This window comes from Mirounga angustirostris, unplaced genomic scaffold (genome assembly GCF_029215605.1).
Source record: "Mirounga angustirostris isolate CCGP_5_RB_7025 unplaced genomic scaffold, mMirAng1.0.hap1 SCAF_7, whole genome shotgun sequence".
Classification (NCBI taxonomy): domain Eukaryota; kingdom Metazoa; phylum Chordata; class Mammalia; order Carnivora; family Phocidae; genus Mirounga; species Mirounga angustirostris.
Window position 1 is genome coordinate 27414211 of NW_026991715.1, and position 288358 is coordinate 27702568.

The 288358-nt window shown below is 42.2% G+C and overlaps 8 protein-coding genes, 1 non-coding gene and 2 pseudogenes across 18 annotated transcripts; 4 read left to right on the forward strand and 7 right to left on the reverse strand.

Moving 5' to 3' along the window:
* The first annotated feature begins 20299 nt into the window (after positions 1 to 20299).
* On the forward strand, positions 20300 to 24134 carry SOWAHA (sosondowah ankyrin repeat domain family member A). The gene has a single exon (XM_045886489.3). The coding sequence runs from the start codon at positions 20684 to 20686 to the stop codon at positions 22391 to 22393; it is 1710 nt and encodes a 569-aa protein (XP_045742445.1). The 5' UTR covers positions 20300 to 20683; the 3' UTR covers positions 22394 to 24134.
* On the reverse strand, positions 24114 to 38155 carry SHROOM1 (shroom family member 1). Of its 4 annotated transcripts, none has more exons than XM_064595894.1 (10): positions 37174 to 38155; positions 36657 to 36822; positions 31770 to 32740; positions 31621 to 31676; positions 31173 to 31382; positions 30409 to 30981; positions 30179 to 30320; positions 29798 to 30070; positions 26482 to 26618; positions 24114 to 26105 (listed from the first exon to the last, which is right to left on the reverse strand). In XM_064595894.1, the coding sequence occupies exons 3-10, from the start codon at positions 32700 to 32702 to the stop codon at positions 26096 to 26098; spliced, it is 2334 nt and encodes a 777-aa protein (XP_064451964.1). In that variant the 5' UTR covers positions 32703 to 32740; positions 36657 to 36822; positions 37174 to 38155; the 3' UTR covers positions 24114 to 26095. The 4 variants fall into 4 exon arrangements, with proteins under 4 accessions (XP_064451964.1, XP_054367425.1, XP_045748470.1 ...); XM_054511450.2 differs by having other exon boundaries at positions 26457 to 26618; XM_045892514.3 differs by lacking the exons at positions 24114 to 26105; positions 26482 to 26618 and adding an exon at positions 27783 to 29668 and having other exon boundaries at positions 37174 to 38149.
* Positions 38156 to 53627: 15472 nt separating this feature from the next.
* On the reverse strand, positions 53628 to 65744 carry GDF9 (growth differentiation factor 9). Of its 4 annotated transcripts, none has more exons than XM_064595895.1 (3): positions 65615 to 65744; positions 56146 to 56341; positions 53629 to 54989 (listed from the first exon to the last, which is right to left on the reverse strand). In XM_064595895.1, exons 2-3 carry the CDS (start codon positions 56276 to 56278, stop codon positions 54025 to 54027), a joined length of 1098 nt encoding a protein of 365 aa, XP_064451965.1. In that variant the 5' UTR covers positions 56279 to 56341; positions 65615 to 65744; the 3' UTR covers positions 53629 to 54024. The 4 variants fall into 4 exon arrangements, with proteins under 4 accessions (XP_045748471.1, XP_064451965.1, XP_045748473.1 ...); XM_045892517.3 differs by lacking the exon at positions 65615 to 65744 and adding an exon at positions 58067 to 58481; XM_045892516.3 differs by lacking the exon at positions 65615 to 65744 and adding an exon at positions 57783 to 58481.
* Positions 58633 to 60156, forward strand: LOC123856313 (cytochrome b-c1 complex subunit 8). 2 transcript variants are annotated; one of them, XM_045892518.3, is made up of 3 exons: positions 58633 to 58764; positions 58934 to 59101; positions 59949 to 60156. In XM_045892518.3, exons 2-3 carry the CDS (start codon positions 58948 to 58950, stop codon positions 60041 to 60043), a joined length of 249 nt encoding a protein of 82 aa, XP_045748474.1. In that variant the 5' UTR covers positions 58633 to 58764; positions 58934 to 58947; the 3' UTR covers positions 60044 to 60156. The 2 variants fall into 2 exon arrangements, with proteins under 2 accessions (XP_045748474.1, XP_045748482.1); XM_045892526.3 differs by having other exon boundaries at positions 58665 to 58786.
* On the forward strand, positions 65706 to 70097 carry LEAP2 (liver enriched antimicrobial peptide 2). The gene is made up of 3 exons (XM_045892561.3): positions 65706 to 65762; positions 65948 to 66087; positions 66383 to 70097. Exons 1-3 carry the CDS (start codon positions 65706 to 65708, stop codon positions 66417 to 66419), a joined length of 234 nt encoding a protein of 77 aa, XP_045748517.1. The 3' UTR covers positions 66420 to 70097.
* Positions 70098 to 71319: 1222 nt separating this feature from the next.
* Positions 71320 to 158152, reverse strand: AFF4 (ALF transcription elongation factor 4). Of its 2 annotated transcripts, XM_045892550.3 has the most exons (22): positions 157776 to 158152; positions 132409 to 132500; positions 131806 to 131932; positions 128646 to 129440; positions 127051 to 127095; positions 123288 to 123374; positions 98352 to 98388; positions 96481 to 96529; positions 94282 to 94336; positions 93802 to 93839; positions 93211 to 93373; positions 91625 to 92542; positions 87222 to 87310; positions 86367 to 86607; positions 81918 to 82012; positions 81256 to 81319; positions 81003 to 81139; positions 80677 to 80748; positions 78992 to 79085; positions 77931 to 77974; positions 76494 to 76714; positions 71320 to 73060 (listed from the first exon to the last, which is right to left on the reverse strand). In XM_045892550.3, exons 3-22 carry the CDS (start codon positions 131926 to 131928, stop codon positions 72933 to 72935), a joined length of 3495 nt encoding a protein of 1164 aa, XP_045748506.2. In that variant the 5' UTR covers positions 131929 to 131932; positions 132409 to 132500; positions 157776 to 158152; the 3' UTR covers positions 71320 to 72932. The 2 variants fall into 2 exon arrangements, with proteins under 2 accessions (XP_045748506.2, XP_045748498.2); XM_045892542.3 differs by lacking the exon at positions 132409 to 132500.
* Positions 158153 to 182538: 24386 nt separating this feature from the next.
* ZCCHC10 (zinc finger CCHC-type containing 10) lies at positions 182539 to 206951 on the reverse strand. Of its 2 annotated transcripts, none has more exons than XM_045892578.3 (4): positions 206798 to 206951; positions 188374 to 188538; positions 185018 to 185059; positions 182539 to 184382 (listed from the first exon to the last, which is right to left on the reverse strand). In XM_045892578.3, exons 1-4 carry the CDS (start codon positions 206836 to 206838, stop codon positions 184115 to 184117), a joined length of 516 nt encoding a protein of 171 aa, XP_045748534.1. In that variant the 5' UTR covers positions 206839 to 206951; the 3' UTR covers positions 182539 to 184114. The 2 variants fall into 2 exon arrangements, with proteins under 2 accessions (XP_045748534.1, XP_045748526.3); XM_045892570.3 differs by lacking the exon at positions 206798 to 206951 and adding an exon at positions 193974 to 194123.
* A 5144-nt stretch (positions 206952 to 212095) lies between these two features.
* On the reverse strand, positions 212096 to 212209 carry LOC123836287 (U4 spliceosomal RNA; annotated as a pseudogene).
* Positions 212210 to 228057: 15848 nt separating this feature from the next.
* On the forward strand, positions 228058 to 275380 carry HSPA4 (heat shock protein family A (Hsp70) member 4). Its single transcript, XM_045892588.3, has 19 exons — positions 228058 to 228481; positions 241576 to 241633; positions 243587 to 243727; positions 245509 to 245631; positions 249961 to 250060; positions 250719 to 250852; positions 253322 to 253566; positions 261670 to 261746; positions 263023 to 263174; positions 263664 to 263770; positions 264215 to 264348; positions 265325 to 265506; positions 266745 to 266831; positions 268713 to 268865; positions 269993 to 270118; positions 271136 to 271243; positions 273599 to 273718; positions 274758 to 274919; positions 275136 to 275380. The coding sequence occupies exons 1-19, from the start codon at positions 228375 to 228377 to the stop codon at positions 275337 to 275339; spliced, it is 2520 nt and encodes an 839-aa protein (XP_045748544.2). The 5' UTR covers positions 228058 to 228374; the 3' UTR covers positions 275340 to 275380.
* On the reverse strand, positions 237208 to 238023 carry LOC123853720 (RNA-binding protein with serine-rich domain 1-like; annotated as a pseudogene).
* On the reverse strand, positions 272032 to 272164 carry LOC123836718 (small nucleolar RNA SNORA70). The gene has a single exon (XR_006789043.1). It is a non-coding gene; the product is annotated as a small nucleolar RNA SNORA70 (small nucleolar RNA).
* Positions 275381 to 288358: the final 12978 nt, after the last annotated feature.

Consider the following 288358-nt stretch of genomic DNA (forward strand, 5'->3'; position numbering starts at 1 on the left):
CCCCACAACCTGTGAATATGTTCCCCTACAAGGCAAAAGGGATTTTGCAAATGTGATTAAGTTAAGGACCTTGAGACAAAGAAATTATCTTGGATTATCCAGATGGGCCCAGTGTAATCATGAGTCTTGCAAGAGGGATCAGGAGCATCAGAGAAGGAGATGTAGCAATGGAAGCAGAGCTCAGAATGATGCAGCCACAAGGCAAGGAATTCGGGCAGCTTCTAGAACTGGGAAAGGCTGGGAGATATGCTCCACCCGATAGCCTGCAAAAGGACCACACACAGCCCTGCCAGCACCTTAACGTTAGCCCAGGAAGACTGTGCTGGCCTGCTGACCTCTCGAACTGTACGACAGATAATTTGCTAGTTGTGTGATGTCCCATGTGGTAATTTTACAATGGCAGTAGGAAACTTACATGGATGGCGTTGTGTCCAAGTGTGTGCACTCTGAGCTCAAGGTGTCTAGATTCCACTTCCAAGGCCACCAACTGCTGGCTGAGTGAGGTCAGGGAACTTGCCTTGAATTCTGTGACTCCGCGTCTTCATGGGCAAAACAAGGATAGTAGTCGTTTTGTGGTTATCATGTGCTTAGGACCATTCCTGACCCAGTAAACTTTCAATAAATGTAAGCTGTAGTTAATTTATTATTGTTATTATTGATATTATTATTATTATTATTAAATGATTGTCACAAGATTTATTTTCACTACCCTGCTTCCACCTTCCCAACCCTGGACTTAGGAATGAAGCTTGATCAGAAGACAAAGCATGATTTCGGAGTCACAGATATGAAGGCTGTTCATTCACTCATTCAACCAACTGTTTGTTGAGGTTTTGTTATGTGCCAGCCACTGTTTGTTTGCTGAAGACACATGGAGGGAGCAAAGAAGACAAAAGATTTCTTCCCTACATTGCTTTTGCCTTTTGTTGGGGAAGAAAATCTTTCCCAGATGCCCCCTAAACATTCCCCCTGGAGTCTCATTGACCAGAGATGAGCCACATGCCCGCTCAGAAGTTCTGGGATTGCCAAAGACTGGCTCAGACAAATATAATGTGTATTGGCTGTATTACTGAGAATATTGAAGTCTGCTATAGAAGGCAAGAAAAATAAAAGACAGGCAAAATTCATAAAATGTGTTAAGTATAGACAGTAGTTGGTAACTTGCAAGACGTGCTAGACATAGAATAAATGAAACATATGGACGTTGAACATAGATTAAAAAGATACAAGAACATAAGAATGTTACTTATATACAGAAAGGGATGGAAAAACCAAGTTCTAAGGTTAGGATCATGCTAATTCCAGATTGACAGGGGTCATCCCCAGCTGGGGATGACCCCCCACCCCCTTGATGGCCCTCATTATGATCCCATTCTGGCCCCTTGTGTGCTCTTCTCTAGCTGCCCATGGGGTCATCCTCATGCTCCTTCCACCATGCATACACCTTACCCGAAGTGGGTTCTCCTGCTCCAACTCTTTTCCCTTGCTTCTCGTTGCAAGCTTTAATTTGAATCCTTAAACTGAGTTATTCAACCACCTTAAATTGGTCTATAAGTCCTTCTGTTCATGACCTCTGAACAGCTTGCCTGATGGAGTACCTAGAAGCTGCATCACATCGAGATAATTTCCCACATGACAAACACTAATGATTTGTCCCTTAGGGCTGGAAGCATTGCTATCTGAACAAAATTGGAGTCCTGTCAGAAAGAAGGGGAGAATGGCTATCGGGAAGGTGCCTGAAGTCACAAGAGTTAGTCTGTCCTAAACTGATGGTTGCCAGAGGGGTGGGGGGGGTAGGGTGGAGGCCGAAACATGGGTGAAAGGTGGTGGGAGATACAGGCTCCTGGTTACGGAATGAAGAAGTCACAGGGATGAAAGGTGTAGCACAGGGAATATAGTCAATGGTATTGAAATAGCGTTGTATGGTGACTGATGTTAGTAACATTTGCGGGGAGCACAGCATACCACACCAGGTTGTCAGCTCTCTATGTTGTACGCCTGAAACTACTGTAACACTGTATGTCAGCTACACTTTATTGGAAAACATAAAATAAAATAAAATAAAAGTCTGTTCTGACTCCAGGCCAAAGATTCGTTTGAGATCAAAGAGTCCATTTTTCCAATAACTTGCAGATACGGGACTTTCCGAATTTGTTCTCATCTGTGAAGTCCTTCGTGGGGTGGAGGGGATGGACTGGCTGGCTTCTCAGGGTCCTGCTGGCCCACGCTAGTATGATTATAGAAGGTTTGGGACAGACTGAGGTCATTTAGTCCTTCGCAGAGCAAAGATTTACTGAGCACGCTCTGTGTGCCGGGGGCATGAGGATAAGGCATGGTTACTGGACATGAAAACATAAACATTATTAATTAGAACAATATATGGCCAAACTTGGCCACCCCTTTAAGGATCTGCCCTCAGCAAAGCAAAATGTGTTGGGAGTCCAATCAAAAGGTACAGCAGCCGCATTATCAAGCCCAAATCCTGAGCCACCTTGTGCCAGCAACCTGCTGTGGTCTGTCCCCGCCAACCTCCGCCTTGTCCCCTGATACCTGTCTCACTCTCCTCACCTGCCTGTGCTGGGTTCTCCATTGGCCTCCAGAACCTGGGGGTCCTGGGTCCCAGCTAACACCGCGGTTCCTTCTCTCTGCGGCTCTGCAATCCTGCGGAAAGCCTGCTGGCGAGTACCTGATGTCCCAACCCGGCTCTTGCCCTCCCAGTGTGTGTTCCACGCTGGCTGACCCACCCGGGCCAGGCTTCCCAGGGGGACTCACAGAACCCGGGCCGGGGAAGCCAGAGGAGGAGGCAAGGAGGGAGAGGGAAGGAGAAGGCTTCCCCGGGGATGACATTTGGGCTGAGGCTTACACACTAATTTGCTCTGGTCACAGCGGCTACGAACACAAAGGATAAGCCCACCCAAGGCAGAAACACTCTCTAGGAATGAAGCCAGGGCCTCGGGGAGTGACATTAACTCTTCCAGGCCTCCACTGAGAGAATGACAGCAGGTCAACTCACATTACAAAAAACCCATCTGCTTTCTCGGCATGCTCCTGCACCTCCCGGAGTTGCAGGAGAGAAAAAAAAAAGTATTACAGCCATGCTGCATGACGGCACCACCTCCCGATGTTTCCATGCTCAGCAGACCCCCCAGAGTTGCTTAGAAATGCTAAGCTTGCTCCTAGCCACCGCCCTGGCCCATTTCCCAGGCCACTGCTCCAAATATTTGTCACTCTCCCCACTCCCCCCCCCCCCCGTCTCCATCCCCTCCACGCTCAGCTGAGGACTTGACCTCTCCTCTACAAAGAAAATCCATGTATTCAGTCAACAAACATCAACTAAGGGCGTACTGTGTGCTGCAGCCACAGGGATAAAGCAGGAGTGGTTCTTGCCCTCACAGGAGAGTCAGAGAAATCCAGACGGAAATCCAGACAGGCAAGACGCAGAGGCCAACAGGCTGTGTTGAAACTGAAGTGGTGGGGCGCCTGGGTGGCTCAGTCATTAAGCGTCTGCCTTCAGCTCAGATCATGATCCCGGGGTCCTGGGATCGAGCCCCGCATCGGGCTCCCTGATCAGCGAGAAGTCTGCTTCTCCCTCTCCCACTCCCCCTGCTTGTGTTCCCTCTCTCGCTGTGTCTCTCTCTTTCTGTCGAATAAATACATAAAATCTTTAAAAATAAATAAATAAAATTAAAAAAAAAAAGATCTCAGCTTTTTAAAGGTCTATACACCAAGGGAGTTAAGAGTAAACTGGTTAAAAACCTTCTCAAAAATGATTTGATGTTTTCTAAAATCCTGATTGGAATTCAACAACAAATTTTTCATGACCTGTTTTCTGCATGAAGTATAGTGAAGGCAAAATGCAGAGAATAAAGCTTTAAGAATCTATGCTCCTGGGGCGCCTGGGTGGCTCAGTCGTTAAGCGTCGGCCTTCAGCTCAGATCATGATCCCGGGGTCCTGGGATCGAGCCCCGCATCGGGCTCCCTGCTCCACGGGAAGCCTGCTTCTCCCTCTCCCACTCCCCCTGCTTGTGTTCCTGCTCTCGCTCTTTCTCTCTCTGTCAAATAAATAAATAAATAAAATCTTTAAAAAAAAATTTTTTTTTAAATAAAAAAAAAAGAAAGAAACTGAAGTGGCTAGGTGTGGGCCAACTTCGAGAGCCCTGAGCCCTAGCCGCACTCGCCACCACTCACCGAGCCCAACGCTGGTGCTCAGTAGCACCACCTGGACCTCCGACCCTCTGGGCTCCAGGATGCCGTGCCCCAGCTCTTCCTCTGGGCATTCCCTGTTAGCGTGTCTGTTGTTCCTTCCTTTCCCCACAGCTTAAATCTCTCATTCCCCTCCTCCTTCCACCCTCTCATGGAGGCTCCTTGAAGATAGCAAGCCTTGTCTTCACCCGCTGCCCCCTCACAGCCCTTTCTTGTCTCTCTCCTCCCCTTTCCTGTCCAACCTCTTGGAAGAGCAGTCTACTTTTCAACTCATGTGTCTGTGTCTTTTGTCAGCCTGTCCTTTGTCTCCAGAAATCCAGGAAACTGTTCTTGTTGAGGCCACCGATGACCTCTCATTGGCCAAACCCAGTGGCTTCTTTTTTTTTTTTTTTTTAAAGATTTTATTTATTTATTTGACAGAGAGATAGACAGAAGAGCACAAGCAGAGGGAGTGGCAGAGGGAGAGGGAGAAGCAGGCTCTGCACTGAGCAGGGAACCCGATGCGGGACTCGATCCCAGGACCCTGAGATCATGACCTGAGCCGAAGGCAGACGCTTAACCATCTGAGCCACCCAGGCCCCCGTGGCTTCTTTTCCATTCTGGTCCTACTCCGCCCACACCGCTTTCTCTCTTATGGTCTACATACTCATCGAGCGGAAGAGCCAAATACATCCAAAGTTTAGAAAAAGGAAAGACTGGGAGACCTGTGTCCCAGCCTGGCACTCCACTCCCATGCATGTCTTTCCAGATATTTGTCCACACATAAACAAAAGTAGAATTTATATACTGGGTTAAGAGATTGGATTTAAAAAAAAAAAAAAAAAGAGGGACACCTGGGTGGCTCAGTCGGTTAAGCATCTGCCTTCAGCTCAGGTCATGATCTCGGGGTCCTAGGATCGAGTCCTGCATCGGGCTCCCTGCTCAGCAGGGAGCCTGCTTCTCCCTCTCCCTCTGCCTGCACCTCCCCCGGCTTCCGTGCTCTCTGTCAAATCAATAAATAAAACCGTTAAAAATAAAAATAAAATTAAAAAAAAGAAAAACATGAAAAACTATACATCCCCTTATACACGCTCCACCCCAGCACCTGATTTCCAGCAACAAGGCTTGTGGGAATGTGTTTAGCCCCTGGCACCCCACAAGAGCCACGCTCCTGGATATCTCCCCTGCATCAGGACTGTGAGTCTATCAGGACTGTGGCTGGAGTCTCTGGAGTGATGACGTTTCTGGTCCACAGAAATGTTTGTCTTGCTTGAGTGCACCTCCAACTCTTGAATTTTCTCCTTCTACACTCTATGTACTGTTGCCTCGGGGCTTCCAAGCATGAACTTCCAATCCCAGTTCTCTTGCTCAGTGAGCGATTCTGTTGAAGCACAAGTTAGATCCTGTCACTTCCACGCTCCTAAACCTGCAATGGCTCCCACCTCCCTCACAGTAAAGCCTCAGTCTTTATCGTGGCTGGCAAGGCGGTACATGATATAAGCCCCCGTTGCTCCTCTGAACCCTTCTCTTGTTCCTTCCACTCTAGCCCTTGTAGCACTCCCAACACACAGTCCTCTTCCTACCTGGTATGTTCTTCCCCAGATATCCACATGGCTCACTCCCTCAATCTCTGAGTTTTTTCTCAAAAGTCACCTTCTCCGTGAGGTGGCCATCCCTGGCCACCTTATGTGACATCACAACACTCCCTACATTTCCTATCCCTCCCCCCTGCTTTATGTTTCCCCCTTAGCCCTTGCCAATTATGCTTGCTACGCTAGCATTTGCTTCTAACATACTGGCTATTTCATTTTTCTTATTTGTCATCTGTCTTCCCCACCATTGTGAGCCCCACAAGGATAGGGATTTGGGGCTGCTTTGCTCACTCATGAATCCCCAGGCCCTGGACACTCAGTAGGCCCTCAATAAATATTGGTTGAATAAAACTGCTGGGTTCATTTAGCAAAAATCATGCATGCACTTGACTCCTCATCAGTATATATAGCTCTCCTTTCTTCATGGTCCAAGGAGATGGCCATGCCACAATTTAGTCCTCTCCCTACATCCTTAGCTCTTGAAACTCTTTCCTCCTTTGGCTTTTGTGACTCTCCTCCTAGCTCTGTGTCCATTCCTTCCTCTTCCCCTCCATGAGCTGTTCCTTCACCCACCCCTGCAGGACTGAGATTCCCCAGGGATCTACCTGCTCCCTCCCACTCTCCCACACCTTCTCCCTGGAGAGGCTCGCCCACATCCTCAAGTCATGCATCATCTAGAAGCTCATGACTCCCATAGCCCCAGTCCAGATGCCTCTCTTGAGCTCCAAGTCCTCATTTGCAGCTACTTCCCAGGTGACCCCCAAATACCCTTTAACATAAAAATTCAACTTGTACAAACTCAACTTGCACCTTCGCCTTCTTTAATCTTTCTGATCTCAGGAAACAGCAACACTGTTCTCCTCTTCTTGCAAGACAGAAATTGTGGAGTCATCTTTGAATGCTCCCATTCCCTCACCTCTGTAGGAAGTGCCACCAAATCCTGAACCCTCGGAAACTTCTCCACAGCCAGGCTCTCTTCTCCAACCCTCCTGCCTCTGCCCTAGTCCAGGGCTTTTCCAGGTCCGGATCAGTCTCCCTGACATGACTCCCACCAGCTCATCACCCACACCACCACCTGATAGCTTCCTCAAAAACACGCTGGCCACACATTGGCTCCTGGCTGCCCACAGAGAACATCTTTGAAGCAGGAGTATAATGCTACATGAGGAGGCAGATGAGACCCTGCTTTCAAGGGGCTCAGAGTCTGAAGACAGCCACTGGGCACGTAATGAGAGTAGATGGAGATGTGTGACAGTGGGGAAAGCAGGGAATGTGAGGGGAGCACAAGTTGGGGGGACCAGATCTACTGAAGGAGCAAGGGGATCACCTTGAGGAATGGGCACAGACTAGAAGATGAGCAGGAGTTACCAGGCACAAAGTCTGTGTGGGGTGCAGGTGGGGAAGGAGAAATATTCTAGGGTGAAGGAATAGAATTCAGAGAAAGCAAGACCCCTTGCAGGACAAAGAACAGCCCGAGGTCAGGAAAGAATGCTGAGGGACGAGGCCAGCACTCCCAGTTCATGTCCATCTCCATGCTTTCCAAGAGCCCGTGATAATAACTACAAGTAAAAGATGTAAAGTATATTCTTTTCTTCCTCAGTACAGAAAAGAAGAGGAGGAGATAGCTGCAAGATTTCAACAAATTTCTATAAGGCAGCAAGTGGAAGGATGCGTGCTCAGGGATGAAGCAGAGTGGGTGAAGACCAGAACCCTCACAGAGGGGGTTGCATCCACCTGTTTACACAGCCTCCCAGCCTCTGTACTCAGAGACCAATGATGTCACAGAAAGCAGGCATCAGAAGAGAAGCTAAAACCCAGAGGTTAACTGGCCACCTGCATATCGAATACTTCTCCCTATCCACCTCCCCAAGCAAGTGTGGATCAGGGTTAATTTTAAAAGACCTGCACCTAGACATATCATAGTGATATGTCAGAGCTGTAAGGATAAAGAAAATATACTAAAAGCTCCCTTAAATGAAAAAAAAAAAGTAAGGCCCTATACAAGAAAACGTCAGAATGGCATTAGACTTCTCAATAGCAACATTGGTTGCTTGGACGAAAATGGAGCATGTCTTCAAAATTCTCATGGAAAACTATTTTCAACCCAGAATTCTATGCCAAGCGAACCTGTCAATTCAGCATAAGGGAGAATAAAGAAATGTTCAGACATTTCAAAAGGTAAAAGGCTTACTTCATATTGGGTGCGGGAAGAAAGAGATATAGGAAGTTAAATAAAAATCCTTAGTCTTCAATTTGATTTAGAAGTTTGGGTATGGGGGCGCCTGGGTGGCTCAGTTGGTTGGGCGACTGCCTTCAACTCAGGTCATGATCCCGGAGTCCCGGGATCGAGTCCCGCATCGGGTTCCCTGCTCATCGGGGAGCCTCCTTCTCCCTCTGACCCTCCCTCCTCTCGTGCTCTCTCTCTCATTCTCTCTCTCTCAAATAAATAAATAAAATCTTTTAAAAAAAAAAGCTTCAGTGTGAAGTCATAATGTATTTTCTCTTTCTACAAGTGCATTTCTAGGGGCTCCTGGGTGGCTCAGTCAGTTAAGCATCTGCCTTTGGCTCAGGCCATGATCTCAGGGTCCTGGGATCGAGTCCTGCATCAGGCTCCCTGCTCAGTGGGAAGTCTGCTCATCCCTCTCCCTCTGCCGCTCCCCATCCCCTCCACTCGCGCTCTTTCTCACTCTCTCTTGCTCTCTCTCTCTTTCAAATAAATAAATAAAATCTTAAAAAAAATAAAAATTCATTTCTAGCCCTATCTACTGAAAAGGCCTAGAAATATGACGACCAACCCAGGAACAATGAGATATAGTTCATTCCATGTCGAGGACAGGGAATATATAAGATGAAACCAGAACATCTATCATCTCAGATACCAAGGAAGAAAAAACTCAAGAGTCTCAGGAGCCAACTGAACAATCTGCAGTGGCAAATAAAGGGATGATGTGAGCATCAGTAATGACAACAACTATAATGAACTGAAACACATCAAACATGCTGAAGTCATGACTAAAATTTTAAAAGTTTACAAGTTGCCTTTGGAAGATGCTAGGGACTCATTATTTTGAAAAATGGTAAATAAAGGGAATGTATCCGACCTTTCCATAGGAACCTCAGGGTAACTAAAGAGTAAATGAGGGGAAGTTTCTCTCTAATACAGAAGTCTTCCAGTTAGTAAGTGAAGGAGTGACAGAATATCACCATGTTGCAACCCGCAATAAAATAATGCATCTAGGCAAGGATCTTCAATGGCGGTTCACATCATAACGGAGAGACAAGTAGACATGATGTGCATCCTTTTGGGAATGCACGATACTACCTATGAAAGTGACCCCCACATAATCAAACTTGAATCTGACCAAGAACCTAGATTTAATTACTAACTCACAGGAAGTACAGGAGATAAAGGACCATGTCAAAAGTCACAACAGGAATGCAATCAGCAAAATCCAGATTGTGGGAAATTTTACAAGAAAAGCAAAACCAAAAAAAACCAATTCTTTTTTCAACAAATAAACTAGAAGGAAAAAAAGAGACGAGGGAACTATGGATTAAAAGACACTCCAGAGACACATCAAACAACTGCCTTTGGATCCAATTCAAACAAGCAAATATTTATATACATCAGGGAAATCTGAACACTGACTGGTTATTTGATGATACTCAGAAATTATAGCTATTTTTTCGGTGTGTTAATAGTATAGTGATTATGTTTTTTTAAAAAAACCCATGGGGCACTTGGGTGGCTCAGTCGTTAAGCGTCTGCCCTCGGCTCAGGTCGTGATCCCAGGGTCCTGGGATCGAGCCCCGCATCGGGCTCCCTGCTCGGCGGGAAGCCTGCCTCTGCCCACGACTCATGCTCTCTCTCTCTCTCTCTCAAATAAATAAATAAAATCTTAAAGAAAAAATAAGACAGAGTCAAATATGAAGCAAACTAAAACATAGCATAGACATGAGCTGCACTGAACAGTTTTTGTGGTTATTATAAACAAACAACTTTTTTTGCTTTTTATTTATTTATTTTTAAGATTTTGTTTATTTATTTGAGAGAGAGAACACAAGTGGGGAGGGGCAGAGGCAGAGGGTGAGGCAGGCTCCCCACTGAGTGGGAAGTCAGACACGGCACTCGATCCCAGGACTCCAGGATCACGACCCAAGCCAAAGGCAGACGCTCAACTGATTGAGCCACCCAGGTACCACATTTTTGGCTTTTTAGAATCAACTTGGAAAAAACATATGGAAGATTTCACTATGGTTAAATGGGGAAAAAAAAAGATCATAAAAATGTGTAATGCGTAACACACAGAATGGTTGGTGCAGGGAAGGTAGATGGTAGGCTGGGAGCTCTAATGTTCCCATCTTACAAGGGGTTAAGTTAGTGGTAAACTTGTTCAAGATGGATGAAGCAAGAAGTTAAGATTTAAGTATACTTTTTGAGGTTTCAAAACAAGCCTGAGGAGGAACCACCAATAGTCTGGTGATGGAGAAGAGAGACAAAGATAATAGAAGTCAACGAAACCTTACATATACCTTACTACACCAGGATATTCAAGATTGATAAATCAAAAAACTTCAGTACAAGCATACAATTTGGGGATATGGAGGTAACCACCAGAAGTACAAGACCCAGAACTGCTGAAAATTTCTGTAGGAAGGATGGGGAAGGCTATGGTGGAGCACGGCTGCTTTCCATGATCAGCTCCTCTGAGCACCTGTTGCTTTGATCCACAGCTGTATTATAGAGGGTCTTGTGAGCCATTTAAAGGAGTTAAGAGTTTTACACAGACAACCAGGTGCTATGACTAGATCTGTGTTCTAAATGCATCGCTCTGGCTGCAGGAAGAGAATGGAATGGAAGCAAGCCAGAATGGGAGCGAGGAGGTGGGGGTGGGAGGGGGTGGGGGTGGGGCAGGGCAGGAGGCCAGCTGCAGATGTCCAGGCTGATGGTGGCCTGGCACAGGAACGGAGAGAGCTGAATGGATTCAAGAGGTACTAAAGACATTTGGAAGAATCATGTCCGATGCCCAGGTCTCTGCCAGCTGAGTGAGGGATGGCCCCTTTTACGAGCTGGAGAACCCTGGGGGTGGGACAGGAGGGTTCGAGAAGAAGATAACCAGTTCAGTTTGGACACGTTCAGTTTGAGTCATCAAGGATGTGTGAGGCCTTTAATAGTCTGGCACCAACCACCCTCCCCAACCTGTTTCTGCACTCACCACCACCACCACCACCACCATCCCCCCGCCCCCGGCCATGCTTACCTCTGTTCTCTTGTCACACTGAGCTTCTTGCTGTTCCACAAGCATACTATATGTCTTTCCTCTGCTCATGCTTCTGCTGAGAACGCCTTCCCTCTCCCTTCTCAGCCTGCAGAGTTTCCGGTCATTACTCCGCTCAAATCTCTGGTCTTCTCAGAGCACTTCTCCCAAGAAGTGCTCCATCCTCTGGGTGCCCCAGTATGCTAACAGATCTCTGTCTAGCTCTGAGCACATTCTCCCATAGATCTCTTTTTATATGTCCACTTTCCCTACCAGGCAATTGTTTTATAGAGGATAGGAACTGTCACCTATTATCCTTCATGCTAGAAGTATGAAGGTATTTCATCTAGTCTGTCAACTCTCTCAGCTTGGTGATGACTACCCAGAATGCCACATTGTAGATGATTCTGGATAGATGCAAGGTTGGTGCAAGGTGGTGGTGGGGTTCTGAGAAAATGAAAGTCTGTCATGGGAGAAACACCTCTCCCAGGGCACCTGGGTGGCTCAGAGGGTTAAGCGTCTGACTCTTGATTTTGGCTCAGGTCATGATCTCAGCATTGTGGGATCGAGCCCCATGCTCAGCGGGAAATCTGCTTGAGATTCTCTCTCTCCCTTTCCCACTGCCCCTCCCCCCACTCTCTCTAAATAAAATAAATGAAATGTAAAAAAAAAAAAAAAAAGAAAAAGAAACGCCCTTCCCAAGTGGAGTAAAAGAGTCTTCTGGCCTGCCATCTCTTCACTTAAAATGCCTCACAGACTGAGGGGCCTGCCTTGGGGTCTGGATACCTGTATACTATCAGGGAATTTTTGCTCCCAACATTTGACCTGCACGCACTAGGACTCTCCAACATGCAGCCACACCATGGATTTTAGTTGAGACATGCCTGGGCCAGATCTCTTCACAGCCCTGGGTCATCTGAGTCCTACTGACCTGAAGAAAGCCATTTCAGGATGGAATCTTCCAGTCCAGCAAGATTTGGATAAATTCCCCATTTTATTCTAAACTTCTATATTAGTTTCCTGTAGCTGCCATAACAAATTATCACGAATAGGGTGGCTTAAAACAGAAATTTGTTTTCTCATAGTTCTGGAGACCAGAAATCTAAGACCAAGGCATTAGCAGGCTGCACTCCCCCAAAGTCACCAGGGGAGAATCCTTCCTTGCCTCTTCCAGCTTCTATTGGTTCTAGGCATTCCTTGACTTCCTTGACTGCATTGTTCCCATCTCTGCCTCTGTCTTCACATGGCCTTCTCCTTTTCTCTGTCTTCTCCTCTTCTGTCTCTTATAAGGACACCTGTCACTGGATTTAACACCCAATGGATAATCCAATTAAACCCTCAGTTTTTAATTATATCTGTGATAACCCTTTTTCCAAATATGGTCACTTTCACAGGTTCTGGGACATAGATAAATCTTTTTAGGAGGCCACCATTCAACCCCCTACACCTTCTGAATGGAAAATGACCAATAAGACACAGGATTTGTTCACTTTCAGACATGAACAATTTCTCTTAATGGGGACATACACAGTGTTCTTTAAAAATGTAGACAGAATAGTGAAAAACTATCACAAAGCAGCAGCAGCAAAAAAAGCCCAATCCTAACCAACAACATTAACGTGATTGTTTTTGTCTTCACTGTCATAGCCACACAGAAGGCTCTGTGCAGACTGTGGTCTTATTGTCTCTCCCCTGGAAAGCTTCTAAGGCCCAGTATGTTGAGCTCTGAGGACAGTAGAACATTGTGACATTCTGCCAAAAAGTTCCAGTTTAAAAAGAAAGGATTATTTTGCCCAGGAAATTCTATCATCATTGCTAAAAAAGAGAAAGATCGGGAAAGGAAGGAGAGAGGAAGGAACACAGCACCGAGCTGCAGGCTTCAGCTTCTTTCTGAGAGAAACCCTCAGTTGTCTGTGTTTTCAAGACTGGATGGCAGAGTGGAACCCCTCCTCCTGCCGAACGCCACCAAGCACTTCTGTATTCTTGTCCCTTGCTCTTGCTCCAGCCATTCCATCTGGAACTGAAGCCTGCAGGGTTAGCATGGCTTGTGTTGTTAGCCTGGCTATGCTCACCTCCGTTCAATCCATATCCGAGAAGATAACCAGAAGTTTTTATTCAGGGAAGTCCAAAAAAAGCAGACCTCTCCCGGCCTCACTCCTCACTTCAGCAATAATGGGCCTCTTGACCCAAGCTAACCCACAGTAACATGATCAAGCTGGTTACCCCCAGGTGAGAGCCAGCTATGTGGACAGTAACTCTGCCCCATTTTGGAAAGGAACAATCAAAGTGATGAGAGTCACTGTCATGTGACAAGTTACTACTGTTTCACCATTATCAATAATTATTGAACATATTGAATAACCACTGAGTAGTTATTGAGGACAGTGCCCTCTGACCCCACTCTGAAACAGAGAAATCAAGCAATGAAAGTCACTATTATGTGACAGATTGTCGCCATTCCATCATGACCAATATTTAAGGGATACTTAGAGTCATATTCCAACTGGTGAGATGCAGCACCTCGCTCCCGGGAGCCTGAACCATCTCGGGAGTAGGAATACGGGACATAATACAGGAAAAGGACCTGTATTATCCTTGTTCCCATTTAGCACTACTTATGTCTCAATGATGCTCAGTCCGATAAGTAAAACCCATACTGTTAATGACCTCTTGTCCAAACCACACAGCCTCGGAGGCAGGGTTCATCTTCCTGTTTCTTGCCCATTGTTCAAGGTCACCAATTATTACTCTGAGGGCTGTTAATAAAACTGTTCAATATTTACTTAGCTGATAGTCTTGAAGCGCCGAGCAAGCAAGCAGATCTGGCTGAGGACGTGGAACTAGCCCTTTGCCTGCCTGCCCACCCCACCCCCCAACCCCCACCACCAGCCACTCCAGAACCAGACCCGAGGATCTCAGCTTGATTCCTCCCCCAATACGTCCCCTCTAGAAGGGAGGGTCCCAGTCAACGCACAGCTTTTGGGCTTTGCATAACTTACTTCAAATTAGTTGATTTAGAGCTCTCTGTTAATGAGCTCTTGGAACCACTGACTGGGAAGTTGGATAAGTTGGTATCTAAGAATCTTTTCTATCTTTAGCCATGTTGCTACATGAAAGGCAAGTTAAGCATAATATACTACATAGGATACTTAGTGGTATACATAGTACTAGAGTTCAGAGAAGATTTGGACAGTTGCTACCTGCCCATCTTTAAAGCCAGATGCTGTCGGTGGATTTCACATGCCCATATACTTGGCGTTGTCTTCTCTAAGCCCGTGTGATGGGGAGTCCACAGTGGAATGGCCTGTGGATTGCTGCTTGGCTCACCTGGACCCAAGAAGGGACTCCACTTTACAATTCAGGAAATGGTTAAAATAGCACTTTGCAGGCCTCTCAAACTACGCTCTCCTAACTTAGACCCTGACTCCCTTGAAAATAAAAAGGAGCCCCAAAATATCCCTCTGGAGGGTAAACCTTTTTGAGTCAAAACTCATCTATGAGAATAAGACAGGCCAAGAAGGGATGACTAAAGGCAGCAAAGCACCACATCTACTCATGATTCGCCTAGCCAGGACAGTTTTCCCAGTCTCCGAGGACTAGGCCTACAGGTAACTTACCAACCAACAGAGCAAGTCTATGGAATCTTATAAGCAGCCTGAAAAATGAATTACAGATACAAAACACAGTTTACAATGAGGGATCTGACCCTCATCACTAAGATTTAGAAATAAAGTCCCTTGACCTCAAAGAAGAGGGAGCTTCACAAGTCATGGGCATGAGAAAGAGGCCCTTCTTGCTCCCCCTGGGCTGGTAAGCAAGAACAAAACATGATTTGTTCCGGAAGTTGCGACTGGAAAAGCTTGCTTTCTGGGCAAAGTCCCTTTACAGCCACTCTGGGCAGCCCATCCCCCTCATATCCTTGGAGATCCCGCTGACTGGGGCTCCAGACACTCTTCTTGACTGATGATGCATTGGTGAGACACCAGGAGGCAGAGGAACCAGACTATGATGGACGAAACCTAATGGAAGGGGCCTATTCTTGTCCCAGGACAGGGACAAGACAGTCATAAACATGAAACACCCACTCCGGGTCTCTGCAGAGCCCAGGCATAGGATTCAAAAGATACTGTGTTTTGGTATAAGCAATACAATATAACATTACAAAACAATGTAATACAACATGATATAACATAGAGCATGGAGGATTTTAAATTTTACATTTATTTTTAAAGGTGGCTTTAAAAAATACAAAGGGCCTCCTACCCTGACCTTCAAATTTGAGAAACTGAGATAGAAACAAACGTTTGAGAGATATGAGAAATGAGAGAAATGAGATAGAAAACAAATTTCTATTGCTTTCTCCCATGTTCAAGACACATTATAAAATTGCACCCTTGCTATAAATGTACATTCTATATTTGATTTTCCTAATATTTACAAGCAAACTACTGGGTTATTGGAAGAATTGATTCAGTGACCTATCTGTCAGCAGGGCACCAAAATTAAAAAGCAGCCTGGGGAACTGGATGTCATTGGCATCCTCGCCCTAATGTTTGCCCAAATTTTAAGGAATCACTTAAAACATTAAGGCTGAGTATGTTCAGATGCACAAGTATAAAGGTTTAAGCTACATTTTTATTTGAGATTTTCCCCTTTACTTAAAAACATTCAGAACATTGTTTTTAAATAATTGGTGCTCTAATTTTATTTATTTATTTAGATTTTATTTATTTATTTGACACAGCGAGAGAGGGAACACAAGCAGGGGGAGTGGGAGAGGGAGAAACAAGCTTCCCGCAGAGCAGGGAGCCCGATGTGGGGCCCGATCCCAGGACCCTGGGATCATGACCTGAGCCAAAGGCAGACACTTAACGACTGAGCCACCCAGGCACCCCGGTGCTCTAATTTTAAATGGTAAATGAGTACAAATTAGTGTTGGGCTCAGCCAATTATAAGCTCTGACCTTGAGCTCTTTGCTTTGTATAGCTCAGAGCCTGAAGCCTGTTAAGCACTGTCAATAACTTTCTTGTACCAGGAACTCCTTTTCAATCAGTATGTAATCCCTAGTCTATTCTTGGGGATCATAGTCAGAATGAGTTCAAACCACATAAATCAGTTATGATCTTTAACAGGGGGTTCTTCCCCCGCCCCTCTTGGAGAGAGGGGGCAGTAACAAAATTCCAACTTGATGGAGGCTTCACTTCCTATGAGATCATAGAATGATCTTTCCAAGGCACCCAGCAATTTGTCATATGAAAAGTAGCTATGGAAATGAAAATCACAACGGAGGGAATGTGACTAAAAATGAAAGCAGGCAGCAGAACGCAAATTCTGCTTCTGAAACAGCTTTGGCATCCATGCCTGTCTTTCTGCCCTCCTGCCCTAGCTCGGTGCCCCGCACCATCTCCGCCAGGGACCCGCCACCAGCCCCAGCAGCACCCCTCCTTCATCCCTTCCCCACACCATCGCCGGATTTAGCAGGCTGTAAGCAGCGTGGGCTACGAAACAATGTGTGGTCTAATGCCATCTGCGGAGAATGTATATGGAGCTGTGTTTATACCTAGGGATGTATACAGAAAGCTTCACAGAATAAACCAACAAATATTAAGAATGGTTCTCTAACATGTGATCTGTTCCCTTTATATTTTGGAAATTACTGAAAATTGGGGAAACATAATCATTAATTTTATAATCAGAAAACAAAGCATATAGAGAAAACTGATGGTTACCAAAGGGGAGATGGGTGAAATAGGCCACGGGGATTAAGGAGGGCACTAGTTGTGATGAGCACCAGGTGACGTATGGAAGTGTTGAATCACTATATTGTACACCTGAAACTCATACACTATGTTAACTAACAGGAATTAAAATAAAAACTTAAAAAAATAAACCCACCATTTTTGGAGAACAAAAAAAAAAAAAAAAGAAAGAAAAGAAAAGGGGCGCCTGGGTGGCTCAGCCATTAAGCATCTGCCTTCGGCTCAGGTCATGATCCCGGGGTCCTGGGATCGAGCCCCGCATCGGGCTCCCTGCTCAGCGGGAAGCCTGCTTCTCCCTCTCCCACTCCCCCTGCTGGTGTTCCTGCTCTTGCTAACTCTCTCTCTGTCAAATAAATAAATAAAATCTTAAAAAAAAAAAAAAAGAAAGAAAGAAAAGAATTGAAGCTACTTTTTAAAGAGAAGAAAGAAAGCAAGCATTCCATGGTAATCTACTGCAAACAAGATAAAGTCCAAACTAGAATTTAGGTCCTCTATCCATGACCCCAGATTACTTCTCCGACATTTTCTTCTGTACCTCTGACACATAACCTAAATGGAAAACACACTAGACTGTTTACCCTGAATTCAGTCTTCACCATCCAACTTGCAAGCCCTTGCCCATCCTGTGCATACAGCCTGCCTCCTGAAGACTTCCTCAAGTACCTTTTAGAAGCTACCCGCTGGTAAGCCCAGAGAGCATTGATTTCATCTGGATATGTAACATAATTTTAATTGTTTTTCCTCTATTCCACTAAGCAGTAAGCTCTCCAAAGGCAGGTTGTGCCTTTTCCTCTGAGTACCTGGCTCTGGCTCACTGCTTTGCACCCAAAATAGTCAATAAGTGTTTGCTGAAATAGATGATAGAAAGGAGGAGGAGGATGCCCCTGGGGCAGTTGCAGAAGACTTTACAGGGGTGGGATTTGAGCTGGGTTTAAAGAAAAGGTAATATTTAGACAGAAATGATAGCTGATTACAGTTGTCACTGTATGTCAAAAACACAAGGACTTCCTCAAGGGCATTGTTATCATTCTGATGTAGACTGCTTAATATTACAGAGTAAATTGATCCTAAAAGTTCTCCTTTATTTTTTTAAAGATTTTATTTATTTATTTGACAAAGAGAGAGAGAGAATACAAGCAGGGGGAGCAGCAGGGAGAGGGAGAAGCAGGCTCCATCCCAGGACCTGAGCTGAAGGCAGACGCTCAACCGACTGAGCCACCCAGGCGCCCCTAAAAGTTCTCCTTTAAATGGGAGATGTATCTTCTTATTTTGCACTAACATTCTTAAGCCACAAGGATACAATATTTACAATTAAAAACTAGTTGTCGTTAATAAAATTAAAAGGCAAATGGCAAATTGGGAAAATCTTGACAACATCTATAGTGAAAGGTTAATAACTACGTATCAACAAGAAAATATGAATGGGTAAAGGGGGAAAAGGCAATTCACAAAAGAACAAATCCAAGTGGACAATAAATAAGTGGGGAAAAGTTTAACATCCTCAGTGATAAAATAAATGGAAACTAGAGTGAGCTACAACTTTTCACCTTCCAAACTGACAAATTAAAAGATGCTACTCCATATCATTGAGGGAAAGACAAAGTACTTTCATGGGGCTGTAACTTTTCTGGAAAACAATCTGAAAATAAGTTTCAAGAGTTTTGAAAATAAATCCCTTTGACCTAGTAATTATACTTGTAGGATTCTATCCTAAGGAATTAATCAGCAATGTGCACAGTTTTATATAAGAGCACCACCATTCATAAGAATTAAAAACTGGAAACAATATAGACTACCAACTATAAGAAAACAAAGGGTAATACTACTACATTTATTTGATGCTATAGTAAAAATCACATATTTTTAAAGGATATTGTCATCGAGGAAAATACTCACAATATAATATAAAGTGGAAGAAAAAAGATTTAATCGTATGCATTCTGGAAATTGCCTTGGGAAATGGGATTGGGGAAAGGATGGTCTTTCACATTTTACTGTTCTCTTTTTTCTTTGGGTCAGTAATAATGGTATAGTAGTTGCTATACAACCAATAACAATGTGAATGTTTACTGTGGGCCAAGCATTGTTTTAAGTCTCTTGTGTTTATTTTCTCATTTAATCCTCCCAACAACCTGTGAGGTAAGCATTATTATTATCATCCCCACACTACAGGTAAGAAAACTGAGGCACAGAGAGGTCAATCAAGTAGTCCAAGGTAGAGCTATGATTCAAAGGTGCAATTTTGGCTCCAGGCTTGTTCTCTGTAACTGTGAAGAAATGGTACCTCTGGTTCTATACTTGTAGTTTGGCGTTTGTAAATTAAGAAACTGATCACATGTTTTTGCCCTGGTGGTTTACTCAGCCAAAAAGCTGCTTCTCCTACCTAGCTGTATAAGGACCTGATCTCTTCAAGTCCTTGTATGATTGTATTGTATCATTTGTATTGTATATAATTGTATTGTATAATTGTATAATCAAGTCCTTCAAATGAGTCGTATCCTGAACACAGGGTGCAAAATTGCAATCTGCCCCTCCTGTTTTTTCTCCATAGTATTGATCTAGCTTATTATACAATTTTCAGTTTCACCATATTATTTCTGTCCCCCTCCGATCCCCCCACAGCCATGTGGTCTCCACTAGGTTAGGGGTTTTTATCTGTCTTGCTAAGTGGTGTATTACAGCCTGAAAAGGTACTGGTACAAACTAGGCAGTCAACAAATACTTATGGATTAAACGAAGTTTTTAAAATACAGCATGATTACAATTTCGCTTTCTCATTTTAAAACAAAAACATGTATACACGTGTGTGGGGGAGAAGAAAAATATTTCAAAATGTTAATGGTGACTTCAAGTGATATTTCTCCTTTGTGTTTTTCTGTGGTTTTATTTTCAAAATTCCATGTGAAAATGTACTATTTTATCATGACACAATTGCCTTTTAAAATATTCTTCTAGGGGAGCCTGGGTGGCTCAGCTGGTTAAGTGACTGCCTTCGGCTCAAGTCATGATCCTGGAGTCCCGGAATTGAGTCCCTCATGGGGCTCCTTGCTCAGCGAGGAGTCTGCTTCTCCCTCTGACCCTCCCCGCCTCGTGCTCTCTCTCTCTCTCATTCTCTCTCTCTCAGATAAATAAAATCTTTAAAAAATTAAAAAATTAAAAAAAAAAAATCTCTTCTAAACCTTGGGTAACCTACATTGCCGTGCGCAGCGAGTTGTCTTTGCTGCAAATTGCAAGAAGCCCTTTTCCTTGTGAAGCGCAGTCGACAAAGGGAAAGGTATTGATGGTCTTCAAATAAATGAATGATTGCTTTTAAATAATCTCCCGATACTCTGTGGTAGTGAACTATTCCTTAAGGAAATAAAAATTTTTGCCTCTCCCGGTCGTCCGCGGCGTGCCTGGGGAACACACCCACCTAGCAACCGGGAGCCCGCTGAAGCATGGCACTGCGCCTTTAATTCCCGGGGGGGGGGGGGATAATTTCCGCTTCCCCATTCCCTCCGCGGCCCTGGTGGCAGCTGTCACCTGTAAGGCGAGCACTGAGCACGGGGGATGGAGCCTGGCGCCCATTGGACACAATACAAAGGCAGAAACCTACCCCGAAGGCTGGGGGCCTGGCGGGGCGGAGGCGGTGGGCACGCGAGGCGGCCCCCCGCACCTTCCTCCGGGAGACACCCGGGCTCCACGGCGCGGGCGTGACCAAGGTCCAGGTTCAGGGACACGCCCGTTCCGCCTCGGTGAAAACGTTCAGGTGAGCCTGGCCGAGGAGGAACCTCGCCCCCGGAACCCCCCGCTCCGCTCGTCCCGGCGGGCGCGGAGACGTGCACCTGCCCCGGCAGCCGGGAACCGAGGGCGGGTGGGGAGGCCTTGGCTCCCCTGCCGGGCGGGACTGACCATGGCGCTGGCCGCCGCCGCCGCCGCCGCCGCCGCCGGGGTGAGCCAGGCGGCGGTGCTGGGCTTCCTGCAGGAGCACGGCGGCAAGGTGCGCAACTCGGATCTGCTGAGCCGCTTCAAGCCCCTGCTGGATGCGGGCGACCCACACGGCCGCGCCGCCCGCAGGCACCGCTTCAAGCAGTTTGTCAACGACGTGGCGGTGGTGAAGGAGCTCGACGGCGTCAAGTTCGTGGTGCTGAAGAAGCAGCTGCGGCCCCGGGAGGCACCAGCGCCCCTGCCCTCGTGCGTCCCCGGCACGCCCGGGGCACCAGCGCTGCCGTCGAAGGTCACCTCCGTCTCACCGGGAGAACCGGCCGGCCCGGGGGCTCCATCCCTGGCCGCGGCGCAGCAGCCGGTGGAACCACGGGAGGACCCGGCCCGGCCGCTGGAGCCACAGGACACGCCCGGGGCTCCGGCCCCTGAGCCCGCTCAGCCGACCGGGGAGCTGTTGTCAGGGCCGGCCTTGCAGGCAGGGGGGCCCTCCGACCCCCAGATTCCAGCCTTTGAGCTAGCCCTGCCCCCCGAGCGACTCTCGGCAGACGTGGCCCCGCCGTCCAGGTCGCCGTCGGCGGAGGCCTTGCCCCAGGCAGAGGCGCCAGCCCCGGAACCTGGGCGTGGGGCGACCAAAGAAGCGCCTCCATCCCCTCGGCAAGCGCCGCCGCCCAAGCCCTGCATGCTGCCCGTGCGCTGCGTCCCGGGCCCCGCCGCGCTCCGGCTCCGGGCCGAGGAGCAGGGCCTGCGCCGGCAGCTGTCGGAAGAGCCCAGCCCGCGGAGCTCCCCGCCGATGCTGCGGCGGCTGTCGGTGGAAGAGTCTGGCCTGGGCCTCAGCCTGGGCCCGGGCCGCTCCCCGCACCTGAGGCGCCTGTCGCGCGCCGGCCCGCGCCTGCTGAGTCCGGACGCGGAGGAAGTGCCCGCCGCGCCGCCGCCGTCCGCCGTGCCCCTGGAGCCGACCGAGCACGAGTGGCTGGTGCGGGCGGCCGGGGGCTGCTGGACGCACCAGCTGCACGGGCTGCTGCTGCGCGACAGCGGCCTGGCGGCCAAGCGCGACTTCATATCTGGCTTCACGGCCCTGCACTGGGCCGCCAAGAGCGGCGACCGCGAGATGGCGCTGCAGCTGGTGGAGGTCGCGCGGCGCGGGGGCGCGCCGGTGGACGTGAACGCGCGCTCGCACGGCGGCTACACGCCGCTGCACCTGGCGGCTCTGCACGGCCACGAGGACGCCGCCGTGCTGCTGGTGGTGAGCCTGGGCGCGCAGGTGCACGTGCGTGACCACAGCGGGCGGCGCGCCTACCAGTACCTGCCGCCCAGCGCCTCGTACGCGCTTCGCCGCCTCCTCGGCGACCCCTGCCTCCGAGGCTCTCCCGAGGCCGACGCCACCGGGGCTGGTGGGGGCACTTTTGCGGCCCGGCGCCCAGTGCAGGTGGCCGCCACCATCCTCAGTTCCACCACCAGCGCGTTCCTGGGTGTCCTGGCCGACGACCTGATGCTCCAAGACCTGGCTCGAGGCATGAGGCAGTCGGGCTCCTTTAGCAAGTTCTTGGGTGCCTCGCCCATGGCTCCACGTAAAAAGACCAAGACCCGCAGTGGCCTGCCGGCTTTTTCAGAGATCTCTCGTCGACCTACTCCGGGGCCCTTGGCTGGCCTGGTGCCCAGCCTGCCCCCTACAACCTGACGGCCCCTTGAAGCCCAGCTTGGTTGACGTAACCCGGCCTGCCCCTCACAGTCTAAGCCTGCCCAAAACAGCGGCTCAACACGTCTGGCTCCATCCTGTTTCCAGCTTTGTCCACTGAAGCCTACTGACTTATAGTTTCAGAAAGTCATGGGCGCCTGGGTGGCTCAGTTGGTTGAGCGACTGCCTTCGGCTCAGGTCATGATCCTGGAGTCCCGGGATCGAGTCCCACGTCGGGCTCCCTGCTCAGCGGGGAGTCTGCTTCTCTCTCTGACCCTCCCCTCTCTCATGCTCTCTCTCTCTCTATCTCATTCTCTCTCTCAAATAAATAAATAAAATCTTAAAAAAAAAGAAAGTCTTGCCTGCCCTGGTGGGCCTACGCCTCTGGCTTTCTAGCTTCTGCCTGAAGCTTGACCTGTCTCTGGAGATGGGAGTCAAGATCTCAGTGAGAGCGCCTACAAAGAACTCCAGAAATCAGGCTTGAACATTGGAGACTCGAATTTTAGGATCAAAGTTAAGCCGAAGCCTCTGCGTCTACACGCTCCCAAGCCACAACTAGAGCAAGGATCTCTTTAAAAAATGTTGTGTGCTGCTGGATTGTTTGTCAGCTTCAAGATACCTGGTGGTTTTGTAATTTGATGCCTTTATCCTGTTTTTAAATTAAAATGAGGTAAAACAACTTTCATAATAACCTTTTGAAATTATATTTTTCCATTTTTAGGCAAAATGCTCATTTTCAGTCTTTTGCTAAGTATTTTGGAATTCTATTTAAAGAAAAAACAGATGATCAAGATCTAAAGGAAATTAGTCCCAACCAACAAAACCCTTAAAGGTTTATCTACCTCATTTTAGGAGCTCAAGGTTCTAGAGACTTGAACACAGAATGTGACCATTGTGAATGTAATTAATTTCAATTGTACTGTGAATGCTCAATATTAGGAAACAAGTGCATCTTGGGAGTAAGAATGATTTAACAGTGAGAGAAAAGAGACATTTTGGCAAATACTTTTAATTTCTGGTTGTCTTTATGATGAAATATAAACAGTGTCTCCGGCACTGGTGGGTGATTATTTTGATTTGGCATGAATATTTAATTTTTTAAGTGTGATTTATTTGTGAATGCACCATTGTGCCATGTTTTGGAATCTGGTTTTCCGGTCTGGCTGAGCCTCTCAATGCAGTAGGTAAATATTCAAAGAAAAACATGTCATAGCATTATACCAGAAAAATAAGTGGTTAAGTGGATACACTTAAACAGCAACTATTTTATATGTAAATTCTATTCTATAGAAACAAAAAGTATGTTATATCCACCTTTAAAAGCCATCTGAAAGCAAACAACTTACAGCAAATGCAGAATTCTTTGCTCAGTGACCTTAGAAGGATGGCTTAACTTCTCTGGACCTTTGTTCCGATCTGTAATTGAGAAGGTTTGTAGCTATTTACCAAGAGGTCCCAGGTTCAACACATTGTAACTATAATAGCTCTTTTTCTGTTTTAAAAATGGGGACTCTATTTGCTCAACCAGGCTTTTTAAAATATCCTATTGTGTTAATGCTCTGTTTTTGCAAATTATGTTTGCATGTCATTAGTTATATCAAATAGTTTTGTGGCACAAGAGGAGTATGGCTTCTCTCTCTCTCTCTCTCTCTCTCTCTCTATATATATATACCAGTGAGGCCTCTGTCATTATTTAAGGCCATCCTTAATGGAATGTTTTGATTTAAGCAATGAAATAAACAAGTCTCCCATTTTGTTCCTGCTTGTGTGATAATGTACTTCCCTTAAACATTCTCCAGCTCTTGCTACTGTATTTTTCTTGTCTTTTTATCTACTTAATTCCTTCAGTTTCTCCTCATCCTCTTCTGCCTCTTCCAGGCATTCTGTTATTGAAAGAGTTTGGATTGATCAGCTAAATGCAGGCTGCATCCACACACGAATATAGCATCCAAAAAAAAAACAACAGATGAATGCAGGCCCTGATCTGACCCTCCCCACCTTCCTTGCCTGGAACTCTAGCTAAGCTGCATAAATTATTTAAAAATGCAAATTAAATCTGCCTCTGCAGAAAAATTGTGGGAGGCAATAATTATAGCAATCTCAGTTGCTGAAGGTCTGGAAGACAGAATAAAATATTAGAGATTTTCCATGGTAAAAGAGAGGCTTGACTGAGACAGGATAACAAAGGTCACAAACACAGGTATGACCTGCCTTAAGAAAGACAAAATCTAAACCAGCAAAGTAATAATAACCAATGTCTATTACACATTTAAATCAGAGGAGGGTTAAACTGCCAGAAGAATCCTTGTGTTTCAGAAGCATGCTACAAGCCTTCTGAGTGAAATAAAACATTTGGCAAGAGTTTAGGATCAGTAAACTTAAAACTTAGGTGTTAGAAACCACCGTTTTTTCCTTGCAGGTCAAAACTTTCTGAAACTGTAAGTCAGTAGGAAATTATACTTTGATACACATATGGAAACTTTTCAAGAACTATTTATTGCCTAGCAGGAGGTACACCTATGAGAGGTATTTTCAACAAATGACCAAAAAAAAAGTTGCTTATAAATTAAGGCAATTTAGCTGGCTAGAATTGTCACAGGGAAGAGAATCACTCCTTTTAATGGGAGAGAAGTTAATTGTTATATATAGATGTTTATGAGTCATCCAGAGCAAGCTTTTAAATAAAGGTTTATACTTCCTTTAAAGGAGGTTGGAGGTTGTTCTAGAACATGTCTCACTTACCTAATGGAGACCAGGATATGGGTGATGCACATACAGCCTGGGTTTGTGAAGCACCAGGAGCAGTTTTAATCACTGTGCGGGTATTAATCTCAACCTTACAAGGTATGTCCTGTTGGTATCTTGAATTTAAAGTGAGGAAACAGAAGCCTCGAGAAACTGTAACTTGTTCAGGCCTCACAGCTATAACAGTCAGAGCTGGGATGGCCTCCTGGTGCTCTTTTCCATCACAGTATCCTGCTGCAGAAAAGCAAGGTGGTCTCATCTCAGCCCTTACTCATCTATTGACCTTAGGTGAGTCACCCAGTTCTCCAAGCTCTATCTCCCTCTTCCATCGGCCGCAAGAATGGCAGTATCTATCCTACAGACTGTGAGGAGGGTGCAGCATAGGGAAGTAGGTAGAGCTCCTTGGGAACTGCAATACCATCTTGAAATATAACCAGGGGTGCCCGTTAGTCCCACAGGGGTATCTGGCTGCATTCCAAAACCAAATAGCTCTCATTTGTGGCTTTGCTTTACAAGATCACCATTCTTTAACCATGTTCGTATTTGTATACATAAATAACAATGGACTCCGATGGGAAAAATGTATATTCCCACCAAAGGGAGATTATCTCACATTCTGTATGATATCACTTTAGTTGAAAATAGACATCAAAATGTCTTTCTTAATGCATATTCCCGTAGCATCCCTACCCCTATCTTCTAGACCTAAACAGATGTCATCCAGCCAGCTGGACTGAAAGCACTCCTCAACACAGTTCTAAAGCTGGGCCCACTCAGAACCCATATTCTCCCCCTTTTTTGGCCTTTTCCTGGAAGAAATTATTTGGCCTTTTAAAATAGTTTGACAAATAGACTTTTTATTGCTCTCCAGATTGCTTTTTGCCTTGAATCTCTTGTCCTGGCCTTACCCTTCCAGAACTGTCACACCTCTGGACTTGAATCTGTGAAGCACTGGTGACCTCACGTGTTTCTGCAGGGAAGTGGAAAAAAGGAAGAGAAAGAAACAAGGGTGAGGGAGGGTGTGTGTGTGTGTGTGTGTGTGTGTGTGTGTGTGTGTGTGTGTCCAGACGTCTCCTCCGGGGAGGCCGGGGGGGGGGGGGGATCGTCCTAGGGGGAAGGTGGCACTGATTTAAGTTTCAACGACAACAGGTAAACACCCACCCTGCCGGCCCAACCCGCAGCCAGGCTGGGATGGTAACACTGCGGGGGTCTTGGAGAGGGTTGCTTTAGGAGCAGTTGCCGGCCCCACCTCTTCCTCCTTCTGCTCCCACATTCCCCTTTCACCTCTTCCCCCTGCGGTGCTCAACCACATTTGACCTACATTTCCACCCAAGCTTCTGATTTACATGTGAATGAACAGCACCGCGATCTGTTCCTGCGAGGATCCCGGAGGTTTACACCGCCGCTCGCGGAGGGACGTGGTGTGCCGAGCAGGCTGTTCCAGACAGAACGCCGCTTCCCTATTCGGTTTGCAATTTAGAGTCTGAAGGTAGAAAGTACACTCATTAAATCCGTATTAGGCGGAGCAGCGGGGGCGGGACGAGGCGAGCGCGGAGGCGGCCGCGGGGCTGCCTGTTGCCTAGCAACAACGCCAGCCGAAGCCGGCCCTCTGCAAAAAGCCAGGGCACCGCGCCGCAGGCGGCGGGGCTGGGGGCGGAACGAACGGGGGCGGGCGCTGGCGGCTTGAGGGGGTGGGGGCAGAAACCCCAACAGAGACCCTTGAAACCCTCTTTTCCACCCCGGGAAGGCTCTTTTTGATACTGATACTCGAGATCAACACCCCCGGCTTCCCTCCTGCCCACTTCTCATTGACCAACAACTTTCCAACCAAGGCCTGGTGACAAAGGAAAGCAAGCCAGCTTCCCCGTGGCTGGCTGGCCAGAATTTCTTACCAACAGAAGCAAAAAGGCTCAGATCCAGCCTTCAGGCTTAAAGAGCACTGCTCTGCGGAGAAGGCAAAGACCCGGTGCTTAGCCCAGAGGGCCTACTGCCGGGGGAGGAGGCTACAGTGAAGGGCAGGTAGCCTTCATCACAGGGCGAACAGTGCCCTCTGCTGGCAGCATCCTGGCGGGTGGAATTCACCGGGCTTCTGGCACCTGCCCACACACCACCACAAAAAGTCTTAGTCTGGGGGCGCCTGGGTGGCTCAGTGGGTTAAGGTCTGCCTTCGGCTCAGGTCATGATCTCAGGGTCCTGGAATCCAGCCTCTTGTGGGGCTCCCCGCTCAGGGCGAGTCTGCTTCTCCCTCTCCTTCTGCCCCTCCCCGTGCTCTCTCTCAAATAAAGATCTTTAAAAAAAAAAAAAAAAGTCTGTGGTGCCAATACTAAACACCTATGGTGCTCATTCTTGCACTCTGACGGAATAACAGTGTGGAAGGGACATAAAATGGGTCAGGAAGAACACAGAGGCAAGATGAAAGATGGGTGAAGGAGGTGAGGCCCTACTCTCCCCATCTGGTAAGGACAAGCACAGGAGCCTCATAATTCCCCGTGGAAAAACCCAGGACAGAACCAAAGTGCATTTTAAGGGGGCCATGGCAGACACTGCTCCTCAAGCCCATCTGGGGCAGGAAGTGCTTTTTCTGAATACTACACAATTTCCATTGGCCTAACTGATGACTGTTAAGTGTTTTCTTAAGAATATCACATTGGGAGGATGCAGAGGGTGCTGTACAGGGCAAAAGGCAGAAATAAATTTATTCCATCCAGACTATCTCAGAGCGAGCTGCCTAGGCTGAGGACTTTGGAGCGGAGGCCCCACCCACAGGGTTCAAAGGAGAGAAGCAAAGCATAATGTTAGAACCCACAAGTGTTTCAGCAGGAGCCCCATATGTTTTTTTATAAAGAGGCACAATGTTAGCATTGTTCTGTGCTCAATAGTCCAACTGTTATAACTAATGCTTTTGGTATGAATACGACCATTTAAAATTCCCAACCAGTTGCACTTAGTGACAATACGCATCAGAAAACAAGCCCAGAAGCAGAGATTTCTCACTTTGGGGTCAGTTGGCTTTACATACACATACACATGCCTTTTAATGTGCCCAACTTCCAAAAATACACTCAACATTTGCATGAACAATGTTCTTGGCCCTGGCGTGTGCAGCTGCAAATACTAAAGCACATTTTCACATGTACATTTGAGAACTTAACATTGACTCTGTGCACACAGGGCTGATGCACAAACAGAGGGCAGTGTGTGTCCTCCGTTTCATTCCACACCAGCACCTAACTCCCCACTCCCAACCCCAGCTCACCTCCAGCTTAGCCTCTCTAGCACACAAGCAGAGCTGCCTCTCCAGGTCCTCAACCCCCCTATTCTCGGTCTCCAGGTCTCCTGTGCCTCACCTTCAGCTCCCATGCCCAACACCCTCCTCAAGCCTGGTGGATCCAGTGGGGTGTCCAAGGAGAGCTGGATAAACTCATTTTTGATAATATAGTTCTTTCTGAGTCTTGGAATAAATGTCCCTGAATTCATCAAGGTTTTTAGGCAGCAAAGCAACTGAACCTATTTTGTGTATGGGGAAATTCCTTATCCCTTGAGTCTTGAAGGGAAGCAGTTACCCCCACTTCCACTTTTGAGGTTGGAGGCTTGGGTAAAAACCAGCAAAGGAGACCTGGGGCCGGCCAGTCAGGCCTAGGCTTTTGTGGTGTTGATGGAGTCACCAGAACTGTAGGGATTACTGGGGCCAGTGGAGCTGGAAGGCCTGGCATTCCCTTGGTCCCTCCTGGCTTCAAGCCTGTATCCCAGTCTTCCTAGGGATTCCCAGAGTTGACCTGAGGTCCTCCAGCAAATCCCTCCTCTGCTCTAGTCAGGCAAGGCTGGTGTCCACTGTCTGTAAACAAAATTCGTCCCCCAAGCTAGGCTCCAGGTGACACACACACTCCTCACATCAATTATGATTAAAAAAGAAAAGAAAAAAAGACCATTTTGCATATTAAGTTGAAATGCTCCTCTGATTTGTCTCCTCTCCCTCCCACCAACCCAGACAGAGCCTCTCTCCTCACAAAAAGGGGGGAATACTGCAGTTTTTAAAATCCATAAATTAATTACCAAATAATCCACAGGACTTGGGTAAGGCTACATGAAAACACTTAGAAGTATGCTCCCGGCCAGGGAAGAGCACCGAGTCCACCAGCGTCACCCCAGTGATGTGGGGGAGGGGCAGAGGCCGTGCTCCCCACCCCCACCGCCTGTAATTAGAGGGGGGGGCGGAAGGAAGGGCGGTTTATCTGGAAGACGGGTCTCTGGGGGCCAGGCCAGCCTGGGGGGCAGGGGACGAGGGCCCAGGTCGCTCCTGACAGCGTCCAGCTGGTCCTGAAGGAGCCGGACCCGCTCGTCCAGGCTGCGCCGCTGGGCCAGGACGGCCGCCTTGCCGGCCAGCAGGGCGCGATAGGCACTCAGCTGCTCGGCGGGCAGGGCCCGCACCAGCACCTCGCGCAGGGCCCGCTCGCGCCGCGCCACGTGCTCCTTCAGCTCCTTGGCGTCCTCCTGCTGTCGCTGCAGGAGCCCGAGTCGCCGCAGCAGAGAGGCCTGCAGCGGCGGGGACAGCGCGCCGTGAGCAGGGCGAGGGGGCCGCCGATCCCGGGACCGCCCCAGCCCGAGCCCGAGCCCGCAGGCCCCTGGGCGCCCCCGCCCTCCCCAGCCCCGACCGCCGGTCACCTGCTCGTCCGGGTCGCTGTCTGCGCCCGCCCGGGCCAGGGCGCGCCGCACGCGGGCCAGGCGACTGCCCAGCAGCAGCAGCAGGCCAAGCACGCGCTCTAGATCGGCCATGAACCTGCTGAACCGCTCTCGGTCGCGGGGAGCACAGGCCTGGCCCACCGCGGCCTCCAGAGCGGCCCCGCGCCTGGCCCAAGCCTGGGCCGCCCCGTGCAGCTGCTCCTGCTCGGCCTGAAGGTTCCGCAGCATCTTTTGGAGGAGGTCGGCTAGCTCCATCTGCAGGGAAGGCGTGGGTACTTAAGGGTGAGGCCAGACCCCGGCTCCTCGGCCCATACTCTGGGCTCTTGCCACACACCCCATCTCCACCAGCCCCTCCGCACTCACTTTCTTGGCTTGGATGCTGTTATTTGCATCAGGGAGACCCTGGCCACAGGCCTGGTCAGGCACAAGGTGGGTGGTATGGTTTCCAAACCTTGTCTCCTCCTGACAAGTTGGCAGGAACTGGCTGGAGCTAAATAGATAGAACCTGGGGACAAAGCCAGAGCTCCCTGGGTTGTCCTGCCCCAGACTGCAGGGACTTAGAATCCCCTGAGTCCCTGGTGCCCCTCACTCACCCTGGCTCAGGACTACCACCAGCCTCCTTTCCGGCCTCCTCACAGGCTGGCCTCATGGCAGCCCAGACCTCTGCTAAAGGAATCAGCCCATCAAGCAGGTCCAGAGGTGGCTCTGGGCTGGGACAGGAAGTGAGAGTGTCACTCATAGAGGGATCCAGTCTGGCCAGCTCCCGAACCAGCTCCTCAAGGCGAGGACTGGGCCATGTTGGCCTGGAAGCAGGCTGGCCAGTGCCCCAAGCCAGGGCGGTATGGCCAGGAGCACCCGGGGTATTGTTGCTTGGAGGTCCCAGGGCATCAGCTGGGAGAGGTTTGAGAGAGTCACTCTCTGCAGCTGCAAGTGAGTCAATGGTCAGCCGTCCACTGGGGTCAAAGGTTGCGATGTCACCATTTGCAGTCCTGGGTGGGCTGTAGTTTATGGTCTTAGAGACACCCATAGAACCATTTATCCTCTGCCAGCAGTCATCTGCCCCTGCAGTCTCTGGGTGCTCATGGAGGGGGCGCTCCAGGGAGACTGTAGCCTGGTCAGCCCTCTGGCCCGAGCCAGTTCCATACTGCTGGTCAGAGACATGGACACTGGAAGTGGGAGAGACACTGAATCAGAAAAAGCTCTGTCCAAAGACAAGCAGTGGCCTCCAAGGGCCACTTGTCCCCGTCCCCACCAGCCAGGCTCCCAGGCTCCAGCGGGCTCCCTGTCCCTCTAGCATTTTGTTGATATGTGTGGGAAAGGGATGTCCCACTCTGCTTGGAAGCAAGAGGCAACTCACCTGGGTGGGTTTCCTGGGGGGGCATGGGTGTCTGGAGGTGATCTCCTTCTGTCCAGGGGGACTTCTTCCAGGAAAACCTCATCATCTGGAAGGGATGGGAGCCCGGCAGACCCCATGCATGTCTCTGAGACCCTCTGTTCCCAGCCAATGGGACTGCTCTGGGGATACTCTGCAGGACACACCACTGCGGCTTCCTTTTGAGTCAGGAACCTGGAGGAAGGCACCCCACACTGACCACAGTGACCAGGAAGGAAGCCCTTTTGGTGCTGCACCAGAGACACAATGGGGTGGGGTGGGTGTGGGGGGGACCACAGGGAATGTAGTTTGCAAAAGACAGAATCAGAAAGCTCAAACTGAGGGGAGGGAAGGGGCCCTCTCTTTCTTGGGTAAGAGCTATGACAACTGCTTTTCTCCAACTTGCAGTCCCCCAGTGGTCCATGTCTCTCACCTGGCAAGTTTGGTCTGAAACAATGGTCTGGGGGTTTCTGCTCCGTGAGGAACAGCCTGGAAAGGCAAACAGTTGCTTGAAAATGTAGCTCAAATTTGCAGGCTCCCAGATGTCCCCCACCCCAAGCCTGCAGCCCCTCTCTTCCACACCTGGACAAGGGGCATGACCCCTCCTGGACCTCCCCAGGGAGCCAAGACTTCCCCTGAAGCGCTCCGACTCCGACTAGAAGGTCTATAGGCGTCACCGAGCTTCAGGGACCGAGGTTCTGGGTCCTCTATGGCTCGGGGCTGGGTTTCAGGCGGCCATCTGTGCCGGCGACCTTCGAATTCTGCCAGCACCCTACGCTCCTGGGGCTCGGGCCTGGCAATGCCAGAACTGGAGCCGGCCTCACTCGAGCATTCCCCGGCGGATCCACCGCCCCGACCCACGCAGTCTAGCTTCCCTGGCTCCGAGAAGCACCACTTCCGCTGCTGGGTGGCTAGGCGCCCCCGGCCAGCGGTTCCCCTCGAGGGAGCCCCGGAGCGCGCCGGCTCCACTTCCCCGCCGCCGCCCGGGTGGCTGAGCGAGGCGGAGCGCGGGTGCGCCGCGGGGGGCCGCAGGCGGGCGGGCAGGCTCATGCGGAGCTCCTTGCGCTGGAAGGACGTCTCCCGCAGCACTCGCCGCTGGGCGCCCTGCAGCCGCTGGCGGTAGGCGGCCCGCGAGGCCGGCGGGCTGGGCGGCTCGACGGCCCGCGCCGCCGCCTCCGCCTCGGCCGCCAGCGCAAACAGCAGCGGGGTGGCCTGGCGGCTGAGCGGCCCCGGCGTCCCCCGGAGCTCCGGCGGCCGCGGCCCGCGGCGGGGCTGCGGCGACGTGCGAAGGCCGCTGGCGGGGGCCGGGCCGCCCCACACCACGCGCACGTAGTCCCAGTCCAGGTAAGGGAGGAGGTCGGTCCCAGGCGACGGCGTGGCCGGCTCGGGAGCGCCGGAGGCCGCGGACAAAGCGCTGTAGGCCGAGTCGGCGCGCGCGGACAGCCGCCGCAGGTCCAGGCTGCGAGTGGACGAGGCTGGGGAGGCGCGGTCGCCCCCAGGCGCCGGGGCCTCCATGGCTGCGCAGTTGAGTGCTGAGGCCAGCTCCGCGGGGCCTGCAAGAGCACAGACGGCGGCGGGGAGGGGGGGGGGGAGCCGCGGGTCAGGCTGGCCCCTCCAACACGGACAGCCACGGGCTGACACATCCCCTCCCTGGTCACACGATCTTTAGCGCTGCCACCTCCCGGGTCGGGGATGACAGAGGTAGGGCCAGCCCCTGGGAGCAACTCTGGAGTTGGAGGGCGTCAGCTATTCCCCTTAGCTCCGGGGAAGGAGCTGGCGACTAGCCCACTCCCTCCCGAGGCTCTCCAGGCTGGCAGCCCCCCGCCTCTACCCTGGCATCTCCTGGAGCGCTGAGATTGTACCCATACTCCTGCCCTCCCCAACCCAGTCCCACCCTGGCGGCTTCCTGGCGGCTTTGTTAGCTTCTCCATGTGATCTTTCCCTAATAAACAATGGTCCAAAACGTTCTGAGATCACAGGGGAGCCGAGAAAGGAGGGGGCAAGACCCAGGTCAGGGGGCAGGGGCAGCCTCACAGCCTTAACCCCCCCTTTCCCCTGTGTCAGTTAGGTTCCAGGTGCTTTATATAAATATTTATCTTGATCCTCACAACTGCTATCTGCATTTTACAGATGAGGACACTGGGGTTTTAAGGGGGAAATGATTCGCCCAGGGGCACACAGCTGGTAAGCAGCAGAACCCTGTCTGGAATCTGTGCCTGCCTCCAAGCTTACTGCAGGCAGAATCAATTTCCTAGAAGCAAACCCTGCTGAAAACCAGTTTACCTCCATCACCCACCCCCAAAACTGCCAGAAGTCTCCAGCAAAGCCTAAACTCCACTGTGGGAAAGTTACCCCCACCTGCTCTCAGAATACTAGCAGATACCGCAACAACATGGTCTCTGCTTTGCAGGCTCACACCCCCACCTTTGTCCTGCTACTCTTGCTCCTCCTACTGGGCCCAGCTTAGAGGTCTCCTGACCTTTTGGAAACCCCTACAGTGTCCTGAGCTTCCCCAACAAACACAGTACTCCGTCACCCTGCAGTGTAATTGTTGGCTTGCCTGTGAGTCCCTCTTCCCATTCCCACCCCGAACTTCCTGAGAACAGGCCCTGTACTTACTAATCTCTGTACCCTCAGTGCCTGGCACGTAGTCGATGTTAAAAAAATATTTGTGGAATGGCAAGGAAAGGAGCAAACTTGCAATGAGTGGATGGGGGGTTGGCTTTGGTGGAGAAGAAAGAGGGCTCCTTTGCTTCTGCCCACTCTTCTCTCCCTCTTCGTCTTTTCTGGTGAAGGGGACAGAATGAAGGAGGCAGGTGACACGGTGGACACTGTCCAGGTTACTCATGCATTATTAGGAACCAAAAGAGCAGGCAAGCACAGGTGGAGCAGAACAGGCCAGAAATCAGTACCTCCCCAGAGCCAAGAGGGGAGCAAGGTGAGTGAGGGGAGGAGCTGGGTGGGCATTCATGGATCAAGTGCAAGAGCAGCTATGAGTCTTAGGAAGCTGGGGCTCCTAATGGGCGATGGGGACTTTGGGGAGGTGGGAGGGCTTGCTTTCTCTGGGCTGGCATGGGGAGGGATGCAGAGGAGGGTGACCGGCAGCTGGGGTGGGAACTGAAAAGCAGGTTCATTTAAGCCTCCTAAATACTATTTGGAACTCAGAGTCACCCTCCACCCCCTTCCCCAAGGCTGCAGATGCTACAGATTGCAGGACAGGGGAGGGAGGGGAGGTTAGTGGTGTGAGGATATGGTGTTTCCTAAAAGGGAGAGGCAGTATCTGCAGTATTCTCAGGAGGGGCTCTCAGCTGATCTGGAACCAGAACATCTTGACAGTGCCTAGTGGAGCTATCTTTATGCCCACTAACACCAGCCCTGCACGTTGGTTCTCACACTCAGGTCTGAAGACCTCTTTCACCAAGTGTTTCTACTCTCTGGACTTGAAGACAACAAGAAGCAATTCTGAGTAGCAGCTCCTGGGAGGACAGTCACCTCCTCTAGGAAGCCCGCCCTATGCACCCAGGCACTAACCCTCTCTCTTCCTAGTCTGAGCCCACCTTGGGAGCTTTGTTTTCCCTCATGCATGCCACCCATGCCTGCCCATTTTTGCCTTCCAGCATCTACAGATACCCGCGACTGTTCACATACAAAGACGTTTCCTCGAAAATTTTATCTTGTGAGTTACTGTGTTCACAAAGGATTCTGATTCACCAAATAAAAACAGCTTAATGGATAATAAAACTGTGTGTACATATGTTTGCTGTTTGCCCCTAACTTAAGGATACTTTTGCAGTGGGGGCTCAGTAGGCAGATAACCATGCAGATGCTCACATTGTGCCTTTTGCAGAACCTGCTACTCTAGGTGGGTGCAGCTCCTTTAGCGTGTGTTGGGGCCTCAACACAAAGAGCAAGGAGTTAGCGCACTTGTCTGGCTGCAGGGAGCCTCTTTTTTTTTTTTTTTTTTTTTTTTTTAAAGATTTTATTTATTTATTTGAGACAGAGAGAATGAGAGAGACAGAGAGCACATGAGAGGGGATAGGGTCAGAGGACGAAGCAGACTCCCTGCCGAGCAGGGAGCCCGATGCGGGACTCGATCCAGGGACTCCAGGATCATGACCTGAGCCGAAGGCAGTCACTTAACCAACTGAGCCACCCAGGCGCCCTGCAGGGAGCCTCTTGCAGTCCGGCCAGCCATTGTGGCCGTGGGTGGTGACATCCCCGGAGCCCTGGCCTCAGCATTGCTGTCAGCAGCGGGCTGGGCCGCAGAGCCAGTGCCTACATAGAACTGAGGTCCAGAGGCTAGAGCTTAAGGAGCTCTTCAGGCCTTTGGCCAAGCCTCACCAGAGCAGGGGGAGCAGCATGGAATCCCTGCCGGAAAACGGCCAGATTGGGGTTGGGCAGTAGGACAGGGGGGGCTCACGTATACTTGTCACCTGAATGAAAGAGCAAGAGAGGAAAAGGAGACAAAGATGACTGCAGTGTTCAGAGCTGGAGGCCTGGGAGGTGGAAGTGCCAGCCTCAGGAAGGAGGAAGCTGAGATGGGGACTGGCCCAGGGTCCAGTACTCATTCAGTCTGGGGCCTGTAGGCTTTGCAGGGTTTGTGGCAAGTCTGGGAAGGTGGGAAGTTGGGTTATGGGTCTAGACCTCAGCAGAGCAGTCCAGGCAAGCAGGCTGACTCAGGTTTTTAGTTAGAGGTTGTTGGGGAAATGGATGAAGACAGCTTCTGGCTGGTAAAACCACACCAAGACAGGGCGCCTGGGTGGCTCAGTCAGTTAAGCGACTGCCTTCGACTCAGGTCATGATCCTGGAGTCCCGGGATCGAGTCCCACATCGGGCTCCCTGCTCCGCAGGGAGTCTGCTTCTCCCTCTGACCCTCCCCCCTCTCATGCTCTCTGTCTCTCATTCTCTCTCTCTCAAATAAATAAATAAAATCTTTAAAAACAAAAACAAAAACAAAAACAAAAACCACACCAAGACAGCAGGAGCAGATCCAGGTGAGGTGACCAGAAAGGCAGACAACCTGGAATGCTCAACAAAGATCAGGAATTAAAGCATACTCTCTCAAAGGCCACCTCACATCGGACCCCTCTGTGGAGAGGTTGTCCAGGCCACCCCTCTCCGATGGTCTTCCCTCAGTAGCGTGCTCACTGTGGGGGCGCTGCCTGCACGGCAGTGTCCCTGCCACACGGAGCTTCGGGGTCCTGGGCCGCGTCTTCAGTGCCAGCACCCCAGACTAGTCCGGCCAGGCGGCATGTGGGGAGGTTGCGCGGCCCTCCCAGTCCCCTGCGGGCCCTTTGTCCCGGTCGGTCCACACGGACGGTGCAGCCCCCGCAGCCTCCGCTCTGCGTCGCTCTAGCCCCGCGGTAGTCCCCAGAGACGGGAGCTCGGTGGCGCGCCGGGCGCGCAGAAAAGGCGGGGTGCTGGCTGCACCCGGGGACAGGAGGCCGCGGCCGTGGGCGGACCACATACCTGGGGCTCCAAGCTCTTGTAGGCCGAGGCAGGAGAGAGGCACTAGCCTGGCGACCGCAGGGGGCGGCAGAGTCACGCGGTGTGGCGCGACAGCGGGACTCCGGGGACGCCGGGGGAGCGGATGGCCGCTGGCCGGCGCATTTCGGGGCCTTTCCTGTTGGGTTCACTGTCGGGGAAGGAGGACTCAGACGCGTGCGGGGACAGCGCGTTCGGGGCCCCGCGTTCTCCCGCGGCTCGGCGGGCGCGGGGTGTCGCGGAGAGAGACCCCACCGCGTGCGCTGGCCACACGGCGCGCTCCCCCGACAGCCCCCGCCGCTCGGCGAAGAGTGCCCGCACGCAAGGGCCCGACTCGACCCGCGCCCGCCAGACTAGGCGCGGGGCCCACCACCCGGAGGAACCACGCGCCGGCCGCTCCGCGGCGCCCCAGCCCCCACCCCTCCCCCTCCCGGCCGCCCCCCGGGAAGGGCGATCCCGCCACCAGCCCCGCCACCCGCGCCGCCGCCCGGCCCCGCAGTACCTGAACTCCAGCCCGAGACGCGCTTCTGGGCGCCGGCGGCCGCGCGGTCACACCAGCCCCGGGGCTCCGGCTCCCGACCCCACCTCCGGGCTCCGGCCGCCGCGGGGAGGTGCCACGTCCGGCCACCGGGGGCGGGAGCGCGGAGTGGCGGCGCTGCCCCGGGGATCGCCCGCGCCTCGCCCCCCCCCACTCCGCCCCGTGGTGGCCGCTCTCCCGCCTTAGCCCCGGGCCCAGGAGGTGGACACTCGTTCTCCCGCCGGACGCGGGCCTTCCGCTCGGGGCGGGAGAGGAGGAGGAGGAAGGGCGACCACGGCGCTCGCCCGCCCGCCTCCAGCGCCGCCGGACCGGGCGTGTCTTCAGCCGCCGCGCTGCGCGAGCTCGGGGCCCCGGGGGTCCCGACAGCCCCCTCGCTGGGGAAGCCCTGGCCCGGCCCCAAGGGCTGCAGACGGCCACAATTCAAGTGTGGCCGAGTAAACGGAGGCGCCTGGGGCTCGTGCCTGTTCCCGTCCCTCTGAGTACAGTTCAGATTAAGTCACTCCTTGACCAACTCTCCCTCCAGATCCTCCATTTCCAAAACTCTTCCAGCTCTTTAACTCCCACTGTGGGCTCTTATCTCCCATTTTTGCCCACCCCACCCTCCTTTTCTCCATTTCTCCCACTATCCCGCATCGTCTAGGCCCTTCTGGCCAGCCACCTGAACCACAGCGGGCGCATTGTGTATCCACTCCTGCTGCCTTCAGTGGGTCCGTTAGGTGCTGCACGTCTGCACATCCCCTATGGCTTGGATAGGATTCACTCCAGCCTGGGAGTCTGGCTCTCAAGGTCTTTGCCTTCAGGGTTCTCCAGACTTCAGAGAGTGCTCTAAATCCATCTGCCACTGTGCTTTCCTCCCTGCCATGTCCTCAGCCTTCCCTGCCCCCACTTCCCAAACCTCTATCCTCTGAATACTGGCTCCACCAAGAAATGCTCCATCCCCAGAAGGGACTATGGGGCCCTCCGCAGAACCCTTTCAGTTCTCCAGGTCCTCTGCTCCTGGTGTGGGCATAAAAAAATTTTTTTAAGAGAGAGAGAAGGGTGGCGGTGGAGGGGGAGGAGAGAAAGAATCTTAACCAGGCTCCACACCTAGAATGGAGCCCAACAGGGTGCTCGATCTCACAACCCTGAGATCAGGACCTGACCTAAAATCAAGAGTCCGACGCTTAACCTACTGATACACCCCGGCACCCCTGCAACTTGATTTTTTATTTTGAAGTTATATTTTGGAGCTCTTTCACTATCTGTACATAGAGCTGTATCATTCTTTGCAATAGGTGCATAGTTATCCATTACATGGGCATAAATAAATTGGGTTGTTTTTTTTTTTTTAAAGATTTTATTTATTTATTTGACAGAGAGAGACACAGTGAGAGAGAGAACACCAGCAGGGGGAATGGGAGAGGGAGAAGCAGGCCTCCCGCCGAGCAGGGAGCCCAATGCTGGGCTCGATCCCAGGAGCCTGGGATCATGACCCGAGCTGAAGGCAGACGCCCAACGACTGAGCCACCCAGGCGCCCCAATAAATTGGGTTATTGATGGACGTTTAGGTTAACCCTGTATTTTACTGTTAGTGATTTTGTAATGAATACCCCTGGACGTGTATCTTTGCTCACATATGTTTGTAGGTTAAATTCCTAAAAGATGAATTGGAAGTGGATCCTCCCAGCCACCCCAGCTGACCCCATATGGATCAGAGAGGAACTACCCAACCTAGCCTTTCCTCAATTTCTGACCCTAAAAATCACAAGCAAAATAATTATTAATGTAGTCATTCTGTTTTGGAGTAGTTTGTTACACAGTAATAGATAAATGTAACAAGCTATGTACGTTTTCAATTTTGGTTGATATTGTTAAATTTCTTACAAAGAGGTTGTACTAATTTACATTTCTATCAATGTAGGAGAGTGACCGTTTTCCTACATCCTCACTAATACAAAGTATTATCAAAAGTTGATGCCTGCAATCTGAAAGGCAAAAATAGTATCTCACTGCTTTAATTTACATTTTTAATAAATGAAATTGCACATTGTTTTGTCTATTTAAAAGCCATTTGTATTCACTTTGGCAATCTGTCGATTCCCTTTGCCCATTTTTCTATTTGATTATTGGTCTTTTCTTATTGATTTGTAAGATCTCTTTATATATTAAGGTAATTAACTTTTTTTTTCCTTATGTGTGGCAAATATTTTCCCAAGATTGTGTCTTTTGACTTTGTGGTGGCAATAAATCTATAGTCCCTGGCTGAATCAACAGATTTATCTTTCTTTTAGACAGCAGCTACATAGCTGTCATAATAATTCAGAGATAGTCATGTATTGGTTAAAATACAGTAGAGGCTAGAAAGCTTTCAACAAAATCATGTTGTCTATTTTTAGAAATCCAACAAAGCATGAATCATTGCTTATACACAAATCTCTACTTAAGTTGTAAATGTTCCTTTACAGCAAGTTTGTTTGCTTTCTAATTCTGCACTGAATTCACCATACTTGTTTAAAGATACGACTTCACAGGAAGACAGCCACTAGAATCAAGTACGTAGAGAATGGAGCTCACTCTCTCCTGTGGGGGCTTCTGACAAGTAAGGCCTCTGGGCAAGAGTGGGTAGGGACTGGCTGTCATGGCATTAAACAAAAGTTCCCTTTCAGATCAGCAGTCCTTGGGAAGGAACGTTGGGCTGTCACATTCCTATCGAGTACACATATATCACCTTTTCCCTACAGACAGTGGATGATATCTCAACCTCTGTTTGCTATAACCATAATAATTCGGCTTTTCTCCTCTAGCCTGGCCCCAAGCCTCAGGCCTGGGCCTATTCCATCTTCCTGGTCTACCTTCGTTCAGATGTTACCTACACACCCTTGGACAAGAGAGGTTAAATGAGACAGATGGACAGAAACCTCTCTTCTTTTCCTGCCCCAGTGGACCCAAGACAGGTAAGTGGTGGTCGAGTGAGAATTTCTATTTTGCTCTTCTGGTCTCCTGGGACCCAGATGAAAAGTGTCAGCTAAGCTTCATGTTGGTTTTCGAGAATATAAACTCAGACTCTGAACAAGACCCCCAAAGGCATTGCCCAGAAAGGGCAACAGCTGGCTCAAGCCCAGGAATGACCAAACTGTCTCTTCTGGGCTCAGGCCCTAACAGAGCAATGAGATCCTCTCCAAAAGGCCCTCTCCTAAAAGTGCACTCTGCTTGCCAAGAAGTTACCTGGTTAGCATTTTTAAGGGGAAGGCAATCCAATTCTAGAGCTCTGGGCCCAGAGCTGCACACAAAACCCACGTGCTGGCCTGGGGGCAGGGCTGGGTCAGAGCATGCCATGTGCATGTGGGATGAATTGTGGTCGTGGTTGGCTCTGGAAGCAGATCGTGCAGATATTTGACATGCAGGTAGGAAATATTGATTTTAACTGATGTATCTGATCAGTTACTCACACAAAGGAGACTTTGCCCTAAAACCTGGGGGTGCCTATGTCCAGCGTCCATCACGGTCCCTGCATTTTCAGGACTCTGCCAGGGGTGAATGTGACACACCCTCTCTAGCCCACTCTTTGTACTTCAAGAGAAGGATCAAGTTAGGAAAAAAAAGAGAAAAGAAAAGAAAAACCAAGGTATGAAGTTACTTTTGACTTTCCTAGCCAATTAGCTAACAAGATCAAGGGGGAAGATACCTATTTATTGGGTGACGCCAAAGAAATTCTGGGGTTCAATAGCAACTAACAGTAATTGCCTAGAGGAAGCAGATGTGGATTCAGAGACAGGCTTATTGGCCACCCTATGACTTCACACCACAGAACAGGGATGTGTTCTCCAATTCATGTGTCCCAGGTATAGGAAAAGCAGCATAGTGGGAAGAAGAGTGTGCGTTCACAGCCTGGAAGAATACATGTGAATGCCAGTCACTGTAGGACCCCGGAGAAACCCCAACCTTCCTGGACCTCCATTTCCTCATCTGTAAAACAGGGAGAGGTCTACAGATTTGCCAGGGAAAGATTAAATGAGATTTCATCACATACATTTGGTGGCAGGCTTGTAGGAGGCCATCAGTAAATGACATCAGCTATTATTCCTCACTTCAGCCTCCCCTGTGCGGAGTACAATCTCCCCTAAATCCCAGCCTCAATTTTTTTAAAGATTTGATTTATTTATTTGCCAGAGAAAGAGCACAGGCAGGGAGAGCAACGGGCAGAGGGAGAAGCAGGCTTCCCACTGAGCAGGGAGCCCGATGCAGGGCTCGATCCCAGGACCCTGGGATCATGACCTGAGCCAAAAGCAGACGCTTAACTGACTGAGCCGCCCAGGCGCCCCTCCCAGCCTCAATTTCATCTCTGAGGGTTGATTTATACACCAGAGGTTTCCCGTGGGTGTTGGTCACGCTGTTGGTAGCTTACTACTCAACTTTGCTTACTACTCCCCCAAACAGTGCTGCAGTGGACATCCAAACACTTCCCTCTTGGGGGGAATCCCATGTTGTGTTGGAGAGATGGGGCCCCTCCCCCCACTCTGAAAGCCCGCCAGCCACAGATTAGGCCTGAGACCCAGGCTTGACCCATCTGATGCCCCTGCCAGGAGTCTCATGTGAGTGACATAAAGACACAAGGACAGGTGAGAAACTACCAAAAGTCTGGGGGTACGGTGACAGTGGAGGTCAGGAACACGTGTCTCCTGCTCTTGTTGCCCAGTATCTTCTGGTCCCTGTCTATTTTTGTAGCCTGGTCCTCCTGCTTTCTAGTCAATTCTATGAACTACCACGCTTCCTTCCAATACATTCCTTTTGTTGAGTGAGTCAGGAAACACTGGTTGCTGCTGCTTGAAACTAACAAGTTTCTGATACAGAGCCAAGACCTCTTTCAACACTGGGATTCCAGGGTCAGGCAGGAAGAAATTTAGCCAGACTTGGGTATTGCAAGCTACTTTTTCCCTGGAAGAAGTAACTACCAGGCACAAGAGAAGGGAGATCTCGCACAGATGCCCTGGAGCTAAGGGGCTGCCATCCCAGCCCTTTGATGTGGCTGGAGACCCCTGAGCAGGTCTTACACAAGCTCAAAACTACCAACTCAGGAAACAAGATAAAGCAGCGCAGGAGAAACACAAGACAGGCCAGTTCCTGGTTCAAAGTCACAAACATTTGCCATAAAAATGCAAATAAGATTTCCCTTAACAAACATAAAATCAAAGACAGGAAAATCGCAATCAGTTTCTTTTTCCTATTCCTGCACTAAGGAGGGTTGACCTGGATTCTACCTGTTTCTTCACACCAGCATGGGCCAAAGGTGAAGCTGATGTCAGGCCAAGGTATCTTACGACCCAGAAGCATAGGCTCCCATCCCATAGTTACCTCCTATGGAGGGCTGGGCATATGCTGAAGTTTCTTCTTTTTGTCCCTCCCCCACTAGCAAACGTCCCCAGTAAGGACCCATCTTGACACTGAGTTACACAACGGCTGAGCCAAGCATCCCCTCCTGGTGAAGCTTCTCTAATATCTCTAGGCAGAGTTCATTGTTCCCTGCCACATCTAATGCTACATTGTAGAATAGTCATGTATCTGTCTGCCCCATTAGACAGATTTTGAGCTCTTGAAAGAAAGGGTGCCTGGTGTACCAGATTCAGAACTATGATCAGTGCTTGTTGAACGAATGCATATGGGAGACCTGATCCTGGGTGAACAGCTGTGTCATTCCTCCATTCTGGGAGTTCACAGCTGGTAGCAACATGCCATGGATGGCCTTGGCCTCTGGGATGCAGTAATGAATATGTGTATGTGTACACGTGTGTATGTGCGAGCGCACGTGTGTGTGTGCGTGTGCATGGGCGCATGCGCTTTGGGGGAGGCATGAGGGAGTGTCCAGTGAGGGCTGGACTCCTAGCCATTCCCCTTGGGCTAGCCCAACAAGGTCCTGCGTCATCTGTCTGCTTCTTCCACCTCATCTCCTCACTGGGGGAACAAGCTTTAAAGCAACATTCAATCCTGGACTGGTCATTTCCTTCAGGTCTCTATCATTATTGCTTCACTTTCTCCTTTTGATAGTTTTAACAAAAAGATGTGACTTACCATACTAGAAGGGGCTACTGTCTTTTCAGAGTAGCTGCTTCAGTTTCTTGCTTGGCCACATCAAAAAGAAGTCTGGGGATTTGCTGTCAAGGATGGAATCAAGGATTTCCAAGAGTGTTCAATAGCGTTTCCAAAGCCTTTGCATTGATTCTTAGGATTAAATTAATAATCTTTATTAGTGATGGGAGTAGGCGCTATTTCGTAGATAGTCTCTAAACAATGGTTGTTTTGGGTGTCTAGGTGGCTCAGTTGGTTAATCATCTGACTTCAGCTCAGGTCATGATCTCAGGGTCCTGGGATCCATCCCTGCGTTGGGCTCTGAGCTCAGCAGGGAGTTTGCTTCTCCCTCCCTGTCCCCTTCCCCCTCCCCGTGTTTTCTCAAATAAACAAATAAAAATCTTGAAGAAAAAAAAACAATGGTTGTTTTCAAAAACTTAACACATGCCAGCAAAGAATTAAAAATAAAGCCAAACTGCAGCCATCTGGTTTTCCTGGAGCAGTGAATGCTTTATCTAAATTACTTTTACCTTAATGCCCTTAATGGCTTACAAGTCAACAATAAGACACATAATCCAGCTTTTTTGTTAATGGGCAAAAGATTTGCATAGATATTTCTCCCAAGAAGATATACAGATGGCCAATAAGCACATGAAAAGATGCTCAATATCAAATGCAAATCAAAACCACAATGAGATACCACTTAGCACCCACTAAAATGACAAGAATCAAAAAGAGGTTAATTAAATGTTGGCAAGAACATAAAGAAATCGGAATCTTCATGCACTGCTGGTGGAAATGTAAAATGGTGCAGCTGCTTTGGAAACAGTTTGTCAGTTTATCAAACAATTAAACAGTTACCCTATGACTCGGCAATTCTACTCTTAGGTATATAACCAATAGAACTGAAAACATGTTCATACAAAAACTTGTACATGTTTATTCTTTTTTTTTTTTTTAAGATTTTATTTATTTATTTGACAGAGAGAGACACAGTGAGAGCAGGAACACAAGCAGGGGGAGTGGGAGAGGGTGAAGCAGGCTTCCCGCTGAGCAGGGAGCCCGATGCAGGGCTTGATCCCAGGACCCTGAGATCATGACTTGAGCCAAAGGCAGACGCTTAACGACTGAGCCACCCAGGTGCCCCCTTGTACATGTTTATAACAGCATTATTCATAATAGCCAAAAAGTACAAAGAACCCAAATGGCCTTCAACAGATGTATAAACAATGTTGTATTTCCATATTATGGAGTATTATTCAGCCATAAAAAGAAATTAAGGACTGATACATGCTACAACATGAATGAACCTTGAAAAGATTATGCCAAATGGAAAAAGCCAGACAAAAAGACCACATATTGTGATTCTATTTTATAGGAAATGTCCAGAACAGTCAAATCAGCAGAGACAGAAAGCAGATCAGTAGGTTGCTAGAGGCTGGGAGGAGGGAGGATGGGAAGTGAGTATTAATTGGTACGAAGTTTTTGGGGGAAATGATGGAAATGTTACAGAATTAGATAGAGGTGATAGTTGTGTAATAGTTGTGAGTAGACTAAAAATCACTAAATATATAGCTTATAATGCTGAATTTTATAGTATAACTTTTCCCTCTGTATGTGTATGTATGGATATACGCATATATACACATAGAGTTAACAGTTGTTGCTGACACTGGCCAATTCTTGCTCAAGATCTTCATATACAGAACAAGAGATAACCTCCAAGCATTCTAACCACGCTGGTATTTTAAGTGTTAACGTCTAAAAGCAAAAAGATGGATGCCAGAGTGGCTGGGTCAGGCTCCCTGTGCAGTGGGGGGCCTGCTTCTCCCTCTCCCTCTGCCCCTCCCCCCTGCTCCTGAGCGCACTCACACATGCTCTCTGGTGTGCGCACACTCTAATAAAATCTTTTTATTTTTATTTTTTAATAAAATCTTTTTTTTTAAAGATTTTAAAGATTTTATTTATTTATTTGAGAGAGAGAGAATGAGATAGAGAGAGCATGAGAGGGAGGAGGGTCAGAGGGAGAAGCAGACTCCCTGCTGAGCAGGGAGCCCGATGCGGGACTCGATCCCAGGACTCCAGGATCATGACCTGAGCCGAAGGCAGTCGCTTAACCAACTGAGCCACCCAGGCGCCCATTAATAAAATCTTTAAAAAAAAAAAATGAAAGCAGAAAGAAAGTTCACATATTCTTAGACTCTTTTATCCACTAGTTCAGAACACAGATCTGCCCAGAGACCTAAAAGCATCTTGCAACCCAGGTGATCAGAACCCAGAGCTACATGTTCTGACATTCATATGCATGGAGGTCACATGACTTTTAAAAATTCCTATTGAGGGTCAATTAAGATCTAATTATTTTACAAAGAATCTTTAGCTGTAATACCAAAGGAGCCTGCTCACAAGTGTATAGCCTGATGCTCCCCGTTAACCAATTCTGATCTGACTTGATGAAATCATTAAAATATCTAAGTTATTCTCAGGACCTCTCAAGTCACAGCACATCCCATCCTGACAGCACCTGTGTGTCTACATGGTGGTTCTCCACTTCATGAGTGGAGCTTCATGAAAGAAAAAGAACTCTGGCAGAGTAGGCTCCTGGTAGGCAGACTTCTATGGTACAGCAATTCCTTTGACTCAGATGGGGCAGACAGTCAGGCCAAGGACTGTACTCCAAAGGTAAGTGCGGAAAATTAAAGCAGGTTTCACATGTATCTCAATCTGTGCGTCTCTCCTCAAACTGTTTTTACCAGCGAGAGCTGGGATCCCTCTCTTACAATCAGCGATTCCACCATGCTTGGGCCGTTCAAGAGTGGAAAAGAAGTACACCTGAGTATAATTAGTCAAGAGAAAGCTACTGCCTAATAGGAGGGAAATGTATCAGATGAAGTCATAAATACATAATGGGGGTACTTTAGAAGTGTCATGAGCTCTACCTTGGGAGACAATGTCAGTATGGGGTTCACAGTGAAATTCTATGAAGAAGAGAATATGAGCCACACATGTAGTTTTAAATTATCTAATAGGCTCATTTAAAAATTTTTGAAGATGAATTTTTATAATGCATATACATACTTAATATATCCAAGTAGATCCAGTATGTCAAAAAGTTACCACTTCAACATGTAAGATAGCTAAATGTTCTGTTACATTTTGTCATACCGAGTCTTTTCAGAGCTGTTGTGTGTGTTACCTTCACAGCTCGTTTGCATTTTGATTAGCCCTATCTTAGATGCTCAGTAGTCACGTGTGGCTAATGACTAGGACAGTGCAACTTCGGAGCATCTTAGTTACGGTACTAATAAAAGCAGCATGCACTGAGAATCTATTTGCTGGACACTGTTCTCAGCTCTTTACACCTATTAACTCATTGAATCCTCCCAACAACACTACCTCCATTTTACTGATGAGGAAAGTGGGTTCAGAGACGTTAGCTCAGTTGCCCCAAGGTATAGCCAGGGTGTTTCCAGGGCTCATGGTTTTCATTCCTCTCTTCCCTGGGCCTACCAACTCTCTCTCTCTCTCTCGAGTAGGATCTCGAAGAGTGGTAATAAACGGAGTGCTGCTCTGCTGGGGATCTTTTTTGCCCCCATTTGCCAGTACTGCTGTTGGAGAAAGAGCTGAAAAAGACGAAGGTGTGAACCCCTCATTTCCAGGGAAAGCTCCCTGTGTGCCATCAGTTTAGTCCAAGATTCCTTCCTCTCCACAAGCTGGCGTTAGCCCTTTGTAAGTATTTCAGAAAGTGACAATGGTCAAGGCACGGACACAATGACAGCCTGTGATCCTGATCATTTTCTTCTCTAACCATGCAATGATTTACTAAGTTTACAGCACAAATTTTCCTGGCAAATGATGCAATAGAAGTTGGGCACATTAACCTTTGACTTAAACTGTTTTCCCTCCTTTTTTTATTTTAAAGATTTTATTTGACAGAGAGAGACACAGCGAGAGAGGGAACACAAGCAGGGGGAGTGGGAGAGGGAGAAGCAGACTTCCCGTGGAGCAGGGAGCCCAATGCGGGGCTCGATCCCAGGACCCTGGGATCATGACCTGAGCCGAAGGCAGACGCTTAACGACTGAGCCACCCAAGCGCCCCTGTTTTCCCCTTTTTAAAGGTACAACTGAACTCCACTTTTCTACATTGAGGCAAAACTTCCAATTGCTTATTGGCAAGTAGGCTGGTCTTACTATTTAATACTATCTAATGAGGTTTTTTTTTTTTTTAATCTTAAATATGACATGCAGTCCAAATATTGGATGTTCTCCTGCCTTAGAAGTATGTCTACTTTCCTTACCTAAAACTAACCTGACGGTCACCTCAAGGATAAGGTGAAGTTTAAGCAAGCCATCAGAGAACACATTTGCAGATTACAAAGGGATTACAGTTTCCTCTTTTTTTTAAAAGATTTTACTTGAGGGAGAGAGAGAGAGCATGAGCAGGGGGAGGGGCAGAGGGAGAGGGAGAAGCAGACTCCCCGCTAAGTGGGGAGCCCGATGTGGAACCCAATCTCAGGACCCCAAGGTCATGACCTGAGCCAAAGGCAAATGCTTAACTGACTGAGCCACCCAAGCTCCCCTTCGACTTTTCTAATCCATTTTCTCTAAGCAGATGTTTGAACTGCACACGGGCCTTGAAGAAGTACCTCTTGAGGTGGAGCACTGCTCACATGCCTTCATCTTTTGCTACCCCCTCCACTGCCATTAGAACAAGTGATTATCAAACATAGCCCTAAAGGCAAAGATCAGGTGAGGAGAGTTAGCAGATGAGTGTGAACAAATTTTGGGGAGGTGGAAATTGGCCTCAAGCGTGAGCAGAGCTCATGGAAAAGGAAACCTAAACCTGCTATGGGTGGGATATCAACAAGAAACTACCGGAGGAGTACATAGAAGCCGGGGAAATCTCAGGAAATGAAGATGCCACGTACCATGGAAGCCAACGGTGCCGACAGAGTCTGTAGATACAACAATTAGACCCCAACGTACACTCCCCCCACCTCAAGTAGCTAGGTGACCAACTCTGCCCCAACTGAGAAGGAGGGTTAATTCTGTAGAAGTATGGAATCAAAGAGGGTCTAGAGCAGTCAACTCCAGGTGTGGTAGAGATAGGGGGGAAAAGTCCCCAGATTGGAATAACAAGATTAGGTAAAAGCTCATAGCCCCTTGCATTGCTGCTATCTAAAACCACCAGCCGCTAAGTCTGTATTTTGTCCCCTCTTCCTCCCATCAAAAGATACAGTAGTTCTTTTGTGCAGAAACCTATAGAAGCTCTTGGGAGCTGCAAACCCAAGAGCGTATTAATTAACACCTCCAGCCCTCTCACGCAGACATTCCCACAGCTTTCTAGGGCCATATACTTATAGATGCGCAATGTAAGATTTTTTAGAAAAGCCTCTAACATGAAAGGCAAAGACCAAAACAAAACTTTTAAAAAAATATTTTCTTTTTAAAGATTTTATTTAAGAGAGAGAGCGCACATGCTCACGAGTAGGGGGGGAGAGGGAGAGGGACTGTAGACTCCCCGCTGAGCAGGGCTGGAGCTCCATGCCAAGTCCCCAAGATCATGACCTGAGCCAAAGGCAGACATTTAACCAACTGAACCACCCAGGTGCCCCCACACTAATTAAACTCGTAAGAAATTTGCAAGAAGAAAGCAAACAGAACAAAGAAAAATTGTAATTCAGATGCAGTTCATGTGGATGGGAATATGAAGCCAGGGAATGGGGGAAGACTTATCCTTTCATTTCACCGCAGGGACCAGAGTTTCTTCTCTAAATGGTTGCCATCCTACAACCTCAGAGAGATTTGCCAAGTAACAAAAGCAAGAACACACGAAATACATGCCAGGTTCTTCACTCTCTGCATGTCCCTCTCCACTGTCATTATCCAAGTCATCATCTCTCCCTTGGACCCTGACAACAGCCCCCTAATGCCCAGAGGGCCTTCAGGCTTCAGACTTTTTTTTTTTTTTTTAAGATTTTATTTGAGAGAGAGAGAACAAGCAGTAGGGAGGGGTGGGGGGAGCAAGAGAGAGAGAGAGAGAAAGAGAGGAGCAGACTCCCTGCTGAGCAGGCAGTCCGATGCAGGGCTCAATCCTGGAGATCATGACTTGAGCAGAAGGCAGACGCTTAACCAACTGAGCCACCCAGGTGCCCCTCAGACTAGTTTCTACTAAACAATTCTACATGTAATAGAGTAATATTTAAGAAAGAAAAAAAAAAAGAATCCGACCATTTCCAGTCCCTGATTTAACATTCTCCACGGCCTCTTAGCCAATCCCCTTGTGCTGGCCTAACAAGGTATTTTATCATCTATATGGTCTGTCTGCTTCTTCCATCTCACGTCCCCCTCCTCCTCCTCCTCTCCTACTTGCCAGTCACACCTAGTTCTTTCTGTTCTTAGAACACAAGTTCATTCTCACCTCTGTTCTGCCTAGAAGCTCCTGGATATGGCTGCTCATGGTATTTGTATATTGTCTGTCTCGCCAAACTGATATAAAGTTCCATGAGAACAAGTACCATGTTTATCTTATTTACCACTATGACACCACTTAGAAGAGTATCTAACGTGTGGTATACACCCAATAGGTACTTATTGAATTAATAAAACTATAGTTTAAAGGGCTCAAAGTTTTAAGGGTAAGGGTGAAATGGCAGATGAAAAAATATTAAACCATTAAATAATATCAAAATATTAACTTCACAAAGTACCAGGATCTAGCAAAACTTTGACATTAGGATGAACATTTCCCTTGACCAAGTAGTTTTCAATGTAAAAAAAAAAAAAAAAAACTCTTCTATCAATGACAATATCCTAATTGCGATAGTATGCCACAGTTTTGCAAGATAGTATCCTTGCAACAAGAAGATAAACATGATCTCTCTGGTATTTCTTACTATTGCATGTTAATCTACAATTACCTTAAAATAAAGTTTATTTTTAAAAATTCTAATCTACAGATACTATTCAGCCTGCTTCTGTAGTACCACCCCAAAATGTATTCTTCCAATGAATATTCTGTGGTGACAAAAGCTCTCTTGGAATTTAGAGAAATAAAGGAAGTCTCTGTTTCCGGTACATGATACATTTTTCCTGCAGCCGAGAACATCAGACTCCGTTCTTAACCACACACAGCACCTGGCCCATAGTCGGTGTTCAATAAATATTTATTCAGTGAGCTAATTATTTCTGAGAAAGCCAAAATGACCGAGGCACCGGCTGTGACCCTCTACCACTGCGTGTCACAGCATTCCAACAGGGAGAGACACCGACTCTAAACTGTTCACACAGCCCTTCGTCTTAAACAATAAAATGCCCAATATGCAGTTGACCCTTAACCACATATATTACGCAGTTGTTCCCTAGAAATTGCCTTACACACTGAAGTAGGACAAAGAAATACTATCAGACCACTTAAAAAATCCTATTCTTTAATTACTGAAATAGCCTTGGTCTAACCTATTAGGGCCCTTTCCAAACATTAACTAGTAAATTTGTGCTTTGGGAAGGACAACTGCATCAGTAAGTAATTGTACACACGAAGAGTACCTACTTATCAATTTTGGTCAAGGATGAAGTATCTCGGGGCACCTGGGTGGCTCAGTCGTTAAGCGTCTGCCTTTGGCTCAGGTCATGATCTCAGGGTCCTGGGATCGACCCCGCACCGGGCTCCCTGCTCCTCGGGAAGCCTGCTTCTCCCTCTCCCACTCCCTCTGCTTGTGTTCCCTCTCCGTGTCTCTGTCAAATAAATAAAATCTTAAAAAAAAAAAAAAAAAGGGATGAAGTGTCAATCTCCTGGTTGTGTTGATTTTTTCCTTGTATTTCTATTTAGAGAACAGTTAATGGATAAAACAGAATGCTTTTCTATTTTATCAATCCCTTCAGCCAATGAGATATTAAGAAATGTTTTGGGGACTAACATCCTCTAACAGAATAAGTATTTTAATTTCACTTATCATTTTATAACTTACAATCCTAAAGTTACAAATTAAAATTGGTTACTTAAAATTTTGATATCAAGTTCTGAGCATTTTTCTTTTATCAATATGTAACCATGAACACTTCCTCCTTTACCCCACATTTCCCCACAGACCGTCTAAACTGAGCTCTAAACCAAGTCCAGTGGCTTCTGCCCTTGAACCTGGTTAGTTCAATACACCAAGTATTCAATTTAACACAGGAGTTGATTTAAACAGATAACGAGCAGGAAACTCACAGCTGAAGGTAAAACCAGCTCTTGACATGCCCCATTGTTCCTTAGCATACTAAAGCACCCATCCCATTAGGTGACCTCCTATCTCATCTGAACTAAATACCAAAGCTGAATGCATCTCTTTAAGGCACATGTAGCCTCATCCTTGAATTTCCAGATTTCAATCACCGTTGTCCTTTCTCATTTCTTTTCTGAAGTGGCAGCTTTTCTAAGAGTAACCAAAGAAAAACAGGTTTCATTTGGAGGAGGCAGTTGGGAGACTAGTATATCCTCCTCTGTCGTGCAGAAAAGAGTCTTTGAAGCTTCAATTTAGAAGATTTATCATCCTTAATATTAACACTGTCCTATGAATGAAGAAACTAGATTAACAAGTAAAGCTTAAAAAACCCAAAATAACAGGGAAGCCAAACTTACAGTTCTTCATGCTATCACTACACAATTGTAGGATCTAAATACTATACACAAGTCAACTTTAGAAGTTACCTGTAAAGGGCGCCTGGGTGGCTCAGTCGGTTAAGCGACTGCCTTCGGCTCAGGTCATGATCCTGGAGTCCCAGGATGGAGTCCTGGGATCGAGTCCCACTTTGGGCTCCCTGCTCAGCAGGGAGTCTGCTTCTCCCTCTGACCCTCCTCCCTCTCATGCTCTCTATCTCATTCTCTCTCTCAAATAAATAAAATCTTAAAAAAAGAATTCTATTCTCAGTCACATCAAGAATAAAATACTTAGAATTTAACAATAAAATTGCAAAACTTATACTCGAAAAGTGCAGAACATTGGGCGCCTGGGTGGCTCAGATGGTTAAGTGTCTGCCTTCGGCTCAGGTCATGATCCCAGGGTCCTGGGATCAAGTCCCGCATCGGGCTCCCTGCTCCTTGGGAGCCTGCTTCTCCCTCTGCCTCTCTCTCTCTCTGTCTCTCATGAATAAATAAATAAAATCTTAAAAAAAAAAAAAAGAAAGAAAAGTACAGAACATTATTGGGAGCAATGAAAGAAGACCTCAATCTAAGGAAAAACTTCCCATGCTCATGGATTACAAGATTTAACATTGCTAAAAGGCCAATACTCCCCAAACTGATCTACAGATTCAAAACAATCCCAATCAAAATCCCAGCTGGCTTCCTTAGACACTAAGCACTAACCACTAAGAAAAGATGATTTACAAAAATGAGGAGGGGCGCCTGGGTAGCTCAGTCGTTAAGTGTCTGCCTTCTGCTCAGGTCATGATCCCAGGGTCTTGGGATCTATCCCCGCATCTCTCTCTCCCTCTCCCTGGCACTCCCCCTGCTTGTGCTCTCTCTCTGTCAAATAAATAAGTAAAATCTTTAAAAGAAAAAAAAAAAAAAAGAATGAGGAGTACAGGGTGCCTGGCTGGCTCATTTCGAAGAGCAAGAGACTCTACATCTCACAGTTCTGAGTTCAAGCCCCATCTTGGGTGGAGTTTACTCAAGTAAATAAAACTAAGAAAAAAAAAAAATGAAAAGTACATCTCACATTTAGGAGTTACTTTGATTTGTAGATTAGGGTGTTAGAAACGTTGAAACAGGCATCCCTACATTAGTCCTAACCCTGTACCTCTAGGGCTCTCCCAAGGTAGCATTTATTGAAAACTCACATATAAGCCCTGCTACCCAAACCAGGCCTGTTCTGTAATGTAACCTAATCACTGCCAGGTTCGTTTGATGGCAACACTCCCAAATCCACCTGGAAAAAATTTGTGGGGGTGGAGTGATGGGAGCTGAGGGAAATCTGCAAAAACAAACAAAAATGAAAAGAGGAAAAAATGTTTCCTGACTTCCTTCCATAGGGTCAGAGGTTTTAAATACATAGAGGAGAAAATATTCTAAAAATCTTGAACATCGCATTTTCTTGTAAAAATCTGCAAGGCAATTTCCGTTAGATAAATGGGACAAATGTTATACTGTTTGATGTGAGTCACCCTATTTATCCATGCCACCCGAAGAGCTGAATTAGCATATGGTGCACCCATCACACTAATACCACAGGTTACGTGCTTCCAGTCCCAGTAAATGTCCTTCACCAGGCTTTAGGTAGAAAAGCTCACTTCTCTTAACTAAAAAGTTAAGCCAAGACTAGCTTATAGATTATAATACTTCTCTCTCCCCAAAGACCATTTAAGAGCAATCCTTTAAAAAAAAAAAAAAGCACACACATGGTAAATTTATGCCACTAGAGGGATTTATTCTTCCATTAAATAAAACTATAGCACTCTGAACTGTATTCAGAGCTGCAATTCCATCCAAGATTTATGTTAAGATTTTTTTCTTACATGAAAAACCAGACTCCCAATGAAAAGAAAAATAAAATCGCTCAGGGAAAAAAGTTTGAAGCCCTCCAAATGAATTTCATTTACATTTGAAGATAAAGGCAGATGTTACCACTTTACACTGATGGATGTCACAGAATCTACACAGGCACCTCCGTACACAACACATAGCCCATTATAGCCATTCGACACCGAGCTCTCCCTTGAAGGCACAGAGAGGCACACGGTATTTCCCTTGCTGAAGAGGCTCAAGGTTTTAGTTTAGAGAACCCGACATTAACGACAGGTGCACTTAGTGGCTATCATGTCTTCATATTCTTTGTAAGCAATTGAGCCATCTGGCTCGATGGTCAAAACACTGAGAGGGCTGTATTTAGCAGGCACACACGATGGTCTTGGCACCGAGGAGTCGAGCTTCTCGTGGATGATGTTCTGCACCATGGTGTGAACTGGCGAGCCATACCGATGTCCAACTGCCCTTGGACAGTCCCCTTTACAGTATCGAGGGTTGTATCTGGGCGGGGCCACGATCCAGTTGTCCCACTTCAGCTGGCTGAAGCTCAGCCTGAAGTCATGGAGTTCACACTCATGTTGGGGAAAAAGAAACTGTTTGAAGTATTCACTCAGATTCAAAGAAGCTGGAGCCCGAGGCTTGTTCAATGGCAAGCTGATGGTTTCCTGACCTCTCCGGTGACGAGGAGATCTTACACCCTCAGCCGACCCTTCTCCCTGGGGGCAGACGGACAGACCCCTGTTCTGGTCGGCACTCCGTGAAGGTCTCCGTTTATAGCGAAGGGAACACCACCCATGATAAGCCTGAGCGCTTGTGTCATTCAGATATAAAAGCAGTGAGGGGGGCACCTGGAGGGTCACGTTAAATGGCCTGTCCTGAGCTGAAGGATCCTGCCCCTGGTCTCTCGTGCAGGTAAAATTTACAGACATGTGAATACTTTTCTTGTTGGAGGCCACTAGAGGCTGAAGAAGAGTGGTCACATCAACTTCAAACCATGTGTATTTCTTTTTCAATTCAAACTCTAAGTTAAAGGTAAATGAGGACAGAGCTCTATGGGGGATCCTGCTAGAAGACTCGGGCTCTTTGATCACCAGGTTGCACACACATTTAACAGCAGAGGGAAAAGAAATGGAGTTGCTGAAAGTGTATAGCAAGACTGACTTCAATAAGTTTTCAACGGCAGTAACACGATCCAGGTTAAACAGCAGGTCCACTGATGGAACGGATCCTGAGAAGAAAAACAACCCACCAATAGTGCTTTAATACAAAAACATAATAGCAAGTCAAATCAAGGCATTTATCCTTCATAATGCATTTTCTCCCTTCTCTTTCCCCACTTCCTCCAGCCTTAAAAAGGGTGGGGGGTGGTTTTAGAGAAAATACTGGGAATAGGTACCATAATTAACTGCCAGTGAGTACAACTATTTTATCACCAGAAATTCTGAACAGCTTTGGTAGTGAATAAAAACAACGGAGAATCATTACATTTCCCAACCTCCAGTTTCCCGATCTCAGTAAAGGACTCCAAACATAGAAGAAGCTAGTAAATACTATTTTTCCTCTTGGATAGTCTCTGGAGAGATAACTGTAATAAATACGCTTACCAGCCTTGTTAAAAACACTTTCTAAGCCCTAATGAACAGTCAATAAAGATCTTAATGGTCTAATTTGGAACACTTGAGATTGATGACAAATGGAAGCTTTAAAACCAATCTCATAAAATAAGACCTCAAGGAAGAAGGAAAGGTTTTAAACAGCCACAGCTGACCCGTTGGGTTAGAATGGTTTTGGTCGTGAGCTAGTGAACCTAGGTTGTTTGTTTTTTTTTTTTAAAGCACTGCTCCTTTCTCTCACACACATAGGACTCCAAGGTGCTGGGTCAGATTGATGACTAACACTTTGTTGTTGGGAGGACCTACTGTTCCAAATGCTGTCTTCAGTCGGCCTCTCACAGAAAGCAACAAACAAGGGAAAAACATCCTATTTAACACAATACACCAGTAGCTAGGAGGCGTTTCAGACACATTTCCAGGTCAGCACGAATAGAATGGGAATAATAAGCAAACAGAGGTCAAAATACCAGGTTTCCAGTCTTGATTTTGTGACTTTGGACAAGATGCTGACCTCCAGCAATACTCTGCTCAGTCTTTAGAGCCATTAAGTCTCTTGTAGCTCTGAACTTTACCCTATGAGCCCACGTTAATCCATGAGTGCATTAGAAAGAAACAGTAAGGTCAAGTACCAGATTTGTTTCAATGTGGATACGGAGTATCATGCAAAATAAAGAGTAATTCAAAGAGCAAGGCCCAGCTCCATTCTGTAACTGAAACACAGACAGGTCTATCAGCTTCCCACCACCCATTAACCAATCTGCTCCTACACACCTGTTGCCTGGTCCCCAGGAGCCTGCTTGTGCTGGGCACAGGATGTGAAGAGCCGAACAGTGTTGTAGAGAGGACTTCTGTTGGATTTAGGGATCCCCTCCTTGGTAGCATATGCCTTATAGAGCCTCTTCATGTAGCTCAAAGCTCTGGAGTCTGGCTGCAGCCTAGGAGTGCCACCTTGCCCATCATACAGAACCTTGAAAAGAGGAGAAAGGAAGCCAGATCTGTCTCTTCCATCTAGAGGCCGCAACAAAGACCAAGGCTCAGCCTCAGATTCCAATTCAGCACCAGCTGCAATTTGAGGTTCTCCTCTAGAAGCCTGAGAACCAAGGCTAATAGGGAAACACAGCCAGGAAAAGCAGAAAAACCAAAGGAAGAAGTTGCTAAGAAGCGCCATGGCCTGAAAGAACTAGCAAGGGATACATTTCCCCCTACCAGTCTTCTTGCTAAAAGCCAGGAAGAGCCTGGGTCAATCTCTTAAATAAATTTTAGGTGTGTGGGTAGGCTAGGGTCACTTCTGTAATCAGACCTCAAGGATGCCTAGCTGAAGATAATTTTTATCAGCTGTGCATCAAACCGCTGATAACGTCCTATTTATCCAATTTGTCTTCATTAGATACAGATGCATCTGGTTATTTAGCTTTCCTCTCCCCCTTTTTCCCCTCTCCCTTTTGAAGAGGCATTTATTTAAAACCTCTTAGGTTATTGTTAGGCCAATGGACTAGTTATGCAAGCTGAAAGGCCAAGAGAATTGAGAAATGATCTTAAAACCACCCATTTTTTTGAGATTAGGATTCTTAAAACGTTCCTTAGGTGCTTGCTGAAACTTCCAAAGCAAGTGGGAAAGCTACTCATGATGATAAGATCTGTTGATATGCAGTGTATTGGATTCACTCTTCCTCTCCATCCTCATCACCGCTCCCACTTCCAGGTGCTTAGAATAATTACTTCATGTTGATTTGGGAGTGAGAAAAAGTCACAATTGGCATTGAAATTCCAGAGAGCAGAGAACTGTTCGGTTGCCCAGTTCTCAGGGAGCTTCCTATGGAATATGTACTTGGAATACTGAAGTATGCTTTAAGAAGGACATCACCTTTAACCTTGACTCATTTTTATTTATTTTTAAAGATTTTATTTATTTATTTGACAGACACAGCGAGAGAGGGAACACAAGCAGGGGGACTGGGAGAGGGAGAAGCAGGCTTCCCGCAGAGCAGGGAGCCTGATGCGGGGCTCAATCCCAGGACCCTGGGAGTCTGACCCGACCTGAAGGCAGACGCCTAACGACTGACCCACCCAGGCGCCCTTACTCATTTTTAAATATAATATCTTGATCCTTTGGTCTGCACATTCATCTATATATATTTTGGTTGAAAGGTTTGGAGATGTTTGCAGGGTTTTTTTTTTTTTAATTTTAATTTTTAATTTAATTTGCTAGGGTGTTTTTGTTCTTGGTATAAGGACTTAAGTTCTTGGAGCTGAGACAAGGCTAGAGATGATGTTTTAGGAAAACGAGACAAAGGTGCGCCATGAAAGCCTGAAATGAGGGCATCTCCAGTGCACCGGCGAACAGACCATGCTGGAAGGAAGTCAACCCCCACTCATGGTACGAGATTCAAAAGCAGTCGGTGCAGTACCTAGCTTGATGAAACCGAGGTATGCTTGCAAATTTCAAGTTCATTGCCTGCCAAGACTCCCTGGCCCCTGGCTAGGAGGCAGGGTTCCATAAAACACACGCCAACTGTTGAACGACAGCTCACTCCGACATCACACATGGCCGGCAATTCCACGAACAGAACATTTACAGGCGCTCTGCTTCGGGCAGAAAGGCCAGGCCCGCAGCAGCCTTCCGCAGAAAGTGCTTTCGGAAACGCCGAGAACGCCCGCGGGGCAGTGGGGAAGCGAGGGCGGCGGGACCTACCCGGCTGCGCAGCGCGCCCCGGCCAGGCCTGGGGGGCAGGTGGCGGCAAGCCCGCGGCTGCGGAGGTGGCCCCGTCCCTCCTACCGCCACCCCCGGCCGGCTAGCAACTCTTTGCCCATTCCCTGGGGACTCCTCCTGGGGCGCAACTTGAGGAAACGTTTTTATTCTCCCCGGGGACAGTCTAAGCCCCGGCCGTGGACTCTCGGACCGCGGCGGCCGAGAGAAGCCCCAGATGCACGTCTCTGATCCTGGTACCGGGGTCGCTGATGTTCTGAAAAGAACCGACCCCTTTAGCGCCCGGACCGGAGCGTCGAAGGCCGCATGCGGCGGCCCCTCCTCCGGCCTCTGGGCGCCCTCCACAGGCCCTCGACGCCGGCTGGCCCTTCCCTACACCTCTCTGCACCCCTCGGCGCCGGCCGCTCCCCGCGGTGACAGGAGGCTGAGGGGTGGCGTGGAGGCCTCGCGGGGCGCCCCCCGGCCGCAAAGCCCGTTACGGCGGGGAGTCCCGCGCTTGGCCCCGCCCCTCCCTCCCCCGGCCAGGCCACTTCCCCGCAGAAGGGGGAGCAACGGCGCCTCCCCCTGGAGGCGGCCGGAAATGGTATTCCCCGGAAGTGACTTCACGGCCTCCCGGACCGGCGTCCAAACCCAGCGGAAGTGACGGGCGGAGACCGTTGGTTCCCGCGACTGTGGAGGGCGAGGTGGGCCCCGCGCGGGAGTGAGGTCCGGTCGCGCGGTCGTGGGGGTCCCTGGGAGGGTGGGGGCGCCGCCTGGGCCGGGAAGGATGAGGAGCTCCGGGGAGGGCGTCTCGGGTCGGGGGCGGCGCGTCCCGGGACTGAGGCAAGCGCCCGTCCACCCTCGGTCTTGCAGGCGCCGCCGCCACCATGGGCCGCGAGTTTGGGAATCTGACCCGGATGCGGCATGTGATCACCTACAGCTTGTCGCCCTTCGAGCAGCGCGCCTTCCCGCACTACTTCAGCAAGGGCATCCCCAACGTGCTGCGCCGCGCGCGGGCGTGCGTGCTTCGCGTCGTGCCCCGTGAGTGCCTTGGCCCGGTGGGGGGCGGGACTCCGTCAGACGCCGAGTGACCGCGGGCCCCTCGGGGAGCTCCCTCTACTTGCCACTCACACGGTTTCTCATGCTTCAGTGTTCGTGAAAGCCCTTGCGCTAGTGTATCTTCCCCATCTTACAGGGGAGCAAACTGAGTCACAAACGACCGGCCCAAGGTCACTTGTGTGATTCCAGCGTCATCTTTACACACTTCGTAGCGATGAGCTGTTACGTGTGAGATATGCCCCAGATAGTGATGATAGCAGGACGGCATTGTGACTTGGCAAAAAAACAAACAAAAAACCCCCACAGAAGTGTGCACTGGCGTGTTAAATGGTGAAGTATATGGTACTGAATTATGTCTCACTTATCTCTAACATTTAAAAAAATGTGCAACTGGGTGGCTCAGTTGGTTAAGCGACTGCCTTCGGCCCAGGTCATGGTCCTGGAGTCCCTGGATCGAGTCCCGCATCGGGCTCCCTGCTCGGCGGGGAGCCTGCTTCTCCCTCTGACCCTCCCCCCTCTCATGCTCTCTATCTCATTCTCTCTCTCAAATAAATAAAATCTTAAAAAAAATAAAATAAATAAAAATAAAAAAATGTGCAACTGGGGAGAGAGAGGGAAGGTTTGGTGACAGATTTTCCTGGGATGGCCCTTTCTTTTGGTCACCTGCAAAATGGGTGTATGATGTAACCTTCCTTGATCGTCTGGTTTAAAAGTGGCTTCTTGGAAACTAGAGACAGTAGGGCAGAGCCTGCAGTGAGTCAGAAAAGAAGCCTGGGACCCTGGGGTCTTCCGTGGGCTCGATGCTTACTCTCACTTTTGATTTTTAAAGCGTTTGTAGGATTTTACCTTGTCTACACATGGGGGACCCAGGAATTTGAGAAATCCAAGAGGAAGAATCCAGCTGCCTATGAAAATGACAAATGAGCCATTCATCTGGATAGTGGTTCCCAGTGTCTGAAGGATCCTTCTCTGGGAGAGGAGTCTACACTGTAGTGTCTTGAAGACGTGAAGACGTAATAAACTTCTTATGGATTGCACTGTTGTGATTTTGCATTTTTGTGAGCAAGTCCTTGGTGTGACTGCTGATGCTCAAGTTCATGAACTCCCCTTCCTAGCATGAGTCCTGAACAGTTTGGCTAGTCTGCGAGTTTGGTGAAGGATCTGGGCTCAGTGCTTGTTCTCTAACCTACAAGAAATTAGCGGCAGTTACTCCTGCAGCTGATGAGTGGTGGGTGGCATGAACTGTGGTCTTGGTTCCTCCCATAATAATAAGATCTGGTAACTATATTATAATTACTGTGTGTCAGGTATTTAGCCCTTTACACAAATAAGTACTTGTAAACTGCAGAACTACCTTTGAATTAAGTAGTAGTATTGCATTCATTTTGCAGATGAGGACCCAGGAGCACAGTGAAAGTAATTTGACCAAAATGACAGAGCTAATGAATGGTGGAGTCTGGCACTAAAGTTTTTGCTCCTAAAGCTTTCCTAGACTGCCTTTCCCGGCTAAGACAGGCCTTCCTTAGCCTGAGGGGAAGGAAGTCAGCTATATAAGGAGGGGGTGAGGTCACCCCTTGGCCTCTAGAGCTAAACTGCCTGTGTCTACCAGGTTGCCAGTGGTGGGCTTTAATCACATATGGCCCATGATGCTTAAAATATTTACTCTCTGGCCCTTTATTGAAAAGTTTACCCCTGTTTTAGAGCCTTTGAATTATCTTTTTTAGTAGAAAGGTGCCCTTTTTCCCTCACCAGGAGATGGTTACAGGTAGGTGTTGGTAGTGTTATGCTTCTGGTTCCCTGCTCCATTTCCAGAAACTTCCTCACTTTTTTTTTTTTAAAGATTTTATTTCTTTGAGAGAGAGAGAGAGAGAAAACACATGAGAGGGGGGGAGGGTCAGAGGGAGAAGCAGACTCCCCGCCGAGCAGGGAGCCCGATGTGGGACTCGATCCCGGGACTCCAGGATCATGACCTGAGCCGAAGGCAGTCGCTTAACCAACTGAGCCACCCAGAAACTTCCTCACTTCTAAGGACACTTGGTGCTTGTCTAGAGCAGCAACTTTCACAGTGTGGTTCAGTTTCTGGTTGTATTTTTTTTTTTCTTATTCTAATGATTATTCTTGTCTGTTAGGAACTGAAGTTAAAATACTTCAAAACAAACAAAAAAAATGGTAATATAAATTGTATTGATTGGGAGGCAGGATAAAGAACCTCTGAGTCTGGTGAACTTAGGCCCCATACTCTTTAACCTGTGCTGCTTCGCTGTATGATACAAGGAAGAAACCTGCGTTCCTGAGCTTTGACCGTTTTGTCGGTAAGATGACGTGTTAATACAAAACCACAGGGTTGTGGGAATGGTGAAATGAGTGATCTGTAGGAGTCTGGCAAGCTTAAAGGACACCTGTACGATGGAAACTCCTGCCTCACCCAACGTGGTGGAGCCCAGTTTTCCTGGGCTCTTTGTCTGTATTTGTTCCGAGGGTTTGCTGCATGTTTGGGGCATAGACTGTTGAGAATTTGATGAAGCTGTGGACCTGAAGATGGGAATGCACCACCCATCCTTCACGCCACATAGTTTTTCCTTTTTTTAAGATTTTATTTGAGAGCTTGAGGGGGTGGGGAGGGTCAGAGGAAGAAGCAGACTCCCCGCTGAGCAGGGAGCCCCGATGGGCTCGATCCTGGGACTCCAGGATCGTGACCTGAGCCGAAGGCACATGCTTAATTGACTGCATAGTTTCAACAGGTTCGGGCACCAGGGCAGAACCACTGTCTTGACAGGCCATTCATCGGTCTCTCCCTCTGACTAGCCCCGAGCTTCGGGGAGATGGCTACCCTCTCCCATCTTCTTGGCTTCATTTTACCCCAAGACTTTATTTCTTCCTGGTTCCTTGACTTCCTTGGAGATAACAGCTCAAAAGCAAATGTACCCTTTCTCAGCTCTGACCAGGCACCGCGTCTGGTCTGCATCCTTTTCATCCCAGGAGTGCTCTGAGAAGACCCCGCTGTAAGCAAGCCCCTTTACCTGCTGAGCTTCTGCCTTTGAAGAAATTACGAAAGTCTGCCGTCAGGCTGTCTCGCACCAAAGGGCTGACTTCTAAGCTGGGGGCACGGAGCCCTGTGTAGCAGGGTGCTGAGGTAGGTGGGGGGCTGGAACGTGGTGAGCTGTCTAGCTCTGCAGTGCTCCTGTAAGTGATAGGGGATCTGGGATGATTTTAGGGACCATTCTATCTGCCGAAGTCCACAAAGAAAAACTGGGGTGAAGTCTCTCAAGGAAGAAAGGGACCACTGCTGCGGGCCCCACTGCCTGTGACCATCCACGTGGAGCCTCCAGCCCTGGGTGTGGCGCCTTCATCTGCTTCCAGGGCACAGCCACTTACTCACTTGGCCCTTCTCCTCAGCAGGGCCCTGCCCCGACCAGGGCTTTGATCTCTGCGCTGTACAGTGTGGCAAAGTGAACTCCGGTTTGCCAACCAAGTCCCGGAGACGCAGGCCCATCTGGTGCCAGGTACAGCCGGCAGAAAAGCAAATACACTTTGACCCTTGAAGTTCTACCTGGAAGTTTTTCCATTTCAGAGTCTTTCATTTTTTATTAGGCACATCCTGCTCAGGGACAGCAAAAAAGTCTCCAGTTACTTCCACGCCTTCATGGTCTCCTCTCCCCCTGGAATGTGTTTCCAACTGCTCGTGTGGCTACACCCTTTTTCTCCCGTTGCATCCTGTGCCCGTAGCTCAGCGGCAGAAAGTCCCTGGGACTTGTTGTAGTAGAGTTACCAAGCTAGAAGCTCTCAAACAAGCTTCTCATTTTCTTCCTTAAATTAATCATTTGAACCCCCAAATGTCAGCGGCTGAGAGGCCTCAGATCTACTCCCATCTCATTGGGAGAACAAGAGACTAAAGCTCCAAGGGAAGGGGCCGGGCTGTGGTCAGCTACCCTAGACCCCCTGCTCCTGCCTCCCGGCCAGGCGTTCTCTTTATGGCGGAAATGAGTAAAGGCTCCTCAGACCTTTCTGCTGGAGGAAGGCATTGTAGTTGTGTGTTTACTCATTCAGCAAAATACTTGGCTGTAGAGAACTCACAAATTTTTTACATTTATTAATTTCAGGAATAGGATTTCACAACTATTCGAGGGCCGTGGGATGGCTGTGGACGACTGTTGCCCCCCTCAGCTGATGCTGTCTGCATGCCACTTCGCTTTTAAAACTTGGACTTTTAGGCATCTGGGTGGCTCAGTTGGTTAAGCGACTGCCTTCGGCTCAGGTCATGATCCTGGAGTCCCGGGATCGAGTCCCACATCGGGCTCCCTGCTCAGCAGGGGGTCTGCTCCCTCTGACCCTCCTCCCTCTCATGCTGTCTCTCATTCTCTCGCAAATAAATAAAATCTTAAAAAAAAAAAACTTTGACTTTTGCTCCATGGTTGATTTAAAACAATGACGAAGGTAACATAGACGTATGTTGAAATACTTTTCCTGAGATGCCTGGGTGGGTGGCTCAGTTGGTTAAGTATCTGCCTTCGGCTCAGGTCATGATACCACGGTCCTGGGATCGAGCCCCACATCGAGCTCCCTGCTCGGCGGAGAGCCTGCTTCTCCCTCTGCCTCTAACAACAGCAACAACGACGAAAGAAATATTTTTCCTAACAGTGGTTCCTTCCATGGGCAGTAACTAACAGGTTTTTCCTTCTGGGAGGAGGGTGGCACACAAGATAGAGGCTCAAACCCCAAAGGCTTCTGCAGTGTTGTCCCATTCATGATGACGATGGTACATTTTCCCCTAGGCACACTGGAGCCTCAGGGCCTGTCCTTGGCTAGGGTACTGGCTATATATTAAATTAACACAAAAGGCTAATTTGATTTTGCTTGGGGCACAGGAAGGCAGATATGGAGGATTAGGAGAAAGTACCCATGTTTGGAACTAGAAGTTTCCAAATCCCATTTGGCATATCCCTCTCTTAAGAGCAGGCTGGCACTGAGGCCACACCAGACCCAACTGTCTCTAGGACATCACGTTGTTCAGTCTCTAGCTTATCTAATCGGGTTTGTGTTCTTACCCAATGTTCACTAGGTCATCACATAGTTTCTTCCCCACCCCACAAAGGTTCCTAGTTAAGCCCCTACGTGGGGGTGATTCAACATCCCAGCTCAGGGGTAAAGGGAAGGAGCAGCTGACTAGTCTGCTTCTCCGTGTTCCTAACATGCAAGCAGCCGTGTCTCTCTCTGGGCTCGGCTCCATGGTCCTTAATGGCCCAGAACCAAGACAGATCTGTGGAGTCACACCCCCGTCTCCCCCTGTCCCAGTTCCTAGGCCCACCTCACCACCGTCTTCTCCCCTGACGAGAGGACTGGCAACCGTCCTGTTCCACCTTCAGCTGTGCCTCATCTCCTCTGCTTTACCTTGCGGAACAGACAGGTTCAAACCAAATATCCGACCTCCGACGATGGCAAGGGCCTTGGGAAGAGGTATCAGCCACGTTTTTACGGAGACACCAGTCAGAGAAATAATCTTGTTACCTTTGTCTTGTTGGCTCACCCTTCCCAGTCATAGGAAGATCTGAAGTCCTATAAATCTTACTCAAAAGTTACACCTTTTCCCCAAATCATTTAATGAGTAGCCACAACACCTCACGACTTAGGTACATGCCCTTTCTTGTTCTGGCAATTTGCAGCAGTTCTGCTTAAGTTGATGGATGTTTTGGGCTTTAGTGATATCTCAGCCCTAGGCCTGCTCCCCTGAGGCTGCTGGAAGGCTCTGCCCCGCAGAGGGACCCAGTCAACTACCGCGAGGAAAGCCCAGAATTCAGGGATTGCAGTGTGATTTGTCACCATCGTCAAGCAATCCCACTGATTTAGGAGCCCCTGCTAACTCCTCATTCACAGTTTTTAAAAACAAAACAAAAAAACCTATACTCATTCATTCAATTCACCCACAGTTCAGGTAAGTCCCACATCAGTCTTGATTGCCTTTCCTCTGGGAGAAGGCAGGTAGGCCAGACTTTGAACTTGCCACAGCTGGGTCCATTCTTCTAGGGAGATGATCTGGAGCAGGTAACTAGGAGGGCAGGCCATCTATACAAAAGGGGGGATCTGGGGCACTGTTACATCACACCTGCTGAAGAACCTCCCACAGAAGGGAGGTGAGGGCCTTATCCAGTTGCCTGTAATACAATAGATTGGTGCCTCTTTCCCAGACAAGGCTGAGAGGGGTCAACGTGAAGACCTCATTATGAGACTTCTATTGATTATAGTGATCTCACTGAGCTATTTTGGAATCAAAATGTGGCTAGGTGCCTGGTTTCCCTCAGTGGCTTCACGTGGCTTTCAAAGGGAAGGAGAAGGTGGTGCTGACTTTTGGTAAAAGGGTCCAAGCCAGCAACATAAAGTCCAGGTGAGGGATCAGTAAATACAACGTGCCTGAAAGGCAGGCCTTGAGCACATTCCTCTGGTAGACATTAACTTATTAAATCGACCCTGACTGCAAATACAAACTTTGCCCCATCTCACCTGGCAACCATAAAAGAGGTGAATTTCAGTCTATAAAAGCAAGTGGGAACTGTTGCTGGATCCCAGGCTCCGACAACCTCCCTCCGGCAAGATGTGGCACTTCAAACTCTTTGCAGTGCTCATGATCTGCTTGCTGCTGTTGAACCAGGTAGGAAGTGGATGTGCGGGGATTGTGCTGGTGGGAAAATCATAAGCAGAACTTGAGAACGGGACTCAGCCCTGAGGAAGGGTCCCTCTGCCCTCGAGTCTACAGCGTCCTGGGGGTGATCATTCTCCCAAGGTGTGCAGAAGGGGATCAACGCTTCGATACCTGAGGTTGTCTCTGCCCTACAGGTAGATGGCTCCCCCATACTGGAACTGAGTTCAACAAAGAGAAGGCTACGGAGAATGACCCCGTTTTGGAGAGGGGTCTCCCTCAGGCCCATTGGATCCTCTTGCCGGGACGATTCCGAGTGTATCACGATGTTGTGCAGGTATTCCACAAACTTGAGAGCAGGGCCGAGGAAAGATCAGCACACACACTTACCTAAGAATAAAAGTGGACTAGGCGATTGCCTGGGCTGTAGCCCGGAGCTCCCTGGAGAATCCCTCAGGATTCAAGAACCAAGAACAGCTCCACACAGGTACCACGAAAGAGTGGTGCCTTTGCTTTCTGCAGTTTACCCTGAGGTTGGATAGAACAAGCAGAGGAAGGAAATGCGGAAGAGGTGGCTGGCTCTGGGCACTGCTAGATCTTTGTCGTAAAAACCACCTTTTCTTTTCCTTTAGAAAAAGACGCTGTTCCCTAAGTGTGGCCCAGGAATGATGTACAAATCAGGGGAAAAGAGGACAGCGCTCACCTACAACAATGCTCCGTTCTATGGAATATTGATGAACTGCATTTTGGCTGGAGACACTTAAGTGAAGCAGTCTTGTATTTTTAATATTTAAAGACAGATATATGCTTTAAACTGGTCTCCGTTTCTTCTTAGAATGTTATGTAGATAAGCATTACTAAACTTGTCAGTTTAGAGTTTATTTTTCTATGTATATTATTAAATGTCTCAAAATTTTCATAGTCTGGAATTCAAGCTTTTGAGGGTTTGAAAAGGATTCATTTTGTATGCTACAGAAAGAATCCCAGCATTGCCCAATAGCAGACTTCTCAACCTGCAAAGTGCAGTGAAAGTGAACACTTAAGAAACAAAGAACACGATGAGAGGCTGAAAGACGGAAGTTTCCTAACAGCCACATGATCAGCCTTGGCAAGTTCACGAGCTGTGGCCCTGGATCCTGGCCCTTCACTCCGTGTCAGGACTCTCCAGTGAGGTGTCAGAGATGGGCAGTGCTGGCATTTGCGACCTGATGATGTGCCCAAGTCTGTCTAGGACTGAACAGAAAGCAGAATTGGAAGAAGAATCTAGTTTAATAAAACAATAAAAGCCCAAGCCCCCAAGAACAGTAGAAAAGACTTCTTTTGAGATTTCTGCTGGAGCAGGGAGAATTGTGATTTATGCAGAAGGACGCATGGCCAGCAAGTTCAGAATTTCTGTAATCAGGAAATGAGAGCTGGACTGGGGGTCCAGACTTTTCAGGTAGAGTAGCAGTGGGCACTAAGGTACAAAGCAGAAATTACACTGAAAAGGCAAAGTAAGAGTTGAAGAAGTTTAAAGAGCACAGTGTTTATAAACTTTAATACAGAAAATCTATTTGATATTTATTAAACTTAGTTTCTCCAGCTATGGTTTGGCATTATACAAAGCATCTTAATGACACAGTAGAGTTAAAAAGATCTTTACAAATTGAAATGTGATACCCTTGTCTCCAAATATTTTAATTGCCATAAATTTGTTTAAAAATACACATTAAACGCATGTTTGACACTCTAAACTTTCTATAATCTCAATACCACAAAATACATATAATATACTATACAGATGTGGAAAAATCTAGTTAGTATATAATACTTTGCTCACCATTAACAGCTTTATTATGTGAAATGCACATACTTAGAAATCCTAGCTTTTGAGCCCCAAAGTACCTCTGAAATTTTAATGTATTGCAACAAATAAAAATCACAGTATGTAATTGAAATTTTGGTTGAAAATGTCAGATGCCTCAATATTTTGGATAAAAGAAATGTAAAACAAAGATGTGGATCATGTACAAAAACAAAGGCATCCTATCAGACACTAACAGTACCTTTCTGCAAAATCAACAAGGCTTTTAATTTATCAGCGGCATTACTTCCCCTCCAAAACCCTCCCCAAATATCAAACCGTTATTCACCAGTTTTAATTTCAAATAAGATAAAAGGATTCAATAAATATATAAGCATTTCCATCCTCCATATACAAAATTTCTTAAAACCATTCAAAACGGAGGCTAGATAGAAATTTTCATAACCGTGCTAACCAACCTCACACCTGGTCCTCCCAAGGAGTGCCTTTTCAGGCATTGCCAATGGGGCCAGCTCTGGTGGTGAGCCCTGCCTGCCCCACCCCACCCCCAGTACTGTTGAATGCTCATGTCAATGATTTGCCAGGTGTGTGCATACAGTTATAAAATGGGGACACTTCTTGAACAACAACAACAAACTCAATGGTATGGATAACCATGGCAGAAATTTGAAAGGCAGCATTTCCAAACAGATATTTTCCAGAGAGGAACAATAGCAGGTAGAAAATTCCAGTGGTTAAAAGCTGAAAAGAAACCCCACGTGGAAGCGGTAACAGGTCAAAAACTACAGATTACTAGAATTTCTGGGTGGGAGCTTTTCTTCCCCATGCTCATTTAGAGAGCTTTTTTGGTTTCTTTTTTAAGAATGGCAATTTATGCTTAGCTGAGCAATGGTGGCACGGAGAGGTCAATGCTGACATTCCTAAAGTCAACTTCATTCCATAATGACTAACTTGGGCTGCTATTTCAGGATACTTAAACATCTAGAACACTCGGTTCGGACTTAACTGTAATGCCTTATTCTGTGACCAGATTCCATCAAAAGGAAGAGATTAAGTATTTTTCCACTGCTTTTCTAGAGACAGTGACTTCTTTTTAATGAACCATGAGGTTCCAATGAAGAGAATCAGCATGTGCTTTACCTATTAGTAGTAACTTACTTCCTGTCACTTGTCAGCTTGGTTCTAAGGTCTAGAAGTCTAAACTGAATCTCTCCATTACGGAGTATGTGAAAGAGAAGCACGCAAAGAACATGACCAACTTGGCCTCTTCCTCTACATATTCGAAATCATTTGATACTTATCTCTCTTCTCTTTATTTTACACGATAGCAACCTTAGATGTGCAGTGTTATTTATTACTGGAAAAAAGTCTGCCTCTCCAACACGTTAATACCTGAAATCAAAATAAAATCTGTGCTCCACATAATTAGGGAATATGGGTGATAGGAGTCTACATGGATGTGAAATGCTTTGCTTCCCAATTTAATTAGCTTAAAAAAAAAAAAAATCATCACAATCTGCCTAAAACAGTCATTCCCATTAGATGTTCCTGGGACCCAGAGGCAAACTCCTATAATTCAAAATACATAATGAGGCCATTTTATTCAATTAGCAACTGAAAAATTAAAATCCTTCCCACCCTGTAAGAGCCCTATTATACTACAGAAGGGCTCAAATATATTTTAAAAGTTAATTTACTACAAATCATAGTAATTAAGCTTTAACAATCTAAAAGGAATACACATTGCACCCCTGAACATTAATATTCAAGGTGTCAACAAGAAAGTGTCTTAGATCAATTTAATAAATAATGTGGAAATAGTTGCACTAAGCTAAAATACTAAACACACACATTTTTGACAAACTAATTTCATGTTTTCATACATACATACATATATATAAAGTGTGTATGTGTACATAATTTTAAAATCCAAAGCTGCATACCCTCACACCTAGAAGAGTGCACAGTGTACCTCCCCTCTACACAACGAGGCATCACTGACTCACTGCCTGGAGCGACCACTGGCTGCCCTTCAACTCCAGAGCGCTGCCGGCCTCCAGAACCAGACCTTTCACTTAGAGCAGGTGCCTTCTGTAGGTACTTGCTTCACAATGCAAGCTCACTCAATGAAGAGAAGTTCCCAAAGTTTCTGTCATTAAATACAAAATGATGCTTGTCTGATTTAGCTGATTAAACCTTTCTTTAATAAAAAGAAACAAACAACAATTAAAAACAACAACAACAGTGAATCTAGTAAAGCCACAAGTGAATGCAAAGTGCGGCCCAGACGCCAGGGGCCCAGCAGCGGGGGAGCCAGCCAGAGCACAGGCATGGGTGGGCACGTGCACCATTACTCTACACTGCTTGTGCCCTGGAGAATTAAACGGTGATGGTCAGCCTTCTCCACTCCTCAGCAACTACAGCTGAAGAGCTACCTGGAGTACTCACTGCTTATAAAGTTAGTTCTTGGCTACTTGCTCAGGAAAAGGTGGCACTGAGGCAAGAAACGGGCTGAATGCTCCCCAGCCAGACCGGACCCGGGCTGGACTGCGGCAGCTGAATCACTTGGGAGGCGAGAGCTCCCCACAGCCCAGCCCAGGCCGGGCAAAACCACCACGTGACAACCTCATCCACTGTTCACCGGCTGCCCGTGAAGAGACTGGGGGTGTAGGCTGCTGCCTCCTGGCATACAATGTGGTCTTAAGAAGCAGTCGACAGAGTGATTTTTTTAAAGAGTTGCTATATCTATAATTAACTATATATTAAGTACAAGTCTCAGACGAAGTCAGTTTTTAGCCACTTGTCAAATTCAGTTTTAAATGGTTAGAGAACACTGAAGACACCTATTGAGGAAGGAGGAATGGTGGCCAAAAAGGGAGTCCAAAGTATGTGCTGGAGCAGATGAAGACACAGACAACTTTTGAGGAGATGGACACAGAGGAAAGGGAGTGTGTGTTTCCACAGACTATGACACTGAAAATTCAATTATTTAGGACAGGATTTTGATCCATTGCCCATTACCACCTGGTGGGAAAATCCCTGCCCACACTGAAAAGCTTGAAAAATTCATTTCCAAAGAATTAACACAGTTTCAGAGAGAGAATTAACTTAGTACAGCACCATAAAACATGCAGGAAACTATGTTTTAACAAAATATCAGTGTGACCCCAGAAACACTCCTGCTGCCTTTCAGGACACACAAGAGATCAGAATGCACTGGAACTCAGAGGTGCCCCACGGGCTGCCGTGAAAGCTTTATCCACTTCTAAGACTTCACCGCCAAGTAAGGAATCAGAGTAAGAGCAATCAGAGGACAGGACATACCTCTACTTGATTAACAGGGGCACGTTTCTTACCAAATAACTACCCTAATCACTGAGAAGTTGTCCCCGAAAGGAAAACTGTTCCTAAAACATAGGATAACATACTAATAAGATTAAGTTAGAAAGATTTCAGAAGCAATTTCTCCAAGAGAAAAAGATTAAATTCAGCATAATTTCTAGATTCCAATCCCCAGCGACATGCAAAAACAACCTGAGGTAGAGAACAGTTCAAAAGCTCTGTAAATATGAAGCCACAGGGCAACGAAGGTTCACTAGCTTCAGAAATAAGCGTAAAAAAAGCTCAAATACAGAGGATTCACTGCACCACTGGGCTTGGGAGATTCTCTATCCTTTCTTTCCCACTTCAAACCTTAGCAATCATCTATAAAGAGCAGGGCAATCCTTTTTTCTGATTGGATGAATTCATTTTTGGAATGGGGAGAATGACAAACAATTTTTTTGGGAGCAGCCAGTACCCAGTTAGACTAAGTCATGTACCAAAGCGTTAGCTTTTCTGAAATAAATTCATCTTTATGTGACCCTACAGGAAGATTAAAAAAGAAAGAGAATTTAACATGACTACTGCCAAAGACCAGCCATACTGGGCGATCTGGTCCTAGTGTAAAACTTCATCTGTAAACAATCCATAGAGTTTTCGTTCAAAGGTAAGATTTAAGGCACACCAGACATGATAGGGGCATGATAGAGGGTACATTTCTCACCTTTGACTCCGATGTGCACCTTACAGGGAAAGGTACTTTGATATACAACTCTTACAGAGCTGGCTTAAGCTCTACCCTTGCTCCCCTTCCCTTCCCACGGGGGCTAACATTGAACCAAATTAGGTACTTTTCTAGTGTGAATTTTCTGATCCCATCAGAAACATAAATCATTGGTGAGGGCCTTCATAATACAAAGGGAGTCAGTACAAGACAAGTTTAAAAGGAGAACTTCATCTCTACCTCAGGCATTATAACCTTAAATTGTATAGCAAAAGCACCCACAGCAAAGCTCCAGCCCATTCCCGCATTAGTCACTGCATGCTCCCAGGAGAGCATCACAATCTAGTGTGGCAAAAACATTTTACAAATAAGAATTCTGAAGTCACTGAAAGAGATATAGGCAGCAACCCTCAGGAGGTGGATCATCCTTTGTTCCACAGTAACTTACGGTTTCAATTAATCGTCAAATTATTAGCAACAAAAAAGAACACATGGTTTTAATCAAATCCATGAAGTTCAAGATTGTCCTTTTATGAAACTCTTCACATGATACCCTTCTCCTAGAAAGTTTGCCTGCCCTCTTTTGTAATGCATTAAATGCAAGCTATAGTCACCTTGTGATTGCTATAGTGTTATTAACACACATTCACAGTTCTTGAAATAATGCATACCAAATCAGACACATTTCATCTTCTATCTGTAGAATGCCATCTTCTCATATTTAAATGATTTTTCATGTGTAGAAGAATATCCTTAATACTAAGCATAAATTCTGCAATAAAATTGTAGTTAAGATTTAAAATAATATCAGGTAGCAGGTACAGAAAGAACATGTCCATAATCTAGATGAACCAACTCTTACTCTCAGAAGAGCTACCACAAAAAGACATTAGGTAACAAAGCTCCCCAAGTATATAAATAAAAATGCCTACCTTAAATTTACGCTGAATGTTCAACAGAGTAAATTTATAGGCAGAAATAACTGTTTTAAACTAGCCCCAATCTGGGAACTTAAAAAAATTAAAATAAATACAATTTCAATTGATTAGTTATGAATTGCAATTGGAATTTCAATCTTCTTACAGATCACTGAAACCGTCTTATCAATGTGCTGCAGATTTAAAAACACTTAAATAACTTTTCATATTGGGAATATTAAAGGGGTCAACTGACATCATGGCTTTGGGTTATAAATAACAACAACACATGAACCAGGGAGGAGAAAACCATTCCTCATTCTTAGTGTCGACTAGGTGGCATGTTATGGCAGTTTTCCTTCGTGATGTGACACAGTGTTGTGGAGAAAATCAGAGGCAACGAGGATGTGTTCAGTTCAAGATACCAGCTTGGCGTCCTGGCGAAGCCAGTGCAGTCCCTGCCGGGTGTATCGAACTAGGTCTGTCATGATGCTCGCGTTAAAGATGAGAGGGCCCATCACCTTATCCAGTTCAGCAAAGAATTCTAGGAAACCAAAACCAGTCATTAAATGATGTACACATTCTCCCGAAACACTGCTTTAAAAGTTTTAAGCCATATTATAAAACAGTAGTCAAATGAAGTCAAAAAAACACTCCCTCCTGCACTACAATGATGAGCATCCATGTTTTAGAACAAACCATCCCACAGTCTGTCTTTCAAGTTCTATTATTTTCCCTAAGTCATGAAACGCTTCAAACAGACTGTATGGTTAGGAATTAAGTGTTATACATAAAAGCACAATTCCACTGAAGGACATTATCAATTACTAGTATGCAGTACACGTGACTAAGATGGAGACAATGTACTACATTCTACTATTACTCAAAACAGTCTCTCTGTACTGTCTGTGTAAGAAGCAAGTGATACAAAAAAGTTCCTCGCACTGTTCCCCGTAAGAGCTCCTGTGAGGTTAGACATTTACGACAAACTTCCTGGTGTAATCATATGCCATGCAAACTGATAAACTATCCCACATTTTAGACAGTATAGCTTAAGAATGCAAAGGATGGAAACGAAAGGATTCTTCCTACGTGAACAAATAAAAGCTGATCTGCACGTGAGGTGGGTGCAGAGAGGAGGAAGGAACGACAGTGTCCTAACATTTGATCCCGATGCAATCTGGGAGAGAGAGAGGGATGTAGGTCTCAGACAGAAAGGGGAGTTTTTATACATGAAGAGAAAACGGGGTCATTCTCATGATAAACACCTCGGCCTACTCAAATAATTCAAGAAGCAATCAAAGAGAAGAGGAGAAAAGGTTCTTCTGTATAGAATTCCAGATAATAAATGCAGGTGCAATATCTGAATAGAAAATTCCTGTCCCCCTGCCCTTTTTTAAAGTAGGCTCCAATGTGGGACTTGGACTCATGACCCTGAGATCATGACCTGAGCTGAGATCGAGAGCCAGACACTTAACCTAATGAGACACCCAGGTGCCCTGAAAATTCCTATTTCCTAGTGGAATAATGGATGTAAGTAATGACCATCAGTGGGTGCTAAAACCTAAGTTAAAGTTTAACAGGGAATCTTACATCAAACTGAGTCAGACTGAAACCACCCGAATGGTATCAATGGTCAAATCCAAATATCACTAAACAAGAGATAACCATTAATTAAATGCCTCAATAATATCATATAATAGGAAACCTAGAGCACCACCTATGAAATGTTATTTAAAATAACGAACTTGAATCTAATCAAGTCTCAAAATGTAACTGTGGGTATGAAGGAAATAAGGGGGACAGGGGAGCAAGCTACATGATACCAAGAGGAAGGAATCAGTCAAATCCATAATAGGACTCATTTCCTCCTCAACATAAATGGCACAGTGCCCCACCCTCCAAAACACAAAACTGGAAGGAGACAGACTTCGAACACAGATGAAGGAATGTTTGGGTCCTGTTAAAAACTAACAGTAAAGAAAAAAAAAAAGGCACATTTGCAACAACAGTAAAATTGGATGACAGACCTGACAGAAAGGAATTACTGTTAATTTTGGTGGCTGTGTTAACGGCATGACAATCATGTTCTTGAAAAATCCTTATCACCCAAGGATGCATACACCTAAGTATGTTCAGGGGAAATGCTTTAAATACTCCAGAGGGGGAAAAAAAGTATGATTCAGAGAGAGAGCGAGGTGAAACAAGATTAGGAAAATGTTGTCTCGCTAGTTGAATGAAAGGTGCACAGGGATCATTATGCCATTATCTTTCCTTTAGTCAACACTGGAAAAGTACCACACAAAAAAGTAAAAATGAAAGGAGAAAGAAAATTTTAAAAAGGAAAAAATGAGGCTAGAAAAGTGGCATCAGGAAGAAAAATGGAAAGTAAAGCAGGAGTGATTTAATAAGAATTTCTGCTTTGTAACCTTTCCTGAGCAATAGTGACAATACTTAAAATTTTAGGAAAGATTTAGGTTTTCAGAGACACAATTCAGATGCTGGGGTTCCTCTTCTGCTTTCTCCCACCATTATCCTTCTTTAGGGATAGTAATCTTTCATCTTCACCTGATTACCTATTTATACTACAAACATTTAAAAACACTCTGAAAAAAGGATACTTGATTGACTAGTGTAGTATTTCTCTACAAAGGGTCTACCTGAATAGCTGCTGCCCACACACATTTGCTAATAACAACTACAAAAATAAGATGGTGTTTATATAGTACTTTTCCCTAGGATCCTTTATTTACTTATTTTTTAATTTAAAATCCAGTATAGTTGGGGTGCCCAGGTGGCTCAGTCAGTCAAGCGTCTGACTATTGATTTTGGCTCAGACGCCACGGCTCAGACGCCATCTCACGGTCATGAGTTCGAGCCCTGCTTTGGGCTCTGCACTGGGCGTGGAGCCTGCTTGGGATTCTCTCTCTCCCTACCCCTCTGTCCCTCTCCCTCCCCTGTGCCACGTTGTGTGCGTGCACGCTCTTTAGAAAAATAAATAAAGGGCGCCTGGGTGGCTCAGTTGGTTAAGCGACTGCCTTCGGCTCAGGTCATATCCTGGAGTCCCGGGATCAAGTCCCGCATCGGGCTCCCTGCTCAGCGGGGAGTCTGCTTCTCCCTCTCACCCTCCCCCCTCTCATGCTCTCTTTCTCTATCTCATTCTCTCTCAAATAAATAAATAAAATCTTAAAAAATAAATAAATAAATAAATAAATAAAATAAAATCCAGTATAGTTAACATATAGTGTTATATTTATTTCAGGCATACAATATAGGGATTCTTCCCTAGGATCTTTAAATACTTTGTAATTATCAATGTTCTTAGTTTGGGCAATAACAAACTTAAGGTACAAAGCTTCAAATAACCTAATACTGAAGAATGCTAGAAACTAATTTATTTTGTGGTCTCCTTTATCACACAAGTTTTCCAATTCACCTAAAAATCCAGTATGAATGTTTTTTTTTTTAAGATTTATTTATTTATTTATTTATTTATTTCAGTAATCTCTACACCCAGCATGGGGCTCGAACTCATGAACCCAAGATCAAGAGTCACACGCTCCTCTGACTGAGCCAGCCAGGTGCCCCTGCATGTGATTTCTTATATTAAATCTCATATGTACAAGATGTCTGCATGTAATCCTATGCCTAAGCCAAATTTACTGTGAACCATCCTAAAATAGAACAGGTATTTTATTACTTCCATAACTGGAGCTACTTACTGTGCCTGAACAAAAGCACCCATGACCTAGAGCAAAAGCTGTTTTTAGTTTCGTGTGTGTCACGGGTACAGTGAGAGGTATTTTTGACCAAACTCAGTACATTCAGTATGACTGGTAAGCAGTGGTGATTAGGAAACTTTACTGGCAACTCTAGACTGCATAATAAACTAAATGCAGATCAGACATTATTTAACTAGATCATAAAAGCTCTTTTAACAATCTCGTCCTTCCACGTTTCTCCACAGACCCTCCTACCTTTTTGCTCTTTGGAAAGCTGCTCAGCTTGGTCCCAAATTTCCGTGGCATAGAGGAAGTTGGACGTAACTTGAACATAGCTGGCTGCCATCTGGTGGATCCTCTGTGGAATGGTCACTGAAGAACCACTTGCTGTAGCAGTGCTGGCCCCAGAAGAGTAATTTCCGGAATTGCCTGGCGACAGCTTTGGAGAAACAGGGGAAGGCATCCCAACAGCTTTGCTACACAGAGGGAAACAGAAAGCTTATTCATGCGAATATGGTGAACGTGATGGAACCAACGTTCTACTGGCTCTTCATCCGTGAAGGCTCTTAAAATTTAAAGATTTTTTTTAAACTGGAAGAGTTCCCAGAGAAGTACAGTTTCTTCTAAGTAAGTACTTAGCTCACGAAAGCCCATGGCGAATCATATCTGGACTCTTTGTTTTAATGAAGGGTAACAGAACAAAAGACGGCAAAGAACTGAGGAAGTCACACACCTGGAAAGCAGCAGTTCAAAGGCTTAGAAGCTGGATCACCTCACTCCCAGCTCCACACACTTTCCATCTATTCTGGCAGGTAATTAGGTACTTTTCAAGTTGTTTTGTAGAAAGTTGGGAGGAATTTGCAACTTAACACAAGAAGACTGTGGTAGTAGATAGGAACGTTTTATTTTGAACGCCATTATTTCTGGTACTTTCCTAGTTTAACCAAGTTATTCAAAGCTGACAAAGAGGTACAGCTTTTTCAATCAACTGCAATTATCTCAAACTTCCTGTCAATTAAGTATTTCTTAGGAAACACATGTTGAAATCTGAGAGGTTCATTTCAGCAGTACTAAAATTTGTGGAAGTGCCCAACACCATAAAAACAAAGGAAAATGAAGTAAAAGTTGGGGGGACAAAAGCGATTTGTTATGAATATTTTTTTATCTTCACTTTAGCACTATAAATTTGGTTCAGAAAATACACAAGAGCAAAGACAGAAAGTCAGTTAACATAAAAATAATACCTGAGCAGAAAAAAATTACAAAACAGAAGCTGTCAGGGTAATTGTCCTCCTTCTGGGGGGTGATGTAGGATGGAGGAGAAACCCCAATCACGCCATTGTTATTCATTTCTGTCAGTGTCAAGACTTGAGTAAAATAAAGATAAACTCAATGATAAAAACCCAACTAACTATTAAACTCTGAGAAGGATGGGGTGTTGTCAAAAAATCAGATTTCTACAGGTGAAATGTCCTCTGTCTACTCCTTCTAAGACTGTGTTCATTATACCTTCAACTTAGTAAAAAATAAAGAGAAAAAATGAAAACTTTAAAAAATACTATATTAGAGATGGTTTTAAATTTTTTTTTTGTCATCTTTCCATTTCTGGAACTGGATCCTACCCATTCTGATTTTACACAAAAATAAATCATTCTGTCACAAAAAATATTTTATAGAGTAAAATTTACCTACCTTCCCAAGCCAGGTGATGGTGCTTGAGAATTATTATAAGAATTCTGTGGAAAAAATAAAACGTACATAATTAAAAAAACACTACTTCTGAAGTACTAAACATATTCAAAAGCATACTGGGCCAGAACTGCTCCTTAAGAAGCTTTACAAATTTAAGAACCCGAAATACAAGCATGAGAGCGAGAGAATATGTGTGTGTGTAAACGTGCAACAGAAAGACCCTATTTAGGTGAGAGCTGGGGGTTCTGGAAGACTTAAATGGAAGGACAAAGAATGAATAACACTCAGACAGACAGGAGGTGTGTCATACTACGTGCAAAGGCTGTGAAGAGATGTGACCCATACGGTTTCCCTGGAGCAGAGGTTTAGGTAAGGAACAAGAGAAAGAGACCTCGATGACTTGAGGTCAGGGTAAGAAGCTTAGACCTGACCTGGCAAGCAACAGCAAGCTACTGAAGGGTTCGAACTCAGAACCAGGGCAGGATTTTAAGATTTATGTGGTGGTGTGGTGAAAAAACACAGACATTTTAGGAAACTAACTTAACAGCCTAAGGAAGGGTGGTAGTGAAAACAGAAGGCCATTTGCGAAGTAGAAACTAGGTCTCATGACAGAAAGAGGCTACATCAACTGAAATATTCGTAAGAGCTACTGCATATGGCTACATAGATTCTACAATCAGATATATGTACATTTAAAAACTTTCCGGGGCGCCTGGGTGGCTCAGTTGGTTAAGCGACTGCCTTCGGCTCAGGTCATGATCCTGGAGTCCCGGGATCGAGTCCCGCATCGGGCTCCCTGCTCGGCGGGGAGTCTGCTTCTCCCTCTGACCCTCCTCCCTCTCCTGCTCTCTGTCTCTCATTCTCTCTCTCGCAAATAAATAAAATCTTTGGAAAAAAAAAAAACTTTCCAAGAAATTTCAAACTTTCTATTTGAAAGTTCACCAACAGTAGCTCCTCGCTTGCTGTGGCAGGCCAAACAGGAAGAGGCACTTGTGGGGCTGCGATAGGAGATGACAAATCTTGTCTCCTAGGACGGGGACCTTCCCCCCTTCCACACTTACCTTCAGGTGCTCCGTCAGTGTCTTTGAGTACTTGAGAGCATTTTCTTTCTTCAGTTTGAACAGCCTCAGGTACAGCAAAGACTGGCATCGCAGGCTAGCCAACAGAAAAGGGCAGCTTATTTAGCAGCACAGCAGACTCTGGCCGCATCTGCAGACAACTTTTGTATTGCGCAAGAGTACACGACCGGCTCACGTGAACAGACTGCAGCATAAGGTCAACGACGCTAACCCCCAGGCAAGACTGGAAGATGTGTTCTGATTATGGTACACACCCAAAGGAGGGGAAGACACTTACGACTAGTCTCCTATTTGTTGACCCTCCAAGAATCAAAACCTCACCCACAAGACACCAACATGTCATTGTAACATATGCATTCAAAGAAATCACTGAGGAGCAGAATCCCTAGATCAAATGATAAATATCTTAAATTCAACAACAAAAACTAGGAAACTCAACTATGCACAGGACAGCTCTGAGGCCACACATGGGAGCCATACCATGGCTCGCAAAAGCCTTGCCACTGCTTACCTTCCCAGTCACTTTCACTTCTCCCCAGTTTCTGGGGGAGTTGCTTTAGTCAGTTCCTTGACAGCTCCCAGTTTCTTGCCACCATCTAGCCCTTGCACATATTCCCTCTACCTGAACGCTGGGTGTCTCTACACTCTACTCTATCTTAGAGTTGTTATACTTTTCTTTCAAAGTACTGAATTCAGGGCGCCTGGGTGGCTCAGATGGTTAAGCATCTGCCTTCAGCTCGGGTCGTGATCCCAGGGTCCTGGGATCAAGCCCTACATCGGGCTCCCTGCTCGGCAGGGGGCCTGCTTCTCCCCCTGCTCATGTTCTATCTCTGTGTCTCGAATGAATAAATAAAAAAAAAAATCTTTAAAAAAAAACCAAAAAAACCCACAAAGTACTGAATTCATATACGTGTGTGGCGATTTGATTAACCTGTGTCTCCTCACACTAGATACTAGACTCCACGACAAAAAAGACCGTGTCAGTTTATCCACAGCTACATTGCTAGTTGTTAAAGCCAGTGCCAGGTAAAGTAAATACTTTTAACAATCTGATAATATCTCCCTGGGACCAAGCCAACAAGCCACATTCTTTTTTCCGAATAAGCTAAACATTTGCTCCCTAAGGGAAGGTATAGGATATGTGAATAAGGAGAGAGGATACCGAAAGAAGAGCCTGGTAAAGGGACCATGTGAGACATGGGGAGTTCTACGGTCAGTCCTACTCTACCAAGGCTTTTGCCATGAGCACCATGGATCAGAGGCTGACAACAACTAAAAATCTTTCAGTAGGAATTTTGACTTATTTTCTACTTTACCCATCAAAAATAGATTTATGCCTGGGTTATGAAAAGTCGATTCAAGGATAGCTTTCAGAAGGGCATAAACAGCATAATTTCTTTTTTCTTTTCTTTTTTTTTTTAAGATTTTATTTATTTGACAGAGAGAGACACAGCGAGAGAGGGAACACAAGCAGGGGGAGCGGGAGAGGGAGAAGCAGGCTTCCCGCTGAGCAAGGAGCCCGATGCGGGGCTCGATCCCAAGACCTCGGGATCATGACCTGAGCCGAAGGCAGACGCTCAACGACTGAGCCACCCAGGCGCCCCTAAACAGCATAATTTCTTAGGGAACAGCCTGTCATCTAGCAGAGGCTGTAACACAACACTTACCAAAGTACCGTGAGCCTTTTATCTGCAGCTGTAGCGTCAGGGGCCAAGTAATTCTTTAGCTTCATAGTGTATCTGTGAGTTAAAGCAACAAATGACACAAAACACAGTACTTCATCTGGATCTTAGGACTTTAGTGCTCAGAACATCAGAACCCAACCCAAACAAAGGCAAAAATACCCACGAAAGTATCTAGTTCTCCTTAACCCAGGACAACAAAGGATTAGGCTCCTTCACAGCGTTACTGTACACAGCTCTATGAGCCCCTTCCTAGATGAAGCAAGGAAGGAGTAGTGCCAACGACCCGGCAGCCAAGTTTTCCCACTTACTTGATGAGCTCCACTGTCTCTGAATACATAGGGAACGGGGATTTGGATTCCTGAGCATTTTTCTCTAATGCATTCCCACATTCAATGAAAGATACCACAGCATCAAGATAGTATACAGCTTTCTCAAACCTATCAGACTGAAGAAAGGAGAATAAAGGTAATGAGAGAGACACTGAGGTACTATGGGGACAAACAATAAATGAAAATTTAAGTTCACTTGATTACATAAACAAATGTGAGAATGTTTACATACCAATGCATCGGCATTGTGCTTTAGTTTTTTTGCTTCTTGTAAATAATGGTCTGCTGAATAATTTCTGCAATGTAAATTTTTATAGTAAATAAAAGAGTAAATATTTTCATAAGATATTACTTGTTCATTTTAGTCTCTAGCATCCCTCAGAAAATGACCCATTACTAAACATCCAGTTCCAGTTTTTCTGACAAATGTTTTTATTGGGTTAAGTGCATAAACTGTGTTGGCCAACTCATGACAAATTTTCTACTTAGGAAAATAGAAATCAAGCTCCCTAATATGAAATGCTTATTTTCCCAAGTTGTTTGAAGGATTTGGAATAAATGGAATGTGGGTAAGAGAAATAGCCTTTTAACAAAATGCAGGAAAAACCCCAACACTGCTCTCACTTATTTAAGAAAGCCCCCATGTTAAACAGTGGTACAGAAGCAGTCAGGTTCTACTTGAAGGTCCATTACTCACATGCCCCAGGAGTCATGGAGGTCCAGTTAAAAGGAACAATACTTGGACTAGTAGGGTGCCTTTCAAATTAAAATCTGAATGTTCTATGGAGCACAACACAAGTAGGAATTCTTCTGATCACTGATGGGAATTTAAATGAGTTTCTTATATGCTGACTGGAATGATTTCTCCAATGCATAAAAAACCATTTCTCTCACCTGTCGTCAAAGGCAAGCTTTGTTCTCCGAGGCTTAGAAGCATCAGGAGTTGGTGTAGATGAAGGACAGCTAGAGGAGCTATTTGGAGCCTTTTCCTGACCAGAAAAATATATAATGTTGAAAATACATAATGCTGAAAAAGTATATATGTTGAAAATTCTGAGGTGATTAAAATTAAACTGAAAGTATCTTCTGAGCCACTAGTAGAAAGGAAACAAAATTCCGCTGCCTTCAGTAACTAATTTCCTTGTTACAAAATTTTTAAATTTCAGAATGTAAAAGCCTTTTTTGCAGGACAGGTCCATTTTATATAACCAAAAATATTCATTCTAATAGTAGAGGTCTACTATGTACCAGGCACTGAACTAGACACTAGTTAAAACATAAGGAAGATACCACCTACTCTGAGAATAGGAATACTGCTTAAGACAAAATTTACTGATAATTACTCGTCAATGAAAACAGCAATAATAAGATCTAACACTTACTACGTGCTTACTACTTACCAGGCACTTAGCACAGTCATTAATCCTTCCACAACTTTATGGAAGTATACAGCTTTTGGGACAGAATAAAAAGCAATGTCAAGGAGGGTAACTCACCCAAGTTCAAACAACTTTTAAGTGGCACTCCTGGAATTTGGATTTTAAATCCAGATCTGCCACATTTTAAAAGGCTAGCCACTTTCTTAAACCTAAACCTCCTCTCAACATAGCCCTTTATGTGGGGACTGTGAGCCTATCTTCCCAACTGCTTCCCTATACACATTTTCCCTATAATAAAACACTGTAAGTAAGCAGAATTTATCCTACGAAATGATGTGTCAACATTAAAAAACCCAATTAATATATAATTTTACTGCTTGTGTTTAAAAATCTACTGAAAAGGAACCATAAACCATTTTTCTCAAATGGTAACAGCTTTTCAGTTCTACCCAATACAGCTTATCTCAAGAAATGAAAATAAAGGCCCTGGGATTTGAGAAAATACTACACTCTTTATGGTAAAGTTCACATGTTTCTGAAATGGTTTCCTGCCTATTATGATGGAATGTAACATTACTAGGCCAGCTTTCCCTCTATGTTTTGTTAGGTAATTCCGCAATTGCCTAAGTTTAGATTTACTGAGGGAAAACTGAAATTACTAAAGATACATTTAGAAACTTTCTAAGTATTTTAACACATTTTTTTACATAAAAATTATATGCATGGGATATGTAAAATTATTGCGTGGTGAAGGAGGTGAACTAAAATTACTGTAGTGGTCATTTCACAATATATACATATATTTAATCATGGTGTGCACCTGAAACTAATATGTTATATATATCAAGTATATCTCAATTAAAAAAGAACTGGCAGAACTAAAAGAAGAAATAGACAAATCTTGTATGTTTGTGGAAAAATGAACAAGAGGACAAAGTGACCAAAAATATCAGCATAAAGATTTGAAAACACGATTAATCTAATTGAATTACATGGATTCCGTCTAAATATATGCAGAATACACATTCTTTTCTAGCAAATACAGAACATTACAAAATCTACCATATACTATACTCTCATAAAGTAAATCTTAACAAATTTCAAAAGACTGCTACCATGCAGATTACTTTCCAGCCCCAATGCAATTAAGGTAGAAACACTAATCAGAAGACAACTAGCAAATCTCAGTATGTTTGGAAATTGACTAACATGCTTTTAAGTAACTCTTGGGTCAAAGATAAAATCACCCTGGAAATTAGAAAATATTTTAAATGGAGTTATAAAAACACACCAAATCTTCTAGGATGCACGTAAGCAGTATTTAGAGGAAATTATACACTGCTTATATCAGGGAAAGAAGGGGCACCTGCGTGGCTCAGTCCTTAAGCGTCTGCCTTCGGCTCAGGTCATGATCTCAGGGTCCTGGGATCGAGCCCCGCATTGGGCTCCCTGCTCAGCGGGAAGCCTGCTTCTCCCTCTCCCACTCCCCCTGCTTGTGTTCCCTGTCAAATAAATAAATAAAATCTTAAAAAAAAAAGAAAGAAAAAAAGGCTTAAAACTAATATAAAAATTAATTAGCTAAGTACATTTTTAAAAGTCAGTAAACAGAACAAAGCAAAAATAAAGAATAAAAAAGGAAATCATAAAGACTATAAATTAATGAAATAGAAAACAAAAATAAACCACAAAGAATCAACAAAAACAAAGGCTAGTTTCTGAAAAGACAGGTAAAACAAGCCTCTGATGAGACTGATCAAGGAAAAAGAGAAATGGCACAGAGAACTAATATTAAGAACAAATGGGAGGGCGCCTGGGTGGCTCAGTTGGTTAAGCAACTGCCTTCGGCTCAGGTCACGATCCTAGAGTCCCAGGATTAAGTCCTGCACCGGGTTCCCTGCTCAGTGGGGCGTCTGCTTCTCCCTCTGACCCTACCCCCTCTCATGTGCTCTCTCATATAAATAAATAAAATCTTTAAAAAAATAAAAAAGAACAAAAGGGAAACATAAGTAAAGATGTCACATATATCAAAAGCATATTAAGAGACTGAACTTTATGCCAACATATTTCAAATATTTGATAATATAAGCGAATATGTAGAAAAACATAAAATAAAAATTATATGTAATTTTGGTTTTCCATATTATCTAATTTTCCTTTAGCTAACATAAGAAAAAGCGTATTTTCCAACTAAATTACAGATTCTTCTTTAATCAACCCATATGTAATTGCTTAAACTGGAAATTGCCAAGACTAACATTAATGATTTTAACAACTGTTAAAAGCCCTAAGATCTTGAAATCAAAGTGGCCAGGGCCTATATTTTATATTCTGTCAATAACAACAGAGTACCAAATAACTACATTTGATCCAACAAATATTTCCTGATTACCCAGTAAGCTAAACAATGGAGAAAAAACAAGATACAAATCCCTGCTTTCAAGGATCTGACAAACCAGTAAAGAAGAGCCACATAGTTTTACCTATGAGATCACACAACCAAATGAACAGATGACCTCACTTAAAGAATACATTTAAAAAGGCGGGGGGGCGGGGGGGCGGCGCCTGGGTGGCTCAGTTAGGCCTCTGACTCTTGATTTCGGCTCGGGTCATGATCTTGGGGTCGTGGGATCAAGCCCCGAACTGTACTCTGCGCTCAGCAGGGAGTTTGCTTGAAATTCTCCCCCTGCCCCAACTCAGGCAGACACTCTCTCTCTCTCTCAAATACATTTTTAAAAAGATTTATTTATTTGACAGAAAGAGAGAGCGGGCGCGCAAGCACGGGGAAAGGCAGGCAAAGGGAGAGGGAGAAGGAGAAGCAGGCTCCCAGCTGAGCAGGGAGCCTGATATGGCGCTTGATCCCAGGACCCTGGGATCATGACCTGAGCTGAAGGCAGACGCTTAACCAACTGAGTCACCCAGGTGCCCACAAATAAATCAATCTTAAGAAAAGAGAGAATGATATGAGGTTTCAAGAAATAAGCATTCAAGCCTCAAATCCTACAGGTGAAGTATGGAAAATGGAGAAAGAGCCAGTTAGCAGGTAGACACAAAACTGGACGGTGAAGGAGGCCAAGAGGACAGTCAGGTTCCTTAAGAACACTAGAACTAACTCTCTAAACTATTACGGAAGGGTGTCCACCTGGAGAAAAAGCCATCTGTGTATCTCAATTTGGGCCGTTGTTCACAATTAAAATCACCTCAATTTTAAAGACTTAATTAAAATGCCACATTTAATAAGCATGAGTCAATGGTCAATTTTTTCAACTCTCAAACCTTCACTTACTCAAGTCACAAATAACAACCCAGTGTATTATATTCTTAAAAATCTAGGTATTTTCTTAATCTTGTCAGTTTGCTCGTTGATCAAAACAGTTTAGAAAGTAATGCAAATAACCTGGTAAATAAAGTGAGGGTCAAAGTCTAATAAAGTACAGCCTTGAAAAAGCTTCTATGATCCATTTCTCCACCCATGAACATGAAGAATAGTCCCCTACATTATGATCATGCTCCAGGAATAGTTCCAGTACTAGCTCAGCTAAAGAATTTTCCCTTCTTCATGAATCAAAGCCAGATTGGTTGCTTTATCACTTTATGTAATATACTTGCTTATAAAATCTAATTCTAAAAAATCCAAAGCCAATTTCAAACCACAGACAACTCAATCATAAGAACTGGAGTGATTTATAATTAGATCATAATCGACTACTTTCTTCCCAAACCAACTTTCCCAATTATGGGTTTCTGTCTTAATTAATATGCACGTGGCCAGGTCAAGTACTGCTTTCATGGTCTCAGATCAACTGCCTATGTTTATTATCAAGATTATGACATTCTGAGAGTAAAAATGCACAGGCCTATAAATTTAATGAGAGACTTACAAGATCGTCAAAGCACAATGTCACCTTAGAGAATTCCTATGGCCATGAGATTGCTTTTCAAAAGGCTCAGACCCCCAACGCCTTACCTTGACCTCCTTAGAGCTACTGGAAGTCTTCCCATCAGTCTTCTTCTGCTTTGATGTGGAGGAACTGCTTTTGCTGCTGCCACCATTCTCCTTGTTGCTATTATTACTTGACTTTAAAGAAGACGACTGACTAATAGTCCTCTTCCGAGAGCCATGCTCTGTTTTTGGATCTTTTGAAGGAACGGGCCCCGCGGGAGAAGGCAACAAATCCTTTTCTTTTGCAGCACTTTGCTTAGATGACCTGCCAAATCAAACAAATGCCTTCATTTCTCCAACACAGTCATATGGTGGTGATGGATTTTTTTCTATTTCTTTCTGCCTGCTTTCAAGACAAATTTGTTTCTCCCCTATTTAAGTATCAGGACACATGATTTTTACAAAACAAGAGTGTACATTTCATAAGGACAAGCTTCTTACCTGTTTTCCACCCTCTGGCTGTATGTATACCCAGTGCCTAAATGTTGGCCTGCCACACAAGTATTCAATAAATACTGGTTACATAAATGAGAAGATGAATGATGAAGATATGAAGTTCCTAAGTTAGAAACCGGTCTCTTGCCAGATACAGATAAGCTTGTCATCTAGCCAGAAAACAGTAAAACTTTAATTCTTATCCTGTACTCAACCTTACTCCACTACAGAAAGAAGAAAGGAAGAAGAGACTGAATCTTAAAACTTTCCATTGCAATTAGCTAACAGCAAAAGCTCCCTCCTCTACTAGTTGGTATATGTATACATATACATGGATATGACATATGTTCACTGAAAGGAACAATCTAAGAGCACATTAGAAAGTACCCAATGGCAAATGACATACACATATTAACACGCATGTAACATGTTTTGGGGACGTACTCTCTGTTGCTGGATGGCTTGTGACCTGCTGAATTCTTGTCCTCTGTTTTGGGTTTCTTGCTGTCATTGGCTCGGGTATCATCTTCGTTCTGGATGAAAAATAGAAAAAAGCAACTACTACGTTTGATTTTTATTCATCTTATTTCAGTTTCCAGCAGGAGTCACCCTTAATAATTCATCCCTGATTAGTTTCAGAAAGAAAATAAATGTGAAGTGAAATAATTCATTTAAACAATGTTCAGTGAACGGAGTTTCAAGGCTGAGAAGAAGTCTATTTTATTTTATTTTAAAGATTTTATTTATTTATTTGACAGAGACACAGCGAGAGAGGGAACACAAGCAGGGGGAGTGGGAGAGGGAGAAGTAGGCTTTCCTCGGAGCAGGGAGCTTGATGTGGGGGCTCGATCCCAAGACCCTGGGATCATGACCTGAGCCGAAGGCAGATGCTTAATGACTGAGCCACCCAGGCACCCCAGAAGTCTCCTATTTTAGGTAAACAGAGCCCAAACACTGAAACACATTTCCTACAGTCTTTTAGGTGACATCTTTTCATCCTAATGACTTTGGGGGGGCTGTGAAATTATAATTAAGATATAATTCATATATGGGCGCCTGGGTGGCTCAGTCGTTAGACATCTGCCATCGGCTCAGGTCATGATCCCAGGGCCCTGGGATTGAGCCCCACATCAGGCTCCCTGCTCTGCGGAGAGCTGCTTCTCCCTCTCCCACTCTCCCTGCGTTGTGTTCCCTCCCTCACTGTGTCTCTCTCGGTCAAATAAATAAATAAAATCTTAAAAAAAAAAAAGATATAATTCATATACGATAAAATCCACTCTAAAAGTTCACAATTCAATGACTTTTAGTATATTCACAGAGGTGTACAACCATTACCACAAACAATTCTAGAACATTCTCATCATCTCAAAGACACCTTGGACCCTTCAGCAGGCATTCCCCCCATTCCCTCCACTCCAGACTCTAGTAATCACTAATCTATATATTTTGTCTTTATGGATCTGCCTATTCTAGACAGTTCATATAAATGGAATCACATTTGTGGCCTTTTGTGTCTGGTTCCCTTCACTTAGTATATTTTTCAGGTTCACTGATGCTGTAGCATGTATCAGGATTTCATTCGTGGTTATAGCTGAATGTATTCCATTGTATGCATATACCACATTTTATTTATCCATTCATCAGTTAATGACCATATGGGTTGTCTCCACTTTTCGGCTAATATAAATAATACTGCTGTGGACATTCAAGTCTAAGTCTTTGTGTAAACATATTTTCATTTCTCTAGGGTATATACCTAAGTGGAATGGAGTAGAATTGCTGGGTCACACAGTAACACTGTGTTTAACTTTTTGAAGAACTGCCAAAACTGCGTTCCAAAGCAGCTACCTATCATTTTATATTCCCACCAGCACTGTACGAAAATTCTAACTCCTCCATATCTTCGCTTGTTACTGTCCATATTTTTTTTTATTTTTTTAAAGATTTTATTTATTTATTTGACAGAGACACAGCGAGAGAAGGAATACAAGCAGAGGGAGTGGGAGAGGGAGAAGCAGGCTTCCCGCGGAGCAGGGAGCCCGATGTGGGACTCGATCTCAGGACCCTGGGATCATGACCTGAGCCGAAGGCAGACGCTTAACGACTGAGCCACCCAGGTGCCCCACTGTCCATATTTTTTATTATAGCCAAGCCTAATGATTGTGAAAAATGTTTTGCTGAAACAAAAGCTATGAGCCTGTCTGTAATTGCCAAAGCTACCTTCCTGACTGATTCTAAGTTTTCCTATTGCTTTAAATATTGAGGCCCAAGAATCCAAAACATTCTGCCATAACAAAAGAATCTGTTCCCTACACAAATGATTGAAAGTGGACACATAAAAACATGAGACAAAAGAATCTACATCCTTCATTACCCTTGGTTGAGACTCCTCTCAGTACCATCTGCTGCATCTTCAAGAACTGTCCCTGACACTTAATTTTACCAAAGCCATGAATCTCAAAAATCATTCCAAGTTTCCGGACTTGATTCTGATTTTATAAAATCAAAATCTGACTTTCACGTGTTGACATAAAAAAACTCAGGAGGAATAAAACATGCCAGTGAAATGTGGAGAAGGGGAGAAGTAAGGTGCAATTCTTTTAGAAGAAGGGGATTTTCTATTTTAAGTTATATATATTGTACAATTTTTAAACAAAAGAGTAAAAAGGGCATTCTATATTGTATTTCTATATTATATAAAATCTTATAAAGAATATGTAATACTTTTCGGGCGCCTGGGTGGCTCAGTTGGTTAAGCAACTGCCTTCGGCTCAGGTCATGATCCTGGAGTCCCGGGATCGAGTCCCGCATCGGGCTCCCTGCTCAGCGAGGAGCCTGCTTCTCCCTCTGACCCTCCCCCCTCTCATGTACTCTCTCTCATTTTCCCTCTCTCAAATAAATAAATAAATCTTTAAAAAAAAAAAAAAGAATATGTAATACTTTTCAAGCACAAAAGGACCAATTCTTAATTCCATAAGCACCTTAGTTTTCTAAAGAGCAGAGTCCATCATATATAAGCTCTTACTTCATGTAATTCTATGAATTAAATCCTGTAACAAAGTCCAGCAATCTGAGATGGTAGCCCTATAGGGGCCAGTAGCCCTAAACTTACCAGTCGAAAAAACTTCCCTATACTACAATAATGGAAGCTCACTAGCTATAGCACTGAAAGTAGTAAGCTTCAGTTTTCTATAAATTCAAATTTCAAAGTATCTTCAGTTTTTGAAGAGTCAAAAAAAGGGGGGGGGTTATTCTAGTTTGTTCAAATACACATCATCGTCTGCACATTGTACTGTGGCCTTAAGAAAAAGAGGAAAGACCTCCAGCTCACTTCATTTTTTTTTTTTTTTTTAAGATTTTATTTATTTGACAGAGAGAGACGCAGCAAGAGAGGGAACATAAGCAGGGGGAGTGGGAGAGAGAGAAGCAGGCTTCCCGCCGAGCAGAGAGCCCGATGTGGGACTCGATCCCAGGACCCTGGGACCATGACCTGAGCTGAAGGCAGACGCTTAACGACTGAGCCACCCAGGTGCCCCCAGCTCACTTCATTTTAAGAAATGTTTTATTCTGGGCGCCTGGGTGGCTCAGTTGGTTAAGCGACTGCCTTCGGCTCAGGTCATGATCCTGGAGTCCCGGGATCGAGTCCCGCATCAGGCTCCCTGCTCGGCAGGGAGTCTGCTTCTCCCTCTGACCCTCCCCCCTCTCATGTGCTCTCTCTCTCATTCTCTCTGTCTCAAATAAATAAATAAAATCTTTAAAAAAAAAAAGAAAAAGAAATGTTTTATTCTTCCTATCCTCTGATGTGAGATTCTCAAGGTCAGCTGGGATTGGGGTTTTGCTCTGACTCTACCTGGTACAACTATTCTGGTACCTATCTGTCCACCTGCTCACCTCTTTGGTGTTATACAATCATAATCACACATAGGTATCAGGAGAAAGCATATTATTCTTCAACACAAATCATTAAAATTTACTTTCCTCTACAAATTTTTCACTAGAGCTAAAAGATCAAGCTCTTTTTCCCAAAGAATCTCTGTCTATACATGTCAGTTGTTCAGCTCTTTTCATTAGATATGTCCATTATCCTCCAATCATAGACATCTGTGGGTTTTCACATCTCCTGGGTCTAAAAAGGCTGACCTTGAATATATACCAAGCTTCAACTCTAAATTCAAATTATCCCAGATGAGGGGTGCCTGGGTGGCTCAGTCATTAAGCATCTGCCTTCGGCTTGGGTCATGATCCCAGGGTCCTGGGATCGAGCCCCGCGTCGGGCTCCCCGCTCAGCGGGAGGCCTGCTTCTCCCTCTCCCACTCCCCCTGCTTGTGTTCCCTCTCTCGCTGTCTCTCTCTGTCAAATAAATAAATAAAATCTTAAAAAAAAAAAAATTATCCCAGATGAATTTAAAGACAAGAGCTGGCTGTGAGCAGATGTGTTTAGTCCTGAACTTGCAGACATGGGTGTTTGAAAAGGGAAAAAAGCTGAGGCACAGATATGTACAGAGGACTGGTGATGTTCCTAAGGATGTGTCAAAACTGGTGAGTCAGGGGCGCCTGGGGGACTCAGATGGTTAAGCGTCTGCCTTCGGCTCAGGTCATGATCCCGGGGTCCTGGGATGAGCAGAAGCACTGGCTCATTTCTTACTGGATTAGAAACTAAAGGAGACAGGCAGAGGCTCAGTGGTCCTCAAGAGACTGTTTGGTCTGTAGCCTCCCCTCGGTCTCGGGCTCAACCTCTATGTTCTCTCATAGCTGTGACTCAACCAGGTATTTTCTGGCTTACTGAGATATCCATGGCATTTCAGGTTCTGATGTTTAAAAACAAAACAACAAAAACTCTTCACAAACCTTATGTTTCCTTTTGCCTTTGTTGGAAACTTTTTCTGAGGCTTGTTTCTGAGCCTCTCTTGTGTGCTTTTCTGGCACATTTTTCTTTTCCCCCTTGGGTGGCTCTGTTTCTTTGTAAGGCTTTCCTGGTATTCTGGTCAAGAGATTCAGGTCAATCTTCACAATAAGTGGATACCTGTCATCAGGCTCACTGAGGGGTGAAAGAAGTTCCTTCTCTTCCATAGGAGAGAACATTCGTTGCCGAAAAAAGCTATCTTCTTCCTCCACTGAGGAGGGCTTCACGGGAGTCCTGTTACTCTCAGGGTACTTAGGAGTTTGTGAGGAAGGAGGAAGGCTCTCGCTTTCATCCGAATCTGAGGATGAGGTATCTGTTTCTATAATTTCCCTTGATTTCTGGGAAGATTTACTCGTTGACTTGTATTTCTTTTTCTCTGCAGAAGGTCGAGGGGAAGATTTGGACTCCTTTTTAATATTGGGTTTCCTGGAGCCTTTGGTGGCTGCTTTATGTCTGCTGGAGGGCATGCTGGTAGCCATGTCCACAGGGGTTTCGCTTTCTATCTTCAGGCCTCCCCGGGGCTCTTCAGCGGCTGCCTTCTCAGCCTTTTTGGGTTGTTTTTTGCCTACAGTTCTCCTCTGTGTTGTGCTGTCACTCTGTGCAGGGGACTTCTGCCTCCCTCGCCCACTTTCTGATCCCTTTTGGACAGTTTTGGAGTCTCGTCCAGGAGTAGCAGAACTAGTTTCTTTAGGTCCACCTGGATCAGGGTAGTTATTCCCGGTGCCCTGTTCTCGGCCTTCCTTTTTATAGCCTTGAGATGATGGGATGTTACTGTCCACAGAAGAAGCTGGTGACACTTTATGTGGGTTCACTTTATTCAACCAATTATCAAGTTGCCATTTGTTTGTTGGTGGTGGTTCAGGCTGTAAAACAGAGAAATAAATATGCTTTTGTCAATCCTGAAGCTTTCTCCCTCCTTAACAATCTCAAGGAAGAGGAAAAAGCACAACGTCTAAGACCACAAAGGCATTTGCTGTTCAGAGTTCTGACTGAACTAAGCAAAGGGCTGACTATTGGCTCTCAGAGCTCTCATCCCTTGAATGAGAAGATAAGCCTGATGTTACAATGGCCTTTAAACATTAAAGATTCCTGTCAGGAACCCAACTTCAAAGGTAAAATTACAAATGACCATGGCTATGCTTAATTCCAAAAAGTAAACAAGTGATGTAGGTACTGATAGAGATTTTCAACCATATTTTATCAACCTACAGTAAAAATTATATAATATAGGAATCTTTTTAGTCACAATAACTACATAACATGAATTACCATGCTGAGATATAAAAGGAAAGCCCAAACTAAACCAATCCAGTATTTTAGGGACCTGAAATATGACCTCAAATAATTCCTAATCTAGACTGAATGTTTGTTCAAATAACAAGGAAACTCAAGTATCTAAGTTTCCTCCAAGATACACAGTTCAATTTCTTAACCTTCTTTCCCTTCGCCTTTTATATTGGAAACAGGTCTCAACCGGCCATCACCAGGGGCCGTGCGAGGCCTACGGAAGATACCCCTGCCTCCGTCTCACCTCAGGAGATGCACTCTGGGACGGCTCATTTGCCTCGCTGTCACTGGAGCTACTTTCACTCTCTGAGTCAGATCCAGAGCTGCTTTCAGATCCACTGTGGCTGCTAGAATCATCCCTGGAGTTATCAGCTCCTTCACTATTATGGTGTGAAGGTTCAGAGTTACTAAAAAGAGATAAAACATATAAATGACCGAAAATGTTTTTTTTGTTTTTTACAGTGACAGCAGGAAAACACCCAAATCTGACAACCAACTTTATTTAAAATGTTTACTGTTTGTTATGCTGTTATAGTTCTATGAATCCAGAACATCATTTTTAACTGAAATACTTCCTTAAAAAAAAAAAAGTTTCTAATATGCTCCTCAGCCATTAGCACTTACCTTTTAAAAACAGTTCTACTGTGGTATAATTTACATACCACAGAATTCACTCATGTTAAGTGTACAATTCAATCATTTTTAGTTAATTTACAAGGTTGTACAATCGCCATTACAGTAATATTTACTTTATAGGGTCAATTATTATATTACTACAATGCTATCAAGTGACCCCCACCCCTCCAAATAAAACAAAAAATAAAAGGATGCGTACCTTCCTGGTGTACTCCTTGGCATTGTCTTATCACAATCCTAAAAGTAAAACATGAGAGGAAATGTGAATGAATAAATAGCACTCTATCTGCTTAATGTGAACAATATTTGAATTCTTCACAGAACACTAGCAGCTCTAATATATGCATCAATGTTCACCTAACACTTAGGACACACTGTTGTTACCTAAAGAATAACTGCCAGGCTAAGACGAAAAGCTTTGTTAAAAGTTTTTCTTGTCAACAATCTCACGTTTCATGAGTACACTCTGATCCATGAAAAGTAGTAAGGAAAAGCCAATTTAAAAAGAAGGAGTTTTAAACACAGAGCAGAACATGACAACATTCCACTGTCAAAAAGCAGTAAGGAACTTATTTTAAATAAATGAATCATATATGTATCATTCAATTCTAATTCTTATAAAATACAATGCAAACCAATACTGTATGATACTGGCAAATTCATAAAGCAGTAGACACACCTGCTCCCCATCGCTGTCTTCACTGCTGCTTAGTTTTAAGTCATCTTTTAACATACTAGAGGGAAAAGGCAGAAAGAATTAGTAATTCTGTAACAGTGTATCATGGCACACCAGAGTATTAAATATCTATGAATCATTCTAGAAATAATCATGGTGGTAGCCATAGATTTAATTAAAAAACAAAGAAAAGAACCAGTAAGTCTTACTCTGGTGTGCTTCACATCTGGAGTAAAAACTGAGAAAGGAGGAAGTGAACATTTCAAAAGCTCTCACTTTTCCATAAGTAAAACATGTAACCTTCTTTTCTAATAAAATAAGCCACCTTCTACCAACTCTTATACTCAGTTGTTATCTCTATTTTTCTCTAATTGCATCCATACCCACTCATTCATATTAAAAAAAATTACCATACTCATACCCAACAGTCCACAAAACTCCTAAAAAGAAGGAAGATAAAATGAAAGTATCAGCAATTCTCTTTCATTGTCCCTCATATTCCACGAAGAGATTCATACAACTTCATAATTGTGAAAACCAGAACACAAAATGAAAGCGCTAGTTCATAAACGCCTTGCTATGAAAGATGACTGCCCTCTGGAGGAGTAACAATTTGGGGTAAGAACCTTAGCTATAAAACAGAAATGACCGTGTATGAAGTAAAAATAAACTCCAGGTTCTAAATCTTCCTTGATTAAAGTTCAAATCAATTAAAAAAACACACACATTCCGTAAACTATAGTTTCTGAAATTCATTTTTCAAAGTAAGATTACAGATTTAAATTTTCCTTAAGGCCATAAAATCAACATTAAAATAAAGAATCCGAGTAATGACCCATAAAATATTCCTTGCCTTTTTAAAGGAGAGCAAAAATTAATACAAAGCTTAGGGAAAACCACTAGAAAAATGTTTAATTTCTCATTACTGAGTAGTTCCATTACCTTTCTTAAAATTTCATGACAGTCTCCAATCAGTGGAAAGGAAATCTTCTTTCACTCCAATAACTACTAATACTTTCCCCTCAAAGCTTAACCTGAGTTTCTATATCTGACCCCAAATTCAGATTATCCCCTAAAAGATCACCTTGAAACAAAGTAACCAGATGATTACAGATATGAAAAGTGTTTTAAGGCTGGCCCAGTTAAGCGGGACAGAAAAAAAGAGCTTTCTTTTGGACAAGGGCTTAGTGCATCTCTATGACTGATATCCTGTAAGGAAATGTACTTACTCTGAATTCTCTCAGCCCTTATGATTTAATAATGGCAGCTCAATGAACCTGTTCACACACGTGGATATGTCAAAGCTTTTACCAGACTGCTCAAGGTCCTGCATGCTTTTGTTCCCTCAGCAACCAAACTGATTTGCACATATATGGTAGGCTTTTACCAGTTCTTTGCATATGAATAAATATGATAAATATGAATATAATTTCAATTCTTTAAGCAGTGAGGGGGATTTCTTGCATTCCTCTAAGTTCATTCTCAGTTCTTCCTTTGTTCAGCATAAGAGGCTGAGGTTATCAATACAGATTACAGATTATAGCTTAGAAAGCTAGCACTGTGGCCACAGCTGCTTCAGAATTTTGTTTTAATCAGTGAGTTAACCTGTGGTCTCAGGAATTCACTTCCTTCTTAAGCTGGAATTTATTATCATCCAATATATTAGCCTAATTACATTTTGACATATATTCCTGGTTCTACCTATAGAAGGAGGAAAACTTAAAGACAGTACAAGCTATGCTGACTTAATATTCTACACAAAGCAGTTAAATGGAGGGCTTACTAAGAATCCTGTATTGTTGTCTTCTTTATTAAAAACAAACTATCAACCTACCCACAAACACAAATACACACATCTCTAAGAGATGAGAAAAAACTGTAATCTCAGAGGAGGTATAGGCAAACTATGGACCACAAGTTAAATATAGACTAATACCTGTTTTGTAAAAAAGTTTTATTGGAACACAACCACACCCATGGTCTATATTTGCTTTCATACTACAATGGCAGAGCTGACTAATTGGGACAAAAACTATCTAAAGCCCCTAAAGCTTAAACTATTTCACTATCTGGCCTTTTACATAAGCTTGCCTACCCCTTCCTTAAAAGATTAAGTACACATATTTAAGCATTGTGCTAGTATATACACACTACAGACAGACTTTTAGCAAAACAGACAAACTTATTAAGCAATACACTTACGATTTAGATTGGTGTCCATTTGAAGTTTTAGAAGAAGGATTGTATCTTTCTAGAACAAAAAGAATGCAGAAATTACAACTACAGTACGGCTATTTAGATTGTAAAATATGTATCAGTATACCCGCAAAGAAATGTAAATCAACACCATGAGATAGAGTTCGTCCCTCCAACAAACTGGCAACATTTTAAAGTCCAATAAATACGAGATACTGGTGGAAACAGGCATGCTCAGAAGCTGTCTGTAGGACTATAAACTCGTATAATCTTTTTGGCAGGCAATCTGGTAATATTATCTTACTGATACTAGAAATGCACATATCCACTGACATAGCAATTATGATGAAAAAAAATTTACCCTACAGGTATATCTGGAAAAATACATAAACACACACACACACCAGATGTTTATGGTAGTGTGATTTGTAACAGCAAAAACTATAAATAAATGTCTATCAAGAGGGGACTAGTTAAATTATGGTACGTTCATACAATGTAAAACAATTTTCATGTTAAAAAGAATGAGCTAGAGGGGTGCCTGGGTGGCTCAGTCGGTTGAGCGACTGCCTTCGGCTCAGGTCATGATCCCGGAGTCCTGGGATCGAGCCCCACATTGGGCTCCCGGCTCGGCGGGGAGCCTGCTTCTCCCTCTGACCCTCCCCCCTCTCATGCTATTTCTCTCTCGCTCGCTCTCTAATAAATAAATAAATAAAATCTAAAAAAAAAAAAAAAAGAATGAGCTAGAGTTTTTATACTGATACAGACACAGCTCTAAAATAAATTAAGTGAAAAACACAGGTAATAAAGAGCAGGAGCAGCTTATGATCCCATTTGACAATAGTCAGTTATGGTGGAAGGAGGATAGAACTGAAGATGCGACATTCTTAAAAGATTTTAAGATAGAAAATGTAAACTTTCTGGCCTATAGCTGCTTTCTACATATCAATAATGGCAGGTCCCTTTTTCCTACAACTATAGCTTTAAGGCAGAACCAGTGTAAATCTACTTATTAAAGAAGTTACTGCTCTTGGCAAAAAGACCATTTATTTTGTTATAGAGCTATATGGGGAAGCCTACACATTTCCAAGGTTCCTGACCGTACCACTATCAATTCATACAGCCATCATCTCTTGGGACCAGACTTAAATTCCCTAAGGCTGGGGCACCTGGGTGGCTCAGTCGGTTAGGCATCTGCCTTCAGTTCAGGTCATGATCCCAGGGGTCCTGGGATCGAGCCCCGCCTCCAGCTCCCTGCTCCACGGGGAGCCTGCTTCTCCCTCCCTCTCCCTTTGCCCACTCCTCCCCCTGCTTGTGCTCTCTCTCTCTGTCAAATAAATAAAATCTTAAAAAAAAAAAATTCCCTAAGGCTATTGTTCCTTCAAGTTCTCAGAAACCAAAAGACAGGAGGTGAAAGCGGGTTCTGCAACAGCCGACTTTCTTCCCAGACCTAAAGACCTGGCAAGAATGAATAAACACAGACACAGGAAGAGAAGAGCTATGGCAAGCTACAACCCTTCTTGCTTATAATTTAACTCTCGCAGAACCAGTTATCTTCACAAAGGAGAAAAGAAGACAGAAGAATGGCTCTTGGGTTTATCAGGTGCCCATCAAACTGAATTTATGAACTCTGAACTACTACTTAAAATATTTAATAAAAATAGTTAATTTTAATCACCATCAATCTATAATTCTTCATTTTTTAATATAATTTAATTTAAACCAAGACTTGGTTTAACTCATTACTAATCAACAGATAATAAAAACTGGGATAAAGCATGTGAAGGAATCGTAAAAGCAATATATGATGTGACCGTGAGAAATGAATGCTCAATAAAAAGCTTAACTTGAAAACCAAGAGGAAAAGAAATACTCACTTTGTTCTCCAGGGCCAAAACTGGACTGCTGAGATTCCTAAGAAAAAGGGACATAAAATTATACAGTGGCATTAAGAGAACGGTTGGTAGTGACAAATGTTTCAAATTCAACTATTCAATTCCAGCTAATTCAATGAAAGATCCTGTTGAGTTCCTAAGAATGCATAAAAGAAAACACACTGAAAGAATTTAACAATCACATATGATCAGCCTCAGTAATCATATGGTCACAATAATGAACTTTCCCAAAGCTCACTACAAAAAGCATCAAGCTACCTAATAGCTCCTCTTTATTATTCATTTCTTTTCAGCAGCATCCATGGTACTCGTATCCTAATTTAGAGCCCTGGGAAAGCAAATGATTTCAATTTAAGATTCTTGGTCTTAAGAAAATGTTTAACTAGGGGCGCCGGGGTGGCTCAGTCATTAAGCGTCTGCCTTCGGCTCAGGTCATGATCCCAGGGTCCTAGGATCGAGCCCCACATCGGGCTCCTTGTTCAGCGGGAAGCCTGCTTCTCCCTCTCCCACTCCCCCTGCTTGTGTTCCCTCTCTTGCTGTGTCTCTATCTGCCAAAAAAATAAATAAAATCTTAAAAAAAAAAAAAAAAGAAAGAAAATGTTTAACTAAAAAAAATTTAATAATAATAATACTAGGGCCACCTGGGTGGCTCAGTTGTTAAGTGTCTGACTCTTGGTTTCAGCTCAGGTCATGATCTCAGGGTCGTGAGATCTAGCCTTGTGTCAGGCTCTGCACTGGATGTGGAGCCTGTTTAAGATTCTCTCCCTCTCAGGGCACCTGGATGGCTCAGTCATTGAGCATCTGCCTTCAACTCAGGTCATGATCCCGGGGTCCTGGGATCGAGCCCCGCATCGGGCTCCCTGCTCCGCGGGAAGTCTGCTTCTCCCTCTCCCATTCCCCCTGCTTATGTTCCCTCTCTTGCTGTCTCTGTCAAATAAGTAAATAAAATCTTAAAAAAAAAAAAAAAGATTCTCTCCCTCTCCTTGGGAGCCGCCCCTGCCCCCTGCTCACGGGCACGTGCTCTCTCTCTAAAATAAATAAACAAACTAAAAACCTACACTAGAGTGAAAATAGCTGTACAACCTATATAGACTCAAAAGACACCACCTTTATGAACTAAAAACCTCACATAGTATTCGCACATCATTTTACTACCTTCCTTTTCCTGCTCCCAATATCTTACAGACAATTAGCAACTTGAGGAAAAGCCTGTCCTGTAGTCTTTGTAAGCTGCGTACTACTAGTGCAGTGTCTGGCACTCAGGAAGCACCAGTAAAGAAGGAAGCCCAAATGTCACTGTCAGTGAAAGAAACACGGCTTTCCAAACCCAACTTTCATGATCACAACACCTGTTTCACATGTGCAAATTGTGCATTTTTCTAGGTTAAGTCTGTAGTATACAATGTAGTATTAAAATTATACAAACATCCCTAAAAGCCTTCTTAAAAATAAGCACAATCTTACTTTAATGACAGCACCAACTGTGAAGAAGAAATCCACATAATATGAATTTTTAAAAATATAGTTGCACTGTAAAAAAAAAACAAACAATAAACAGCACTGTAAACCTACATATGTGGTCAACTGATTTTCAACAAGTGTGCCAAGAGCATCCAACAGGGAAAGAATAGTCTTCTTAACAAATGGTGTTGGGACAACTAAACAACCATATGCAAAAGAATGAATTTGGATGCTTACCTCAGATGGTATTAAAAAAAATAACTCAAAATGGATCAAAGACCTAAATGTAAGAGCTAAAACTACAAAACTCTTAGAAGAAAACTTAGAGTCCAACCTTAATGACCTTGGATTTGGCAAAGAACTCTTACATATGACACCAAAAGCATAAGACACAAAAGAAACAAATAGATAAAATGGACTTGAGCAAAATTAAGAACTTCCGTGCTTCAAAGGATACCATCAAGAAATTGAAAAGACGACCCAAAGAATGGGAGAAAATATCTGCAAATCATATATCTGTTAAGAGACGGCTACCTACAATATAGAAAGAGCTCTTACAACTCAATGATAAAAAGACAACCCAATGAAAAAATGAGCAAAGGATCTGAACAGACATTTCTTCCTTTCTATAAGGAAGATAAACAATGGTCAATAATGATGTTGTCTGACATCATTTGTCATGGGGAAAATGCAAATCAAACCCACAATGAGACACCACTTCACACCTACTAGGATAACTAGGATAAAAAACACAGATAACAAGTGTTGATTGACAAGGATGCAGAGAAAATGAAAGCCCAGTGGGGATGTAAAGTGGTGCAACTAGCTTTGGAAAACATTCTGGAAGTTCCTCAAATGGTTAAAGATACAGTTACTGTATGACCTTGCAATTCTACTCCTAGGTATATAACCAAGTGAAATGAAAACATTATGTCCACACAAAAACTTGTACACAAATGTTTATAGCAGCATTATTTCACAATAGCCCAAAGCTCAAAACAACTTGAACATCGATCAGCTGACGAACATGCTACACTTGGAATAACCTTGAAAACATTATGCTAAGTGAAAGAATCCCGTTGCAAAAGACCACATATGGTAAGATTCAATTTACATACAATGTCCAGAAAAGGAAATCTACAGAGACAAAGAAAAGATGAGTGGTTCCATAGAGCTGGGAGGAAGACAAAGGGAAAGTGGGTAATAGATGAAGAAGAGGGAGTTTCTCTTTGAGGTGATGAAAATGCTCTGAAATTCACTGTTGTGATGGTTGCACATGTCTATAAATATACTCAAAACCATATAATTGAACACTTTAAATGGGTGGAAGGCATGGTATGTGGATTGTATTTCAATAAAGCTATTTAAAAAAATATAAATAGAGCAGTGGCCAAGGTCATGCCTGTGAACTGTGTTAAAGATGCAAATAATCCTCCACCCCCTTGAATTGCCAATTATCTTATACTCGTTTACCTGGTAAATGGCCTAAAAGTTAATAGCCTGAACTTTCAAGTCATCTCTCCTTTTCCTCACACCTCTGACAATAGTCTGCTGGTCTCCAAATGCTAGTGGATTCCAAAACATATACTGAATGCAACAAAATCTCCTCTTCTCTCCATCTAACTGCAAGACTTCAGGTCCTCACTTTTTTTTTTTTTTTTAATTTGAGAGAGCGCGAGCCAGAGAGAGGGCTCAAGAAAAGGGAGCAGCAGAGGGAGAGGGAGCAGCAGAGGGAGAGGGAGAAGCAGGTTCCCCGCTGAGCAGGGAGCCCCATGTGGGACTCAATCCCAGCACCCTGGGATCACGACCTGAGCCGGAGGCAGATGCTTAACAGACTGAGCCACCCAGGTGCCCCTTACATTTTTTAATCTACAAAGGCCATCTTATGGATCTTTCTGGCTCTAATCTTTCTCCTTCACTCAACTATAGTTAATCTTCCTCAAGCCCAAATCCTAGTATGAGTCATCACTACTCTTTTTTATAGAGCCTTCAATTAAGGCTCTTTGTTTTTCCTAGGAATGAAACCCAAACTCTTTGACATGATATCCATTCATATATCTAAGCACTGAAAGAACAGAATGATAAGCAAAAACAAGGACTTTATAATCATGGAGCTTAACACTCATCTGTATAATGTCAATGACTATCTCCGCAACTATTCATGCACATAAAGGTAAAATGATAACTGTGGCAAGTACAACGAAAGGCAAGAGCTTACAATTGTATGTGCATGAGCATGTGAGTGAATGTGTGAGTGAGAAGGAGGGAGAGAGGGGGAGAGACGAAGAGAGACAGACAGATCTAGCCAGGAAAATGAGCAAAGATTTCCCTGAACAAGTACCGTTCAGGGGCGCCTGGGTGGCTCAGTCGTTAAGCGTCGGCCTTCGGCTCAGGTCATGATCCCAGGGTCCTGGGATCGAGCCCCGCATCGGGCTCCCTGCTCCGCGGTAAGCCTGCTTCTCCCTCTCACACTCCCCCTGCTTGTGTTCCCTCTCTCGCTGTGTCTCTCTCTGTCAAATAAATAAATAAAATCTTTAAAACAACAACAACAACAACAACAAGTACCGTTCAGGTTAAGACCTGAAATATAGGTAGGAAGTAAACTGGGAAAGGTAAGTGTTCAGGGTACAGAGAACAGCATGTATAAAGTCAGAAAAGACAGGAGGACTTGGGGGCGCCTGGGTGGCTCAGTCGTTAAGCGTCTGACTTCGGCTCAGGTCATGATCCCAGGGTCCTGGTTTCAAGCCCCGTATTGGGCTCCCTGCTCAGCGGGAAGCCTGCTTCTCCCTCTCCCGCTCCCCCTTGCTTGTGTTCCCTCTCTTGCTGTGTCTCTCTCTGTCAAATAAATAAATAAAATCTTTAAAAAAAAAAAAAAAAAAGACAGGAGGACTTAAAGGCAGTCCATGGGAGCAAAAGGTACAGAAGGAAGGGTGGTGAGAAATGAGACTCAAGACCTGAAAAGCTAGATTATAAAGCATGCAGACTTTATAGATTATATTAAAAAAACATATATATATAACCATATCTGTTTAGTAAAATTTGAGTCTTGCGGGACGGACGGAGAGGAAGGGGGTTGGGGGTGAGGTATAACTCATTTTTACATGAGATAACTCATGTCACAAAACAACCAGTGAAGTTAATGTATAAGATCTGAACTTCTGGGGCGTCTGGGTTCCTCAGTCAGTTGAGCATCTGACTCTTGCTTTCAGCTCAGGTCAGGATCTCAGAGTCCTGGGATAGAGCCCTGCTTGAGATTTTTTCCTCTTCCTCTCCCTCCCCCTCTACCCCTCCCTCACTCCTGCTCATGCAAGCGCACACGCGCTCTCTTTCTCTAATAAATAAATAAAATCTTAAAAAAAAAAAGATACGGGGAAGTGAGCAGCAGGGCGGGCTGACAGTAATGGGGCTGAGAAGCTGTTCACAGAGCAAGTGAAAATGAATGCCAGAGGACTTGGATCTCAGCTAAAGGACAGTATTCTAGTTACTGAACTTTCAGCAAGGGGACCTTTTGAAAGTCATGATCTTCTTCGAAAAGGTCTTCCTTGTGTGAAAAATGAACTTTTGCCCAGTCATTCTCTTGAATTATCAAGAAAAAATTTCCAGCTCAACCAAGATAAAATGAATTTTGCCACACTGAGAAGCATCCAGGGTCTGTTTGCTCCACTAAAATTACAAAGGGAAATGAAGGCAGTGCAGCAGGTTCAGCGTCTTCCATTTCTTCAAAGCTCAAACCTTTCACTGGATATTTTGAGGGGCAATGATGGGACTGTTGGATTTGAAGATATTCTTTTTTTTTTTTTTTTAAAGATTTTATTTATTTATTTGACAGAGAGAGACACAGTGAGACAGGGAACACAAGCAGGGGGAGTGGGAGAGGGAGAAGCAGGCTTCCCACGGAGCAGGGAGCCGGATGTGGGGCTCGATCTCAGGACCCTGGGATCATGACCTGAGCCGAAGGCAGACGCTTAACAACTGAGCCACCCAGGCGCCCCGGATTTGAAGATATTCTTAATTACCCATCACAAAGTGAACTAATGAAAGAACCACACTTGATGGTGGCATATAGACTCGGTTTACTGTAATCTATTTTGCTGTCTGTTCATGAAAATAGAGGGGCTGCGTGTTGTTTATAGTCCTCTTTTTACTATAACTTGATGTACACAACCTTAAAAGTACTGACACATGAGAATTTTTGACTAAACAATATCTGTGATCATTTGAAATTATTTGGGTCTTTGGTTTACGGCCAAGTGACAATTGAAAGCACTAAAGGGAAATGATTTTAAAACTTCCAATTTATATGAAAACAACAGCTTTCCATGTCTTTAAAAATTTGTTGATCATGAGTATTTTAAAACTGTCTAGAGTTTCTAATTCAGCCTATTTTCTGGATATTCCATAAATTTAATTTTGAACAACCATTATCAGCATTTGAGTCTGTAACCTTCATAGTAGCATCTTGCAGAATAAACATCTGTAACTGACTTCAGTGGCAACACTTCAAATTAAGTACCGAGTAAGATATTTATATTTTACCTTGTTTCAGTATAGCCTACTGAAGCTCATAAGAATAATACTGGATTTATTGATGTTATTTTAGAATTGTAGCGATTCTTTGATTCAGGTTGGTAAGTACAATAAGTTCAAAGGTTTTGATTTTGGTCTTCTTTATAAAGTGAAAAATTAAATAAAGCAACCAGCATATGCTGATTAAAAATAAAAGATATGAACTTCTGTGTTAGTGTAAAAAGATTTGGGAGTACTATATAGGTTATCCATGAAAAAAGGAGGAAGGAGGTTAAATTATTTACATTATACTTGAGGGATTATATTGTCTCTGTTATCTTTTTCTTTGAGTGATGCACAAAGAAGTAGCTCTTCAAGTGTTTTTTAACTGGAAAAGAATCTAACAAAAATCATAAATTGAGGGCACCTGGGTGGCTCAGTTGGTTAAGCCTCTGCCTTTAGCTCAGGTTATGATCTCAGGATCCTGGGATCGAGCCCCACTTCGGGCTCCACGCTCTCAATGTGGAGTCTGCTTGAAATTCTCTCTCCCTCTCTCTCTGCCCCTCCTACCATGCACCCCCCCTAAAATAAATAAATAAATCTTTAAAAAAAATCATAAATTGAGATTGCTAGAAGCACCTGTATTTTCATCCACCTCATTATAGCTAACTTTGTACAATGAATGATTTATTCTAATATTTGTTTCTTGAATCTTCAGCTATGTTTTCTAAGCCTACCTCAAAAGTGTTTCCTGACAAAGAAATGCATTTTAGTATATTCTCTTTACTGGATTTTACTCATTTTTCAGTAGAGCAGAAAGACCAAGTTTTTAGACAAAGGTATAGAATACTGGGAGAACTCTCAAAACAGGTTTTTAATACAATTTACTAAACTTGGATGTTTAAGGACTGAATTGAATTATCACACAACTCGAAATACCAGAGAGTATGAATCATGACGCTTTCATAGTTTCATTAGTTAGTATCCCAAGATACATTACACACTAAAAGCAAGGTTAATGATATAAATGCATATTCAAACTACTGTTGATAATCTGGATGTTTTCTTCTTTTTTCAGCTTAGGGCATCCTTGTTTCTACTTTGTACAGTGACAGATTAAGAGCTCATGCGAGGAGAAGAAAAAACTCAGCTCTGTCATTTTCTTGTTTGCTCAGAAATGCATTTTAGTGTTATTTTCACTCAGTAGCTTCATTGCAGGTATATCTTTTAAGCCGCTTGTCCATCAGTGAAGATCTGTAAATCATCTTAACTGATCCAATTTAAAACTGTAATATGCTAGAGCCAGTAAGAGCAAATGAATGAAAGCAATTCTACCAACTTTTCCATAATGAAAAGACCTAAACTTCTCTTGGAATACCTTGGAAATAAAATGTGACCATCTGCCATTCAGATCAAGAGAAACAATACTATTTTGATTTTGTTTTCTTAGACTTAAAAATAGAGAATTTTTCGAACTAAAAAATAAGAATAAAGTTTTCAACCCGTTTCCGTCCCTGCCCCCAATCTCCAATACACACAACACTGGAGTATATAAATGCTTTCCACTTTGGAGACCACTGACTTACCATAGTGGTAAAAATAAAGATGGAGAAAAATGAATGGAATTAAAACACATTAAAGGAGGTAAAAGCATTAGGACTTGGTGAGAGTTTATTGGGTATGACAGAGAGGGAAGTGCCAAAGATAATTCCAAAAAGGTTTTTCTAGCTTCACTAAGACAGGAAACAGTCAAAGAGGATCATGCTTGTTTTCTCTTGCTTTCTGGTTGGGAACTAGCAGGGAGAATCACTAGTTCTCCCTGGAAGATGTCTCAAAGGCACTTAAAACTCAACATCTAAGAAGTGTCAACTATGCAGCTGGATGTATGTATCTGAATTAAGATAAAAAATTTTTATTAAGATAAAAATTTGTAGAACAACTAAGTAAAGGGAATAGGATATAAAGAGCAGACAATTCTAGGTCTAAGCATGGTGTATATAACTATGCATCCACACAAACACTAATATGTAATTTTTTTCATTCTTTTGTATTATTTTATTTCCACAACGAAATGTTGGGCAGACTGAGGCAAAACACATTTCTTCATTTGTATTCTTTTATAGCACCGAGCACAATGCCTGGAAAACTTGTATTTATTGGTAGAGGCAAAGATAGAGGAGAAAAAGAAGTCAGAGAAGTAAGGTAACTCTAGATGAGCAACATATAGTGGGAGACAAGGAAGAAGTAGGTTAAAACAGTATTTAATGCTCATGAGAAGCCATATGAAGATAAAAAATGAAAAACAATGATTGAATTGACAAAATGGGCCACTCGTGGTCATAATGAAAATGGTTTTGGTGAGGTATCATGTGTAAAAGCAAGATCAATCAGACTAGACTGAGGAGTGCCTGAGGAAAGAAGACATTAAGTATTAACCACTCTTTCAGGAAGTTTAACTCTAAGGAGGAGGACTAGCTGGAGAATCACACAGAATAGAGGGATTTATTTGTTTTGTTGTATGTATGTATTGTGTTGTTTTAAACATTTACTTACTTGTGTTCTTTTATTGTGTTGTTTTAAAATAGGACAGATCAAGGATGTTTAAGTGAATGACAATGGATTCACTAAACCAGCTCTCCAAACATATTCCTAAACTCAACTTCTCATCCACCACAAGCCACATGTGAACTGCTCTTTCAGACCTGCTAATGAGTGTGAAATCCTTATTGTGCTCCTTACCTTCCCATGTGCTTCTGGCACTCCTATACTTCTCCTTCTAAGCCCAGTTACTGTCATCATCTTTAGGATGTCATCTCCAAACTCCCTACCAAAATTTTCTCCCTTCTCTGTCCTCTCAGTGGACCCAGTTCATATGGTCAGCACACACAGAGAATAAATACCTAGTAAAGCTTTGTATAAAGTTTTAAACTAAAATACACATGAAGGTGTATTCACTGAAAAGTCAGAGAATGAGATGAGCTATAAAAAAACAAAACCCAACTTGTAAAAGCAACCCAACTGAAGCAATGATCACTAAGTACCTAACTGAAGTATTTCAGAAAAACCAAATATCTAAACGCATTACCTGAGTATTTATACACAAATTCAGTAAACAAACATTTACTGAACAGCCACAGGTGCCAGGAACTATTCTAGGCATTGGCACATACTATTCTAATTGCTTTTTTAAATACCAATCTTAGAACAGGGTAACATCCAAATGATTCAATGCTATACCTCCGAAGCACCTAGAACACCGCCAGGAGTTGTTTCAAACATACACTGAATACGTGCAAGGGCAGTCAAAAGCTTCAGTACGCTTCAAACTATCACTGAAAAATCTACTAACCTATCTCCAATGATACCCACCTCATTTGCTTTCCCTCCAATGACAAAAAATGAGCTAACTGTGCACTATTCTGAAGTCAATATCCTGTACTTGAGCACTGAATCTCAACCTCTCTTGTGGAGATTTCCTAAGGGTACCCTCTATCTTTCATGTATCATATGCTTTTCCTTCTTACTAAAACATTATGATCAGCATATATATATATGATAAAACACTCTCATCTTATAAAAATACTCACCTGACAACATCACTATACCCTTCTTGGCAGGATCACATTTCTCTGTTCCCTTTTATAGACAATGCCTCAAAAGAAGCTCACTGGCTCCAGTATAATTTGTGCCTCTGTAATCATTCTTTTGCCCTCAGCTTTCTAACTAAAATGCATCATCAATAAAGAATACATTGTTAAATATGATACCTGGAACACAGTAAGAACTTCGTAAGTAAATGTTTTGACAAATAACCATCAAATTTATACAGATGAAAGCCATAATGACTGAGATCAAGAATATGCTAAATGAGATTAACAGCAGATTAGACACTGCAGAACCAAAGATTATTGAAACAGAAGATCTAACAATAGAAACTACTCCTAAATGAAACAACAAAAAAGACTGAAAAAAAAAAATGAATAGTGCATTATTGACTTATGGAACAATTTCAAGAGGCCTAATATACATGTAATTGGAGCCCTTCAAGTAAAGGAGAAAAGGGGAAAAGGGAGTACAGAAAAATATCTTGAGAAAATAAGAGCAAACTTTTTTCTAAATGTGATAACTATAAACCAAAGTTCCAAGAAGCTAAAAATAACCCCAAGCACAAAAAAGATGAAAAGAACCACACCAAGACACATCAAAACTGAACAGCTTAAAATCAGTGATAGAGACAAAAAGAATCTTAAAAGCAACCAGAAAGAAAAAAGACAAATTATATACAAAGAAGGAAAAAATTAAAAATAAACTATATACCAGACACAACGCGAGCCAGAAGACAGTGGACAACATCTTTAACCTAGAATTCTATTTCCAGCAAAAATACCTTAAGAAAAAAGGTAAAATAAAAATTTCAGACACACAAAAGCAGGAAGCATTCATCACAAGCAGACAAGCATTAAATGAAATGTTAAAAGTCAGTCCTCCAGGAAGAAGGAAAATGCCAATCAGAAATCTGGATGAACACAAAGGAATAAAGAGCAAAAGAAATGGTAACTATATAAAGAAAGACAAAAGTCCTTTTGCCTCTATTATTTAAATGTCTTCAAAAGATAAGAAACTGTCTAAATGAAAAATAAAAATACTGTGGGGCTTATAACTTAAATGTTAAATAAAATGTATGCAACAATAGAACAGATACTGAGAAGGGAGAAAAAGCATAATGTTGAAAGGTTCTTATATAACAGAAAAGAATGGTATATTACTTGAAGATAAGACTTTGACAAAGACATATTCTACAAACCTTGGAGCACACATAAAATAAAACAGTTAAAGTTAATAAGCCAAAACTACAATGCAAGCATAAAAAATACTCAATCCAAAAGAAGGCTAAAAAGGGGGAGGGCAGATGGGACAAGTAGATATCAAAAGGCAAGATGGCATATCAATAACCACATTAAAGTGGTTTATCAATAACCACATTAAATATAAATGGTCTAGGGGGCGCCTGGGTGGCTCAGTTGGTTAAGCCACTGCCTTCGGCTCAGGTCATCATCCTGGAGTCCCGGGATTGAGTCCCGCATCGGGCTCCCTGCTCGGCAGGGAGTCTGCTTCTCCCTCTGACCCTCCCCCTTCTCATGCGTGCGCTCTCTCTCTCTCTCTCTCTCAAATAAATAAATAAATAAAATCTTTAAATATAAATGGTCTAAGTACACCCCCAAAATAAATAAATACCCCAATAAAAGAGCAGAGTATCAGATTGGATTTTTAAAAAAGGCAAGACAAAATTATATGCTACTTACAAGAAGTGCATTTTAAATAAATGAACACAAATAAGTTAAAAATAAAGAATGGAAAAAGGAATACAATACGTACACTAATCAAAAGAAAGCTAGGATAGTTATATTAATATTGGACAAAGTAAATTTTATAGCAAAGATTATCATCAGGATTAAAAGGGGTCATTTCATAACAATAAACGTATCAATTCATCTAGAACTAATAGCAATCCCAAATGTTTATGCACCTAAAACATGAACTCCTAAAAGTATGAAGAAGTGAACAATGACAAATTCAAAATAATTGGGAGATTAACTATAACTCTCAATAACTGATAGAACAAGTTAAATTAAAATGAGTAAGAATATAGAAACTTGACTAATGCTATAAACCAAGTTGATCTAATCAACATTTATAAAACACTTAACAACAGCAAAATACATATTCAAGTGTACACAAAACTTTTACCATAGAAAACAATATTCTGGGCCATGAAATAAGTTGTAATAAATGTAAAAGAATTCAAGTCACCCAAAGTACATTCTCTGACCACAACGAAATTAAGCCACAAGTAAGAGAAAATATATAAGGAAACAGAAAATAGGTGGAAAACCTCCAAATATCCTGAAAACTAAATGACACTTCAAAATAATCCGCAGAATAAAGAAGAAATCAAAAAAGAAATCAGAAGATATTTTGAACTGAATAAAAATGAAAACACATTTCAGAATTTGTGGTCTGCAAATAAAACATTACTTAGAGGAAAATTATAGCACTAACACCCTGTATGAGAAAGTAAGAAAGATCTCAAATCAATGACCTTAGCTTCCTCTTTAAGAATTTTTTTAAGGGCGCCTGGGTGGCTCAATTGGTTAAGTGTCTGCCTTCAGCTCAGGTCATGATCCCAGGGTCCTGGGATGGAGTCCCACATCCAGCTCCCTGCTCAGTGAGGAGGAGTCGGCTTCTCCCCTCTGCCCCTCCCCTCCCCTCCTCTCCCCTCTCCTCCACTTGTGCTCTCTCTCTGGCTCTCTCTCAAATAAAATCTTAAAACAAAACAAAACAATTTTTTAAAAAAGAAGTGTAAATTAAAACAAAAAAATAGAATTAAAAAAATACAATGTTTTTTCAAAAGAAATATAAATTAAACCAAATGAAAGCAGGATAAGAAAGTAATAAAGAAGACAATGGAAATCAATGCAACAAAGCTCAAAAACAATGAAGTAGAAAAAGCAGTTTTTTAGAAGATCAATAAAACTGGAAAACCTCAAGGGGCACCTGGGTGGTTCAGCTGGTTGAGTGTCTGACTCCTGATTTTGGCTCAGGTCATGGGATCAAGCCCCACGTTGGGCTCTGTGCTCAGTGGGGGAGTCTGCTTGAGGTTCTCTCCCTCTACCCCTTCCCCACTCACTCTCTAAAAATAAATAAATAAATCTTAAAAAAAAGAAAAAGAAAGACAGAAAGATAGAAAGAAAAGAAAGGCACCACATATGTGAACAATTGCAATTGCTAAGGCAATTCCATGCAGAGACAAGCTGCTTCTTTTTTTAAGAGGCGGGGGAGGGGGGCGCTAAGGAAGAGGGAGAGAATCTCAAGCAGACTCCACACCCAGCACGGAGCCCAGCGTTGGTGGGGTGGTGGGGAGTTGATCTCAAGACCTTGAGTTCATGACCTGGGCTAAAATCAAGAGTCTGACACTTAACCGAGTGGGCCACCCAGAAGCCCCCAGACAAGCTTTTTAAACAAATGATGGAAATGGGTATCTGTACACACAAAAAATAAACTGTGATCTATATCTTATCACCATATGCAAAAATTACCTTAAAATGGATCACAGACCTACATGTAAAGCCTAAAACTATAAAACATCTAAAAAAAAAAAAGGAGAATGTGGGTAGGGCAAAATTTCTTAGACACCAAAAACATGATCTGTAAACAAAAAAACTGATGAATTAGACTTCATCAATATTAACAACCTCTCATCTTCAAAAGATAGTTAAGATACTGAATAGGGAAGCTACTTACTGGGGGGAAAATGTATAAATCTTGTATCTGATAATAGACCTGCATCCTGAACATGTAAGCTCTCAAAAACTCAGTAAGAAGAGGACAACAGGGGTGCCTGGGTGGCTCAGTTGGGTGAGCATCTGCCCTCAGCTCCGGTCATGATCTTGGGGTCCTGGGATTGAGCCCCACATTGGGCTCACTGCTCAGTGGGGAGCCTGCCTCTCCCCTGCTTGTACTCTCTCTCACACACACCCTCTCTCAAATAAATAAATAAAATCTTTAAAAAAAAATGAAGAGGACAACAATCCAGTAAGAGATAGGCAAAAGATTTAAATAGTGCACCAAAGAAGACACACAAATGACAAATAAATACATGAAAAGGTGCTCAACATCATCTGTCATAGAGAAATGTCAATTAAAACCAAAATGAAGCACCCCTATGCAGCTGCTAAAAGGCCTAAAATTTAAAAAGACTGACCATACCAAACACTGGTAAGTATGTGGAGCAACTGAAACTCTCACCTATCGCTAGTAGGAATATAAAATGCTTCAATCATTTTAGAAAACAGTATGAGATTTTCCTAAAAGTTAAATGTACATCTGCCCTATACTTGAAGGTATTTACTTATGAGAAATAAAAGCATGTGCCCATACAAAGACTTGTACACAAATATTCACAGCAGCTTTATTTTTAACAACTAAAAACCAGAAAGAGCTCAAATGTCCATCAGTAGGTGAATGGGTAAACTGTGGTATAACTATGAATACTACTTAGCTGTAAGAATGGTTTATACATTCGACAATATGGATGAATCTCAAAATAACTGTGCTGAGCTCAGTTGGTTGAGTTCAGATCATGACCTCAGGGTCCAGGGATCTAACCCCACATGGGGCTCCCTGCTTGGGGTGGTGGGAGGAGGAGAGTCTGCTTCCCCTCTCCCTTCATAGCTCATGCTCTCTCTCTCAAATAAATAAAATCTTAAAAAAAAATAGTAATTGTGCTGAGTTAAAGAAACCAGACCAAAAAGAATATATGTATTATCATTCCATTTACACATGATTCTCAAAAATGCAAACTAATGTATAGTGACAGAAATCAGATTAGTAGTTGCCTAGGGATGGGAAGGGCAGAGACTACAGGAAGACATTATAAAGGATCATAAGGAAACATCTGGGGTACATCAACAAGAGAAAGGACAAAAACCATATGAACATTTCAAAAGATGCAGAAAAAGCATCTGACAAATTACAACATCCAGGTTTAGGGGGAACATACCTCAACATAATAAAGGCCATATATGAAAAACCCACAGTGAACATCATCCTCAATGGGAAAAACTGAAAGCTTTCCCCCTAAGATCATGAACAAGACAAGGATGTCTACTCTTACCACTTTTATTCAACACAGTATACTGCAAGTCCTAGCCACAGCGATCAGACAAAAAAAAAGAAATAAAAGATACCCAAATTGGTAAGGAAGAAGTCAAACTTTCACTATTTGCAGATGACATGATACCATATATAGAAAATTGTAAAAGATTCCACCAAAAAGCTAGGACTAATAAATGAATTCAATAAGATTGCAGGATATAAAAGCAAGATACAGAAACCTGTTGCATTTCTATACACTAGTAATGAAATAGCAGAAGGAAAAATAAAGAAAACAACCCCATTTACAATTGCACCATAAATAATAAAATACCTGAGAATATATTTAACCAAGGAGGTAAAAGATCTGTACTCTGAAACTACAAAATGCTGATGAAAGAAACTGAAGACAACACCAACAAATGGAAAGAAACTCCATGCTCATGGAATTAGGAGAACAAATATTGTTAAAATGTCCATACTATGGAAAGCAATGTACAGATTTAATGCAATCCCTATCAAAATACCAATAGCATTTTTCACATAACTAGAACAAATACTCTAAAATTTATATGGAACTACAAAAGACCCCAAATGGCAATCTTAAAAAAGAACAAAACTGGAGGTATCAAAATCCCAGATTTCAAGATATGCTACACAAAGCTGTAGTAATCAAAACAGTATGGCACTGGCACAAAAGAAGACATACAGATCAATGGAAGAAAAAAGAGAACCCAGAAACAAACCCATGATTATATGGTCAATTAATCTATAGCAAAGGGTGCAAGAATATGCAAAGGGGGGGCGCCTGGGTGGCTCAGTCAGTTGGGTGTCTGACTCTCTTGGTTTCAGTTCAGGTCATGATCTCATGGGTTGTGGGGTTGTGCCCCACATCAGGCGCTGCACTCAGCAGGGAGTCTGCTTGAGATCCTTTCCCTCTGCCCCTCCCCCCACTTGCACACACATTCTTTCTTTCTCTCTAGAATAAGTAAGTAAATCTTAAAAAAAAAAAAAAAAAAGAATATGCAATGGGAAAAAGCTCGTCAAGAAATGGTTTGGGAAAACCAATGCAAAAGAATGAAACTAGACCACTTTCACACCATATTTATTTTATATACAAAAATAACTTCAAATTGGATAAAAGCCCTAAATGTGAGACCTGGAACCATAAAAATCCTAGAAGAGAGCACAGGCAGTAATTTCTCTGACACTTGCTATAGCAAAACTTTTCTAAATATGTCTCTTAAGGCAAGGAAAACAAAGGAAAAATAAGCTGTTGGGACTATATCAAAATAAAAAGCTCCTGCACAGCAAAGAAAACAATCAATAAAACAAAAAGACAACCTAATGAATGTGAGAAGATATGTACAAATGATATATCCAATAAGGGTTAGTATCTAAAATATATAAAGAACTTATACAACATAACACCAAAAAGCAAATAATCTAATTAAAAAGTGGACAAAAGACAAGAACATACATTTCTTCAAAGAAGACATACAATTGGCCCTCAGACACATGAAAAGATGCTCAACATTACTCATCATCAAGGAAATGCGAATCAAAACCACAATGAGATCTCACCTCACACCTGTCAGAATGGCTAAAATCAAAAACACAAGAAACAACAAGTGCTGGCAAAGATATGGAGGGAAAAAACCCTCATTCACTGTTGGTGGGAACACAAGCGATGCAACAACTGTGGAAAACAGTATGGAGTTTCCTCAAAAAATTAAAAATAGAACTACCCTATGTTCTGGTAATCGCACTACTGGGTATTCACCCAAAGAATACGAAAATACTAGTTCAAAAAGATACAAGCACCCCTACGTGTACTACAGCATTATCTGCCGTAGCCAAATTATGGAAGCAATCCAAGTGCCTATCAATAGATGAATGGAAGAAGAAGATGTGGTGTGTGTTTGTGTGTGTGTGTATATATATATACACACACACAAACACACACACAATGGAATATTACTCAGCCATAAAAAAGAATAAAATCTTGCCATTTGCAACAACACGGATGGATCTAGAGAGTATAATGCTAAATGAAGTCAGTCTGAGAAAAACAAAGTACCGTATGATTTCATTCATATGCAGAATTTAAGAAAACAAATGAACAAAGAAGAAAGGGATAAACAAAAAAACCTGAGACTCTGAAATAAAGAGAACAGATGGTTACGGGGGGGGGGATGGGTGAAATAGGTGAAAGGGTTTGAGTATGTATACTTACTATGATGAGCACTGAGTAATGTACAGAATTGGTGAATCCCTGTATTGTACACCTGAAACTAGTATGGCATGCTATGTTAATTACACTGGAATTTTTAAAAAAAATTTAAGATATTATTTATTTGAGAGAAAGAGAGAGAAAAAAAAAGCACAAGTGAGGGCAGGGGCAGAGGGACAAGCAGACTCCCCGCTGAGCATGGAGCCCCACACAGGGCTCTATCCCAGGACCCTGGGATCATGACCTGAGCTGAAGTCAGATGCTTAACCGACTGAGCCACCCAGGCACCCACCCTGAAAAAAAAATGTTTTAAGAGAAACATTTGGGGCGCCTGGGTGGCTCAGACGGTTAAGCGTCTGCCTTCGGCTCAGGTCATGATCCCAGGGTCCTGGGATCGAGTCCCGCGTCGGGCTCTCTGCTCCTTGGGAGCCTGCTTCTCCCTCTGCCTCACTCTCTCTCTGTCTCTCATGAATAAATAAATAAAATCTTTAAAAAAAAAAAAAAAGAGAGAGAAACATTTGGGAGTAATTGATATGTTAAGTGTACTGACTGTCATGATGCGTTTCACAGGTTTACACATAAGTCAAAAAATAAAATTTAAACTTAAAATATGTTCTGTTTATGAATATAATTAATCCTCAATAAAGTTACTTAAAATAACATACTTGACTGTTTAAAATGTAAGAAATAATAATGTATTGTGAGGTTTATAACATATAGATAAGAAACATGTATGATAAAAGCAGAAAGAACAAAAACACGGAAGTGAAACTGTTGCAAGGCAATTAACCTATACATGAAATGATGTATTGCTTGAAAGTAGTTGTGGTACGTGATGTTGTAAACCCTAGAGCAACCACACACACACACACACACACACACTTCCCGATTTCAACATTTACTACAAAACTATATAGTACTCATGACAATGTGACACTGCCATAGGATAGACAGATCAGTAAACAAGAATTTGTATATTCTCAAATAGACAAAAAACCCCTCACATTTATGGTCAATTTATTTCAACAAGGGTACGAAGTAGATTCAGTGGGAAAAGAAGAGTCTTTTCAACAAATGGTGCAGGGACAACTGGGTATGCACATGCAAAAGAATGAAGTTGGACTCCTATCTCACAGCAAATACAAAAATTAACTCAAAATGATCAAAGACCTAAATGTAAGAATTAAAACTATAAAACTCAATGAAGAAAATATAGATGTAAATCCTCATTACCTTGGATTGTGCAATGGTTTCTTAGAAATGACACCAAAAGCACAAACAACAAAAAATAAACTGGACTTCATTAAAATTAAAGATTTGTGTACCTTAAAAAATACTATCAAGAAAGCAAAAAGAGGGGCACCTGGGTGGCTTAGTCAGTTAAATGACTGCCTTCGACTCAGGTCAGGATCCCAGGGTCCTGGGATCAAGCCCCGCGTCAGGGCTTCCTGCTCAGCGGGGAGCATGCTTCTCCCTCTCTCTCTGCCCCTCTCCCACCTCGTGCACCTTAAAAAAAAAAAAAAAAAAAGCAAAAAAGACAACTCACAGTATGGGAGAAAATTTTTGCAAATCATTCATCTGATAAGGGACTATAAGATATACAAACACTATAACTTAATGATAAAAAGACAAATAACCCAATTTAAAAATCAGCAAAATATCTGGATAGGTATCTCTCTAAATAAGATATTCAAAGGCCCCTGAGCCCATGAAAAGATTCTTAACATCATTAGCCATCAGAGAAATTAATATCAAAACCACAATGATAGGGCGCCTGGGTGGCTCAGTTGGTTAAGCGACTGCCTTCGGCTCAGGTCATGATCCTGGAGTCCCAGGATCGAGTCCCGCATCGGGCTCCCTGCTCGGCAAGGAGTCTGCTTCTCTCTCTGACCCTCCCCCCTCTCATGCTCTCTCTCTCTCATTCTCTCTCTCAAATAAATAAATAAATAAAATCTTAAAAAAAAAACCAACCACAATGATAAACCACTTCACACCCTCTGAAACAGCTTTATTCCCAAGGAAGGGTAACAACTTGGCCATGATTTGAAGAAACTAGAACTCTCATGCACTGCTGGTGGGAAGATAAAATGAAGCAAACACTGTGGAAAACCATCAGGCAGTTCCTCAAAAGATTAACCACAGTTACTAAATGACCCAGCAAACCAAGAGAACTGAAAACATGTCTCTACACTAATGTTGACAGTAGCAATTTTCCTAATAGCCCCAAACTGAAAACAACCCAAATGTCAATGAACTGATAAACAGATAAACAAAATGTGATATATTTAGCCATAAAATGGAACAAAATACTGACAACATAACATGAATGAACCTTTAAAACATCATGCTAGATGTAAAAGATCCAGTCAAAAAAGACCACATATTGTATGATTTGATTTATATGAAATGTCCAGAATAGGCAAATCAATAGAGATATAATACAGATGAGTGACTGCTTTGGGGCCAGGGTGGGGGCTGGAGGACATAGAAGGGCGACTGCTAAATAGTATAGGGTTTCTTTTTGTGGTGATAAAATATTCCAAAATAATTGTGGTGATGGTTACACAACTATGAATATACTAAAAACCAGTAAATTGTACATTTTAAATGAAGGAACTGTATGGTGTGTATATTATATCTCAAAAAAAACTGTCACCTAAAAAAATTATGAATGGACCTGCATTCATAAGCCAGAACTATGAGCTTATGCTCATAGTCTTCTGATAAACTCAAGCTTTAATTTTACAATTAAAAAAAAAGAGGTATACTATTAAAATCCAAAAGAATCTCAAAAAAGGGAACAAAGAAAGAAAGAACTGTTGGGACAAATAGAAAACAAATAACAAATGGTACATTTAAACCCTACAATATAAAACAAACAAACAAACAAACAAACAAAAAACAACCTACAATATCAATTACTACATTAAAAGAAAATGGTTTAAACACCCCAAGATTAAATACTAGAGATTGGCAAACTGCAAAACCAAGACCAAATTATATGCTGCCTAAAAGAAACTCACTTTAAATATAAAGCCACCAAAAGATTAAAAATAAAAGAAAATGTTAAATCATGTTAATAGTAAATTAAAAGAAAGCTGGAGTGACTACATGAAAATCAGACAAAGTAGACTTCAGAATAAGCATTAATACCACATATAAAGATGGACGTCTCATAATAAAAAAAAGAGGAATCAATTTATCAAAAAGACAGTGCAATCCTAAACACACCTAATAACAAAACTTCAAAATACCTGAACTCCAAGTGGACAAAACTGACAGAGGAAACAGACAAATCCACCAACAGAGGTGCAGATGTCAACACTCTCATTAGTTGATAGAGTAGAAAGTCCGTTAAAATGTAGACAACTAATCACTCTCGACCAACTTGATCTAATATATACAGAACATATTCTATGGCTTCTGGTGGCTCAGTCGGTTAAGCATCTGCCTTCAGCTCGGGTCATGATCTCGAGGTCCTGGGATCGAGCCCCACGTCAGGCTCCCTGCTCAGCAGAGGGTCTGCCTCTCCCCCTCCCTCAGACCTTCCTCCCCTCTTGTGCTCACTCTCTCGCTCTCGCTCTCACTGTCTCAAATAAATAAAATCTTTTTTTCCTAAAGATTTTATTTATTTATTTGACAGAGAGAGAGACAGAGAGAGGGAACACAAATAGGGGGAGTGGGAGAGGGAGAAGCAGCTTCCCACCAACCAGGGAGCCCGATGAGGGGCTCAATCCCAGGGCCCCAGGATCATGACCTGAGCTGAAGGCAGACGCTTAATGACTGAGCCACCCAAGTGCCCCAATAAATAAAATCTTTAAAAAATCTTAAAAAAAAAAAGAACATATTCTATCTAGTGTACATGAAACAGTCACCAAGAAAGTTCATATACTGGCCATAAAACATTAAATTTTTAAAAACAAATTATAGCTTATATTCTCTAACAAGAACATAAATAAATTAGAATCAGTAATAAAATGATATGTGGAAAATCCTCAAATATTTGAAAATGAAACCACATGCTTCCAAGGATCAAGGAAGAAGTCACACACGGAATAAGGAAATAGCACACACTAAATGGTAATAAAATCACAACATATCACAATCTGTGAGATATACCTAAAACAGAGCTCAGAGGGAAATTGATAGTTTTAAATACAGAAAACAAGAAATGTCTACGATTAATGACCTAAGCCTCCATCTGAAGTTAAAAGAAAGTAAATGAAACCCACAGTAAGTAGTGCGCGTGGGTGGCTCAGTCATTAAGCGTCTGCCTTCGGCTCAGGTCATGATCCCAGGGTCCTGGGATCGAGCCCTGCATCGGGCTTCCTGCCCTGCGGGAAGCCTGCTTCTCCCTCTCCCACTCCCCCTGCTTGTGTTCCCTCTCTCGCTGTGTCTCTGTCAAATAAATAAATAAAATTCTTAAAAAAAAAAAGAAATCCACAGTAAGTAGAAAGAAGACAACAACCACAATAAAGGAAAAACCAAAGAAAGAGAAAACTGAAAAAATTAAAAGATGGTTTTTGGAAATGATCAATAAAACTGACAAAACTCGGGGCTCCTGGGTGGCTCAGTCGTTAAGCATCTGCCTTTGGCTCAGGTCATGATCCCAGGGTCCTGGGATTGAGCCCCGCATCGGGCTCCCTGCTTTGCAGGAAGCCTGCTTCTCCCTCTCCTGCTCCCCCTGCTTGTGTTCCTGCTCTCGCTCTCTCTCTCTCTCTCTGTCAAATAAATAAATAAATAAATAAATAAATAAATAAATAAATAAATATCTTAAAAAAAAACAAACAAACAAAAAACTGACCAAACTCTAGCTAGACTAATAAAAGAATATGAAAAGAGAAAATACAAATCACCAATATCAGGGGGAAAAATGACTTTCCTAGAGGTCCTACAGACTTTAAAAGTATCTATATTATAAATAACTCTATACCAATACACTTGACTACTTAAATGAAATGAACAAATTACAAGATTGATACAAGGAATAGCAAATCTGAGTAGCTCTATATCTAATGAAAACCTTGAATTTATAATTGAATACCTTCCAATAAGGAACACTATGGGCCCAAATGGCATCACTGTTGAAGTATATTAAAATACTCAAGGTGTGCCTGGGTGGGTCAGTTGGTTAAGTGTCTGCCTTTGGCTCAGGTCATGAACCCAGGGTCCCGGGGTTGGAGCCCTGTGTTCAGCAGGGAGTCTGCCTCTCCCTCTCTTTCTGCCTCTCCCCCCACTCATGCTCTGTCCTGCTGTCTCTTGCTCTCTCAAATAAATAAAAAAATCTTTAAAAAAAGAAAAATTCGGGGCGCCTGGGTGGCTCAGATGGTTAAGCGTCTGCCTTCGGCTCAGGTCATGATCCCAGGGTTCTGGGATCGAGTCCCGCATCAGGCTCCCTGCTAGGCGGGGAGCCTGCTTCTCCCTCTGCCTCTGCCTCTCTCTCTCTCTCTGACTTTCATGAATAAATAAATAAAACATTTAAAAAAAAAAAAGAAAAAGAAAAATTCAAGGAAGAATTAAAAGTAAATTCCACAATTCAGAAAACAGAAATGAAGAGAACATTTCCCTGCTCCTCTTAAAGAGCCAGAGCTGCCCTGATACCAAAACCAAAGATGAGAACACTACAAATAACATCTCCTAGTCCTGCCACCACTACACAGACATAATACACAAGAGTCATAAGATTTGAACTGATATCCAAAAAAGAAGAATGGTCAATAAGGTCATAAGAAGAGGTTCAACATCATTAGTCATCAGGGAATCACAAACTGAAGCCAGTATGAGATAAAACCTTTACGTGCCCAGGAAAATGGCTAAAACTAAATAAGACTGACAATACCAAATGTAGACGAGGATGTAGAACAAATCAAACTATAATATATTGCTGACAGATGGGAGTGGAGTGAGGCAGGAGTATGACACAGTCGCTTGGGAAAATAGTTTTAGTTTAGTATCAAGTTAACCTGAATTCAACATATGACTGAGCAATTCTACTTTTTACCATATAGCCCAGTATTTATCCTTGAAAAAAGAAAACTTAAGTCTACACAAAGGCTTGTAAGTGAATATTTATAGATACTCTCTTCTTAATAGCCCAAATCTGGAAAAAACCCAAATGTTAATCAACAGGTACATGGATACACAAATTCTGATATTTTCATACAACACAAATAAAAAGGAACTCAGGAATAAAAAAGAACAAATTACCAATACATTCATGAACATGGAAGAATTCCAAAAGCAGATGCTGAGCTAAAGAAGGTAAACACATATACAAAAGGAGTACACACTGTATGGATTCCATTTACATGAAATTCTAGAAAAAGCACAACTTAACCTATGGTGACATAAAACAGATCAGTGATTATGAGGGGCCAGTGGTGGGGGTGAGGCAGACTGCAAAGAAACATGAGGGGACTTGTGGCGGTGTCGGAAATATTCTAATTCTTGACTGGGCTGGTGGCTACACAGGTGCATACACCTACCAAACTCCAACTGTACATTTACTAGGTGCATATTAAGGCTGAAGGAAAAGAGGGTGATGGCACACATACAGGCAGAAAGTTACATGCCTACCTCACATTATTCACAAAAATAAACTGGGCTCAAGATAAGCATAGAAAACAAAATTGCAATTACATTAAGGTAAAAAATAAGAGGGTATGCTTATGATCCTGGGGAAGGAAAATGCTTCTTGAACAAGACATTGAAAAGTAAAAGCTTCATAGAAGAGAACGATCTACTTATTCATCAAAATTAAAATCTCCCAGACCGTAATACTTAAAAGGACTCTCACTGGGCAATGTATTTGTAGCACACAGAAGAAACTATTAGAATCCAGAATTCAAACAAAACAACACAAAAAGAACTCCTCCTGAAACTCATTAGGTGAAAGATGCAACCCCAAGAGCAGAGATTCACCTACAGAGTAAATTCACCTACAGAGAAACCACACGGATGACGATGTGTAGAGATGACAAACCTGACTAGCAATCTGGGAAATGAAATGCCATTCTGCGCTCAAAAGACTGGTGCTTCAGATAACAAATGGCGACGTGCATGCGAGGAATCAGAGGGAATATAAGTGGGAGTACTGACTGGTACAACTGATACAGAGGGAATTTGAGAATATATATTAAACATACCGTCTCAGTACTCAACAATTCTACTTCTTACTTTACACAAAAGAAACTCATATGCACACAAGAAGGCATGAAAAAGATACCACACAAGCAATGTTTATGGAAATGAAAACTTGGCAACAACTTACATACCAAAGGGAAATAATTCAACTAAAATACATTTATACTATAGATGCAAATATAAGAAACGAAATATCTGTATATGTAATCTATGACACTTAGTAACACAGAATGACCTCTAAGGCCTGTTGCTGATTAAAAATCCAGAACAATAAATCTGGGCAGAAATAAATTCAGAGAGAGAGTGCTTACGCATAATGATCACATATGTATGTCTGCAAAAGCATGTGAAAAGACTTGCAAAGGTATGCATGGAAGTTGCTCTGGTGAGATGGAAGAGGCAACACTGGGAAAGGCTATTATTAGAGGTCCTGGTCAAACTTCCACAAGGAGAATATATTCTTCTATTATTCATGTAAATATAAATTAATGTTAAAAAAAAGAAAAGCACATCTGCTGATTGTAGTTGAACTTGGAACTGTTGTCTGAGGAACCTCTTTCCACAGCACATCAGTATGGCCTGCTATGTCCAGTGGAAGGGGGGGGTCCTCAGGCAAGAGCGTGAGAAGCCCTTACCCCCTGGCAGCGCTTACCACCTGCAGCCTAGAACAGTTTGCAAGAAACACTGATGCTTTTTAATTCTCTTCCCGATTGCCTTCAAAGCTTTTTCAAGAACCTCTTAATCCAAGTCGCTCTTGATTCTATTATCTTGTTTTGTTTTCTTCATAGCAATGATCACTATTTGAACTTATATATTTATTGTCTGTCTCCCACTAGAATGGCAAGACAATTTTGAATTCATATGATTTTAGTCAAGCCATTTAGAGTTTTCTAACAGTATCAAAGACACATGTATTTACTTACCTTAGTTGGAAAAGGAAATTTGGAAGGTTCTGTTTTGCATGGTGTATGAATAGCCGTTAGAGGGGGAGGCCATGAATGCGTCATCTCCTGAAATGTAATTATTACAGTTTGTTTTCAACCAGTTCAAGGATAAAAATTACATAGCTAAAAACCAGATTTGTATTATAAATGCTGGTTTCATGATAGGTCCTTCCAAAAGTATACATATTTAATCAATAAATATTAATTAAGCACAATTGTGTGCAAGGCACTATGGGGCAGGAAATAAGATAAATAATATCCACTGCCTGGCTTCAGGGAGCTTGGAGCTAAGATGATGAAACCTATGAATCATCACAGAAATAAGCCTGTAATCAAATACAAGGTACACAGTACAATGTTACTGAAGAAGAGCATGCTGTGAGAGCGGGAGGGGCGGGTAATAATAAGAAAAGGAGCTAACATTTATTGTGTACCTTTAATGGGCCAGATACTGTGCTGTTTTACAGGTCTGTTACTTATTTAGTACTCACAATGATATTAGGAGGTAAATACCATTATTACCCTAACTCTATGTAGGATGAAACTGAAGCACAGAAGTTATTTATTAAAGGCCACACATTTGTGGACACAAATGGACACAAAATTTCATCCTAGGAAGTCTGGCTGCAGAGCCCATTCGCTGATGGGAAGTTTTGGTCAGGTGGAGGAAACCAGAAGAGAGATACCAAAAGCACACGAGAAGGAAGACAGACAGGCAGGGCCATAAGTATGATTTCATTCAATGCCTTCTGTTTAATCACATGCCAACTATGTTCAAGTGGAGATTTGGATAAGATCACAATGTGTATGTTAGAGAAGCAGGGGAAAGAAAGATATCAGATTTAGAATAAGGAAGGAGTGTTTTATTTCAAAGTTCAAAGTAAGCCATTAGGTAGACTGAGAAAATACAATAAGGGTGGTTTAACTTTTAGGAATTTACTCTGTAGCTATACCCACACAGTTAGGTAAAGATACATGTTCAAGGGGCCTACACTTCAAAAATGGAAACAACCTAAATATCCAACAGCACAGAATAATTAAATTACCAGATAGCCATACAATGAAACACCAAGCAGACAGTAAATGAGGAATTTAACTACTGATATGGAATGTTGTCCACAACGTACTGGTAAGTGATAAACAGAAATCATAGTCTATGTCCTAGTAAATGTTTGTATATGAAAAAATATATATGAAAAAAAAAAAATCTCTGGCTACGTTTGGGCAACAGACCAACAGAAGGGTTTCGAAAAAGACCTGGGCACTTGGTACAGTCTCTACTACTGGAACTTTGTAAAACAGCCCCCTGCACTGTTAATTGCTCTTTATCTTCTTACAATGCTTTATTTTTTAATAGCATTTCACTTTCTGAAATAATATTAAATAGTTGATTATTTCCAATATCCAGCAAGAATGTCAGCTCAAAGGGTGCAACACTATCATTATCACCACTGTTATCCCAAGAGCTTGATACATGACAGGGGCTTCATTAGCAAACCATGAATTAATCTTGCTTGTTTTTACAAGAAACAGTTATCATTTTTAGATTAAAATTTTCTTCTTTAAGTTTACGATGGAGTTCCTAGAAATAGTATGACTACAAAGATCAAGAAAACATGAAGGCAATTTGGACCTGCAGTTCCTTATGCACTGCATACAGGGAAAGGAAACAGAAACTCAGGCACTCTAGGTTTTCAGTGCTGGCATTTTACACCTCAAATACCAAAGTACTTTCTACAGAAAATCTATTTAACTCCATCATTAAATGACTGAGCACCCATTACACCCAAGGCCATGTGCCAAGCCCTATGTATATAAAATGAAGACTAAATGGTCAGTATCATCAAAGAGATCATCAAATGTGAGAATATCTAAGATTCTACCAGGTATTACAATGCCATGCATCTTTGAGGATTCAATGAGAAAAGATAAATGCTCTGTTACACTTTTCATATACATGGCAACTGAAAAATGCATATGCTATATGAGATTCTTTTTTTTTGCTATGTGAGATTCAAAAGAGTTATGTGATCTGATGGTCTGACACAGGGGAAAGAAGGATTACACTGGGATTCTAAGAAAAAACCATCTGTATATGACTAAAGACAAAGGAGAAACATATTTCACGAAAGTTTACTTTAAAAAGGTAAAAGAGCAAGAAAGCGTATGGCTTAGTGAAACCAATTTGACAAAAGTGGTGTTCAATAGCGAGAGAGGTTAGAACCGGCCTGTGAAAAAGGTCTAGAACGTTGAACTTGGACACTATTCTTTCTATGGGGATTAGAGACAGAGCCACTGAAATGTCTAAGACAGAAATTAACTTATGAAGACAATGGATTAAGAGAGAATCTGGTAGCAATACAGAAGACAGATGAGCAAAGCGAGGACGGTAGATTGCAATTCTTGAAGCTCAAGGTGGCAGAAATGGAAATAAAGGAGTGGCATTTTCAAGGAAAATTCAAACTGTACATGCCGTTTTGTGATTAAACAGAACATGAGAGAAAATTAGAATTTTACACTTAGAAGCACAGGAGAATGGTGGTACTACTAAGAGAAGGAAGTCTGATAAATCTGCCTTTGGATATGTTCAGTCTAAAGAAGCAGGGAGAAACGCAAATGGACACATAGCTACGAAGGAAGAGAATAAACCACAATTCAGAGGAGGCCAAGGAGGAGAGAAAGACTGAAGAGTTAACAGGTGAAGCCATAACAATGGAGGAAAATCAATATGGAGCAGAAAAAAATGGAGAAGCTAGAAAAAAGACCCATGTTGAAAAGAGAAGACGCCAAGGTTCCCAAAAGGCAGAGAACGAGAGATAAGAAAGGTGGATGGAAATAAAAACAGTGAAGCATAATAACAGGCAAGGAAGGAAGAATGAGGTTTCTAGAATGAAAAACTAAAAATTCTTGAGGACAGCAGAAAGGGCAGAGAACTCAAATGAAGCCCCCAGTGAAGGGAAAGACCATGAGCTTAGAGAAACAGCTTCAGCAACATGACGGAGACAAATGAGAGACTGTGCTGGGCTGAAGAAAGGAGGAGAGAATAGAGTGGGAGTAGCAATGCAAGTAGTCTCTCAGAAGGAGGATTCATGGTGAGATGCAGGTACAGACACAAAAAAATCAGGAGCTTATGCAGAAAGTACAAGTAAGACATGACAGACAGTTTTTCTCTACTAAGCCAAGAGCACTCACTGTCACTCATTAATCCACTAGACCTTCTCTTTTTCCAACTGACAACTTTTTCTTTTCCCAGAAAAGGAATGCACATTTTGGTCATGTGTTGGTTTTAAACATATTCCATCCAACACTCAAAGTGAGCTGTATTAGGAGGAGGTCTTTCATTGTAGGAACTGACCAGTAGGTACAAATGAATTAGAAAGCAAGCTATCTTCAATGAAACGGTTTGACTGGTAATTACTGATAAGCCTTAGAAAGTACTGTTGCATTTGGTTTCTTCCTCTTTTCAAGGCAAACTATTATGACGGGAATTTGTTTTACTTAAAAATGAAAAACAAACCAAACCAGTTCTTCGAGTGCAGGTAATTATTAACAAACCAAATGACTCAGAAACTAAGTATGAAAATAGGCATAACAGAGTCAATTATTTTTTACAGACATAATGAGGTTTCACATGTAAGCAATCTGCTGCCCCAGATCCTTTGTGAAATATCGGGGGGAAGAGGGCAAGAAGATAGCAGAGGATCATAAACAAAAAAGACAAAGTATTAAAACAATAACTTACTTTAAGAATTTCATCCACACAGCTCACGTCACCAGAAGCAGATGCCTTAAGAGGAAAAGAGACACACATTAGATTTGGGGTCATTTATCATTAGATTTTTATTATTTGTTGCACAGATTCAACAACACTATTAGAAAACAAATTAAATTTAAAGACCTATTTATGATCCCACTATTCTAAATCACAACACTAATTAATCTTTTGACAAATTTCCTTAAATGCAAATTTTTCAAGCTCTAAAAAATTTTAATCACCAACTGTACAAGGATTTGAAGAACTTTGTATTTATCAGAAGTTTTGAAAAATCTTATCTTTCTTATACTTAGATTAGAAATAAATTTTTAAATGTTATTTTGCGGATGGAGCAACTTGTCAAAAATTTGAGTTTATTTATATACAAAATATACCATGATACTGAAATACATTACTTCACATAAACTAACAAACAGAATAAAACCAGCATTATTGAAAGAATACTTGTCTGGAATATGATGGACATTTTACACAGTTTCCTTAAATCACGGCAAAGTTGTTTATTCTAAAGCACAGTCAGGAACTGGAGAGCTAGAGTTTATACTCAAGTCTATCTCCAAGGATCAAGTTGTTTGAAGAAAGAACAAACAACCACTTCACTATTCTCTTCAGAGGAGTAATTAGATGACAACTGCCATGAACAATGAGTTTCCTAAGGCCACAGGAAAAATTTCTAAATGTTCTTAAAACACCATTTCACCTACCCTTGACCCCTTCCACAACCGTTTTAAGCTATGAACTATGTGATTTTCATACTTCTACGAAAAGTACAAAGACTACTTCTAAAATTTTTTCTTTTAAAAGATAAAACTTAAACTATTTCACAGTGAATACTCAATTTCTTTAGTTATTCTGATGCTTTGGCATGCAGTTATAAATACTGTAAATTTCAAACCACCACTATGAATCTAGAGCAGCTGTCTCAAACCCTTAAGTGCAAACAGAGAAAAAAAACTCATGGCATCCAAACCACACAACATTACCATCTTGATGGACGCCCCCCCCCCCAAATCCCAACATTCACTACAATGAACCACAGCCCACATCGCATTCATGAGTATCACAATGAGAATACAAGTTATTTTTTTAAAAAAAAGAACACAAGACGTATTCTTTCATAAAATCAAAAGGAGGAAATCTAAGGTATTGATTTCACAGATCATGCTTTTATTCTACGACTGTCATCTGAATATTTCAAAACAGTGAATGACATTTTCTCTACTGCCCAACAGGGGAAGCTAACAGGTCTACTGATCACTTTGGAGTCAATCACAAGTCTTATTTTTAAACTTATCTATACCTTATTAAAACTGAGACAAAATTTAAGTTCAATTATAATTTCATAGTAAACTGCTTCACAGAGTCGTAATATTAAAAGCTCTAAAGGGCTCCTGGGTGGCTCAGTCGGTTTAGTGGCCAACTCTTGATTTTCGCTCAGGTCCAGATCTTGGGGTGGCAGGAGGTTCTCTCTCTCCTTGCCCCTGCTCCTCCCCCTGCTCTCTGTCTAAAATAAATGGGATAAATTAAAAAATTTTTAAAAAGGCTCTAAATGTGTAACTTACATCCAATGGTTGGGAAGGTATTTTCAGCTTGGTGAGATGTGCTTTGCTACTGGGCTTCAGTTCAGTCATGCTGTTGCCATGGGATTGGCTGCTGTAGTGCTCAGAGGACAGCTTTGGTTCCATGGACTCCTGTCCATCCATGGGCCGCACATAGGCAGTGGGTTTCTGTAACATTGAACTGGACTTTGACATCAATGAAGGTGGGAAAGACTGATTTGAATGCTGCCCACTTGAAAAAGGTACACGGGAAGGAGAATCCCAGTTTGCATCAGGGTCCCGAGGTGATTTGGAACGCTGATGGTCCTTGCTATGGTGATCATTCCCATGAGACCTGGAATGACTGGAGCTTAATGAAGACACAGCCTGGGGTTTTCCAGGGCTGGAAGAGCGTGATTTGGAGTGTTCCGACCCATGCTGGCCTTTTTTCCGATTACTGCTTCCACTACTGCTGTATGAGTCACGGTCATGCCTCTGGCCACCACTGCTGGTGCCACCGCTGCCACCTGCACTGGTCCGCTGGCTACTGTGTCCACTCTGCAAGCCTGAGGACCGTTTCTGAGACTGAGAAGTACTGGGTGCAGGTCCTACTGGAGTCCATTTGCTACTCTGATGAGAGGTCCCATGTCTCTGTTCAAAGAAATTCGGGTTCGATTTTTCATCTGCTGTCGGCGGTACTGTAGGCTTGGGAATTGCAACAAGCTTTGGTATAGATCTGTCTCCTATGAAATCCTTCATTTCATCGTAATTTCCAAGCATACTCTGAATACGACTTGATAGCTTATCTTCTTTGCTAGTCTACAAAAAATTGTAAAATAAAACGATAGAATTAGTATAACGGGAACTAAAAGATGCTTCTATAAATGGACTTTCCAAACTTCAAATGCAAAGGGGTTTTTCAAAGGGAGGCCTTGTATCTCATACCTTAAGGTTAACATCTCAAACGCAAACTCCAGATATATAATTTTTATAGTGGAAAAAATGCATCAAAAGTGAAAAACATTCATGCAAAAACACAAATACTCTATAGGATATTGAGAAGTATGTACAAAAGTTTCCAGAAGGGAAAAAAATCCAAATTTCACCAATAAATATACTGAAACAGTAGTAGAAATCTTTTGAAGAGCAGGAAAAGTAACGGGCCTTTATGTAGTTAAGTTCTAGGTGAGCAAATTAGCCAACACTCATTATTTTGGCAATGTAGGAAAATATTTTATTCCTCGAGTTCAATGTTATAGTTAAAAGGAGAAATAAAAATTTAATGAAACATATTATACCCAACTGACCTTTTAAAAAATTTTAATTCCTTCTGTTACTGTGACTAATTAAGTTAATAAAAGTCAACAACAAATTAAGAATGGAAAATCTACTGATAAAGTTTCAAATATTAATTCTATTAATTCTGAGCAAGAAACACTCCAAGTTTTGAAGTCAATGGTACAGAGTGTAGGTTTTAAAAATCATTCTTGGATAATAAGAAAGTCCAAAATATCCACAAGCTTTAGTACTCTTTCACGTTCACAAACATGAAAGAGTGTAAGCTTACTGATTGCATTAAACAGGAAATCAAGACAGAACCACTATTTATTCTGAGGTTGGCATGAACTGATAAGACTTTAGATCATTTGAAAATCAGTTTGACCCCTATTAAACAAGAGGGGGAAATATATAGCAATTTGTAGACAACATCAAGTTCAGGAATCAAATGTAATTACAAAATAAATGGTTGTATGATTTGAAGATTCTGGACCAAACTCCTGGAGTTTTTGTGAAATGCCTTTAATCCCTAATCCCAAACCCCAGGTTTCGTGTTATCATGTTACACTCATATAAATGATGTCAGTGTAACTGCCTTTAAATGAAAATCCTTAAGAATTTGTAAAACATGGCTTTTATGGGGCGTCTGGGTAGCTCAGTTGGTTAAGGGTCTGCCTTCAGCTCGGGTCCTGACCCTGGGTCCCGGGATCGAGCCCCGCGCTGGGCTCCCTGCTTGGTGAGGAGTCTGCTTCTCCCTCTCCCTCTCCACCCCGCTTGTGCTGTCTCTCTTTCTCTCTCTCAAATAAATAAATAAAATATTTTTTAAAAATGGCTTTTATAGATCTCACAGCTTCTACAAACACCAAATGTTACCAGGGTAAACCTAGAATATGTTGTTATATTTATATTTCATCAGAAAAAAGTCTAACACACTCTCCATCTCACACCATAAACCAACGGCCATTACTGCTGCGATACCATCATACACAGTATAAGTCTTCAAAATGTAAGGGTAGATCAAACGAGCCAAAGCCAAATCAAACATTAGAGACATCTGTGGCCACTACAGCCACATTAGTCATCAGAAGTGACATCGTTCAGTGTTTTATGTAATCCCAAATCAAGTACAATGATAGTTACCAAAATAGCTATTGGTCCACTTTACTGAACATCTCTGACAACAAGCTTTTAATCTAAATTGGATATTGTTCATTAAGCCCATAAAAAAGAAAGATAATTTAGTATAAAACAGAAAAAGGAACCGGACTGATACTGAAGACACATTTATTCAAATACAGTAGCAGTCACTGATATTTAGTAATCTAAATATTTAGTAAACTAAGTAAGCAAATGGCAAGAAACAAGGGAGAAACAAAAGAATCTCTGAAAAAGTTGTCTTTGACATTATGTTATACCCAAAAGAACGTAAGAAACAGTAGACGATCCATACTCATTTACAAAATTTTAATTTAATTCAGAAAGGTGAAATGCCTGCCCAGGGTTAGCAGTAGAGCCTGGGATGTAGATATCAATGTCTGAGCTAATCCAGACCACATTTTCAAGAATATGAGATAGCAACAGAGGTAAGGGAGGAAATTTGGGTTTGAGGATGACTTTAGGATGCTAATCATACTGTTTCTTGATCTGGGTACTGATTATATAAAGTTGTTCATGTTGTGAAAATCTTTCAGCTAAAACACTTGTTTTGTGTACCTTTCTGTATGTATGTTATACTCCAATGACAAGTTTACCCCAAAAGTGTACATTCTCATTTAGAGGAAAGGAAAAATGTTAAATGGAATATATGATAGTAACTCTTTTCTACTATCAAAATTCAAGCTTAAACACTTGAAAAGCAAAAATGTCACACTGTTGGGGGTAAAAAACCATTCACAGGACTACTTACAACTTTGTATGGCTCGGCAAAGAGAGGAGAGCTAGGTGGGAAGGCGTCTTCGCCCTGCTGAATTTCCTGATTCCGCCTTTCCCGTTCTTTCATACGCAGCACATTTCGGTCTTCACGGTTCATGTTGCTAAGAAGAGAAACACAATCTTTGTATCAATCACAAAAAGGAAAATCAAAATTAAAATGCTCTGTACTCATTTTGTGAGTTTAATGCTTCATTCGGAGATTCCCTTTCGACTTCCAAGTAGCAGCAGGCATTAGTGCTGAAGTTGGGTACTGGTAATGGTTTTACCAACTAATACCAATAGTGTCTGGCACGACTACTGAGATAGTAAACACTAGCCCAGAGTATTAGGATCCACCCCATTGAAACACTTAACCTTATCAATTTTTAAGTATTCAGCTAGCTAAAAGTCAGTTAAAACTTAAACATTCAGATAGATGGAAGGTTGTACTTCAGCCCAAATCACGATTCCTACAAGCCTTTTGCGGCCCCCTCTTCAGAAATCTAACTACTCTTTGCCTTCAGTGGCGCACAAACCCGCTCCCACCTACCACTCCCTCCCCCCCGGGGTCCAGCGCTTTTCTCTACTTTGCATCTACCTTATCTTGATTTCTTTTTGTCCCAAACACAGCTTCCTTGGTGTCCATCCTTATGGCAGTTTGACCTCAGCTTTGCTGTTGCTCTAGATTCCCTAAAAAACGACATTTCTGCTCTAAATACAGTAATATTTCAATCAATACCTCAATAAATGGCAAAACTGAGGCTTTCAGTAATAGAATCTAAAATTAACTTGGGTTAGTAATAGTAGTTGAAACTGTACTGAAAAAGAAAGTCTTTTGGAATGGAGGAGAAAATGAGGGTGTCATTTCTATAAACATTACGGCATGTGGTATTTTCACTAAGAACAAACTAAAGAAGATAGTTTGTTTATAGCGGCAGGGACTTATGGTTAAATAGATAATAATGAAAAAGGTTGTCGAACCCTGGGATAAGGGATTACCAGGGACTCTGCAACATTCTTCCCTGGAGTTAGAGTAAACCATCTATCTTGGTTTTGTCTGAGGGGAAGAGGGGCCAGGGACGCAGGGAGCCCTGGTGGAGACTGAAGGAAAAAACCAGGTTATACTTGTAGAGCATTTCTAGCCTTATGATTCATAAATCAAATCTAGTCGGAAAATTAAAGTAAATCAAGATTGGAAAGAAACTGTAACTATAAAATCACAATGGACAGCAGGGGCGCTTGGTTGGCTCAGTCAGGTAGGCATCTGCCTTTGGCTCAGGTTCTGATCTCAGGGTCCTGGGACTGAGGCCTGTGTAAGGCTCCCTGCTCAGTGCGGAGTCGGCTTCTCCCTCTCCTTCTGTCCCTCCTCACTCCCCCCTCCAACCCTGTTCGTGCACTCTCTCTTTCTTAAATAAATAAAATCTTAAAAAAAAAAAAAAAAAAAGAATGGACAGTAAAACCAATATACTCTTGAGGATTCTTAGGTGGTTAGAACAGTGCAAGTAAACATTCAAAAGTAAAAATTTACTATCAAAGCAATTAATATTTAAAAAATATTCTAAGTGTTCCAAATGAATTTTCAGCTTTTTCTATTTGCATAATATTCTAATAAACTTAGACAAGAATATAAGCTATTTTGAGGTATTGAAATAGTATGTGCTTTCTTTGGTCTCCCTGGTACTTAGCACCACACAGAAGCACAAAAAGTATTTGATTCTTTCGGGATGCCTGGGTGGCTCAGTCGGTTGAGCATCCAAGCTCAGGTACATGAATCTGGCCCCACTTGTGTTTGGGACTCTCTCTCTGCCCCTCCCTCCCATTCCCATCCCCACTTGCTCGCTCGCTCTCTCACTAAAATAAATAAATAAATCTTTTAAAAAAAGTTTTTGATTCCTTCTTTAATAAATACTAGAAAATATCTATACTTTGGTATTCAGAGAGTGAAACCAAAGAACGTATATTATCCTCCAGTACACTTGAACCAACTAGTAAGTGTATATCACTAACAATCAGGTTTCAGATAGACCTCTGCAACTATGGTGCCGCTGCATATGAAGTTATTTGTATCCTAAGAGTCTAAGGGGCATATTAAATACTAATTTCCTTGCATTTCCTAAATTCAATTCCTTAAAAAAAGAAATGCCTTCCTTAAACTATGATTTAATTAAAGTGCTAAAATAATGCAAGAAACACTTGTACAGAGTGCCTGGGTAGCTCAGTCACTAAGCGTCTGCCTTCGGCTCAGATCATGATCCCAGGGTCCTGGGATTGAGCCTTGCATTCGGCTCCCTTCTCAGTGGGAAGCCTGCTTCTCCCTCTCCCCTTGATTGTGTTTCCTCTCTCGCTGTGCCTTTCTCTGTCAAATAAATAAAATCTTTACAGGAAAAAAAGAAGAAACACTTGTACATTTATTGTAGAAATAGATCTGATTCCCACAATAAAATTCCTCCTATAATCCAAAAAAAAGTGTTCTCTATTCTTAAACAATGAAAGTCATCTGACTGAATATTCCTTTTAAAAAGACTGCCAAGAAGCAGAACAAAATTAAATGACTGCTTATAAGAACCAATATCCCAGTTGTAGCTCTTATTCTCTAATTTTTTTCTCATCTGCCTTATTTTCACATCTAATTTATCAGATCCACATTTTTCTCCCATGTCTTTAAACATTAGTATCTGCCTAAGATAAAGTTTGCCACAAAGCAATAATTCCAGTAATCAATGTGAGCTCCCCTAAAATTAACATGAAATTTAAATGAGTCAGTTTGAGATATATCTTTGTTGTATAGGCAAACCTATTTCATAGCATTTCCCTCAGGACATCTGCAACTACTATACTGAAGAAGAATTCGGTTAAAATTAGCTAATTGCTACAACAAAACAAAATCTGTGGGACTACCAGAAAAATAATTTTTAAAAGAATATTAGCAAGTAGAAAGGAGAGTTCTCCCTCTACTTAAGGTAAATTGTTTTAAGTGTCCATCAAGTACTTACATTAGGTTGATACATTTATTACAAACAACATTCTATGGTGTAGCATAATGGTGTAGCAATTTCATTGCTACAAAATGGAGCAAATGAGTATACTGAGATTTTTGAGGATCCAAGCATGTTACTATGAGAGATGAGGGATACAAATATACAAAGGAATAGGGAGAAAAATAACTTTTGGGGATTAGGAGCTAGAAATAGTACTATGAACACATGCTTGTATATTAAAAAATCTCTATCAATCTACCGATCGAGAGAAACAGACAGTCTCCATTTCTGTACACTGAAAGAGTCTAGGAGCAGGAACACACCAGAAGAAAGAAGCACGCTCAGCACCCAAATTCTGATTTTTTTTAAAAAAGATTTTATTTATTTATTTGACAGAGACAGACAGACAGAGAGGGAACACAAGCAGGGGGAGTGGGAGAGGGAGAAGCAGGCTTCCCGCTGATCTGGGAGCCCGATGCGGGGCTCGATCCCAGGTCCCTGGGATCATGACCTGAGCCGAAGGCAGACGCTTAATGACTGAGCCACCCAGGCGCCCCCCAAATTCTGATTTCTAATATCATTTCCTACTAAAGTGGAATAGGACTTCTTGGAAAAAATAGTTCATTCCAAGGCTGCAGCAGAGGAAGTCCGAAGAGATCTTAAAACATCTTGTTTCAACAGCAAGAAAATTCACAAAAACAGATGGAGACATCAAAAGGGCACGGGAACCAGACTGAAGGTGCTCTCACCAGTCAGCTTTAGAAACATGAGCATCAAAATAAAGACAAGAATGGAATATAACCAAATGAGCAAAAAAAGAATCCCTGGGGGGCGTGTGGCTAGCTCAGTCAGTAGAGCGTGCTACTCTTGATCTTGGGGTCATGAGTTTTCAAGCACCATGTTGGGAATGGAGCCTAGTTAAAAAAACAAAAAACAGGGGCGCCGGGGTGGTTCAGTCGGTTAAGCAGCTGCCTTCGGGTCAGGTCAAGATCCTAGCATCCTGGGATTGAGCCCAGCATGGAACTCCCTGCTCAGCAGGAAGTCTGCTACTCCTTCCCCCGCGCTCTTGTGCTCTGGCTTGTGCACACGCACTCTCTCTCACGCTCTCTCTCCTTCTCAAATTAAATAAAATCTTAAAAAACAAACAAAAACCCCCCAAAAAACACAAATCCGAGTCCAGAGTGATAATAGCAAAAAAATAAAATGAAGAGAAATAAAGCAGGGAGTAAATGCCCTTCTTTAGAGAAGAATGTCAACTAATAAATGCAGAAGAAATAAAAGAATTAGAAAATCACTTTTTTTGTGACCATTAAAGTAATAATTGAGGCCAGAATCATCAATGGGAAAAAAAAAACCCCAGCAATAAATGCCAAAACCACTGGGCAAAAAGTTGGGGGGGGGAATGGAATCTTCAGTATCATCCCACAGACCCATTAGAAAAAAATCTTTAAAATAGAGAAGTACAGGAAACAATATCTTTAATCAAGCAATCAGACTTAACATTATCAATAATGCGATAAAATGATATCATGTGCCTTCTGATGCGATACACTAAAGATATATCACCACCTAGGTATTCTTTCCGCTAAAAATTTAACCTGAATCTAATCAGGAACAAGCAGACAAAGCTTAAGTCCGCAAAATTGGCCTGGACTCTTCAAAAATGCCTGTATCATGAAAACAAACAAAAAAAGAGGCTAGGGATTTCTTCTATATTCTTATATATTCAAGGAGAGACAACAACTAAAGGCAATGCATGATACACATACTGTATCTAGGGAGGAAAAACTGTTTGTGAAGGGCATTATAGGGAAACTTTGGGACACCTGAATATGAATGGTATTTCAGATAATCATATCAATGCTTAGTTTTTGAACTATGATAATTGTATCTGGTCATATAAGAGAATGTTCTGGGTTCTCAGGATGTACAAAACATACATGGGTGAAATGTCATCATCAGATCTGCAACTCTCAAATGGTTCAGCATCCATCTGAATATAGATCTAGTGTGTGCAGATAGTGAGTGATAAAAAGAGAGAGGAAGAGTGTGTGTGTGTGTGTGCTTGCATGCAGGGAGGGTGGGGGGCAGGAAGGAGGGAGAGGACAAACAGACAAGAATAATGGAGCAGCAGCAACAATTACAATAAAAATATTGACAAGTGGTATATCCAGGTGAAAGGAATATAGACATACACTATATTATAGGTTTGAAATTTTTTTTTAAATGTTTTATTTATTCATGAAAGTCAGAGAGAGAGGCAGAGGCAGAGGGAGAAGCAGGCTCCCCGCCTAGCAGGGAGCCCGATGCGGGACTTGATCCCAGAACCCTGGGATCATGACCTGAGCCAAAGGCAGACGCTTAACCATCTGAGCCACCCAGGCTTGAAATTTTTTTAAATAAAGGACGGAAAGGGTGAGAAAGTTTATATAGTAGAGTACTAGCGGTCTTTTCTAGCATTTTTCAGCCTTGGGATTTACTATCAGATAAACTGTCTCTTCTCAGGGCTTAACGTATTTCTCTCATGTCTAACATGTGCCCCTTCCTATCTCCATGTTCAAACTGATCATCCAATTCTCAACTCCTCCTCTACGTCACTGTTTATTACACTTGAGAAAGTGTAATACTATTCTTGGCTAGCAAGGGACACCATCAACATGCCAAGCTTCAGTTTCCCTAAAGTAAAGAGGCCTGCCAAATTTATCTAAGGCAAGATTTAATATTTATTAAGTCTATTTATTAATTTAATAAATGTGCAATAAGCATCTGACATATACTTAGCACTGAAGAGAGAACAAGAAGAATTTGTCATAGTAGATATTAATATTTACTATAAAATCATCATTATCAAAATAGCATGATAGTGCACAGAAATCAACAAAATGATCTGAAAAATAGAAGCCAGAAAAAAACTCAAAGATACACGGGATTTTAACAGGTAACAAATCAAATTCAATGAGAAAAGAATGTCTTATTTAAAATGTTCTAGGGGTGGGCACCTGGCTGGCTCAGTTGGTTAAGTGTCTGCCTTCGGCTCAGGTCATGATCCCAGGGTCCTGGGATCGAGTTCTGCACCAGGCTCCCTGTTCAGTGGGGAGTCTGCTTCTCCCTCTCCCACTCCCCCCTGCTTGTGATCTCTCTCTCTCTCAAATAAATAAATAAAATCTTTAAAAAAATGTTCTAGGGGCTCAGTCGGTGGAGCACGCAACTCTCGATCTCAGGGTTTTGAGTTGGAGCCCCACGGTGGATACAGAGATTACTTAAAAAAATAAAAATAATTTGAAAACAAATAAAATGTTCTATTTAATAACAGTAAGAGCCAAGTATTTTTCAAAAATGATATAGTCACTGGGGCGCCTGGGTGGCTCAGTCGGTTAAGCGTCTGCCTTCAGCTCAAGTCATGATCCTGGAGTCCCAGGATCAAGCCCCGCATTGGAATCCATGCCCAGCAAGGAGTCTGCTTCTCCCTCTGCCCCTCACCCTGCTTGTGTGCTCGCGCGTGCTCTCTCAAATAAATAAATAAAATCTCTAAAATGACATACTCATTAAAATGGTGAAGTGATATTTCAAACTCAGGAAAAAAAAAAAAGGGAGGCTCCCGGGTGGCTCAGTTGTTAGGCGTCTGCCTTCTGCTCAGGTCATGATCCCAGGGTCCTGGGATCGAGCCCCAAATCGGGCTCCCTGCTCAGCGGGAAGCCTGCTTCTCCCTCTCCCACTCCCCCTGCTTGTGTTCCCTCTCTCTCTGTCTCTCTCTAATAAATAAATAAATAAAATCTTAAAAATATATATATAAAAACCCTTCAACCCAGCAGCCTCATAAGCTTATGGCTTATACTGCCATTACCTACAAAGATGTTTACTGAAGCACTGTTAGTGGTAAAACAACTGAAAATAATTAGAAGAGAAAAATAGTTAACAGTTAAACCATAGTATATTAAAACAAATGAGGTATATCTTTGCCAATGAACTTGGAGGAATTTCCATAACTGCTGTTATATGAGAATAAGTAGATGCAACACAACATATATAATATGACTGAGATCACTTTATTATTTCTTTTTTTTTTTAAGATTTTATTTATTTATTTGAGAGAGAGAGACTGAGAGAGAGAGAGAGCATGAAAGGGGGGAGGGTTGGAGGGAGAAGCAGACTCCCTGCCGAGCAGGGAGCCCGATGCGGGACTCGATCCCGGGACTCCAGGATCATGACCTGAGCCGAAGGCAGTCGCTTAACCAACTGAGCCACCCAGGCGCCCCACTTCATTATTTCTTTAGGGTAAATTCAGAAGTAGAATTGTTAGGTGCTGGGGCGCCTGGGTGGCTCAGTCACTGAGTGTCTGCCTTCAGCTCAGGTCATGATCCCAGGGTCCTGGGATCGAGCCCCGCATCGGGCTCCCTGCTCGGCAGGGAACTTGCTTCTCCCTCTTCCACTTCCCCTGCTGTGTTCCCTCTCTCGCTATGTCTCTCTCTGTCAAATAAATAAATAAAATCTTAAAAAAAAAAAAAAGAAAAGAATTGTTAGGTGCTGAGCATACAGATAAAAATTAGATACAACTAACTCAACTAACATCAGAATGTGACAACTAACACTCTCAACAAGCTAAACACCAGAAAACTGAAATGTGAATACGCAGTTTTCATACACAAGAAATAGGAGGTCTCCCTATTTAGCTGTATCTTCTTTCTTGGCCCTCAGTAAATGTTTTGGCTGTTCCTATAAATGTGAATAAGGCGTATTCTTCCACCTACGCATTTTTCAAAAGAGATAAACATTAATGGTTTTGTTTTTCCAACTATAAAAGTAATACTCTTTCTCAAAAACTCTAATATGGTTAATATAAAGTAGAAATTAAAGGTCACCAATAATTTCACTCCCTTGAAATAAACAATAGTGTGAAGAGTCATATATAGTCATATACATGCAAAAATTACTACACATACAATTCTTATTTAAGAATAAGTTTAATAAACAATGAACTTAATTCCACATTAAGACATACGATTTTTCATTCTTTTAGTGACTGTATAGTATTCATTTAACCAGAAAACACCTGACAGATAACTGGGTTATGTCCAGAATTTAGTATTACAAACATTACAGAACGTTTGTACATGAAACTATTTTAGTTTCAGATTAATTTCTAAATGTGGAATTGCGGAGTCAAAGGGTACATGCTATACCCTTTTAATGTACATCACTAGATTGCTTTCCAAAAAGATTGTATCAATGGACAACCCCACCAACAAAATACAAGACTGTGCACTTTAATCATGACATTTTCAATCCTAGGCATTTGGAGTCTTTTTAAATTGTGCCACCAATCCAAGAGGGCAAAAACCCAATTTCATTTACTCAACAAATATATGAGCCTATCTACTATCGCTAGGCACTGTGCTAGGAGCTAGGGATAAAATGGAGAATCACACACAGATAGTCCCTCACAGTCAACTGCATTCTACTGAATTTCCTGATAGTTAGATTGCACCTATTTTGTGTGTTACTTAGCCATTTATAGTTCTTCTTCTGTGAACTGCATATTCACACATTTTGGCTATTTTCAAAAAATTAAAATTAAAAAAATAACAACTGTTGGTAAGAATGTTGATAAATCAGAACCCTGTGCATTGCTGGTGGGAATGTAAAATGGTGCAGCTGTAGTGGAAAAGAGTTTGGGGGTTACTCAAAAAGTATACCACAGAATTTCATGTGATCCAGCAATTAGACTCCTTAAATCTATACCCAAAAGAACTGAAAGCAGGAACTCAGATATTTGTACACCCATGTTCACAGCAGCACTATCCACAACAATCACTAGGTAGAAGTAACTCTAGTGCCTATCAAAAGATGAATGGATAAACAAAATGTGGCATATACATACAATGGAACATTATTCAGCCTTTAAAAAGGACATTCTGACATGCTACAACATGGATGAACCTTGAGGATATTACACAAAGTGAAATGACCCAGTCAGAAAAAGACAAATACTATAGGATTCCACTTACATGAGGTTCAAAGAAAAGGCAAACTCAGAGAGAAAGTAAAATTGTGGTTGCCAGGAGCTGGGGATAAGGAGGAATGGGGAATTAGGTTTAATGGGCTTAGAGATTCTGTTTGGGATGATGAAAAAAATTCTGTAAATAGACAGTGTTGATGGTTGCACAACACTGTGAATGTACTTAATGCCATTGAGTTATATACTTAAAATGATTAAAATAATAAATATTGTGTTACATATCTTTTACAGTAAAAGTTACAGTAAGCACACAGTAAAGTTTTAATGTGCATTCCCAATGAGCCAGAAATTTATCTTCTGTAATCTTTTAATAAACACATGTATTAGTTTATAGCATTTTAAATTTAATTTTTTTTTAAGTAGGCTCCACGCTCACAACCCTGAGATTAAGACCTGAGCTGAGATCAGGAGTCGGACACTTAACCAACTAAGCCACCCAGGCACACTTTAAATTTTTTTATTTTAAAAAGTTTAAAAAGTAAAATGTGACCTTTAACTTGCTTCTTACAAGTGGTGTTCAGAACCTATTATGACGGTTTTTTTCAATTATTGTCTTAGAACTATGCTGCTGATAAACAGAGCCATTCCACTACCAGATTATCAAATGATCTAAACTCCAAAAGTCTAAATGAGACTTCAGCTAAGATCACAATGAATCTGAAGAGGTTAATTCCTAAAAGGCGGGGAAACAAAGATTGTACACCTGGAGATCAAAGCCACTAGTAACAAAACATCAGGTCCCAAAACTATTTTGCAGAGAAAGACCTCTGCCCCAACATCAGTCATGAGACTTCCACAGCCTTTAGGTTTAAAATACTGTCATGAAACACATGGAAGTAAAGATAATTCTATACTACTTGTGCTTTCTTCATCGTATCTTTATATATTAACTGAATTTCTCATAATCATTTTTCATAACTCACTCTCAACTAGGCCCTCAAAGCTTCCCCAAATTTTACTATCTTTTGCAGATGGATGCTCTTTCCTATTCCTCACAAATATTTTCATGGAGTCCTAGGACTCTCTCTCCTAACTTGCATTCCACAAATGACCTTGTCTTACTGGACAAAGACTAAAAATAGAATATTAAAGATGAGAGAGAGGGGTGCCTAGGTGGCGCAGTTGGTTAAGTGTCAGACTCTTGATACAGGCTCAGGTCATGATCTCATGGGTTTGTATGGGTTTGTGGGATGGAGCCCAGGATCAGGTTCCGCACTGAGGATGGAGCCTGCTTGAGATTCTCTCTCTCCCTCTCCATCTGCCCCTCCCCACTTACCCCTCCCTCTCTCTCAAAAAAAAAAAAAAAGGTAAGAGAGAAATCTTCTTATCAATCAACTTTCCTCGAACTACCAGTATCTGCATCCCTTCTCTTCTTTCCTCTGGTTAAAAAACAGAACTTCTCTCTCTCCTGTGAAAGAACAAGTATGCCCATTTTGCTATCTTCTCCTAGATCTTTAACAATTACTGACTTCTCCCTAGCAACTTCAACTTCTCCCTCCCTCATGAATCCTTTCCAGTAGCATTCAAACATATTCTTCTTAAAAAAAAAAAAAAAAGCATATTCTTCTTTAAAAAAATAAAACGACTTCCCCAACCCTGTATCTCTCCTCCAGATATCACTCTATCTCTTCTCTGTTCTCGTTCATGGCCAAGCTTCTCAAAAGGACTCTTGGGGATTCTCTACTTCCCTGCTCAGTGGGGAGTCTGCTTCTCACTCTGCCCCCTCCCCCATTCATGCTCTTTCTTTCTCAATTAAATAAATAAAATATTTTTTTTTAAATCCGATTTAATTCAAGTGGAAGTCAAATGTTCACCCTCTTGGCGGGCTGACGAGGTTACTGCAGCAAACACTGGAATTCCTCTGGATACCTCCAAAGCTCACTCAACTTGGACCGCAACACAGCATCAAAGGCAGGAAGTAAACACCCAGGCCCACTCCTTAATACACTCTTGGCTTCTGTAACCCCAGCCCTCCCAGTTATCCCATCACCTCTGTCTCCTCGCATTCTACCTACCAAACTTCTCAGAAACCGGTACTTCTCTGTGCTCAGCCATGGGTCTTACTCTGATTCAGTCTACATTCTTTCCCTTCAATCTCATGGCTTAAAATACTATCTATAGGGGCGCCTGGGTGGCTCAGTCGTTGAGCGTCTGCCTTCGGCTCAGGTCATGATCTCAGAGTCCTAGGATCGAGTTCCGCATCAGGCTCCCTGCTCGACGGGAAGCCTGCTTCTCCCTCTCCCACCCCTCCTGCTTGTGTTCCCTCTCTCGCTGTGTCTCTCTCTGTCAAATAAATAAAATCTTAAAAAAAAAAAATACTATCTATATTCCTACAATAAAAATACCCAAATACACACTATTATCACACTTTCTCTTTTGAGATAAAGAACCTGTTTGCTCATGTTCTTTGAATATATATATATTAATATATACGCAAAGTACACATATATTAAAGATTTTATTTACTTATTTGAGAGAGAGAGAGAGAGAGAGCATGAGAGGGGGAGGGTCAGAGGGAGAAGCAGACTCCCCACTGAGCAGGAAGATGCGGGACTCGATCCCAGACTCCGGGATCGTGACCTGAGCTGAAGGGAGTTGCTTAAGCAACTGAGCCACCCAGGTGCCCTTTTTTTTTTTTTTAAGACTTTACTTATTTGTCAGAGAGAGAGAGAGAGCATGCACAAGCAGGAGGAGCGGTAGGCAGAGGGAGAAGCAGGTCCCCCACCGAGAAAGGAGCCCTTTGTAGGAACTCGATCCCAGGACCCTGGGATCATGACCTGAGCAGAAGACAGATGCCTATTAACCAACTGAGCCACCCAGGCGTCCCCTCCCTAAATATATTTTGAATTTATCTGTTTACTACTTTCTCCACAGCCACTGTTCAAAACAAGTCATCACTTTAAAGCTTGAACAAATGCCTTCTAATTGGATTCTTGGTTCCCCTGTTCTCTAGCTAATTCATATTTCATACAGCAGCCAAAGTGATCTTTTTAAAACACAAACCAGATCGGGTCACCCAACCCCTGCTTAAAAATTTTTAACAAGCTTTCCATTTACGTTAGGATAAACTTTAAGTCCTTGATACGGCCTACAAAGCAATGATCTGACTTCCTACTTGATGGGACTCCCACCTATCTCATCAGATTTATTTTATATCTTACGACCCTCCCTTCCCAGTTCCCACCAAGGGTCGGTCGGTATTTATTTATCTGAACTTGTAGTGCTCTTTTCAGCTTCAGGAAATTCATGTGGACAACTCCCTTTTCCTTCATAGTACTTTATCACAATTAACTATACACTTCTTTTGATGGTCATTAATATTTCCTCTCCCACTAGATGATGATCAGGGAATGTGTATTGTGTGCAGCAATGCATACCTAAAACATAACCTAGTGGACAATGACTTGTAAGTAAACTAATGAACTTCATGGCCTGGTTAGAAAGGAACAGTTATCTCACTTACTACAAAATAATACCTGAAGATCATGATAGTCTTTACCTGATACCACAAAATACCAGTATTTCAAAATTGGAATAACTAATACTCATAATTACACTAAAATCAGACACCATCTGCAACAAATTTTAATTCAGCAGACACTTAACATTTGCATTATTTTATTTTATTTTTTAAATTTTTTTTTTTTAAAGATTTTATTTATTTATTTGAGAGAGAGAATGAGATAGAGAGCATGAGGGGGGCAGGGTCAGAGGGAGAAGCAGACTCCCTGCTGAGCAGGGAGCCCGATGCGGGACTCGATCCCGGGACTCCAGGATCATGACCTGAGCTGAAGGCAGTCGCTTAACCAACTGAGCCACCCAGGCGCCCAACATTTGCATTATTTTAGATCAACCAGAATTGAAACACATTTCTTTACTCACCTGTCAAGCTATACAACCTGATTCTATAACTATAACTCAATTCACTTCCTCTCGAAGCTTTTGCTGATACAGCAAAACTTTATTTCCTCACCTTAGCGGCCAAACAGTACCACGATCAATGTATGTTACATTATCAAGCAGACATTCAACTGTGCAGTAACTAATTTGAAACAGTATTTTCCAAACTGATTACTGATAAACCTATTCTTTTTAAAACACTAGACAGTGGTCAGGGGCACCTCTCTGGCTCAGTTGGTAGAGACTGTGACTCTTAATCTCAGAGTTGTGGCTTTAAGACCCATGTTGGGTGTGGCGCCTACTTAAAATAAAATAAAATAAAAATATTAGACAACTTTAAACCTCAATTCAAGAAAAGAAATGTTTATTACATATACAAATATGCTCACACTTAAGGGTAAGCATATGACTATTCATATTACTTGTAAGCAGCTGCCTCCCTTTAGATAATGTTTCTCTCAATAATAATACTACAGGCTTCTTCTCCTAGTAGTCCTGCACGGTTTTACAAGCCATGTAGCTATTTTAGAATCAAAACCAAATCAAATATACTTCTTGTGCTTTTACTAATATTTGAGATACATGTAAATGAAATTTAACTAGTTTAAACTTGTCTCAAAAATTGTTACTACCAAAGCATATGGACAAATAAATTGAGAAGTCTATTTTCATCTTGGAAGATGAATAAATGGGCGGAGAGAATAGTTAAAATTGAGAGCTTACAGTTCCTTTTATAAAGAAGAAAACAACCTTTTGACTCAGCTTCTTACTTTAAAAGCACGCAAATATCTAAAACCCACAAAGGTCTCTTATTGGAAACTTCTGTAATGTATGCATTGATAATTACTTTTATATCTTCATAAAACAGAACTACTCAAGACATTCTTCTGCTTAAAAGTCATCAACAACTCCAAGCTCTATGAAAAATCTAAGTCCAAAGTTCTCATCCCAGGATTTAAAACTGCCCACAGTTCAATTCTCAGCCATTTCTATAACACCTTCAGGGTTTATCTGAGCCTGAAAATAACCTACACACGTTCAGATCCAGATCTTTACTCAAACTAGTCCTTCTAATTAGAATGTCCTTCCTTCTCCCCATTTCTAAATACATACATTTCAAAGTTTACCACATATCCCACTTCCTTCAAGAAGCCCTCCAAGGTTCCTCCGTCACTAAAATTACTTACTTCCCAAAGCATTTCTTTGTATCTCATTTGGCACTTAACACTTGCCTTACATTAGGATTATTTGTTGCTATTCTATCTGCCCTCCCTAGTCATCTCCTTATTATAAGCCTCTAAGAGAGTAAGAACTATAGGTATCTTTGAACTTAACCCTCTTTCCCCTCCAGTGCTTTACAGAGTGGCAGGCATACAACAGATACTCAAAACAAGTGATGAATTTTATAAAGATCACAACTGTAGCGTTACTGTCCCAAGAGTCAAAAAGTCAGTGGGAATACTCACTAAAAGTTGGGTTTCAGAAGATGATGTCACCCCTCGTTTTCTACCCACAGATAGTCTCCCATTTCCTAAGACTTTTGGTTATATCTGGTACCAAGAAGAGAGCAGGCCAGGGCGCCTGGGTGGCTCAGTTGGTTAAGCGACTGCCTTCGGCTCAGGTCACGATCCTGGAGTCCCGGGATCGAGTCCCACATCGGGCTCCCTGCTCAGCGGGGGGGTCTGCTTCCCCCTCTGCCCTCTTTCCTCTCGTGCTGTCTCTCATTCTCTCTCTCAAATAAATAAAATCTTTAAAAAAAAAAAAAAGAAGAGAGTAGGCCTTCCTTTTACCGCATTGAATATATTATCAATCCAATAAAAGCATTAATATTGATACTAAATGAATTCTGTTGCTTTTAAAGGAATTTTTCTACAAGAGTTTATCTAAAAGGAAAACAACATATGTTCAAGATAAAAAAACACATGTACAGAAATGATCAATTTCTATTTTTACTTAAACCCTGTACTTTCAAATGTTCACCAAATGTAAGTGCTAGACTGTAAAATCTCAGAATCATACTTGGCAAACTGAGGTGTAAAAACTGAATGTTTCAGTCTGCAACATCCAGAAAGAAATTATCTGTTCAACAGAGCACCATGAGGCTGCTTAGATTTGTAGTACCTGAGGAAGCCAAAAGAAAATAATACAAGTCCAAACTGCAAAATAAAAGCAATTTTTTTACTTAAAAAGGCACATAGCACATTAAACAAAAGTTTAAAAACACTATACAGCAAAGGTTCCTTGGAGTTTACACTAAAAAGGAATTACCTCAATAATTTCATCATTATTTGCACATGTGAAAGACAGGTGGCAACAAAGTACCTGGATTTCCTGAAATATATTTAGTTCCTCAGAATACTATATAAAATGTGGAAGGGGGGCACCTAGGTGGCTCAGTCGTTATTCGTCTCAGGTCACGATCCCAGGGTCCTGGGATAGAGCCCCGCATCAGGCTTCCTGTTCGGCAGGAAGCCTGCTTCTCCCTCTCCTACTCCCCCTGCTTGTGTTCTCTTTCTCGCTGTGTCTCTCTCTGTCAAGTAAATAAATAAAATCTTTAAAATATAAAAATAAAAAAATAAATGTGGGAGGGAAAAAGCTAATGTACTGAATGAAAAAAGCCTATGCTCAAAGCTTATGAATTTAAATCAGCCCCAGTCCTAACTACCCTATGTTGTTAGAATTTTTTTTTTTTTAAGATTTTATTTATTTATTTGACAGAGAGAGACACAGCGAGAGAGGGAACACAAGTAGGGGGAGTGGGAGAGGGAGAAGCAGGCTTCCTGCTGAGCAGGGCGCCTGATGCGGGGCTCCATCCCAGGACCCCAGGAAAATGACCTGAGCTGAAGGGAGACGCTTAATGACTGAGCCACCCAGGCACCCCTATCCTATATTCTGTTAATAAGGTTCTACTAAAATGTAAACAGGAATACTGCTTTAAGAAGGTTAAGGCCATTTAAGGCTATTGCTCTTTAATCATTGGAACAGAAATTCATAAATTGAGTTATTTATCATGGCACAAAGAATATTTACTTTGAAAGATCAAATTGTGAGTGAGATTAAAAAGTATATCTACTTTTTAACAAAGATTTATTTATTTAAGAGAGAGAGAGAGAGCGCGCGTGCACATTGGGGAGGGGCAGAAGGGAAGGAGACAGAGTTGCAAGCAGACTCCATGCTGAGCAGAGCCCAACGCAGGGCTCGGATCTCAGGACACTGAGATCATGACCTGAACTAAAACAAAGAGTCAGATGCTTAACCGACTGTGACACCCAGGCACCCCTCAAAATATTTTCTAATTCAGACTTGTAACATATTTAAACAGAATTCGGAAGGAATTCTGAAGGCTTTACAATTCCAATTTTAAAACCTATCTCTTCAGTATAGACCTATACTATATATAAAGTACATGTTAACATTCTAGTTCATTCAACAATTACTTAACCAATGTGTTTACTGTGCCAGACACTGGGCTAATGCCAAGGATATAAACCAAAAAAAATTAAAGTAACCCTCATCTCCAAGATTTGGTTGCAGCTAGTCTGACTAGAGAAAAATGGCCAGAGGGAAGGAGGAAGGTAAGGCAGGAAGAAGGGAAGAGAGGGAGGGAGGTTGGTTCTAAGCAGAGAGAACTAGTGCAACCACCAGAAGAGAGAGCACAGCACACACAGGGAAAAGAGGCAGATCAAGTGTAGTTGGAAAATAGGGCTGGGGGAGTACAAAATAAAAGGTAAGACTGGAGAGATATATGGGAGCAGACTAGACCTGTGGGGTTTGTTTCTCAGATCTAAACTATTCAAAGAAAACAAAATCTCCTAGATCTTGAATGTGGACTTTATTCTGTTAACAATAGTAAATATAAAATTAGGTATGAACTCTTTATGTTTATAGCTCTTATGCAACTATAAAACCGAAATTTTAAAAATTAAATACAAAACAAATTTAAAATAACATTAATGTAACAGATTATGTTATTTTATAGAAACTAGACCAATGATGTATTCCATCCTGGAACAGGCAGTCTCAGGTCTGGTTCTATATTATTAAACCACTTCTATAACATGACTTCAATAATTCTAATGAAGAAAATGCTTACAAATATGTTATACTAAATGGATTTAAACTGCAAATGTTTATTTCCTAGTTTAGGGAACTACAACCACATACTACCATACCAGCTAGCAGTCCTTAAATGTCAATTTTAAAGAAGCCTCACTTGTTAACTCCCGCAATCTTGTCCATTTGTGGTTTAGTACCTTACTGAAATCTACATAAATGTGTGTTTAATATAATCACTGCTGAGGTTTGGAACAAAACACTGATACTGCAAACAAACTGTTTCACACTGATTAATTATATAGAGGGGATCCAGCAGATACATTTCACAGTGAAAACATGAGGCTAAGTACAATGCCAGGGTTCTTTTGGGTTTGGCCTGCCTATATTAACAACCTACCATGACATGATCCAGTTTTATTTACCATCTCTCCTTGTCTGAGCCACTGCAAAATCATTAGTACAATGCATTATAACTTGGCACACACACAATCATAAACAAAATCTAAACATAGCAACAAACTCCTAAGGGAGTAGCTGGCTAAAAGGAGTGCTTCAGAAGTTAACATAAAACTCATTAATGTTGGCAGAATCTCTGTTAGAAGAATACTACAGAAAATCAAACACTACTAAGGAGTTTTAAGAAGATAAGTGATGAAATCAGACTTGTATTTTAGAGGGAAAAACTACTATGATACAGGGTGGAGTAGATCATTTTACTAGAAGTAAGGAAGCAAATGAGAAGGCTGTTGGAATAATCAATCCTGGTGAGAAATGAAAGCCTGGATTAAGGCAGTAATACTAGAAATGTAGATATTGTAGAGAAAGGGTTTAGATTCAAAGATGTTAAGGAAGTAGAATCTTGGAACCAGCCAGATGTGACAAGTAAAACAGAGGAATCAAGGACAAGTTGCAGGTTTCTGGAAAAAGCAATGATAGTGCTACCTTCCCGAAGGCAGGAAAAGTGGAAGACTTGGGGGTTAGAGGATTAATTTGTAGAGTTAATTTGTACATAATGAACACTTATAGAAACTACCTGATCAGCTTCTAGCCTTACCTCTCCCCCAGCTTTTCTGGAAATTCTTGCCCCTGTTTACACTACCTTCAGGTTACAGTTGAAGGGTTCAATGAAGTCTGAATCCCTAACTAAAGCTAAGCCAATGCCCAGACCACACCTGCTTTATACGTACATATATACATATTTTTAAAAAGATTTATTTATTTATTTGAGAGAGAGAGAGAGTGCATGGGGTGGGGGAAAGGGGCATAGGGAGAGGGAGAGAGAGAATCCCAAGCAGACATCCCACTGAGCGTGGAGCCTGATGTGGCCTGATCCCACAACCCTGAGATCACGACCTGAGCCAAAATCAAGAGTTAGATGTTTAACATACTGAGCCACCCAGGCGCCCCTATATATATATATTTAATTTATTTATATCTATTCATACACACACACACACACATTCTACAATCAAAAAACCCTAACTACCACCACAGTAAATAGGGACTGTGTAACTAACTGTTCAATCCTAAAACAGTCCTCAAACCCAAGCACCCACCACAGATCTGCTAAGACAGGAGTTGACAAACGTTTTTAAAGCCACATTGTAAATATTTTAGGCTTTGTAGGCCCTACAGTCACCACACTCTGTCATGGTGGCAGCAAAAGGAGCTACAAACAATACAGAAACAAATGGGTATGTTATCTGTGTTCTACTAAAACTTTATTTATGGACACTGAAATTTGACTTTCCTACAATTTTCACAGGCCACAAAATATTATGATTTTTTCTCACCATTTAAAAATGTAAAAACCACTTTCAGTTCACAGGCCATACAAAAGGGAGCACTGGGCCTATTAACCATAGTTTACTGATCCTTGTGCTAAGGATACATAACACAACACATAACTGCCTTCCCATAAAACTTCCAGATATCCTCAGTGTTAACCTTAAGACAATAGACAAGGAAAATAATCCTAGCTGACAGAACTGAAAATCTTCATTTGGCTTACCAAAGAACTCACTCCATTTGCAAGGAAGTAGGTCAACAAATGAAGGCCCATGTAACTGGCTGGTTTTAACATTTACCTTACACTGTACCTGCCCAGCAAGATATGGTACTAGTTTTGGAACAATGATGCCTTCCTCTCCCCTCCCATCCCCTCCCTAAGAGTTTTAGTTTTGTTGTTTTTTTCTTCCACAACTGTGTATCAGTTATGTCAGGGATGATTAAATTTAGTATTTAGCCCATAATTTTCAGACATTGACGAAGCATATCTAGACCCAATTAACGAAGGATATCACCTTTCGAATCTGGACTCAGAGAACAATGACCTCTGGACGTGTTAGCGAGATAGAATTTGGGTTGTCTCCATTGAAGAGTTGAGGGTATTTGCTGGTATATACAGATAGTTAAGAGTATGGTTAAAAAATACTAAATATATAAATATAAGAAAAAGTAGGGCTGTGTGTGTATTAAATAGCCATGGAATGAATGAGGGGGACAACTATGTTTTAGAGTGCCTTTTATTCCACTTCTCTGGAATGCTGCAGTTAGAGCATGTTATTACAGTGTAGCCCCCTGTGGTCCAGAGGTGGACATATAACCTAATGAGTCCTTTTCCTGGAACTGGGATTGAGAGTCAAGACAGTCTCTGATAGTAACAGATGTAAAATTTACAACTCAAAAGACATTAATAAGTGTTAAAGTTGGTCTGTAACAAGGGAGAACTAACTGAACACACAAAGAGCATCTACTGAGCAATAAAGACATTCCTTTTTTTTTTTTTTTAAAGATTTTATTTATTTGACAGAGAGACACAGCGAGAGAGGGAACACAAGGAGGGGGAGTGGGAGAGGGAGAAGCAGGCTTCCTGCAGAGCAGAGAGCCCAATGAGGGGCTTGATCCCAGGACCCTGGGATCATGACCTGAGCCGAAGGCAGATGCTTAACAACTGAGCCACCCAGGCGTCCCTAAAGAGATATTCCTAACCACATCTGCAGCCCCTGGATCCACCTGTTCCTGAGTTCTAGCTATCCTCCTATGGGTTGATTGCCTTTCTTAGAATTCACTGGATACCTGATATGTTCTCAACAAATTCTTTTTTGCTTAAGTTATGTATGTCACTCTCCTAACTAAAACAACGTCCCTACGAGCAATCTAAAGGGAGGTATTCAGTTGAATGAAAGAGTTCTGGTTCCCACAAAACACTTAAAGATGGTAGCTGAAGCAATATAAATGGATGAGATCACCCACACGAGTGAAATCAAGAATGCCAAGGCTAAAATCCAGAACTATCGATATCAAGGGATTAGCAGAATTAACAGTCTGCAAAAAAGTAACTGGTAGGCAGAAAGGCAGAAAAGGGAGTCATAAAAGTCAAGGAAGAAAACAGTATCAAGGAGAAAACGGTTAACAAAAGCAAGCAGAGGGTGCCTGGGTGGCTCAGTCAGTTAAGCTTCTGCCTTCAGCTCAGGTCATAATTCTGGGATTCTGGGATCTGGCCCCATGTTGGGTTCCCAGCTCAGTGGGGAGTCTCCTTCTCTCTCTGCCCCTCCCCCTGATCATGCTCTCTCCTCTCTCTCTCAAATAAATAAATAAAATCTTTAAAACAAAAGCTAGCAGAGAAGAGGTAAAGGAGTAAGCAATGACTACGCAATTTGGAAATACAGAAGTCACAGGTGGCCTTGGTAATAGCAACTTCACTGGTAAGATAAGAAGCCAGGCTGAAGGTTTAAGAGTGTAGAGGAAGTACACAACACTACCCATGAAGTAATCTTGCCATTTAAAAAAAAAATTCAAGGGGCACATGGGTGGCTCAGTCGTTAAGCATCTGCCTTCGGCTCAGGTCATGATCCCAGGGTCATGGGATCGAGCCCCGCCTCGGGTTCTCTGCTTTGCGGGAAGCCTGCTTCTCCCTCTCCCACTGCCCCTGCTTGTGTTCCCTCTCTCGCTGTGTCTCTCTCTGTCAAATAAATAAGTAAAATCTTAAAAAAAAAAAAAAAAAAAAAATCAAGCCTCAGGGTGCCTGGCTGGTTCAGTTAGTAGAGCATGTGACTCTTGATTTCAAGGTCCTGAAGTCAAGCTCAATGTTGGGCACAGAGTTTACTTAAAAATAAAAATTCAAGCCTCAATCAGATTAAGCTTCTAGATGTAACTACTAATATACAGGAAAAAAAGGGACTGAGGAACATATTACATGAAACCACAGGGATGTAATCAGCACAATCTGGATGGTGAGAATTCTCATAGGGCAAAGGCATGGCTTCTTTAACAAATGTATAGAAACACGAATAAGAACAAAAAGATACAATCTCATTTGGCTCCTAATTCAAACAAACTGTTAAAACAAAAACTGTAATCAGGGAAATTTGCACACTGACTAGATACATGATGATACTAAGGAATTAGTATTAATTTCCTCAGTGAAAGGTTGGATTATTATTTTAATCCTTATTCTTTAAGAAATACATATTGAAACAGTATTAAACAGTCTTTATTTTACTAAGATGTCTTCCCTGATACACTGTGCTGGATGTCACCCAGCAGGCTATGGTCCCATAGTTAACAAAACAAATAAGAGAGATAACAGAGTGATGCAGGGATTCAAAGGTGCTAGGTGCCAAAGGAGTAGGGAGGGGAGTCAAGCAAAACTTTAGGAAGGCAACAGTATTTGCACCGGGCCTTAAAAGACAGTGAAATTTTAACAGGTAGAGAACAAGAAAGGAAAAGTGATATTCCAGATGGAAGAAATGGAAGCAACTGCAAAGAGGTGGGAAGGCCTGTCAATGCAGAGCACTGGCTTATACTCACCTCTCCATAAAACGGGTGTTACCATAATGAGCAGAAAAGCGAAGTCAAAGTGAAAAATCATAACCCACTAGGCATCTCTAACAACAAAATCATGACAGCCATTTAGCCCTTAAGCTCCAGGGAACACAGTCCCAGGATAGGTCACGACAGTAACTGGTAGCAAAACCATACTGGCTTTCTAGGGCAATCTATCCATGTCAATCCCTGATTTCCCCTACCACACACACATAACTTTGGAAACACAATGCACAAGGTTCTTTTACCCATCCTAGGAAATAATCGAAAAAAATCAGTTTAAAATAGTACCCAATAATAAGCTTTGTCTACCCACCTAAAAGCCACCACCATGGTTTATTTGGCACTCCAACCGAGGTAAAGTTACATGAAATGCCTTCCCTCAGAACATGCCTCAGGTTACAAATTTTTAAATAAAGTATAGCTGATGAAGCAGGTAGATATTTTTTAGTTGTATCTACCAATTCTTTTTTTTTTTTTTTTTTTAATTCTACTGTAGTTAACACACAATGCTGTATTAGTTTCAGGTATACAATATGGTGATCCAACAGTTCCATACATCACTCAGGTGCTCATCAAGACAAGTGCACTCCTCTTGCACAGTGCACTATATGTTAACTATACTAGAATTAAAATAAAAATGTTTTAAAAAGGCAAGCGGATTCCTAATCCCCTTCACCTATTTCACCCATTCCTGCCACTCACCTCCCCTCTGGTAACCATCTGCTTATTCTCTAGAGTTAAGAGTCTGTTTTTTGGTTTGTCTTTTTTTTCTTTCCTTTGTTCATTTGTTTTGCTTCTTAATTTCCACGTAAGTGAAATCAGATGGTATTTTCTTTCTCTGACTTATTTCGCTTAGCATTATCCCCTCTAGCTCCATCCATGTTCTTGCAAATAGCAAATGGCAACATTTTATTCCTTTTTATGGCCGACTAATATTCCATTGTGTATGTGTGCGTCTACATATATATGAATGGATATAAATACATATGCATATATATATACACACACATACATATATATGTATATCAATGGATATGTGGGCTGCTTCCATAGTTTGGCTATTGCAAATAATCTGCAATAAACATAGGGGTATATATATCCCTCTGAATTAGTGTTTTCAAATTCTTTGGGTAAATACCCAGTAGTGCGATCTCTGGATTGTAGGATAGTTCTATCTTTAATTTTTTGAGGAAATACTGTCTTCCACAGTGTCCACACCAGTTTGCATTCCCACCAACAGCGCACAAGGGTTCCTCCTTCTCTATATCCTCACCAACACTTGTTTCTTGAGTTTTGAATTTTAGCCATTTGAAGAAGGTAGAGTTTAATATTTTTTCCTTCAAAAACAGAATTAATAAGTAGTCCCAACGTTAAAATGCTTCAGGAATATTTTGGAAATGAATTCAGTGGTTCTAATATTTTCTGTATGCCAATACCATTAAAATTCTTAGGATATGATGCTAGTGAAAATGAACATCAAGACAAACAGGAATGCAGATGACCAGCCAAAACTCAGTAACTGTCATGTTTATTACATCCTCTTCCATGTACTAGAGTATCACTTCAAACAATCTAGATGAGTATAAAAACTTACTTCAAGTAGGGGTGCTTTTCTTAAAGCAAAGGAAAAAGCAGCAGAGTGAGGTTAGCTTTAAGCAGTCTTTAATCACTGACTACACCTTATTTCACAATAACTAAGACTGGCACACACCCTCCCAGAAATCAAACATAATCATTCCAACTTATCAGAGGAAATGAAAAAGGAAATGAGTAAAATATAATGAGGACTGGGAGTTCAAAAGCTGGGAAACCTGTACCTTATATAGGAAAGTTAAAAAAATTTTTTTTGAGTATAGTTGACACAAGGAAAGTTTTAATAGTAAGCTACCGGAGAATAGAGATAAAATAAAAAAATAAAACCTAAGTCATCAACTTTTATAGTACACACTGCACTTCTGGATCATTGTTCAGGTATGTCTTCAATACTTATAAGAACACCTCTCAGACTTTATGAAAAATACTATGAAGAGAAGGCCTCGTACATTTTGGACTCCATTCTAAACCAGTAGATGGCCACAAAAGAAGAAATACCTGTTTTCTTTGTTCCTCTCAGGTACACATAAAGCCATGACATTTACCTTAACTCTTCAAAACAGGTAAAATAAACAACTTTTAGAAGGCTTCATCTTCTGTCATCTTCTGCAGCTGACAGTCACTTTTTCCCCTTCAAATACTGATCACTTGCTCATAGTTTTCTTTAGATTACCATTTTGTGAAATTTAGGTTGGATATCATATTCAAATTCAACCTAATAGTTGTGTAAAATACTGGGGAGGATATGGAGAGATATATAGTTTGTGTTCTAAACACACTACAAGAGACCTATAAGAAAATTACAATACAAAAGGAGAATGTATCAACTGTTACAAACGGCATACAATAACTCAAGAACACAGAGAATATATGTCATCTGACAAGTAGAAAGTGAATCTGAATGAAAATATTATATCTTTAGGAATTCTTAATTACAGAGCTTCACCAAAGCACTGTACAATCATCTTTACACCCCAAAACTGTAGAGCACTTTCCAATTAACACAGCTAAGATTTTTTTTTTTTTTATCAGACAGTAAAGGTTGGGTCATTCACAGACATGCTATCTTGTCCCCACTTGACGCAAAATTTTAAAGTAGAATTTGCCTACTGTTCCTGCAGAGCTAACAAAACCAAAGTCATCAGCACGCAAGCCACCACAAACTGAATGAAACTGGTGATATTAAAAAAATACATATATTGCATCCAGGTAGTGACTCTAAAAGATAATTAAAAATAACTTCTTGAGGGTTTTTTTTTTAATGTTTAGAGAATGAAAGATGCAGTGATGAATAAGGAAAATAAACCTGAGAAATTTAAAGAAGCCAGCTTTGTTAAAAACCAAGTGGCCACTTGCCAACACTTCTTTATGCACATATGACCAAAGATGATTCCAAGCAGATTCGCAGGCCACAAAGGCTCCTTATCAAATGCCAAATTAAGAAAATTCTCATAAATATTTCAATTTTGATATGTCAAAGTACACTTAAATTTAAAAAAGCACTTTACAAAGCTTTGCAGAATCAATATGGAAACAAAGCTTTGAGCTTTTAACACCTGAGTCCTAAAAAATCAACACATTTTAAAACGTCACATTTACAAACATCTTACTCACAGACACCTACAGCTTAGATTCCGTCAAGACAAATACCGGTCACTGGAAAAGGGACTGGCCTTAGGTTAAAATTTCCATAAGGCCATCAGGAAAGAGATCGTACAATTCTGAATTGCAACTGACTACGAGAACCCTAAATCGAACTCTTCGTCTTACTTGAACTCCACACACGAGCATTTCAGATTTGTACTTTCAACTTCCTATAAATGATATCTATTGTGAGAGAAAAAGCCATAAGGATACTCCTCAAAGTCCTATACCCCATGATCCATCCTCAAAGAGTGGAAGGAACAGCAAAGTGGAAGGAACAAAGCACTGACGTCAATTACGAGATTAACCCCGGGCACAGGCAAGCTGGAGGAAAGGCCTAAACATCAATGTCCAAATACGAGCTATCGGGATAACAGAACGATTGCGAAGTTATGGGGGGCATTCAAGTATTACACCCCCCACCCTCTCATTTTTAGTTAATCCCCTTCGCTAGACGAAGGTGGAAAATTTTTTTCCTTTTTTTTTTTTTTTTTGCAGAGAAGGTGGGGGGGGGGGAGACGTGCGCAGGATCGCGAGAGGGAAAGCGAGAACTAGTTGGGTAATGATAGCCAGAATCTAGGCCCATTTTCTCTTTAACTAGAAATAACTTCCAATTGAAGAGGGTATTAAAAAGTAACAAATCAGTCGACGGAAATTTTCTGAGGGCAGGAACGAATTAAGAAACGAAAGCGGAAAGGAGAAACGGCGAAACGATGGATTTCTGGGAATATTTGTTAGGATGGGTTAGCCTTATTTATTTATTTATTTATTTATTTTTTCCGAGGGCGGGGGGTGAAACGGGAAGAAGCGGGGCGAAGCCGGATCGAGCAGCCCTGGCCTGGAAGGTCTCCCCGAGCCCCCAGGCGGACCCTGTGCTCCGTCTCCCCCACCCCCACCCGGCGGCCAGGCCCGGCCCGGCCCTCAGTCAGTTCCGTCGGCCCGTCTCACCTCCAATCCCTGCTCCGCTAGGCCCGAACCATCTCCCAGCTGCGGCAGCGGCGGCGCCGGGCCTGCACCTTCACCGGACGCGCATACGAGCCCGCCCGGGGGGAGGGGGGCGGCGACAGGCTGCCAAGGGCGAGGGGCTCCGGGCGGCGGCGGCGGGGGTTCGGGAGGGCTGGAAAGGCGCAGGCGGGGGCGGCGGCGACGCGCCTCACACGGAACAGGCGGAGGTCCCGCCCCGCTCCATGACGGTCGGGCCCAGCCCGGGACGGCCGACTGAGGCGGCAGGGGCGGGCCGACGAGGACCTGGCACCGGGATCCCCGCCCCGTCCGCTGGAGGCGGCGGCGGCGACGGCGACTCGGCTCCCGCAGCCAGGACTGTGACTGACGCAGCGGCCGTGCCACCCACGTGACCAGAGCCGGGCGGGGGCGAGGCGTCACGTGGCGACGCCTCGCCCCTCCCCGCCAGAAAAGCTGGGGGACTGCGGGGCCGCGGGGCCTGCGGCGACGGGAGGCGACACGGGGGCGGTGACGTGCGCGGCTGTCGGGTCGGACGACCCCGGGCAGGCGGAGCACCGGCCCCGGTGGCCTGGGCCCGAGCTCCTGGGCCCCGCGGCCGCGCAGGGCAGGGCGGTCGGGCAGGACCGGGCCTGCAGATCACACCCTCCTGTGCACGTAGCCGCTACCGAGGTTCGGAAGGGCGGGGACGGGCCGAGCCGGATGGACCGGTTCTGGGGCTCAGGTGACGGGGGTCAGGCCGTCCGCCCCTGGCGGGGGTCTGGCCGAACCCAGAGCCCCCTAGACCGGCTTCCCGGTGCTGACGTCGGTGCCCCGAGGCCAGCGGCCCTCAACAGGTCGGCAGAGAAAGGAAGTCTCCAGGGACTCACTGCAGGAGGATGCTTGGAACCTCCCTTGAGCTTCTCCCATGAAGCCTCGCCAGCCCTTTTTGTTCGTCATCGAAACATTTTCTGCCACTAAGACTGTTCTTCAGGATATCATTTTCAACACTTTCCTTCATCTCTTAACATGCTGCCCGTCAGGGCAAGCTATAATTTAATTGAGGGTAAAATAATAGTTACAGACCAGACAGGATTTTCAAAGGGTCTCATAGAACCCAGTTTGGTAATTGTTCAGAGAAACTACCTCTGGCTCATCATTTGAAAAACACTTTATAATCTCCTGCCTCTCGCCTGTTTTCTTTCTGTGAGGAAGCTTCAGGAAGCTGTGTTGTCTTGTTTTGTTTACTTTCTGCTAATTTTGAAGAAAGCATTTTGAAGATTGCTTTTGATAAGGTTCAAGGTTTTTGAGGAGCTTTGTGATAAACTATTATGAGGAATGTGCGTATGAAAATGTTTTTATCAGGTGCCTGGGTGGCTCAGTCTGTTAAGCATCTGCTTTCTGCTCAGGTCATGATCCCAGGGTCCTGGGATAGAGTCCCTCATCTGGCTCCCTGGTCAGCAGGGAGTCTTCTTCTCCTTCTACCCCTCCCCCATGCTTGTGCACCTGCGCGCGCGCGCTCTCTCTCTCTCTCTCTCTCTCTCTCATCCTTGCTCTCTCTCAAATAAATAAATAAAATCTTTTTTTAAAAAAAAAGAAAATGCTGGGTGCCTGGGTGGCTCAGTTGGTTAAGCGACTGCCTTCGGCTCAGGTCATGATCCTGGAGTCCCGGGATCGAGTCCCGCATCGGGCTCCCTGCTCGGCAGGGAGTCTGCTTCTCTCTCTGAACCTCCCTCCTCTCATGCTCTCTATCTCATTCTCTCTCTCAAAAAAAAAAAAAAAAAAAAAAATGCTTTCATCAGCCCTAACAAATGGTAATTCACCAACATCAATAGAAATATAATTTTTTTCTTTTTAAAATTCTGAATTGACCACCTATTATTTTTTAAGCTTCACTGTCTATATCTGTATAGATTTTATCTTTATATGTCTATAAAATGAGGAAGTATACTAATGCAAAATTCAAAAAGCACTCTGACGAAATAAGAGTGAAAAAGAATTCCTGCTCCCATCCCTGCCCTTCAGCTACCATAGTCCTGGAGGCAATCATTTAGCATATATTTATGCATGTTCTAATGTATCCCTCCCAAGAGATGTTATCAATAAATATGAAAATACAGTTATACAGGGGTGCCTGGGTGGCTCAGTCGGTTGGCAATCTGCCTTCGGCTCAGGTCATGATCCCAGGGTCCTGGGATTGGGCCCCGCGTTGGGCTCCCTGCCTCTACCTCCCTCCCCTAGCTTATGTTCTTTCTCAAATAAATAAATAAAATATTAAAAAAAAAAACAGTTGTACTTCTTTTTACAGGAAAGATAATATACTATATATACTGTTAAGTTCTTTCCTTTTTTCACTTAAAATATCCTGGATATCTTTCCATATTGATGTGGGGCCACAAGCAAATGGTCAGGGATTCTTGAGACGTTTTTGGTGCAAAAAGGTGCTTATTATTATAGCATGAGAACAGGAGCTGTGGGCAAGGAGCTGCACTTTTGTTGAATGAAGCCAGGGGTGATCTGCTTAGAGCTCAAGGGCGTGCAAGGAGTATTACATCATAAACGTCTTCCTCAAATTTCTACTAGTAAGATTAGTTTTGGAAGATTTCTCTGGTGCTTATCATTTGGCTGGATATTAATTTTCAGTGAGATTTACAGGCAGTCATGAGACCCTTTAAAAATGGAGCAGTCAGCCCCTGTTCGATCCTTATCTAAACTATGCAGGCTATAGGTCACCTCTCTGGGCTAAAGGTGAACATTTTTCTGCTTCTACACATCATCACATATCACTACATAAAGAACTGCTTCATTCTTCCTAGTGGCAGTATAATTTTCCATTGTATCCAAATATCATATTTAGTCAATCCCCATGGCTGGACATTTAGATTGTTGCCAAGCCAATATCACAAACTAAGCAGCAACTGATAACTAATTACACCACGCAAAGGGCAATGATACCAATAAATTCTTCAACTGGAAGCTTTAGATCAAAAGGTATTGTTAATTTTGATAGATATTGCCAAATTGTCCTCCATAGAAGTTGTGCCAATTTTATTTGCTTTCTTTCAAATTTGGCCTAGGAAGATTTACAAGGCTATATTGGGAGGGAGTGGGGATGAAAAGGGGTAAAAGGAAGATTATTTATCATTTTATACAATAATTAAAGAAGTTTTGGGCGCCTGGGTGGCTCAGTCGTTAAGCGTCTGCCTTCGGCTCAGGTCATGATCCCAGGGTTCTGGGATCGAATCCCACATGGGGCTCCCTCCTCGAGGGGAAGCCTGCTTCTCCCTCTCCCACTCCCGCTGCTTGTGTTCCTGCTCTCGCTATCTCTGTCTCTGTCAAATAAATAAATAAATAAATAAATAAATAAATAAATAAATCTAAAAAAAAAACCAAAACAACCAACAATTAAAGAAGTTTTAAGATGCAAATTGATATTAAATAAACTTTGCAAGAAAGTTCCTTTACTTATATTGGAATAAATGTTACTCAGAACAAATGCTAACCAAATGATGATATGCTTTTTGTTCTGTAAAGGATCATGATAACCTTTTTTTTTTTAAAGATTTTTCTTTATTTTTTTTTAAAGATTTTATTTATTTATTTGAGAGAGAGAATGAGAGAGAGAGAGAGCACATGAGAGGGGGGAGGGTCAGAGGGAGAAGCAGACTCCCTGCCGAGCAGGGAGCCCGATGAGGGACTCGATCCCGGGACTCCAGGATCATGACCTGAGCCCAAGGCAGTCGCTCAACCAACTGAGCCACCCAGGCACCCAGATTTTTCTTTATTTTTGACAGAGAGAGAGACAGCGAGAGAGGGAACACAAGCAGGGGGAGTGGGAGAGGGAGAAGCAGGCTTCCCTGCTGAGCAAGGAGCCCGATGTGGGGTTCGATCCCAGGACCCTGGGATTATGACCTGAGCCAAAGGCAGACGCTAAACGACTGAGCCACCCAGGCACCTGATAACCTTTCAGTATAAAGTGAGGACCTTACCTAAAAAACAAAAAAGGGGGATTGAGGGTAGAAAATGAAGACTTCCGCGCCTGGGTGGCTCAGTCTGTTAAGCATCTGCCTTCGTCTCAGGTCATGATCCCAGGGTCCTGGGATGGAGTCCCACATTGGACTGCCTGCTCAGTGGGGAGTCTGCTTCTCCCTCTGCCACTCCTCCCACTCGTTCTCTGAGTCTCTCTCTCAAATAAATAAGTAAAATCTTTTTAAAAAAATGGAGACTTTTCTATGGCATTATTCTGTGAATAAGAATTTTCTTCCCTATCAGCAATGAGAGAAAAAAATCCTAGAAGTATTTCTCAATAGGTAACATTTTAAAACTCTTATCATTTTATTTAATCAGATGCATCCATTTAACAGTGAATTTTCTGTCTCTATTTTTATATTCTAGAATGTAAGTCAACTGCACAGAATGGAGAAATAGTAAAAATAACAACCATATAGCTGTAAGAGAAAAAAACCTCAAAGAAATATATGATTGTTTTATTTACATGAAAGATTTTAACAAAGTATTCAATATGTATTGTTCAGTAGCAATTCTGAGTAGAGTTCGGGTTTTTAAGTTTTTTATTTTTAAAATTTTTTTCAGAGGGGGAGGGGCAGAGGGAGAGGGAAGGGGGAGGGGCAGGGGGCAGAGGGAAGGGGGAGGGGCAGAGGGAGAGGAAGAGAGAAAATCTTAAGCAGGCTCAATTCCCAGCACGGAGCCCGTCTTAGGGCTCCATCTCACGACCCTGAGATCACAACCTTAGCTAAAATCAAGAGTCAGACACTTAATCAACTGCGCCGCCCAGACACCCTGAGTTCTGTTTTGTTTTTTTTTTAAAGATTTTATTTATTTATTTGAGAGAGAATGAGAGAGAGCACATGAGAGGGGGAAGGGTCAGAGGGAGAAGCAGACTCCCTGCTGAGCAGGGAGCCCGATGCGGGACTCCATCCAGGGACTCCAGGATCATGACCTGAGCCGAAGGCAGTAGCCCAACCAACTGAGCCACCCAGGCGCCCGAGTTCTGTTTTTTTTAAAGTCACTTTTTGAGGTACAATTCTCATACAATAAAATGCATCCTTCTTAATGAGTTCTGACAGATGTGTACAGTTGTGTAACTATCACCATAATCAGGACATACATTTCCATTACACCAAAACATTCCCTCATTCTCCTTTGTAGTGAACCCCTCACCTCAACCCCCATTCCTGGCAACCACTGATATACTTTCTTTCCCTATATTTTTACCATTTCCGGACTATAACATAAATGGAATCATACAGTTTGTAGCCTTTTAAATCTCGCTTATTTCACTTAGCACAATGACTTTGAGATTCATCCACTGTTGTTGCATGTATTGGTAATTTATTCCCTTTTATTGCTGAGCAGTAATCTATTATATAGATATAACATAGCTTGTTTATCCATTCATTAGTTGAAAGACATTTGAGTTTCCAGTTTTTAATGATTATGAATAAAGCTGACATAAAAATCTATGTGCAAAGTTTCATTCAGGCTTTAAATTTATGATTTTTTTAAATTAATTTAAAAAAAAGATTTAATTTTTGAGTAATCTCTGTACCCAACGTGGGGCTTGAACTCACAACCCCAAGATCAAGCCAGCCAGCTGCCCCTAAAATTATTTTCTGAGAGTCACATCTAGGTTTAGGAAATACCAAGCCACAACTTCATCTACATAAATATCATTATATATTATTTTAGAAACTCATAATTCATTCATTATGTATCAAACATTTATTAAACACCTATATATAACAGGTACTATTCTAGGCACATGGATAAAACAATTGTCAAATTCCCCTCCCAAGAAATACCACCCAAACAATATGGTGATAGGCAAAACTGAGTTTACTATTTACGGGTAACAGAGATCAGTATTTTGACAGTCTCAGTAACATTTCCAAGGGGGAAGGTTTTGGGGTCTGGTTTAAGGGGGCTCTTCAATCAGGAGGCTTGATTAGGATTTGGTGACAATCATGACATAATAGGTTAGGATTAGTGGACACAGCAAAGTAAGTGTTTTTAAGAATCTTGGAGAGTGTATTCATTATTATCGCTGCTCTAACAAACTACCACAAACTTAGGGGCTTAAAATTGCACGAATTGGGGCACCTGGGTGGCTCAGCCGTTAAGCGTCTGCCTTCGGCTCAGGTCATGATCCCAGGGTCCTGGGATTGAGTCCCACATAGGCATCGGGCTCCCTGCTCAGCTGGAAGCCTGCTTCTCCCTCTCCCACTCCCCCTGCTTGGGTGCCTTCTCTCGCTGTGTCTCTGTCAAATAAATAAATAAATAAAATCTTTAAAAATAAATAAATAAATAAATGAAAATAAAATTGCACGAATTTATCATCTTACAATTTTATAAGTCAGAACTCTGACACAGATCTTGCTGGGTTAAGACCAGGTTGTTGGCAAGGCTGTTTCTTCCCAGACACTCTAGGACACAATCCCTTTCTTTGCCTTTTCCAGCTTCTAGAGGCTATCCACTTCCTTTGGCTTGTACCCTCTTTCATCTTCAAAGTCAGCAATTGCTGGGTGAGTACATTCTTAAATCACATCACTCTTTCTCTTCTGCCTCCCTCTTCTACTTTTGAGAACCCTGGTGATTACTGTGGGCCAACTCAGATAACCCAGAAAGATCTCTCTATTTTAAGGTCAACTGAATTAGCAGCTTAATTCTATCTGCCACCCTATTTCCCTTTGTCATGTAATATAGCATGTTCGAAGTTTCCAGGGATTAGTGCATGGACATCTTTGGGGGCTGCTATTTTGCTTATCACAGTGTACGCAGTCATTTAAAGTCATCTACTGCAAAAATAGAAAAGATTCAGCACTGTGAGAAAAAAAAAGTTAAAAAATAAAGTTACCTACTGAAAAGCGGAGCAGTCTGATGTTCATTTAAACGGGATTTTAAGGGGTGCCTGTGTGGCTTGGTCGTTAAGCGTCTGCCTTCAGCTCAGGTCATGATCCCAGGGTCCTGGGATCGAGCCCCGCATCGGGCTCCCTGCTCAGCGGGAAGCCTGCTTCTCCCTCTCCCACTCCCCCTGCTTATGTTCCCTCTCTCGCTGTGTCTGTCAAATAAATAAATAAAATCTTTTAAAAATAAATAAATAAATAAGTAAATGGGATTTTAAGAAGTTCCTGAAATGAACAAGAAAGCTCCTTGCAATTTTTCTCTTCCTGGTTAAAATGTTCCTGGAATTGTAGCTATGTTGAGGATGACAATAAAATAATTACATTATGTTAATGCTGACAGTACTCTTGTGGATGTAGATGGTTTCAGTTCTCAGTGTCCCACTTCATAGTTCTTCTTCAACCTGAGCTGGAGACCATTAACATCTGGGGCCATGATCAATCCAAATCTTCACTGTTATTTCAAGTGTCAAAACGACAAATCAAATTTCTGGGGGCAGTTGTTTCAAATTGCGTAAGTGCCAGGATTTCCCACTTTTAATACTACTAGGGAACTGGGGAGAAAACTGGAGAACACATCCCTCAGAGTTCCCCCTCTGGGGGATGAGAGAGCTGGAGTATTTATACAACGACTCCTGTAGGTCACTGATGAAGGCCGCTCCTGGGGATGTTCATTCACCAGCAGCTCCAGCCTGTTGCATGTGAGCAGAGCTGACTCCAGCAGCAAGAGAGTCTTCACGCAAACAAAATCAGGAACATCTGAACAGTTTTGAAATGATAGAGGCAAGAGAAGACAGATGGGGCACCAACAATGTCTGCTTTGATGATAGTTACTGTATATACTCTATGGTAGGCACGATGCTAAATACTTTTTTTGAGAGAAAGAGAGTTCGTGTGCGTGCGTGCGCTCCTGCATGTGCGGGGGCAGGGCAGAGGGAGAGAATCTTCAAGGAGACTCCCCACTGAGTGTGGAGCCTGATGGGGGACTCCATCTCCCAACCCATGAGATCACGACTTGAGCTGAAACCAAGAGTCGATCGCTCAACTGACTGAGCTCCCCAGGCTCCCCAGTGCTGAATACTTTTATGTATTATTTCATCTTCCCGACCTTTTCCTCTCTGTCTTGTCCACTACCACCATGCCACTGAAACCACTCACCAAGAACACCAACAATGACCACGCTGCCAAATTCAAAAGTTGAATCTTTGTCTTTACCTTAGTGGCATTTAATAACGCTGACCATTCTCTCTGGTTTGAAACACTTCTGCTATTTTTTAGAGATGCCCCACCCTCGAGTTTCCCTCTTAACCCCCTGGATGTTGTTTTTCAGGCTCATTTGCAGGAGATCCTTTACCTTTTCTTGACTTCTGAATACAGATTTGGTCTTGAGCTCTTTCACTTTCTCTCCAGAGCTGGCAAACCTTTTCTATAAAGGCAAGATAGTAAATGGTTTAGGCTTTGCAGGCCAAGTGGCAAAATCGGGGATTTTATGTAGGTATAAAACAATAGATTTAATTTTTTCCATAAATTCTTTTGATAAAATTCAAAATATAGTGATTGAGTAAGCTTTGTAATTCAAGTCTACTAACGAGGATAACAATTTTTCTTTTTTGGCAGGGAGTGAAGATAACATTCAAAGTTAGTGTTTCGTATCACCAGAAGTGCATTCAGGGGTGCCTGGCTGGCTCAGCTGGTAGAGCATGTGAATCTTGATCTTGGGGTCTTGAGTTCAAGCCCCACATTGGGTGTGTAGAGCTTACAATTAAAAAAAAAAGTGCTTTCAAATACTCATCTGTTAATGCTGATCTGCAATGAAATTCTATTTCACTTTGGAAAACACCTTTTCACACAGATAGGTACTACCAAATACTGATATAGATCTGTTGGCATGTGATATTAAGAATATTCATGTCTTGGGCGCCTGGGTGGCTCAGTTGGTTAAGCGACTGCCTTCGGCTCGGGTCATGATCCTGGAGTCCCGGGATTGAGTCCCGCGTCGGGCTCCCTGCTCGGCGGGGAGTCTGCCTCTCTCTCTGACCCTCCCCCGTCTCATGCTCTCTATCTCATTCTCTCTCTCAAATAAATAAATAAAATCTTAAAAAAAAAAAAAGAATATTCATGTCTTGGGGCACCTGGGTGGCTCAGTCTGTTAAGCGTCTACCTTTGGTTCAGGTCCTGATTCCAGAGTGCACACTCACTCTCTCTTTCTAATAAATAAAATCTTAAAAAAAAAAAGAATATTCATTTCTAGGGAAAAAACTTCACTAAGTTCTTCTCTTGATATATGCCTTAGAGCAAATCATTATCTTGAAGGGCAATCACCTCTAACTGAAGATTGAAAGGGAGGTCCTTAATTGTACAGATAAGTGGATTTTGAAATATGAAAATTTCCTTTATATCTGAAGTGAAGTCCAGAAAACTCTGTAGGCACTGAACTCAGAAAAGATATATGCAGCAAACATGGGTGGTAATGCACATTTTACCTCTCTTTGTAACTTTTTTTTTAAGCTTTCTTTTTTTTTAAAGATTTTATTTATTTGAGAGAGAGAGAAAGTGAGAGCAAGTGAGCACGAGTGGGGTGAGGGTCAGAGGGAGAAGCAGACTCCATGCTGAGCAGGGAGCCCGATGCGGTACTCGATCCCAGGACACTGGGATCATGACCTGAGCCGAAGGCAGCCGCTTAACCGACTGAGTCACCCAAGTGCCCCTCTCTTTGTAACGTTTGACAGCACAGGAAGTGTGTGAAGCAATTTGACATCACTTGTCTTCAAAAAAAGTTACTGTTGCTTAAATAACTTTGCTGCGGTAAAAGTCTTCACATACGAACAGTTTGCCTTCTAATTCTAGGTTGTACTCATTAAGAAGCATTATTGAGTCTTCAGTAAAAGCTAATTTCCAAACCATTTCGTGTTCAACAGTGGAGGAGGACAGTTCTCATTCATAAAAACTTGCATCTCACATTATTCGCAATCGCCAAAAGGTGGAAGCAACCCAAGCGTCCATTGATGAATGAATGGATAAGCAAAATGTGGTATATTCATACAAGAGGTTATTATTCAACCTCAAAAGGAAGGAAACTCTGACATATGCTGTAACCTGGATGAAACTTGAGGACGTTATGCTAAGTGAAATAAGCCAGTCACAGAACAAATACTGTAATACTCCACTTCTATGAGTACCAAGACTAGTCAAATTCATAAAGACAGAAAGTAGGATGGTGATTGCCAGGGGCTTGGGGAGGGGGAGAATGGGGACTTTTTTTTAAATGGGTATAGAGTCTCAGTTTCGCAAGATGAGATGAGTTTTGCAGATGGATACTGGCAATGGTGGTGATGGTTGCACAACAATGGGCACATAACACCATTGAAACGGACGCATGAAAATGGTTAGGATGTTAAATTTTACGTTTTATTATTTTACCATCATTTAAAAAAATTTCCGTGTCCTGAGCTCCAACAATCACAACAATACTTTGATCACTACTAAACCATGAAACTGCTGTGTGGCAGAGTCAGGATATCCAGGTTTATTTCTGAAAGAAATTCCTGGAATTCATGATGGTTAAGTCTAGAGGAACAAATGAAGTTCATTGTTGACACTGTTCATTCAATAATGATATTATTGAATCTATATTGAATTTATAACATGATAAATTCAAATGTTGGCCACAAGGCTTTAGACACCTTACATTTTCAAAAACTGTGTAAATCTGTTCATCCTGCTCCCCACATATCAGTACCATCAATTGTAACACATCTTATCCAATCAACTTCAGGTTATACTGAATTAGTGTTTTCTCACCTTCTTTGAAAATATTCTCACATGTAGAAAATGTTCTCACAGGGCGCCTGGGTGGCTCAGTCGGTTAAGTGTCTGCCTTCGGCTCAGGTCCTGATCCCAGGGTCCTGGGATCGAGTCCCGCATCAGGGCCCTTGCTCAGCTGGGAGCCTGCTTCTCCCTCTCCTTCTGCTGCTCCCCCTGCTTATGCTCTCTCTCTCTCTCTGACAAATAAATAAATAAAATCTTGAAGAAAAAAAAAAGAAAATATTCTCAGACTACTCTTAGAGGCTAATTCTTCAGTCACTTCAAACTCAACACTGATTCCTTGAAGAAACAACTGACAGTATGGTGTAATATCCCTGGGCTTATCAAGAGTCAAGACAACATGGATTAATACAGTTGAGAAATTATAAATAATTCCTAATATTTATCATCAGTTGGTTTTCAACAAGGGTTCCAAAGTAATTCAATAGGCAAACAATGGTCTTTTCAACAAAGAGTGCTGGGACAACTGTATATCCATATACAAAAGAATGAATTTGGACCCCTACTTCATACCATATACAAAAATTAGCTCAAAATGAATCAAAGATCTGGGCGCCTAGGTGGCTCAGATGGTTGAGCGTCTGCCTTCGGCTCAGGTCATGATCTCAGGGTCCTGGGATCGAGTCCCGCATCGGGTTCCCTGCTCAGTGCAGAGCCTGCTTCTCCCTCTCCCTCTGCCACTCCCTCTGCTTGTGCTCTTCTATCTATCTCTCTGTCAAATAAATAAATAAAATCTTTAAAAAAAAATGAATCAAAGATCTAATTGTAAGAGCTAAAACTATAAAACTCTTAAAAGAAAACATGGACATAAGTTTTTAAGACTTGGATTAGGCAGTGGTTTATTAGATAGTGTGATATTGTGACTTATAATTTAAATGTATATTTATATATGAATGGCCAACTGTATTTCTTATATATTTGGTGCTTGTGTGTGCAGTTTCTGGCTCACAGCTTCCAAAACCCTTGGGATTCCCTAAGTGTTGAGAGTGATAAGGTGTCTTTTGTTTATTAATGAGGTGACTTTTGGGATTCACGTAAGGACGGAGGCTGATTACCAGGAGGACCAAGTATGTGACGGGAAGGTTGAAACTGTCAGTACCACCCCCAACCCCTTACTCCCCAACCTCCCAGAAGGGAGAAAGGTTGAATCAGCCAATGGCCAATGACTTAATCAATCATCACTATGCAGTGAAACCTCCATAAAAACCCAAAAGTACTGGTTCTGAGAGCTTCTGGGGGAGAATGGCATACCTGGAGAGGGCGTGGCAGCTCTGCTTGCTTACCCCATACCTCGACCTGTGTATCTCTTCATCTGCATGTTGATTCATATCCTTTATCATATCCTTTAATAAACTGGGAAACATAACTATTTCCCTGAGTTCCATGAGCTGCTCTAGCTTATTAAAAGAACTGAAGGAGGAGGTTATTTAGAACCTCCACAATCTGTAGCTGGTCGGTCAGAAGCACAGGTAATAGCCTGGGGCTTGTGTCTGGCATCTGGAATGGGGGATAGAAGGCATCTTGTAGGACTGAGCCCTTAATGTGTGGAATCTGATGCTATCTCGGGGTAGATAGTGTCAGAGTTGAGTTGAATTCTTGGACATCCACCAGGTGTCCAAGAATTGTTTGGTGTTGGGTGTGGGGGAACCCCTTTCTTGTTGGAATTAGGTCTAGGAAACTTAAAAGAATATGACACCCAAAAGACAAGCAATGAAAGGAAAAAGATAAACGACTTCATAAAATTAAAAACGTTTGTCCATCAAAGAACAGCATCAAGAAAGTGAAAAGACAAATACCCAGTTTTTCCAAAGTAGGCAGAAGATCTGAATGAACATTTCTTTAAAGAAGATACGTAAATGGTCAATAAGCACATGAGAAGATGCTCAACATCATTAGCCATTAGGGAAATGCAAATCAAAACCACAATGTGACTAAATTGCATTTAAATAAAATTTTAAAAATAATTAAAAAAATTAAAAAATTTAAACATTAAAAAAAAAAAACCCACAATGCGATACTGCTTCATACTCATGAGGATGGTTATAATAAAAATGACAGATGGGGCGCCTGGGTGGCTCAGTTGGTTAAGCGACTGCCTTCGGCTCAGGTCATGATCCTGGAGTCCCTGGATCGAGTCCCGCATCGGGCTACCTGCTCAGCAGGGAGTCTGCTTCTCCCTCTCCTGCTCCCCCCTCTTGTGCTCTCTCTCTCTCAAATAAATAAATAAAATCTTAAAAAAAAAAATGACAGATAATTACAAGTGTTGGTAAAATGTGTAGATATTGGAACACTCGCAAATTGCCGTTGGGATTGTAAAATGCTACAGCCGCTTTGGAAAACTGACACTTCCTCAAAAGTTTAAACATAAAGTTACCATATGTCCCAGAAATTCCATTCCTTGGTATGTACACAAGAGAATTCACAACATATGTCCACACAGAAACCTGTACACAGTGTTCATAGCAACATTATTCATAATAGCCAAAAGATGGAAAACAACACAAATGTCCAACTGGATGAATGGATAAACAATGTGGTATGTCTATACAATAGGATATGTATCATTTGGCAATAAAAAAATGAAATACTGATGCATGCTATTCTATAGATAGATGAACTTTGAAAATATTATGCTAATTGAACGAAGTTAACCACAAATGACAACATATTATATAATTCCATTTATATGAAATGTCCACAACAGGCAAATCTAAAGACAGAAAGAGATTGGCAGTTACCAGTGACTGGGTGGTTAGGAGAGAGATGAGTAAAAACTGCTAATAGGTACAGGGTTTCTTTTTGGAGTGATAAAAATATTCTAAAATTTATTCTGGTGATGGTTGCAAAACTCTGAATTACACTTTAAATGGGTAAATTGTATGGTGTGATGATTACATCTCAAGAACTATTATAAAAAAAAAAAAGAGAGTCCAGGAAAACCAGTTGACATCACTTACCTTGTTTCTTAATTGACTATTGATGTTGGTCTTAATATCTTCTACTCTGAGCAACTGTTCTAATGGAAAGGCTAATAATCTTAAATAAGTTTATTTTCTCTGGCTATATTTCTTTGACTGCTGCAATCACACATGATTTAATGAGCCTGCCATCAGTAAATGGCTTTCCTTGCTTGGATGGCAAATGACTCACTTAGGAACTTACTTTGCTTATAGTCTCCTTTTCTTTTTTTATTTTTTGTGAAGAAATTCAGCTGTCATGAGATAGCCCATTTAAAATTTTCAATATCATTTATGTTCTAGCCTCAGAAGTCACATCAATGGCTGGAGTATTCTACTAGTTGGATAAGTCGGCGCTATTCCATCTGGGAAGAGATGTACAAGGATATGAATACCAAAAGGGAGGAGTCATTGGAGGCCATTTTAGAGGCTGCCTACCACAATGCCTTTTGAAGTGAATCAACAAAAAACACAGGTATAAACATTATTTTTCATTTCATAAAACATGTTTTGTTGTAATGATTCTAATGCAAATAGTAAGTAGTTAACACAAATTTGCTCATGGCTCATAGTCTCCTTTTGCCCATCACCCCCACCCCACCCCAGCAATGAAGTCCAAGTAAACGATTAAGGCAAATGAGAATATTAATGATCTTATTTATCATTTATTTATTCATCTTCTTAACAATTATCTATTGAGTGCCTATCATTTACCAGATAGCATTATAAGCATTCTAGACATAGAGGCAGTAGGTGAACAAAACAGTCCCTATCCTCATGGTGCTTCTATTTTAGTGAAGACACAGACACACAAATACACACACATATATGATCAACTCTCAGGTATAAATACAAAGAGGAAAAAAGGAAAAGGGATAGAATGAGTGCAGGTACTATTTTAGCTAGTTTGGCCAGGAAAAAACTCTCGAAGGAGATGAACATTGAGCAAAAACTTAAATGTGGTCTTTTAATAAATGTTTACTTTAAAACATATGAGCATTAGGGTTTTTAAATTACTATTATTGCCTAACAAATGGCTCAAAACTTAGTGGCTTAAAACAATAGTAACCATTTATTATCTCTCACAATTTCTGTGGGTCAGGAATGCAGGTGTGGCTTTGGTAGGCGGCTCTGGCTTAGGGGTCTCTGAAGAGGTGGTAGTCATTTGAAGACTTAACTGGGGATGGAGCATCAGACGTGACAGTAGGTTGCTGCTGGTTGTCCATTAGAAGACCGTGTTCCTCTCCACTGGGGTCTCTCTACAAGGCTGCTTGTGTATCCTCATGCCACCGAGTGAGTGTTTCAAGAGACAAGGCAGAAGCTGTAATGCCTTTTATGACCTAGCCTCTGAAGTCACATACAGTCACTTTTGTATTATTCCACTGGTCACTTAGATTAGCCCTGATTCACTGTGGGGAGAGACTCTACAGGGCACAAATAACAGGAAAGGTGGATCATTGGGAACCATCTTAGAGGCTGGTTATACCAATCCAAACCATAGTTTTCTCTCATATGTTTGTAATGATTTTAAGCAATTTGCATGGGTGAAAAACCCGTTAATGAACACCCAAATCTAATTTTTTATATTGGTTCAATTTCATTTTCAGTCTTTATTCACATGCATAACCTGTGTAAATTCACATTTATAGAATACTCCACCCAACAATGGTAGAATATACATTCTTTTCAAAGTGCACTACAAAGGTATATTTACCAAGGTAGTCCATACTCCACATCATAAAACAAGTCTCAGTAAGTGTACAAGGATTCAAGCCACAGGTGCCTGGGTGGTTCATTCAGTTAAGCATCTGACTCATGATCTCAGGGTCGTGGGATCAGCCCTGCGTCAGGTTCCACGCTCAGCCCAGAGTCTGCTTGAGTTTCTTTCCCCTCCTCCCTCACATTCCCCCTCTGCTCCTCCTCCTGCTCACACACCCTCTCTCTTTCTCTAAAATGAGTAAATCTTTTAAAAAAAAAGTATAAAAACACTTTAAGAATGGAGTTTTGTTTGTGGGAAAATTCTTTATATTTATAAATATATGAGTATTCAAGTCATCTGTTTATTCTTGGTTGAAACTTGTTAGTTTGGCTTTCAAATATTTTTGTTTCAACTAATTTATTAAATGAATAAAATTATACTATTGTCTTATCGTCTTTTTAATATCTGTGGAATCCGTAGTGATGTCATCTCTCTCATTCCTGATACTGGTAATTTGTACCTTCTTTATGTTATCCTGAACAGTCTGGCTAGAGGTTTATCCATTTGACTAATCTCGTAGAACCATCATTTTGGATTCATTGCCTTTATCTATTGTTTGTCCATTTTCTATTTCATTGATCTCTGCTGTGATCTTAATTATTTCCTTTCTCCTGCTCATTTTGAGATTTTTTTTCTTTTTCTAGTTTTTTAAGGTGCAAGCCAAAGTCATGAATTTGAGAAGTTTCTTTTTTCCCCTAATATTTAGTGCTATAAATTTGCCTGAAGTACTGCTTTAGAAGCATCTCACAAATCGTGGTATGTTTTACTTTCATCTTTGGTTGGTTAAAAATATTTTCTCATTTTCCTTTTGAGTTCTTTGACCCATGGGTTGTTTAGAAGTGTATTATTCAGGGACACTTGGGTGGCTCAGTGGGTTAAGCTTCTGACTTGGGCTCAGGTCATGATCTCAGGGTCCTGGGATCGAGCCCCGCATCGGGCTCCCTGTTCAGTGGGGAGTCTGCTTCTCCTTCTCCCTCTGCTCCTTCCCCTGCTTATTCTCTCACCCTCAAATAAATAAATAAAATCTTTAAAAAATAAAAAAGAAATGTATTATTCAGTTTCCATTCACCGGGGGATTTTCTAAAGATGTTTCTGTTATTGATTTCTACTTTCATTCCGCTGTGGTCAGATGTGCCTTGTACATACCTTGCATGACTTAAATTCTTTTCTATTTATTAGGACTTGATTTATGATCAAGAATACGGGCTACCTTGGTAAACATATCTTAGTGAATGTTCTGGGTGCACTTTGAAAAGACTGTGTATTCTGCTATTGTTGGAGGAGTATTCCATAAATGTTAATTATATCAAGTTCATTGGTTGTGTTATTTGTTTTCTTTATCCTTCCTGATTTTATGTCTACTTGTTTTATCAATTATTGAGTATGGATATTGAAATCTCTATACTATGGATTTGTTTATTTCTCATTTTATTTCTATCAGTTTTACTTCGTATAGTTTCAAGATCTAATATAAGGTGCACAGATACTCAGGATTATCATGTCCTCTTGATGAATTGACCACATTATCATACAAAATGACCTTCTTTAGCCCTGGTGATATTTTCTTCTGATATATACTTTGTTATATAGTGTATGCTCTCTAGTTTTCTGTTTATTAGTGTTGGCATATCTATTTGTGCATTTCTTGTTGGCAGCATGTCTTGCTCTTTTATCCAATCTGATAATCCCCTTTGATTGGAATGTTTAGACCCTTCATATTTAATGAGAGTATTGATGTGATTAGGTTTAAATCTATCATCTTATTTTTTGTCTAATTGTTCCATTTGATTTTTGTTGTCTTTTTTCTCTTTTACTTTCTTTTTATTTTTGGATTCCATGTGTCTCCTTTGGTTATTAGCTATAGCTCTCTGTTTTGTCATTTTATTTGTTGCTTTAGGGTTCATAGATATGTAATCATCCCCCCTAGGACTTTGCCCAGGAGAAATGAAAACATATATTCATGCAAAGACCTGTACGTGAATGTTCACAACACCTTTATTTGTAATAGCCTCCAAATGGAACAGTCTAAATGTCTAAATGTCCATTAATATATGAATAGATCAATACATTTCATGTATCTGTGCAATGGAATATGAATCATTACTAAAAAGGAAGGAACTGTTGATAGATGTAAGAATGGTTCTCAAAATAATTATGCTGAGAGAAAGAAGGTAGACCAAAAACAAACTATATTATTCTATTTATATAAAATATAAAAAAATGCAAGCTATGCTATGGGTTTCTTTTTTAAAGATTTTATTTATTTATTTATGTGAGATAGAGAGCAAGAGTGAGAGAGAGAGCACCAGCGGGGAGGAGGGTAGGGCAGAGACAGAGGCAGAGGGAGAAGCAGACTCCCCACTGAGTGGGGAGCCCAACATGGGGCTCGATCCCAGGACCCTTAGATCGTGACCTGAGCCAAAGACAGACACTTAACCGACTGAGCCACCCAGGTGTCCCACAAGTTATGCTATAGTTAAAGAAACTACATTTGTGGTTGTCTGGGGATTATTGAGGGGTTGGGGGTCAGTAAACTGGGAGGAATGGGAGGAAAGGATTACAAAGGGACACAAGGGAGCTTCGGGGATGAGGTTTAATTATCTTTTCATGGTGTTGATTTCATGAGTGTGCACATAGGTCAGATTATACACTTTAAGTATATGCAGATTATTCTGTCAAATGCACCTCAATAAAGTGTATTTAAAAGTTTTTTATTATAATCACCAGTGCTCATTACAACAAGAGCACTCCTTAATCCCCACCACCTATTTCACGCATCCCGCCACTCCCCTCCCTTCTGGTAACCATCATTTGTTCTGTATAGATAAGAATCTGTTTCTTGTTCATCTCCCTCGCTCTCTCGTTTTCCCCTTTGCTTATTTGTTTTGATTCTTAAATTCCACAGATGAGTGAAGTCATGGTATTTGTCTTTGACTGACTTATTTCACTTAGCAGTATACTCTCTAGCTCCATCCATGTTAAAGTTTTAAAGAGAAATTGGAAAGGAAAGAAAAAATGTCATCTATAATCTTACCACCAAAATATGAAAGTTGCTAGCAATTTAGTCACTGTAAAAATCTATAGACAGCATTTTCAGATACCCAAGGGGTATCTGAAAATTTTCAGAAACTATAGTATTCCATTATGTTAATAAAAATTGTTTGACCTTTCTCTCATTGCTAGGGTCAGTTTATATTTGTCAAGGTTGTAGTTGCTATTATTGTTATAATTGTACTAGAATGGATATTTTTGTTTCAATATTTATCCAAACAACAGATCTGGCTGAAAACTTTCCCATGTACACCTTTCCACTGTAATCAACTGATCACTAAGTTCTGTAATATTTGTTACCTCCTTTCCATTCTCATTGTTAATGCGTTGGGTGTGTATAAATATCCTGGGTTTGTGTAAATTATAAGCAAGCGCACAAAAATCACACAATACAGACTCTACCATAAAGGGGTGAGTTCTTTCTAGACTTAGTGGTGGGGACAAGTCGCTGTGTCAAGGTTCTGATGACAAAGTCCCCAGGAGTGATCCTCATTTCTCTTCTGAACAACTGCAATAGTATCTCTCATTCTTTTAACTTAATGTTAAAGGTATTAAACCAATAAATGTAGGGACGCCCGCGTGGCTCAGTTGGTTAAGCTTCTGCCTTCGGCTCAGGTCATGATCCCCGAGTCCTGGGATCGAGCCCCGCATCGGGCTCCTGGCTCAGCGGGGAGCCTGCTTCTCCCTCTCCCTCTGCCTCTCTCCCTGCTCATGCTCTCTCTCTCTGTGTATCTCTGTGTCTCAAATGAATAAATAAAATCTTTAAAAAAAAAGAAAAAATTACTTAAAAATAAAATCTTAAAAAAAAATAAGCAAAAGTAAAGTTAAACCATCTCAAACAAACTGAGATTATAGAATTTGGGTCACAGTTTGGTTTAGTGGAGACTTGGGGCTTGGCTTTTTCTTAAGATCAAGTCACTCAATTGGTTTCTCTACTTCCAGTCTTGACATTCTTAAAAAGAATTTAACTTTTTTGAATGTGAGGCTCTCCTGTCATCTCCCAGATAAAATACAAATTCCTTTTTTTTTTTTTAAAGATTTTATTTATTTATTTGACAGAGTGAGACACTGCGAGAGAGGGAACACAAGCAGGGGGAGTGGGAGAGAGAGAAGCAGGCCTCCCACCGAGCAGGGAGCCCGATGTGGGGCTCGATCCCAGGACCCTGGGATCATGACCTGAGCCGAAGGCAGGTGCTCAACGACTGAGCCACCCAGGCACCCCTAAAATACAAATTCCTTACCCTGATATATAATAGCCTTGGGAATACAGCAATCCCTTTCTCCCCTGCCAGTGTCCCACACAAACATACCCACCAAATCTTTCTCAAATACACCTCCTGTGAAAGGCGTATTATCCAAATTCTTCCTAGCAATTGTTTCAGACTCTAAGCTCTCCAGCAACTTCTTTGTATCACTTAAGCAATATCTGTAATTGTGTATTAATAGCCTGTGAATTCTTGGAGGACAGAGACAGGTACTTAGCAATAGCTGTTAAATTTTGCATGAATGAGCGTTTTCTCCTTTGTCCACATACTCATAATTCCCTTCAAGACAGCTAACTAGTTAGGGATTGTGCAAATATCTAAGGGCATTGGCTTATGTGTTTTGTGATCCAAGATTTTATTATGGATTTGCCTAGTACAGAAGCCATCCTTTTCTTTATTTATTTTAAAAGACTCTATTTATTTGAGAGAGTGAGAGAGAGCATGAGCAGGGAGGAAGGGCAGAGAGGGAGAAGCAGACTCCCCACTGAGCGGGGAGCCCAAAGTGGGGCTTGAGTAGAAGACCCTGAGATCATGACCTGAGCCCAAGGCAAGCGCTTAACCGACTGAGCCACCCAGGCGCCCCCTTTATCTAATTTTAAATTAACATAATGCTCTTTAATCAGGGCAGATTGAACACACATGCTCATTACCCTTTATTTGTAAAATCCTGCAGTAAAGGGATTATATATGAAACAAACCACTAGGACAGATGAACAGGAGTGCACAGAAGTGCACATTCTTTTAAGATTTTATTCATTTTTTTTTTAAGATTTAATTTATTTATTTGACAGAGAGAGACAGCTAGAGAGGGAACACAAGCAGGTGGAGTGGGAGAGGGAGAAGCAGGCTCCTGGCTGAGCAGGGAGCCTGATGCGGGGCTTGATCCCAGGACTCTGGGATCATGACCTGAGGTGAAGGCAGATGCTTAACGACTGAGCCACCCAGGCATCCCAAGATTTTATTTATTTACTTGAGAGAGAGAGAGAGAATGTGAGAGAACAAGCAGGGGGAGTGGGAGTGAGAGAAGCAGGTTCCCCACTGAGCAGGGAGTCCGACCTGGGACTCGATCCCAGGACCCTGCAACCATGACCCGAGCTGAAGGCAGACGCTTAACTGACAGAGCCACCCAGGCGCCCCCACAGAGGCGCAGATTTTTACATCAAGTTTCCAGCAGTGTTTTTGTCTTTAAGCCTTCCCTGCACCTTGGCTGGCAAGTGTATGGTGCCAAGTTTGGACACTTTCCAGAGTTCTGTGGCACAAATCGGCTTCTTCATATTGCTTTTCCATCACTGCTGGCATATACCTTGGCCTTGCTTAGTTTACATGGGCACCCACTGTTCCATCAACTTGAGCTTCTAAAATAGCTGTCATTTCTCGTGTTTCATCTCCTGTCCTTTTCTCTTTGCCTTATGGGTTTATGTTTGGTTTTCTCTGCCATTTTAGTTGGATTTCAGGAGGAATGGTAATGAACACACGGGTTCAATTTGCCACATTTAACTGAAAGTCCTCTTCATTGCTGATGTTTGTGTGCGTGCCTGGTCTCCCCAACTAGATAGTGAGCTCCAAGGAAACCACTGTTGAAGTGTTACTTACACATCGTTGTACAGTACCTTCCAAACAGGTGTTCTACTCATGTTCATGGTTGATATTACAAATGACCTTGAAGAGCAAGCACAAATACCCTCGAAGGTACGTGGAAGACTTTTTAAGAACACTGGCAATTTCTAGGTCTTCAACTTCCACCTGTACCCCCTCCAAAAATTCATCTAAGAACGTCTGCGGCCCGGGTACCATATTGGCTTTGTTTTCGCTTTTCCTCTTATATCATGCATTTGTCCCTCTTTATTACACGCATGTGCACGCACGTGCGCACACACACACACACACACACACCCCACATCTAAATCTTTTTATGGCACAATTTGCCCAGGGTGTAAAAACTTGCAGGGCAGCATACAAAATTACAATTGGAAATAGTGCTTTGGGCCAACTTCTTTCGATTAAGGCACCATAATCCAAGGTAGGGCAGTATGGTCATATGCATATATGACATTTGCTTGTTTTTTTTTTAAAGATTTTATTTATTTATTTGACAGAGAGAGGTAGAGGCACAGCGAGAGAGGGAACACAAGCAGGGGGAGTAGGAAAGAGAGAAGCAGGCTTCCCACCGAGCAGGGAGCCTGATGCGGGGCTCGATCCCAGGACCCTGGGATCATGACTGGAGCTGAAGGCAGTCGCTTAACCAACTGAGCCACCCAGGCGCCCCCATATATGACATTTTCTTTCTGTCACCAACTGAGTCTCGTGTCAGAAAATGGCTATTTGGCCCATTCTGAATTTAGATATATTATAGTGGAGGAAAGGAGGCCATAATAACAATTTTTAAAAGATTTTAAGCCCTGGGGGGCTCAGTCAGTTAAGCGGCCAACTCTTGATTTTGACTCAGGTTGTATTCTCAGGGTCTTAAGATCAAGCCCTGTGTTGGGCTCTGTGCTCAGCAGGGAGTCTGCTTGAGATTCTCTCTCCCTATTCCTCTGCACTCCCCACCCTGCTTGTGTGCTCTCTCTCAAATTAAAAAAAAAAAATTATTTATTTTATTTATTTATTTAGAACCTGAGTGTGGGGGAGGAGCAGAGGGAGAGGGAGAGAGACCTCAGGCATACTCCATGCTGAGCCTGGAGCTTGACGTGGGGCTTGTTCCCATAACCCTGAGATCACGACCTGAGCTGAAATCAAGAGTAGGACGCTCAACTGACTGAGCCACCCAGGTGCCCCGATGACAATTTTTAATTAAAGACTTTGCCTCATCCATCTGTTGTCAGAGAAAGCATTGCTTCTGAGGAAGTCCTGTAAAAGTAAAGGTAGATGAGAAAGGTTGAAGGTGACAACTCCTTCTTTCCTCCAGCTAATGGCAAGGCTCCATGCCTTGTCTAACTACATTAGGACACTGTTATTCAAATGCATAAAACATAGTAAGACACCCAGATCTTGGATTCTGAACACCATTCTTCATATTTATTTATTTTTTTATTCTTATGTTAATCCCCATACATTACATCATTAGTTGTAGATGAAGTGTTCCATGATTCATTGTTTGTGCATAACACCCAGTGCTCCACGCAGAATGTGCCCTCCTCAATACCCACCACCAGGCCAACCCATCCTCCCACCCCCTCCCCTCTAGAACCCTGTTTGTTTTTCAGAGTCCATCGTCTCTCATGGTTCGTCTACCCTCCGATTTCCCCCGCTTCATTCTTCCCCTCCCGCTACCTTCTTCTTCTTTTTTTTTCTTAACATATATTGCATTATTTGTTTCAGAGGTATGAACACCATTCTTCAGTTAAAAACCAGGAAGGGCCCCTTGGAGATGTGGTTGGTTCCAAAGATGGGTCAGGGAGACCTGAACGTGGAACATGAAGTCTGGCACATCTTGTGGTTCCAGAAAGTAAGGAAATACTAAAAAAACAAACACAAAAAAACTGATGAGGATTTGTTTAAAGAATAAAGGAGTCATCCTGAAGGAGCTCTCCTCATAGCCAAAGGTGGAACAGCTTGAGCAACAACAGAAACTGTGGTGCGGTGCCTGGGTGGCTCAGCCGTTAAGCGTCTGCCTTCGGCTCAGGTCATGATCCCAGGGTCCTGGGATCGAGCCCCACATCGGACTCCCTGCTCAGCCGGGGAGCCTGCTTCTCCCTCTCCCTCTGCCCCTCCCCCGCTGTGCTCTCTCTGTCAAATAAATAAAATAAAATAATATTTATTTAAAAAACAGAAAATCACCACTTGCAAAACATCACAGTAATAATTGTAGACGAGACCCACTAAAACTAGAGGGTGAGTATGCAGCAACTATTTGCATAGTCTCAAAGCATCTCCCCCAAAGTACCTATTAAGTAAAAAGGGAACTTTAAAAGTGACAGAAACCATCTTAAGCAAGTAATCAAGGTCAACATAACCAATAATAAGACACACTGACATTAGGAATCCTGTGATAGCGTGGAGGACGCAGCTTCATTGTTGTCATATTCTTCCAGAAAATATGACCTCAGTTCAATCACAAGGAAACACCAAATAAACCCTAACTGAGGGACATCAAACAAAACAACTGATTAACATTCTTTCAAAGTGATACGGGCATGAGAGACAAGGAAAGACTAAGGAACTGTTATTGACAGTAGCAGACTTACAAGTAACTGTGCTTTCTGGGTAATATTCTGGAACAGAAAAAGGACATTAATGGGAAAGCTGGTGAACTATGGTTATGGAAGATGCTAACATAAGGAGAAGCTGGTTGAGGTATATATGGAAACATTAACATTTTTGCAATTTTTCTGTAAACCTACAATCAGTTCAAAATAAAAAGTTAAAAGAATAAGTAAAACTATGAAGTATACCTTCTTTGTACTTTTTTTCCATTACCAGGGCTAAACGTGTGGCCTATAACGATATTTTAATTGCAGGATAAAGTACTAATGAAATGTTTTAGGATAAAAACCTATGATCTAATGACTTTTCTTGATAAGCTTGTGGTTGAGAAATAAGACATTTAATACATTTGCCGGGGACTCAACTTCCACATTTTTGCTTTTTGGCAAGACAGGGAAAAATTTTGTGCAAGTTAGACTCTACTTTGCCATTGATTCTGTTATGACTGAACTGTGTGACTAGAAAAGAATAGAATTCCTACCTCCTGCACTTCTCCGGGGACACCTTGTAAGAGAATAGTAAAAATAATTAGAATTTGCGTAAATGTCCTTACCCTCAAAAGGAGTAAGAGCTCGTATTAAAACAGCAAAGAGATAATAGATGCTTAAGCTTGTGAGCACAAATGATGAGTTTTATTTAATTGCAAGTGTTGCAACCTATGTACACGTTTCTCTTCCAGGTTTTTTAACTGCTAAAAAAACCCTTACGGAGATGACCAACGTTGTAAAATATGTCCTAAATATTTATTAAATCTACCTGTCAATTGATATGTTCTGTATGGAGCCTCTGAAATGATGTTTTGAGAGTTTATTTACAATCACTGAAAGCGGATGGTTCTATAAAACATACAAGGAATTACAGGCTCCTCAAACTTACAATATTTATTACGTATATTTCAACAGTTAAATAGAAGCCCATTTTTTCAAAAGCAATTTTCTACTACTTTCTCATAAAAATATAAAAAAAGACAACATTCATAGTTTTAAAAACCCATTACTTAGCCCAAATCAAGATTTTTCTACAAATGATACCTCTTTCCAAAAAGCTTAAAAGACATCACAGAATGATGTCATGCGAAACTAAAGAATTTCACTACAGCAGAGAATTTTACTTTTAAGAAACATTGTGCAGTATTTCTCTTTAATCTTTCATGCTACATTTCAACTGTGTATATGCTATGTAAACACACCAGATTAATCCAAGTCATTTATATTTACGCAGTAGAGTGTCATATATGACCAGCTGCCATATAAACCATCATACCACAATTGCAAAAATGATAAAAGGCAATCTTTATGAAAGCTTAGAAAAGCTTAATAAAAGGCAACGAACATCGCCCTAATTTTCTGTTAAAATTACCTCTCTTCCTTTCTTTTCCTCTCCTACCTTTTATAGTGTAATAACACACAAAGATATTTATATCACTTTTACCTTAAGTTAGGCTTTTAAATGACTCTTTTCTGATACATAGCATTTATCAAAAGGCACCAAGATTAGACTCCTAAGTAGTTTCAGAATTTTTGTTCCTTTTTAGGTTCCTCCAGACTGATTTTCCTCAGAAAAGAGTAACTTTACAGGACACCTGGGTGCCTTATTCAGTTAAGCATTGGACTCTTGATCTCAGCGCAGGTCTTGATCTCAGGGTTGTGAGTTCAAGCCCCGCAGTGGGCTCCACGCCAGGTGTGGAGCCTACTTGAAAAAAAAAAAGAGTAACTCTAAGAACCAGAAGAAAATGAATGATATAACACAATAACTTGACATTTGTACCATCCAAAACGTATAAAGATATTAATAGGTTTCTTGAGCTTTTCATTTAGGACAAGAAGTCAGAATAACTTTCTGAACATAAGCATAAAAATAGGGCAGAGTTATTAAGAGGAACGCTCCTAATTTTGTAGTAACAATGTATTAAATCTTATATAATAACACATAGCCAAAAGCATTAGAAATTCACTGCCAGATATTCTGATGCATTATCCTGAAAACATGTCTGATACATACATAGCACTAACAAATAACAAAGTATGGCATTTATTTCACAAGGAGAAAAGATAAGTTTCATCCCCAAAACAGATTTACTGGATTCAGCTTTAAGTTTTAGAGATATATATTAAAGATAAAAAAGAAAAACAAGATTTACCCTTAAAATAAAAAAAGTCTTTCATATATATACACACACACACATATATATTTTTTATATAATCCATTATTAATACTCTTTATGCTCTAATGATGTAAAACACTTAGAAACTTTTGAACTCCAGAAATTTTGACCGATTAATCTATTTGGCCTTAACATACTCTAAGTTCCCTTGCGAGAATCACATTAATGTTTGCAGTCCAGCAGTCCAATGGCGATGGGGCAATTCTATTTCTTTTTCTTCTTCTTTGGTGGCTCGTCCTCAGAGCTGCTCTCCGTGCTGGTGCTGCTGCTGCTGGAAGAACTGGAATCGGAGTCTGAATCAGAGGACGAGGAGGAGCTTGTGGATGAGGATGAAGATGATGAACTGGAGGAGCTTTCGTCGGTGTCACTGTCCTCGGAGGAGGATGAGGTAGACGTGTCTTCACTGTCGGATGAGGAATCACTGGCTGAACTGTCACTGCTGTTGCTACTGGAACTGGTTACACTCTTAGACCTATTAGACAACGAGTAGTTAGTTATATGCACGGGAAGCTGACATGGAACAGAATGGTTAAAAGCAACTGCATGGGCGAACGACATGCACACGGTGAAGCTTTGCTTGCGGGGGACTGCGTAACTGAAGAAATCCCGCGGCAACCACAACGTCTTCTACTTTAGCAATTTAACTCTCTTGGATGCAGTTAAGCATTCCTACTCTATTATGCTCCAGAATGAATAATGGTAGAATAAAGTTGCAGTGTAACAACTGGGTTTACTTAAATCTCAGGTAGCATGGTAAATGTTTCATAATCTTTACTTTGAACCGGATAGAGCTGGTCAACAATTTTTTTTTTTACCAGTCTAATAATATTTCCTATTCTAATATAATAAGAGAGATTTTTAAGAGAAATTATTTACTATTTCCAGGTATAAAGCCTCTGGAAAGTCGGAGAAAAAGGAGAAATGAAGGTAGTATGTTCCACTCAGGTAATGAGAGGAACATATCAGGAAATAAGGATGATACTTAATCATGAATTACAAACGAGAGACTTCAGATCCAAACTTTATCACTATTGTTTTAAATCACTCTTCCTATCCCTCCCACTAGTATTATTTATTATCCATATAAAACTCTAAAGCCACACATACCTTTTTTTCTTGGTCTTCCTTTCTGTATTAGTTTCTCCAATGCTGATAAACATGAGGGGGAAAAAAGGTCCTGTTAATAGAGTGATTATACACAGCTCAGACCAACCCTTTAGTTAGCCCCCAGAGTGTCTTACATTGGAGAAACATTTTGTCTTTCGTGACATGTACAGAGCCCAGTATTTCTTGTTATAACCTGCCCCTCCCTCCCCCTCCCTCCCCCTCTCCCCCACTCCCTCTCTAAAAAAACCTTCTGAATTGAGTCACCATTACCAATATTACTATACAATTGATTAAAACAATATACAGGGGCACCTGGGTAGCTTAGTCGGTTAAGCGTCTGCCTTCGGCTCAGGTCATGATCCCAGCGTCCTGGGATGGAGCCCCACATCGGGCTCGCTGCTCAGCGGGAAGCCTGCTTCTCCCTCTGCCACTCCCCCTGCTTGTGTGCTTTCACCCTCTCCCCACCCTCTCTAACAAATAAATAAAATCTTTAAAGTAAAACAATATAGAAATACAGTACAAATTTTAATAATTATTACACATCAAAGTAAATTTATTGGAAATGCATCTCTTAATGACACTGATTGTTTTTCTAGTTTATGTATCCCTGGATCTTACTGCTAGGTTGTGACAAGGTTCAGCATTAATTCAATTCCTGTATTTAATTTTTATAGATTTAACCTAAGAAGCCTTCCTAACCTAAATAGGTAGATCGGAACAGAGTTTTGTTGTAGCAACGTCACTGTTTGAATACCTCCAATGATGTGGTCCACAAGTCACAAAGGTGTATCATTAAAATATACTTTTATTTATTTTTATTTTTAATTATTATTATTATTATTTTGGGGGGCAGAGGGAGAGGAAGAGAGAGAATCTTAAGCAGGCTCTACACTCAGTATGGAGCCCAATGCAGGGTTCAGTATCATGACTCTGAAATCATGACCTGAGCTGAAATCAAGAGCCAGATGCTTAGCTGACTGAGCCACCCATTTGCCCCTAAAAAATACTTTTAAATTGGTAGCCCACTTAGGTCCTTCCTCAATTTTGCTGGGAAAAAAAAAAGTCCAAAAGAATTTGCTTCCAATAATTAGAGCTATCCACTTTCTTAGTACAAACGCCAGTATTTTGAAAAATGTCTAGGCTTCTACACATGAGGAAAGGGGAAGTAGAAAAGGAGAATGAGCAGGCAAGTTCTCATACAAATTTATTTTTTGAAAAATTATATATATGAACACTGATGACTTAGAATTTGATTACCTATCTATTCCTGCATAACCTCTGACGAGCCGTCATGTCCACTAATTGGGAGACCATTGTCTTGCAAGTTCCCGTGTTTCAGACACTATTATACAGCTAACGTCCTGCTGAAGATGCTGCTTCTGATCTGTAGCATTGAGTACACCTGGCACCTTCCTCTTGCAGTTTCTCAAACATGCTTACTTACCTAATTCATAGCAATTTTAAAAGCTTTATTCAAGGGATGCCTGGGTGGCTCAGTCAGTTAAGCATCTGCCTTCGGCTCAGGTCATAATCCCGGGGCCTGGGATCAAGTCCCACATCTGGGTCCTTGCTCAGCAGGGAGCCTGCTTCTCCCTCCCCCTGCTTGTGTGTTCTCTCTCTCTCTCCCTTGGACAAATAAATAAAATCTTAAGGGCGCCTGGGTGGCTCAGATGGTTAAGCGTCTGCTTTCGGCTCAGGTCATGATCCCAGGGCCCTGGGATCAAGTCCCGCATCGGGCTCCCTGCTCAGCAGGGAGCCTGCTTCTCCCTCTGCCTCTGCCTGTCTCTCTCCCTGTCTCTCATGAATAAATAAATAAAATCTTTTAAAAAAATAAAAAAATAAAATCTTAAAAAAAAAAAAAAGACTTTATTCAAAAGACACAAAAGAGTAAATAACAAATTTCCAGTTACTCTCCGACCCAGTTCTCCTAGAAAGGAGCCACTATTATGGATCATTTCTGTTTCCAAAAAAATTCCATTATTCCTTTTCTTCTTTTTTATTTTTTAGTTTTTTCTAAAGATTTTATTTATTTATTTGACAGAGACAGACACGGTGAGAGAGGGAACACAAGTGGGGGGAGTAGGAGAGGGAGAAGAAGGCTTCCCGCAGAGCAGGGAGCCCGATGCGGGGCTCGATCCCAGGACCCTGGGATCATGATCTGAGCTAAAGGCAGACGCTTAACCACTGAGCCACCCAGGCGCCCCTGTTTGTGACATTCTTTTTTTTTTTTTTTTTAAGATTTTATTTATTTATTTGACAGAGACAGACACGGTGAGAGAGGGAACACAAGCAGGGGGAGTGGGAGAGGGAGAAGCAGGCTTCCCGCTGAGCAGGGAGCCCGATGCGGGGCTCGATCCTAGGACCCTGGGATCATGACCTGAACCGAAGGCAGACGCTTAACGACTGAGCCACCCAGGCGCCCCCTTTTCTTCTTTTTTAACATAAATGATAGCATATTATATATACTGTTCTGTACCTTGTTTATAGTCCAAGTATCTTGGATACTTATTTCGGGTATCTTTCCATATCAACTCTGAGAAAATAAAGGGAACTGCATCTAAAATGGACTTGGGAAACCCCGAAGGGGGAGCTTCCACACACTGCCACTCATCATCAATTGCAGACCCCTACACAGAGACCAGCACCTTGTTCCTCAATAGGAAGAAGCTTACCTGACTATCCCAGCAGGAGGAAGGAAACTTTTCTTCTTGCCTCACAACAGCAACTGCCCCAGTTGTCCAATGAGCAGCTTGAACCCTCACTCTCCTCCAGTGGACTTTTCTTTAACACAGCCCTTCCCAATTTCCTCTTTCCCTCGATAAAAGCAAGCTCCTGTCCTTTGTTCTCTGGACTTGCCTACGGTTTGCCATAGTTTGCTTGTCCTGGATTGCAAGTCCTCTGCTATTCCCCAATAAACTCATTTTGCTGGTAAAATCACTGGCCATTTTATCTTTACGACTGACAGCTCATATCATCTACCTCGTAGTATTCTGCTGCCATTTCACTGGCAGCTGAGTCAACAAAGCAAAGTGATTAAGAGCATGGACTGGCTGGTTCAACACTTAATCTTTCCACTTACTGGCTGGGTGACACTGACAAGTAACTCAACTTCTCCAGGCTCCAGTTTCTTCACATGTAAAATGGGGAGAATAATACCTACCTTAATGGTACAGAGGTGATGGTTAAATAAGCTAATACTTGTAAAGAGCTTAATACAGTGCCTGGCACATGGGAAGCACTCATTAAACATTAGCTATTATTATAATCGGAATCCGGATAACCACCATGATACCTTTAGTTGCTTAATAAAGTCCATCAATAAAAAATACTCCTTTGGATACCATAGGTCAACATACCTTTGTTGTAATAATAATAATCTGTTTTCTTTTTCTTTTAAAGCTTTCTTTAGTTCTGCTGTTCTTGAAGGCCTGTGTAGGTATTTCCTTTTTCCTGTGCATTCATAAGTCCAATGTCCAAATTCCAAGCATTTCTGACATCTTACATGTTGTTTATTTGCTTCACTACAGAGCAAAAAGAAAAAAAAAAAGAATACAGGCCTCAAAATTTTGACTTGACCTTTTCTACCCTGAAAAGCATAAACAATATGAACATTTTTAAGTCAAAAATAAACATAATTTTACACTTTAAATTGTTTACTATGTTAGATTTAGTCACAGGCAATATAGTAAGTAGTCAAGAGCATGGACCTTGGGAGTTAGACCGAACTGAGTTCAAATCTTCATTCCTTAATTCCATTCCAGTAACGGCAGACTAGGTAACTAAGACCAACTCGTCAGCTCAGAAATAGAAAAAATAGTCAAAACGTTTTTAAGAATCTGCTTGAGGCATCAAAGAACTAACAATAGAGTGAAGAACAACCAAACCAAGATACGGAAGAAAATGGAAATCCAGAGTAGTCAGCTCTGTATTTAAGTCAATTCTTGCCCTGGGAGTGTTTGCCCAACTCAACAGGGTAACCCTCACTTACAACAAGTTAGGGAGACAAAGTATGTATCCAGAGTTAGGTCTCTGAAGAGTTATACCCTAAGAATAAACCAACTGTATATGGAATACAGCCCAGCTTTTAGTCATCTAGGAGACTAAGAAAAATCTCAATCCCTCCATCCCTGAAATTGGATTCAGATGCAGTAAGTAAAGACAAACAGATGAAAGAATTGGAAAGGAAAAAACAAAATGGTCATTCCTCACTGATGACTTATTATGTACATGGCAAATCCAAAATAATCTACAGACAAAAATATTTTGAAATAATTAGAATTCGTAAGTTCAGCAAGATTTTAGATTGGGGAGGGCAAACTCTGTAAATCAGATAGTAAAAGTTTCAGGCTTTGCTGATCAGGAGGCAAAATTGAGGATATTATGTAGGTACTGACATGACAAGAGAGAAAACACAATTCCAGATATTTTATTAACAAAAATATTTCACATAAAAGAGATTTAAAGGATGAAATTCTTTTGTAGAAGATAACATTCCACTCATTTGAGGTTAAAGTTCATGTTTCCTATCATCAAATTAATCATATATATACACATGTAATTAACATCCTTAACTGGCAAGCCCACAAGAACAATCAGAAAGTAGGATTCAGTAGGATTCAGTAGATGACTGTTTGCTGAGCTCTGTATTAGATATAAGGTAAACACATAAAAATCAATAGAATTTCTATATAATGAGAACATTTAAAATGAAATTTTAAAAGGTGATATTTTATAATTTCCTGAAAAATATCAAATACCTAGAAAAACATCAAAGAAAATACATACTAGATTTCTATGCACAATATAAACTACTCAGAGAAATTAAACATCTAAGTATGTAGCCACATTGAAAAATATACCATGTTCATAGACTGGGAAAACCAATAATGTAAAAATGTCCATTCTCCACAAACTGTCTATAGATTCAAAGCAATGTCAATCAAAATCCAAACAAGTTTTTGTTTGTTCTGTTAACAAACTTATTCTAAAATGTATATGGAAATTCAAAAGGCCAAGAATAGCCAAAATGCCCTTGTAAAGGAATGAGTGGGAAAGCCCTGGATTAAAAGACACTGACTTATGGTAAAGCTATAACAATTAAGAATGTGAAATTGGAGCAAAGATACACAAACCAATGAACAGAAAAGAATGTCCAGAAATAGACTAATGTATATATGAACACTTGATTTATGACAACTATGGCACCAGAGAGCAGTGGGAGAAAGGACATATTATTAATGGTGCAGGGACAACTGATTATGCATATGGAAAAAATGAGACTTAAACTCTACTCTTGAGGCACCTGGGTGGCTCGGTTGAGTGTCCGGCTCTTGGTTTCTGCTCAGGTCATGATCTCAGGGTCGAACCCTGCAGTGGGCTCCGCACTCAGTGGAGAGTCGGCTTGAGGATTCTCTCTCCTTCTGCCCCTCCCCCTGCTCGTACTGTCTCTCTCTCAAGTAAATAAATAAATCTTAATTAAAAAAAGAAAACCTCTACTCTCCACCATATGCAAACATCGATTACAGACTGCTCAAGTAATAAATGTTTTAGAAGGTGGTATAAAAAAAGTGACATGATGGGGTGCCTGGCTGAACTCAGTCGGAAGAGCATGATCTTGAGGTTCTGAGTTTCAGCCCCATGTTGGGTGCAGACATCACTTAAAAATAAATAAACTTAAAAAAAAAAGTGACAGGGGCCCCTGGCTGGTTCAGTGGGTGGAGCATGTGACTCTTGATCTAAGAGTTGTGGGTTTGAGCCCGACACTGGGTGTACAGATTGCTTAAAAATAAAATCTTAAAAAAAAAAAAAAAAGTGACATATTTGACTTAAGAATTCTTTTTTTTTTTTTTAGAAACAGATTCTTTTTTTTTTTTTTTAAGATTTTATTTATTTATTTGAGAGAGAGAGAATGAGAGAGAACACATGAGAGGGGGTAGGGTCAGAGGGAGAAGCAGACTCCCCGCCGAGCAGGGAGCCTGATGTGGGACTCGATGCAGGGACTCCAGGATCATGACCTGAGCTGAAGGCAGTCGCTTAACCAACTGAGCCACCCAGGCGCCCGACTTAAGAATTCTTAAACAAAATACTAATAATCATAAAGAAAAAGACTGATAAGTTAAACTATGCTAAAATTAAGAATTTCTTTTTATCAAGGCACCTGGGTAGTTCAGTTGGTTAAGTATCTGGCTCTTGATTTCAGCTCAGGTTATGATCTTAGGGTTTTGAGATTGAGCCCCGTGTCAGGCTCTGCACTTGGCATGGAGCCTGCTTAGCATTCTCTCTCTCGGGCGCCTGGGTGGCTCAGTTGGTTGGGCGGCTGCCTTTGGCTCAGGTCATGATCCTGGAGTCCTGGGATCGAGTCCCGCATCGGGCTCCCTGCTCGGCGGGGAGTCTGCTTCTCCCTCTGACCCTCTTCCCTCTCATGCTCTCTGTCTCAAATAAATAAATAAAATCTTAAAAAAAAAAAAGAAAATATTAAAAAAAAAGGATTCTCTCTCTCTCTCTCAGAAAGAAAGAAAGAAAGAGAAAGAATTGCTCTTCATCAAAATACACTATGAAGAGAGTAAGAAGGGAAGCCAAGAGGTTGGAGAAGATATTACAAATCAATAAGAAAATGATGGATCATAAAAAAATAAGACAAAATGGAAAATGGAAAGACTGGACAAAAATGGGCCTGGGAAACACAAGTTAACACTAAATATATAAAAAGGTTTTTTACTAATCAAAGAAAAGCATATTAAAACCCCTGAAGAGGGGCATTTGGGTGGCTTAGTCAGCTAAGCATCCAACTCTTGGTTTTGGCTCAGATCGTGATCTCAGAGTCGTGAGATCAAGCCCTGAGTCAGTCTGTGAGCTCACTGCGTAGTTTGCTTGAGAATCTCTCTCCCTCTCCCTCTGCCCCTCCCACTCTTGCATGAGTGCTCTCTCTCTCTCTCAAATAAATAAATTTAAAACAAAACAAAACAAAAAACTCTGAAGGTACTACCTATCACATACCAGAAAGACTGAAATTAAAAACTGGCAATAGCAAATGTTAGCAAGAATACAAAGCAAGAGAACACACATCCATTGTGGGGATGAACTCAAACTGGTACAACCATTTTGAAAAATATTTACTATAGTTGAAGAGATGCACACTCTATGATTCAGCAATTCCACTTGTAGGTATTTATACAATAGAAATCAATGCAGTGCCATCTGGGTGGCTTAATTGGTTAAGTGTTTGACTCTTGATTTTAGCTCAGGTCATGATCTCAGGGGTGTGAGATGGAGCCTCCTGGGTGAGCTCTGAACTGGGCGAACTGGGCGTGGAGCCTAAGATTAGCTCTCTCCCTCTCCCCAACTGCCCCCCCATCATGTGTGCATTCTCAAAAAATAAAAAATAAAAAACAGAATCAATGCACAGCTATACCAGATAACATGTGTAAGAATATTGTTCTCCTTTATGTAGCTCTTAAAATTTTTGAAATAATCGTTAACCTTATAGAAAATTTTTAAGTAAAGTTCAAAGAACTACTTTTCCTGAACCGTTTATAAGTTGCCAACCTGATGACTCATCAACTCACGATATTTTGTTGTATATTTTCTATAAATTAGGATATTTTCGGGGCGCTTGGGTGGCTCAGCCGTTAAGTGTCTGCCTTCGGCTCAGGTCACGATCCTTGGGTCCTGGGATCGAGCCCCGCACTGGGCTCCCTGCTCGGCAGGAGGCCTGCTTCTCTCTCTCCCACTCCCCCTGCTTGTGTTCCCTCTCTCGCTGTGTCTCTCTCTGTCAAATAAATAAAATCTTAAAAAAAAAAAATTAGGATATTTTCCTACATAACAATGTAACCATCAAAATCAAGAAATTAATACAGATATATTCCTACTATTTAATCTTCAGACCCCATTTATTTCATCAAATGTCCCAATCATGTTTTGTTTTTTTTTTTAAAGATTTTTTATTTATTTGACAGAGAGAGACACAGCGAGAGAGGGAACACAAGCAGGGGGAGTGGGAGAGGGAGAAGCAGGCTTCCCGCGGAGCAGGGAGCCCGATGCGGGGCTCGATCCCAGGACCCCGGGATCATGCCCTGAGCCGAAGGCAGACGCGTAACGACTGAGCCACCCAGGCGCCCCCCAATAATGTTCTTTATAGCAAAATCTAGTTCAGCATTCTGTTGCATTTGTCATGTTTCTTTAGTTTCCTTTTGTCTAATGAGTTCCTTAGTCGTGTGTTGTTTTTTATGACCTTGGCAATTTTGAAGGTTACAGGCCAGTTATTTTGTAGAACGTGCTTCAATTTGAGTTGCTTTCAAGCTCACTCAGGGGGCTCTCAGTAGGAAGCTTCAGTTCCCTTTCTCTTGACCTCTCCACAGGGCTGCTCACAACATGGCTTTCCCCAGAGGGAGTGACCAAGACAACTTAAGAAAGAAATCACAATCTTTTATAACCTAATCTTGGAAATAACATACCACCCCTTTTGCCGTATTCTATTGCTCACACAGACCAACGCTAGTATAATGTGGGAGGAGACTACACAAGAGTGTGAATTCCAGGAGGCAAGGATAATTGGGGGTCATCTTGGAGGTCAGCTACCATATCTGATATCTCTACATGATTAGATACAGGCCATGTATCTTTGGCAGGAATGTAATAGAAATGTGCTGTCCTTCTCACTGTATTCCTACCAGGTGATACAAGACTGCAATTCGTCTTATTACTGCTGATATGCACTTTGATCCCTTGATTAAGGAGGGTCTACCAGAGTTTGCATTGTAAAGTTACTTTTTGTCCTTTTGTAATTGTGGTGGTTTTAAATTAATGTTCATATTAATTCTTTGACACTCTTCTCTTCAAGAGGTGGAGCCCTAATTCCCTTCACCTTGAGTGTGGCTTAGACTTAGTGTCTTGCTTCTTCTAACAGAATAAAGCAGAGTAATGGAGTGTGACTTCGAAGATTAAGTCATGGAGCTACCATGTCATGCAGACACTTAAGCAGCCTCTAGGGAGGCCCATGTGGTGAGAAACTGAGGCCTCCTGCCAACAGTCCTCTGAAAGAGCCATCCTGGAGAAAGATCTTCCAGTCCTGGTGAAGCCTTCAGATGACTGCAGCCCCTGGCAACATCCTGACCAGAACAAATAAGGGAGAACATGAGTTAGGACCCTCAGCTAAGTCACTCCTGAATTCCCGACCCACAGAAACTGAGATAATGTTGATTGTTAGAAGCCGCTAAGTTCTGGGGTGATTTGTTAAACAACTCTAGGTGAAAACTAATATAACAATTAATAACTATTTTGTGGGTCGGTATTTGATATTATATAAATATCCTGCCCATTAAATTTTTAGTTCATTTATTCATCTATCAGTACGAACTCATATTTTTCTATTTTAGTCAGTGAATTTTATTCAGTGAGCTATAATTCATTACCATGATTTATTCTGTTACTCAATTGTCTTAGATGTGGTCAGTGGAAAGGAATCCTTTTAAGCTGGATTCTGTGTTCCTCTGACATGGCTCCATTTTGTGGGCACTTCCTTGCTTTCTGGTACAACAAAAAATTTAAGGCTCATCTACTTTCCCTGTCCCAGCCAGAAATCAGACTGATGGAGCCCTGATGATATTTAGAGTCACATTTCTCTTTCCACTTAGGTTCTGACACCTCATATCAAATTACACGCCACCTCCCCTATGTAGATGTTCTCTCCATTAGGGTGACAACTTATACTAAATTGCTCCTGTGTGGACACCTTCCTCACCTTGCTTGGGATCTCACACCCTACACTAGGCCTTCCCTCCAATGGATGCCCTCCACAGCCTGCTGACACTGTGGATCACTTCACACACCTATGTGGATGCCTTCTTACCCCACTTCAGCCCCAATACTCCAATGCCAAGTCAACCCTCTGCTTGAGAGCCTACCCTGTTCTACACTACTTAATGGCTTTAGGCGTGACTTATTCAAGAAGGGAAGAGGAAAAACTATAAGGATATTTGTAACAGCATGATCTGTAATATCCTCAAAACCGGAAATAGGGTATAATGGATAATTTGTGGTACAGAATACAGTGAAATACTTCATAGTATTAAAAATAAACAAACTTGGGGTGCCTGGGTGGCTCAGGCGGTTAAGCGTCTGCCTTCAGCTCAGGTCCTGATCCTGGGGTCCTGGGATCAAGCCCCGTGTCGGGCTCCCTGCTCAGTGGAGAGCCTGCTTCTCCCTCTCCCTCTGCCTGCCACTCTGCTCTCTATCTCTCTGTCAAATAAATAAATAAAATCTTTAAAAAAAAATAAAAATGAACAAACTTTACAGTTTAACTTACATAGATCTTACATCTAAGAAGTCAGATTATTCAAAAGAATCCAAATTGTCTGATTCTGTATAAAGTTCAAAGACAGGCAAAATTAAACTCCAGCGCATAGTAAGATGGTAAAAGCACAAAGAAGCAAGGGAACAATTACCATTAAATGTTGGGTCACTGGTTACCTTTGGGAAGGAGGGAGGAGGTCATGATTGGGAAGGGCCTTAAGGGCTTCTGGTATTTTGGCCATTTTATTGCTTGACTTGGGTGGAAGTCACATGGAATGTTCCTTTTATAAGAATTTGTTAAGTGGCATAGTTATGTTGTTTGAACTTTTTTGTACGTGTGATATATTTCACAACAAAGGTTTTAAGAAATCTTCTCTTTCACTACATAGCAATAAGGCTCTTTAGCAAAATTATTTTGGAACCTTAGTTTCTCTTCTAAAAGATGTAGTAAATACCTACTTTACTAGGTTATTGTGAGAATTAGATGAGACCATAACCACAGCTTATACTTACTGTATGCCAGGAATTTAGCTAAATATTAGTTATGCATAATCACATCCAATCCCCATAACAACCCAGTGAGTTTGAAAGCACTATCCCCATTCTACAGACTGGGATGTGTATATATTATTGTCAATCTACATACTAGGCTAATCAATAGTCTGGAATAATGATACATGGCACTTTAAATTTTCTCATAACATGGTTGCACAATGAGATGCTGGGTTCTTAATTCTGATCTATAGCAGTCATCTTTTTTATCCCTGGTGAACACATAATTGGTATCCAGTAAATGTCTGTAAAATGAATGACTGCTGAAATAGGCAAGTGAGTGTTTAAGAGAACATACATTGCTTATAGTGGGATTTTCATTAGTTAATTCCTGCATTGTGGGACAGGTTCTGTAATCTTTTTTTTTTTTTTAAAGATTTTATTTATTTATTTGAGAGAGAATGAGATAGAGAGAGAGCATGAGAGGGGGGAGGGTCAGAGGGAGAAGCAAACTCCCTGCTAAGCAGGGAGCCCGATGCGGGACTTGATCCCGGGACTCCAGGATCATGACCTGAGCCGAAGGCAGTTGCTTAACCAACTGAGCCACCCAGGCGCCCCCAGGTTCTGTAATCTTGACAATAATTTAGTTTTAGCATCTGTCCAAAATTTAAACTAATCCTAATTTGAAGAATGAATGTTACAAATAAAGAACTAAGACTATGTTGGTAGATATAGTATTAAAAGATAATAAAGAAGACTCAGTTATTTGCTTAGTAATAGTTCTTAAATTTCAGCAAGCAACTGCCAGAGCCATGATTATAATTTCAGGCCTTATCTGAATATGTAATGTCATAGCAAATTTTTTTTTTTAAGATTTTATTTTGACAGGGAGACAGCGAGAGAGGGAACACAAGCAGGGGGAGTGGGAGAGGGAGAAGCAGGCTTCCCACCGAGCAGGGAGCCCGATGCGGGGCTCGATCCCAGGACTCTGGGATCATGACCTGATTGGAAGGCAGACACTTAACAACTCAGCCACCCAGGCGCCCCTGTCATAGCAAATTTTTATTTATTTTTTATTTTTATTTTATTTATTTATTTGAGACAGAGAGAGAGAGCACAAGCAGGGGGAGCAGCAGAGCAGAAGGAAAAGCAGACTCCCTGCTGAGCAGGGAGCCCGATGTGGGACTCGATCCCAGAACCCCTGGATCACGACCCGAGCTGAAGGCAGACACCCAACTGACTGAGCCACCCAGGCGCCCCCCATAGCAAATTTTTAAGGGCATCAATAATAAAACATTCTATGGCCTTAATATTAGCTTTTGAGGCAAAAAGAACCATTTAACATATACACAATTGTACAATGCACCCCAGAAATAATAAATTCAGAAAAAAGATAACTTGTAAAAGTGTAAAATCATGACTCTCATACAAATACATATAAAACAAACACATGTCGGGGTGCCTGGTGGCTCAGTTGTTAAGCGTCTGCCTTCGGCTCAGGTCACAATTCCAGGGTCCTGGGATCAAGCCCCACATCGGGCTCCCTGCTCGGCAGGAAGCCTGCTTCTCCCTCTCCCCCTGCTTGTGTTCCCTCTCTCGCTGTGTCTCTCTCTGTCAAATAAATAAATAAAATCTTTAAAAAACAAACACATGTCAAAGGTTTTCTCTAATCATTAATTAATAAAGGAACCAGTAAGATGGTGTAACGGGTTCAAAAGACAATTCAAAAAACACACATACATATGCAATCAGGAATGCTGAAATGAATTTACAGGTAGTTAAAAACTAGTTTTGTTTTGTTTTGTTTTTTAAAGATTTTATTTATTTATTTGACAGAGACAGAGACAGCGAGAGCGGGAACACAAGCAGGGGGAGTGGGAGAGGGAGAAGCAGGCTTCCTGCTGAGCCAGGAGCCCGATGTGGGACTCGATCCCAGGACCCTGGGATCATGACCTGAGCCGAAGGCAGTCGCTTAACCAACTGAGCCACCCAGGTGCCCCAGTTAAAAACTAGTTAATAGCCACATTGCAAGAATCAACTGTACCTCGTTTTTATGGGTAAGAATCTTTTCTACCAGTTTCCTATACCTTACAGAGTTATAAAATAGCTCAAAGACAATGATGCATAGGCCCTCATAGAGTTACATAGCCAGGAAGAGTGGATTAGATAAGATACCTAGTGATATTTATTTTGAAATCCATTTCAAAGCCTTTCACAATATTTCCTAACAATGAAACTATGACTGGTAGTGTGGGAAGCTTCTCAGAATCAAGGAAATGAAATCTTCTCCAACTCATAGGTTGTTTTTCCAATATTAAGAAACTTAATTTTTTTTAAATCAATTTTATTTTTTTTAGAGAGAGAGACAGAGCGAGCATGAGAGCAAGTGGGGGAGGGGTAGAAGGAGAGAATCTTCAAGCAGACTCCCCACTTAGTGTGGAGCCCAATGCGGGGATTGATCCCACAACACCATGAGATCATGACCTGAGCTGAAAGCAAGAGTTGGAGGCTCAACCGGCTGAGCCACCCAGGTGGCCCAATATTAAGAAACTTACAACTTAAGATCCCATCTATTAAAAATATTATCCACCAGCTCTGTGGAGTTTTCTGTTGCTATAAATAGAATATTCACAAATATCTAAAGCCCATCTATGATTGACATTTTTTTTTTTAATTTATTTATTTGACAGAGAGAGACACAGCGAGAGAGGGAACACAAGCAGGGGGGAGTGGGAGAGGGAGAAGCCCCACTGAGCAGGGAGCCCAATGTGGGGCTCAGGCAGACGCTTAACGACTAAGCCACCCAGGCGCCCTTGATTGACATGTTCTAACCATTAATTAATCACCCCTAAAAACAGTGATCTTCCACAGAGAGTGCTGAATGAGGCCGACTTATAATTTCAAAATAAACAAGATTAGCATTTCTTTCTAACCATGTGGATACCCTATTCACAATATTCCATTTCTATATCCTAAGCTGAGGTCTAAAGAAGTATTCTAATGGTACAGGCTTTTTATGTGACATGACCTTTGATACCTAAGGTAGTAGGACATGCCTGCTATACTGACGACCTATTGTTGGCAGAGGTATAGAATGGGCACTTTGCATATGTTCTTTTTTTTTTTTAAGATTTATTTATTCATTGACAGAGAGAGACAGCGAGAGAGGGAACACAAGCAGGGGGAGTGGGAGAGGGAGAAGCAGGCTTCCCACGGAGCAGTGAGCCCGATGGGGGGCTCGATCCCAGGACCCTGAGATCATGACCTGAACTGAAGGCAGATGCTTAATGACTGAGCCACCCAGGCACCCCACTTTGCATATGGTTCTTAACTGCTGGTAAGAATATAAGTTGCACCAACTTTCTGAAGGGCCATTTGGTAACTACAAGAAAAATCTTAAAAATGTACATACCAAAAAAACCCCAAACAAGACAGTATAAATGATGATTATCTACGTGGAAAATCCCTAGGAATCTACAACAGAGCTACTAGAACTAATAAATTAGTAAAGTCCTAGGATACAAGAACAATATACAAAAGTCAATTGTATTTCTACAAACTAGCAACTAACAGTTAAAAGAATTGAAATAAAAAATACTTAGATATAAATCTGATGAAAGTTGTTCAACACCTCTACACTGAATTATAAAACATCAGTGAGATAAGTTAAAAACCTTAAAAAAATGAATACATTTTTAAACACACATTCATGGGTCAGAAAACTCAAGACTGTTCAAGTATCCACTCTTCAAAAGCTGATTTATACATTCAGTGCAATCTCAATTGAAATCTCAGCAGTTTCTTTTGTGGAAATTGATAACCTGATTCTAAAATGCACACAAAAACACAAATAATCTAAAATAGTTGCAACAACTGTGAAAAAGAACAACATTAGAGGACTGGGCGCCTGGGTGGCTCAGTTGGTTAAGCGACTGGTTAAGGATCCTGGAGTCCCGGGATCGAGTCCCATATCGGGCTCCTTGCTCAGCAGGGGGTCTGCTTCTCCCTCTGACCCTCCCCCCTCTCATGTGCTCTCTCTCTCTCAAATAAATAAATAAAATCTTAAAAAAAAAAAAAAGAACAACATTAGAGGACTAACATTACCTGATTTCAAGACTTATTATAAAGCTACAGTTATCATGACAGTATGGAGTTTACATAAACAAACAGATCAATGAAAAGAATAGAATCCACACACATACATGAGCAGCTGTTTTGTGACAAAGGTGCAAAAGAAATTCAGTAGAGAAAAATGTCTTTTCAACTACTGGTACTGGAACAATTAGATTGCGATGTGCAAAAAGACAAACTTTGAAAAAGTTTGCCACTTTCCAATAAGATTTCTGAAAAAATTACTATATGGTCAAGCAATCCACTCTTAGGTTATGTACCTAAGAAAAAGGGTAAACTCAGGGCACCTGTGTGGCTCAGTCTGTTAAGCATCTGCCTTTGGCTCAGGTCATGATCCTGGGGTCCTGGGATTGAGTCCCACACTGGGGTCCCTGCTCAGTGGGGAGCCTGTTTCTCCCTCTCCCTTGGCCCCTTCCCTCTGCTCGTGCTCTCGCTTACGCTCTCTCTCTCTTGCAAAAATAAAGTAATTAAAAAGAAAAGAAAAAGGAAAACCTAAGTTTACACAAAAGACTACAGAGGGCCCTTGGGTGGCTCAGCCTGACTCTTTTTTTTTTTTTTTAAGATTTTATTTATTTATTTGACAGAGACAGCGAGAGAGAGAACACAAGCAGGGGGAGTGGGAGAGGGAGAAGCAGGCGTCCCGCCTAGCAGAGAGCCCGACGCGGGGCTCGATCCCAGGAACCTGGGATCATGACCTGAGGCGAAGGCAGATGCGTAGTAACTAAGCCACCCAGGCGCCCCTGAGCCTGACTCTTGATTTCGGCTCAGGTCATGATCTCAGGGTTGTGAGATTAAGCCTGCGTAAGGCTCAAGGTGGGCATGGAGTCTGCTTAAGATTCTTTTTCCCTCTCCCTCTGCCCTCCCCCCACGCTCCGGCATGAGCTCTCTCTCTCAAGACAAACAAACAAAAAACCCAAAACTATATGTAAACATTTATAGCACTTTATGGGCGCCTGGGTGGCTCAGTTGGTTGGGCGACTGCCTTCGGCTCAGGTCATGATCCTGGAGTCCCGGGATCAAGTCCCGCATTGGGCTCCTGCTCAGCAGGGAGTCTGCTTCTCCCTCTGACTCTCCCCCCCTCTCATGTGCTCTCTCTCTGTCATTCTCTCTCAAATAAATAAATAAAATCTTTAAAAAAAACCCAAAACCAAAAACATTTATAGCACTTTTATTAAAAATAATCCCAAACTTGGGGCGCCTGGGTGGCTCAGTCATTAAGCGTCTGCCTTCGGCTCAGGTCATGATCCCAGCATCCTGGGATCAGGCCCCACATCCGGCTTTCTGCTCCGCGGGAAGCCTGCTTCTCCCTCTCCCACTCCCCCTCTGCACCACCCCCACCCCTGCTCGTGCACACATGCTCTGTCTCTCTCTCTCTCAAAAATAAATATGTGCAATGAATTTTGCTAAATGTAAATTAAACATCAGTAAACCTGGTTTTAAAAAAAGTCTATACAGTTAACCCAGAATAATGGATATATGCAAAAATTTAGTTGTATATTTATTATAGGAAGTACAATATGGTTTATAAGAGTAAACCTGATGGAAGCTACACTTACAGTGAGCACAGCATAATGTATAAACTTGTGGAATCACTATGTTGTACAACTGAAACTAATATAACATTGTGTGTCAACTATACTCAAAAAAAAAAAAGAAAGAAAAAGGTAAACTTAACTATCCAACCGCAAAGGAAATGTTATTTCCACTAACGTTATTTTCTAATAACAAAAAGTTATTGTGCTATTGTTTATCCATAAGGAACACTATGAGGCCATTTAAAATATTAAAAATGGCCTGAAAGGTTATACATTAATATGTAAAAATGATTATCTTTGGGATAGGATTATAATATATTTTTTGTTATCTGTATTCTCTAACTTGCCTACAATGAACACAGACTGCATGTGAAGTCATAAAACAAGTTGTAAAAGATATTTTTCAAAGGAACATACAACTAAGGAATATAGGAGAGCGCTAAAGGCCTGTAAAATTAGTATCTAAGCCTAATATAAATAAATACCCTACCAAAATAAGCTGAGGCTTGTGAAAAGTATCAAGAACAACAAAAATTGTTTTATGTTTTAGTTACATTTAAAGTACAAAGAACCAAAAAAAGGGAGAGGCTCGGGCGCCTGGGTGGCTCAGTTGGTTAAGCAACTGCCTTCGGCTCAGGTCACGATCCTGGAGTCCCGGGATCGAGTCCCGCATTGGGCTCCCTGCTCAGCAGGGAGTCTGCTTCTCCCTCTCCCGCTCCCCCTTCTTGTGCTCTTTCTCTCTCTCACTCTCTCTCTCAAATAAATAAATAAAATCTTAAAAAAAAAAAAAGGGAGAGGCTCATTATTTGGGGTGCTGGGCGAATACATCACCAATGTTAAGTTATAGGCTGAGAGTACAAGCAGGATTATTTTTATTTTGCTTCAGTCTTCACTCAAACACAATGATATGCAGAATGAGAAGAGCAGAACTGAACCTCAAGATAGTGAGGGGTGTGTAAGAGTGCTTTTATCCACTCTGAATGTGTTTAAGTCACAATGGCCCAAGTGACTGCTCCCCAACATACCAGAGATTTTCCAGGTGAGTTGACTATACTGCTGCTGGTAATCTGAGAGACCCTGGCAAACAGGAGTGGTGCTGAAAGACTAGAAGTAGGCAAATGCAGTTTTGATTTTCAAAGTGGGGAGATAGGTAGATTCCACAAACTAGACCAGTGAACTTGACATTCATCCTAGGCAAAATTCTGGCTGGATTTATTAAATCCATTCAGAAATAAAAGCCCTGATCACTAAGTATCAAATCATTACACATTAATACTCTTAATGGCTTTTGGGAATTTGTATTTCAATAAGGCATATTGGAAAGTCTCTTACAATATCCTTGTGAACAAAACAGAACAATTAGGTAGATCAGTTGAACATCATGGACAAAAGACTACTGTTTTTTTGGTTTGTTTTTTAAGATTTTATTTATTTATTTGACAGACAAGAGAGAGCACAAGCAGGGAGAGCTGCAGGCAGAGAGAGAGAAGCAGGCCTCCTGCTGAGCAGGGAGCCCAACTCGGGGCTTGATCCTAGGACCCTGGGATCATGACCTGAGTCAAAGGCAGTTGCTTAACTAACTGAGCCACCCAGGTGCCCCACAACAGACTACTGTTTAATGGGTTGAAGTAAATGTATAGAGAGGTATCCAGTGATGGCCTGAGGGCTTGGTCCTCAGTTTGGATTTGTTCACCATTTTATAAATGACTTGGAGGACACAGATGTGCCTATTTATCTAACCTGCAACTGACCCAAAGCTAAGAGGGAGGGCTAATACAAAGGATAACCAAATCAGGACCCAAAATGTCTTGACAAGCTAGAACTCAGTGTCAAATCTAACAAAATGAAATTCAACAAGGGTAAATGTAAGTCTGACTCTTTAAGTCCAGAAAATCAATACCAGTACCAAGACAGGGGAAGTTTGACTTGATGGTAATTCAAGTGGATAACACCTAGGGTTTTTAATTGACTGAAATCACAGTTCAGGTCCAAAGCTAGGAAGTTAGAAGGGATTAGGGTTTAGCTTCATAAATATTATTTTCCTTTCAGTTCAATGTAAACTTTTGACAGATTTGAAAAATGTAACAGGCTACTTCAGAAGGTAAGTATGTCCTTCCTGGAGGTCCTCAAGCCAAAGTTAGATAATTCCCCTGGATGGTGAAGAATCTAGTGGAAGGTTTAGCAGAAGAAATGACCCACACAGTGCCAAGATTCTACAATCTACTTACATATAAGTAGATGTAATTACAATTAACAAATGGAAAATAAGTTCATTTCAATTGATACAAAGTTAACTCCCTGAAAGATCGGCTAAATAGGAAGTTCAAATTTAGGCTCTCTCTCTTTTTTCTCTTTTATTTCCTCTTTCCTCGATTAGTCCAAAGACTCTAAAAAGAATGCCAACAGTACTTTCTCACTTCTCATAACTAACTTAAAAATAGTTTAAAACTTATTAGGGAAGAAATATATATAGTTTTTATAAATAAAACTAAAACTTAGTGATGAACATAAAATGAAAAGTAATAGTTCCTCTTCTGCTTCCCCCGCCCCAAAAGATTCCCCAAACTCTACGAGACTCCCCTAACCTCTAAAAGTCTCCTTCTCCAACTCCCTGAGGACTTACTCTGACCTGCTCCGTTTCCAACCTGGGCCGGTTCACCCCTCCTTAGGCAACCTGGTGGCCCCCCGCTCCCGGGAGGTCACTATATTGATGCCGAACTTAGTGCAGACACCGGATCGGCATAACGCCCTACAGCCCAGAACTCCTGGGCTCAAGCGATCCTCCTGCCTCAGTCTCCCGAGTAGCTGGGACTACAGGCGCGCGCCACCGCGCCCCGCAGGACTTAACTCTGTATACCATGACCACTTTTATTATACACCATTTGTTTTCTTTCTTTTCCTTTTTTTTTTTAAAGATTTTATTTATTTAATTGACAGAGACACAGCGAGAGAGGGAACACAAGCAGGGGGAGTGGGAGAAGGAGAAGCAGGCTTCCTGCCGAGCAGGGAGACCGATGCGGGGCTCGATCCTAAGACCCTGGGATCACGACCTGAGCCGAAGGCAGACGCTTAACGACTGAGCCACCCAGGAGTTTTCTTGCCAACAAGACCAGGAGCTCCTAAAGGAAAGATTTCTTTTACTTCTGTGTAGCTCATGTAGCAAATATAGGCATTCCATAGAAAAACAACGTTTGGGGCTGCCCGGGTGGCTCAATCATTAAGCGTCTGCCTTCCGCTCGGGTCATGATCCCAGGGTCCTGGGATGGAGCCCAGCCATCAGGCTCCCTGCTTTGCAGGAAGCCTGCTTCTCCCTCTCCCACTCCCCCTGCTTGTGTATCCTCTCTTGCTGTATCTCTGTCAAATAAATAAATAAAATCTTAAAAAAAAAAAACAACCCACAACATTTGTTGAACTTTCTGATACTTCTGAGATGAGAAATAGCAATATTCTTTAGATTGCTGAAAGTCTTTCACTTCATATTTAAGTGGACATTGCTTGGTTTTGCCATCCTAGCATTTATTATCTATCTAACCTACCTACCTAGCTCATCATCGGTTTATAGAGATCCATCCAATTGTGCTAGTAAAAGAACGCAATCTGCCAATCAGAGCATCAGAGTCCCATAGACATGATTCAATCTACACATATGAGATGCCATCAAGTTGAAGGTGAGAGGATATAAAGGACCAAAAAATAGTACAAACATCTTGGGACCAGTGGAATGAACCTAACCTATCCAAGTGTGGAACTAACACCCAAAAGAGCAAACCTGAGAGTTAGAGACTCTGGTGACATAATTTAGCACACCTATTATGTATTATATTCACTCCATTCTTGACTTCAGAATTGTCTCACTTTCAAGCCTCTCCTCCACCAGGCATACTACCCTGACTCCCTAGGTCTTTAACCTGACGCTCAAGGAACTTTTTCATCAGGTGTGAGAGGTAGAATCCGAAGGAAAGAAGAGAAGGAAAGACAACAAAAAAGAATAAAAAACAGAAATGTAAAAAGAAACATACATATATATATATGCAAGCAGACTATGAGTGATGTATTATGGACTTGCAAATGGGAACAGCATCAAATGCTAAAAGAATGGGAAAATGGAGGTTTTCGGGTGTGCAGGTTGGTAGAAGAAAAAAACGCTTTACAGGAAAGGGGCATGTAGGATGCTATCTGCATCCATGGCAAACCTCTTGTGCCACTCTCTTGGTCACTAGCCACAATAGCCAACTTTCAGTTCTTAAAAACTAAAGTTCTTGGGAAGCCTAGGTGGCTCAGTCAGTTGTGCGGAGGACTCCCGATTTCGGCTGAGGTCATGATCTCAGGGTTGGGGATCAAGCCCCATACGTGCTCCAAACTGGCTGTGTAGCCTGTTTAAGATTCTCTCTCCCCTCCCCCCCTTAAAAAAAAAACCCCAAAAAACTAAAGTTCTTTCCTGTCTGAAAGCAATTATGTCACTGTCTGATGCTCTTTCCCCAAATCCTCTCACCACTGGCTCTTTTCTCACACTTTCAATCTCTGTTCAAATGCCACCACTTCAGAGATGTCTTTCCAGTCCAACCAATCTAACCTGGGCCTTTCTTGCCATCACCTCTTATTTCCTTCAAAGCTCTTAACACCAACTCTATTCACTTAAAATGTTTAGCTTATCGACTCTTTACCGATGGAATGTAAGTTTCCTGAAAGCAGGAATTCTTGTCTTGAACACCTCTTTTTCTTTATACCCAAATTCTGGCAGAGAGCCACAGATAATGAATAAGTTATTATTTATGGAAGAGAATGAATGGCAGAGAGAAAATAACTTGGGAGGAAAATCGGCGTTGTAGTCAGGCTGTTCCTAGGGAAGGCGATAGGAAGGGGGCAGGAAAAGCCAGCTGGGCTGCAGACCGCATAGGGAGCTGAAGGTGTACGTCGGTGAGAGTGGAAGGCGTCGGATCAGGGCTTCAGGCTTCCCCCGGCCACCCGAAGGGTGAGCGGCTGGGTGGGCAAAGGGGCATACGCCACTTAGTGCCCAACTCCTGGGCGTCCCCTGTGCGGAAAGCGAACGCTAAGCTCTCTTCAGACCCCCCCACACCCACCCCACAACCTAGGTCCCGCCCCGTGGACCTTACGCAGTCGTCTTCCACGCAATCACTAGCCCGTGGACACCAAACTTATCACCCGGGCGGAGCCCCTGTGGAGCGGCAACAAGTGAGAAACGACCACCCTCCGCCCGTCCGCACAGAAGATCCGACAGCTGCCCCGCACCCCGGCCGGGGCTCACCCGCCGGCTGACGTGCCTCTCCCCGCCCCCAGCCCTCCCCGCGGCCCTACTCGGGCCCTCACTTACGCTTGTCTCCGAGCTATGAGCCGATGCATGGGAGTCGCCATCTTAGCGCGGCTGAGAACTGCCGCGCTGGGTTTTGGGAAACTCCTCGGAAGGGGCGGGGACTTCGAACCCCGCGTCCTCCTGCCTGGGCGGAGCCAGTCCGGCCTGCGGGGCTTCTGGGGTAAATTTTGGGGTAAGCACTGGGTGGGTAGGTGGTAGGTCTGGTTTCCTGTGTAGTTCTGCAGTTGGAGAAAGAGGAGTGAGGCCGGTTGTGTCACATGAACAGGCTTTTGAAGGATGAGTACAGGTATACTGCGTGAAGAGGCATGGAGAAACATTCTCAAATGAGGGAAATATATATGCATATATACATAACTATGAACAAAACTGTGCAGTGTTCAGGAAGTAGTCCGGAAAGCAAAATAGAAAGGAATGAATTGAGCAAGATTGGGGCCATAAATTGAAAGACTGACTTTAGTAAACCATATAGTGCAAAAATATATTAATTATTTCTATATTTACATATTTCATAGGGATGGTTAAGGACCAAATGACACTATGTAACTAAAGCTACTTTGTCTACTGGAAAAAGTTTATACAAACATTAATTATTTTAGGATATTTTAGCATTTAGTGGCAGATCATGGAAATTTTATTCCCTTAAATCCACATTCTTTGAACCGTATATAATTTTTTGAAATAGATATGTGTGTATGTTTCTGGGCTTCCATTCATTTTTTTCAGGTATTATTTATGGAGCGCCTAAAATGTTTTAAAAAGTGAGGATAGAGCATTGAGCAAATAAAGTCCTTGCACACATGCAGCTTTCTACAAACAATAAACAAAGGCAATGTCCAATGAGCATACATACTCTAAAGAAAAAAAATTCAGGGTAAGGGCATAAAAAGTGGTTTAGCACTGGGAGCTAGAGAAGGTGATTTCCTTGACCTTTGAGCACATCTTGTTCTTAACAAAATGGAATCTTACTATCTGTTCCATTCTTCAGCTTGCTTCGTTCATTTCTCAATGTACTTACGGACATCTTTCCCCATGTGAGCACATACAGATTTGATTCATTCTTTTTCTATGTTAAGTTATATGGGTTACATGGATATTCCACAATTTATCCAACTAGTACCCAATTTTGTGTATTTTTTAAAATATTTTATTTGTTTATTTGTCAGAGAGAGAGAGCGGGTATGCACACAAGCAGGGAGAGGGGCAGGCAGAGGGAGAAGCAGTCTCCTCAATATGCAAAGAGCCCGATGCGGAACTCCATCCCAGGACCCTGGGATCATGACCTGAGCCGAAGGCAGATGCTTAACTGACTGAGCCACCCAGGTGTCCCCAGTACCCAATTTTGAACAATTAGATCATTTACCACAAAGATGAGATGAATATATTTTTAAACACTCATCTGTCTTTCTGTTATATGACTTTCTGGAAGTAGAATCACTGGGTCAAAGGGTATATGCACTTTTAATTTGATTGATAATACCTACTGTCCTTTAAATAGGTTGTACCCAAGTGTGTTTCCTCACCAGAACCGAGAATGGTTAAACTTTTAAACTCTTTCATATCTAATAAGCCAACTGATACATTATTGATGAGGGTAAGTACTTTTCATATGATCATTGGAGACTATTTTTTTCATGACTTAACAAATTCTTTGCTTATTTTTCTATTGGATTTTTATCTTTTTAATAATAATTTGTAGAAACTTTTAATATTTTATATAAAGACACTTTGTTTTATATTTTACAAATATCTTTCCTTTCAACTTTGTGATCATTTACTCTCTACAGAGCATTAGATTGTTAAATAGGCATTTTTTTTTTCCTAACTTTTTTTTTTGAAGTAAGCTCCACACTGGTCATGAACTCACAACCCCAAGATGGAGACCTGAGCTGAAATCAAGAGTCAGACACTGGGGCGCCTGGGTGGCTCAGTCATTAAGCGTCTACCTTTGGCTCAGGTCATGATCCCAGGGTCTTGGGATCGAGCCCCGTGTCGGGCTCTCTGCTCAATGGGAAGCCTGCTTCTCCCTCTCCCACTCCCCCTGCTATGTTCCCTCTCTTGCTGTCTCTCTCTGTCAAATAAATAAATAAATAAAAATCTTAAAAAAAAAAAGAGTCGGACACTTACCTGACTGAACCATGCAGGTGTCCCCTACATAGGCATCTTTTTTCAATTGAAAGATTTATTTATTTATCTTAGAGAGATAGAGCATTTGTACTTGGTGGGGTGGGGGCAGAGGGAGAGGGAGAGAGAGAGAATCTCAAGCTGACTCCCCACTGAGTGTGGAGCCCGACACTGCTCTCGATCCTATGACCTGAGCTGAAATCAAAAGTCGAACACTTAACCAGCTGAGCCACCCAGGCGCCTCCCTAAATAGACATTTTTAGCAATCTTTTTCTGTATGGGTTCCTGGATTTGACTCATGCTTAGAATGGCCTTCTATGTCCCAAGATTATTGAAACGTGTTCTGAGCAGCACTGAGCTGGCTCAGTCAGTAGAGCATGTGAGTCTTGACGTCAGAATTGGGAGTTCAAGCCCCCAAATTGGGGTAGAGAATACTTAAAAAATAAATAAATAAATAAATAAATAATAAAATATTTTCTTGTAATTCTTTAGTTACAATTATGGTTATATTCTTAATCCTCATTTTTAGTTTTTGAAACACCATTTACTAAATAATCTATCACTTCTTTACTGATTTGAAATTCTACTTTCTTGTATACTAAATATGTACAAATTTAGTTTGAACATTTTGTTTTCTTCTGAAGATCTATTTTTGTCAGGATGTATCATCATTTTAATTTCCATGATTCAATAGGATATTTTGATATCTGGCATGGCAATCCCTCCTAATTAATCCTTCTTTTTCCCCAATTTTCTTCATTGTTCCTAGGCATTTATTTCCCTAGATAAGCTGTATTCTCAAATTTTCTAGTTTCCCACAAAACAGGATTCATCCGTCAGCTAGTTTTAAAAGAAACTGCATTATAACAAATATGAAAAGATGAGACAGAATGAGCTTTGACAAATCAAAAGGAGAAAGCAAATGGCATTATTTGTGATGATTTGGTTGCATACCTGGAAAGCCTACAAGAATTAATTAAAAGTCTCTGGAGAGTTCAACATTGTGGTCAAGTACATATACACAAAATACAATAATAACTTGCTTTTTCAGGGGCAGGAGCAAGCCAATGTTGCTGTTTCCCATTGAGGCCTGTGGGCTTGAGGGCCCCTCAGCTTTGTTCAGAGAATTTAGGCCGAAATTCAGATGCTGAGTTTTGTAAACCTTAATGGGTTGCAGCTGAAGGAATTAAAAATTCCTGTGAAAGCTGCAAGTAATTTCTATCTGGCAAGAATGAATATTTTACTAGTCTTTAAGCAGACTGTTTATTCTAGGAAAACCTCCTAAGTGTCTTCCAGTTACATAAGATGTCTGAAAGAACTGGGGGAAGGATGGATGTAGAAGACGTGTTGGAGAGAAAGTTGCATCTCTCTGGCCTGGGATGCTTTGGGGCAAGATGGTTGTTTCCTGCTCGGACCCTGGCCTGTTAGAGAGCACCTGTGTTTCAAGAGCGGAGCACAGAACAGGACCTGCTTCTGGGGCAAACTGTGTACAGTTCAGGGCCCTGTGCTTAGAAAAGTCCCACATTTGGTTTAATGCTCTGCTACTGCCATTTTTAAAATTCATAGTAACTTTTGCACAGGGAACCCTGCATTTTAGTTTTGCTCTGTGCCATATACATTATGTAAATGGTCTGCACCAGAAATTGGTCAAAGTGTTTTCACCAGACCCTGTGAGACGAGTGAAATGCCATCTAGCTCCATCAGGATCAGAAGAGGTGAGAGAACTGATCCTCCCTGGAAGAGAGAGAGAAGAGAGAGAGGAGAACTGATTTTCCCGGAATTCAGAATCAGTCTTCTCCCTGAAGATTGGTGGCTATTGTTTAAAAAAAAAAGTTTTTTGGGGCGCCTGGGTGGCTCAGTCGTTAAGCGTCTGCCTTGGGCTCAGGTCATGATCCCAGGGTCCTGGAATAGAGCCCTGCATCCGGCTCCCTGCTCCGCAGGAAGCCTGCTTCTCCATCTCCCACTCCCCCTGCTGTGTTCCCTCTCTCACTGTGTCTCTCTGTCAAATAAATAAAATCTTAAAAAAAAATTTTTTTTTTACTCTTTCATTATGTTTTACAACTAGTTATTGTAACCATTGGAGAAACCTCAGTGTTGTAAAATTGGATCCTGGGGCAAACTCAAATGTGGGTTCTCCCTTCATATGCCTTTGAATAAAAAGAAAGGAGCCCTTTTCGTTACAGTAGGATAAGAGAATTTGACTAATCTGGCTAAATAAGAGGGGGGGGGGCGCGCCTGGGTGGCTCAGTCGTTAAGTGTCTGCCTTCGGCTCAGGTCCTGATCCCAGGGTCCTGGGATTGACTCACATCGGGCTCCCTGCTCGGCGGGAAGCCTGCTTCTCCTGCTCCTGCTCCCCCTGCTTGTGCTCCCTCTTTCGCTGTGTCTCTCTCTCTGTCAAATAAATAAATAAATAAATAAAATCTTTTTAAAAATAAATAAATAAATAAGACAGAGAGTCAGAGCAGGGTGACTATATGTTCTGTAAAGAGGAGTAGCCATGCAAGGGGATTGGCAGAAGGGCTTTTGGGCCTCTGTGGGTATGAGGCTCTGGTTCCCCAAATGAAGAAAGAAACTCTTTCATCCATCTTTGGGCAGAGAGGTGAGAACAGCGCCTGAAGTTCCTTGGAACTGGGGGAGAGCTGCCTTCCTCAGTTGCTTCTACTTCTTGAGATAGCTTGACAGCTAACTACTTAACAGTTGTGTCACATTCTTTTATCTTCAGACAGAGCTGCTGGGACTCCTCGGTCTTTGGGCCTTGATCTAACACTCTGCTGTGACATAGCTTCATGGAGTGCTCCTAACTCTGTGTGATTCTGAGTGCAGGATTTGCTCCTTCCCTCTCTTGTAATTAACGGATCTGCAGGAGGAGAAAAGGAAGTTGACATGCTGAGAAGACCAGAGATGAGAGACAGAACAATAACTACCTAGACTTGATTGTTTTCCTTTTAGATTATCGTGGCTTCTCTTTAGTAAATCCCTTTTGTGATGAAGATGGTTCAATTTAGGGGGCACCTGGCTGGCTCAGTCAGTAGAGCATGTGACTTTTGATCTCAGGGTTGTGAATTCAAGCCCCACACTGGGCGTGGAGCCAATTAAAAAAAAAAAAGATGGTTCAAGTTGGGTTTCTGTCTTGCCCCCAAAGAATCTTTGATTTTATCTTTGAAGGGATTGAGAGACTCAGGCATCTGTGTTTCAAGTACTCAAGGAAGGGCATTGAGAAGAGTTTTCAATTAGAAATAATTGTGCCTCTGATAAACCCCATTGGGTACAATGCCGCCACTGTGCTAAACTTCAGGCGTCTTCGTTACGTGATTTATCCAAGGTCCATGGTCCTGAACCTTTCCCATTGCATACCTCTCCCTCCCCTTCCACCAGTTGGGTTTTTTTTTTTTTTAAAGATTTTATTTATTTATTTGACAGAGAGATAGCGAGAGAAGGAACACAAGCAGGGGGAGTGGGAGAGGGAGAAGCAGTCTTCCCGCTGAGCAGGGAGCCCCATGCGGGGCTCCATCCCAGGACCCCGGGATCATGACCTGAGCTGAAGGCAGACGCTTAACGACTGAGCCACCCAGGAGCCCCTAGTTGGGTTTATTTTGAAATAATATAGAACTGCTTCCCTTGTGGGCGCCTGGGTGACTCAGTCGGTTGAGCGACTGCCTTCGGCTCAGGTCATGATCCTGGAGTCCCTGGATCGAGTCCCGCATCGGGCTCCCTGCTCGGCGGGGAGTCTGCTTCTCCCTCTGACCCTTTCATGCTCTATCTCATTCTCTCTCTCAAATAAATAAATAAATAAATAAATTTAAAAAAAAGAACTGCTTCCCTTGTATCATTGAGGATTCAATTGCAAGAAACAAAACTTTGGCTAAATAAACAAAGAATTTATTGGCAGCATATTAGCTAGAGATCATAGCTTAGAAGGAGGAATTGCATACCCAGCCTTGAGAAGTTCTCGACCCAGAAAAGTCCAGATCTTACTAGTGGGGAACTTGTGTGCTACTTCTTTCAGCTCTTGCCAGCAGATGATGGGGTCCAACCCCCTGCAGTACCTGTGTGCCTCATGTCAACAGTAAAGTTCCCTGTAAAAGTTTCCCTGGCTTCTTACTGAGATGTGTCCATCCCTCTAGCCATGGGTGGGCTCCCACAATCAGCAGTCTGCCAGAATGAGGAATAGAGGAACACCGTAAAGAGTGAATGCTGAGCAGAAAAAAACAAAAGATGTACCCTATCTCCTGTAACAGGACCTTTCTACAAGATCTGTTATGTAAATTATTCACAGCTAGATGCAGTGGGGGTGGTCACAGTGTTTCACAAAGGCCTACAGTGACAAAACACTTAGAGATGTCATACAGCAAACCCAAAGGAAGGTGGCTCTCTTTCTCTCTCCCTTTTCTGGTGAGGATGATAAACTTCTGTCCTCTAAATCCAATCATTTTAATTGCCGAGTCAGATACATGGTGAATGTTTTATTAAAGTTCATGTGAAATTCAGAATGATGCTCTAATATTTCTTCTAGATGTATCCCCATTCATTGAACTGCTCTGGCTTCCCACCCCCTCTACTGCACCTTCCCGGTATTGTGGGTGCTAAGGCTAAAATGGCTTTATTCCAGTTTGAATTTAATAGTCTTGAAACCATGCCTCCTTTTTTAAAACACAAGTAATCCATTTTCATTATGGAAAAACTTGGAAATACAGATTAAGGAAAATAATGTACATTATCTTCCTCTATCTACAGAAAGAGACATTCGAAGTTCTCTTTTGGGAAATGTAGATATTTCTTATATCCATAACTGACCCTTAACTAATTATAAGACTTTATTTTTGTTTATTTTTATTTTTTATTTATTTTTTTAAAAATATTTTATTTATTTGACAGAGACACAGTGAGAGAGGGAACACAAGCAAAGGGAGTAGGAGAGGGAGAAGCAGGCTCCCTGCCGAGCAGGGAGCCCAATGGGGGACTCGATCCCGGATGACCTGAGCTGAAGGCAGACACTTAATGATTGAGCCACCCAGGTTCCCCTATAACACGTTTTAAAATATCACAAATGGGGCATCTGGGTGGCTCATTCGGTTAAGTGTCTGCCTTCAGCTCAGGTCATGATCCCAGGGTCCCCGGATCAAGCCCTCCATCAGGCTCCCTGCTCGTTGGAGTCTGCTTCTCCTTCTCCCTCTGCCTTTCTTCCTGGCTCATTCTCTCTCTGTCAGATAAATAAGTAAAATTAAAAAAATTATATATCACAGACAATATATGTCTGGGGAATTTTTTTTTAAAGATTTTATTTATTTATTTGAGAGAGAGAGAGAGAGAGAGAGAAAGCACATGAGAGGGGGAGGGTCAGAGGGAGAAGCAGACTCCCTGCCGAGCAGGGAGCCCCTTACGGGACTCGATCCAGGGACTTGATCCAGGGACTCCAGGATCATGACCTGAGCCGAAGGCAGTCGCTTAACCAACTGAGCCACCCAGGCACCCCTGTCTGGGGAATTTTTAATCATCTTGAGCAGCATTAGTAGATCTTTGCTTCTTGGTTTTTTTTTTTTTTTTTTTTTTTTTAGCAACAGCATTTATTGAGGGTCACACACTGTGCTTTTAGGTAATATTTCTAAAAGTTGAGGTATAATTTGCATAGAATAAAATGGACAGATTTTGAACTGTATGGCTTGATGAATTTTACCAAGTACAAACACCTATGTAACTACAAAAGATGCAGCCACCACTTAAATCAAGATATAGAACATCGTCTCAGTGATTTTTACAAATCGTAAAGCAATGTTGCACAGCAAGAGGCATGAGGAGTAAGAGTTCTACCATCACAGCAGTCTATCTGGAATGGAATGAAAGGGCCCATTTTTTGCATTTCAGTGTCCACATCACTCTCAGCCCCATTTCTTGGTCATTAGGGGGAGGATATTCTCTTATGTGTAGAATTCTGGGAGTTCCTTATAGCTATCATTAGCATCTTAAAAAGGTGTCACTTTCCCTGAAGAATATATTTACTTTTTGAAAATTCGAATTTCACATAGACTTACTTTCTCTTTGCAAAATTTTCTTTTTTCTTTTTTTTTAAGATTTTATTTATTTATTTGAGAGAGAGCAAGTCAAAGAGAGAGCATGAGCTGGGGGGGGAGTGGCAGAGGGAGAAGTAAACTCTCCCAGCTGAGCAGGAGGCCAATGTGGGCTCAGGTCATGATCCCAGGGTCCTGAGATCGAGCTCCAGATCGGGCTCCTTACTCAGTGGGGAGCCTGTGTCTCCCTCTGCCTGCCACTCCCCCTGCTTATGTAAGTGCGCTCTCTCTCTCTGACAAATAAATTAAAACAAAACAAAAACAAACAAGCAAATAACGGGACTTAAGGGATAGATACTGGTAGATGCCAAAACAGGGCAGTTCTAGGCACCTAGGCCCAGAGCCAGGGATGGGATGCCTTTTACAAGACAAGCTAGTGGCGCCTGGGTGGCTCAGTTGGTTAAGCGACTGCCTTCGGCTCAGGTCATGATCCTGGAGTCCTGGGATGGAGTCCCGCATCGGGCTCCCTGCTCAGTGGGGAGTCTGCTTCTCCCTCTGACCCTCATGCTCTCTCTTTCTATCTCATTCTCTCTCTCAAATAAATAAATAAAATCTTTAAAAAAAAAAAAAGACAAGCTGGTCTCTACTTTCATCTGAGTAATGGCCTCATTCCCTCAGACCCCTCTCTGTGGCTGGGAATATGGCCACTAGAACCTTGGGAACACATCTTTACGATTCCACGGCCTGTCAAAGACAAAAACCAAACAACAAGCAAACTGGTTTTATTTAGGGTATTATAACAGGGAGAGCATCCTGGATCTGAAGATCATTACCTTAGCAGGGTAGTCTGTCTGGAGATTTTTCTAGGGAGAAATAGACAACTTCCAGGTAGGGTGATTTTATAGTTACGATTGTTTTTGTAATCAAGGAGTGTCAGTCAGTGAGCTGAACAGGAAATGTTTGTGTCTAGCTAGTTTGAGCGGGACAGACAATTCACAGAATCATTTCTGTGAATTGGAATGTGAATGGGAATTCAGAGAGTTTCTGTCTGGTCTTATCACAGGTAAACAAGGGGGTCATCTGTGGGACTTATCTAAGTCACATGAGGAAGAGTGGTTCTTTGTAGTAAAGTTGGAACATGAAAGGGTCAAGGATATTTCTTAACCTTCTCAGTTTTCTAGGAACATGGGGCTTAGGTAAGGTTCAACATTGTCACAATGGAGAAGGGAGTAAGAAAGTTCCCCACCAGCTGCAAGAGACACATTTTTGGAACAGTGCCATGTGCTTGGTCCCATGTTCATCTGTCTATCTCTGGGTCAATCTTCGTGGCCCAGTGGGAGGGGGTTCTTTGAGTGATTCAGCCTGGGTCAGAGTAGTGAAGAGAAGGGATAGTGGGGAGACCAGGAAAATGGTTCTTCAGCGGGCAAACGGTCAGTTTAATTCCAAGGGAGCTAAATGTGAGGATTTTTCCTTAAAGCCAAAGAAGACACAAACCTTTGTTCAAAATTAAATAGTGGCACTGTAGTAATAGTATTGGTAAATTACCAAGAATTCTTTTTCTAGAACTTGAAACAGTCTGAGGAGTCTCACATGATGTTTCCATCCTCAGAAAAATTGCCCCTCCCTCTTTCCAATCAATGCTGTAAAATGGAAACCACAAATATTTTTTTTTTTAAAGATTTTATTTATTTATTTGACAGAGAGATAGAGAGCACAAGTAGGCAGAGAGGCAGGCAGAGGGAGAGGGAGAAGCAGGCTCTCCACTGAGCAGGGAGCCTGATGTGGGGCTTGATCCCAGGACCCTGGGATCATGACCTGAGCGGAAGGCAGCCGTTTAACCGACTGAGCCACCCAGACGCCCCTGGAAACCACAAATATTAAGAGCCTTTAGTATTATTGCAAGCTACTCATTCTGGTTTTGACAATTTTTTTCAAGGTACTTGCCACTTTCTCATTCTACTTCAAGGCCAAATTGGGCTTACTGTGGTGGAAATCACAGATATCCCTGCTCCTACCACCTAAGAGCTTTAAGGCCTCGTGGTTTATGAATCAGTGTGGGGAGAAAACAGCCCCCCTATAACAAGGTCCCAGGGAAATTTGACTCCTTGGACCAGCTGGTGCCCAAAGAAGCAAATATAGACTGGAAGTCCTAGAGTCTAAAGAACACTAAAGGGTTTTGAAATGCTTCACCTTTCTATTTCACCTGCCCAACTGCAGATAGGGATACAGAGAAACCCCATTCTGTGAGGGATCAGGATTTCACTTTATAGTTAGTTGGACTTAATTTAGTCACAAGTGATTTAATCAGGCTGCTATTGGTGAAATCTTTGTGGTTTCCTTTCTCCTCTGTGGTTTCTGAGGGCTTCAGTGCCCTTAGAGAACTTAATAAACTTGGCTCCAATATCCAGGCTCTGGAGTAATTCATAGATTACTCTATATATTGGATGGTTTAATTCCTCTTAAGCTTCTCTGTCTCTTTTCCTACCCCAGGTCATACCTGAATATATGAAGCTGCATCTCCCTTGCAGGTACCCACCAGAAATCCCATCACACCAAGCATCTCACGAAAAATTTATGGGCTTCAGTGGAAGGTAGTCACATTGTAGATGAAGTGACCACTCTCTGTCTTTCTCTCTCTGGCAATTACTGACCTCCCCTACTTCACCTCAGATCAAGAGCCCTCTGCCCCTTCCAAAAGGAACCCACAGTCCCTACACATCACCTTGTAAAACTCTCCAGAAAGTGAGGAATAGTAAATGCCCATCCCACAATATAATAGTAAATGCTCCCCCAATATAATGTTTATTTCAAAGCCTACTCAAGCCTATGTGGATTCCTCAGCTTTCTAGTATTCTGGGGCACAACATTTTCTTTCACTACATCAACACTGTGAGACATCTTTTGGGGTGTCTTTCTAGCTCATGATGACAGTCCTCTGAGGCTGGGTATCAGTGACCCTTTATTCCCAGTTATACTTGAATGAACTAGCTTGGCTGATCCACGCTGCACCAATTAGGATCTTTTACCTGGGAATTTTATATTAGAACTGAATGTCTATAGGGCATCTGGCTGGCTCAGTCAGTGGAGCATGTGACTCTTGATTTTGAGGTTGTGAGTTTGAGTTCCATGTTAGGTGTGGAGATTACTTAAAAGTAAGATCTTAAAAAAGGAAAGAACTGAAGGTCTCAAGTTTTCAGCCCTATGTAGGGTTGGGCTTGAAGCATGTACATTCCAAGTTGAGGGCAGCCATTAAGTATATGCTCTGCAGAGAGAGAAGTGTATGAAAATACTTTTAGCTGAAAGTCAGAGAAATCTCAACTCAAAAGGTTTCACACTTGCCTGAGTGTGTCTTTAATGCTCTCTTTGTTGGCTGTCCCTGCCTCTCTAGTCTATGCTGATTAGCATCTATGTTAATGCCTACTGGGTGGCAAGTGTCCAATATAGGTGTCCTTGGAGGCATGTCCTACTCAACAGTTCCCGGATGAGCAGATCTTAGCTCCGGTTTGACCATTCCTTCTCAACTGTTGCCCCTTGTTGCAAGGGTCCCCTCTTGTAGCCAGTGGTCTTCTTGGGTAGGGTCTGGTGAGACAGTCCAAGTTCAGCCACCTATTCCAATGTGCAGTGGATCCTTGTAGTGTGTCACGACACACTACTTTCCTCTCCTGGTTCCTTCTGATAGTTAGCTCTCCCCAGTTCTCTTCTCTCTCTCTTCCCCCCCCCCCCATATTTGTCCCTCTTTTGTTCAGAGAAGGAAATTGGCAGATGGCCAACTAGGGCAGAGACTGGAGGTCTCCCTTCCTTTCATGTATCTCTCTCTAATCTTTACAAGAGCCTCCCTCTCACTTGTCTTTCCCTGGGAGACAGCACCTTCCACTTCTACCTTGAAGTAATTCTGTTCTCTCCACAAAGCTAATTCCTCATCTCCCTTTCATTCCTTCCCACTTCTTCTACAGAGACTGCAGGGTTGGTTTGGTTGGGATGGGGAGGAGGCTAGAAATACCTAGGCTGTTTCTGCCTCCTCTCTTGTGGGAGTTGGCTGGTTCCAATTACTGGTAATTTTCTTAAAGGTGTGGATTAGTGAGCACTTTTTTGTTCTTATCTATGGGCCCTAATCACCAATTCTGGGAAAACTGGGAAAAATCTCATGCAATATCCTGTTAGAGCAACAACAATAACAACCATCTCTAATATTCCTTTTTTTTTCTCTTAAAAATTTTATGTTTAAGTAATCTCTATACCCAACCTGGGTCTCAAACTTACAACCCCTAGATCAAGAGTCACATACTCTTCCGACTGAGCAAGGCAGGCACCACTGTAACAATTCTTGATAACTCACTATGTGTCAGGCAATGCACATTTTATATTAACTGTCTATTTAATCATTACATCAACCCTATGAGGTAGGTCCTGTTATTTCCTCCATTTTTCAGGTGAGGAAACTGAGGCTTAGAGACTATTAAGCAACTTGCCTAAAGGCACTCCAGCAATTATGGTGTAACTGGTACTGAAGCCCAGGTTGTAGGGCCACAGAACCTTAAACACTCTACTATCCTCCCTCTCTTGTGTAACCATGGGAAGCATGCTTGCCTATCATTTTTTAAGAGTATCTTTTTTGAAGTACAACTATTGTCACAGAGTATACACACTTCCCAAAATACTCTCTGGGAAGTCTGAACCACATTATCATTTCTCATATACCTTTGCCAGTATTTTCTTCTTCTTTTTTTTTTAAGATTTTATTTATTTATTTGACAGAGAGAGACAGCGAGAGAGGGAACACAAGCAGGGGGAGTGGGAGAGGGAGAAGCAGGCTTCCTGAGGAGGAGGGAGCCCAATGTGGGGCTCGATCCCAGGACCCTGGGATCATGACCTGAGCCGAAGGCAGATGCTTAACGACTGAGCCACCCAGGCGCCCCTTGCCAGTACTTTCTAATGTAATTTTTTTCCAATATGGTTTGGGAAAATGGAATTACATTATTGTTTTAATTAACTCTTTAAAAATTCCAAGTGAGATCGAGCATTATGTGTTTGTCATTTGTATTTATTCTTTAGTGAATTTTGTCTTCTAATCTTTGGTCTATTTTTTTTTTGATTGACTTATGACAACTATGTATAGATCAAGAATATTGCCTCTTTGATGTCATATATATTAAGAATATTTCTTTCCAAAAAAAAAATTTCTTCGCAAAGTTGTCAAAGAATACATTTTTTTATTGTGGTAAAGTATACATAACATAAAACTTACCATTTTAACCATTTTTAAGTGTACAATGGCATGGCATTATGTGTATTCATAATGTTGTGCAACTATCACTATTAATGATTTCCAGAACTTTCTCACCGTCCCAAACAGAAACTCTGTACCCATTAAAAAGTAATTCTAGATTTGCTCCTCCCCACAGCCCATGGTTGTCTCTATTTTATGTTTTGTGAATTTGCCTGTTTTAGGTGCCCCATATAGGTGGAATCATACAATATTTGTCCTTTTGTGTCGGGCTTATTTCACTTAGCATACAGTTTTTAAGGTTTATTCATATTGTAGCATGTATCAGCATTTCATTCCTGTTTTATGGCTGAATAAAATTCCATTGCATGTGTATCCTTTATTTTGTTTATCCATTCACCTGTTGATGGACACGTGGCTTGTTTCCACATTTGGGCTATTGGAATAATACTGCTATAAAAGTTGCTGTACAAGTATCTGTTTGAGTCCTTGCTTTGAATTCCTGGATCATATGGCAAGTCTACGGTTAACTTCCTGGACAAAGTATGATTTTTAAAAATTTAAAAACATACACGTGTCAATGATTTATGTAACTCATTAATGAGAGGACCAGCGGGATCTTAAAGCTAATTCATTGAAGAACTCAAGAGACTGAAGTGAAGGAAAGAATGTTGAAGTCAGAGTGCTAAATTAAATACAAAACTTGTTATTATTCTAGCAGGCAATAAAAGCATAGTCTTTGGAAATATCTTTTCCACCAGAGACAGAAATCATTTGCATCTCTCCCATACAAACACCATTTGCACTTTATCAATCTTCTGTGAAGTTAACGTCTAATTTTACAGCCTGGGCCCTAATCAACAGAAAATGGCAAGTTGAACAAAGTTACATTTTTCCTAGAGAATCATAGGTCCCTTAGGTAGGCTCATTAAACAATGTTTTAATATGATATTGAAAGAGCAAGTAGTAATCTTTTTGCCTTATCTCCAAATTTTGGGTAAAATTTCTTAATTTTGTATTTATTGCCCTTAATTTTGTTTATGGTCCTTTTTGCATTCTGTTTTCTATCTATCTTTTCTTTTACTGTCTTTGTCTTTTGATATTATGCTTATAAAAGTTCACTGTATGTGTTTGCATAGATCCATATGTATATGTATATAATCACCATTTTTCTCTGGTAATTATATGGTTTTATTTTTGAAATTTAACTTATAAACCTTTAAATATTTGACTTACCAGGAATATGTTCTTGTATGTGGTTTGAGGGAGGGATCTAAAATTTTTTCCCAGATGGTTAGCTAACATCTGAAAACCTCCTTCTCCATAACTCCTTTAAAATGCCATGTATTGTATGCTAAATTCCCAAACTTGGGTTTGTTTCTGGACTTTTATTTCTGTTTGTCTTTGTCTTTTCTGGTACAAGTATCAGAGTTATTATTACTGCTTCATTATGTTGTGTTCTCTCTTGCAGTTTTGACAGGATGGTTCTGCTACCAGCAACCACACCTTCAGTGAAGAGAACTCTTCACAGAGGAAGGGCAAGTGGCTAGCCTTGCTTCACAAGTAGCAGCAACTCTCAAATATTGCAGTGAGAATGTGTTGCAAGCTTTAGAAATTTCCATTGAAAATTCTAGAGAAAGACACTCTACGCAAGCAATCAAAGTAAATGCTGAATTGTATATATATGTGTGTACACAGGCATGGATAGACGTCTGCCTGCCAGGGTGGAAGGTGGGGGCGTGGAGGAGCCATTCATGAACTTCCTCTCCATCATGTGGTTGTACTTCCTGTCCATTTACATAGAGACGCCAGGTTGTCACTGTGTTCCCCCGACTTTGGAAGGGCATTTCACTTTTAGAGAAGAAGCCCTAAGCCACTGCTCTTTCTTTAAAAGTAAACTTCTGCCTTTCGTGGAAATGTCACAAAATATAATCCATATTTAATAGACTAAATAGTATTCTTAAAGGGTTGGTCATCCAGTTTTGAAGAATGACTTATTAACCACATTTCTATTCTCTGCTGAGTACCTTATTCTTTCAAAGCTTTTCAAGAATACTCAAAGTTCTTATCATGCTTTTTGTTTCATAATATCTCCATTATGGAAGCTTCTTCTGATCACCTTTCCCAGGCCTGTCTTTGTCTTGTCTGGAAAAGAAACTCGGGTACTTCTAGTGAGCTCAGATCATCTCCATTTTTGCTGGGGCTTGTTGCTGCTGCTGTTGCCGCCTTTGACCATAGGATGGATTCCTGTGCCATTGCTGGGAAAACATCACATAGGATGGATTCCCGTGCCATTGCTGGGTCACCCTCCTCTGAGTTAGGGCTTACGCTGCTGGCATTCAGTGGCAAACTGTAATCGTCGGTGATATATTTAGAGTTTGAACTCACATTGCGTTTGAACATCAACTACATGTCAACATGAAAATAAATGGTCCCCCTCTGGTTATGAAGCAATGTGTGGGCAGGATGCCACATGAGCTTGTTCATAGTAACACTGTTCATAGTAACACTGATTCTTAATCAGATTACAAATATTCACACTCCAAGCTCCAGATTCCTCTTTAATCAGGAAATCTGAAGAGTAAATTATTGTCGGAGGCCACAGGGCCTTTAAAAATCATTTTCTTTGAGTTGTAGAGCAAGAAGCAAAGAACATTCTGTCATGAGAAATGAGTTGTATTCAGCTGAAGGGAAACCAACCAGCATAGGGTAACACTGAGTCCTGATGAATTTGTTAGTTAAAATGAAAGATCTTGTCAAGAAAATTCCATAATTTGTAGAAATGGGATGGCAGCTGTTCCTATGGCAAAATATCTCCCTGGGGGTCCCCTAATGCTCAGGAACAGGACAGACCCCGGCAGAGTTGGGTTAAGCAGGTCAGAGTCATGTTTGTGCTCTCAGCAGAACAATTTCACAGGCAGGACATTGGGGTGGAGCTGGAACGTCAGCTACTAGAAGTGGGAGAAGAGTGAGTTGAGTCTGTGACTGGTTGAGGAGAGGCTTGAGCCAATGGGTAAGGAGGTTGTGAGTCAGGCCAGGAAAATGATCGTTGATTAAGAGATCTCGATAAGGGGGTTAAATTTTCATGATCGTATCAGCTTGTGTGGCTTGGAGAAATCTGTGCAAAGTTCATCCAGCGTTTTAAAATTATAAAGAGGGAAAGGACTGGGATTGATAATGGAACTGCAAGACATAAAATAACTGTAATCAGACCAAATAAGGGCAAAAAAGTGAGGATTTAGGGAAGGACTTCAGAATGAGATCATGGTACTACTATTTAAGCAGACAGTTTGATAGAATGAGGAAGGACCCTAAAATTTCAGCCAATTTGGACTTACAAGTGATTTGTAATGATAGTTTTTATATCAAAAGAGCATTAGGATTAGAAAAGTAACTTGAGGAAAAAAGGAGACTTAATTGTGCACTCCTATTCCTTAAACAGTATTTCTTATGTTTATTCTTATGTTTAATTTATGATTAAACAAAGTTAAACAGATTTTCTATAGGACTTATCAGTGTCTATAAAATGGCAATATTAATCTATTATCTTATGGAACACTGTCCCATGGAACACAGTTTGGGAAAGGTCGATTTAACTTAATGTTAAAAAGCTATAACCCAACATCAAAAACTAATGATGATTAACATAACATAAAAAAAAAAAGGCATAACCCAATTCAAACATTGTATGTAATAAAAATAGTGAAAGGGAGAAATGTATTCCACAATGTCAACAGTGAATGGTTGAATTATTCCTCTTATTCTTTTCTTTCTTTTTTTTTTTTTTAACTCGTATTACTCTTTTATGTTTTCATATTCACTTTAGTGACCCTTTACAAAGAACATGAACTTAAAGAAAAGAGTGGTATGATTTAGGAGACCGATGTTGAAGTCAGGACTTTTAAAAGCTGTGTGACCTTGAACCCAGTTCCTTAACCTCACCAGGTCTGTTTTCTTATCTATAAAATTGGAAAATGATATCTACCTAATGGGTTTGCTATGAATATTAATTGAATTATGATATCCAAATCACTCAGCACAATGTCTGGCACATGCTGTAGGATCTAGAGATGAGGTAATTACCATTGTTATTGAGTTACTAGAATTTTAGAGTTTAAGAAAGGAGTGCTGGCTGGGTTAAGGGCGCTTAGTCCACTCAGTGTGATATCAGGGAGGCCCAAAAATACCATTATCAGAGCTTGTACCTTCCTCCTGAAGCAAAGAATTGCAGAAGCTGCTCCAGACTGTAGGACAGGATTCCACTGGCTACTTGGCAGGGAAGATTATGAATTCCCAACCGGAAACCTTTGGTCTCATGGTGAGCAGTCTATTAACACTGTATATTTAAAACAAACACCTTCCTGACTGCTTAGAACTAAATTTAATCATTGTACCAGAGAAAGGCATGCAACATCTTCCTCCTTCTAAAATTCTCAAGATGCTCTGCTGAATCAAAGGAAGTTGTGCTACAACCATGATGCCTTCAACATGAAATATTCTGGCAACTTCATTGCTTCACAATTGTGATTCTTGGAAACTTGTCACTTTAGATTCTTCAGAATTCTTAAATAACTTTTTCTGACTTCATTTACTTAAATATCCCAGAATAGCCTCTTGAGCTATAAGTTTGATGATCCAGGAAACTATTTATAGCAGGATGAGTACTCTCTGTGACTGATGTTATGTTTTATTTTGAGAAGGACAAATCATTAAAAAGATTGATAGGGCCAATGGTATTTTAAACTGAAAGCAGAGCCAAGGCAAATAAGGTAGGTAGGTATGATGGTGGAACACAAAAAGATAGGGTTGTACTTTTTTGCCAGTTCAGTTAAAGGCTGGGGAGGTCTCCCACATTCTAGAGGGTAGGCAGAGACAGAGTCCATAACCCAGACCTAGTGATATTTTATTTTTAAAGATTATTTATTTACCTATTTAAGCAGGAGAAAGAGAGCACGAGTGAGGGGAGGGGCAGAGGGAGACGGAAGGTGACAGGCTGACTTGCTGCTGAGCAGGAAGCCTGATGTGGGGCTCTGTCCCACGACCCCGAGGTCATGACCTGAGCTGAAGTCAGACTCTTTTTTTTTTTTTTTAAAGATTTTATTTATTTTTTAGAGAGCGAGCGAGAGAGAAACAGCATGAGAGGGGAGAGGGTCAGAGGGAGAAGCAGGCTCCCTGCTGAGCCGGGAGCCCGATGTGGGACTCGATCCCAGGACTCTGGGATCATGTCCTGAGCCGAAGGCAGACGCTTAACCATCTGAGCCACCCAGGCGCCCTGAAGTCAGACTCTTAACCGACTGAACCACCCAGGTGCCCCCAGACCTAGTGATATTTTAGGTAAAGTCACTTCAGCCTATGGCAGCCTGGCCTCTGTTTGCCCAGTGTTTATAATGCAGAGCAGACAGACACAGGACTCTCTGTCATCACAAAGGTCAATACTGTTCTTGGTGTCATTGACATCCTCCTAGGTAGGAAATAAATATAAGACAGAAGAAGGTCAAGGTAAATCTTCTTCCTTTTTTTTTTTTTTTTTTTTTTTACTTTTTATTGTGGTAAAATACACATAACATAAAATTTATTATTTTAACCATCCTAAAGTATACAAATCAGTGGCATTAAGTACATTTGTACTGTTGTGTGATCACCAGTACTATCCATCTCCAGAACTTTTTCATCATCCTAAACTTAAACTTTGTGCCCTTTAAACAGTAACTCTTCATTCCCCTTCTCCCAAGCCCTTGCTAACCACTATCTTATTTTCTGTCTCTATGAATTTGCCTATTCTGATTTCTGTGTCTCTCCCAATTGGATGGGGGCCACCAAATGTGGGGCAACCCTATTGGGTGGAGGCCCGTGGTGAAAGAATTCACCCAAGGCAGAACAAGGGAGATAGAAATTTTCAATTGAAAACACCACAATGAAATGTGGGCAGGACAGCAAAACAGAGACTTTCTGCCCCAAGGCAGTTCTTGGGGGGAGTTGTAGTTAAAGAGGGAACGTGAGAGAGTATGGGAACACATGGATTTTTCCTTTTTTGGTACCTGTGTCTGGGTGTAAGTAACCCATTGGTCAGCTAAGGCTTATGGCTATTTTGAGGTAGGTCACCTAATGGGCCTGTTTGTATCAGCCAGAGGGTTGGGGGTCACTGCAGGCCCTTCTACCTCATTCAGGTTTCCATAGTTCAAGTTGGTTGCTAAAAGTGTCCTCTAAAGTTTCCTCATATAAATTGAATCATACAAGATTTGTCCTTTCGTGTCTGACTTCTTTCATCCATGTTGTAACATGTGTTAAGAGTTTTGTTCCTTCTTAAGGCTGAATAATATTCCATTGCATGTATATACCATTTACCATGTTAAAAATCCATTCATGCATCAGTGATTATTTGGGTTGTTTTCACCTTTTGGCTATTGTCAATAATGCTGTGAACAGGGTTGCAGTGTATCTGTTCATTCCTGTTCTCTTTGTTCAAAGGCCTTTTCTTGCTGCCTCCATTCCTATTACCTACCTCCCTCAACCTCCTACCCTAGGTAGCACTCAGTACTTGCTTTTGAAGACAAAGTACGTTTGGTTTAGCCAAAATGTAACAACTGTGTAGTAATTTGCAAGTGTAAAGGCAAACAATCTGGCCTTTGGGCGTTGCTCCAGGAGATTGAGGTATGTGTATGTGTGTGTGGGGGGGAGGAATGCAGATTTGAGAAAATGCACTTTCTTCTCAGCTCATTCATTAAATGATCCAATTGTTCTACCCTTGAGATAGAGATCTTTAACTCAGTCTACGTTCCAGCAATACAGAAATTCTCAGCAACTCAGACTAGCTCTCTATTGCCTTTTTTTTTGGTTCACAACCTGAAAGCAGACTTTTGCTTTTCTGGAAAGCCCTCCTCGTCTCCCCCATTTTGTGCGTAAACTGGGATTCCTTTTGCTTTTTTAGCTATCCTCGTGACCGGTGGGATTCAGGTGTGGGGGGGTTGAAGCTTATACACTTATACCCTTAAAAAAAATAAAGTCACAAAATAAATATGTAGGACAAAAAAAAAAAATCACAAAAATTCCTGGAGACTTGGGAGATCGAGATCCCCCTACTGAGACCACTTCATTTTATCAGAAATTCTTATTATATAAAGATGCTTTCCGATGGCAAGCTGGCTTCCTGCTTGCTCCTGGAACACTCCGGAAGTGAGGGGCCCTAAAGTTTAAGGTTCATTAGCCTCGAGTAAGCCTGTCACTCACTGGCCGGTCTGAACCGACCTAGGTAGCGTGTCATCCATCTGTGTCTCTTGCGTTCAGCTCAGGACAGGTGCTTGGAACGGGTTGGGGATTTCAAGGTTTAAGTCACGTTGGCCCCTCCGTCGGCTCTAAGGACGCGAGCGGCTTAGAGAACGGTGAGGCAAGGCTGAGTGAAAAAACCCACGGCGGCGGGACTGAGAGGATTCCTGCCCTCAGCCGGAGGGGGCGCTGTCTTGGACTTCGAGAGAGCCCCTACCTAAGGCCCTCCTCAGGGCCACATTCCAAGGGCGGCCTTGTCCTCTACCCGCGGACCTACCCTAGGGACCAGAGGGGAGGGCTCTCTGGACTTTGAAGATTAGCTTGCGCTTCCATTTTGGAAGCGCAACACAAAGTGGGGCGCGAGAGGTCCCATCGCCGGAAGTTTCTTTGATAAAGAAAACCGGCGGAAGTAGGCCAACGGCGCCTCTTCAGTAGTTTGCCTCCAGCCGGCTGGGCTACTTTCTTCTGGAAGGGGAGAGGCCCCACTGCTTTTTGCCGCCGTGGGGAGTCGCTGCAGCAGGTTCTGTGCGCAGGCTCAATTGGCCTCCCAACCATCTTTCAGCCGCGGGGTCCCTTCCGAGGTTTTCTTGCCTGGACGTGACGTACTCTTGTCGTAATTGGGGGCGGAACCTCAGAGGGAAAAGCGTCTGAGCCGGGGTCTCGCGAGAACATTCCTTTCCTTCGCAGCGCTACAGCTTTACTCTCGTCGCGACGAGATCTTTCGAGAGCTTCTCCGCCCCCGCTACCGGTGCCCCATCTGCGGCCGCTGAGCCGGAGCCGGCCTGAGCAGCGCTCTCCGCTGCCGCTCCCTTCCCAGGGACTTCCCGCGAGGACTCCCTCACGTCCCCCGCTAGCCCCGGCCCCCCGGTCCACGCGGCCCGCACTCTGCGCGCCAGCCCCGCCGGGGTCCGTGTCCTGTTTCGCCGGCCGGACCTGGGCTCGAGCCCGAACTGTAGCCGGCGCCATGTCGGTGGTGGGCATAGACCTGGGCTTCCAGAGCTGCTACGTCGCTGTGGCCCGCGCCGGCGGCATCGAGACGATCGCTAATGAGTACAGCGACCGCTGCACGCCGTGAGTGTGGGCCAGTCCGGCCGCGTGCACGGGGGGTGGGGGGGTGGGGAGGTAGCGCTTGCGCTGGTCTGCGACCCTCGCGGCTTGGGGAACGCGAACCGGGGAGTCACCTCGGTTGCGAACCGAGGGTCCGGTGGGTAAGGACCCCCCGCTGGGTGTCAGGTCACTAGTGGCCGCGACTCGCCGTGAGGGTCTGCGCCAGCGGCGAGGCCTTTTCCCAGTGGCCTGCCGGTTGAGTGAAGGCTCTGAGCTGGTACTCGTATCAGCGGAGGGCATGGGTGGGAGCTGGAGGGAAGGCAGGCCTGGGATGTATAGTGGACCGAGTTCTTTTAGAGGGCAGAGTCCAGGCCCAGGGCGTACTGCCGTTTTTTCAGCCTACCCCAGAGTTCGGAGCTTTGCACACAGTAGGCGCTTAATAAAAGTTAGTTGAATTAAATGGGTTCTGGCGTTTGCCGGCGATCTGAAGATGGAGCGGCCAGAATCCCACGTGAGTGGGGGCGGGGCAGCACCCGGAAGAGAGGGAGCCGGAGCACCAGAGGCTCGGGCTCCGCGTGGAAGGCACAGCTACCAGAAAAGTACTTAATAAAGTCAATGTCTTGATACGTTTGCGTTCACGTTGGTTTTTCACATCGTTTTAGTATGCTGAACTATGTTGGGTCATTCTCTCCTTTCATTCTCTGCGCGTCTACACCAAACAGCGTTCCACTTTCACAGTTAATACATTCCAACCAGGGTGTTGGCCGCAATTGTTAATGAATGACTCAGGGGCTCACTTTGACTTCTAGAACCTATAGTAAGTTAAGGGACCAGTATAGACAGAGCTCTAAAAAATCATGACTCACTCAGGTCTTTCCTTGGGTAAAGAGTCTTCCTTTTGACTGTAGAGGTACTTTTCAATCCATTATCCTCTTTTGGGGCAAAATCTTTTAAGAAGCTTATTATTTTCTAGGTTCTCTTATTATTTGACACGTGGCTCTTCAAGGGCTTCTGTTCCAAGGCCCATTTCTTCCCCCTAACTTTGGTCACCCTTCCCGCAGTTGGGTAGCCAAACGAGATTGCTCCCTCCAGTGATCTTTGCTGCCCAGAGACTCAAAACATTTCCCTTCCACTTGTAAAATTTCTGCCCCTTGTTTTAGACCTAGACCAGGCGCTTCCCTGAAAATCCATCTCAGATCCTAAAACGTGGTTTGATGTCCCTTTCTCAATTAGGTTATAGTTTCACTGAGAGAGAATTCACAGAATGTACAGTTAACCCATTTAAATCGTAGAGTTCGATTGTTCTTAGTGTAGTCACAAAGCTGCAACTATGCCCCACAATCAATTTAAAAACCTTTTCCTCAGTCCAAAAGAAATCCTGTACTCATTAGCTGTCACACCCAGTCCCCCCTATATTTATAGTTTTTAATAGTGGGTTTTATGTTCTAATTTGTAATTCCAGAGAAGGTATTGTATACTGAGCTTTTTTTAATCATTGAAGTTTGAGTATTTAAGCATTAATTTTCCATTTGATATCGTCTTCCTCTCCAGATTCAAGTTTTCTTCTTTTGTAAAGATAGTCTTTCCCAAGAAGTCAAAAAGGGTGGTGCACTGAGTCAGGCATTTAACTTTTGGTCCTTTTCCTGCCTAGATTTGAACATAATTTCCATCCAAAGGGAAGAGAATTCCCAATATTGGAACTAACAGTGTTCCTGTCTTTTCTTTCTGTTAATGTTCCTTTTTTTTTTTTAGCCAACAGTTTTACCGTGAATTCCATAAAAAAAAGTTTAATCTTTTCAAATTGGAATTAAATTTGCCTCAATGACTAGGTGATGGGTGACCAGATACATTACATAATTGTGATAAGACAGTACTATTTATTTTTTTTTTAAAGATTTTATTTATTTATTTGAGATAGAGAATGAGAGAGAGCACATGAGAGGGGGGAGGGTCAGAGGAAGAAGCAGACTCCCCGCCGAGCAGGGAGCCCGACGCAGGACTCGATCCAGGGACTCCAGGATCATGACCTGAGCCGAAGGCAGTCGCTTAACCAACCGAGCCACCCAGGCGCCCAAAGACAGTACTATTTAAATACTTTAAGGGATTTTATGTTTTCTCCACGTTTTATATTTTCCAGGAACTTCCAGGGATACCATACATTGAAGTAATTTTTGTTTACTTTTTAAAAATTTTTTTAAAATTTTTTAAGATTTTATTTTATTTATTTGAGAGAGAGAGAATGAGAGACAGAGAGCATGAGAGGGAGGAGGGTCAGAGGGAGAAGCAGACTCCCTGCCGAGCAGGAAGCCCGATGCGGGACTCAATCCCGGGACTCCAGGATCATGACCTGAGCCGAAGGCAGTCGCTTAACCAACTGAGCCACCCAGGCGCCCACATTGGAGTAATTTTTGAACTATGATTTTGATTAGCTTAAATTTCTTTCTTGGAGTTCCTAAGTAGGAGATGGGAATGGAAAGGTTGATTTTTGTAGTAGTTACGGAATAGTGGATTTTTGTTTCAGGTACACAGAGACTATGATGGGGGTTTGCTTTAGTGTCATAGTGCAAATGAGATTTAGTTTCTGGAGGGTTGGCTGTGATGGAAGTATCTCATTTCAAATTGTGGCTTTAACAGTATTTGGATTCACTTTTTGAGGATCCGGTTGACTCTTGTCCAGAAGAGACTCTTAATTTTCACCAAATACAGGCTTGCTTTATTTTAGCAACTACTGAGTGCCTCCAGTACGCCAGCCATTGTGCAAAGCGCTGGAGGTACTCTGAACAAATAAGCAAGATCCTGCCATCATGGAATGGGTAGTGGAAAAAAGCCAGATGCTAAACAAACATGTAATTACTAACTGGTTAAGGTCCACATGGGATAGTACAGAATACGATGGCTGGGGAACTGATTTAAATTAGATGTACGATGGAGATGAAAGGTGCTCTTAAAGAAGTGTGATTTAAGTTGAGACCTGGAGGATGAGTAGAAATTTACATGGAGGTGGTGGGTGGGTCTAAGGAAGAGCTGGTTAAGGCAGAAGGAACAGCAAGTGAGGAAGAGTGAGGCATTCAGAAGAGCTTGGCACACTTGGCTGCCTGAGAAGATCATAACTACTCTTGAGCCACTTGAAAGAATGGTGTGAGATGGATTGGAGAGGAGTTAGCAGGACTTTGTAAATTATGTTAAGGATTTTTATTTAGGTGCAATGGGAGTTGATCCAGTGTAAATTTTAAAAATATGGTTTATCTTTTTTTGTGGAGAATGTATTTATCTGAGAAGGGGAAGAGAGGAAGCAGGGTGTTACTTAGGTTATGGCAGTATTTAGTCCATGTGGGAGTTGGTGTTGTTCTCTACTAGTGTAGTAGCAGGGGAGGGAAGTGTGGGCGGCTTTGAGGTAAACTTTGGAGGTTTAATTTAGGAGCATCCATGTTGACGAATTTGATCATAGGCTTTGGAATAAGATGAGAAACCTATTTTTAGTGGGATTATTACAGTAGAAAGGGTACAGCCTTAAAGCTTTGGAATGAAAATGTTAATGGAGTGCCAAACATTACTGAAGAATTGGGCCATACTTTCCAAAAAGAACAATTTATAGGGTAGAAATGAATTATTTAAATAATTTCTGTGTGTGAATTGTTTATATTACTATTTTCATGGACTTAGGTCCTAATAAAACAGTATATTAGGAATTTGAAGAGATGAAATTGTCTATTAGCTGCCCTTGAGAGAGCGAAAGGTGAAAGTAGTTACTTTTTGGTTAACTGGAAGATTAACATCTGATACCTAACTTGTGCAAGAAAAGTATTCCTATGAAATAAATGTGTTTACATGTTGTGTAGAGCTAAGTACAGCAGTAGGATCTTGAGTTTTGGATTCAAAGAAAAGGAAAATTGATTTGTTAACTAAAGTTCAAATTGCTTACACCATTTTCCTTCATAAGTCTAATTGTAGAAGTTATGAAAGTAGTTCCTTAGAATCATTTAAGAGCTAAAATACAATCTTGTATACAAAATTTGTGGACTAATCGACAGGAACTTCGTCATTAGGTTCTCAATTGGGTTTCCTAAATTAACACATTTTTTTCTTGACTTAACAAGATATTTGTTTGTTGTAACAATAAAAACACTAAAGTGCTGAGATTTCTTGTCCTCATAATTTGCTGTTTGCTGTGTATGCTTCTGTACCTTTTTCCAGACTTCTACAAATATACATTGTGGGGGGTGGGTATGTTTGAACAAATAGGATCATACTATATTTTGTAAATTTTCTTTAACATATACTTTAGATTTCTTTCAGAGTCAGTAAATAATGAACCTACCTTCTTAAATGTGTAATATTCTTTATTATGGCTGAAACATTTTTTTTTCAAACAGGTTATTTCTAACTTTTGTAATTACAAGTAGTTAATTGAACAGTAGTCTTTTACACTTGGATTTACTTGTTAATATTTTTATTTCTGTTGGATAGAGTTCCAGACTTGAATTCGCTAGGGCAAAGAATATACAGTTGACCCTGTATATCAGTGTGGGGGTTAGGGGCACTGACTTCTGTGTGGTTGAAAACCTGTGTATAAAAACTTTTGACTCTCCAAAAAATTCAACCACTAGTAGCCTACTGTTGACCAGAAGCCTTACTGATAATGTAAGTGGTCGATTGATACATATTCTGTATATGTATTCTGTACTGTATTCTTAAGCTAGAGAAAAAATGTTATTAAAATCATAAGAGGAAATACATTTTTTTTTTTTAAAGATTTTATTTATTTATTTGACAGAGAGAGAGGGAACACAAGCAGGGGGAGTGGGAGAGGGAGAAGCAGGCTTCCGGCAGAGCAGGGAGCCCGATGCGGGGCTCCATCCCAGGACCCTGGGATCATGACCTGAGCCGAAGGCAGACGCTTAACTACTGAGCCACCCAGGCGCCCTGAGGAAATACATTTATACTACTGTTTTGTATTGAAAAATCCATGCATAAGTGGACCCACACATCTCGAACCTGTATTGTTCAAGGGTCAACTCTATGTTCTTAAAGTATTGTTGCCAGGATACTTTATACAAATTTAAGGGGTTAATTTATAACAGGAAGATAAGTGATTCACTGGGCATTGTGAAGATTATAATGGGCTAGAACTATATAAAGTGTTTAAGATAAAGCCGGACACAGTAGATATTGCCCAAGTATTTTCTAGTATTGCTGTTACTACCTAAAAAATACAAATTTTTTTTATTAATCCTCCTCATTAATGGACTGTATGTTGGGATAATAAAAATAAAATTATTGAACTTTGCCTGAAGGGTTCATAATTTATAGCTTTTAATATGCAAATCTTGGGGCCCCTGGGTGGCTCAGTCTGTTAAGCGGCTGCCTTCAGTTCAGGTCATGATCCTGGGATCCTGGGATCAAGTCCCGCGTTGGGTTCCCTGCTCCGCGGGGAGTCTGCTTCTCCCTCCTCCTCTGCCTGCTGCTCTGCCTACTTGTGCGCTCTCTCTCTGTCAAATAAATAAATAAATAAAATGTTTAAAAAAATATGTAAATCTTATTGATTGGAGAATTTGCTGTGCTTTAGGAACTGTGTATCATTAAGTGTGAGTTGTTCGGTCTGTTTGATGTCAGTTTTTTGGGGTACTTTCTAGTTCAGGGCTAAGGCAGTAAGAGGATAACTCTGACTAATGTAATCTTTTCCATGCCAGTTTTGCTTAAATCTTTTATTTGATAGTCTCAGTATTATTGTGGGTTCTCTGATAAACTCATTTTCTTATATAGGTTAAGAAAGAGAATTAGAGCAGCAGCTGTTCTAAATATCCCGAGAGCATTCTTATAAACATGAAACTGTGCCTTTTAAGGATCTGTGTTCATTGCAGCTGTTCGTAACATCCCATTAGAATGTGCATAAGTATTTGGTCAGTAGTATCTCTTACCCATGAAAGGGAGAACAGTGTTATTCTCTGGCCTAAAAAGATGATGATTTCTACAGCTTAACGATTAGAACAAGGGAGTCTTGAACTTAATTTGAATTAACTTCCTGTAATACCAACCTGTATTTGGGAGTGGAGGACAAGTAATGCCAGTCAATTAGCAAGTGTCTGTTTTTAGCAGCATTGACTTGGAATTGTGTGGCATAGAGAGGAAGTGTAAGATAAAGATTTCTGCTTTCTAGAGATGTAACCATTCTATTTAGAAATATGAATGATATAAAGTAGTGGTAAACAGAATAAGAACAATCATGGATGGGTTATTAAGTACAGACAAAGTGTCAGTGCAGAGGAGAGGTTACATTTGTGGGGGGTGGAGTGACGAGGAAAGGCAGGGGTGGGACTTGAGCACATAGGATTAAAATACATGGATGAAAAGTTTGGGATGGTCTAAGTGAAGGTATAGAAGTAGGAATGAATCTAATTGGTTTGCCAGGCAGTACAAAAATAGGTATATATGGGATTTGGAGTCCAGTAGTCCTGATTTTGAATCTTGGATGCTTATATTTACCAGTTATGTTTCTGGATGCATTAACTTGACTTGAATCAGATTTTCATTTATAAAATTGGACAGTAATAGTTCTTTTCTCTGAGTATTTGGGAAAATCAAGTGTAGGTTGCTAAGCACACTGCCCAGCATATGGGAGCTGGACCTGCTTGGTTGAAGAGAGGCTTCCTGCCATAGATAACGATTGGATGCATGCTATGTGCAAATTTTGGAAGTTGCTGGTGAGTGGGGAGTAGTAGGTAAGTTTCTTTTTAATATCTTGTTCCATCCTTGTTCCATGTAAAAATCCTAGTGGAATAATTCAGCCTCTCTAGATTTTTCAGATCGTATGTTGAGGAGAGACAAACTGAATTGAGGGTATTTAGCTTATTATTTTTTTTTAGGATTTATTGTATTTATTAGAATTGCATAGGAATATTTACTTAAATGCTAATGGTGGCCATCCATGGTGGGGGTGGTGGTTGTGGAATTACAAATGTTTCTTTCCTTTGTCATACTTCTTGTTTTCTAATTTTTTGCATAGAGCTTATACCAGCTAGAAAGCACTGGACTAGGTTCTAAAACGGGCTCTAATATTTGACTTCATCTTTTGGCCTTTCTTCACATTTAAATGTTAGGTTTCTTTGTGTAAGCTTTTATTTTTAAAAACCCTTCAATTTGTGCTGTTTGACATGTTGACCCTCATTCAGTTCTTTGTGAATGAAAGTAGGACTTTTTATTCCTCATGGGTAGATGATTTTGAAGATGACTGACTAGGTTTTAATGGATAGCTTGAGAAGGTGAAGCAGAACTTTCATAGCAAACTAGTTGGTATATTTTTGTATGGAACTCAAACCAGGGCTTCAGTGGAGCAATAATAATGACTAGTATTTTACTATTTATGATACGCCAGTCTCTGATATAAACCCTTTAAAAGGGGATCAACACAGGGGCACCTGGGTGGCTCAGTTGGTTAAGTGTCCAACTCTTGGTTTCACCTCAGGTCACGATGTCAGGTCTGAGCTATAATTTGAACTTTTCTTTAGCTTTTCAAGATGTACAAAGCAGTTCCTACTGCTGCGTCCGGCTCAGTGCTGGGTGTGGAACCTGCTTAAGATTCTCTCTCCTTCTCCCTCTACCCCTACCCCGCTCTAAAAAAAAAAAAAAAAAAAAAGTTGATCAACACATTTAATTTTTACAGCAGGTATATGAGGTAGGTGCTGTAATTTCCCCCATTTTATTTTTATTTTTATTTATTTATTTATTTATTTTTTAAATTTTTTATTTATTTGCGAGAGAGAGAATGAGAGAGAGCATGAGAGGGGGGAGGGTCAGAGGGAGAAGCAGACTCCCTGCCGAGCAGGGAGCCCGATGCGGGACTCGATCCAGGGACTCCAGGATCATGACCTGAGCCGAAGGCAGTCGCTTAACGGACTGAGCCACCCAGGCGCCCTTATTTTTATTTTTTGTTTTCCCCAATCTGCATTCAAATCCCTGGTTTATTCAACACAGTCCTTTTAGTCTGCACCAACAAAGTATAAACATAACAGTGCCTAAAATGCTAGAAGTTTATAAAACTCAAACAATTGATAGTACTGACTATACAATAAAAGCCAAAAAAGCAGTGTTCATGTTGCCAAGGTAACCTGCAAGACCCCCATGAATAACAGCTGCAACAGAGGGGTCCGTGATGACCCTGCAGAGCTAGCTCTCAACTTGCTCGCCAATTTTAGAGAGAAAAGGAGACCTGGGATGTGGTTGTGTGTGCATTAGTACGTGTAAAAATAGAACCATTTTCAGTAACTAACATGGGGTGTTTGATCCTAGAAGTTGCAAGAGGATGGGGGCAGGGGAGCAGGGCCAGGCTAGCAGGAACAGCAGTTGCATTTTCCTGAGACACTGTCAGGAAAAGACCAACAGGCAAGGCCATGATCAGGCCACCAGACTAGTCCTCAGTCATTTGTGGAAATGAAAGTCCTACCCGCAGGCTGGGGCCACACTGCTACCCTGTTTGTCCCTGCTGGCTTTGCTACCAAATTGACTCTCTCAGAAACTGAAAATGTGGGAGCATTAGCCAGAAAGCTGGAGAGCATCTTTATAGGCGCAACCCCAACCCAGTAACACTCCTGCAGCCGGAACTTTGCTCTCAGAGAGTATGTCTCAGTTACTCTCTTCAAAACCTTTCCTGAGTGAGGAATTTGTTTCTCACCAATCTTCCTTTGGCTAGAAAAGTGACCAAAGTGAAGTGGACGCGATAGAAGTTCCAGGGCACAGAGCTTCCGTGGCTCTGTTTATTGGGAGGAATTGGAGCTGCAGTGGCTACTGTGGCCGCAGCAGCCAGGGGGACTGCCCCTCAGGGAACTCAGTCTCATCCGCGGGGGTGACTGGTGCCACGGCGGGGGGTGGGGTGGTGGCAGCATTTTCCCAGGAGGGATAAATTGCCTGGGGGGCGGCGTAGGCCTGGGAGCCAGCACAGGCCTGGGAGCCAGCACAGTGGTGGTAGTGACCTCCTGGCCATCGATTTGTCCTCTGTCCATGTCCTTCAGCACCTTGTTGGCTTCATCTGGATCGTCTGACTCCATGTGTGCTTAGCCTTTAGAAAGATTGGGGGGACATCCTTTTAAAGGCATGTCAATCCTATTAATTTTCCCAGAGGTGGAGAGTATCTATCTCCCTGATGTGGTCCCTGCCCACGTTCCTAGTGAGCCTCCGAATGTACACCTTGGCTGGTTTAGGGGAAGGACTTTTCATCTCTTTTGGGTGGTTTGGATTTGGAGCTTGAACGCCAGCTGTTGTCATGCCAGCACCCAGAGGTACTGGTTGAGCTAGAGGAGCTGCTGGAGTTGGAGCTGTAGGACATGCTGGAACTCCCCCAGCGGCTGCATGCAGAAGAGGAGCTTGAGGCACTGCTCAGGCCTGTGCTGGTGCTGGAGGTAGAGCTGGACCAGGACCTGGTGCTGCTGCCATCCCTGCTAGGGCTCTGCTTCTTCCGAGTTTTATCCCTGTCGCCATCCTTCCTGCTCCACTCCTTGGGGGCCCCTTTCTCTTTAGCATGATCGTTGGACTTCTCATCAGAGTGATCTTGTGTTGGTAGGAGAAGGAACCATCTTCCCACCACTGTGGCCTTCTGCTGCTCTCCGCTGCTGAGGCCAGTGCCCTAATTTTCCCCATTTTAGAGTTGAGCAGATAGAATTTCAGAGAGATTAAGCAACAGAGAATTCACATAGCTAGAAAGGCAGAGAAGGGATTTGGACAGACTCATACTGATTCTACAGTCTGAGCTCTTTTTACTGCACATGTATTCAAATCAGTAAAGTTGATGGCCAAGTGGAAATGCTAAGGATTTCTTTCTTCAGCACAATAGGCATACTGTTACAGGATTTTTTTAGAATGTGAGAGTTGCGGGGCACCTGGGTGGCTCAGAAGGTTAAGCGTCTGCCTTCGGCTCAGGTCATGATCTCAGGGTCCTGGGATCGAGCCCCACATCGGGCTTCTGGCTCAGCAAGGAGCCTGCTTCTCCCTCTCCCTCTGCCTCTCTCCCTGCTCATGCTCTCTCTCTCTCTCTCTGTGTCTCAGATGAATAAATAAAATCTTTAAAAAAAAAAGTGAGAGTTGCTTTGTAGTGATAGGATATTGATGTTTTCTTATGACAGGGTAAGGAAGGTGTGGCCCTTCCCCATACTTTGTAGGAGTTGGGCCTTGTCTGCAGCCTTGTCTGCCCGCTATATCGGGTGCTGAAGATGGACATTCCAGTAGTGATGCTCGATTATTTTGTAAGAAGTGGCAACTATAATGTGTGTGTATATGAGCCAACAAAAGAATGAGTATAGTTGATTCTTGAACAATTTTGGGGTTACGGGTGACAATCTCCTGCGTAGTCGAAAATCCACGTATAACTTGACTAACCAAAATTTTAACTACCGTAGCGTACTGTTGACTGGCAGCCTTACTGATAACAGAAACCGTTGATTAACACATTTTGTATGTTACATGTATTATATACTATATTCTTATAATAAAGTAAGCTAGAGAAAAAATGTTATTAAAATAATAAGGAAGAGAAAGTACATTTACAGTACCATATCACAAATATCCATGTTATAAGCGGACCCCCAAAGTTCAAATCAGTGTTGTTCAAGGGTCAGTTATAATTTGAACTGAGACAAACTTTATTTAGCTTTTCAAGATGTACAAAGCAATTCTTATTACTTTAAGGCAGATGTAGATTTTAAAACTAAATAAAAATGTTACCAGACTTCAAGGGAGAATATTACCTAGAGCCACTCTGTACAATAGAACATTCGTTGAGATGGAGGCATTCTGTATCCAATTCTAGTAAGTTTTAAGAGATAAAAATGATTTGAGTTTTACTTGAGGGCCATTGGGAAGGCCTCACAAAGTGGGTAATACTGCTGGAGAATGAGTGAGATATAGAAGGACCAGAGCATTTCAGGTGGCAAAGTGGTCTGAGCAAAGCAGGAAGATGGGACGACTAACTTGTGTTGGTTCACTGTGCCTGAGATGCAGGTGAAAAGTATGGTTGGGATTGGGATGGTACAAGGCCTTAGGTTCCACAGTAAAGCATCTGGGCTTTGTCGGTTACTGGTTTTGTTTGAAAGGTAATTACAAGTAAGACCGCTTCAGAGTTACTGGGTAGAAGAGAAAATTAACCTTCCACAGGACATATAATAAGCTTGGGAACATTAGTCTTTTTTATTGTTAGAGCCAGCAGTTGTTTTGATGAGATGAAGGTTTGAAGAAGGGGCTGCAGGGTACAATGGAAGATAAATAACGTTGCCTTGTAATTATGTTGGGATTGAGGTGTTGGTGGGATCTGGTGGCTTTTAGAAAAGATGTGAGTTTACCAATCATTAGGCTTAGGCTAGAAGGCCTTTTTGGAATGGAGAGGGTGAAAGGAGTGGGTAAGATTGTCTTTGGCAGTTTCCTAAAGGGCAGTATGAGCTTTGATAGGAGAGACATTTACTTGGTATTGAGGATATTTAAAAAAAATATTAGTGAGTAGGGGTATATATATATGCAGAAAGGCTAAGCTTGACCACCTGTGTTTCTCAGAGGCTACCTCCAGCACATTTTGGGCCTGTAGAGTTTAGGGGTCAGAGCAAATCTAACGAGATCCCAGGCTGTGCCATATTTATACAGTGCAAAGCTACTTGCAGCTGCTCTGGGAGATTGGCTCACAGGGGTTCTTACCCTTTTGGGTGGAAAGGGTCACTGAGGCACAGAGAGGCCTAGCATTCTGGCAGATTGCACAGGGCTAGTAAGTTTATTTAAATAAAATAATTCTCAGTAGATCATCTAATGTAGTGAGATTTGGGCCAAAGCATTATGGCTCCAGAGCTTACTACTCTAAATTGGAAGAACTAGGGATCTAGGGCAGATAGAAAGGGCCAAAGCTAGAGTGTAAAGTATGGGGAAATGGTCTAGAGTCTTGACTCCACTGCTTCCAGATTCTGAGATGCTGGGTAAATTTACTTACTAAAACCTTTTTGGACTCAGTTTTTTTTCCTATAAAAGAGGGATAAGATGGGGTGCTTTTGAAGATTTAATGAGATAATACACATAGCAATTTGTACAGTCATTGTTATTAAAGTAGGAAGAAGAGAAGGTTTTACTGGATTCAGGAGAAAATAGACTCTGTTTAGGATTTAGTTTTGTCTTTAAGGATATTTTGGGTTCTTTGGGATGAATTTGATCTTTAGCTTGAAAGAAAGCAGCCCCTGGAAAGGGAGGTGATAAATACATGGGAGTAGAGGGAATGTAGGGCAGGGCTCCAGAGGGATTAATTAGAATGAAAAACCTATGGGGAAGCATAGGGGCCATGCTAGTGAAAGTATCAATTCCAATATAACTGACTTTTTAAGCTTAAAAATGGTGTTTTAAAGTAGCTATACCTGTGAGCAGGTTTCAGTTTTGCTTTCTAAAAGAAGCTGCAAGTACATCAAACTGGCAGGCAGTGTATGAATTGGTGATTTGGAAGAATGTTCATAAGTGGGAATGAAGTTCATTGTCGGAAATTTTGAGTCCTTGCGGTGCCTGGCTGGCTCCGCTGGGAGGAGCATGCGAGTCTTCTTGATTTTGGGGTTGTGAGTTTGAGCCCTAGGTTGGGTGTAGAGATTACTAAAAAAGATGAAATTAAAAAAAGAAATTGTGAGTCCTTGGAAGCTAGTTCTGGAAAATTTTTTACTAATATATAGTAGGACAAGAGTTCTCATAGTTTATAGACTATTCTCTAGGTCAAGTTATAAGCTGTTTGAAAAAGCAAGAACATTTTATTGATGTTTTGGTAAGAGGGTACGTTACTTTGTATTGGGATTTTGAGCACTAGACTTGAAGAATAAGAGAATAGTGGAGATTGGCTAGATCACTTCTCTGTAGTATTCTAGACAGATGGTTAACACATCAGACTTGTACTTCAACATCTAATTGACAGGACTCCCATTTTTCTAAGAGGCCAGCCATTCTCATGGACAGTTTTACTCAGCGGAGAGAACAGAATCATAGACTTCCTGTGTGCCTTAACAATATGTGGCTTTTTAGCTAAGACTCAGAAAAGTTCCTTGCTGTGGCGATGTAATCCTGTTGGATGTAATGTTGCAGTAAGGTTTGATGCTTAAATGTTTTTTTTTTTTTTCCCCTAGGGCTTGCATTTCTTTTGGTCCTAAGAATCGTTCAATTGGAGCAGCAGCTAAAAGCCAGGTAGAGTTTTGGTTTTTTTCCCTAAAATGACTTACTTCTCTGCTTTGTCCATCTTTCCCTTCAACTATTTCAGTCCCCATTATGTGCCTAATACGGCAGTCCCTGCCTGATCCTAGTCTTGTGTGCTTGAGTGAGAAGCAAATAGCTTTTTAAAATAGCATGAGCAGGGGCCCCTGGGTGGCTTAGTTGGTTAAGCGTCTGACTCTTGATCTAGCTCAGATCTTGATCTCAGGGTTGTGAGTTCAAACCCCACATTGGGCTCCACGCTGGGTGTGGACCCTACTTAAAAAAAAAGATAAAATAGCATGAACAGTATAATTTATTTAATGCAAACTACTGTTACGTATTTTGTCCAGATCTTGTTTAAGCAAGGCTTGCTTATTCCTCTATATTTTATATGTTCCTTAAAGTCTGTCTCTTGGGGTTTTCATCTTACGCATACTTAGAGTCACTGTTGTTTGTAGATTTGATCTTGTTAATCTAGGTTCTCAAGAAAGTGTACTCGTAGAAGCACACTTGACATTTATGTGTTTACTTTATAAAACAGGAACCTAACATTATTTGTTGGTTTCTAAGTAACCAGAGCAGCAGAACCCCAAGAGTTCTGTTGCTTTGAGTGTCTGAGGTTGCTGTAAAATTAAGGAGTTGCATATTTGACCTTTTTATGGTTCAGCCTGGAGCACCATATAGAATGAATAACTGTCTGTTTTTCTGGACTAGGCGGGGCCTACAATATAAAAGTCCAGGGGTGCCTGGCTGATGCAGTTGGAAGAGCATGTGACTCTTGATCTTGGGGTTATGAGTTTGAGCCCCATGTTGGGTGTAGAGATTGCTAAAAAAATAAATAAATAAAAAGCCTAAGAAAATGGTGCTTAGCCCATTGATTTTTAATTACATTGGGTGTTTTGTTCTATAATCTTATTTTCAAGAAGTCAAAGATTCATTAGGAAGCAGTAGATAGCAAGTACAGAGCTAGTTTGAAATGTCTTCTAAAATTGCAGTGAGCTCTTTTTAAACTTGCTTTCATTATTGAGAATAGTTATTGTACTAAACCAGCTGCCTAGTTCTAGGATAACATAGTTATTCTGGTACTGAGTTTCTGCTTGGCAGCCTTCTGAAGTAGGGCCCGATTTTGGGGGCCTAACATTGTTTTATGAAAGACTTCTGTGTGCTTTATAACACAGCTGATGCAGAGGAGCTCTGCAGTTCTTATAAAAGTAAAAGAAATTTGGAAGTTACATGTGCTACCTTTATCCAAACATCACTGTTAGTATCTTAACGTATAACCTTTTGTACTCTTTCTACAGATTTAAATGCTTCCCCCACTCCAAAAGTGAGATCATAGCATATAGATACTTGTCTTCCAACGTTCTAAAATAATGTTACCCACTGTACAGATATATCATTTATTTACCCATTCTCCTGTTAATTAACCATCCAGGCTGTTTCCAGTCTTCTGCTGTTGTAAATAATATTTGGTCACTGTCTTTTTACATTTATCTTTATGTACTTACTGTCCTCTTTTTTCCTGTAAAGTTTCTTTCACTAGAATTTCTGAATTGATATTGCCAAAATGACTCCTGGAAAGTTTGAATCACAAATTATGGTAGTTTTTAAAAGTTAAAGCTCATTTTATGTAAATGTTAATTAGAAGTTTAAGAACAGAAGAATACCTTCGTACATGTACAGTGCCCCATCTTCATGGAGAAGTAGGACAAGTTGGGCTCTAGTGCCCATCCCTGCCACTGTGGTCTGTACAAGTCCATTATTCCTCACTTCACACACGAGCAGGCATCATACAGAAAGGTGTAGTGCTAAAGAAAATGAAACTCAAAAGGAAACCTTGTGGAGTTAAAATGATGCTAGTTTAATCTGAGGCTGTTGAATTTTTTTTCCCCCTAATTTAATTGCTCTTAGTCTTTTCACTCTGATTCTCATGTTCTTTCTCTTTAGGTAATTTCTAATGCAAAGAACACAGTCCAAGGATTTAAAAGATTCCATGGCCGAGCATTCTCTGATCCATTTGTGGAAGCAGAAAAATCTAACCTTGCGTATGACATTGTGCAGCTGCCCACTGGATTAACGGGTATAAAGGTAAGGTCTCAAAGTGATGGCTTAGGATTAAAATACAGTGTTTTATTATATCAGGTCAATATATCTCTCTACCATTCTGAGTTCAAGTTGTAGTGAAAATGTTTACAAGTGTCTAGGAGAAGGTTTTGGTAGGAAAGACCATTTGGCCTTTTTTGAATGCTCTGTATTTTGACTGGGAGTGATAGGTGGCACTGTTAAAATGCGTTGGACAGATGGGTAGTGGTGGTTTGAAGTTAACATTGCCATTGCTGCTTGTATTGTTACTGATGGAGCAGTCTTTCTGGTGTGATTTTAGTGAACGACTTTTGGAATACCAAGCAAAGAACTTAACACTTTAAAGTCACTAATCAGATGTATGGTCATACTCTTGACAATAGGACTTAGATTGGAAAGAGGTGTTGTTCTTTTGGGGGAAAGGGAATTTAGTCTTTGATATCTCTGGGACATCTAGAAGAGTTTGTGAAGCATGCAGTGAACTGATCCTACAAAAGAGGCAACTGAGTTTAGCAAGGGGAGATTTGGTGTTTGAGATACCGCAGTTGGAGAAGTCAGGATTGTGGGACCAGGCTCAAAATCCAAGAGATGATGAGAACTGTGAGAAAAAGGTAGTGAGTTGTGCTGTTGAGAACTCAGGTGAATTTAGAAGTGAAGAATTCTGATAATGGAAGAATGATCGCTGACTGGGTTTACTTAGGATATCTGTGGCAATAATCTCAGAACAGTTTGAATGGCTGGTAATGGATAAATCTGGAGTACAGGGGAGGGAAAAAGGGAAAAAAAGGTTGTGAGTAGATGGAGGATACTTACAGTCAGGAAAGAAATAGCATTAGGTATTGGCAGATTTAGTCCAAAGCATTGCAAGAGCCAAAGGAGGAAGAGACTAGGGAGAAGATCCGGGGAACAAGTGGGTCCAAGTACAGGAGTGGAGCAGTAGACTAAGAATTAAGCAGATAGCATGGAAGAAGAGGCTCATGGGGAGGGGCGCTTTCCCATGTTCATCGTGCAGTAAAGTGAGGGACTACTAGACTGTGAACCAGGATAAATTAGGATTGGGCTGGGGAGCGAAGACTTCAGGAGTTTAGGAGAAGGTGGTGCTCAGGTTCACTTGGAGCAGCAGCTGGAAGAAGAGAGTTCTGTTTTCAAGGTGTGGATTGCATTTGGGGACTGTGGGCATGTGGGATGGGGCTTGTCTTAGCCAGTCTTTCAGCATTTCAAGTTTGGAGCCCTTTTCCAAGTTGCACGCTTTTATGCGGGGTAGGGTATCTTGAAGCTTTATTCATTTATCCTTTAATTCAAGTACTTATTATGTCTGGTTTGTCCTAAGTCTTGGGCCTACAGCAGTAAACAAACTGACAAAAACTCTGACCTCAGGCTAGATCGGATCCTAATTTTGGAAATGATCATAAAGTCAACATGGTAAACAAAGTAAAACCCACATAGTATTCCAGGTGGCAGAGTGTCCACCACCAGACCTCTTTATGGAGGTGCAGTGTTGGGCCATGGTGAGCACTCCCAGTTTGCTTCTTCACAGGTGATCTGAGCTTTTGTTGGTGGTCACAGCATACTGTTTCATAATGGTCCTTATCTGCAGGTATTCATGTTTGATAAACATGTTAAAAAGCTACAAGTGACCTTCAAGTTGTTTTTGCTTCCCAGACGAGTGTTCTTCAGTTCCTTCTTGAGATAGTGATCCATTGATGATGAAAATTGCTCATTTTAAATGGCTTTTAGGTCATGGAAAACTGGAATAAGTCTAGATCCTTTTTGTTGTTTTATTGTAGGTGAAATATATGGAGGAAGAGCGAAGTTTTACTACGGAGCAGGTGACTGCCATGCTTTTGTCCAAACTGAAGGAGACAGCAGAAAGTGTTCTTAAGAAGCCTGTTGTGGACTGTGTTGTTTCGGTGAGTTTGATCCCTGCGTTTTATTGGGAACTTAAGTGAAGAAGCAGAGAGAAGAATTTTGTCAGTTGCAAATAGAATTGCTTTTTGCCTTCGGTTATAGGGATTATTTTAAGAATTTATCAAACTAGTCTTCATTTTCTCTCTTTTTTAAAAGATTTATTTTTTTGACAGCGAGAGAGGGAACACAAGCAGGGGGAGTGGGAGAGGGAGAAGCAGGCTTCCCGCCGAGCAGGGAGCCCGATGGGGGGCTCAATCCCAGGACCCTGGGATCGTGACCTGAGCCAAAGGCAGACGCTTAACGACTGAGCCACCCAGGTGCCCTAGTCTTCATTTTCTTGAGTATTCTTTTCTGCCCCCTAGTTTTTACTTAGCTCTTCTCTATTTTTCCTATTTGAAGGCTTACCTCAGAGCCCACTTCCCCCCTGGATTCCTTTTAGCACCTTGCAGAGGGCCTGGCACGTGATAGCCACTTGTTTGTTGAATTTGAATATTCACAATTAGAAATGTTATTTTCTTCATTTCAATGTCCATATTTTATTTTTGCTTGCCCTGTATTTAGAACTAAAGGCAAGGCGGCAGTAGACTAGTCTTGTCTTTTGCATATTCCTGTTAAGATGGAAGCCTGATGGAGTCCTTAGGAACTGTTGAAATTTGGGTGGATGTATTGGCTTTGCAACTGAATCTCCTCATTCTGCAGTTGTTATATTAGTATCTTAGTTCTGTGGTCTCTTTTGTCTTCCTATTGGTGTATTCATCAGCAAAGCAAGGGCTGTTAGGTGACTTTTACTTTGCAGTCTGTTGTCTGATAGATTCCTTGGTTCTTGGCTATCTAGTACAGTAGAACTGATATTTGTCAGGAAGAATTGGATTATGGTTGTGTTGTATTCCGGGGATCCAAAGAATAAAAGTGCTACTTTTCTTAAGAGCTCCTATTCATTGCAGGCTCTGTGTTTCTTAGATGCATTTGTCTTGCCCTAACATATTTTCAGATTTGTACCCACTTCCCCCACCTAGTGCTCTAACTTTGATTCTCAATTATGCTCAGTATGGAAGTGAAATTTATGTACGTACAATGGCAGAATGCCCGAGTGGCTTTTCCAGCTTTTGAGATCAAGTTAAAAGGTGATGTATTAAGTCATGTATTAGGGGTCCTCAAGACTGTACTGAATTTCAGTGACTTGCTAGAATCTGTAGAACTCACCATATAGCCATACCTATGGCTAAGATTTATTACAATGAAAGGATACAAAGCAGAATCAACAAAGGGAAAGGCACAGGGCAGTTTCTGGAGGAAACCAGGCACAAACTTCTAAGAGTCCCCTTCCAGGGGAGTCATACTGCAAGCACTTAATTCTTCTAGCGACAAGTTGTGATAACACGTGACATACAGAACACCAGGCAAGTTCTGCCTGAGCCTCAGAGTCCAGGGTTTCTAACTGGAGGTCAGTCATATAGGCACCTTGTGCCTAATCCATACCAAAATTCTAGACTCCCAGAAGGAAAGTAGCTATGTAGCATAAATTATGTTGTACAAACAGTTTAGGTGTAGTGAGCCACTCTTGTCTTTTAGGGAGATTTTTCTTTAATTTAGTGACCTGTTTATCACTTAAGTTCCTCTATGCTGGGAAAGAGCTAACCTTTTCATCAGGCCTCTCTAAGGATAGCCGGCTCTGGCCCCTATACAAACTCCACTGCACATTCGCTGCCCTAGCTCTTGCTATTGTGCTATGTCTAATTGCTGTATAAATAGAGCCTGGGCGTATTTTGCTTTATTTATAAGTTGATATTGTTAAAACATAAACTTTATTTTTTTGGAAAGGTAATAGTAGCCCTGGTGTTCAAAAATCAAAAGCGTGTATGGGAAGCTTCAGCACCCTTTGCTTACCTAGAAGGAAGTTTCTTCTTCCCAGATGTTAGGAGTTTTATTACTTGGTTACACATCTTTCCAGAGATTTTTGTGTACCCAAGTAAATGTGTATATATATCCTTTTTTAGTTTCATTTTTCTTTTGATAAATTTTAGACATTTTATCTTCCTTATCTTCCTTAGTGGTAGAGAAGGGTTTCATTCTTTTCAGTGGCTTCAGAGTATTCCGGTTATGCATGTAATGAAATCTCTTTAATTAGTCTGTTTTTGTTGGACCTGCGGTTGCTTCCTTTTTTTAAAAACTTACATATTTATTTTATTTTTTGAAGATTTATTTGAGAGAGAGCGTGCATGGGAACAGGGGGAGGGGCAGAGGGGGAGAGAGAATTTCGGGCAGACTCCCTGCTGAGTACAGAGCCCAACATGGGGCTCGATCCCATGACCGAGATCATGACCTGAGCCGAAATCAAGAGTCGGACGGTAAACTGACTGAGCCACCCAGGTGCGCCCTTCCAGTTTTTTTTTTTAAATTGTAAAGAATAAAAAAAAATTTTTTGCTGTGAATAAACTTGAACAGATAAGATTTTGCTCTTATGTGATAAGTTTGTAGGATTTATAGGTTTGAGTCCTAGAAGTACAATTGCTGGGACAAAGGATATGTGTATTTGTAATTTTTTTTTTTTTAAGATTTTATTTACTTATTTGTCAGATTGAGAGCACAAGTAGAGGGAGAAGCAGACTGCCCTATGAGTAAGGAGCCCGAATCAGGGCTTGATCCCAGGACCCTGGGATCATGACCTGAGCTGAGCCGAAAGCAGATGCTTAACCATCTAAGCCTCCCAGGTGTCCTGTGTATTTGTAATTTTAACCACACTTGTTTAATTGCCTTTTAAAGAATTCGTACTCACACTTTCACTTGCAGTGTATAAGAGAACTTGTTGGACAGCAGTCTCACCAGCACACGTTATTGGGGTGTTAGCTGATTCTCTAATAGGTGAATAATGCTATCAAAGTGTTTGTGAGGGACGCCTGGGTGGCTCAGTCGTTAAGCATCTGCCTTCGGCTCAGGTCATGATCCCAGGGTCCTGGGATCGAGCACCACGTCAGGCTCCCTGCTTGGCGGGAAGCCTGCTTCTCCCTCTCCCACTCCCCCTGCTTGTGTTCCCTCTCTTGCTGTGTCTCTCTCTGTCAAATGAATAAATAAATCTTAAAAAAAAAAAAAAAAAAGAAAGTGTGATTTTAATGTTTTATTCTTTAGGTGAAGTTGAGAACATTTTTAAATTTAAGAGCCCTTCTGTATTTCTTTTCTGTAAAACATTCCTATTCTATGCTCATTTTGAGTTTATTGGTCTACATTTTGATTTGTAGTTCTGCATGTATACTAGATTAGCTCTATCATTTTATGTTATGAGTTGCAAATATTTTCTGCATTTGGTCATTAGAATTTTTATGAATCAAATATATTGATCTTTATAAAAATTGTTTTGTTTATAGTTGACATACAATGTTACATTAGTTTCAGGTGTACACCTTAAGTGATTTGACAAGTTTATACATTATGCTCTGTTCACCACAAGTGTAGTTACCGTCTGTCCTGTTACATTGCTATTCAAATATATTGATCTTTTCTCCTCCTTTTTTTCTTCTGTATTTTGTGTTAGATTTACAGAATTTCTTCCCTCTGATGGTAAAGACCCCCTTTCCTTCTGGTACTCATCTTTTTTTTTTAACTGTTAAATCTTTGATTTGAAATATATTTTGGTATGAGGTGTGCAGTAGGGATGGTACCTAATTTTTTCTCTGTATGGTTATCCATTTGTTCCAACACTACTTAATGAATATTCTAACTTTTCCATACTGGTTTGAAATACTTCCTTGATCATATAAGGAATAAATTGCTGTAGGTATTTGAGGGCATTTCTGGATTTTACTGTGTTTTGGGAGGTGTATTTTATTTATTTATTTATTTTTAAAGATTTTATTTATTTATTTGACAGAGAGAGACACAGCGAGAGAGGGAACACAAGCAGGAGGACTAGGGCAGGGAGAAACAGGCTTCCCGCGGAGCAGGGAGCCAGATGCGGGGCTTGATCCTAGGACCTTGGGATCATGACCTGAGCCGAAGGCAGATGCTTAACAACTGAGCCACCCAGGCGCCCCTGGGAGGTGTATTTTAAATGAAGACTCCCTTGGGCGCCTGGGTGGCTCAGTTGGTTAAGCGACTGCCTTCGGCTCAGGCCATGATCCTGGAGTCCCGGGATCGAGTCCCGCATCGGGCTCCCTGCTCGGCGGGGAGTCTGCTTCTCCCTCTGACCCTCCTCCCTCTCATGCTCTCTGTCTCTCATTCTCTCTGTCTCAAATAAATAAATAAAATCTTTAAAAAAAAAAAAAATCTTAAAATCTTTAAATAAAAAAAATAAATGAAGACTCCCTAATATAGGAAACTTGTACATTTTTTTGTAGGTTCCTTGTTTCTATACTGATGCAGAAAGACGATCAGTGATGGATGCAACACAAATTGCTGGCCTTAATTGCCTGCGATTAATGAATGAAACAACTGCAGGTAACAGGGACTGTTAGCATCTGTGACTTGGTGAATCTTGAAGGTTCTGCCATCTTTTAAAACTCTGGGGTTTCTTGTTCTTTATTTTGCTTGCAGCACTTACACCTATGTGCCATAGTGTTTTTGGATACCGTGTCACACATAAAGAATTCATCTGACCAATGCTTTTTCTTTATCCACATAGCCCTTACATTGGTACATAATCATCCTCGTTTGGAAAGTAACACAATTATTGTGCATTCACAGTGTGTCAGTTTAAAGATCTACCTTTTCTCCAGCCCTTTAATGGGCTGTAAACTATAAAGCAACATCTCAGGGAGAGATATGTGGGAATGTTGAGATGGTGCAGAAGAAAGAAATCCTGGAAAATATGTTTGGAAAAGTGGGGGAAGTGGTTGGGAAAAATTGCCGAAGTCATTGGAAGTAGAAATTGTAAACACTAAGGAGGTCTAAGTGAATGTCAGCATTTAATTCTTTGAAGTAACTGTTCCTCATGAATAAATTATGCAAAGCATATGAAGAATTTGATTTTTTGTAAAACATAGCATGTGATGCAGTCCTATTCACTGTATAAATTTTTTTTTTTTTACTTAAAGTGTATTTTAAATGTACTATTTAAATGATAATGTTACATTGAATTTCATTGTTTTCTTACTAGTTGCTCTTGCCTATGGAATCTATAAGCAAGATCTTCCTGCCCTAGAAGAGAAACCACGAAATGTAGTTTTTGTAGACATGGGGCATTCTTCTTATCAAGTTTCTGTATGTGCGTTTAATAGAGGAAAACTTAAAGTAAGTATATTATTTCTGGAAAACTTTATTACAAATGTATGGTAATGAGGAATTTATGGGAGACAGTTGAAAAAATAACTTAAAGAATTTTGTTTCATTAATGGAAGCTTGGTATGAGCCATCTAAACTAGAACTAGGTATGTAGAAGTAGGGTAGAAGCTGTAGTTTATCAAGAGTTGGCATGGTGTGAAGCAAAAAGCATAGACCTTGAGGAACAAGCTCTTAAGATTCCTGATCCTTATTTTTCTAATCTGTAATTTGCAGAAGATAATGCTTACCCTGCAGGCTTATTAGGATTCCTTAATATGTAGTCCCTTTGTGAATTTTTTTACACTGAGGATTGAAGAGATGACAAAGGTATTGTATTCTTGATCTTAAGGTTTTGAGTGTTTGGGAAAAGAGTGTGGGGACTAAAACTTGGATGGCCAAAAAGAAACCAGACTGAGAGTGATATTCTAGATTCTGGAAATCTTAGAACTCTGGAGAAAGCACTTTTACACAGAGAAGTCTAGCACTGTTTAAGGCAAGGAAGGCCAGAGAGTCAACATGGTCACATTTGAATTTGCCCCGATATGGCAGTTACCCAATGGGATATAAAATCAGTTCTCTAGCCGATTTTATCTGCAATTTGCTTAAGAACCAATGAGTTTTTGAGTGTTAGCTGTAGTTACTAGGGTTGTGTATCAGGGTTCTTTGTGCCGAGGTTTCAGTTGCCTTTCTCCTTCAAATTTGGGGATTGGGGGGGCGGGACTGTCTCACAATAAGTATTCGTTAGGTTTGGAGGGTATTTTGAGACCCTGTTTGTTACAGTCTTTTTATTTTGAAAACTAGACTTGGTTTCACTTTATGTTCTGATTTATATTGTTTCTAGGGCTTTTTTTTCCATTTTTTAATATTTTATTTATTTGACAGAGAGAGAGCGCGCACAAGCAGGGGGAGCAGCGGGCAGAGAGAGAGGGAGAAGCAGGCTCCCTACTGAACAAGGAGCACGATGTGGGGCTCCATCCCAGGACCCCGGGATCATGACCTGAGCCGAAGGCAGACACTTAACTGACTAAGCCACCCAGGCACCCCTTACCTTTTTAAACAGAAGCTACTGGCCATAATTGAGCTTTGGCTTTGGGTCAAAGTGATGTATATTTGTGATTAGTTGCCTTTTTCCCCGCCACCAAAATTGTCCTTTATTATCTCCTGTCGTCTGTCAGTTTTGCAATTATAATTAAAATTTAATTCTAAAAACACTCATTATGAAAACACTCCCAGCTTGGAAGACATTTATATGGAAAGAAAAAGCATTCACAATGTTACTACTATGAACAGGATGCTGTATTTCATTTTAGTGTTTTGAAGAAAACAAAATTAGAATTAGACTATAATCAGTTCTGTGTCCTGTTTTTTTTTCTTCGCTTAATATATTAAGATTTCCCCATGACATTTAACATCTTTGAAGAAATTGGTTTTTATTGATTTGATTTTTTCATAAGAATGTAATCATTGGGTAACCTGGGTGGCTCATTCGGTTAAGCATCTGTCTTCGGCTCAGGTCATGATGGTCCTGGGATTGAGTCCCGCATTGGGTTCCCTGCTCTGCAGGGAGCCTGCTTCTCCCTCTGCCTCTCTCTCTATGTCTTTCACGAATAAATAAATAAAATCTTTAAAAAAATAAAATAAAGGGCGCCTGGGTGGCTCAGTTGGTTAAGCGACTGCCTTCGGCTCAGGTCGTGATCCTGGAGTCCCTGGATCGAGTCCCGCATCGGGCTTCCTGCTCAGCAGGGAGTCTGCTTCTCCCTCTGATCCTCCCGCATCTCATGCTCTCTCTCTCTGTCTCATTCTCTCTCTCAAATAAATAAATAAAATCTTAAAAAAAAAAAAAATAAAATAAAATAAAATAAAAAAGAATGTAATAATTTATTTAGCCTACCTTCTATTATTGAATTGGATTAGATCTAGTTTGCTTCTAATCTGCTCAAGATTTGGGTAATGGATAATCAAAACTAATGAGACTTCTACAAGTTGCTGTGAATTAAGCTTCTAGAATGTTTCCTGGTAGTAAACTGCATTGAGGTAGGGCTTTGCTATTATTCATAGTTTTGTGATAGTGATAAGACCAGAACGGTGTAATGACATGTTAGTGCATTTGGCCTTGTTTATGTAATTTTAGTTTGCAGTCAGAAGGGAATAGTAGAAAGGCCTTGGATTTTGGAATTGAGGGGATTGGGTTTTGAATTGCACTTCTGCCACATACTAGCTTTGTGACCTGCAGATTATCTGACCTGTCTGGGCCTGTAGCCATCATCTGTAAATTGGAGATTATAGTGTCTCTTTTCACAGTGATAAAATGACAGGTACAACATTGCCTTGTTTCAACCTTAATGTGCCCACTCATAATTTACCAGTTAAATATATATCATGATAAAATATTAAATTGATTGGTTTATTTTTGAATTAATTATCATCTTTTTTCTTAAGGTTCTGGCCACTGCATTTGACACAACACTGGGAGGCAGAAAATTTGATGAGGTGTTAGTAAATCACTTCTGTGAAGAATTTGGGAAGAAATACAAACTAGACATAAAATCTAAAATCCGTGCATTATTACGACTGTCTCAAGAGTGTGAGAAACTCAAGAAATTGATGAGTGCAAATGCTTCAGACCTCCCTTTGAGCATCGAATGTTTTATGAATGATGTTGATGTATCTGGGACTATGAATAGGTAACCAGACCAGTATTTTGATGTTAAACTGAACTGTGATTTTTCTCCACTTCTATTAGCATTTATTTAGTTAAATGTTGAAATTATCATGGCTGCTACAAATGTTGAAATTATCATCGTTACTATAAAGATAACTTCTGTGGGTAAAAATTAGAGACCATTCAGGATCCTGCTTTTTATGTGAAGTTTGGTTTGATTATTCTAATATTGTAGACTGATCTTTTTGTTCTGATTATTCCAGTAAGTTGACAGGTGTATGTATTACATGTGAGTTAGTAGTTTTAAAAAAAATGAGGGCAAGGTGCTTTAATGCTGAATAGTATTGAGTTTTATTTAGTTGTTGATTCAGAAATTGGTGTTCTTGGGTAGATCAGGGTCACTTGTGGGCAGTAGGTCTCTTTGTACAGTGCTGCAAGAATTCTGGGTAATTGACATTTCATGACTATCCTCAGAAACACCCAGAATGTTACTGTTTTCTCTTGGGTTGCTTGGATGATGAGAGTGGTAAGTTCTTAAGGATGTGAACTCTCCTGGTAAAAATTTAGTCACAATTGATGACTTGCTTGGGGAAGTATGGCCTCAGTTACCCTCAAAAAATTGAGATGGAATTGGAATTATATTAATGTGCCTAGTAACCACATTGGTAGTCCTCTTTCCTCTCCACTTGAAAGTGAGCATTTTCATTCTTATTAAGCAGCAGTTGTGTGTGTATTTGTTAGGGAGACGGGGGGGTAGGCTAGTACCAGTGTGTCCCTCAGAAATTTAGTGGAATGTTTCATGATAATCACAACCAAGTAGACTCTTGTAAGTAGTTTGTACTTTTTAAAAACTGAAAACGTGTGTGCTGTTTTTTTTTTTTTTAAACAGTTGTGCTTTGTGTACATTGAGTGCAAAGCTGTCCTATCCTGTGCTCTAGTTTATAGTCTTCATATAGTCTATAATGCTCACCAGCAGTTTTTTTTTTTTTTTTTTAAACTAATGAAACCGGATTTTTTCTGACATTGAAGCCTTTTTTCTAATTAACTTTTGAGGTAAAATTCACATATCATTTTATTTATATTTTTATTATTTTTAGAAGATTTTTTTTTTTAAAGATTTTATTTATTTATTTGAGAGAGAGAGAATGAGAGAGCACATGAGAGGGGGGAGGGTCAGAGGGAGAAGCAGGCTCCCCGCCCAGCAGGGAGCCTGATGTGGGACTCGATCCCGGGACTCCAGGATCATGACCTGAGCCGAAGGCAGTCGCTTAACCAACTGAGCCACCCAGGCGCCCTAGAAGATTTTATTTACTTATTTGAGAGAGAGAGAGATGGCCAGAGAGAGCATGAGCAGGGGAGAGGGAGAAGCAGGCTCCCTGCTGGGCAGGGACCCCCACGTGGGACTCGATCCCAGGACCCTGGGATCATGACCCTAGCTAAAGGCAGATGCTTAACCGACTGAGCCACCCAGGTGCTCTCATACCATTTTAAAGTGAAAGACTCTGGCATTTTTAGTACATTCACATTGTTGTGCAGTGACCACCTCTATCTAGTGACAAAACATTTTCATCACTCCAAAATAAAATGTCATAACCATTAAGCAGTTCTCTGCATCTTGTACCTGGCAACCACTACTTTTTTTTTTATCTCTCTCTGGATTTACCTATTCTGGATGTTTCATATAAATGGCATTATAACTGTGTTTTGCTTCGTTTGTGTCTGACCTCTTTAACATAAGGTTTTCTAGGTTCATTCACATTGTAGCACGTATTAGTACTTTTTTGCTTTTTATGGCAAATAATCTTTTTGTATGGATAACATCACGTTTTTTTTTTTTTTTTTATCCTTTCATCAACTGATGGACCTTTAGGTTGTTTCTACCTTTTAGCTATCATGAGTAGTGCTTCTATGACTATTCATGAATAAGTATTATTTTGACTATTTTGTTTTCAGTTCTTGGATAAATGTAGGAGTGGATTTGCTGAGTCATATGCTAATTCTGTGCTTAGTTTTTTGAGGAATTGCCAGTTTATTTTCCTCAGCATTTGGACCATTTTACATTCTGACCAGCAATGTATAAGGGTTTCAATTTCACCACATCCTTGCTGAGGCTTGTTATTTACTGCTGCTTTATGTTAGTGTGTCTTCATCATTTTGATTGTTGGAAGGATATTCTAATAGATTTTTAAAAAATGGCACATGTGAACCCTGTACAGTTCTTGCATGTTGATGGCCGTTTTCCACATTTATACCTGGTTGGATAGAACATAACCTTAGCTCGTATTCTTTCCTTGATTATCTTATTTCTTTAAGGATTTTATTTTTAAGTAATCTCTTTACCCAGTGTGGGGCTCAAACTTACAACCTTGAGATCAAGGGTCGCATAACTTAAAACCCTGAGATCAAGAGTTGCATGCTCCCCTGACTGAGCCAGCTGGGTGCCCCTTTCCTTGATTATCTTAAATGGAGTAAGAATACTCTTTCGGCATATAGCATTGCTGTCTAATTGTGACAGTATACTTTTCAGTTACTTTTATTTTTTTTTGCTAGATGCCTGCATATACATATATATATATGTATATATATGTATGTATATATATATATTTTTTTTTTCTTGAAAGTCTAATTTACCAGAGTAATAGGGTTTTGTTGCTGGTTGCTTTTGTTCAGTTTTTCCCAGGTATGCAGTGTGTGTTTTTGGTATGTAGTTTCACAGCTATTTAAATACCAAGGAAGTTTTTTTTGAATTACATCATTCAGTACTTGTTCTGTTCTTGTACTTTGATTTTATTCTTTCAAAACTCTTATGTAAGTATGTTGGATCTTTTCTTGACTATGGTCTATATTTGTCATTCTCTTTCCATTCATCCCTTTATGCCACTATTTGGGGTGTTTGTCCTTGTGTCATTTCTAGGTTATTTTTCATTTCTAATACTCTTTTCTTTTATTTTTTTATTCTAATTCTTAGTTTTTCGAATTCTGTTCTTTCATTTCTGTATCATTTTTTCATTGAGATACAATTCATATACCATAAAATGTGTCAAACTTTAAAATGTACAATTCAGTGGTGGTTTCAGTATATTTACAAGGTTGTGCAACAAGGACCATGATCTAATTTTGGAATGTGTTCATCAGGCCAAAAAGAAACCTTGTATATCCATTAGCAGTCCTCTCCATTACTCCCACACTAACCCTAAGCAATTACCAGTCTACTTTTTGTCTCAGTGGATTTGTCTAGTCTCATTTTTTTGTTTGTTTTTTATTTAATTAATTTATTTAAGATTTTATTTGAGAGAGAGAGGGGACAAGTGGGGGGGGAGGGGCAGAAGGAGAGGGAGAAGCAGACTCCTGCTGAGCAAGGAGCCCAATGTGAGGCTCCATCCCAGGACCCTGGGATCATGACTGGAGTCCGAAGGCAGCGACTTAACCAACTGAGCCATCCCAGTGCCCTTTTTCTTTTATTTTAAGTAAACTCTACGGTGGGGCTCAACCTATGACCTCAAGATCAAGAGTCACATGCTGTACTGACTGAGCCAGCTAGGTGCCCCTGCCTAGTCTCATTTTATGTGAAATCTATAATATTCCTGAACTTTCAAAAATTTTTTTATTTTTTTTAATTTTAACTTTTTTTATTAAAGATTTTATTTATTTATTAGAGAGAGAGAGAGAGAGAGAGACAGGTAGAGAGGGAACACAAGCAGGGGGAGTGGGAGAGGGAGAAGCAGGCTCCCCGCCGAGCAGGGAGCCTGATGCCTATGTGGGACTCAATCCCAGGACCCTGAGATCATGACCTGAGCCAAAGGCAGACGCTTAATGAATGAGCCACCCAGGCGCCCCTCCTGAACTTTTTTTTGAAAAAGATTTACTTAGGAGAGAGAGTGTGCCAGAGAGTGTCATTGCGGAGAGAGGCAGAGGGAGAAGGAGAGAATCTTTAAGCAGACTCCCTGCAGAGCTTAGGGCTGCTGCGGGTCTGCTTCTCACGACCCTGAGATCATGACCTGAACTAAAACCAAGAGTCAGACCGTCAACCGACGGAGGCACCTAGGCATCCCCCTGCCCCCTCTTTTTTTAGTATTCTCAACTTTTAGACTGGAGTGTGTTGAGTTTTTCTGAATTCACTGCTCGATAGTGCCCTCTTTTGTTTTTATGAAATATTTTAAAAATGTGGCTTCTTAACTTTCTGTTTTCCTTTATTCTATCTTCCTTTGTCTCCAGTGTTGTTCTCTTTGGTTTGGATTTTATCAGCAGTTTTTCCTCATCGTGGCCCTTTTTTCTTGAAGGAAACTTTTAACTTGGTTACTATAGAGAGTTTATTGGTTCCTATTCAGCATGGTTCTTAATGTACCGTATCGAGGACCTTTTTTATGTTCTCTTGTTCTGGAGTGTGCCAACCACTCCTGACTTTATCTGCTGTTTTCAAATTGGCCTGCTGACTTTTGGTTATTTTTTCAGGCCCCTTATATGTCCTGTTTTCCTCTGTTTCCTTTTGCACAGATACTGATACTTTGTAGGAATTGTATAATTATTGGTGGTTTTTCTTTACCCGTTTGTATTTTGGCGTTTGTGGAGGATACTGTGTTACTTCTTTTTCTTGTAGGTGTTAATGGGTTGCTCTGTGTATTTATTTGACAGGATATGAAGAGATTAAAAAACTATACTGTTTGTATCCAGAATATATAAAGACGATTACAGTTGAATAATAAAATGACAGTGCAATTAAAAAATGGGCAAAAGATCTGAATAGATACTTCTTCAAAGTAGATACAGAAATGGCCAGTTAGGGGTATGAGAAGATGCTCAACATCATTAGCCGTTAGGGAAATGCAAATCAAAACCACAGTGACAAAACAGTTCACACCCACCAGGATTACTGTTGTCAAAAGCCTTGAAGAGGATGCCGAGAAATAATTATACACTGCTGGTGGCAGTCTAAAATGGTGTAGCCATTTTGTAAACAGTTCAGCAGTTGTTTAAAATAGGTTACACCTAGAGTTACCATATGATTCAGCAGTTCCATTCCTTGGTATGCATTCAAGAGTAATAAAACATGTGCACATAAAAATTCATACATGAGTGGTCATAGCAGCACTATTCCTAATAGCCAAAAAATGGAAACAACACCAATGTCCGTTAACTACCAAAATGGATGAGCAAAATGTGGTATGTCCATACAATGGAATATTATTAGGCAATTAAAAAAATGTGGTACAGATACATGCTTATAACATGGAAGAACCTTGGCAACTTTACGCCAGGTGAAAGAAGCCAGTTGCAAAGGACTGCATTTTGTATAATTCTACTTATATGGAATGTCCAGCATGAGTGGGTGCCTAGGGCTGAGGGGTAGGTGAGGGGGTCAGGGGAATAATGGTTAATGGTGACAGAAGTGTTTTAAAATTGATTATGATGGTTGCACAGCTCTGAATATACTAAAAGCCATTTAATTATACATTTTAAATAGGTGAATTTTATAGTTGTGGGAATTAGTTTTCCAAACAAATTTTAAAAAAGAAAGAAAAAGCCTTTACTACTGCTGTTGCCATCTTTCAAGACTTCTCTCTGCAGGAGTCTTTTCATTTTTTTATGATGGACATTTTCAAATATGCAGCAAAACAAAGAATTTTATAGTGAACATCCCTATCCTGCCACTTGGATTCTATTTATAACATTAACTGTACCTGTTCATCTATCCATCCTTCTGTCTATCCACCAGTTCTGTTTTTTGATGCACCTCAAACTAAATTGCAGACATCCATCTGTATACTTCTCCCCAAATACCAAAGTATGCACATTTTTTTTTTAAAGATTTTATTTATTTGACAGAGAGAGATGGAACACAAGCAGGGGGAGCGGGAGGGGGAGAAGCAGCCTTCCCCCTGTGCAAGAAGCCTGATGCGGGGCTCGGTCCCAGGACCCTGGGATCATGACCTGACCTGAAGGCAGACACTCAACGACTGAGCCACCTAGGCGTCCCCCAAAGTATGCATATTAATCAGAATTCACTGTTTTATAGTTTTTGTTTTATTTTTATATAATGACATACTCAAGTTTGAAGTGTTCCCTTTGCTGAGTTTTGACAATGGAGTAATAATACCTTTCTCAGGAGACAGTGCATCATCTCTGGAAATGTTTCCCTGGGCCTTCACCCTCAGGAACTTTTCATTTTAAGGGGTCAGAGATGAAAATTGCCTGTTCCAGGACTTCTTAGAAATGTAGCCATCCAGTATGTAGTCTTGTGTAAGGCTTGTTTTGCTCAGTATAAAATTGGACATTCATTGAGTTGTTGTATCTGTCATTTGTTCCTTCGTGTGTATTGCTGACTAGTGTGCCGTTGTAGGTTTATTGTTTTCTCCTCTTGGTGAACACTAGCTTTTTCCAGTTTTTTTTTTTTGCTGTTAGGGAAAAAAACTCAAAGTCTCACCAACATGTAAGAGTTTTAGTTTTATATCCTCACCAGTATTGGTATAGGTGGTCTTAAATTTTTGCCATTTGTGTGTGTTCATTTTGTACCTCAGAGATAGAATTCATAAAAATCACACTTGTGAAGAGTCTGGTCAGTGCTTTTTAGTATATTCACAAAATTGGGCAACCATCCCCACAACCCAGTTATAGAATATTTTCATCATCTCATAAAAAAAACCCTGAATGAGTTATCAAGGTATAAAAAGACTTGGAGGAACCCTAAATGCATAATTGTAAGCAAAAGAAGCCAGTTTGAAAAAGTTACATACTGTTTGATTTCAACTATATGACATTTGGGAAAAGGCAGAACGATGGAGGCTGTGAAAACATCAATGGTTGGCAGGGCTTCAGGGGGAGAGAGGGATGAATAGGTGGAGCATAGGATTTTTAGGGCAGTGAAACTATTCCATGTGATACCATCAAGCTGGATACTTATCATTATACATTTGTGTCAGATGTCTGTGGAGCCCTGATTTATACTGTCATGTGGTGGTATTGGCTCAGCACCTGTTAGAAATGTGATCACAGTCATGCAGGATGTTAATAGGGGAACTGGGGGAGGAGGGTAAGTGAGGGGTATGTGGGAATTCTCTGTACATTCATTTTATTTCTCTGTAAACCTAAAACTGATATAAAAAAGTGTATTAAAGAAGAAAAAAAAAAAGAAAAAAAATTGTACCCGTGAGCTGTCTTTCATCATCTGTTCTTCCTACTCCAGCCCTAGGGAGCCATTAATCTATTTTCTGTCTCTCGGGATTTACCTATTCTGAACATTTCATATAAGTGGAGTCATATAATACGTGCTCTTTTTTGATTGGTTTCTTTCAGCTTGCATAATTTTTTAAAAGTTTATCCATGTTTTAACATTTATCAGTCTCTCTTACTGTATTCATCCTTTTTATTCCTGAATGTTACTTGATAGGAATTAGGTTTTTTTCCCACTTTTTTGGCTGTTGTAATGCTGTTGTGAAGAACATTTATGTGCAAGTTTTTGTGTGGATGTATGTTTTCAATTCTTCTGGTTATATACCTAGAGTGGAATTGCTGGGTCATATGGTAACGCTGCGTTTAACACTTTGAAGGACTGCCAAATTCTTTTTTTTTTTTTTAAAGATTTTATTTATTTATTCATAAGAGACAGAGAGAGACAGAGAGAGAGAGGCAGGCTCCCCGCTGAGCAGGGAGCCCGATGCGGGACTCGATCCCAGGACTCTGGGATCATGACCTGAGCTGAAGGCAGACGCTTAACCATCTGAGCCACCCAGGCACCCCCCCCTTTTTTTTTTTAAAGATTTTATTTATTTGTTTATTTGAGAGAGCGAAAATGAGAGAGCATGAGAGAGGGAAGGGTCAGAGGGAGAAGCAGACTCCCCGCCCAGCAGGGAGCCTGATGCACGGGACTCGATCCTAGGACTCCAGGATCATGACCTGAGCCGAAGGCAGTCGCTTAACCAACTGGGCCACCCAGGCGCCCCGAACTGCCAAATTCTTTTCCAAAATGGCCACACCATTTTATATTCTTACCAGGAATGTATGAGGGATCCAGTTTCTCTACATTTTTGCCAATACTTGTTATTATCTGCCTTTTTGATTATAGCCATCGCCGCCCCCCCCCCCCGTAAAAGTGGAATATGATTTAAACCTATTGCTGTTTTTTTCATAGGGGCAAATTTCTGGAGATGTGCGATGATCTCTTAGCTAGAGTGGAGCCACCACTTCGTAGTGTTTTGGAACAAGCCAGTAAGTATTACTGTGACTGAATTGTTTGTATAATCATGGCTTTTTGGAAAATGTTGTTTTACTTTTTTTTTTTTTAAGTTACACAAATTTTCATTGTATATACCACTACTTCATTGCTATATTAAGCTTCTTTTTATGTCTGTCTTTTCTCTGGAGGACCCCCGCCTCCTGCCCCCACCTCTTTTGATAATGGTGTCCAGGGAAATCTAATACTTTGTCAAGAAAGCTAATTCAGACCCAGATGGATATAAACATCCCATTTATTTCATAGTGGTAAAAATTGTCTTTTGCTTTGTTGCTTTGTAGTACTTGTATAGGCTTTTCTGTTTGAATGTTTTACTGAGAAATACAGCCAAGGGAGGATGTGATAACCACATAGTTATTTTAACAGGATGCTTTAATTTTATCTCTAACTAAAAGTAGATATTTGATTTAGTAATATATCACTAATTTTCCTAAAACCTTCAGCATACTTTCACTTGGAGTCCACTGTTGTGTTGGTTGCTAAGTATTTCAGAGTGTTGAGATGTACTGTCATCTTGACAAAGGTCAGCTCTTAAATCAGAGTGATTAGGCAAACTGGCATGATCTTTCCATACTGGGATAGCCCATTTCTTTAAATAGCCCTGCTCAGCATACCATCAGTATTTGTTGCATAAAATGTGACCAGGAAACCAGGTGGTGTTAGGAGTATTCTATGAGTGATGGAAGAGCTTTGGTGTGCACCTTCTTTACTTATGTTAGGACGAAGCTGTACCTGTGTTAATAATCTGACCAATGCCTATGCTCTGGGTAGAGTGCTGGTGGGGCTAGGTGTGCTTTGAATACTTTTTTCTTTCATGCCATGTCAGGGGTAACTCAGTATTTCAAGGCCCTCTTATTTTCCTTGTGGCTAGCTTAACTATTGATGTTTCAGCAATTTTTTTACGTGGGACTGTTTCAGAGATTATGGGCTCTCTACGCTGTAGGGCATTTAGTATTCATGGCCCTGTCCTCTTAAGTCCCAATATTGTGCCGCACTGCCCCTGGTGCATCAGAACATACTCTACTTGTTTTCAGATGCTGCAGGGGTGTGTGTGTGTATGTGTGTGTGTGTGTGTGTGTGTGTGGGTGGTGGTGGTGGTGGTGGTGAGGGGGTGAAAGAGTGGCAGGGTTTTGTTAGGAATCTAAGTTATTTTGTTGTGTTAAGATGTTATATTGCTCTTTTATTTCATTGTAAAGTACTAATTTAAAGGTTGTTTTCATCTCAGTGTCTTTTTTAATCATTTTAAAATAGAGTTAAAGAAAGAAGATATTTATGCAGTGGAGATAGTTGGTGGCGCGACACGAATCCCTGCATTGAAAGAGAAGATCAGCAAATTTTTTGGTAAAGAGCTTAGTACAACACTAAATGCTGATGAAGCTGTCACTCGAGGCTGTGCATTGCAGGTGAGCTTTCTTTCACAGGTAGCCATCCATTTATAGGTCATTGTGCCAAGATGGCATTGGTTTTCTATATCTAGCTAATAATCTGAGGATAGCTTAGGATGATCTCTAGGTGTAAGATTCTAAAATTTTAGTTTTACAATGGATATCAGAGGTGGTGTTGATAAATGGAATTGTACTCTATCACATGGAATAAGCTGAATTAATTTACTAGAAACATAGGTAAGCCTGAAATACTACTAGAATTTGGCACATTATCTGTTGTCTATATATGAAGTAGCATTGTACATAAATTAAGTAAGGTTTGAGTTCATGGAAAAATGAAAAGTAATGGCTAGATAATAGTTAATCTGAAAGTTTTTAAAACCACTTAATGTAAACACTTAAAAACCGTTGATGGTGGTTTTTTGAAGTTATTATTTATAGGTCTCATAATAACAGTTCATAATGTCTGTACTTGTCATATGGAATTTTTAAAAATTATTATTCCAGTGTGCAATCTTATCGCCCGCTTTCAAAGTCAGAGAATTTTCTATCACTGATGTAGTACCATATCCCATATCTCTGAGATGGAATTCTCCAGCTGAAGAAGGGTCAAGGTAATAACATTTATTAATTATTTTTATACTTACAGTTAACTTAGTGTTAAGTCTGAGTAAAATATTGCCCTCCATTTCAACTTCTGCAGATCTGTAACATTTCATTACAGTGCATGAAGCAAAGTGATGCCTTAACTTTAGTCTTGAGAATAAATCTGTGTCCTTACTTAGTTTACTATAATTGATCCTGCTGAAGTAATTGGTGCCTTTGACATACTTATTCAAATATATTTATATTCCTTGAAACGGACTTTATATATATCTATAGATGTATATGTAAGTTTCTTTTTCCTTGGAACCTCTTATATCCTGGAAATGATGCCAGATGAGAGAGCATGAGAAGAGTAACTAGAGCCACACCATAATTACAGATGTACAATAAGTTGGTAAAAGTGTTCAGGAATATCTTAAATTTGTGTGTTTTTGTCTTTTTCCTCCATCTAGTGACTGTGAAGTCTTTACAAAAAATCATTCTGCTCCTTTCTCTAAAGTACTCACATTTTATAGAAAGGAACCTTTCACTCTTGAGGCCTATTATAGTTCCCTGCAGGATTTGCCCTATCCAGATCCTGGTATAGGTAAGTAGAATTGGAGACTTAAAAAAAAGAAAAATTATGTACTTGGGAGAACTGGGAGCTAGCAAGTATAATCTGAAATTTGGTATTGTAAATCCCACGCAAAAAACCTCTTCCAGGCTTGTGACCATTTCACTACTAGCAGGATGGTTACTATTTAATTGGATCTCTGTTGTGTGGGCAGTATTTCTTGGTTAATGCACATAGTGGGTATACCTTGTGCATAATGTGATAATACATAGACACTAAAAAGGAGTTAAACTCAATTTTCACCCTAACACAGAGTTATAAGATGTACACAGAAAATGATTAGAAAATAGTTATGTCAGTATCCTAGGTTATGGAGCCATGTTGGCTAGAATCTTCACAGATCCTCAGAAGTTCTTATAATCTGGAAATTACACTAGGTGAGAGAGAAACCAGAATTACATGATCATTACAGACTTAGAATACACGAGTAAAGTATTAGAAGTATTAGGAATATCCTGAATGGCACTTAGAAGCTGTGGGAAAGTTAGCCTACTCTGTTTTCCTCATTTGTAAAATGGGAATAAGAATGAGAATTCATGTTTTGTAAATTAAAAAACGTAAGTAGAACTCTGGTGTAGTAATTGACTCTTGATGTATGGCAATTTCTTGATAAATGACAGAAGCAGTATGGAATCACTAGGGTTTTTTCAGTAGAGGATAAGTGGCATCAGTTTAGGAACTTCCCTGGCAGTGGCATATAAAGATGAATTGGAATAAGGGACCAGAGGTGAGAAAATGTTTGGAGGGTTAGGAGATGTGTGAGTCCTTAATCGGGACAAGGTACTGAGAGTTTGACTATTTATGAGAGAAGGAGGAGAAATCTAATGATTTAGTAAGATTACTTGACCTGTCACTGAGAAATGGGCATAACCCGGCCGTATGGGCATATATTCATGTTTGAATTCGTCCTCTCAGGTTATGTGTTCTCTTTTGTTTCGTATGTCCGTAGCTCAGTTTTTAGTTCAGAAAGTCACTCCTCAGTCTGATGGCTCCAGTTCAAAAGTGAAAGTCAAGGTTCGAGTAAACGTCCATGGCATCTTCAGTGTGTCCAGTGCATCTCTAGTGGAAGTGCTTAAGTTTGAGGAAAATGAGGAACCGATGGAAACAGATCAGAATGCAAAGGAGGAAGAGGTAATCTGGACATTTTAGACCATTTTAGACCATTTATGATGGTGTACCGGTGACTTGTCTAGAAATTCTAACAAATTGACTGGGTTGGGAGGAACCTTGTGACAGCTGCTGAGAGTGGGTTTGCATTGTGTCCCCTTATGCTAGCACGGGGGACCTAGCAGAAGGTCTTTATGCAGTCTTTCTTACAGAAATGGAATATAATTTGGCTTCTCTCTTCAGACAGTGTACTTCTCAAGTTGAGTTGTTTTTGATTCTCATTACTGAAGAATGCTTTGAGTCTTGGTTATTTTCATAAGTTGATTTTACAGTCATTTATTGGAATCATGCCCTGGTCTCATCCTTATTGTGCATCAAAATCAAGCTTTATGAAACTACAAATGTTTGAGTCTCCAGAGGTCTTAGTGAGTTGGTCTGGGTTAAGGCCCAGGTATCACTTTTAGAAGCCTCTGAGGTCATTCTTATGAGCTGCAGACATTGCAAGCTGGTGATTCAGGTCTCCACAAACTTTCCCTTCTTTGTCATTATTGTCAGGCTTTGTTCTTGTTGTTGGATTTATTTATTCAAGGGAAAGCACGCGCGTATGCACGTGAGTTGGGGGAAGAGCAGGAGAGAATCTTCAGGTAGGCTCCCCACTGAGCGGGGAGCCTGCCATGGGGTTCAACCAACCATGACCCATGAGATGATAACCTGAGCTGAAACCAAGAGTTGGGAGCTCAACTGGCTGAGCCACCCAGGCGCCCCCAGGCTTTGTTCTTTTAACAGAATTTTCAAGGTGTTCACCTCCCCTAATGCACACAGTGGCTGTACTTGTAAGGATGAAAAGACTAATTTAAGAACTGCTTGAAAATGTTGAGACTTTTGAGAGAAATTTACTCATGAGGAAGCGTGGAGAAACTCCTGCTCTCTTCAGAAATACTGCGTTAAATATTGCCACCCTCCTTTAAGATGAATACTGCTGTGGTTTACAAAGCATTTCCACAGCCACCCTTGTTTACATACGGGTAGGGTAGGGCAGGTGTTTACTCCATTGTACAGATTTATTAACTGAGATCCAGAGAGGAAAACTTCCATATTAATAGGTAACATGTGTCCTAGCTGGAATTTGAGTCCAGGCGTTCTGATGGCTGGTAATTGATCAGGAATTCCATACCATGGGATTTTGCCAGTATGTCATGAAGGTTGCTTAGTCTTCCATTAGTATTTCCTAGCTTCGGGATTCGATGTGACCTGTTTTTCAGAAGATGCAAGTGGACCAGGAGGAACCACATGCTGAAGAGCAGCAGCAGATGCCAGCAGAAAATAAGGCAGAGTCTGAAGAAATGGAGGTATAATTGTGTTTTAGAATAGGATTTGTAATGTCTTCACATACATGGGATACTGTATCTTACAAGGTAGTTACACAGTTGACCCTTGAACAGTGTGCACGTTAGGGGTCCTGACCCTTATGCAGTAAAAAAAAAATCTGCATATAACTTGACTCCCCAAAAACTTCACTGTTCTGTTTACCAGAAAAACACAAATAGTTGATTAATTCCTGTTCTGTATGTTATGTGTATTAAATACTGTATTCTTACTGTAAGGTAAGCTAGAGAAATTATGTTACTAAGAAAATCATAAAGCAGAGAAAATACGTTTACAGTACTGTACTGTTATTTATCAAAACTCTGTATATACATGGACTTCTGCAGTTCAAACCTGTTTTATTTTTATTTTTTTAAAGATTTCATTTATTTATTTGACAGACACAGAGAGGGAACACAAGCAAGGGGAGTGGGAGAGGGAGAAGCAGGCTTCCCGCCGAGCAGGGGGCCGGATGTGGGGCTCGATCCCAGGACCCTGGCATCACGAACTGAGCCAAAGGCAGACACTTAACGTGCTGAGCCACCCAGGTGCCCCAAAGATAGTGTTTTATTAATTAATTAATTAATTAATTAATTAAAGATTTTATTTATTTATTTGAGACAGAGAGAATGAGAGACAGAGAGCATGAGAGGGAGGAGGGTCAGAGGGAGAAGCAGACTCCCTGCCGAGCAGGGAGCCCGATGCGGGACTCGATCCCGGGACTCCAGGATCATGACCTGAGCCGAAGGCAGTCGCTTAACCAACTGAGCCACCCAGGCGCCCCAAGATAGTGTTTTAAATAATAAAATATTTACATGTATTTTGTAAATAGTGTAAGTGGTATATTTATCCCAAGTATTTGTTTAAATGAATATGTAACATTTTTAAATCCTTTACAATCCTGTTTTTAATTCTAACTTCCAAGTTTTCATGTTTAAGTTTGGTGTCAGATTGTCAGTTGTCTTTCAAATTATGACATTGCAATATATAGTCTCACTTTGTGAGGTATTTCTTTTTTTTAAAAGATTTTATTTATTTATTTATTTTGAGAGAGAGAATGAGAGACAGAGAGCATGAGAGGGAGGAGGGTCAGAGGGAGAAGCAGACTCCCTGCCGAGCAGGGAGCCCGATGCGGGACTCGATCCCGGGACTCCAGGATCATGACCTGAGCCGAAGGCAGTCGCTTAACCAACTGAGCCACCCAGGCGCCCTTGTGAGGTATTTCTGATGGTGGCATTTAAAAAAGTTTGGCAGAGCCCGTAGATGGCTTCAGTCTGTTACTCATTTTCACATCAGTTAATAAAGTTTAATTACTTCCATTTGGCTATGAAAATACTTACAAAAAAGAAAATATAATGGGGAGAGGAAAAGGAAAGGCCTTTTCCAGGGTGGAAAACCCTTCATGTTGTATGGCTGGGGGCAGCAGAGTGAGAGAGAAGTACTTCCTCAATGTGTATGTGGGGAGCTGGCGAGGAGAAAGGAGAGCTGCTTCTCCCACCACATGCTGTGGGGCTGTGGGGCATTTCAGGGGGTGGTTGCTACTTAGGCTTCTTCATTGAGGTGGCTTGAGAACTGGTGCCTTTCTAGTGTGAAGTGCCCATTCAACAGCAACTCCCCATTGCCCCACTTTTCCCTCCCCCCAGCCTCTGGCACCCACTGTTACTTTCTGTCTCTTTGGATTTGACTACTCATAGAATATTGATGTTTTTAACTTTCTAGATATTACAAGTAGTCATCCCAGGTTATTTATATCATTAGAAAACAAACTAATAAAAAACCAAAAAGAGCTCTTGAAACACGACCCATTTGGAAGTTTAAGATAGTCTGTATATGTGTTTGTTAATAATGATTTCTTGTTATTTCAGACCTCTCAAGCTGGATCAAAAGACAAAAAGATGGACCAACCACCTCAAGCCAAGAAGGCAAAAGTGAAGACCAGTACCGTGGACCTGCCAATTGAGAATCAGCTGTTGTGGCAGATAGACCGAGAGATGCTCAACTTGTACATTGAAAATGAGGTGGTTATTTCAGATCTCTTAGAACAAGAAGCTAACAGATTAAAGTGGCCATAGTGTTAAAACTCTTTGTCTAGTGACCTTTTATGCATTTTCAGTTGTTTGGAGTTTAAGGGAGTGATTTTAGATTTTTGGGTACTTCAAGGGCAAATCCCATGTCATATCAAAATGCTTTTATAGTTTTATGTGTCTATAGCTAGGAGCTCTGTTAAGACATCTTTGACATTATGTCTTTGGTTTAGGGTGGTATCATTCATGTTCGGGTTCGTGTGTGTGTTTGTTCACTTGGGAGCTTGGGATGTTTGAGGTGCTGGGTCATGGACGTTGATCAGTAGGAGAAATCAAAGCATTCATGGTAGTGCTGTTTTGTGTATTTAGTTCCTTCCCCTGTTGTAAGTCAGTGTTGAGAACTCTTGTTACCGTGAGTGATGCAAGGTTTGGCACCCTGGTGCACAAATTATTGAGTTAATTGTTGTCTCTGAAGTTTTTTTTTTTTTTTTATCACATATCCCTTGGATCTTAGATTTGTTTTACAGACCTGTAACATTTATACTGTGTGAATCATTTGATTTTCTTATTACTGTATAGTAATCCTACAGCAGAATATACCACCTTATGACAACATGGAGCTAATAGTTTCTTAAAGTTCTCTTGTTTTAAGTTCTTTTCCTTATTTTGCTTTTGAGTTTCTGAATCTTGATACTTCTATTACTGTTTTTTTCTAAGCACACTCACAGAACTCACAGTTGATCTTCATAATTTACTGGAGACAGTGCTTCCACTTCTTTCTTGGATGATTTGCAGAACTAAGAGGATTTGGGGGGGAAGAAGGATTCTCCACTTTTATTTATTTATTTATTTTTAAAAGATTCTATTTATTTGAGAGAGAGAGAAAGAGAGAGCACATGAGAAGGGGGAGGGTCAGAGGGAGAAGCAGACTCCCCACTGAGCAGGGAGCCCGATGCGGGACTCGATCCAGGGACTCCAGGATCATGACCTGAGCCGAAGGCAGTCGCTTAACCAACTGAGCCACCCAGGCGCCCGATTCTCCCACTTTTATAATTACAGGACTTAGTATTTAAGAGGATATTGTCTGAGTTGTCTGAATTTCTAATTTATACTGTTCTCAGGGTAAGATGATCATGCAGGATAAACTGGAGAAGGAGAGGAATGATGCCAAGAATGCAGTGGAAGAATATGTGTACGAGATGCGAGACAAGCTTAGTGGGGAATACGAGAAGTTTGTGAGTGAAGATGTAAGTATGTGTTTACCTACTAGGTGTTTTCTGGGAGCAGCCTTAAATGTGGTAGGCACATTTCTGGCATCCGTAGGTACACAGTCAAATGATTAAAAATGGGCTTTTTGGGGGAAAAGTTTTGTGTTTCTTTTAGTGCAGTGTTTCCCAAAGTCTTGTCTTCATGAAACATTTCTTTCTTTCTTTTTTTTTTTTTAATGCATCACTTTTTGATACATTTGCATGCTTTTATTTACCTGGTATTTTTCTTTAAGTCAGCCCACCCTTCTCTCATGTTTCTGTATTTTAATTCACTTTTAAAAAAAACTATAATTGACAACATTAGTTTCAGGAGTACAACATAATGATATTTGAATATATTATGAAATAATCACATAAGTCTAAACATCTCTCACTGTACACAGTTATAAAAATTTTTTCTTGTGAAGAGAACTTTTAAGAGCTACTTATTATTAGCAGCTTTCAAATAAACAATACAGTATTTTATTAGTTATATACCTTACATTTTTTTAAGATTTTGTTTTTTTATAGCTTACATTATTTTACCTTTTAAAAAGATTTTATTTATTTATTTGAGAGAGAGAGAGTCAGTGAGAGAGAGCATGAGTGGCAGGTGGAGGGAGAGGGAGAAGCAGGCTCCCTGCTCAGCAGGGAGCCCGATATGGGGCTCCATCCCAGGACCCTGGGATCATGCCCTGAGCCGAAGGCAGATGCTTAACTGACTGACCACCCATGCTCCCCTAGCTTACATATTTTTAAATGCAGTTTTTATTTCTGAAATTTTCAAATAACCAAATTATCCCAAATTTTAAACCTATCCCCTGCAGCAGAGAGAATAATAAAACTGTCTGTAGATATCAAGCAAAATGACATTGCCATTCTTGTCTGTGTCCCTCGTCTGTCCCGTCCCCTCTGTATTTTAAAGCAAATTCAGATACTGCAGCCTTTGCCTATTGACTTTGCTGGTCAATCAGCTGATTTTTGACTGACCTAATCATATCTTTTCTTCATATTTAGGATCGTAACAGTTTTACCTTGAAACTAGAAGATACTGAAAATTGGTTATATGAGGATGGAGAAGACCAGCCAAAGCAAGTTTATGTCGATAAATTGGCGGAATTAAAAGTAAGTGATTCTTGGCGTGCCTGGCTGGCTTGGTTGGTGGAGCACATGACTCTTGATGTTACATTCGTGAGTTCAAGCCTCATGTTGGGCCTAGAGTTTACTTAAATAAAGCAGGAGGATGGAAAGCATTTCCTTTTGACTGTTTAAAAAAAAAAAAAGATTCTTGAAAGCAGAAGTGTTCTGAAACCTGAACCCATGCTGTAATTTCCAAGGATTTATCTCAAAATTGGGAGGAATTTTCATATCAAGTAATGAAGACAGGCTGAAAGTGATTGAAAAACTATACCCTTTATCACTTACTGTCATTTTCTTGTTTTTAGAACCCTACAAAATAACAAAATTCTTTTTCTTTCTTTTTTTTTTTTTTGGACACGAGGTAGGATTTATTGGTGGGCATGAACAGGGAGGGGGCAGTGCCGAGGTTCTCATGAGTGCAGAGCCCTCCATTTGTCCAAGGGGCCACGATTAGGGATGTATTTGACCCCACAGCCATCTGGGATAAGCTGCTTTTCAGCCACCATGTCTTCAAATTCATCCGCATTAAACTTAGTAAAGCCCCACTTCTTGGAGATGTGGATCTTCTGGCAGCCAGGGAACTTGAACTTGGCCCTGCATAGGGCCTCAGTCACATGCTCCTTGTTCTGCAGCTTGGTACGGATGGACATGATGACTTGGCCAATGTGGACCCTGGCTGTTGTGCCCTGGGGCTTTCCAAAAGTACCCCGCATACCTGTCTGCAACCTAGATTGGAGATAGCATGAGGTCAGACCTCAATGTCCACTGGAAAGGGCTGTCTCCAAGGTCCCTTAGGACAACCCATACAATCAACAGGCTGCATACACTACCAGGGAGGCTCCTGTTTGCAGCCATGGCACAAAATTATTTTTCTGAAAATTCAGTTTGGACTTAAAATGTTTTCCTGAAGGAGGTTGCATCCTGGATGTGGCGATTGAAAGAATAGAAAGATGTTGCCCTGTCCTGAAGGCACCTGTAGTGCAGTTGAGGCAGGGTTGTTCATATAATTTTGATTTTCGGTAAAGCAAAGTATGTTTTGTATTTAAAGAATCTGGTCATTAAACCGTAGGGTTAAAAGTACAAAAAAATGAGGGTGCTGAAATAGCTCAGTTGGGAGAGTTGTTAGGCTGAAGATCTAAAGGTTTCTGGTTCATTCCTGGTACACTTGAGTGTTTTAGTGCATGTCCAGCGTCATGCCTTTCCTCTGAGTTAAGGACTGTAAATGAAGTGATTGTATTTGAATAAAACTTTATTAAAAAAATACAAAAAATGATCTAAGGTTGAGGCCTTTGTTTGCAAAAGGATTCAAATGCACGGGAAGAACGTGTCACATTTCTGTGGGTTACTTACCTTTCTTGTTAAACTGGGCCATTGTGATTAACCTCTGAAATGGAATTGCTCAAGGACAGTGCCTGCAGTTTTCCTGTCATTGTGGAAGGATAACAAGAGCTTCCAGTGAGATCTCTCCGATGGAGTCTTTTGCTTTACTTTTTATTATGGGAGATATCAAACACATTAAAGTACAACAATAGCTTTAATGGTTGTCAGCTTATGGTCAGTTTTGTTCCGTTTCTGCTCCCTCCCACTCCCATTTATTTGAAGAAAGTCCGTCATGTTATATTTATTCTGAAAATACTTCAGTATGTATTTAAAGGAAAATATAACTTTAAGCTATATTATTATCACATTTAAAAAGATTCCTTAATATCATGTTTAATGTCACCATGTATTCAGTTTTCAAGTTCTAGTTGTTTTATAAATCAGTTTTTAGTTTGTTTGACTCTGAATCCCCCTAAGGACCATATATTTTATGCTTTGTCTCTTAAATCTGTGTAGTTCTTCCATCATTTCTGCCCCCATATTCATTTATTTAAAAAGATCAGATGTCCTAGGTCAGATTTTCACCCCGTCTGGATTTTGCTGGTTTTCATTTCTGTGCTGTTATTTTCTAATTCACTTCTATGTTATTTATCACCATCGGATAAATTGATGGTTAGAACTAGAGGCTTCATCAGATTTCATTTTCAAAAAAATATTTTGGCAGGTATGCTTCTTATAAGGATGGTGTATCACTATCAGGAGACACCTCCTTTAGGGTTGTCTCCCCACTCTGTTTTGAGAATTAGGACTCCAGTGACAAGTTGAAGTGGCTCCACATGGAACGGTATAGAGGTATATTGTCTTATCTAGCCTAAGGATGGATTTCAGTGGAATGGGGAGCAATATTGAGCTTTTTACATCAAGCGCATGGAGATGAAATGTACTTTAATCCGTGGTAGATCTCAGTAATTGTAGAAACAATACTTCTCTGATAGTTTAAACATTCTTTCTTACGTTAAGAATCTAGGTCAACCTATTAAGATGCGATTCCAGGAATCTGAAGAAAGACCAAAATTATTTGAAGAACTAGGGAAACAAATCCAACAGTATATGAAAGTAATCAGCTCTTTCAAAAACAAGGTATCTGTTTTTTTCTTATCCTACTGTTACTTTGGGAAAGTTTTGAGGCATTTACATAGCGATTTTTTTGCCTTTTTTAAACTATTGTTAAATATTAAATACTTCTTTTTGGATGTTAGTGTAGTGTGTATAATATTTTATAGACTTAGTAAGAACTCTTTAATAGGTAGAATTTGGAAGTGAGCAATATTCGATTTCCTTTTCTTGCTGTCAAATGCTTCATCAGTGACTTAACCTGCTCTATCCTGGTCTTTTCTGAGAACCATTAGGCACATGGTTTGGTTTGGTATGCAGATGCAGGACTCTCTGAACAGTAAACTACTTAACAATTTTTTGAGCACTTGTGATATACATTCCATAAATACATTATTTCATTAAATCCTTAGGAGTACCCCAGTGAGGTAGGTGGTCACGTCAGTAGTATTACAGGTACCTCCTAACTTCCTTAAGCCTCACTGTCCTTAAGTAACACCCAAGCTTACTGTTGAGAAGTGGGGTTTGGCCTGAGGTCTGACTCCACAAATTTTGGGTTCCTAACCACTCCACTCTACTCCAGGTTCTTGATGGATAGTCACTGTAAGAAACTTTTGAGTGGTAAATTTGGCTTGTTTAATTCTGAAAAAATTTTGTTTCTAAAAGGTCTCCTTTAAAAAATTGTATTCATTATTGTTTTGCTTCCTAACTAGCATGCCTAAACCTCTGCTCTCACATCTTGTGACCTGTAATGTCATGTTTGTGAAATTACCTTCATAAGATTGTCAGGCATGCGCTTTTTATACATTGAAGTCTTTCAATTGCTACCCTTGTGTATGTTTTTGGCCCTTAAGTCTATTTCCTGAGTGTTTTAAAAACTGGGGTTGCTTTCTCTTAATTGAATTCTTTTAAAAAGGAATTGAATGTCCATTTGGATGGTGAGGCTGAATGTGCTTCATTTTTGGAAAGACTATATACGTTTTTGAAAGACGGCGAACAAGTAGATAATATTTGGGTGGGGAGAGTATCATCCTTTGACACTTGCCTGGTTGTCATCTGGTTGCAGGAGGACCAGTATGACCATTTGGATGCTGCTGACATGATGAAGGTGGAAAAAAGCACGAATGAGGCCATGGAGTGGATGAATAACAAACTGAATCTTCAGAACAAGCAGAGTCTGACCATGGATCCAGTTGTCAAGGCAAAAGAGATTGAAGCTAAAATTAAGGTAATTTATGGCTTTGAATATTTAATAGTCTTTTCTTGTCAGCCTTGTTATTTATTATTAATGGTCCTTAAAGTGACACTTAGGAGGGAACTTCATTAGTGCATCTTAGTTTCTGGCTTCTGGTTGGGAGGGGGTGGACTTGGGTTTAAGTTGAGAATGTCATGTAAAATTTACTATTTTTAAGAACCCACAGTTTTCTCTCCTCTGCTGTTCTAGGAGCTGATGAGTTTCTGTAGCCCTATAGTTTCAAAGCCCAAACCCAAAGTGGAACCTCCGAAAGAGGAGCAAAAAAATGCAGAGCAGAATGGACCAGTGGATGGACAAGGAGACAGCCCAGGCCCTCAGGCTGCCGAGCAGGGTGCAGACACAGCTGTGCCTTCGGATTCAGACAAGAAGCTTCCTGAAATGGACATTGATTGATTCCAACAATTGTTTATATTAAAACAGACTATTATAAAGCTTTAAGTTGTCAGCTTTGTTCTAAATACCAACTAGAGCAATCAAATACTGGAGATTTCTTAGTCAGTTTTTAGGGGATTTCGTGGGAGGGGATATAGGTAATGTATGGAGCATTTTGACTTCTAAATAGTTAGATACAGAAATTAAGTGCATTGTATCTTTTTCATAATGGTACTATTTAGAAGCCCAGTTAGTCTTACTTACCGAGCTTCTGCTTCACTCCTTTTATGTTTAATATGCTTACACAAGGATAAGTTTGTTTTGGAAAGCTTGAGCTATAAGCAAAGGCTCTAACTAGCTGTCAAGCAGACTTTTCATTGTGACCTGTGTGGCAGGAACTCTGGAAATTGTGCTTCAGAAATCTGTTGTGGAGATTGCCACGAAGGCTCCCCACCTGGTGTGGGGATGGGGCTGGGGTCCCCGCTTTCTGGGGACTAGAGCATGGCATGGCCTGGATGAACATAGCAGAATGTGAGGGGCGTGCGCTGAGCTCCTTCACGCTGCACTTCCGCTCCACTTAGACTCCCGCCCCTCCCGCCCCTCCCGCCCCCTGCTCCAGGGAAGGAGCTCCTCTTACAAATGCCCGAGTGCTGCTCTTGGGAAAACAGACCCCTTCACCTGCAGCGAGTTGGCAACTGAGGATTTTGGACCTGGAAGCTCTTCCTGAGAAAGTATGTTCCTGAAAATGCATTCACAAATACCCCAAACATCAAGTCTAAATAATTTTCTCTTTGCAGAGTTAGAATTGGATAGATGTATTGTTGGATGTAGGCATGGTAAATTGAGCTGAGGAACTGATTCTTGTTAATTATGGTGTAAAGACTTGTATCCTGGCCTGCTCATTCAGGTGAGAGATGTTGTGTGTAAATTTGAGGTATAGCTTGAAGTCTTAAGACAAGAGTTAAAAGTTCTTTTTAGCTCGTTCACAGTCAATTGTATGTTGTGTTAATATCTGCCATGAACCTGCCAATTTATATGTTAAACAGCTGACAGATCATACAAAAGAAAAAAACACCAAACCCTAAGATACACTGGACTGTACTGGATGATCTGAAATTAGTGTTAAAGAAGCATGGTGTCTGACTTGAGCAACACCGCATTCTTATTGTGTGGCCAATGTCAGGTGCACCAAAGCATTCCCTGGGACTGCCCTTTATGGCAGTGTTGATAGGAGGGAAGCATTTTGGAAACTCCAAGGGAAGCCTGTATTAGAGGCCATAGCTGGTATCTGCCTTAGAAACTGTTACAAGCTTTGTTGGTTACATTTTAGATCTTTGTAATAATTGTTACCTGTGTAACAGAGTACCTCTCTTAATTTTGGCCTACCTTAGAAATAACATGATCTTTGCTTATTTAGAGTAAGTTTCTGTCCCTCTCTGCACTAAAAAATTTTAGAGTGTTACCAAGTTCTGAAGTGCGGTAGAGAAAGCCTGCTTAGAGGAGGAAGGTGGAAGTGTATTTATGTTGGTGTGTAAGCTCGCATGGAAGCCTTCTAGCACCAGGACTTGGCCCTGTCCTTAGAGTGTCCATCCATTCTGTACCTGTCATGCTTTGAGTTCCAGCTGGCCTGCAGTGAGGCCAAGAGCTGCTTTGGTGTGCTGGCTGCAGGATTAAGCCAATCCTTATGCAACTGACTCAGTCCGCAATGGCCATTTCTTCTAAGAAAACTTTTTGTGTGGGGGAGGGTGTGGGTGTTGGGATGGGGGTGAAATTGAAGTTTAAAGTTTAAACTAGAAATAAGATGATGTGGTCTGCTTGCTCTCTGTTTAGACAGGCTTTAAAACCAATTGGATTTACTTGGAGGCCAGGCCAGAGAGTGTGTGATAATTGACGACTTGTTTGCAGACAAGAATTTATCCAGGTTGCATTATCCAAATTGGTTTGTTAAAGCTCCAGGTCACATTCTTACACTAAGAGAAACATTAAATAAACAGACAAGTTTAGGAAAAATTAATAAAAGAAACCTGTCTTACACTCAGGAATGGTTTCCTTAATTTTCTAATGAAGGGTGTGTGTGTGTGTGTGTGTGTGCGCGCGTGCGCGTGTGCACGTGTGTGTTCGTTCAGCGGAAACTCCAGAGGTAGGAGTCCTCTTAACTAAATTCCACTTGTTAACAGGTGGCAAGAAGTTGCTCTTTTTCTGTACTCAAAATTCTCCCACGTTGAATGTTGGCCCAGTTCTCTGGTATGTAGAAATCCATCTCTTGTGTTGTCTGTCCTTTTGAGGGTTTTGACAATAGCCGAAGGTGGTTACGGCCCCACTGAGGACCAGTGCCAGGATTGATGCCTGCTCCTTGGAAGAATGCCATGGCCTGGAGTGTGCTAGTAACACTTGGCCACCACTGGATGTGGTGTGTGTGTGGGTGTGGGGGTGTGGGTGTGAATGTGGGGTAGTAATGAGGGTTGAAAGGGGTCGAATCCATCGAAGAGACCTAACTATAAGGCCTGGGGCCTACATGGGGAAGGGTGTAGGGCCTTAATCCCTAGAGTCCTGCCACTTACCAGTCCCAGTGCTTTGTGTTAGGAGGAGCTGACCTGCCAGGGCCAACAGTAGGGCTTGTGTCAGCAGCCTTCAGCGAGTGTGTCTGCAGCAAGGTGGGCATACTCGTGGGTTTCTGACCTTGGGAAAGGAGTGGGATGGGGTAAATTCAGTGGGAAGCCTGGGACCAGCTAGCGGTCATCCAGGGCGACAGAGGTGTTGGGATCATGTGGAAAGAGAGTAACAGTCCTATTTACTGAGGGAGAGGAGCCCGTGCCCTGCATGTCACTGAGGAAGAAGGTGTTGGAGGTGAAGCCCAGGCTGGTGTGAAGGTTTTGCAGTGTGGCAGCTTCAGCTTGTGTGAAGAGCTTCAGAGCTCGGTGGTGGTGAGCATTCACGGAGAGGCATTAGACTAGTGGCCTTTGAGAATTTTTTTTTTTTTTTCCCAAGCATCTGAAGTGTTTCTAGAGCTGTTGGTGGAAGTGGAGGAGCTGAGACATTTGAGCTCTGGTGTGGAGCACTGGGGGCCACAGATCTTTTAGCCTGAGGGTGACGGTGTTTTAGGGATGCCCATGTGATGTGTGTAGAATGAGTTGGGCCTGGGAGAAGTTGGAGAGGTAACAGGACATTAAAAATAATCCATGTTTAAGGGAATGAGCCAAACAAAGGGGGAAATGGTAGGTCCTGGTACTGAAGGAACAGGAAAGATTTGAAAACAACTCTGCTGGGTGCTTGGGTGGCTCAGTCGGTTAAGCATCTGCTGCTCAGGTCATGATCTCAGGGTCCTGGGATCAAGCTCCATGTCGGGCTCCCTGCTCAGCAGGGGGCCTGCTTCTGCCTGCCACTTCGCCTGCTGGTGCTCGCTCTCTCTGTCAAATAAATAAATCTTAAAAAAAAACCCACACAAACTTTGCTGCTCGAAGCCGGGCATGTAGTTAAGCCGCGGCATAATGACACAGCCATGCAATGCAGGCTTCAAGGGCTCGATGAGGTTTGGTTGATCTGACTCTTGATACGCTTCTGTGCACTTGATGTATTTCAATCATTTTTTTTAAAGTGGCTTTAACAGCAAGAATATTGTATTTTTATGTGAGAAATGTAGGTTAAGAACAAGATGCACACAGCTTCCCATGTTTGGAAGGAACATGGACTCTGTTTGCATAAAAACCAAAACCAGATGGGTGTTTCAGAATGAAGTGGTTTCCTTCCAAGGGAGAATTGTGGGTGACTGCTGTTTGTCCATGTTTGCTTGTTGATATTTTCTAAGATTTCCGTAATAAGCATTTTGGAATTTTGTAATGTTGAAAAAGTTTTTTAAAAGAATGGTCCCCAGCTTTTGCACGTGGAGCAGCAGACGTGAGAGGAGTAGACCCTCAAGTCTGTAGGAGTCCGTGGACAAGCCGGTGTGAGGCTGGTGTGCGTCCGGCGAGGGAAGGATTAGGAAGTCATTCAAGATGGAGTTGAGAGATCCCAAAGCTACAGCGGTTCTGGAAGGAAGCTTTGGGGGTTGGGGTGCCTTCCCGGTTTAGGGACTGAAGGCTTGAGTTGGGATGTGTCCGGAAGAGCAAGTGTGGAAGCTCTGGAGGAAATGAGCTGCTGGAGAGGAGCGATCCTGCGTGAGGCAGGTTAGGGAGCAGGGGAGCGTAGGAAGGGACAGGTGGCAGTGGCTGTGGGGTGCTCTCAGAGTGTGGGCGCCGGGCCTCAGAGGCTCGCAGTGAAGCTGCAGGTGGAGCTTCTTGGTCAAGAAGCGTGGCCCAGTTGGAATGACAGATCAGCTTGGGGAGAAGGGAGATTGGGCAGCAACCTGGGTCCAAGGTTCTGTGTGCAAATGGGGCTTCTTTCCACCACTTACCTGTGGCCCATGCTGCCTTGGAGTTGGCAGTGTCTTCCTTCCCTGTGTGTTGCTCCCTTGCGTCTGGCTGGAGCAGCCTGGGACATGACCCTCAGGGCCCCCGTCCTCTGTGAGCCGGATACCGCTATTTGGAGTAGCTGTCGTGGGTGGAGAAATGAAGGAGGCGACTTCTGCAGGCCAGGAGGCAAAAGGGACACGCGGCCATGCTGTGGTAGGAGCAACACTTCAGGAGCAGAGAGGATAGAGTAAGTTTCTGAGGGTTCAGGGAAGGGAAGCCCCTCAGAGGAGTTGGCAAGGCACAGACTGCTTTCCAGATTTGTCCAATAGCCATGAGCATAAGTGCCAAGCTAATCCTGACTGTCACTCCACTTTTGGCACCTGCTCTCAGGATAGAGGGAGAATGGGGGTGATACATACTTCTAACTCCTCAGTGCGATTTCCCAGAATCAAGCTCAACAAGCAGAAAAAAAAAAAAAAAAACAAATAGAGTTGTGTTTGGGCTTTTTCACTGGTTGTGTCTGAATGTATTTCCTTTGCAGGCCAGGACTGTTGGATTTGGAGTCCTGGATCCATGGAGGGAGAGAGAGTACTTCACTTTTCTTAACCTCAAGTTAGCAGGCCCTTACCCACCACATTGTTTTTTTCTACTTGCACTTAAAACTTTTAAATATACTGGTCTCATCAGTTAACACTTGGCTAATGTTTGGGGAAGAGAAAACTGGAAACACATGGAAAACCATCTCAATGGCTCAGCTTGCAAGATGTAAATCCCAGCGAAGCATTTCTGAGGATGAGCAGCACGAGTGGGGAGACTATTAGGACTCAGGGGAGATTGCTGTGAGGACAAGGAGAGCTGTGTGGGATCGGACTCAGGCCCCTGCAGTGGTAAGGGCAGCCGCAGGCTGGGCCGGGGCCACTCCTCTGACTCGTCCTGTCCTTGTCAATTCTACCTCCTCCACCCGAAGGGTGGTGGACTCTGCCTAGCTCGAAACGGGCCCCTCAGGCAGCATGAAGCCCGCAAATGCCGAAGGCGCTCAGGGAATGCCTGAATACGCAAGGGCGTTCTTTTCAATGAATAACAACCCCAAAACATTAGAACTCTACTTCACATCAGATCCCAAGCCCAAGCCTGCGCTCTGTGGATGAGGAAGGGCCCTAAGCGGGTGAAGCGCTCAGAGCAGGTGGATGGCAGAGCGGGGAATCCCCATTCCAGCTGTTAGGACGAACGTTAGTCTCCCGGAACGCTGTTTGCCTAGAATGTGGGGCTTCTGCCCTCCAAAAATGAGTTGCTAAGAATATGGCCTTGTTTGCCGCAGCGCTGGCTGGGTGAGAATCTGCCCGCCCTCCCGCAGCCCCTTCTGACTGGGCTGCGGATGAGCTGCCGCACGGAGGCTGCCACAGGAGGGCAGCATCGCTCTGCCATTGCCTTGGGTCACACTCCTTCAAGCCTTCGGTCCGGAGTTTGGAGAATGCAGTCGGCCATTAGCCCTCCTTCAGGATAGCCAGAAGCAGAATAGGTGTGGTTTCACACTGAGATACCGCCTTACACCAGTTAGAATGGCAAAAATGGACAGGGAAAGAAACAACAAATGTTGGAGAGGTTGTGGAGAAAGGGGAACCCTCTTACACTGTGGGTGGGAATGCAAGTTGGTACAGCCACTTTGGAAAACAGTGTGGAGGTTCCCCCAAAATTTAAAAATAGAGCCACCCTATGACCCAGCAATTGCACTACTGGGTATTTACCCCAAAGACAGTTGTAGTGAAAAGAAGGGCCATATGCACCCCAATGTTCATAGCAGCGATGTCCACAATAGCCAAACTGAAAAGAGCCGAGCTGCCCTTCAACAGATGAATGGATAAAGAAGATGTGGTCCATATATACAATGGAATATTACTCAGCCATCAGAAAGGATGAATCCCCAACTTTTACATCAACATGGATGGGCCTGGAGGAGATTATGCTAAGTGAAATAAGGCAAGCAGAGAAATTCAATTATGGTTTCACTTATTTGTGGAACATAAGGCATAGCATGGAGGACATTAGGAGAAGGAAGGGAAAAATGAAGGGGGGGGAGATCGGAGGGAGAGATGAACCATGAGAGACTATGGACCTGAGAAACAAACAGGGTTTTAGAGGGGAGGCGGGTGGGGGGATTGGTTAGCCCGGTGATGGGTATTAAAGAGGGCACATACTGCATGGAGCACTGGGTGTTATACACAAACAATGAATCATGGAACACTACATCTAAAACTAATGATGTAATGTATGGGGATTAACATAACATAATAAAAAAAGAACAGGTGTGGTTTCACAGAGGCCCCCCCCCCCCCCCGCCCCGGCTGGAAAACAGGGGCTCTTTTACCGGCTTTTGCTAGTAACCCCCTAGGTTCTGACCACCCCCACGTGTGGCCTCGCTAATTCCAGAATGTGGGACTGGCCCCAGATCTCCGGGAATTAGCCAGTCCTGTGCTTCTCACACTCAGCTGGGGATCTCCAGGCAGATTCTGATTCAGGAGGCTGGAGTGGGACTTCTAACAAGCTCGCCGGTGGTGCCCATCATGCACTGCATTCTCACTCCGAAAGACGAAAACTCTGGGAGCCTCAGTTTCTTCATCTGTAAAATTGGGATCACACCAGTCCCCTCCACCCCAGAGATGATGGGTGTGGAAGACATTCATGACAAACAAGAGGGATAAAAGTATTGTGAACACCAGTCATGTAATTTGCCTTCGGGCAGTGCAAAGAATAAGCAGTCCCAGGGAACCTTCTTTCTTGTCTTTGCTTACCTGCCAGGAACCCAGGCTCCTGAGGAGCAATGCTGAAGGGTGGCCAAAGGGGAGAGAGGCACTGACCTCCACCTGGGGGCGTGGCTTCTAGCCTCTGTGGGGGGGAGCGTCTCTCCCAGTCCCTGCAGTGACGCATGAATCCTTCCTACCTAGAGCCAGAGGTCCCACCATTCCTTTTGCCTTGAGCTGCTCCTCCTGACTGTGTGTGACCCCAGAACGGAGTGATGCAGACTTCTGTGGGGGGGCGGGCGGTGCAGGAGTCCCCAGCTGTGGGCTCAGATCTCCAGGAAGCAGCTGCATGATTATCTGAATCCTGGGCGTCTGCTGCAGAGGGGCGAACAGCAGCTGCAGAACCACGGGACCAAAGGTGAGCCCCGGGACACCTAACTCAGTCTCCTTTCCTTGCCTCGTGGCAGAGATCCCCCTTCTGAGTGGTAGGGAAGGCACGAGCTTCCCTGCGGTATGAGTGTCCCCAGGCATTTTCCTCCACCTCCTTCCCTTTAAAGAGGATTGTCTCCTGTCACTGCCCAGCCTCTACGAGTTCGAGTCTTGGCCAGCTCATTTTCCAGATTTCTCTAATACCTCATCAGGAGAATGGGTGCAAGAGACTGCAGAAGGGGCAGGGGAGGGAGGGTGGGGAGGACCCTTGCTGTGGATCAGCTGCTGGGCTCCCCTTTAAGGTAACGCAGTGGCTCAAAAGTGCCTCTGAATCCCCTGGGCAGCTTGTGAAATACAGGTCGTTGGGATCTAGCGAATCTGCACCGGGGTCTGCGCATTTGCATTTCTAACAGTTCCCAGGTGATGCAGATGCTTTGTTCCGAGGAAGGGGAACCTTGGGAGATGCATAAACGGGAAATCAATGAAGTTGATTGACGAAATAAACAGCTGGGGGTGAAGGCTGTGTGGGCAGGAGGGGGAAAGGGAGAGATTCAGATACAGTAGCGGGGGCGTGGTAAGAGAGGAAAATGCAAAGTCTTCCTTAAGAAATGCCAAGTCAGAGTTGAAATTTCTTAAACTACTTCTGACGGCAGGATTTTGTGTCTCTTTGAATATTACATCCGGTTTACACTGACCCTAGGGGTGATTTGGGCTAATGATTTGCCCTGACTTAGGATCGCTTCTGTGTGTCGCCTCCCTTCTCCGGGAGACTGGTCTTTGGCTCATCTCCTTGGTGCATCCCACTGCCTTGGCTCATGGAGTAGGTAGGTCTGTGGTTTCTTCTCTGCATGTGTCTCTGCCCTGGCCAGTCTGAGAGCTTCTCCAGGGTGGAGAAGCATTTGCTGAGTTGTGTTCCCTTCTCTAACTGGGCCCTCAGTGTCTAAAGCCCAGCTTCATGTATGCACAGCCTGTCCACCCCCTCTTCACATTGGAGGGGAGCTCTGTGAGTGGGAGAGGGCCTCACAGGTAATGGGAAAGGCTTTGGTGTATGGCTCTTCCCAGGTGAGACATCGTGTCTCGCAATTTCCATTATATCAGACTCAGCTCTTTAGCCCCCACTCTGCACAGCTTTTAAGGACATTTTATTTTATTTATTTTTCAATTTCCATTATATCAGACTCAGCTCTTTAGCCCCCACTCTGCACAGCTTTTAAGGACATTTTATTTTATTTTTTTTAATGTTTTATTTATTTATTCATGAGAGTCAGAGAGAGAGAGAGAGGCAGAGGCAGAGGGAGAAGGAGGCTTCCCGCCCAGCAGGGAGCCCGATGCGGGACTCTATCCCAGGACCCTGGGATCATGACCTGAGCCGAAGGCAGACGCTTAACCATCTGAGCCACCCAGGCGCCCTTTTAAGGACATTTTAAAAATAAGCCCTGAATGGGAATGAACTCATCAAGCAGCACTATCTGCTAATGAAATTGCTTCCTGTTAGTTTGAGTTTACAAAATAAGTGGCCCCTGACAGTCTGGCATCACTACGATCGGGCCCACCTCTCAGGAATGGCCAGCAGTGGCCACTGGAGGGTGTTCCCTGGGAGCCATGGCAACCATCCGAGGGGACTCGGTGCTTGCAGGACTTGAGTGGGGAGTCAGAACTGCATTCGTTGGCTTATTTTCCCCTTCACATTCCCTGAGCAGCCATGGGACTCTGCCCTGGCCTGGGGAGGCAAACCTCAGCAGGGCCCACAGCTATCTTTATGTGGCTCTTAGTCTCGTGGGCCCTACAAATGGGCAGAAAATTCACAACGGACGTGGGGTGGGACGGAGCTATGGAATGGACTGAGGGGGTGGGCCAGGAGCTGAGAAACAAAGGATGAGTGGGTGGTGGTTGCAAAGGCAGGAGAGAGAGAGAGAGAGAGAGGAGGGGTCAGCTTGACCAAGGGTGAGCAGGGATTGACAAACAGCGCAGGACGGAAAGCGGAAAGCTCAGGGCAGAGAATCCCCAGAGATAAGGGCAGCGGGTGGATTCACATAAAATGCTCCCCCACTTTGCAGCCTTTATTTTATTTTTTTTGAGAGAGAGAATCTTAAGCAGGCTCCACACCCAGGGCAGAGCCTGATGGAGGACTCGATCTCACAACCCTGAGATCGTGACCTGAGCTGAAATCAAGAGTTGGATGCTTAACCACCCGAGCCACACAGGTGCCCCTATTTTTATTTTTTAGAGTAGGCTCCGTGCCCCACGTGGAGCCCAACAAGGGGCTTGAACTCAGGATACTAAAATCAAAGCCTGAACTGAGATCAAGGGTCAGACACAACTGATTGAGCCACCAGGCACCCCATGTCCCCTTTATCTTATAGAGGGGTTTGGGGCCTTTTGAAATTGAAGAGGAGAAATACTATCAGAGATGGGGTCGGGGTGAGCAAGGTCACATTATAGGAAAGGCCACGGGGACCCCTGAGAGAGTTTATAAAGCACGCTGGACTCCGGCTTGGTGATATGGGAGGATGGAGGGAGGCATCCTCACCTTGCCCCTTGCACCCGGGCGTGTGTGTGGAAAGGGCTGGCCCCCAGATCTGCCGTGTCTTGGCTCCAGGCACCTTTACCAGGGGTTGCTGCTGCCTGAGTGTGGCAGGCTTGAACAGGCACAACAAAGGGCCACGTAGGGCAGTGGGGGCCGCACGTCTGTGGGGGCCGCCTGTGACTACCAGCCTGCACTGAAGGCCTGTATTCACGGCTGGCACCCTCTGCAGGACGCAACGGGTAAGTCACCCACGCAAGCCACGTGAGGTTCTAGCCGGGAGCATTCCTGGGGCTTGGAACCTTTGTATCTTTCATGGAGAAAAAAGGCGTCTGGCTTTTCTCCCAAGGGTGTTGAGAAACCCTGGTAAGATTTTAAGCTGAGACACGGCTGGGTCTGATTTTCATTGGAGAGAGAGCCTGCTGTTTGTGTGTTGGCGGGGGGGCAGGCTGGCGGCAGAGAGGCTGGTATGAAGCTGTGGGCATCTGTGGGTCCAGAGCTGAGGCCTGCAGCCCCGGAGAAAGGGATTCTAGGGGGGTGGCTGTGAAGGAGGGTGGTCCGAGATGGTGCCCAAGTTTCTCGGGTTAAGTGGGGGATCACATGTGTTCTGAGTAGAATCAGAGGGAATCTGCTTTTAGGAAAAACAGTTCCATGTATTAAGAAAAGTGTGGCAGTGCGCCCGGCTGGCTCAGTCAGCTAGACTCTTGATCTCGGGGGTGTGAGTTCGAGCCCCCTGTTCGATTGTAGAGATTACTTAAAAAAAAAGTAAAGTCTTAAGAAAAAAAAAAAAGATTGGTACATATTCAGAGTGGGAATCCTGTGAGCCACAAGCAGAGTAATCCATTTGGGGAGTGTCTTTCCTCCACAGCCTTCAACTCCTGGCCATTAGAACAGGGGGAGTTGAGGGTGATGGGATAAGGATGGGGGTGGGGGGGTGGTTTGCAGGAGGGACTTTGGTGAGGATGCAGGTGATTTGGTGTGACTGTGGAGCCAGGTGGGGCTCCGGCCCTGCGGTCTCTGGGAGCACTCGCTTGGAGATAGGTTGGCCATTTCTTGTCCTTATTCAACCAGGCTCCCTAATTTCTAACATCCAGATATAAAATGGGTTTGGCTGAGGTTTGTCTGGAGATGCCGGCCCCTGCTCCTGGTTGCAGTGGCCCAGCTCATTGCCTGGCTCCCTGACAAATGAGTGACCTCATCTTTTTCTCTCAAGCGAGTGGGCAAGGGGAACATGCCCTTCCTGGCTTGCCAAGAAAGCAGTTGAGAGTGGTGGTGTCACTGAGCACAGGGTTGCCGTCCCTAGCTCGAGGACACACGGACAGCTTTCTTCAGCCGCTCATTCGTGTCTCCTCTGCTTGGCCCTCTCTGTCCTTGTTCCTTGGTGGACCCATGTTTGCTCTTAGTGGTGTTCTCCTCCTGGTGAGAATGTAGATGGATGTCCTTACTGCTCACGCCGGGCTCGTGGGGAACAGGCAGGCAGGATATTAAGGAGCTTCCGTGGAGGCTCTGGTGATGGGCTACCCTTCGTGTTGTTTTGGGGCTTTTCCTTCTTAATTCATAGGCCAATTTAGTGGTGATTAAATGTTCTTTTCTTTTCAGCCCTATTTGTGGGAAAATAGCCCAGTTCCCAGCTTCACCAAAAACCTGGGACTAGGGACACCTAGGTGGCTTAGCTGGTTAAGTTCTGCCTTCAGCTCAGGTCATGATCCCAGGGTCCTGGGTTCGAGCCCCAAGTTGGGCTCCCTGCTTAGCGGGAAGCCTGCTTCTCCTTCTGCCTGCCCCTCCCCCTGCTTGTGTTCCCTTTCTCGATGTGTCTCCCTCTGACAAATGAATAAATAAAACCTTAAAAAAACCACAACAACCTGGGACTACATGAACACCTTGCTAGTGCCCTTCCTGGGGCCTGGAGGAGGCTTAGGTTAGGGTGGCCTGCCTCCACCCTGGACATCTGATGGGCCAAGGGCAAAGCTGTATACCCCTTTCCGGCTGTATTGCTGTCCAGTGCGGTGTCCCAGGGACAGGGGGTGTATCTGCTTTCTGGGCTGCTGTAACAGTACCACACAGCAGGGGACTTAAAGCACTGAGTTTATCATCTGTCAGTTCGGGAGGCCCGCAGTCTGAAGTCAAGGCATTCACACGGTTGGTTCCTCCTGAGGGCTGTGAGGGAGAACGGCCCTCTCCTAGCTTCTGTGAGCCGCAGGTGTTCCTTAGCTTGTAGATGGGATTCTCCCTGTGTCTTCACATCACCTTCCCTTTGTGTGTGTCTGTCTCTGTGTCCAAATTTCCCCTTTTTATAAGGACACCCTTTATATTGGGTTAGGACCCATCCTAATGACTTCATTTTACTTAACACTGTATAAAGGCCCTTTTGGCCATTAAGGTCTCCTTCTCAGGTGCTAGGGGTTAGGACTTGACCGCACTTTTTTTTTTTCCCCTTTAAAGATATATTTATTTATTTGAGAGAGAGAAAGCATGAGTGGGAGGGGCAGAGAGAATCTCAAGCTGACAACGTGCTGAGCGCAGAGCCTGATGCGAGGCTCGATCTCACAACCCTGAGATCATGACCTGAGCCGAAACCAAGAGTTGGATTCTGAGCCACCTGCACCATCCCGGTACCCCTGCACAGACCTTTTTTGAGGGGATCGCAGCTCAACCCATAAGAGGCCCCCCCTTTTTTTTAAATTTTATGTAGTTATATATATATATTTTTTAATTCTTATGTTAATCCCCATACATTACATCATTAGTTTTAGATGAAGTGTTCCATGATTCATTGTTTGTGCATAACACCCAGTGCTCCATGCAGAATGTGCCCTCCTCAATACCCACCACCAGGCTAACCCATCCTCCCACCCCCCTCCCCTCTAGAACCCTCAGTTTGTTTTTCAGAGTCCATCGTCTCTCATGGTTCGTCTACCCCTCCGATTTCCCCCGCTTCATTCTTCCCCTCCCGCTACCTTC

What these genes read in the sequence shown, in the direction of transcription:
- SOWAHA (XM_045886489.3), top strand. Translation starts at nt 20,684, where the DNA reads ATGGCGCTGGCCGCCGCCGCCGCCGCCGCCGCCGCCGGGGTGAGCCAG.
- SHROOM1 (XM_064595893.1), bottom strand. Translation starts at nt 32,702, where the DNA reads ATGGAGGCCCCGGCGCCTGGGGGCGACCGCGCCTCCCCAGCCTCGTCC. An exon ending in GGGTCATGCCCCTTGTCCAG is followed by an intron (nt 31,677 to 31,769) that starts GTGTGGAAGAGA and finishes TTGCCTTTCCAG; the next exon opens with GCTGTTCCTCACGGAGCAGA. An exon ending in GGTGGTAGTCCTGAGCCAGG is followed by an intron (nt 30,321 to 30,408) that starts GTGAGTGAGGGG and finishes CTTTGTCCCCAG; the next exon opens with GTTCTATCTATTTAGCTCCA.
- GDF9 (XM_045892515.3), bottom strand. Translation starts at nt 56,542, where the DNA reads ATGGCGCTTCTTAGCAACTTCTTCCTTTGGTTTTTCTGCTTTTCCTGG. An exon ending in TCCTGGGGACCAGGCAACAG is followed by an intron (nt 54,990 to 56,145) that starts GTGTGTAGGAGC and finishes TTTTCTTCTCAG; the next exon opens with GATCCGTTCCATCAGTGGAC.
- LOC123856313 (XM_045892518.3), top strand. Translation starts at nt 58,948, where the DNA reads ATGGGCCGCGAGTTTGGGAATCTGACCCGGATGCGGCATGTGATCACC. An exon ending in CGTGCTTCGCGTCGTGCCCC is followed by an intron (nt 59,102 to 59,948) that starts GTGAGTGCCTTG and finishes TGATTTTTAAAG; the next exon opens with CGTTTGTAGGATTTTACCTT.
- LEAP2 (XM_045892561.3), top strand. Translation starts at nt 65,706, where the DNA reads ATGTGGCACTTCAAACTCTTTGCAGTGCTCATGATCTGCTTGCTGCTG. An exon ending in GCTTGCTGCTGTTGAACCAG is followed by an intron (nt 65,763 to 65,947) that starts GTAGGAAGTGGA and finishes TCTGCCCTACAG; the next exon opens with GTAGATGGCTCCCCCATACT. An exon ending in TGTATCACGATGTTGTGCAG is followed by an intron (nt 66,088 to 66,382) that starts GTATTCCACAAA and finishes CTTTTCCTTTAG; the next exon opens with AAAAAGACGCTGTTCCCTAA.
- AFF4 (XM_045892542.3), bottom strand. Translation starts at nt 131,928, where the DNA reads ATGAACCGTGAAGACCGAAATGTGCTGCGTATGAAAGAACGGGAAAGG. An exon ending in AAGGCAAAAGGAAACATAAG is followed by an intron (nt 87,311 to 91,624) that starts GTTTGTGAAGAG and finishes TTTTTCATCCAG; the next exon opens with AACGAAGATGATACCCGAGC. An exon ending in CACTGACGGAGCACCTGAAG is followed by an intron (nt 77,975 to 78,991) that starts GTAAGTGTGGAA and finishes TTTTTTCCACAG; the next exon opens with AATTCTTATAATAATTCTCA.
- ZCCHC10 (XM_045892570.3), bottom strand. Translation starts at nt 194,062, where the DNA reads ATGGCTCTTTCAGAGGACTGTTGGCAGGAGGCCTCAGTTTCTCACCAC. An exon ending in TTAAGTGTCTGCATGACATG is followed by an intron (nt 188,539 to 193,973) that starts GTAGCTCCATGA and finishes TTTGCTCTGTAG; the next exon opens with TGAAGCAAATAAACAACATG. An exon ending in TTATTATTATTACAACAAAG is followed by an intron (nt 185,060 to 188,373) that starts GTATGTTGACCT and finishes CATGTTTATCAG; the next exon opens with CATTGGAGAAACTAATACAG.
- HSPA4 (XM_045892588.3), top strand. Translation starts at nt 228,375, where the DNA reads ATGTCGGTGGTGGGCATAGACCTGGGCTTCCAGAGCTGCTACGTCGCT. An exon ending in TACAGCGACCGCTGCACGCC is followed by an intron (nt 228,482 to 241,575) that starts GTGAGTGTGGGC and finishes TTTTTCCCCTAG; the next exon opens with GGCTTGCATTTCTTTTGGTC. An exon ending in TTAATAGAGGAAAACTTAAA is followed by an intron (nt 250,853 to 253,321) that starts GTAAGTATATTA and finishes TTTTTTCTTAAG; the next exon opens with GTTCTGGCCACTGCATTTGA.